The sequence below is a fragment of the Schistocerca cancellata genome, chromosome 4, assembly GCF_023864275.1.
Source record: "Schistocerca cancellata isolate TAMUIC-IGC-003103 chromosome 4, iqSchCanc2.1, whole genome shotgun sequence".
NCBI lineage: Eukaryota > Metazoa > Arthropoda > Insecta > Orthoptera > Acrididae > Schistocerca > Schistocerca cancellata.
The window spans coordinates 276,085,200-276,336,750 of record NC_064629.1 but is presented as its reverse complement, the minus strand read 5'-3'; the positions used below and the strand labels follow the sequence as shown (position 1 = coordinate 276,336,750).

The 251,551-nt window shown below is 42.0% G+C and overlaps 1 protein-coding gene across 1 annotated transcript; it reads right to left on the bottom strand.

Moving 5' to 3' along the window:
- Positions 1-11,717: 11,717 nt before the first annotated feature.
- On the bottom strand, positions 11,718-186,457 carry LOC126184104 (popeye domain-containing 2). The gene is made up of 7 exons (XM_049926467.1): positions 186,389-186,457; positions 179,328-179,485; positions 158,245-158,347; positions 140,720-140,860; positions 86,401-86,539; positions 13,759-13,788; positions 11,718-12,018 (listed from the first exon to the last, which is right to left on the bottom strand). Exons 1-7 carry the CDS (start codon positions 186,455-186,457, stop codon positions 11,954-11,956), a joined length of 705 nt encoding a protein of 234 aa, XP_049782424.1. The 3' UTR covers positions 11,718-11,953.
- Positions 186,458-251,551: the final 65,094 nt, after the last annotated feature.

The following is a 251,551-nucleotide window of genomic DNA, read 5'->3' as shown; positions in this document are numbered from 1 at the left end:
TACCAGAGCTGACGGGGACTCCTTTGTGTCTGTGAAGCCTCAGTTCTTTGTAGAACATTTAGAGTAAAAGTTCAGGGAGGTGGAGGGCTTGTCCAAAATGCGGTCTGGGTCAGGCTTAATCAAAACAGCATCCTCTGCCCAATCACAAGCCTTGCTTGCTTGTACAAAGCTGGTTGATGTTTCTGTTACTATCACCCCGCATAAAAGCTTAAATATGGGCCAGGGCATTATTTTCCACAGAGATCTTCTTTTACAGTCTGATGACGAGCTGCGCGCCAACTTAGAGCAACGAGGTGTCCATTTCATCCGGTGCGTCCACCGGGGTCCGAGGGATCATCAAGTTTCCATCGGTGCCTTCATCTTGGCCTTTGAGGGTGACACATTACCTGAGAAGGTCAAGGTGATGGTCTACCATTGTGATATCAAGCCATATATCCCTCCCCCGATGCGGTGCTTCAAGTGTTGGAAGTTCGGCCATATGTCTTCTCGCTGTGCTTCCAGCCTCATATGTCGCGATTGTTGTCGACCATCCCATCCTGATACTCCATGTGCCCCACCTCCCATCTGTGTCAACTGCAGAGAGCACCATTCCCCTTGCTCGTCGGACTGTAAGATCCTTCAGAAGAAATGGAATATAATGGAATGCAAGGCCCTGGATAGACTGACCTACCCTGAGGCTAAGCGGAAATTTGAACGGATTCATCTCGTGCACGTGATGTCATCTTACGCTGCCACTGTCACTCCTGCTCCATCTCCAGCTCCATCAGCTGCACCACATACAGTCAGCTCTCAGAGTCAGAGGACCTCACCTGCCCCCTTGACGGTGGGGGCCACTTCTCTTGATGTTGCTCCCACACCACCTACCTCGGGAGCAGCACCCCCTCAACCACTGCGGACTCCAGTCCCCACTTCTAAGCCGGAGAAGCGTAAGTCTTCTTCGGCTTCTCTCGCTTGGAAGGGATCCCTTGGGTCACTCACTTCCCAGGTTCCTACCAGCAGCACAGCAGACACCCACCAGTGGCTGAAGAAGCCACAGGTCGCTGGTTGTCGAGCTTCGCGATCATCTTCGGTCCCAGAGACTGACTCCAATAAGCCCTCCCAGCAACGGCAACCAAAGGAACAGTGAGAGAAAATGACATTGAAGACCCATAAGACCAACGCTCCTGTGGTGGTACCTACTCCACCGCTACCTACAAGCTCTGCGTCTGAGGATGAGGTGGAGATTCTTGTGTCTGCTGAGGACCTCGATCTCGCCGGTCCCTCAGACGCAATGGATAGCACTTGCACAGGTGCTCCATCGGAGGCAGCAGGTGACCCAACAGCGTAATCTGCCTCCCCAGTCCCTTCACGCCTTTCTCAGCCCTGGACAATAACATCCTCCAGTGGAACTGCAGCAGTTTCTTCCACCATCTAGCTGAGCTCCAACAACTTATCAGCATTCACCCTTTCTTCTGCATTGTTCTTCAGGAAACTTGGTTTCCAGCGATGCGAACCCTTGCCCTCCGTGGCTATCAGGGTTATTATAAGAACCGGGCAGCTTATGAAAGGGTATCTTGTGGCGTCTGCATCTATGTCCTTCACTCTCTTCACAGCGAGTCTGTCCCTCTACAAACACCTTTAGAGGCTGTCCCTGTTCGGGTGTGGACGCCACAGGCTGTTACTGTCTGCAGTCTGTATCTTTCACCGGATGGTGATGTCCCACAGCATGTCCTGGCTGCGCTGATAGCCCAATTGCCGCCACCTTTCTTGTTACTGGGCGACTTCAATGCCCATAACCCTCTGTGGTGTGGGTCGGTGGCAACAGGTTGAGGCGCCACCATTGAGGGTGTATTGGCACAGCTCAACCTTTCCATTTTAAATGATGGTGCCCTCACACATTTCAGTGTGGCACATGGCGCGTACTCTGCCATCGACCTTTCGATCTGCAGCCCTAGCCTCTTACCATCTGACCAATGGAGTGTGCATGATGACCTGTGTGGTAGCGACCACTTTCTGATCTTTCTGCCACTGCCACAGTGTCACTCTTCTGGGCGCCCTTGCAGGTGGGCTATGAATAAGGCTGACTGGGACTTGTTCTCCTCCATGGCCACTATTGCGCCTCTTTCTAATGAAGCCGTTGATGTGGTGGTTCACTCGGTCACCACCGGCATCATTACTGCTGCAGAATCTGCCATTCCCCGTTCTTCTAGGTCCCCTCAGCGGAGGACTGTGCCTTGGTGGTCGCCTGAGATTACTGAGGTGATTAAAGATCGCCGGTGGGTGCTCAAGCATCACAAGTGACATCCCTCCATAGAACACCTCATCGCCTTTAAATGGCTGCATGCACGGGCCCGCCGCCTTATCCGCCAACGCAAGCAGGAGTGCTGGGAACGGTATGTTTCCACCATTGGCCTCCATGTCTCTCCATCACAGCTCTGGGAAAAGATTAGATGCCTCTATGGCTATCGAACCCCTGTCGGCATCCCTGCGCTGCCACTGAATGGGGCAATTTGTACTCACTCCGGCATAATTGCCAACCACTTAGTAAACCATTTTGCTCTCAGTTCCGCATCTGTGAATTACCCACTGGCTTTCTGCTCCATTAAAGAGCGGGTGGAACATCGGAGCCTTTCATTTCACACCCGCCATCCTGAATCCTACAATGTTCCATTCAGTGAGGGGGAACTCCACAGTGCCCTAGCCGCTTGCCCTGATACAGCTCCCGGGCCAGATCGCATCCACTGTCAGATGCTGAAACGCCTCTCAGTGGACTGCCAGCGATGCCTCCTCGACCTTTACAACTGAATCTGGGTCGAGGGTGAGTTTCCATCGCAATGGCGGGAAAGTATTGCTATCCCCATTTTGAAACCTGGCAAGAACCCATTGGAGGTGGACAGCTACCACCCCATTAGCCTCACCAACATTCTCTGCAAGTTACTCGAATGCATGGTGAGCCGGCGGTTGAGTTGGGTACTCGAGTCTTGGGGGCCTTCTGGCTCCGTCTCAGGGTGGGTTCCGTAAAAGCCGCTCTGCCGCCGACGATCTGGTGAGCCATCCGTATGGCCTTTGCCCGCTGTCAGCACCTCGTCGCTGTCTTTTTTTAGATGCGGAAGGCGTACGATGCAACATGGCGCCATCACATCCTCTCTACGCTTCATGGTTGGGGTCTTCGGGGTCCGCTGCCGATTTTCATACGAAATTTTCTGTCGCATAGTACCTTCCGCATGCAAGTCGCAGCCTCCCATAGTTCCTCCTGAGTTCAGGAGAATGGGGTCCCACAGGGGTCTGTTTTAAGTGTCTTCCTGTTTTTAATTGCAATTAATGGGCTTGCTGCGGTGGTGGGAACATCTGTCTCAGCTTCCTTATATGCTGACGACTTCTGCATCTACTACAGCTCCATTGGCATCGCAACATTGGAACGTCAGCTACAGGGCGCAATCTGCAAGGCACAGTCTTGGGCTGTAGCGTGTGGCTTCCAGTTTTCGGCTGCCAGGACCTGAGTTATGCATTTCTGCTGGCAACGCACAGTTCACCCTGAGCCACAGCTTTATGTTGCAGGCGAGCGTCTTGCTGTGGTGGAGACACATTGGTTTTTGGGTGTGGTTTTTGATGCCCAGTTGACTTGGCTCTCACATATTCGGCAGCTTAAACAGATGTGTTGGTGACATCTTAACGCTCTGCGATGCTTGAGCCACACCAGCTGGGGCACCGACCGATCTACCCTCTTACGGCTCTACCAGGCGTCAATCCAGTCCCGTCTGGATTATGGGAGCCTGGCTTACGGTTCAACATCCCCTTCTGTGTTGCGGGTGCTGGACCCAATCCTTCACACTGGGATCCGACTTGCCACTGGTGCTTTCCGGACCAGCTCTGTGGACAGCATATATGTGGAGGCAGGTGTCCCTCCACTGCTGTTACGGCACCAACGTTTACTGGCCGCTTATGCTACGCATGTTTGTAGCTTGCCCAGGCATCCCAATTATCGTCTCCTGTTCCTGCCATCAGTCGTCCGTCTCCCAGATCGGCGGCCCCGGTTGGGTTGTATGATCACGGTTCGCATCAGAGAGCTTCTCTCTGGGCTTGGGGTTTTCCCTCTTCCGCCTCCTTTCTGGGCCCCTCTGCGTACACCCCCATGGTGTGCGCCCCGCCCTTGCCTTCGGCTCGAATTGGCACAGGGCCCGAAGGACTCAGTCCCTCCGGAGGCCTTCCACTGCCGCTTTTATCCCATCCTAGCCATGTATTAGGGCTCTGGCATGTTTCATGCCCTAGAGTATATCTGCTCCTGATCAGGTGAGTTCTTCGTTATCTGTAGTGATTCCCTGAGCAGTTTACGAGCTATCGACCAGTGCTTCCCTCGCTCTCGTTTGGTGATGGCTGTCCAGGAGTCCCTCCATATTCTTGACCGTTGTGGCTGCTCTGTGGTCTTTGTGTGGACCCCTGGTCATGTGGACATCCCGGGCAATGAACATGTTGACCGCCTGGCCAAACAGGCCACCAGTGAATCGACTATGGACATTGGCCTCCCAGAGATTGATTTGCGAGCTGTCTTACACTGCAAAGTTTTCAAACTTTGGGACACTGAATGGCGCACCCTGCCTTCACCAAACAAACTTCGGGCCATCAAGGAGGATACTGGTGTGTGGCGCTCCTCCTTGCGGGTCTCTCGCAAGGAGTCTGTTGTCCTCTGCCGGCTGCGCATCGGGCATACACAGATGATGCACAGTCACTTATTGTGGCTTGAGGACCCACCTTTATGTCGCTGCGGATCCGTTTTGGCAGTGGTCCACATTTTGTTGGAGTGTCCACTTTTAGCTGTGCTCAGGCAGTCGTTTGCACTGCCTGACATGCTCCCTGCCCTTTTAACAAATGACACTGCCTTGGCAGGCTTAGTTTTGCGTTTTATTCGGGCAGGGGTTTTTATCACTTAATCTGTGTGTGTGTTATGTTTCTTTATGTTGAGTCTGGCCTTTGGCCTACAATTTTAGATTGAGTTTTTAATGTGTTTCTCGGTGGTTGGCTTTTACTTTTTTTTCTCTCTGGTCGGCCAACCACCGTCACACTCTGTGTGATGTTAATTCATTTTGTCTGGTCTTTGTTTAGGTTTCTCTTGTCCTGTGTCATCTGTCATCTTTTCCTTGTTATCTGTCATCTTTTCCTTGTTCGCTTTTATTCTGTTTGGGTGTTTTGGAAAAAGGGACCGATGACCGTAGCAATCTGGTCCCTTTCATCCCACAAATCAACCAACCGACCAACCAACCACTGGAGTGACACATTGTGGCCATCATATGTTTCAGGGCATGGCAGCAATCCAACATTCTGAAAACTAACTGTTGACATAGGCTTCAGTAACAGTGTCCTGTTGTTCTATGATGCTGTGTTATACTAATTATCTTAATATACACATCTTGTTTTACAGACTGCCACAGAATCCTACAGCTGTTTAGTTGTTATCAGTTAATAACTCTTCTATAAAGGTTTAGAGACTGCAGCCAGAGAGATCTTGAAATGATATTTCTACTGTAAACCAGCAAGGTGTCATTTTCAGGCGAAATCTACAATTAATGTTTACTAGTGCATATCATTATTATGTTTATACCAACAATTGGCCCAGCAGTGTTCGCATACAAATCTTATCTAGATGACTGTCCTTTGTTGAAATGTGTACCTGATATGGATCACTGATGCATAAATATGCATCATTGTGTGCATACACTTACTTAAATTGTGCACCTACTGAGTTAAATTGCTTACCATCAGTTTGACACTATGCATACAACACTATTTTAGACTAAAGATATGACTGGGTTCCATACCTCATCCAACTGAAGTTTACATCTGTAATGGTATTTCTGCCAAACAGATCTCCGCAGAACCCTTAACAATTGAATTAAACAAATGAGTTAGTCAATATTGGGATTTTTGAGCTAAAATAATCAGTAGGGGGCACCGGGGCAAAGGGGAGGTATGAGGTACTGAACGTTCCACGACTGTAAGGATAACTTCCATAACAAAAGTGACTTGATTGTCCATGCTAGAAAATTAACAGTCATCAAATGTAGCTAGAGAGGAGAAAAGTGTCCAATCAGCTTGGGAAAACTGCTAGTGTCTTGGGCGCATAGATGGCAGTTGTGGTTGTAATCGAAGGACACATGGAAAATGGTCATTCGAGTGTGTATCAGCAAGAGAAAACCATTCAATGTGCCAAGCTTGCTGAAGAGTACTGACCGAAAGGTCCAAATGAGAGTAGGTTGACGTGAAGGCAGACAAAAATGTAGGTTCCCCAGTATTGAGGCAAACAAGATCCACTTGGTGTAAGAGGTCAATCACTAGTGAGCCTCTCGTACAAGGACACAGGTATCACAAAAGTCGGTGGTGGGCACTGTCATCCCCAAACCAGCAAATAGGGTGGTGATAGCTCACCAAGGAGATGAAGGAGATCAGCTCTTGCCTGTGATGTGAACGATGGAATGTATATGGTACAAAGAGAGGACGTGTATCGAGAAAGGGAAAGACATACAATGATAGATTGGATGGAACTGTGTAAGGGGATTGAGTGATAGTGGATAGTATCATTGAAAAGAATCTAAGTCCCCCGTGTGCTGGTGCACCATCAACAGGGCGGAAATCAAACCAGACTGCTTGGAAATGAGGGAAGACAAAGTGATCTTGGGGACGTAGCTTTGTTTCCTGGACACAAAAGATGACCAGTGAGTATGATTGCAAGAGGAGCAACAATTCATGCCAGTTGGAGCAAATGCTGTAGATATTCTAATGGATAATTGACATAGGGTGGACGGAAAAGGGAAAAATCTCACCATGGTTGCCGTCAACTCAGTGACCGCTGAGAGCCACTGGCCGACAGTGTGGAATGGCATTCATCCAGAGGCAGAATATCCCGATCCATAGGTCGTTTGGGGGGCAGCTCCTGGTGCCAGTGATGGGGTGGTTGATCAGCTGCCAGCTGTGCATCTTGGCGACACGGGCTGGGTGGCACTGTAGAAGATACACGCTGTGGCGGAGAAGGAGAGGAACTTTGTTTCTTATGAGCCTTCTTGGAAGCAGGACATTGAGATGAGGGAGGAGTTGATGGTTGTGAGGTCTGGGTGCGTAAAAAGTCTTCACGAGTAGGCTCTTTTTTCGAAGTCCGGGTGTCCAATTTTGGAGCCTGTGATTTAGCAGGAGCCGATGAAGGGTTAGTATAAGAGTGGGTGGGTAATAGTGGGAAGGTTGAACGGGTGGTCTTTGGGCTGGTCAATCTGATGACCTTGTGGGCTAAAGGTGAGATTGCAAGTCTGCATGGCTACCTCCTGAGTAGGTCGAAGAGAAAAAGAGGACAGTGCTACATTTACCTGCTGGGAGCACAGTGGGATTTCTACTGATGAATAACTTATGAGCAGCAAAGGTAGACACCTTTTCCTTCACTCGGATTTCCTGAATAATTCATTCATCTTTAGAAAGAGGGCAATCTGTAGAGGAAGCAGCGTGGTCGCCCATACAGTTGATGCAACGAAGGGATGGAGGTGGACAATCACCCTCATAGGCATCCCTGCCACAGTTAACACATTTGGCTGTATTGGAACACAACTGGCTGGTATGATTAAATCACTGACACCGATAGAAAAGTGTAGGTTTAGGGATGTAAGAGCAATCTGAAATTATCTCATATCCTGCTTTAATGTTCGATTGCAGTTGAACTCTGTCGAGCATGAAGAATGAGAGTGTGGTTTGATACCAGTTCCTTTTCATCCCTTTTCACGACTCTATGTAAGGCCATAATGCCCTGATCAGACAGGTAATTTTGAATGTCCTCATTGTATAATTTGTCAAGTGATCTTGTATAAAGTACCCCACATTATGAGTTTAAAGTACGATGCACTTCCACCCGGGCAAGGAAGGTGTGTAGCAGGGTAGTTCATAGCCATTTATGTGCCTGGAGTGCACTGTCTGTTTCTAACAACAAGGTGCCATTTCATAACTGGGAACAAGACTTTACGGGACCTGCAGTTGCATCGACACCTTTCTGAATAATGAAAGGGTTGACTGTGGAGAAATCTTGACCTTTGTCAGACTGAGAAACAACTAGGAGACTTGGCACTGACAGAAGAATTGTCAGTGGCTGAGACTCATCTAGCTTTGTCTTGTGAGCAGAAATTGTAGAAGTAGAAGAAACTATTGTGAAAGTATCCCCCATGATTACTGGTATCTCTAATGGTGCACTCCTTCCTAGTGGGGGCCCTCTCTGAGGGCACTCCTGCCTTAGGTGATTGTCAACACCCCAGTTCACACCTCCTGAGAAACGGACAGAGGGACCAATCGGCATGTTCAGAAAGTACTAGCTCGGGTAATCGCCCCTCCCTGGTCCTGGCCTTTACCAGGGGTATCTACATGTCTTACTTGTCTATCCGGGGCAGGGAATTACGCGTTACCCCATCACTCGCTATGCATGGGAATGTGTGGGTCTGCCCTCAGATGCACACAGGGAGGAAAGAAAGAGAAAGGGAGGAACGAAGAAAAGGAAAGAAGAGAAGAATTCTCAAATGCTGCAGTGGAGAAGAAGGTAAAGAGAAGAATCAAGGAAAAGAGGAGGACAAAGTAAGGTCAAAAAGATTCTGTTATAGAGACAAAAGAAGAGAAATCACGTCATATATTCCCAAGCATCCGTCTCTGGATGTAGGTGCAAAACTTTCTCTCAAAGAGAGGAAGAAGGGGATGAGAAGGGGAGTATTGGGGACAAGGAGGGATGTGGAAAGGGAAGAAGGGAAGGTATGCAGCCTGGAAAGGAAAGAGAGCTGCACTAGTTCAGGGTCCTGTGCTCGCCACATGTGTATCCTTAAAAGAGTTGTGGACCCCCTGGGGGCAAATATATAATAGTTGTTATATGTTAAATATGCTGTTATGTAAGTATTATGGTAGCAATAGGAAATACAAAACAGCTGTTCAATATGACTGAAAAAGTAACAGTCCCTCCCCAAAACTATTGGGTTTTCTGTGTTTAATGTAGCTTTTGCAAAAGAAAATTGATTATAGCAATTTAATAACAATAAATAAAAAATAGTTTGCAATTGTTGCTTCACTAAGTTAATTAGTACCTTGACTCAATCTACATGAAAATGGTATAGTTATTTATTTCCAGATAGTTACAGGGATGAGATAACTTTTGCAAAGAACATTATTTTTTTGCTATCATGTAGCTGATGTATTTAAACCATGTGTGTAAAAATCAATTTAAATGAAACTTTTATCATTTGTTATTATGGAGCTAGAACCATTCAAAGTTTCAGCAGTGGATGCAACATACTGTGCATGACTGACTGTGGTTTAAGTGAGGCATTTAAATTAGTACCCATATCCCTGAATGCTGAAATCAATGTGTTTTGTACATGACCTGTGGCTGAGACGTAAAGTTGCTGTTATCATAGAGAAATAAGCTTTTATGATGCACAGCTTGGAAAGATGTTTGACTGGAGTGCAGAAGATGGATTAGAATGCACAAATGATGTTTGGTCTGTCATCTGGAACATCTTGTATATAAATGAACTTCCACTAAATACCCAAGAAGCAAAAATATTTCTCTTTGCTGACAAAGTTAAGTATTATAATCAGACCAAATGGAGTAACCTCAACACCTGAAGATGTAAATAATAATTTCTCGAAAATTAATAACTGGTTCTCTGCAAATCAACTCCTACTAAGTACAGACAGAACACAATACATGAAATTCAGCACTCCCCAATTAAAAATAATGCTTGATGGTAAATCAATAAATGAAACAGAGTATTCTAAAGTCATATTTTTATTGATAAAAACCTGAAATAGAAGTCACATGTTATAGATCATCTTTAATGTTTCAGCTCTGCAACTGTTGTTTTGTGGATAATATCAGACTTTGGAGATGAAAATGATGAGGTTTACTTACTTTTCCCATTTTCACACACTAATATCCTGTGACATCACATTCTGGAGTAACCGGTCATTCAGAAGAAGTATGTTTATTGTTTAGAAATGTATAATATGGAAAATATGTGGTGCCTAATCTAGAACTTCTTGTAGGCAGCTCTTTAAACATTGACAACAATCTCACAGTACACATACTCCAGTATGAAGTTCTACTTCAACAATTACTCACAGTTTGAAATCAACAAGGTAAATGATTTACACTGTCCTTCATTCAAGCTTGTTGGTGTGGCACAGGTATTCAGCCATAAAAAACTGACCACCTACCCAGTGTTGCAAGAATTTATGAGAGAGGTGTGTGTGTGTGTGTGTGTGTGTGTGTGTGTGTGTGTGTGTGTTTTTCTTTTTTTCTTTCTTTTTTTTTAAAAGAGAGAGGGAAAGAGAAAAAGTATTTCAATACAAGTCCCTGCATTTTTGTCTAAAGAGACCATTTGTTATATCATTTAAACTGTTCACATAATGCCACATTTTTGACTGAAAAGATGTACTATAATTACAAAGACTGACTTGTTCTGTATCGTGGCAAGAGGTTGCAATTATGACCCACGGGAGATAGAAAGAAACTAACTTTTCAATGGTAAGCAGCTTTCTAGTAAGCAAGTAAGGTATTACAGTTATGAATGAAAGAAACAGACAATCCTTGAATCTTTATTGCAGTTCCAGGAAACTGTAAACACAGCTTTATTTGAAAAGTATGCCAAATGAACTTCAATATTGTATACAATGTGTGTATAAAACAAAATATCTGCATAAAATATATACTAAATATTCATCTTCTACAATCACATTCATTTTTATGAACTCTGAGATTCTACATAACATATTTAAATTACAAGGGAAAACCAAATTCAGCAATAATGTTGAATTATGACTAGCATTCTTACACAAAAAAATCATTCAGGATTAAGACAATCAATCTTTCTTTATTCTTTCCTACAAAAATATACCACACAAGGAGGTATTTTAAAATAATGTCTTTTTAATCACTTCATTTCTGTGCAGTGACTAATAGTAATTCAGTAATTTAACACTGTTATTAACAAGTTAAATTCTGTATTATATTGTGGTAACACACCTAACACATTTATTTAAGCTAACATACTTGAACAATAACACTATTGCTCACACATAACTTGATCAATGAAATATTTAGCATGTGAATTATGGTCTGATTCATAATACTTAAATAAAGTCTGAAATTTGTTTCAACATACAAGTTACACACAACACTTGGACAGTTACAGTTTTCTGTTCCATATTCAGGGAATGGAAATGAAAACACACACCTATAACACTGGCAGAAAATATAGCTTCAAAAGATATTAATATGCAGCAGCATCAGAACCATTTGATTACAGTAAATGTTGACTTTCCACCTACGTTAACAGTTTGTAACATACATTTGTACAAAAATACATATTGTAAATTTGTTTGATTTCAACATCATGTGTTCTGTACAGGTACAGTCTGCATTAACGTAGTTGAAGCTCTCTTTTTGATCTTGCTGACTGATTTGTTTACACCCTTCCCAATGAATGTTGTCTTTCTTGCATGCTGTGGATCATTAATAAAACAGTGACATTTGATGCGCACAGATGCAGTTATATCCAAATTTTTATGTTTTAATAATGCAACCACTGGTTTGGTTTACATAAATCAGACTTTCCTGTCTCAGCAACTACTGGGTTAGAAACAACTCAATTTGAAACTGCTTAATATTTCAATGAGTGTTCACAGAAGGCAAGTCTTATTTGATACACACTATTTTGTACAAAATTAGTAAGTTGATCTTTATACTTTTTATTTTATTTTACACATCACGTATAATCAACATTTAGCATTTCTGCAAATGTTTTAGAGTTCAGTTAGACTTTAACCAGCTGTACATTGCAGGTAGAAACTGGCAAAAAAGGATTCCAACAGTACCAGTACATAATATCATTATTAGAAATTTACATACATTTTCACATTTCAGATTGTCACACATCCACATACATACAACCTGATTTCTAAACATTTTTCATACTGGAGTTTCATGGTCAGCCTCTTCTATTCGCCCTAATCTCCAAGCATTTGGGTCAGTTGCTGAAATATAAAAGTTGATTTAACAAATATAGAATGCAACAAGATACAATAATCTTTCAAAAAAGTAAGTATGTATCTGTCATTTAACTGCTGAGATATTGTATATGATTTTGCAAACATTTTAATGGGTAGTTGTTACATACTGGTTAACCAGTTTAGCAATTTAAATTCACAGCAATGTTGTTATGGTACTATTTTTAAATTGCTGTAATTTTATTGACTTGAATTTTCAGTGACAAGGTAAAACTGTAAAACATCTATTATTAATACCCTTTACTATTGATCTGTAAAAGTTTTATTAGTTTTTAACAGCACTCAGAAAATTTTATATTGGGATGCTAATACCTCACTTATTTTGTGGATTATTGTAACATGAACAGGAATCAGTGCAATCACAATTTCATAATAATTACAAAACTAATCAGTTCTTTTCAAAAAGGCAATAGATGCATTTTACATTAGGAAAATAATTCATGTGAGAGTTGAGTACTAATCTCAGCATCCTAAAGTCCCAATTATCTCAGTCTCCTCCTGTTATTTACACACAATTACACAAACCTATTTGTAACAGGAAAACATGAAGTCAATCTGACACCTCATTCAGTGAGATGCATTTCCTTTTATGAAATAAGTTTTCCATTAAAATTTCCATGGACTGAGTTGTAAACTGGTGCATCATGAAACAAACATGAAACTTAGACTGTAGTTTTCAAAATCTGCATTCTCAGTATACTATTTCTATATAAACAAAAAACAAACAGCACTCTTGGTTGAGAAAGAAGTTAGAAATAGGAGTAGATTTTGCTTCATACTTAAGTCATAAGACTTGACAGTAAAAATTTGAGAAACTGTGATAAATTCTGTATGTTTTGTTTTGTAGTAATATATGTTGGGGAACTGAAGTTAAAGCTGAGAAGGATAATTTGGCAAGTTTCTAGTGTGTGTGTGTGTGTGTGTGTGTGTGTGTGTGTGTGTGTGTGTGTGTGTGTGTGTGTGTGTGTGTTTGTAGGGTTAGTTATTTCCCAGAACTGTGATTCATTTAATTTCTTGAAAGTCATTAATTTTTCTGATAAGTAAGTTACCATCTTGTTATACCCCACAGTAAATTTATAACTTAGCAGAGTAACTGATATAACAGAGTGTACACAATAGATGCAAAAATTAGTAACTACCAGTGTCCATATTGTCCATATTGGTCTACATTCTATCCACATTCCCCCTCACAAATAAGCAAAAATTACAGACAGTGTGAAACAACATATTTCTGTGACATGCCACTAATAAAGCCTAAAAAACAGAATAAAAAATAACATAAAAAGACACTCATTCATGATATGAAACATGTGCGGCTATTAAGAATAACAGCATCAAGAAATCTATTTGTGCTCTCTACAGTTTAAAGATTTGGTTAATCTGATTCATTTTAATGATGTTTCATTTGTGATTGTCCATTACTGATAACAGTGATACATTAAGATTATTAAAATTAATTGAATCCCTCAATTTCTCTAGCCCAAAATATGTGAGAAGTCTTGACAAGGAAGCCAAAAAGCTAGAAGACTTCCTAAAACAGCTACAGTTTGTAATTTGTAGAGAACCAAATTTAACCTGAATATACATTCTTGAAATACTGGACTGCCAGGATTTTACAAATGCTGTGAATTAACAGAAACATTAAAAACAAAAAGAAAAATCATGCTGAAACAAGGGCACTGTAAACATCCAATATTGTAAACTTACCACAATAATAGTACCTAATCCTAGGCATACCTAGGCAAAAGAAATACGAATTTTCATATTAAGTATAAATGGCTATTTATAAAATTATATGCAGCATTCACATCTTTTAACTCAAAGCAACAATAAAATATGTTAAATTAATAAATATTTTCAAAATGGCTAAATATCAGAAAGCCGTTGCAGTAACTTTATACAGAAAACACATCACAAAATAAACAGTAAAAAACTGCCAACACTTTGCAGTCACAAAAAACTAACTGGCATAAACTATTTCTCTTCTACACAAATATATACATGTTCTATACAAACCTGATGAAGAACTGATTATTTTTATTTTCAGTACCTATTCTTTTACTCTTTAAGACTCAGGGGTAACACTGTTCCAGGAGGGATCCGAGAGTGGTTTTGGCATGGAGGGAGGGGAGGGAGGGGGAGAGAGAGAGAGAGAGAGAGAGAGAGAGAGAGAGAGAGAGAGAGAGAGTGAGTGGTGGGGAGGAGAGGGAGAGAAGAGGAGGAGAAGGGTGAGGGAATATTATGATTTAACTAATTTGCTCTATGAACATTACAGAGGATGGTGACTGTTACACATGTAATGTATGTTTGTTACTTTCATTGTCTGTTCAGAATTCTACTATTGATGAACACTTCCAAGATAATGTGCACCAGAATGCCTCACATGGATATCCCATTTGTGTTATAGTTTGACAGTATTTATATTATAATGATCATGAACATTTTCTTTTTAGTAAAAAGTACCCTGTGATGGAATTAATACATTACTGGTTTCAGTACCACAAATTGTGAACAGTCTCAAGTCAGAATGTGGTGGTGGTGGTGGTGGTTGTGGTTGTTGTGGGGGTGTCAGCTTAGATCTTAAGGTTATGTCACCATTAAAGCTATTAGATGAAAGATATCAGCATCTATCTGTAGAAAACAAAAATAAGACATTTCAGCTGTTTCATCAACAGTAAGTATAATCCAATTGTAGTCTCCATTTCAAATGGCTTTAGATTCATTTTCCCATTTATTTTTATTCAAAAATCAGTAAGTTTTTAGCTTTGCCATTTGAAAAGATAAAGCCCTGCTATTTGTGTATAAACAATTTTTCAAGATCTCTACTCTCAATATTTTTACAGAGTTCTCACATATAATACAGAAATAATTTAAAAGTTTCACATTTTATATTAAATTTGTAATTTTATGAGTTATGAGGATGTGCTGAAAAGTAATGTCTATGAATTTTTTATTCTGTCCTCAATATCAATTGAAGTATTAAATGTCATGCATATTGATTGGTAAATTTCCAGTTTCACTGATGCAAGTTGCAACCCTTTGGTGCTAGAAGGCTCCGAATTGTTGTATGTAGTGTGGATGTGTGCAATGTAACTATATCAGTCCATGAGAAACAGTATGCTGTAATTAAGTTTTGAATTCAAATAGTTCATTCGCACATGGAGCACCCTCTCATTAAGACACAAGTGCTGTGACATCAGGAAATTAGGGGAAATTGCTTTTCAGTACACACTTGTACATAAGCTGTTTTTTAAACTTTGAAATTATTAATGTACACTCACAAGAAATTAGTAAAAATATTGTAAGTTGAGACCTTGAAAAGTTAATCATTCACAAGAGAAAGATGTGCGCCTTTATTTTTTTCCGTTTATGAGTACAAATAACTGGTAAAAAGAAAGTTATTTTCACTGCAATAATTTTGACCGATATCAATGTCATGATTCTCTAGGCTGACTTCATATCCTAAATTTCAGAGTTCCTTTTTCTTCTTAACCAGCCAGTCAGCAGCATGTGACAGATGAATGAGAATTCTGTAATTTGGGTACCCAGTCAGTTAAAAATGCTTATAGCTAAGGCCAATGACTAGTGATCAGTGTCCATTATCCAATTGTGCATGAAATACAATTTTTTAACACAGTCCAGCATAATTTGGAGGCCTGTCACAATACATTTTCATGTTATGTGACTGTCATGTTCTGACTGGAATCTACTCTTCCAATGAATTTCATAACTGAAAGGAAATACATAAGCTCATTTTGAGGTAATTCCTCAGAACAGTTTGTAGTTAAAAAAAATAAAGGAACAAAGCACAGTCACTTAAATGAATTTCTCATTGGATTTCCTAATCACTGTGTAATATTTATGTGCAAGATTTGCAAGAGTCATTCCAGTCTCAGGAGATATTGCATTGCTATGTACCAGCAGAACTGTATGAAACTAATTAATTTCACTGAGAATACATTTATCTAGAATAAAGAAGACTATGGAGTGTGATACAGACATGAATGGATATTCCCATTTTCTTGTGGCACTGATCTTGCAGAAGGGAAACAGTCCCTTTCAAAAAAAGCAAAAAGCTGCAGAAATCTACTGTATTCTTTTACAAAATTTAAAAATGCAAGGGTATTTTTATAGGTGAGGAAAATGAACAAAATATGAAAAAAAGTCTCACTTATGAATTAGAATCAAAAAATGAAAATTAAACTTCTTCAAACTAATGCTGGAACTACAGAAGTTGATGCTGATTTTCATCACTAGATACCTCTTGTCAAAATCACGTACATTTGTGTTCTGTAAACACACTGAATGAAAACATGTAATGCTAAATATGTTGTCACATCTATATTCTTATGAATTAATATTGGAGTAGAAGTAAGTCATAGGGTAACACGTTTGTGTTCATGCATAACTCAGTCCACTAGAAAAGCAGGAAGATGGCTGTCTCAACCCAGTAAGCAGGCAGAAGATCTTTATCAGGATGTGTATACATTTCCGAACAGCATCACCTTGCACTCCTCCCTTCCCTCCCCCTCCCCCCCAATCCATTCTCACTGAATTACACTTTATGCATCAATCTTTTCCTTTGAGAGAGAGAGAGAGAGAGAGAGAGTGTTTTAAACAGTTTTGATCACTGGGCTACCTCACTTTTTATGTGTATCTTTTGCTCAGCACTTCCTGTGCATGATGAATGTTTATATGTTCTTGTGCCATTATTCCTATATTCAACATAGATAAGAGAACCACTGTTTAAAATAATATTAGGGAAACACCCTTAACATAAATTTAAAAAATTGTGGAACATATTATCAAAAAAATGTTAAAGCGAAATGTGATTACTAGAGAAGAACAAGAAATTCAGTTATGAACTATTCAGAATCAAAGGAAAGAGGAATGGAGAAACTGACAAAGAGAAAAGTGATATACATTAAACAAAACAGTCATTTGTAAACAAGACCAGAAAATTGAGATATAAGAAATTAAGACACCTCTCTCTCTCTCTCTCTCTCCCCCCCTCTCCTCTCCACCACCCCCCCCCCCCGACCCGCAACGCGTGCCCAAAAAAAAAAAAAAAAAAAAAAAAAAAAAAAAAAAAAAAAAAAAAAAAAAAAAACCACACACGTGCACACACACACACACACACACACACACACACACACACACACACACAGAGTGCAAAACATGAAAAGAATTTATGTCAAGGCTGCAGTCAATAAAATAGTTTATTACTGGTAATTGACAAGGCAATCATAGATGTATGATGAGTAGCTTGGCCTAATAAGGAAAAAGATAAAGAAAAAGAAGCTCTTTGTAACTATGACAAATAAACAAGTAAATTAATACATGTAACACTGGTTGCAATGGCTATAATGCACTGATCAACCAGAACATTATGAAAGCTCCTGTAATTTTGGAATAAGTATGCTGATACGTAACAAGCACATTAATGTAAGAGACACAGAGGATACCAAGAAATCATTCAGCTCCAGCTGGAAAAAGTGAAGAAGTCTGTTTGTTATCTGTTAAATTAAGCTACTTCCATAGACATCAGATTGTGAATAAAAAAATGAACAGAAGGAATGATGGCAAGGTAGGATGTAATATCCCACTGCCAATGAGGTAACGCAAAATGGAGCACATACTAGATTTGAGGAAAGAAGGAGAAAATCAACCATACCCTTGACAAAGGAATCATCCTGACATTTCCCATAAATGATGTAGTGAAATCAAAGAAAACTTAAATCTGGGTGTTCTCTGGAATACAAGTTCATTGTCTTACTACTGCACTATCTCAATTGGTAAAATGATAAGAAGCCAATATCAAAGAGTTCAGGGTCATGCCATGTTTGTGTGCTGCCATTCTCAGTTTATATCAGAAGTCGACATATGATGGTGAAACTGTTGTTGTGACAAGATGCTTGATGTTAGTGCCTCACTAAAAATCAAATGCATTGGAGGTTTTTTAATAGTTTTTAAGGAAAAACAGAAAAATCTGTGATGTTCTTGTAGTCTTATCCTTCATATTTCATACATTCCCCTGCCTCTTTCTACACAAAGTGTATTACAACAATTTGCCGCAGTGCTGCACTCCTCTTTTCAAGAAAAATATTGAGGCACATACATAGTTACATTTCTATAAAAAATGTTATAAAAAACATAGATTATCTCATTATTACTGCTGGCTTCTATGATCCCATTAAGACTGATATCTTTTGCTATAAATGTTATATTTTCTAACAGGACAGATGTCCATGCAATAGTGGTTTGAAAAACATGGTGATGACTATTTCAGTGGGCATCCGGCATCCTTAGATAGTTGTATATTGACCCCTTTGATCAGATCTCAGATGTTAGCTAACACTAGCTCAGAGCTCACAGACTGTCACCTCTTACTCTACAAGAACTATATTACCTGTACAGAGACAGTTGGTGCTATCTTTCTGCTATCACATATTGAAGGCTTGCATAATCCCATATACAATTTATTGGGACTCTTTTGTGTGTTCTGGACCAACTAATTGTTGTGTATTCATAATGTTCTGGCTGAGCAACATATGTACATTCACATGCCACTTTATTGGCAAAACCATGCTGCTGGCTGCTAGTGTTTGAGGCATCATTTGGTTTTCAGCAGAGCATCTGTTCTATCATCTATGATTCAGTCAAAATACTGCTACATTTTTATTATGAACTATACAATATTTTTATTCAGCAGCACACAGGTTTCATTGTGTTGACACTTTTTTGCCATGCATTGATCTCTCAGCTTTCACTCGCATCTACAGCTCTACTCCACAAATCACTGATATATGAATGGTAGATGGTACTGTATTGGCCAGAGTATTAAAAGAGATAATAGTCATATTCTTGAAGCCACTATGAGACAAGGCAAAACTTCTTACAGTGAGAATTACTTCATCTGAAGATACCAATGGAATCTGAAGACACAGTATCCATGACAGACACATACCTTTTATTCACATTCAGATATGGAATGGTATTTGAAGTATGGAGAACAGGCACAAGTGGATCTTGTGTGGGCCACAAAAACTGGTTCCACAGTGTGGCACCACCAACCTGGACAGTGGAAGCCATACAAGAAGAATCCAAAATCTTGTTAGGCTCACAGAAAAGAGTTATTCTAGAACTAAGGTGTCACAACAGAAGGTGTCATCTATTCTCAAATATTGCTAGAATAGATGATAACCTTGTGTTGGAATAATCAAGCAAATTAGATAAATTGATCAAATTGTAATTACACAGTGCAGAAGAAAGTGAACAGGAATAATGTCCTTTTGGCTGTACCACAAAGGAAACAGAATGGTCAGCCAACCAGATACCATCCACCATATATTGACCAGCAATCTGGGGAGTCCAGGTGTAGCTCACCCCATTGCATTTAGTAGTAGTTACTTTAGTTGTGAACCTAAAATATTTCTGGGGTCACCGAATATTTCGAAACAACTTATATTTGTTGAAGATGCAAGTAATCATCTATGTGGTGAGTACTCTTAACTATTTCATCTACCAAGACATTGAAGCAACTATATTATTTTTATTAAAGACACACATTTCATTTTAGAGGTATTTAAAAGCCCATGAAAATAAGAGTATAGTATTAAGATGCACATTATGGTTTACAATGAAACTTTTGACAGAGACAGGCAGGTAAATATGAAGGCCAAGGTACTCATCACCATGTCAGTTGTGCCCCATGCAAAAATGGCAAAATCATCACTTGTCCTTTTTATTTACATTCCCCATTTCTTGTTATGTGTTTTGTCAGAAAGCAAAATGAGCATTATACATACTCTCCTCTTTTCAAGTGCTCTCAAATTCCATTTAATAAACTTTAATTTAAAGAAATGAATGAGCAGTAGATATAGTTATGAGCAATGACCATACAGCAAAACACAACTCGTGTCTTTTTAGACTATCAGATGTGAAATACATAGCTTTGGTATCTTCAATGATTCCAGAAATATTTTAGGTCAACTCTTCAGGTTACTCAGCCTGTGTATATGGATTCATCAAATTTGACTGTAGTTAACAATCACAGTCGGCACTGTTGTACTACTTGAATCGCTGTAAAAGATAAAATATTAATTTCTTGCTGATGAAGGAAATACATCATCATCACCATCATTAGCACCTACATATTTCAAACCATACCTCTTGCAGGCACAAATATTTGACTATACAGAATGACTTTTTCACTCAGCCGCAGAGTGTGTGCTAATTTGAAACTTCCTGGCATATTAAAACTGTGTGTCGGACCGAGACTCGAACTCAGGATCTTTGCATTTCGTGGGCAAGTGCTCTACTATCTGGGCCACCCAAGCATGACTCGCACCCCATCCTCACAGCTTTACTTCTGCCAGTAAGGCAAAGGTCCCGAGTTTGAGTCTCGGTCCAGCACACAGTTTTAATCTGCCAGGAAGTTTCATTTGGCTATACGCTCATTGCATTTGATTTAAGAAAATTTCAAAACATAACAAACTAAGTTTTTTATTTTCAACAAATAATGTGGAAAATTAAAGCAATTGAGTGACATACTAATCAAACACTACATTCAAATTCTGGTGCTACAAGACACAAGATATGATGATGACTGTCACTTTGATTCAGGAAATTACAGAATTTACACAGGCAAACCATTGCAACTGGAACTGGGTTTGGGGAAAAAAACATACATTCAGTATTGAACATTAGTTCACCTTCTAAAAGAAGGTCATTACTACCAATCAAATCAGGGAAAATAGCTCATTCATTAATCAATACCTATGCACCAATGAACAGTCATGAGCAGAAACAGCCACATAAAGTGGGAGAATTCTGGGAATTACTGGGAGAAACTACAACTGCTATTCCCCTTCACCATATTAAAATGTTGTTGGGAGACTAACTCAAAAACTGACAAGGAAAAGAAATTCAGAACAACTGTGGGACTGTACTATGCTCATCAAAGGATTAATAAAAATGGAAAGAGACTAATCAACTTTTGTAAAGCCTTTGGACTGAAACTGATGTCAACACATTTGGAGATCTCCATATCTTTATCTTGGAGGAGGAGGAGGAGATTAGTGTTTAATGTCCTCTCAACAATGAGGCCATTAGAGATGGAGCACAAGCTCGATTTAGGGAAGGCTCGGGAAGGAAACTGATAATGCCCTTTCAAAGGAACCATGTATTCAAGCATTTGACTGAAGCGATTTAGAGAAATCATGGAAAACCTAAATCATGATGGCCAGACACGTGTTTGAACCATTGTCCTCCCAAATGCGAGTTTCTTTATCATAGAGAATTTCAAATAGATCATATAGCCATTTCAAAGAGAAATAAATGACAAATTTGAATATAAAAGTAAAATGAGGAGTCATCAATTATGATCACCACCTATCATTAATTGAAGTTAAATTCCAATCAAATAGAACTAAACTGAGAATAAGTAGAAATCCAAGAGATGATCCAGAATTTCTTAAACAAAATTTGAATATCTTCCATGCAAACATCCTCAGCCAAGAACTTTCCAGCTGGTCAGAACTTAAAGATACTCTCCTACAAGCTTCTCAGTGAACTGTTACTACCCCCTCCCCCTTATAAGAAAGCATAAACATAGGTGATGAATTAATAAGTGATGTGACCATGGAGCCAAGAATTAAAAGCCTGGAATACTGAAATTCCCACAAAAATGCACAAAATTTGCATGGATTCACTGCAGTCTAGAAACAGACTTCAAATATCACTCAGTCTGTGAAACACCATTGTGATAAAACCAGACTAGCTGACATAGAACAAAAGTTCAAGAAAAATATTGCATGGTATTGCTATAGATCTATTAGAGAACAAATGTCAGCATATCAGGCACCTAGTCTCTTTTTTAAATGACTAGATGGGACTCTGGAAATGCATCACAAAGAGAATTGTAAACTCTTGGTGAACTACTTTAAAGATCCTTTGAATTGTGACACTCCCACAGTTGAATTCACATTTGTAAAACCAGAGTCTAACAGAGACTCAGAAACACCAATAACAGAAGAATCTGACAAAGCAATACATGAACTTAAAGACAATGAAACTCCAGGGAAGATGGGATGGTAGCATAAATGTGGAAAATAGGTGATAAAAGACTCATGTAGAAAATTTGTGAAGGTCTTACAGATATTTGGCTCAAGGAAATAATCCCTATAAAGGAATGGTAGTGTACCATAATCCACCCATTACACAAGAAATGGGATAAAACTGATATAAATCATTACAAGGATGTTCCATTGCTACCAGATATTTACAAAATTCTTTGAAAATCATATTTAAAAAGCTTGAAGCACAAATGGACCACGTAATTGGTGAATATCAAAAGGGCTGTAGGAAATGTAGATCCTGTGGGAAAAATTCTCAATCTCAAGATGGTTTTTCAAATCTGCAAGGGCAGGCGAACAGTAATTACCCTCGTATAGTTCAAATATGCATATGATTCAATATATAGATGTACACTGTTTAATATAATACAAAAGTTTAAAGTACATAGAGAGACAAGCCAACTGATTAAACAAACATTGACTGATGCCATCTCAAAAGTTAAATTCCAAAGTGAATGTCTGAGCCTTTTGATATAAAAACAGGGGTTGAACAGGGAGACAGGCTGTCCCCCTCGCTGTTCAGTTTTGTACTAGAACGAGTAATTAGATCATGAGAAGAAGTAGGAAAAGGAATAGCCATTGGCAGACTAAGTGATACTAAAAGACACACACAATGTTTGGCTTGCACAGATGATCTAGTGGTCATTTGAAACAGTAGAGAAGAAGTAATTAACTCCCTTGAAAAATTCTGTGGAATAGCAGCTAAAATTCAACTGAAAATTTCTTATGACAAAACCAAATATATGGAAGGTTCTCCAAGACATTTATAGTTAAGACAGCATAAGAAGATCCCTGACTGCTCTAAGCAATGTTGCCAGCTTTCAACTGAGAAATGACAGCTACAGGTGAAAACAGTAGCCATCTACAGAGCTATGAAAACACTGAGGCATTGGCATACAGGCATTTACTAAATTGGGTTACATTACTGGTTGAGGTATACCCATAAATCTGCCACACCAATCCCACTGCAACTGTCAGGAACCAACTTACATTGACTCAACTATAAATGAAAAACCCATGTTTACACAGTTTGGGAAAATACTCCAAATTTTAACACTTAGGAGAAATCATCCAACCCTCTGGATTAAATCCTGAAGTAAACAAAGAGAAAATCATTAAATTACAATAAGTTCAATGAATTGCATAGAATAGGAACAATAAAAAATCAATTGCTCATGATGCAAAATTAAAACATTACATCACAATATTCAAACATGAAGTATTGTATTCATCAGAGACTAATCACTGGCAGTAGATTATTAACAACAGATACAAAAAAGAAGAAAGGAAAATATTAAGGAAAATTTTTGGTCCAGTTTGTGTTGAGGAAACCTGAATGAGATGTAAATCTTATCAGTTATTTCAAAATTTGGAAAAAACTTCAGATGCTTTCAGGAAAAGAAAATTGAAATTTTACTGCTGGATTCTGAGCATGAACAATAATAACCTGACAAAAGGGATTCTGTACCTTGCCCTCTGAATGAAAGTTAAAAGCAACTGGATACTTCAAACTGAAAAAGATTTTCAAGGAAATAGACCTTACAAACAACATTCCACATGACAGAACTGAACTTAATACTTTTATTGACAAGCATCACTTTAAGCTAAAGAAAGTGTTACTTCTAAGAGAATTTGGAGATAAGAACAAAAGAAAAGTCACAGCAAGAAGAAGAGGAGATTTTGGCAGAAGAAGAAGAAGAAGAAGAAGAAGAAGAAGAAGAAGAAAGCAAGCACATAAGTAAAATAAGGTAATCATGGTCAATAGCTGGGCATAATGATGTTAAAAAAATCTCTCTTGGTTTTTTTAATTTTTGTCATTTAGTTTATATTCATTGGGCATAAAAAAGTAGCAACCACTTACAGTAGTGAATTTTTGTTGTAATTTTTAAGGCACACGAGACTCAAATATTTTAGAGCATAATGCACGAGCCCATTCCCCACTTGTATTGTTAGGGTTCAATGTTCAGATGTGCATAAGGACTTTAGACAAAGATTTTCGGAACAGAATGTATTATGGACAGGACAAATAACTTGAGCACAGTAACTTGCTTCACAGGGCTTTCATCTCAGAAGTCATGTGTCACAAAACATTGACTGAGGAGTAGTTTTATCTATTATATTACTAGAGTATACAAACACTGAAACTTTGTATTGGTCATCTGTAAATGAAACTTCTGTATTTGTTATGCAATATAATTAAGAGGCGGCTGATTCTGACTGTGTGTTTCCTTTACAAATGAAGTGAATGTAGTGGTGAAGATAAATTTAATATTTTTGATTCTCACAGTTAACTGTAAACAAAATCCACATATAATAATAAATTTTCATCTAATGATTCTTTCTGCCAGTTTTTCATTGTTTAGATTGCACAGAAATAATAAAGTGTAACTAAGATTGCAGGTCCCTACCTAATCCAAAAAGAAGAGTTTAATCTTTTCCTTTTGTACTTACTGATGAGTTTTAGCCTTATTATGTCATAGTGAATTCAATTTCAGTATTACATGATGCTAGCATACATCAGCTGTGGAACACTAGGCTATCTCTGCATTCATCTGGGAACTGATGAACAGATTTACCTGAGCTGCTCTTTCCTGTGGATATGAATGTTACATATTAGACTGACATGTATACATACTGTGGTATCGACAACATCTTCATCAACTGTACCCAGCATGCCAAGTGCTGCTCACAGTCACATGGGAGATGGAACTTTTGAACCTCCTGCCAGGGTGCTACCTCATGAGCTTGATCTTCCATTGCTTGCTGTCTTAGGTGGAGGTCATCACACATACATGCCACCAGAGGGTGCTAAATTCACATGACTTCACTGCCTGTGACTTTGATCAGCTGGTGCATCTTTCAAATAGTCACTTATGAGCTTCATCCAAGACTCAGTGAAACTTTTGACTACTATCAACCTCAATATGGAAGAGTGCCATGAGGAAATTACATCAATGCAGTATGATGATACTGAGCATTATTACTATTCAGAGACTATCTGAAAGCATCAGCATTAAAGACTTTGTTTTTATCAAGAAACACCACAAAAGCACTTCAAATCTATGTGTATCTAAATTATTAAGTACACACATTGTAAATAAACTTTTTAACATGTTACCTTTTCTTGGGTGTGGAATATATTTTACAGTGTCCTTAATTCATGTGTGCAATGGTAACTTCTGGAGAGGAATCCCTCACAGTAGTTACCGAGTTTCAGAGCCAACAAATCACCTCTTTTCTAACAGCAAGTGGCAGATTGATGGATGCACTACAAACCCAGCAGGTAACAATGACTGAAGGATATAATGCCAGTGATCAGGTGCCACCTCCTCCGTTCCACTCTTTTCATGTGAAATACAAAAAATCAGCAGATTACTAGCTGCAGCTTGAGCAGCATTCTCAAGCATACAACATATTAGGTGAATCACAATGCTCTTTATTTTTTTTATGGGTAGGAGTGCATATTTTTATGTTGTGCAGGAAGTTGTTCCCTCAGTTAGAGCCCCACACCTTACTCTATGAAGACATCATTAGAAAATTGGATGAATATTTTAATGCTCAGATTCATATAGCTGCTGCTCATTTCAATTTTTTTTTCACGCACATCATGATAATAATCAGTATTACAAGGAATAGATTGCTGAACTTGGGGGCATGACTAGGAACTGAAAAATTTAACTGCTTTGGTGGACCCTCATTTCAAGATGAAATGCTTTGCAATGCTTTGAATTCTTGCTAATAACAGAACTGCTAAAGCATCACAACACTGGTCTCAATGATGTGCTTATATAATGAAGCCAAGTATGGGTAACACTTTGCTGGACTTGACTTTCATATGGCTGTTGTTGCAATGCTGACTGTTGATAGCTCACGGTGGTCCTAGTTTCACATGGCTTGTGACAACTGCCACCACAGGCACTAGCATGAACACAGCTTGAGGTGCTCAGCCACCTTCTCAGCTAATTCAAAACTTCTGAAGTCTTTTGTGAAATGTTATGTAATGTGTGACTGAAAAAACTGATTTCTCCACCATGCAGAATGCTGACACTGCCATAAATCAGGACACACACAGCAAGTAGGCATGCAAAAGGAATGCAAATTAAATTCTGCTCCACAAAAATTTCAACTTAAGAAAAAGTGTGTCTGATTCTGAATCTGTACCAACTCCTCTTGGCAATGCACACAGGAACAGTGGACAAAAGTGATGGAATCACACAATGAAATCCACAGTGCGAAACCTGGCTCATTCTGACCAACTCTCCTCTAATACATATACAGCTTAACTCTTCATCAATCACAATCGGATAAAGACAAGCTTCTGGAAGTCAGCAGTTAGACACATTTAGAGAACAAACCACAAACTGTTCTAATATTTGGGATATGCCATTGATGCTCACAGCACTCATCCCTTGACTAAGCATTTAGACAACACAAGGACCTTACCTTCTCCTACAAACGTATGAGAAACCCAAGCTGTTCTTGCCAGACTGACATATTACATCAAATACGTTCCAAATGCTGCACAAATTGTCACTCCTTGGCATTGCCAGTGGTGTCCAAATGTTCTCTTTAACCAGATAGGATAATGCAAATGATCTTTTCATTAACTGAAACATACATTTCCAGTTGCCCATATTGTATGCATTTCGATCTGCAAAAACCAGTAGGGCTAGCAGTTGATGCATCACCACATGGAATAGGGACAGTTTTATCTCACAAGATTGGCAACGTGGAACTCCCAGACAAGATTGGTAACATTGAATGCCCAGTAGCATTAGTGTCTAAAATGTGGAGCAAGTCATGTGTCAACTACAGATAGCTGGAAAAGGTAGCTTTAGTCATAATTTACAGTGCTACAAAATTTCATCAGTAACTATATGATAGAAAATTTTTTGTTCTGACTGATCACAAGCTGCTGACTGCTGTTTTTCATCTAGTGAAAGATGCAACATTGGCCACTACTTCCATCCAATTATCAATATGAAATTCTTTATCACCCTATATGGCACAGCATGCAAACACAGATACTCTAACTTTTTTCTCTATAGGAAATGCTCTGGATTTTGACACATCAGATGTTTCTTGTTGTCAAATCAGTCATTCTGGTTTGCAAGCACTGCTTTCCCCACTGATGCTTCATACGTTACACAGGCAACTGAACACAATCAGTCACTATGACTGCTCAAGACTACATTCAGGTGGGTTGGCCTCATAATCTGAAATCAATCTCAGAGGCAGTAGTTCACAAATACCATGCACAGTGGAACAACCTTTCTCTTCAGAATGGAGTAATTCTAATGCATTCTTGTAATGAACAATTGATTCCCATATCTCTGCAACAACATATGTTGAAACTTTACATGGAGGACATTGGTGAACTGTTAGAACAAAGCCACTAATGCACACTAACATTGTTCATGGCTTGGACTTGATAAACAAGCTGAAAACATGACCACCCACTCTCGTGGATGCATGGATAACCAGGCAACATCACACCAAGAAATTTTCCATTGGTCTCGACCTGTTGGTCCTTGGCAATGCATTCATACCATTTTTAGTTGACCCTCTCTGGATCACAAGATGGCTCATTGTCATTGATACACACACAAAAGACCGAGCAAGGTGGTGCAGTGGTTAGCACACTGGACTCACATTCAGGAGGACAATTGTTCAATCCCATGTCTGGCCATCCTGATTTAGGTTTTCCCCAGTTACCCTAAATTGCTTCAAATGCCAGGATGATTCCTTTGAAAGGGCACAGCGACATCCTTCCCTAATCTGATGAGACCGATGACCTAGCAGTTTGGTCTCCTCCCCCCAAATCAACCCCTCCCCCTCCCCCTCCCCCTCCCCCTCCCCCCTCCCCCCTCCCCCTCCCGCAATCTGTCTGTCTATCATACAAAAAATATTCTTTTTACCCTAAGGAAGACATGTCAAGTCACAGACAGGCACAATAAAAGACACTCCACACACACACACACACACACACACACACACACACACACACACACACACACACACACACACACACACACAAAAAAGCAGCATCTCGGGCCAGAATGCAACTATCACATGGGATGCAAGCACCAATTTGGAAGGGCCAGGGAAGGGATAATGGTGTATGCTGTTTGGTGGAGTGTGCAGGGACTATGCTGCCAACAGGTGCAGCATCAGGAGGTTATGAGGCAGGGAGGTGGGGGGGGGGGGGGGGGGGGGGAAAGAAGCAAGGAAGGAGAGGAGCAGGGAAAATCAGGTGGATGCACTGGGAGAGGGCTGCAAATAAACAGGCTGGGAAATGAGAATGGAAAGGAGATGACAGGACAGAGTGGGTGGAAGCTGTTGGACGGAGGGTGTGGGAACAGTATGTTACTGTTGGTTGAGGCCGAAATAACTGTGGGAGTGGAGAATCTGTTGTAAGAATAACTTCCATCAACGCAGTTCACAAAAGCTGGTGGTGAAGGGCCCCATTGCAGGCCAGGCCATCCATGAAAGCAGCCATGTCACTTACCAGCTCTGTTGCAATCACTGCACAGCTTTTTATACTGTTATGACTACAAACCAACTGTCCAGCAGGATAAATGACCACTGCCAAACTGTGACCAAGAGCAAAGTAGACCATCCTGTGGCCCAACATGCAGCTGAATGTAACAACTTGATTTCAATGGTTGCTCCACTACCCAAGCCATCTGGATCCTTCCCTCCACCACTAGCTTTTGTGAACTGTGCAGATAGGACTTACCCTTACAACACATTCTTTGCTCTTGTAATTAATCTGGCCTCAACCTACAGTAACATACTGTCCCCACACCCTCCACCCAACAGTTTCCACCCCCTATGTCCTGTTAGCTCCTCCCAATTCTCATCTCCCAACCTGTTAATTTGCAGGCCTCTGCCAATGCATCCATTCATCTTTCCATGCCCCTCTCTTTTTTTGCTTCTTTTTTTCCCCTCCCTCCCCCACAACCTCCTGATGTTGTACCTTTTGGCAGCATAGTCCCTGCACTTTCCACCAGGCAGCATTTCTCTCTCTCTCTCTCTCTCTCTCTCTCTCCCCCCACCTATACACCACTATCCCTTCTCCTTCCCTGGCCCCTCCAGATTGGTGCTTGCATCCCACATGATAGTTGCATTCTGCTGGAGTTGGCGGTCAGACATATGTGCACGACACATGCTTGCTTGTGTGTGTGTGTGTGTGTTTGTTTGTTTTACTGACAATGGCTGTGGCTGAAAGTTTTATGTGAGTGTCTTTTAATTGTGTCTGTCTGCAACTTGACATGCCTTCTTTATGGTAAGTAGCAGTCTTTCTTTTCGTACATTGCAAATATTCCTACCTGGAGTTTCCATTGTTTGAAAATACTATTTTGTCATTCCATTGCATTCAACTACTAGCTCTATCACTATCAAATCACTCTTTTTTGCCTTTTGTTTAAAAGGGTTTGCCACAAATAATTGTTTTGGACAATGGACTGTAGTTTTCTTTATCAGAATTTCAACAATTTTGCTAAAAAAAATGGAATTCAACATACCCGAATGACAACATTCTCTCTTCAATTGAACAGTGAAGCTGAGCATTTTGTTTACACTTCCAAGGCTTAGATGTAAGAAATTTGTGCTTCACATATGAGGGAAAAATGATTTGTTGTTTCTGAGCAGCTATCGCACTATTTTGTTCACGATACTTCACCACCATAACTCTTACATGATTATTTCCACCACATACTGCTGTATCTCTTTTACCCTCACCACTCTGCTTCTGATGCTTCTTTTGCAACAAAGTTCCACATGAAGAAAAAACTTTTCTCTCTTGTCTCTAACAAGCCTTGCAACTGTGAATCCAGCACTGTCCCTTAGGCACCTGCTCATGTGTAATGGACCATTCACTGCACATTGGGCACCCATTAATGCCAGCAAAACCAACTTAGTTTCCATGATTATAATGATCCTGCTGTTGAATTTCAGTTTTCAGAGATGCTGTCTGCAACAATGCATGCTGACCCTGGGGAGCACTTGTGGTTGTCCGATGCCCGGGTGCATGAATCTTCTGATGACTCTGGCATAGAGGTCGACCCCAGCCCACCTACAGAGCCACTGCTGCCTCCACAGCCATTGCCACCTCCACAGCCATTGCCACCTCTGCAGCCACTGCCATCTCTGCAGCGGCTGACACATCCACACCTGCTGCCAGATCCATCATCATTCATAGGGACAGAAGTCACAAACGTCACACCTGCACCAGTTGTACAGCCTCGTGCATCCTCTGCAGTGCCAATGCTACACCCACTCGTGAAACTGAATGGATGTCCTACCTTCAGTTTTTCAGCATACATTCCAAGTGGTAGACAGGACAAATCTCAGGACATGGTCTGATTGGCACATTTGGCATTATGCCTCAACCAAACCCATTCGCAATGCCAGAGCACAGACTTCAACCTCGTTGCTGTCTGCACACACACTATGTGATGACAGTGTGCAATTTTATTTGTGTGTGTGTGTGTGTGTGTGTGTGTGTGTGTGTGTGTGTGTGTGTGAGGGGAGGAATGTGTTATTGACAGCACCTTTGTCAACAACCTGGCATGCCACACACCACTCACAGCTACATGGGAGATGGCACTTTTAAACATCCTGCCAGAATGCCACTGGGTGAGCTAGTTCTTGAATCGCTTGCTGTTTCTGATGGAGGGCACCATGCTTAATTTATGTGACATCACTGCCTGTGACTCTAACTGCCTGGCATGTATTTTTAAGCAGATGCTTTCAGAGCTCACTGAAACTATGAACTTGTATCAACCTAAATACCAAGACTGCAGTGAGGAAATTATACCGAAGCAACATGATGCTACTAAGCATTACTGCTATTCAAAGACAATCTAAATGTATCAGCATTCAAGATTATTTGTTTCTATTAAGAATCATTGTATATAACTCAGCACTAGAGGAGGACCTTACAGCTCTTCAAAGTTATGTATATCTGAATTATTAAGTGTATATATTATAAATGAACTTTGTGTGTTAATAATTATGGAAGGTTAGTTTGCTACTCACCATACAGATGACATAATGAGGTGCAGACAGACACAATGGGCAGACTGTTACACACCTACTCCAGATTGCTGCTTTCATTCAATCCGACAGTTACAGTGTGCCCGGAGCAGCCAGAGATAGTACTCATGTGTGCACGAGGTGTGTGTGCCGTGTGAATGTGTGTGTGTGTGTTTTCATTTCTTTTCTGAAGAAGGCTTTGGCCAAACCTCAGTGTATAACATTCCTTTTGTTGTGCCAGTCTTCTCATTGTCTCTGTCTGCAAGTCAATGTGTCATGTTAATGGTGAGGAGCAATCTATCCTTTTCGTAATTTTTCATATTACAAACTGCTCTTACCATTGTTTTATTAATGTGTCACCTTTTTGTAGATACCTGACTGTATTTATTGGTCATCTCTGCAACCAACTTACAGAAAAGCAATTCCCTCTACTATAACTGTTTAAGAAGTGCTAACAGTCTTTGAAACACTTAAGTTACTGAAGGTTTGCAACCACCAATTTTGTACAACTAGATTTTAGTACTTTCATTGCCTAGATGTATTTTTTGACTCCTGTGCAAGTATCATCTGCCTCTGAAGAATAATGACAACATATGTACACTAATAGCTGAAACTTTTGTTTTTTGGATTTCCTCACTACTGATAAAATTTACTTACAGTGATTACAAACATATTGTAAATGATTAGGCTTAAGTTTATGCCACATCATAAAAGCACAAACAGCCTTTTTTGTGCCATCATTTTGCACAAAGACAAAAAGAATGCTGCCAAATCATATGAAGAGCCACCACCACCGCTGCCGCTGCCGCCATAACAACAACAACAGTAATAACAACAATAACAACAACAACTAAACACCATTACTATCAACAAGTGATAAAAGGGATTTCCTTCTGGCAGAATAGCAAAACTTCCTTTGCACTCATTCTCTGAAAAACATATGCTTCCAATAAAATAAACTAAAATATGTACTCCAGACCATACAGTCAAGCAGATGTGCGTGCAACCAATAATGAATCTTATCACGAAATTATTACATAAAAGAAATACAAACAACAGCTCACTTGATGAGTGTAACAATAACTCAAGTAGTTTCACCATTAAGATTCTCACTATAAACTGTATACAGCTTCAGTGAATATGTCTATTGGTTTATTAATTTTCATTTTTATGTACAATTTTGTTTCTTCAAAAATTTTCTTCACCTTGCTGTCAAACTAAATCTAATGATATTTCTTGTTTGCACATGTTCCACTTCTAAAATGATTTAAGTTCTGTGGCATAAGCCACTTATGAGTCATACACTTAATAAAATTTATTGCTTAGTTCTTCCTCTGCTCAGCTTTCTTGTTTCATCACATGTTGTCCATCACATTTTGGAAGTGTATGAGGAATTATTAAAACTGGCAAGGTTCACCTTTCAGCTTGACTTTCTTCTTCTCCCTTCACAGCATACTGACACTCATAATCCTGTCAATTAATATTAAATATCTTTTGTGTTATGCCTTAACACTACTGTTCCTATGAAATAGTTACTGTAAGTGTTATTCACATCCATTAAAGGTCAGAGGACAAAGTGGATACACTTCGCATAAAGGCCCTTTGTTCCATAGTTAGATGCACAATAAATGAAATGCCTTAGTTACCATGGGAAAATCAGGATCCAAAGAATATTTCTTGTGGGTTTAGTTTAGAGAAAAGTGACCAGACAGCTTGGTCAGTAACAGCACTGCCCATGACAATGATAGAGTTTAAGTCCTGATGTAACACAAGGTTTTAATCTGACACACAGTTTCAATATAGTGTACACATTACTGATTAGATAAAGATTAAAGCAAATAAATTGGGAAGCTGTGGGAGCAATGAGTGAACATAATGTTCAATGACACACAGTGGTTCTAGTTTATCAATACACTTTATGTGCAACCACTTTCTTTTGAATTTTTAGAAACTGCAACTGTGTGTCACTAAACACCACATAAATATAACACATTCAGATTTGTACTGTATGATCAGTTATTTTTATTTGTATGATCAATTGCTATTATAGCCCTTTTTCTTCATCTATCACTTCCAGTCCTAGCAGGTGCCATTACTACACTATTAACTGAGCAAAACTTAGATACGCCATTCTTCAGTCCTGTAGAGGAAGTGATCCTATTTTCTATCAACACTTATCCGGTTCTTTGGTCAACCAAAATCTAAAATTTAATTTTACCAGGATTTCGTATTATATCACACATTGTATGTGAAAAAAGTGGATAAACAGAATCATTTGGGACAACTCTGTATGACCATTGGAGAATGATTGTCAAGAAATACAAAATGACTTGGACAGGTTTTCCATTTGATGTGATGAATGACAGCTGTCTTTAAATGTGGATAATTGCAACATAATTCTCATAAAAAAGAGGCAGAAGGATGTAATAATCTATTACAAGATTAGTGTTAAACATCTGGAGCCCATCACATTGTTTAAATATTTAAGGGCAATACCAAAGAGTAAAATAAAATGAGACAACCTATAAAAATCAGTAGATGGGAAGTCAAATGGAATACTTAAATTTGTTGGAAGGCCTTTGGCAAAGTGCAATACTGTAAAGAAAACCTGAAATAAATTCTAGGCCACTTCTCCGGCAGTGGGGTCCTTATCACGTAGTCATGACAGCAGGTACTGAATCAATTCAGATACATGCTGCTATGGTCATAAAAGGTCAGTAAAGTCCATATGAAACTGTAACAGACATACTCAGAGAACTGAAGTTGTATTTTCAGAAGAAGGGCAGCACATACAAGTGTTTTATACAGAATCCTTTTTGTAGGAAAACTGCAGTTTATGAATGCTCTGCCAATGGAATTTTATTCTAATATTACACAGAAGTTCAAAATCTGTCAGCTAAAATAGTCAACAATTTTCCACATGAGCTAAGTGTTACCGCCATATTTGAAAATAAATTATACACAGTTAAACATAACATTATAAGATCAGTATGGTACAAATGCAAGAAGGCAATGCACACTGGTGAGTCCTCATATTGGTGCAATGAGTCAGGTGGCACAGTGGTTAACACATTGGATTCTCATTCAGAAGGGTGGTGGTTTGAGTTCCTGTACAGCTTGGATTCTCTAAGGTTTCCCTCAGTCAGTTAACACAAATGCCATGAAACTTCCTCTGAAATGGATACAGTTGATCTTCTATGTGCTTCCCCATTCTTAAGAAATGCACCATCTCTAATAATATCATTAATGAGAGGTTAAACTCTAATCTTTCTTAAAGAAGAAGTTGAAGGACAAAATTGCTTCCCTTCATGAGGAAAAATGTGTAGTACTGCTGACAACACACACCAAAAGTCAAAGCGAAACAATTTCTTACTGTTTTAAGTGTCTGTTAGCCTTCTGCATGCAATTACTGGCCAGAAGGTCTGTCTCTTAACTTATTAGTTTTCTCAGTTAAATTTTCCTTTAATGCCATTATATTATACCTCTAGATGTGAATTACTCCCTTGAAACAAGGTTTCCTGCTCCAGGAAGGAGATACTGTATAATCTCACCCACACAATACTATATGTGAAAGCTAAGTTGACACTCGCTGTGGTGACTGGTGAAGTGACCATAAAGGCATTTCCCATTTTCAGTCTGTCCCATCAGCCACCATGCCAAATACCAACTTGGCTTGCATGTACAGTACTCACAACTGCACTGCTGCTTAAAGGCAAGAATTTTGGCGTTTACTTTTATTTTTAGAACTGCTAACCCTTTAACTGCTCTGAACGTGTTAACGTGCGCACTTTTGTTCCTGTCCCTGTCTGCTCTGAACGTGTTAACGTGTGCACTTTTGTTCCTGTCCCTGTCTGCTCCGAACGTATCTATGCACACCATTAATCCTTCTACCTGGTACTCTGAACATGTCTATGCGTAGACACATTCTATGCATAGACACGTTCAGAGTACCAGAACATGTCTACGCATAGACACGTTCAGAGTACCTGGTAGAAGGACTGGTGGCACACATAAACATGTTCAGAGCACACAGGGACAGGTACAAATTTGCACACGTTAACACGTCCAGAGCAGTTAAAGGGTTAACTGAAGAGATGGACACCTTAAATCAGGGAAAGTGTTGAGACCATTTTTGAAACAATATATTGAGTAACAAGTTTATTTGCATGGCCATCATCCATAGCAAGCAAAGGTAAAATAAAAACCACTGTTTCTACATTGCAGCAAATGAAGGTGGTTTTTATTTACAAAATGTGTATAGTGATTGTGTGATAGTAAAGTGTGTTACCCTCACTCTAAAATTACCATCACTTTAAAGTATCTTATATCCTTTATCCAATATCATTTCACAGAGACAGTTTAGTAAACCAGAAGTATGTCTGTCAGTTTTGTATTGTGCAATAATTTTTATTAATAAATTAGTTATGTAAGCTGTCAGGTGAGAAAGTTATGTTACAATATTGAAATATTCAATAGTTAACTTGAACTGCACAATTTTCCATGCTCAGTGTAAATTAACTTATTTAAACAAGTGATTTCATTTCTATTTGAATAACTTCATAAATTTTGTTGCAGAAGTATGTAGAGTTACCTGTCTTGCTCACACCATTGTTGTGCTGATGTGAAGTGATATTATTTCCAGGACAGTTTCAGTAATGCATTCAAATATAAACCCTAAAAGCTGTTTTCAAAATTTGTCCCTCCAGGACTGGTAGCTGACTTTTTAGACAATATGATCCATTTTCAGTGGAAAATACTGAGTTATCAAAATGATAACTAAGTCAAGAAGTGAAAAGCTAGTGATAAAGTAATTCTTTCTTTGCAGAACAACTCCACCAAAACCCTCAAAACACTTTTTATAACACTGATAGCCTTTGCAATAATTGAACATGGTTAACTTTTATTCAAAATTAGTATCAGTGAACTAAATTACCGAATGAGTGCAGTTTCAGGACATGTAATTCTCAAAAGTGTCAAAGTGAAACTTTATTAGTCTTCGTAAGCATGTAGCTCTCACTATGGTAGCAGCTGAAGGTTGAAGCAAAGTTGCACAAATTAGTAGCTGTAATTCACTACTATTTAAGTAACAGCTAAAAACTTCAGGAATTCCAAGATAAAATATAGCAAGGCCTTTGCAGATTGTAGCTCAATGTGTGTTGTTGAAACATACCAGCCTGTTAAGGACCAGATTTGACACTTTAAACATTACTCACTCAGATTCTTGAGGTTATACAGGTAAAGTAAATGTTCATTCAGTTTTCTGACATGCAGAATTATTACCATTAGTTTTTCATCAACTGTTTCTGCCAAAAACCTTGCAGCTACTGTCAGGTTGAGTCAATGAGTGATTTTTGATTAGAAATTCATGCTTAGTTATTACTTAAGATGCCAAGACATGTGACTCAAAGATGACATATTGGGTATTCAATGCACATACACCACAACTGTACAGTTGACACAACAGTGCCAAAGTCACAGTGAGTTATTAGGTTTAACAAGGAAAACATCAAAGATTGGTTGGTTGGTTGTTTTGGGGAAGGAGACCAGACTGCGAGGTCATTGGTCTCATCGAATTAGGGAAGGACGGGGAAGGAAGTTGGCCATGCCCTTTGAAAGGAACCATCCTGGCATTTGCCTGGAGCGAAAACCTAAATCAGGATGGCCGGACGGGGGATTGAACCGTCGTACTCCCGAATGCGAGTCCAGTGTCTAACCACTGCGCCACCTCACTCGGTGAAAACATCAAAGATAAAATGGCACTAGTGTATAAGCAAGTTCCTCATAGAGAGGAAGGTAGAGAGTCTGCCTTCCCGTATACCATCTGGGAGCAGAGATGGAAGGAGGGATTTGATTCTGGTATACTGTGCACCTTCTGCCACACTCTGCAGAATAGTTTGCAAAGTACAGATGAAGATTTAGAGTTAGATTTATTGTGATGAATATTCATTTTGAATATTCAGTTTTCCTTAGCATGGACAGCCGGTGTCAAGAGTTCATTATTGATGCTGTCTGCAGCATCTGCAACTACATACATACTCTGTAAGCCACCCTATGGTTATGGCAGAGGGTACCTTGTACCACTGCTAGTCATTCCCTTTCCTGATTCACTCACAAATGGAGTAAGTGAAAAACCACTGTCTGTAGACCTCCATATGAGCCCTAATTTCTCTCATCTTGTCTTCCTTATGCAAAATATATGTTGGTGGCAGTAGACTCATTCTGCAGCCGGCCACAAATGCAGGTTCTCTAAATTTTCTCTATAGTATTTCACAAAAATGCCATTATCCCTACAGAGATTTCCATTTGAACTCATGAAGCATCTCCATAGCACTTGATTGCTGATAAAATCTACCAGTAACAAATATGTCAGCACGTCTCTGAACTGCATCAATATATGCCTTTAATCTAAGCTGGTGGACATCCCACACAGTCAATCAGTTCTCTAGAATGGGTTGCACTTGTGTTCTCTATGAGATCTCCTTTATAAATAAGATACACTTTCCTAGAATGCTCCGAATAAACCAAAATAGACCATTCACCTGCCCTACTACCAGCATCACATGTTCATTCCATTTCACACTGCTTTGCCATTACCCCTAATTATTTAATTGACATGACTGTGTCAAGAAACACTCCACTAATACTGTATTCAAATACTACAGGCTTGTTTTTCCTACTCGTTTGCATTAACTTACATATCCTCACATATATAGCAAGTTGCCATTAATCACACCATATAGCAGATCTGTCTAAGTCATCCTGAATCCCCCTACAGTAACTTGATGATGATACTTCCTTTTATACTACAGCATCATCAGCAAACTGCCTCAGGTTGCTGCTCCCATTCATCACGTCATTTATGCATATGAAGAACAAGAGTGGTCCTGTCAAACTTCCATGGGGCACTCCTGATGATGCCCTTCTCTCTGATGATTCTTAAGAAGTCTTCAAGCCCTCATATGTCTAGGGACCTTTCCCATATGCTTGGACCTTCATTAATAGCCTGCAGTGAGACACTACCTCAAATATTTGTCAGATATCTAGGAATACGGAATCAGCCTGTTGCCCTTCATCCATAGTTTTTTAGTGCCCACGGGAAATGGCTAAGTCTTCGGGCTTGAAACATAATGCACAGGAAGTTATGAGACAAGAGATACTGGTTGCCTAGGTGTGACAACAGCCAGACCTTAGAGGGAGGTTACATAAAATGTCAGAAGCTTCTAAATGCATCAGAGAAAATACTGTCAAGAGGCACCAGGGTGGTGACAGCAGCATACAGCGATAAACTACAAGCAGTAAAAATGACAGCGATATAATTTCTGACAAGGAGCAAGTGTAAGAGACAGATAAAGGGAGTGAGTCTTTAGAAGGGGACATCTATACATCATGAAGAGTCTAAAGCAGGCATAAGACATAATGACAGATACCTCCCTCCTTCCACTCAGCCTCTGAAGAATAGTGCACAGTTGGAGCCAATGAGAGGGTGAGGGCCCTTCAACAATACGCTATGTTGGGAACTGGTAGGGGGTGAGAGGGAAAACTGAATAAAACTCAGAAGCTGGACACTCCGAGAGGTCTACTGCAGTCAGAGTAGGAATTTGGTAGTAGTATCAACAGGGGCAACTGAAGAGAGTAGCCAGGCAGCACCAAGCAGACTTATCTGCAGTAGTTGTAGCAGAACTGATGGAATCTTAGTCATGTGCGGCATGTCATGTATGCAGGCTCAGTTAGTACTGACATTTTCAGTTTAAGTAGATGGTACAGAGCTATCCAGTCATCATCTCTAATTAAAGGTTGCAGCAAGTATATCACAAGCCGATACTGTTTCCTGAATAAAGTCAGAAGTTGTCAAACACTCATAGTGTTTGTGATTTCAGTACTTATTCCAGGCCTTATCTTTTGTGACAACGGAATTTTAATGACATAGTATGGTCAAAACTCCTACTCATTTAGGCAAATTGACTATTTGCGTTCTTCTCAGACCCTGTCATCCAATCCCAAGCAACACTCACTTTTGGGACATAATAGAAAAGGTTTAACTGATGCCAGACATGTGGGTAAACAAAAGGTTAAACTGAAGATGTACTGAGTCAGATTTCTGTAGAGACTGTGACAAATGGCAGGAAGTTGTGGCCACTTAAAATTTTCAGCCAAGTAGAAATTCACTTCACAACAGCAGAGCTCAAAATGGAGTCCTAGTAGGGGGCAGGGCAACAGGAGCATGACACATAACCATGAGGCACAAGGATGCCTGACGAGCCAAGGGTTCATGGGTCTTACATTAAGGGTCCAGTAGCAGCTAAAAGAGATGCCATCCCAGATGACCAGCAGAGGGCAGGAGCAAGGCCATGTCCTCATCCACTAGACCAAGATAAGAATGTAGCTCCACTGAGCAGCATGTGCAAGGTTGACACAGTGCTGCTGACTCATTGCGCAGCACCAGAAAAATTCAGTACATATTCAAGCAAACTGTAATCATTGTAATTATAATTATAAAACTGTTAGTTGTAAGTCTTAAAATTTTAAAATGGCTCCCTCTAGTGAAACAAGTTCATTGGGAAAAAGAGTAGAATAAGTCCTAAAGAAGCACTGTGTATTATAGTGCAATATTTTGATGGCAACAAGAGGGATGTAAGGGAATTTATTGAGAATGTAGATTCTGAATTTGAATTAGGAAAGCCAGAGGAACATGGAATCTTGTTTAAATTTGTTAAAGCAAAAATTATGGGTGAGACAACATTGAGACTGCAAGTACACAAGATAATGAGTATGTGGGAAGAGATAAACTATATTTAAGAAGAGAATTACACAAGTAAGCACATGATAGACTATTATGACTGCAGGCAAGGCAGAGCCATGGAGACCCAATCTTTTCATGTGCAAACAAGATGGATGAAATGTAGAGATTTTAGGGAAGCTGTAAACAGGGTCACAAGTAGAGAGAACAGAAAAGATGTCATAGAGATGATAGACTCTTTAGGAAGAGAATGTGTTATACAGGGGCTGAGTAATTACTGAATGTAAATCATAGTCAGAAGTTGTGGTGATGGAATTGGATTATCTGCGGTGGTGGAATCAGCAGTACAGGGAGAAAGTGCTCTATTGTTAATGAGAGAAAGAGGAATAGCCTTGAGAACAAGAATCATGTGCAAATCGAATTACGGAGTTGCCTAGAAAAAGTAAATCATTAAGATGTTTTACATGTGGGTTACAAGAGCATATAGCAAGTAGGTGTAGGAGATACAAGGTGATAGGAAGAGTTCATGCTATGATAGCAAAACAGTTCACAAATTTATGCTATGGTTGCAATAAACCAGGCTTGGAGTGCATGGCATGGGCAAGAAGAGTGATGGAAAACACCCAGCACATTAAAGGAAAATTGTACATAGGTCAACAGATTGCATTCACTGCATGAACAGACATGCCCACAGTGAAGACTGCTGAGTAAGTGTGGTGTACAGTGCACCAGGACAGAAGACTTGACTTTTTTAAAGTGCAAACAAACAGGGCACTATGCTAACTACTGTCATAAAGGGCCTTGACATGCATGGATAAAGGGTAGAGTGTCTATGCCTAATATGACAGGAAAAGTGTAAGGGAACTGAAGGATGAAAAAGGCACACAGTTGAGTATCGTCATGTTAAACAAGCCTACAGTTATGGTAATAGCCTGTGTCACAGAAAATGATGATCTGTTGTTATACTGAATAGAGCTAAAGAGGACATTAAAGCTCTTAATAGGAGCACAGCTGTATTTGTTAAAGAAAAGAAATGTTCCTGTAAACTGTACTGTTAGAACAGATGAAGTGGAAAGGCTTTAGCTGAAGGGTGTCACCAGTGAATCACTAAGGACATGAGATGAAGTGAAAATACTCCTAAGTGTGATAGTTTCTGGAGAAGTTGGGTGCATGTTTCATGCACATAGGTTGGGGTTACATATCCTACATGACAAGTTGATGGGTAGAGATTTTTTTAACACAGAATATAGTTAAATTAGATTATGTGGGAAGGGGCAGGACAGACCCATAAATGTGGAGGAGGAACCAAAAGAATATGAGTTTGAGGTCAATTAGGAAACTGAAAGGGAAAATGGGCCATGCGAGAAAAAAATATTGCAGTTGACTGTGGTTTGTAAAGTACTGCTAGAGAGTGAAACGGAAGCTGTTATCCCAAAACAGGAAATTGTGCAAGAGTTGTATGTTCTAGAGTCATTAGTGAAATTGGGGAATGACAGGTGTGTAAGTGGGATAAATCTCTCACAGTACAGAGTACAATTAAAGAATCTTAGATTATTGATGGAAGAATTAGCAAAACTAGCAAATGTGCACAAAGTGAAAGATGGTGAGGAATCTGTAGGAAAAACAAAGTTGTTTTTCAAAAAAGAAAATAATGTATTCGTAGAAGTTTACATGGAGTATGTAGATGTATTCCATCTACCAGGTGACGATCTGTCACATACATCAACAGTGACACAGAATCCTGATAGCAACATAACACAGAGGAAAAGTGATAAAGATAAGGCTGTATTGAATGACCAAAGCACAGAAAGAGGTTTTGAAAGAGCATACAGAACAGGTGCTGAAAGATGACATGACTGTTGAAAGTAAGAGGGCATGAAACACACACCTTTGTTGATAGCCACAAAGAAAAGAGATGCCAATAGCAAACAGAAGTGGAGAATTGCAATGGACAACAGGCAATTAAATGACATAATTATAGGTGATGCATATCTAGAACCAGCTAGGCAAGCAAAGTACTTCTCACTGCTTGACCTTGCAAATTGATACTACCAAATATTGATGAACAAGAAGAACAGAGAGAAGACAGAATTCAGCTCAGACTATCAACACTAGGAATATAGTATGAACACAAAAGAATGCTCATGGGACTGAAAGAAGTCTCAGTTAATGAACACAGTTTTGGCAGGTCTGCAAGGGTTAAATGTTTCATGTACCTAGATGATATAGTGTCTTATGGAAGAAACCTCCAGGAGCATAATGAGAAGCTCCATTTAATTTTTGATACTTTCCAAGAGCACAAGTTAAAACTGCAACTTGGTAAGTGTGATTGTATAAGAAAAGAGGTGAACTCCTTGGGTGACTGTATTATGGACAATGGAATCTCACCAGTCATAGCAAAGGTTAAATGGTGAACAACAAAGGAACTGAAATTGTTTCTTGGCCTAATTGGATACTACTGAGAATACACTGCAAAGTTTAGGAAAATTATAAAGCCCCTCCATGAATTACTAAAGAAAGGTGTAAAATATGAATGGGGTGAAAACCAGAACAATAATTTCAATGAATTAAAGGAGAAACTGGTTAATCTACCAGATTTTACAAAGTCATTCATAGTGATGTGAGCAGTGCAGATATTGTCATGGTTTTGCCCCAGGGCAAGAAAGTTGGCAAAGATTTGCCCATTGCATACACTTCCAGATCATTAAACAAGGTGGAATTAAATTATTAGATCACAGAGAAAGACTTGTTGACTAAAGTATTTGCAGTAAGACAGTTCCAACCATACATGTATGGATGACTGTGTACAATGGTAACAGACCTTAAGCCATTAACGTGGATATTTGGTGTCAAGGCTACTACTTCAAGACTCCTCAAGTGGAAGACAAACTTGAAGGATATATAAAACAATCTACAAGCCAGGTAGGCTGAAAAACAGTGCAGAGGTTCTTAAGAATAAAAGTCAGTGAGTGTATTTGTACTGATAGGGATCAGCTGGAATGAAGGAAAAAGGTAATCAGGTGAAGGTGTGCCAAACCCAAATGAGTGTTGAAATAGAGAGTGATGAGGAAACATCAGTAGACGAAAAAGAAGATGTTAGAGGGAGAAAGATAAGTCCTGAGAAAAAGCAGTGAATACTAAAAGAAAGGCATGATAATCCACTGGGAGGGCAATAGGGCATGCAAAGAATGTTTGATACATACGTAAGTGTCTATCTCTCTCTCTCTCTCTCTCTCACACACACACACACACACACACACACACACACACACACACACACACAAAGATAAGGCCATCGTAAATAACAGACATAAAATACTGCAGTGTCCGTGTTGTTCAGAATTATGTCTAAATGTTTCTTCGGATATGCACACGTCTGAAGGAACAAGTACTGTGGGGACTACAACCATTATGAAATACATTAAATGTATTTGCAGTTGGGAAAATGGACAACCATCAGCAGTATAATGGATTGATGACAATGAAAATTTGTGCAAGACTGGGACTCAAACCCAGATTTCCCACTTATCAAGAGTGGTCACCTTACATTAGGCTATATGAGCATGCTCCATGGGCACACCCAGACTTCCATATGTCGCCAACCATATATCTACAACCTGCACTCATACATTCATTATGTATATTCCTGTACAGGTGAGACATTTTAATTGAAAGTTGCCTACCCAGTGTCAGTGAATAAATACAGTATTTCAGTGCCTGTGTTGTTCAGAATTATGATGCACTGTTCCTTAAGATATGCATACATGTGTGCATGACAAATGTGAAAAGAATACTGTAGTTCCACAACAAAGTTTACTGACACATTTAAATAATGATGAGTGGTTATACATAGTTCCTATGGAGGAGGATCTGATGGTATTATGTGAGAGATGAACCCCAAAGGATGCAGTATTAAAAGGAGTTGGGAAAATAGGCTTCTACAGTAATTGTAAGGGATATGGAACAAGAGCTTTCATACAGACAGACAAAATAATGCACACCAACACAACTACAAAGGAATAGGGTTGGAAACTGAATGCTGCATAGTAAATCGTGAAAATACAAACATTTCTTTGTTAAACTTAGAGTTATCCTTACATCATGCAATCGGATATGTGTATGAATTACCATCATAAATCAGGGTGCAGAGAACACAATAGTACAAATACCTCTTAATAGTATTCCTATAGCAGGCCTAAGACATGCTTAAGTGACATATGCCTGCCTTCCTCCCTCCACTCAGCCTCCAAAGAACAGGGCACAATTAGAGCCAGTAAGATGGTGAGGGCCCTTCAGCAACATGGCATGTCAGGGGCTGGCAGGTGGCAAGGAGAAAGCAGAATAAAATTCAGAAGCAGGACACTATGACAAGTCTATTGTAGTCATAGTAGGAAGTTGGTGGTAGTATCAGCAAGGGCAGTTGAAGAGAGTAGCCAGGCAGGGCTAAGTAGAGTTATCTGCAGTAGCTCCAGTGCAGCTGATGGAATCATAAACATTTAGCTAGGACATCTGCTTCTTGTATCATTGATGTGGACTCAATTAGTGCTGGCAGTTTCATTTTAATTAGACATTACATTGCTAGTCAGATACTATCTATGTGTAAAGACTTAGTCTTTTCAGGGGAACAATTCCTTTACAGCAAGTACACTGATCAGCCAGAACATTCTGACCACTGACATACTATCAATATAAACCCATCCAGGTGATAACAGTGTCACCTGTAAAGGAATTGCTGCTAGTCAGACACAAGTACAGTGCATGTAGTATTAGTGAGCAGGCTGTCCATGTGTAGGATGGGGAAGGCGTGCGATCTGTCCAAGATTGACTAAGGCCAGAGGCCAGATTGTGATGGCCCAGAGACTCACCATGAGCATTTTAGAAACTGCACTACTTGTGATGAATCCAAGGAGAAACCGTGTCTAGACATCTAGACATCGTGGGGTTGGGCAGCCACCCCACATTACAGATGTCGGACATATTTGGCTGGGCAGACTGGCAAAAAGAGTACAAAAGGCTAACTGTGGTGGAACTAACATAAGACTTTTAATTCTGGGCTGAGTACAAGTGAGTCTGAACACACAGTGCACCAAACACTCCTGAAGAGGAGCCTCCACAGCCAACGACCCATGCATGTGCTAATGCTAACACCACGACATTAGCAACTACAACTGAAATGGGCATGTTACTGTCAGCACTGGATGTTGGACCAGTGGTAGAGCATTAGATGGTCTAATGAATCCCAATACTTTCTTCATCATGCCAATGAGAGGGCATGAATCCATCGTCTTCCAGGGGAACAACTCCTTGACACTTGTACTGCGGGATGGAGACAAGCTGGCGGCAACTCCATTATGCTTTTGGGAACATTCACATGGGCATCCATGGGTCCAGTGGAGCTCATGCAAGGCACCATGACAGCCAAGGAGTATCATACACTGATTGCAGACCACATACATCCCTTCATAATGATCATATTTCCCGGAGGCAGTGGCATTTCTCAACAAGGTAATGTGCCATGTCACAAGGTGAGTGGTTTAAGGAGCACAGTGGCAAGTTGTAATTGATGTGCTGGCTCCCCAACTCACCAGATCTGAACCCAATCAAACACATCTGGGATGTGATTGAATGTACTGTCAGAGCTCACCACCCCCCTCCCTGGAATTTACAGAAATTAGATGACTTGTGCATGTTGATGTAGTGCCAACTCCCTCCAGTGACCTACCAAGGCTTCATTGCTTCCATGCCATGTGATGTCACTGCTGTTATCCATGCCAAAGGTGGACATACTGACTATTTGGTAGGTGGTCATAATGTTCTGCCTGATTGGTGTGTATCGTGAGTTGATACTGTTTTATGAAAAAAGTCAGAAGTTGTAAAACACTCAAAGTGCTTGTCATTTCAGTACTTATTCCAAGTCTCACCTTTTATAATAAGGGAATTTTAACAACATGTTCAGGTCAAGACTGCTTCTCACTTAGGCCAACTGACTATTTTCCTTCAACACGGACCCTGTTGCTCAGTCCCAAGCAAAACCCACGTTATGGGACGTGACTGTTCACATGACATTATGTGAGAAAAGAACAAGCTGCATTTCACATGAAGATACTTTCTAAATCCATACTGATTAGTGGACAGAAGCTTTTCTATCTTAAGGGAAAATGTTATATTAAAACTTAGAACATGTTCAAGAACTTTGCAGAAACTTATAATAAGGATACTGATCTATAATTTTACGTGTATGTTCTTTTACCATTCTGATATTCAAGAGTCACTTGCAAATTTTTCCAGTCACTTGGGAATTTGACTGAGAGGGAGGGAGGGGGGTGTTGGGGGGAGGGGGGGGGGGGCGAATTCATAGATTCATGATAAATACACACAAAGTAAGAGGCCAATGCTGAAACGTACACTCTGTAAAACCAAACTGATACTCAATCCGAACCTGATGATCTATTTCTTTTGAACCCTTTCAGATGGTTCTCTATGTCAGGAAGCCTACTACTACATCCTCCATACAGAAGTCTGTGCTACATTCAAATTATGGTATGTCTGTATGATCCTCCACTGTGAATGATTTTTGAGACATGAAATTTACAACTTCAACTTTCCTTTTACTACCTTCTGTTGCAATACCAGACTGGTCAATGAGTGACTGGGTAGAAGTTGTCCCAGTCTGTACCCAGAACGTTAAAGTTACCTTCACGTATTACTGCAGGACCAGGGTGCATATCCATTACTAAGCCTAGACTTTCTTTGAATGATTATACAATTGTTATGGCAGAATTGGGTGACCAGTACATACATCCAATGACTAACTTTATTTCACCAGGCAGGTTACTCATGTCCAGATAACTTTGTAGTCAGCCTCAATTTTGGCTTCCATATACAGAATAAGTGGATCAACTGCAATGAACATTACCCCACCTATGGCATGTAATTTTCTTTCTGAGATACATTCCATACCTAAACAAGTATTTCAAAGTTTTCTACTTTGGGTTTCATACATATCCTAGTTCACAGTATAATTTGAGCACAACAGCTTGCATGGAAGGTGATAAATTCAGGAACTTTGCTATGAATGTTTCAGAAATTTACTATTAAAATTTTAACATCTGAGGTGTGTGATCCAATTTTGCTCTCTGTGCACTGAATGGTGAATTGGAGGACCTAAAATTATCAACTAGCCTAAAAACCCTCAATGTGCACTCCACAAGTATTCTGCTGCATCAGCAGCTGCTTCCTCTATATAGTGACACCTCAACCTATGAAGGAGAGTCCTACAATTTTCCACCCCATAACACAGGTCCAGAAATATGCAGCCAGGACTGTCACAGAACTGCCAGAACCTCTGGTTGAGTCCCTCCACTTGGCTCCAAACTGAAGGATCCCAATCAATTAAGGGTTTGATATTGCAGATTATAAGCTCTTCTTTCATCCTGCAAGTGAGGCTAGAGGCCTTTAGCACTTCTGCCAAATGCCAATACAAACTGAGGTTGGCCTCAGAACCCAAGTCATAGACATCATCAGTGCTGACATGAGCCAAAACTTGCAGATGGCTGCACCCTCCACCTTTGAAAGCTGCCGGCATTGTCTCCTCAACATCTCAGAAGAAGATTCCTAGCAGATATATTAAGTGCACACTGGACTTTTTTTTCCAGCTCTGAATGCTACTTCCATAAGGGAATCCATAATGTGCCTAAAAAAGGAGCCCCAATAACTAGCAAACAACCCCATCCTCATGGGTCTGCTTGAACCCTACAAAAGAAATGGCCACCTGACCATTAACAGGATGAAGGGGTGAATCCAGATGGCCAGTTCCCATACTGACTGTCCACCTCGAGTGACACAAATGTGTTACAACATGCCATTCACCCTACGGTGGGCACAGATCCCCCACATTGGGAATGAAGTAAGGCGCCTCAGTTGCAGAGCCTGTGGATGATACAAGCAACACCTAAAGCACCCATGCATCATGCCAGTTTCCCTGCTGCTATTACACTATGAGGCAGCAGCCAACAGATGGCTGACTGCAGCCAAGAGGCTCTCCAGATGTTCGCAAACTGTGGCCAACTCCTCCTGCTTCTACATGCATGCACTTTATCCATCCTATAACTAAGGTTCAAATGAAAACAATCTGTACACAGAAAAGGATGAAACTGAGCCCGTTGTCTCAGAGAAGGATTTGCACTAACAAATTTGTTAAAAAAACAAATGTACTCTACTTGAAAACACAGCCTTTCACTGATACTAGTTCATTACATGCTGCAGACACAAACAAATGACCTAAACTCCTGGTGAGACACAAACAGATGCTAGCCCCTGACTGATGTGTCTACAATGGTTGCTGGCTGTTCAAAATAAATGACAACTGAGTTACAGGTGGTGTAAATCTACACTACACAGTTACTAAAATGTGAGGCTACATCTCTTAAATATGTAAACACAGAATAAATTTAAGAATTAAACTATAAAAACACAAAGAAAAAGCTAAATATGTAACTTACATCTCTCCTCATGGGTCACATATTGGGCCTTTTTAACAGAAGTACCAAGGATCATAGTTTGGGAAGGGTGGTGGGAACTGGAGCCCTTCAACTATAAATCTGCATGTATCACTTGCAGTAGTCCAAATTGATTTAAGATCCATCCTCCTCCTGTCAGACTAATACGTCCAGAAGTAATACATATCTCTTTTTTTCTGTTCAATGCTAATGTTAATATTATTAGGATGGAGTTAAGATGCTCCAGGAATTCCATGAATTTTTTCTTACTATAGGGCCACATTATAAATTTATTGCCAATGTATCTTCAAAATGAAACAGCACAGTTCAGTGTTTTCTCTTCTTAATCACTCATAAAGAAATTAACCACTAGGAATTAAAGCAGGATACCCATGACAAGATTTCCAAATAGTTCAAAATGTTTGTTATTAAATAAAAAGTAAGAAAAAGTTAGCAGGTGCTTAAAAGCTGGTTTTGTGTCTGACAAATTTGCTGCCAGTCAAGCACAAAGTAATTTTGTAAACAAGAATATGATACCCAAGTTAAGTAATGGATCTGAGTTGACAGTTTAAGGTATTTTCATCTACTAATAAATTTATCTGAATTATAGAGATGATGTGCACACTTTCCAAAAAACTATTTCTGCAAAATGAAAAAATATCTGACCAAAAAATAAGTACATAGGATAATCTATTTACCAAAAACCCGCCCTTACATGTCTGTGCTTTCTGGTGTGAGCTGCCACTATCTTGATTTGTAGGGTCCAGGTCCTGTCTGGAGTTAATAACTTTTAGAACAAACTGGTGCCTCTATGATCTGTATTCAATATGACTTTGAACACTGATCTTCCCTCCTTTCCTTTTCACAGTGTATACAGGAAGAATGAATTTTCACATCAGACTTTGAAAGCTCTTCAAGACAGAGCCTGGTACTGTCCATGGTAAGAGAGAAAACAGAGATTTTACTAAATCATTAACTTTTCTTCCCTACGTTCACAGGGCTTCTTTAAAATTAGCATGTACCATAATGAAATATCAGTTATTGCCCACTCACTAACAAAGATCTAAAGACTCTGAAGAATATCTTCTGTCACAGAAGAAAAAATTCTGTGCAAGTGTGGTAAGTGATTTGTAGGAAAACTTATGTACCAGGCAAGAATTGTGCTTCAAAAATAAGTTTCAACCACTGCCCATTTCTTTTTCCAGTCCTGGACACATCTTCATCTTTTTGGGAGTTGGTGGCAGAGAAAGTGGTAGAAATTTGATTGGCAGGCAGATAAGTCAAACAGATTAGAATTTCCTTACAGACAACTCATGGATTTCACCTCACCTCTATCTTTCCTTCCATTTCACTGGAATATCTGTTCTGAGTATTTATTGCTCGGTATTATGATGCCTGCTGCCAGTTGCAGGTGATAACCCACTTTAATCATCATTCATTACATGACATGAACAGTAATAACTCAATCACAAAACTGGCCAAATAGTCTATAGATTTTTATTTTGTAGTTATCCGACATTTTTAGTTTAGAGACAGCAATCTTTTATTTAAATGAATTTAGATTTTTTGTAAAACTGTTACTAGCTAAGCTTCCATAAAAGAAAAGCTGATAATGAGTTTTGACCATTTCTGGTCATCTTCAGAGCTGAATATAAAAAGCAGTGTCTTAGATAAGAGGAAACTTGGTCAGCTGGCTGTTAACAATATAAGGGAATGTCAACTTCAAACTCACATTTGTAACATGAGAATATGGGAATAAGTATCTCCTTGAGTGAAGTGCAGTGTATACTCTTTGTAGTGTGTGAATGGTGAATTATAATTGTTCCCTGAGTGAGCTGTTGTTGGCAGTTGCTTTCTATTTCAATAAAGTTGAAATATCTTGTACATGGGTATTGTAATTTGCCTACATAATTGGTGACCATGAAACAAAAATAATTAATGAACAGAAATTACAGTCCCATTTTGCATTATTTTTTCATAGTCATGGAACACACAGTGAAATTGTTACTTATAATTGGTGAGATTGTCCATCAGTTACAAAAGGAGGTTGAAAATCTGGAACTTTCTATGCTGAAGAGTGATAACAGACTGGGTACAGTCAACTTATTAGCTCCAGCAATATTCTCTATGCTGTGAACCCACTCGCACATCGCACGCTGTCCTCCAACCCTCTCCTTTGTGTTATCCATGCTGCATTTACAGTGAAGGGCCCTACCATTTTTGTCTGTGTAACCTGAGATTTGGTTCACAATTTTAAGAAGAATTGTTCATCCAATAGAAGATAAGGAGGAACAGGAGCAATTTACTTTGGCTGTCAGTAATTTAGACCAGAGGCCAACTGCCATAGTTACAAGTATTATCCTTCAACCTCCACACAAAAGGACCTACCACACACTCAAGATAGCATTGATCACTCACTGCACCAAATCACCTGAGCAAAAGTTCAAGCAGATGCTCTATCATGAGCAAAGAGGTGACAGAATCTCATCTGAATTCTGGAGATACTTATGGGCTCTTGTGTAAATTAGTGTGGTCTCTGAAGACTTGCCACTCCACATCTGACAACAGCAACTCCCTCCAATGGTGCAGTTAACCATGATGGTGCATGTGGGCCAACCCTTGGATAAATTACTGCAGGTATCTGATCATGAACATAGTATGTTAGACTTGCTAGCTCTAACAGTTATAGCACCAGGGGACACTGATGGCACACATAATAGTCAAGCACTGGACATGCCAGAAGAACATATGCATTGTTGCATGGTAGTGTCATTTCAGTGAACACTGAGTAGGACAGGATCTCATCAGGATCTACAAACCATGCTGGAAAAGATGACCAACCAATTGTTGGCAGTGGAGCTTCAGATGGGTTCAGACAGATGGCTATGGGCATGAAGTTCTACTAATCTGCCAGCTAAGGACCCTACCCTAGCTCAAGATGCTACATCAGCTATCTGTAGGCATCAAAGATGGCTTGGACCATAGGCTATGAAGTGCATAATGCTGTGTGATTACTCAAATGGCAAGAGCAGTCCGCAATAGACACCATGGACTGCATCACTCTCAACCAGTGCTGATGGCATATCAAATACTGCCTAGCAGTAGTTCCCAAACCACAGTGCAATATTAATGTATCCATGGAGACTACAGAACAATTTGTCCTTGCAGATCAATTGGTCGTTCAACAGAATTGTGGCAACATTGCACTGGTTACATTTTGCCGACAGATAGTCTCAAGTAGCATTTCTGGTGGATATTGGTTCATAAACCAGCACTCTACTGACCTTGTATGCACCAGACATGACAGTGCCAGAGCCATTGCAACTTTTACTATCAATAACTCTAGTACCAGGATGCTGGGTCACAAGGAGCTGGTAATCAACACTGGTTTTGATAATCCTTTCAAGTGGGCTTTTGTAGTGGCAGACATTTTCCTTCTTATCTTAGGAGCAGATTTCCTTACTCGTTCTTCACTTCACTGTCAATGAATTTATATAAGGCCCAGTTTGTAAGTGGATCCAGCAGCAGCAGCAGCAGCAGCAGCAGCAGTGGAGTTTTAAACAGTTCTGCAGATGGTAGGATATGTCATGTCAGCCCATTCTGCAGGTATTAACACTACCCCACAGTTTATAGCCCAAGATGTTACACTACATACACATGCTAGTTGCATAGCAGATCTGTAGAATTGTGCCAGATAAAACATAGGAAATTAAAACAGTTTTTGAAGATGCTGTGTTCCAGTATCATACAGCTTTCAGACAGTTGCTAGGCATTCCAACTACATTTGATCTTTAAGAAAGATAGCAAATGGTGTCCTTATGGGATTACCAGGATTAAATGCCAGGACTGTTCTAGACAAATATTCTATTCCACATATTCAAGAATTCATGTAAGCTCTAGCTAGTGCAACAGTTTGTATAGTCCTGGATTCCTGCTAGGCCTCTAACCAGATTTCTGTAGCATCTGTGGTTCTTCCAAAGACAGCAGTGATCATGCCTTTCAGCATTTATGAGTTCTTATACGTGCCTTCCAGACATGAAACTGTGGCTCAGACTGGCAATGGTTTATCAACTAAGTTCTGCAGAGTTTGCCATTTTGTTTTGCGAATCTCAATGTTGTTTTGGTATTCTATGCTGCAGAATCACATGTCAGGCATGTGGCTCAGGTATGGCATAGGTTACATGACTACAGTGTGGTATTGAACAAAGAGAAACACATGGTGGGTAAAAATGAAGTGACCTTTCTTAATTATAGAAGATCACATGACGGAATATCCCCATTGCTGAAAAAATTGGTTTTATTGTGAAAGCTGTCATGTCACATCCAAAGAATTACCAAAAACTATGATAGCTGTCAGTCAAGGTGTATTTTTACCACCACCACCTACCAGCAACGGTGGTTATTCATGCATCTCTTATGAACTTGCTTGCTGCACAGTACACTAAAAGGAAGCATTTACTGAAGTGGACTTAGAAAATGGACAATGTCTTTCTCATTTTGGAGGACAGTCTTAAGCAAGCAGTGTCACTAACCCACCCAATACCAGCTGCATCTATGGTGGTTGATGCCAATCACACTGCAGTTGGGACTCTGCTACACCAGAAAGTGGATGCTTGTTGGCAGCTGTTAGGGTTTTTCTCCCAAAGAAGCTAATGCCATGGCAAACAACCTGGGGTGCCTAAAACAGGGAATTGTTGGAAATTTATGAGAGTTTGAAGCACTTCCATCCTCCTGTCAAGGCTTGTCTAGTGATAATTTACATGGACCATTAGCTGATTGTACCTGCATTCCAGAAAGCAAGTGATAAGTGCTTACCTCAACAGTTCAGACACAGAAAGTTTATTAACCAGTTGATAAAAACTTTTTGACATATTCAAGGTGCTCAAAACATAGTGGCCAGCTATCTCTCCCATGCATATGGTGTGATTGCTATCCTGAAGTATGACCTCCTCATCAAGGCTTAAATGGCATATCACCAGCTACAAGGCTTACTGATGGATCAGCTTCCAAGATTGTGATTCCAGCAAGTCGAGCTGTCAGGTTGCGGTGTCAAGTTATGGTACAACACCTCTCAGGAGGTGCCGCAGCCTTATATCACACTAAAATTTTTCAAGATAGTGTTTGACGACATGCACAGTCTGGCACATGCAGGGAAGAATACCATTGTTGAGATTATAAGAACATTTAGAACACTTTGTGTGGCCATCAGTTAAGAAAGACACTTTAAACTGGGCTGGCCCCTGCCTCCATTGTCAAAAGTTTAAATCTGGACAGCATGTCCATGCTGAGGTTTGACATTTTTCAGGTCTGCCAGCAAGATTTGGACATATCCACCTACCCCCTTCTGACAGTTATGGATACTGACCCACATCAGTGGATAGATGCACAAGATGAGCGGAGGCCATACCACTACTGGACATATCAGCTGAGATGGTTGCAAAGGCAGTCACCACACAATAGTTGGTGCCCATTGGCTGTCCCGTGAACATTACAACAGACCAGGGCAGACAGTTTGAATATATCCTATTCAGCAAGTGCGGATTCCAGCACCACCACATCATCAATTGCCACCCAAGACAGAAATGGTATGGTGGAGAGGTGGCATCATACTCTGAAAGCAGCCCTCATTGTGCCACCAAGAAAGTTGAACAGAAGCACTTCCTCTGGTATGGTTGGGGTTATGGACAGCTTACAAGGTGTCTCAGTGGCTGAGATGATATATGGAGAGGCAGTAAGGGTTCCAGCAGAGTTTCTCACCTCTGCACCACTGCTGGACAAAATGGAGTTATCCTTATTTGTACAGAATATTCAGGATCATGTGGCAAGGATTCGATAAGCAATGGCTGTGCATCAAGGCACATACCATGGTTTCTTGCACAAGGTGCTACCAATTGTTTGCACATCATGCTGCACACTGGCTGCACACTGATTCCACACAGACACCTCTTCAGCCCCCGTATGTGGGACTCTACCAGGTTTTCTGGTGAGGTGAGCACACATGTGAGATTCTGCAAAGTGGGAATGGCAGAGAACTACCAGTGGAAAGACTGAAACCAGCATAAGTCATCCTGGCTCCAGCTTCAGATGCTGAGGTGAGAAACATGGGGGAGCACAGGGGCAATGCTTCCACAACCACACAGCCAGCAGACAATGAACATAGTCCTGGGCAACTCACATTGGCTTTGCAGGTGAGCACTCCACCCATCAAGTCAACACAGCCGAAGATGGTTTGAATCAGAGCCAGCAGAGTTGTCAAATTGTAGTACCTCTATAGTCCTGGCATCAACAACCTTGCCACAGTGGTTAACACCAGTTCCCATCAGATCACCAAAGTTAAGCACTATTGGCTAAGCTAATACTTGGATGGGTGAGTGTCCAGGTCTGCTGAGTGCTGTTGATGAGTGGGTTGCACTCAGACCTTTTGAGTCCAATTGACAAGGCACTAGACTGAGAAATAACAACTTCAGTCACAAAAACTGACAATGACCGAGAGAGTGATGTGCTGACTATATGTCAATCCATTTCTGCGTCCAATGATGTTCATCGGCTGTGGATGACACAGTGGCCAGTCAGTACCATTGGGTGTTATGAGTCCTGTTTGTATGGAGAGTTTTTTTGTATTCCTGGTGCTCTGCACTTTAGAGGGGAAAGGGGGGGGGGGGAGCAGCTGTGTGGGAATAAGTTTTTCCCTATGTGAAGTGCAATGTAAGCTTTTTGGAGTGTGCAAATGGTGAATTATAATTGTTCATTGAGTGAGTTGTTCTCAGTTGCTTTCTGTTTCAATAAATTTGAGATGTCTTAAATGTGGATATTGTAATTTGCCTACAAGTATATAGTAATATAGATAAACACTACTGTAATGCTTTCAGGGGACTTTAGTTTATTTATGACCAGCTCACGGAAACTTTGACTGTCACTGCCATCAGACAGAATGGCTATTTTCTGCGTTACTTTGAATGCACAACAACAGTGCTTGTCTATACTTACTATATACTTATATTATAAACACGAGTTCTAAGCTCACATTCACTTGCACTGTTAACAGCCAAGTAACAAAGTGTCCTCTTATCTTAGACAATGTTTTTTATAGTCTGATATGACGATAACCATGAATGGTTGAAACTAGATACCTGTTTCTTTTACATGCAGTCTTGGCTAATTAAGACTTTACAAAAAAATCAACATTCATTGAGGTTTTTATTTTGTTTATTAGGCATCAGTGCTGAGTTGTACGAATGTCTTCTAGAAGTCAAAAACACAGCACCAACCTAGGAATTGCTGTCTATTGTCTTCAGGATCTCATGGGCAAACAGAGCAACCTTAGTTTCACAAGAATGATGCGAGAAGAATTCATGTTGATACAGATTTTTCAGTTTCAAAAAAGTCATAAAATATGTTCCAGAATTCTAAGACATAATGACTTTGGTAATATAGGGCTATAGCTATGCACATGTGTTAGATGAACATCCTTTAAAATTGGAATGACTGTCCTTTTCAGTATGCCTGGAATGTCCTGTTGCTTCAGGCATTTATTGAACAGTTGCTGTAAGGGGACCAAGTTCCTGTACACAATCTACCACAAAGTTCTACAGGTATACCATCAGGTGTAGTTGGCTTTCCTTTTCTAAAGGGATAAAGTTATAAATGAGACCTAGAACCAGCAGCGCAGTGCCAAAGTAGAATCAAGACATGCCAAAGTAGAATCAAGACATGCCAAAGTAGAATCAAGACATGCCAAAGTAGAATCAAGACATGCCAAAGTAGAATCAAGACATGCCAAAGTAGAATCAAGACATGCCAAAGTAGAATCAAGACATGCCAAAGTAGAATCAAGACATGCCAAAGTAGAATCAAGACGTGCCAAAGTAGAATCAAGACATGCCAAAGTAGTGTGCTGGCCAGTGGACTGTGTGGTCAGCAGCGTTGCAACTGCCTCCATGCTGACAGACTACTCATGCCGACACTGAGTGAGCCTTCAGGGATGTATTTCAGCCTGATTACAACCGAGTCATTGTTCCCAGTCCAGAACATCTAGCATGACCCACAAATACTGGCATTATCATGAAATCACCACGTGGAAAGCAGTATTTAAAAATGGCTGAACCAACTTGTCATTGTCGAACAGCTAGGTGATAATGTGACATCAATCCTCTGCTTCTTTGTGCTGGACTGATGATGCAGAAGTTCTACCTGCACCTGCATGCACACACACAGCCCCCCACTCCCACCCCCCCCCCCCCCCCCCCCCCCAATGAACCATGGACCTTGCCGTTGGTGGGAAGGCTTGTGTGCCTCAGTGATACAGATAGCTGTACCATAGGTGCAACCACAACAGAGGGGTATCTGTTGAGAGCCCAGACAAACGTGTGGTTCCTGAAGAGAGGCAGCAGCCTTTTCAGCAGTTGCAGGGCGACAGTCTGGATCATTGACTGATCTGGCCTTGTAACATTAACCAAAACGGCCTTGCTGTGCTGGTACTGCGAACAGCTGAAAGCAAGGGGAAACTACAGCCATAATTTTTCCCAAGGGCATGCAGATTTACTGTATGGTTAAATGAGGATGGTGTCCTCTTGGGTAAAATAGTCCCCCATTTGGATCTCCGGGCAGGGACTACTCAGGAGGACGTTGTTATCAGGAGAAACAAAACTGGTGTTCTATGGATCAGAGTGTGGAATTTCAGATTGCTTAATCAGGCAGGTAGGTTAGAAAATTTTAAAAGGGAAATGGATAGGTTAAAGTTAGATATAGTGGGAATTAGTGAAATTTGGTGGCAGGAGGAACAAGACTTCTGGTCAGGTGAATACAGGGTTATAAACACAAAATCAAATAGGTGTAATGCAGGAACAGCATAGTGAATGCATTATTGTAGCCAACATAGACATGAAGCCCACATTTACCACAATAGTTTCAAGTTTATATGCCAACTATCTCCACAGATGACAAAGAGAGTGATGAAATGTATGATGAGATGAAAGAAATTATTCAGATAGTGAAGGGAGATGAAAATTTAATAGTCATGGGGGACTAGGTGAATATGGAATGAGGGTAAGCAAAGAAAGAGGAAGCCACCTGGTAGAATTTTGCATAGAGCATAACTTAAGCATAGCTAACACTTGGTTCAAGAATCATGAAGAAAGGATGTATTTGTGGAAGAGGCCTGGAGATACTGGAAAGTTTCAGGTAGATTACATAATGACAAAACAGAGATTTGGGAACCAGGTTTTAAATTGTAAGAGCCAGCCAGTGTGGCCGTGTGGTTCTAGGCGCTTCAGTCTGGAACCGCATGACCGCTACGGTCGCAGGTTTGAATCCTGCCTTGGGCATGGATGTCTGTGATGTCCTTAGGTTAGATAGGTTTAAGTAGTTCTAAGTTCTAGGGGACTGATGACCACAGATGTTAAGTCGCATAGTGCTCAGAGACATTTGAACCATTTTTTTTAAAATTGTAAGACATTTACAGGAGCAGATGTGGACTCTGACCACAATCTATTGGTTATTCACTGTAAATTGAAACTAAAGAAACTGCAAAAAGGTGGGAATTTAAAGCTGTGGGACCTGGATAAACTGAAAGAACCAGATGTTGTAGAGAGTTTCAGAGAGAGCATTAGGCAACGATTGACAAGAATGGGGGAAAGAAACACAGTAGAAGAAGAATGGGTAGCTTTGAGAGATGAAATAGTGAAGGCAGCAGAGGATAAAGTAGGTAAAAAGACAAGGGCTAATAGAAATCCTTGGGTAACAGAAGAGATATTGAATTTAATTGATGTAAGGAGAAAATACAAAAGTGCAGTAAATGAAGCAGGCAAAAAGGAATACAAACATCTCAAAAATAAGATCAACAGGAAATGCAAAATGGCTAAGCAGGGATGGCTAGAGAACAAGTGAAAGGATGTAGAGGCTTATCTCACTAGAGGAAAGATAGATACTGCCTACAGGAAAATTAGAGAGACCTTTGGAGGAAAGAGAACCACTTGCATGAATATCAAGAGCTCGGATGGAAAACCAGTTCTAAGCAAAGAAGGGAAAGCAGAAAGGTGGAAGGAGTATATAGAGGGTCTGTACATGGGCAATGTACTTGAGGACAATATTATGGAAATGGAACAGGATGTAGATGAAGGTGAAATGGGAGATATGATATTGCATGAAGAGTTTGACAGAGTGCTGAAAGAACTAAGTCGAAACAAAGCCCCAGGAGTAGACAACATTCCATCAGAACTACTGATAGCCTTGGGAGAGCCAGCCCCAACAAAACTCTACCATCTGGTGAGCAAGATGTATGACACAGGTGAAACACCCTCAGACTTCAAGAAGAATATAATAATTCCAATCCCAAAGACAGCAGGTGTTGACAGGTGCAAAAATTACCAAATTATCAGTTTAATAAGTCACAGCTGCAAAATACTAACACGAATTCTTCACAGATGAATGGAAAAACTAGTAGAAGCCAACCTTGGGGAAGATCAGTTTGGATACCGTAGAAATGTTGGGAAAGTGAGGGAATACTGACACTACGACTTATCTTAGAAGATAGATTAAGGAAAGGCAAACCTGCATTTCTAGCATATGTAGACTCAGAGAAAGCTTTCCACAATGTTGTCTGGAATACTCTCTTTCAAATTCTGAAGGTGTCAGGGGTCAAATACAGGGAGTGCAAGGCTATTTACAATTTGTACAGGAACCAGATGGCAGTTATAAGAATCGAGGGGCATGAAAGGGAAGTAGTGGTTGGGAAGCGAGTGAGACAGGGTTGTAGCCTATCCTTGATGTTATTCAATCTGTATACTGAGCAAGCAGTAAAGGAAACAAAAGAAAAATTTGGAGTAGGAATTAAAATCCATGGAGAAAAAAATAAAAACTTTGAGTTTTGCTGATGACATTGTAATTCTGTCAGAGCCAGCAAAGGATCTGGAAGAGCACTTGAATGGAATGGACGGTGTCTTGAGAGGAGGATATAAGATGAACATCAACAAAAGCAAAACGAGGATACTGGAATGTAGCTGAATTAAACTGGGTGATGCTGAGGGAATTAGATTAGGAAATGAGACACTTAAAGTAGTAGATGAGTTTTGCTATTTGGAGAGCAAAATAACTGATGATGGTTAAAGTAGAGAGGATGTAATATGTAGACTGGTAATGGCAAGGAAAGCATTTCTGAGGAAAAGAAATTTGTTAACATCGAGTATAGATTGAACTGTCAGGAAGTTGGTTCTGAAAGTATTTGTTTGGAGTGTAGCCATGTATGGAAGTGAAACGTGGACAATAAATAGTTTAGACAAGAAGAGAATAGAAGCTTTCAAAATGTGGTGTTACAGAAGAATGCTGAAGATCAGATGGGTAGATCACGTGACTCATGAGGAGGTACTAAATAGAATTGGGGAGAAGAGAAATTTGTGCCACAACTTGATTAAAAGAAGGGATTGGTTGGTAGGACATGTTTCGAGTTATCAAGGGATTATCAATTTAGTGTTAGAGGGCAGTTTGAAGGGTGAAAATCATAGAGGGAGACGAAGAGATGAATACACTAAGCAGATTCAGAAGGATGTAGGTTGCAGTAGGTACTAGGAGATGAAGAAGCTTGCACAGGATAGAGTAGCATGGAGAGCTGCATCAAATCAGTCTCTGGACTGAAGATTGCAACAACAACAAGAACAACAACAACAACACACAGACAAGATGTTGACCATCATGAAAAGATCATGTACATGAAGGACGAAGCTCAGTCACCAAAGGATTATATTACAAAGGTGACCCAAGGCACATAAATAGCTTCAAATGATAGGGATAGATATTCTTCGACCATTTGCACAATCACCAGCAAGAAACCATTATGTTTTGATGATAATTAATCATTTTTTATGTTTCATTTCTATGGTAGCCACAACAAACCAGCACTATGACACAGCAGTAAATGCAGTGGTGGACCAGTGGATACCCACATTTGGTACACGTGAGACAATAGTAACTGACCAAGGACCAAATTTTAACCTAATGAATCTGCTATGCTGGTTATTACACATTAAGATACTTTAGACCGGTGCTTTGCATCCAAAGGCAAATGGTCCAACAGAAAGGGTTCATCAGACAATTGCAAAGATGTTAAGCTAGTATGTTAACTCACAGCATAAAAACTGAGGTGCTGTACTTGCATTTGTGAAGGGGACATACAATTCAAAAATCTATACAATGTTATTTTTGGTCAAAAGATGCCATCTCCTAAGTCTCCCTCACAAAGTGACATTTCAGCAGCAACAAATTTCTGTAAAAGGTTAAAAACGAATTTGGTGACAGGTGAAAAAGATACAACACCAGATCTTTGGACTAAGACAGGACACACAAGAAGAAAGCAGTGTTGCATAAGTATTATGTAGTTAGTGGCTTATGATGACCAACCCATATGTACCTACAGGAAAAACTAAGAAGGTTGTGAGATGTTATCAGGGTTCTTTCAGGTTACAGAAATGGCATCGTCCTACCACAGTCCATGTCAGTAGAGTTGTTCTTTTTAAGTAAACCATAAAGGTGCTGCCTCCACTATCTGCAGCATCTTCCAAAGAGGGGAGAGGACAATCTTAGGGAATGGAAAGAAAAGAAAAGGAAAATTTTGCCAAGAAAAGCAAAACAGTTCTGTATTTACCCCAACACATTCTAAGGCCATGAGCAAGACAATAAAATTTCCTCTTCTTTTATGGCACACGGTTCCATTACAGGATGAGAAGAAACAGTTCCAACACCTAGCATAAGTCTCAAGATGAATTAAAAAAGGGAAAACAAGAAGCCTCATCACACTAAATCTACTATGCTGTTGCAGGGTGAAGAAAGCCCTCAAAGTATGTAGGTGGGGGTCTTGTTTACAGGACAATTGAGTGTCATAATGTCAAATCATCAGTGGACCATGAGAATACCTTACAATATTTGGGCCCTTGTGAACAAAATTTCGAGGTTGGAAAACACATTTGGAAAATTGCAGCTCATGATAAATAACTATATAAGGTTGCACAGTACACAAGGAGAATACCAGTTGTTGCGGGCAGCTTTTACCAGCTACAGGAACAGTTATGACAAACTATGGACTTAGTCCTGTGAGTGTAATGAAAAACAGGTTGACTAGACTTGGGATGTAGAATTTTGAAAACAGTTTTTGGAACAGCTGATGCAGAGGACCTAGAAAATTAAATAATGTGTTACAAGAACAGGTGGATGCAAAAAGCAACCAAAAACAGTGAGCCTGCACACTACCAAGCTCTTCAGTCTGAAAAAACTCATATTAAATGATACTAGGCAGCTGCACAATTGAGCTGCAATGGTAATGTGCCACATTCAGGTAGTAGCTGATACGAGTAACCATGACTTACGGCATACTTAGAGACCATCTGGATAACACAGATATTCAGTTATTGCTTGAAAAATTGCTCTGCAACCTTACCAATAGCAACACTGTGCATGGATTGAGACCGTGGAATTACAGAAGTCTTGTGCTACGCTGTTCACATGCATTTAATAACAATACTGCTACCACCAGATCAATTCCTGGATGAACTGTGGAAAATCCAAACCAAATTAACCATTTTATTAGAATTACTAATAGTAGTACAGGGAGTATTTCTATTGCTATACCAGTGTATGACCACTGTTTAGAGCAAGCAAGTGGGAATGCATTTGGAAATTCATATCCAAGTACTGATAATGTGTAAGGACTGTAGATTTGAATGTATAATTCTCATAGGAGCCCTATGGCATAGAAAACCCTACGAAAATTTTCAGAGTTGAAAGTGCATGAAGTACTACTAGTGGCATCAAACAGATAATCCCATGCCCTGATTCCAAGCAAAAATTACTACACTGTTGAGTGAAGGCAATCAGCATCTGTCCTTTAAGATAGGTAAATATTACTAATCAGGTGCTAGTGGAGTCAGACAGAATGATGTAAACAGTGCAAAGGATGATGTGATACCATGAAAAGATGTAGAAAGGGAAGTGTACATAAGTATAAATAAATTAGAGTCCACATTTCAGTAAACTTCAATGGCAAATTTTCTTTCTAGAAGGGAGGAAATGTAAAGAGGTAAAATTATAAATGATACTTAGATCCAATAGTTCAGCACAAAGGCAGAATCAGGACATGTCAAAGTTAGGTGCTGGCCAGCTGGTCAGCAGCTTCACAACCACCTCTTTGTTGAAGTACTACTTGTGCCAGCATTGGGTGAGCCTTCATGGAGGTTTTGCAGCCTGATTATGACAACTGGGTCACTGGTAGAATTGGTGTGAAGAGTGAGCTCGTACTGATGACCTTGCTATCATAGCTGATACTTGATGCTGGGTTCTACGTTACAGTATTGAGACCAGTAACTGCAGAATAGAAAACTGAATAAAATGCTTTAGCAAAGTATAACAAGGTGGCCATAATGGCTTAGTGTGGGCTAGGATTCTCTAGTGAGAAAGGATGTTGTGCAGCTGAAGAAGGAACAATGATGGTTACAATGACTTCTTTGTTGAGGCTGGGACATGAACTGATGACTACTGACTGCTGCCTTAACAACATTACTGTGCCACTCTGTGCTGCACCAATGATGCAGATGCTTGCAGCACAGAATAGCACAGGCTTGATGTGACATTATTGACTAACTGTAAAATCAGCACAGAGAAGCATTATTTAAAACAAGGCTGAACTCAACTGTTATCATTGGACAGCTGGGCAGTAATGTGACATTACCGCTGCCTAAGCTTCTTGGTGCCAGTGTCAGCTCCGTACTTAGCTGCCATCCAGAGAGTATGAAATTAGGATCCAGCCATCTGCGCCCTCACCAGAGGACCGACAGAAGACCACTACGCTCCGAGCCCTGGAGTAAGACACATCCTGACATCCTAGCACAAACAACCAACACATCACAACATCTCCATGACCATAGCAATGCAGCAGTGACTGCAGAAGTGACAGAATACAGTTAGTAGCTAGAGGCCACCACACCAAGGAAACATTTTCACATTTGCTATGCTGCCAACCAATGATTTTAGACAAGCCTCAGTAAAGAAGTCACTGTAACCATCATCAGTCCTTCAGCTGGACAACATCCTTACTCACCAGAGAACTCTATCTCACACTAAGCCAACACAGGCATCATGTTACTCTTTGCTAAAGCATTTTATCAAGATTTCCATTCAGCAGTTACTACTCTCAATACTGTAACATAAAAACTGTCATCAAGTATCATTTATGACAGCAAGGTCATCAATAAGAGTCCAGTCTTCACACCAAAACACATAGAAAGCATTGGGCACAGAGAAGTATACAAGGAGCTGAATTTCCTGTCTCGGCAGTGCTCCTAATTATACATACGTAGAATGCTGTAGTTAATTCCAATATTCCATAAATAATTCAGTCACAAAACTATCTAGAAATCATAAAAGTTGAAAGATAAAATAAATGCTGGAGGGGGGAATCAAACTAGTGACTTGCACATTGTGAGACAGCAACTATAACCACTGCACTGTGGTTCACATACAGCCTACAGCATAGCTCCCCCTACTTACAAGACAGTGACCCACTGTTTTAGAGTAGATTATAGCTTACTGGGTTTAAACCTAGTCAGTTGCTGTGCTGGTGGATCCATGGATTCTGATGATATCATCATTTCCTTTTGGTTATTGTAACATTCTAATAGAGTTACATCCAATGGAGCATCATGGCTATCAGGCAAGTTTTCATGCTCTCTGTACCAAAATCCTCTGTCTTTGATCTGCACCTCAGGTCTATCATACAGCTCCATGCTAAGGACATGGACAACATCTCTGTGCTATTGTCTCCCCAATGTAAGGTCATCCTCAAATTCATAGATGATTTCTGATAGGCAGTGAAGAATTCAGTACTAGTCAAAGTCACACTTTAATGTTTTTCTTGATAGGCTGAACTTCCCCACAGGTGTAAAAACCAGCAATGGATCATCTGGGTTGTAACTTACAGGTCAGTATTTGGTGTTCTAGTTTTCAGGATCCTTATTGTAGAGGTTCATGAGATATGACCCTATGTGAGCTCAGGATGGTCAAGGGGGGCAGGTGATGGAGAGGACCTGTGTCACATCCAAGGTGTGAATAAGAACGCATTAAATTAACACCAATTTATTGCTGAGAGTTTTACAGTAATTCAATCTCTTCTTCGGTGCAACCTGGTGCTGCATCCACATCACGAGAACATCCTGAGCGGAATGTCAACACCCATTGTAGAATCTGCTGTCAAAGCCCTTGGTGTTGCCCACAGTCAATTCAGTGGCCTTGTGCATGGCAGCTCAAAGATCTGCATGTCCCCACAGCCTAGTGTGATTCTGTACACCTGCTGAAGCATCAGCACTCTGGCTAAATTTAGTTTTGCTTAGGCTTTCCCCCAGAAATCTGCATAACAATGATGACAGTTGTCATTATACCAAGAAGACAGAAGTGCCAACAGTGAAACAAGACAGGCTAAGGGGTGGTCCCAGCATAGAGCCAGTAAAGAAGTACACGAACTACCAAGGAGTGGTGGCATCAGGTGCCCTGCTCCCAAGTTGAACAGCTTGCAGTCAGACAGATTAATTCTGCATCCTCAGATGATCTGCCTGGTCCTCATCTTTAGTAAGTCACTGTTGTGACTGGTAGGAATTGCAGCTGTCAGAGCTGAAGCCTGGTCTCCGGAACGAATCCGCCTGGCAGACTTGTGTTGAGGTCTGGTGAGCCAGCCAATCTGTGGATGGTTTTTAGGCAGTTTTCCATCTGACTCAGCAAATGCAGGCTGGTTCTCCTTATTCTGTCTCAGCTACACTATGTTGGCGATTGCTGTGCAAACAAGTTCTCCACGTACACGTACACCACCATTACTCTACCATGCATTTCCTTGGGGGGGGGGGGGGGGGGGGGTCCACTGGAGGCCAAACCGCACAATAACCCTGAACGAGTGGTTTAGTGTGGGGCGGCAGAAGGGTGAAGTGGACTGCGGTAGTCGTTGTGTGGTTGTGGACCACTGTGGCTGCAGTGGGGATGGAGCCTCTCCATCGTTTCTAGGCTCCTCGTTAACATACGATACAATACAATGTTCAGTTTCAGAGCCTCGGAGTGTCCTCTTATGCAAAGTTTTCACCCTGATAGGCATTCTTGCATAGTCTTTAGATGCAGTTACTACATGCTGCCCCATTAACAGAATATTGTTACATGTGACCTTTGCAATGATGCAATGTTGATGAATTGAATGTTCCCAACTCACAGACTTGCACAGTCTGTGGCAGTGTGCTCCCTGCTTGTTTGTGTTCTGGTGCCCTAAGTATTTACACTTGTTATGCAACCATTGTATAATGAGTAGGTGCCTGGACATCATTCCAGAGAGCTAAGAAAGTTTATTCTTCACTCTAACACTATTTTGCTGTGCAACATTCCCATGTTCTTTATAAAATTTGTCCTGGATACTTAACCTCAGATCCTCCCTCTTTCTAATATACATGTTCACATCTTCATAATTAGTTTGCGCATCATTGGGTACATTTTCCTTCTGCATACAGCTAATTCCAAAAAGCCTAATCCCTTACATGCATTTCCTTAATTCATTACATTGATTTATTTACTAATGCCTAGATCTATAACTTAATTACTCTGTATTACTCCCTGTCACATTAATAAACCAGGTAACAGGTAGCTGATGTGCAGGTAATTCTTTGTACTGTCCTGTATTTTGCTTGCAAAAACACAAATTACACAAATGGCAACCAGGATCTCTACAGTACTGGTAGCCGAAATGTTATACTCATAATACTGCGTCGTTGCTCCTCTTGGTACTGTTAGATGTGTTGCAACATCTGTTCTGAGGAAATCCACCCCTTCTGTGATGGTATAGGTTTATCTAATAACTGAAGGAGATTGGGATTTAAGGTATTGTTCAAAAATGTAAAGTTTCGAACTGGCAGTATCTCTAATGGCTTTTCTGGTCAAAACAGTGAAGAGTGCGTCAACTAAATCATTGTCATACCTATAATGATGTCTGGAATGTTGTTCTGGCTATTTCACAAACCTTTATTAGGATACCACTGTCGCTTACTTCCATCTCTGTCTCAAGTTGAGTATTCCCTACACTCTTCTACTATTCACATATGACATCATTTTCTTTTGGTTTAAGATTTCACTACATTTCTGGTTTTTGCACTCTGGATTGCTCATAAGATCTTGTTTGCCTACTGTGCTGTCTCCTTTGCCTATGGGTCCAGTCTCAGCAGATTTTCTTGAGTTGTACCCTATCTTCTGTCAAATATTGTTCGCAATAATTGGCAATGAGATGAAAAAATTCACAGCGTATCATGACTGTTAAGACTGTGAAACTCCTGGAACAGCAACAGAAACAGTTCCTACTGTAACAACTGAAATGGCAGTTCCAGCAACAGTTTTAGCAGCAGCAGCAACAACAACAACAACAACAACAATAGTAGCAAAATTAGTCACTCCATCAAGAAGTCCTGCTGAAGCATCGACTGCAGATACAGGGAGCCTACCTACATTTTTCTTATTTAGAATGTTGGCTCCTTTTGCAAATCCTGTCACACTTACATTTGAGGAGATGTGCACATTACTCTCAACTTATTGTTCACAATGATTCCATGTAGTCACATTGCAACTTGAGTTTCGTCAGTACCACAAGCAATTAGCCCCACACTCTTGTACATTGATCTATATGGTGACAGTTAAGTTTCCCTCCAGGATCAGTTAACAATCACTGTCACCTACAAAATGGTCAAGCTGCTGATAACACTGTTTGTTGTTGATAGTCACTCAGTGGGAAACATTTCTAGTCTGGATGCCTTCTCATTGGTTGGATTCTCCATCAGTGAGGTGGCTCATGTCAATTCTGACACAATTCCCTTCCATCCCACTTTTGCATTTATATTTGAACATGATTTCCATGAATCATGACTCAGGACCCAGTTTTTCTGGCATGACCCATTCCAGTCTCATTAACGACAACCATTGGGCAGGAACTCTATCACCTCTGTGAGGCTGGGGCGACTAAACCAGTTAAAACCACCTCTTGGGCCACACCTCTGGTAATGGTTAAGAAACCCAGTGGTTCTCTCCAGCTTTCTGAACACCGACAATGACAGCCCAGGTGCAAGTGGAAACCTACCCCATACCACACCCAGAAGACCTTCACACAAAGCTTGTCACATGAAAATATTTTTCTCAGATAGAGCTTACTGATGCATATTTGCAGAAACATATGTATGAGGACTTGCAAAGCATCAGGGTTATCAACACTTTCTTTGTCTTACACAAACAGAAGCATTTGGAGGCTCTTTTCTGCTCTGAAAATCTTTCTGATATACCTGGAACAATTAACTGTGCCCATCCCTGCTTGCACTATCTGTCTCTAAGACTTAATTGTCCAGGGGAAGTACTTGTCAGGATCACCTGCAAAAGACTTGCACCATATTTACTACATTGTGTGATGAAGGCCTAAATTCTGCTTAGACAAATGCCAGTTTCTTCAGAAGCAAGTGGAATACCTTGGACTCTTGCTGACAAAGAAGGGATCAAGCCCACTGACCATAATGTCACAACTATTGACACTCTACCCTGCTTTCGAAACTCTCATGAGCTGCAGTTTTTTTTTTTTTTGGGGGGGGGGGGGGGAAGGAGAATTATTATTCTAAGTACCTACCACAAATGGCATATATCTTGTGTCCACTAAATCAGTTGCAGAAGAAAGGTGTTCAGTACAGGTGTCTGACTGTCTATGGGCACTCTTTGACAGAGATGAGGCATATGCTACACTCAGAACCCTGCTTTATGTGCTTTTTGTCATCATTCCCAATGGTTCTGGTCATGGATGGCTTCCCATGTGGCATTTGTGCAGTGCTGGTGCATAAAAATCGAGCTATCAATTGCCTATGCAGCAAAGATGCTGGAACCCACTCAAAAGAACTGCTTGCAGATTGAAATGAAAGCTTTAGTGACTGTCCTTGCCATTAAGAAGTGCTATATTTACCTATTCAGGACAAATTTTACATTAACTACAAACCACTGATAGGGCTCTTTGAGCCATGATCTAGGCTTCCAAAATTGACAGCACAGTGGCTTGAGTGTTGATCACTTTCTCTCAGCCCCTACAATTATACCATTACATACAAGCCCACAGCACAACACACAAATTCAGATACTCTATCTTTCTGACCTTCAGGATCAGACCCGGCCTATGACCAGCAAGAAATATCATGTTTCTACACAGACACAGAATGGAGACGAATTTTTAATGGGTTTTCCACTACAGCTCCATGAATTGTTGGAGACACATGCCATGACACAATGTTATGGAAAATCACACACTATGTGTTCCATGGATTGCCCATTGCCCACATACTTCTCAAAGAATGTCAGTCCAGAACTCTAGGCCTCGTATTACCTCTCCAGCTGTCAGTCAGCCATTAACAAAGTCCTCCTAATATACACTGATGCAGATGTCATTGTCATCATCCTGGCTGCCCTACAGCCTTAGGTTTTACAACTGCTCCATGAAACACTCTGGGGAATGTCACAGATTAAAGTCCTATGGCAGTGACATTTACTGCTCAGGGAGCCATGGTGTATAGCTGTTCTGCTTGCACCTGGCAACAACCTGCACCACCCCAATCTTTCACCTAGCCAAGCCCTACATTTCCCCTGGGACCACATTCTTTTGGACTTTTTGTCCCCTTTATACACTTTAAGTTGCTCATAGTTGTGGAGCTTACCCCCAACACCCATATGTGGTCAGCATGGCGCCCACCACAACAGACCCATTAGTGTGCTCGTCCTGATTCTGTCCATCCAAGGGCTTTCTCAGACCCTCATATTGGATAATGGGGCCCCCAATTTGTGGCAAAAGCTTTCAAGAAATTCTGCACTTCATTAGCATAATGCCTCTTTTTAATCCATCACTTTACCCATCCTCCAATGGCGAAGCAGGGCATATGGTGCAGACATTCAACCACCACCACCACCACCACCACCACCACCACCACCACCACCACAACACACTGTTGTATCTTGGTTTCAGATTTCACTATGTCTGTGGTTTTTGCTCTTTGAACTGTCCATAGGATCTTCTTTATCTGCTGTGCCATTTCCACTGTCCATTTTCCTCTTGTTGTTTTTCTTCCTGTTCACATTCAGCAATCTGCGGTTTATGATCCCTGGCCTATCGGTCCAGTCTTGCTGGGTTTTACTGAGTCATACCTTATCTTCTGTCAAATCTTGGTCATATTATGGCACTTCTTCTCAGAACCAGTGCTGAGCTGTACCATCAAAATAAAAGGAGATGCTAGCAAAACACACCATCTCATGCTATCTGTTGTATGTAGGGACAAGTCATGTTGTCGGTCTCCCTATGCACTACTGGATACCTGATGTTCATCTGATGGACAGATGCTTTTGCCTCCATTATCACCTTGGCAATGAATGCAGTCAGAGGTATGTACTGTATGTACTTGGGTTCTTGACCATGAAGGTGAAGGCATTTGGATAGCCTTATTTGAGTGATAGTGATGTAGATGTTCAAGACACTCATCATCTCCACCAAAATATGTCCTACAGAATCCAGAATCTATTGCCAGTAATGACAGCAGGACTGTCAATAAAACCTAACACTTCACACTGAATGCACATTTATTGAGCACACATGAAAGTATACACAGAGCTGAACTTCCTAGCTTTGCAGTGTGTGCTCATGTTCATTATATACATACATACATACATACATGCATACAAATACATACACACACACACACACACACACACACACACACACACACACACACACACACAATATATATATATATATATATATATATATATATATATATATATATATAATTTTCTAGAAAATTCCAGTACTCCTTAATATTCTAGATATTATAAATGTTGCATGAGAAACAACTGTTTGAGGCAGGAGCCAAGCTGATGACCAGCACTTTTCCAGTGTGCAACTGTAATTGCTAGACTATAGCAGATGATGTACATTATGTGGCAATATCTGGACTTTTTTGACTTTTATGTGGTGATTGGAAACAAGGTTTTTAGTTAAATATCCCTCAGTAAAACAAATTCACAAAACTGAAATCAGCATTTCAGCCTTCTGTGTGTCATTCTTTGTTTTCTCACAGTCTGACCAGTGTATAGAAGACTTCAATTCACCTAAATACTCTTTTAAACCAGGCTGGAGTGATTACAGGACAATGAAACTTTGTGGAAATATTATAAGGACATGCAGACAAGAAGTAGCAAACCATTGAAAGACAACATTTTAACTCCCACATGAGATGACAACTATTTTAAATTGTGTACTACATTTATCTTCCAGGTTACAAATTTGCTCACTGTGACTACCATCTACAACCATGTCAGCCTGGAACCACACTAGAGATTGCTCTACTGCTGCCTGAAACATCTCAGGTGGGATGTTGGCACTCCCTTGCTAAGCTCATCTTCAAACTCCAATGTGTGGTAGGGTCACATTGATAAACCCTGTCCCTCAGGTAACCTCACAGCCAGATATCACACAGGTTCAAGTTTGGTGATATTGGCATCCACACAGCTTGGAATGATTGGTCAATGATTTGGTTTTCTTGAAATGTGTTATGGAGTATTCAAGTGACCTCATGAGCAATGTGAGGTGGAGCTGCATCGTGCATCAAAACAGCTGAGACCAAACCCTTCTCTCCCATAGAACAAGGATCACATGTTGGTGAAGCAGATCACAGTAACATGTGGTCTTCATGCTGCATCTCCAAAGTTCTTGAGGTTCAAGCTCCTCAGAGAGAAATGGACCAACAATGGTGAATTGTGCATGAAGCCACTCCACAAAGTGACACATTTGCTATGCAGGGGAACTTCATGACCAACATGTGGTGCAAATTCCCAAATGTGACAACTGTGAGCTCTCACTGCCCCACGTCAAGTGTGCTTCATCACTCCACAAAATGTTCCAATGTCATCAACTTCAGCCATTGCAAGGAATGTAAGAGCAAAGTCCACTTGAATGCCTGTGCCGCTTGGTGAAAGTTGGTGAGTAATGTGAAGTTTCTATGGATACCATTTCACAATTGTTCACAGCACTTTTTGAACAGTGGATCATGCAATGTTCAGCTGTCGTGACACAGCTTGGCACTGCTTGAAGATTGTGCATTGCATCCAGCATTCCTAACCATTTCAATGGTAACTTTTTCAACAGTTTCGATGAAACTGCCCATCAGCTTCTCCCAGGATGAATTCTCAAATTGGTAGTTAATTCAAATTTCTGAATCAGGTTCTTCAAACCCAGTGTGGAAAGTGGACCTCTCTATACTCCTTTAATACATCAATGCTCATTAAGAGCAGCAGCACTATTGCTGTTGTTTTGATAAAACAGCTTTATGAGTAAGGCCTTGCTCACTTTGTCCAAACTGATGTTGACTCTCCGCAACTATAATGCATGCTGATGCTTGTGTTCCAACCTTCCATCACCATACCACAACTGGTAAGTAATGACACTAATGCTATTAACAATGGAAACCCTGCAGCCCAGTTTGATCATCATTCCTATGAAGTCAGGTAACAGTACAAGAACTGTACACATGAGGTGGAAGAATTCCAGGCCCACTGAGGCAGTACATGCAAATCACAGGCACAAACAAGGCCAAGGCTGTGATCATAGTAGTGAACACTAACATTACAGTAACACAAATAACGTAACTATGCATACAACATTAGGTTACAGTTAAAATAAATTCACACAGTGAAACATGGATAATCTTTTTGAACTAAGGTCAGTGCTCATTTGATATAGAGCCTTTTGCTGAAGTAATAAAAGAAATTGTGTGATTTGCAAATGGCAGACAACTACTTTTCTTAACAGACATAAATGCTAGGTTACCCTTCTGGCACTCTGACAGAATGGACATCAGAGGACAAATAATAGTCAATGTTATACATGAATGTAATCTTTTTGTATTTTTTTAATTAAAGAAAAAAAAAGGGGGCGGGGGAGGGAGAAAGCAGGGCAACCACTAACGTCCCACAGAAATAGTGGAGTAGGCAGAAACATAGACATTTCTCTGGCAAACAGCACATAATTAATACAGGTAGCGAACTGGCAGGTACTTGATGAGAGAATACTCAGTGATCATAATGCAATAATTATATACACTTAAACAAACACAGACACAAGACACAAATACATCACAACACCCATGGTACTGCTACGCAAAGCAAACTGGCACAAACTAAGGCCATGACTGACGAGTTTCCACTATGTGTCACCCAACGAAGCATAGATTACAGAGCTCAGATTCTTACTGACATCTTACACAGACTGCAAGCTACAGTTATACCTGCAGCACACTATGCACCCAAATAATGGGCACCATGGTCAGCACTATTAACAAAACTAACAAAAGACACTCATAATAAACAATTCTATTTCCATAAATCAAAGACAGCATAGGAAAGAGAAATTAGACCTCAACATTATCACAACAGCAAAACATGATACAAAGACAAACTACATAAGACCAGGAAAGACCTCTGGGACACATATGTTTGGACAAACATACAGAACAACATCTGGGGGAGCCATTTAAACTGCAGACTGAATGTATCATGACTTCTACAGTATTATCAACACTGAAGAAACTAGATTGTACTACCACAAGAGGCTGGAGATGCACAGAGCAGTATCTACTCAACAAACTACTTCCTGAAGATGACCACACACAGGACAATCAACTTCACACTGTCCTTCGCAGACCCCTTCTGACAAATACAAAAATGAAGCTATCACTACCTCCTTTGTTCACAAGGAAGCTGCACTGGCAAAACATAAAATAAAGAATGAGAAGGCCCTGGGCACTGATGGCATCCTCTCTGAAACCACTTATTGCACCACAGCTGACAGACTTACTGAACAATGCTCTACTAGAAGGACAAATACCATCCATGTGGAAGACTGCAAATGTAATTATAATCAACAAAGCAGGAGACAAAGACCTAACTGACCCTATGACATCAGACCAATATGCCCCATTAATATTCTGGCAAAGGCATAGGGGAGACTGCTGGGCAACAGACTTCAGTTACACCGCCAACTCTGTGGCGTTAACCACATAAGTTTGGTTTTAAACCACGTAAATCCATCAATGACACAATAAACAGGGCCACAGAAATGGCACAGACAATACATGACAAATACGTAGTAGCAATCCTAATTGACATAGCTGATGCTTTCAACAACTTTTAGTGCCCTGTGCTGTTTGAAAAACTTAGAAAGATGAATATTCCCCTGGCTATATACAGTGCCTTAGGGATTACTACAAAAACAGGATAGTGGAATGGAAGACTGTCACCAAAAGGTTATAAAGAGGGTAACAAAGGATTGTCAGCAATAATCCATATGTGGACCGATTTCCTGGGACATAGCAATAGAACCACTATTGAATGCACTAAAAGATAACAACAATGACATGGCAAATGGTGTGGTTGCATATTCTGATGACCTTATGGTCATGGTATCTGCAAGCTCCAGGTCCCAATTAGGGAGTAAAGCCACATGGCTCCTCGTGTTCATTGGTGAATGGTGCACAAACAACAAACTCACAATAGCAACAAACAAAATTGTTTACCTACTTCTAAGAGGCACACTGAAAAGACATCCAATTATAATGTTAAACAACATATCTATACAAAGAAAGCTATGACAGGATACCTCAGCGTTTATATTGATGAATGTTTACACTTTAATGAACATGCCAGACTGACAAGTAACAAAATGATGAAACTCATGCATAACCTTGCAAGACTGAACACTAAGGTACAGACTACCCCTTCAGACAATGAGGAGATATTACACAGCACTCTTTGAGACAATAACTTGTTTTGCTGCTAGTGCTTCAGCACATCAATTATGCTTAGATATGCATAAAACCATTGTGAGGTGCGACCAGAGCAGAGTTCTGCTCAGTATCTGAGGGGCTTTTGGCATGACCTCAATTAAGAGACTGTGTATATTACTAGGAGTTTTTCCTACAGATATTACAATTTGCCACAGAGCAGCTGCCTACTGGCTGAAGAGGGGAAGATGCGACAAAGTAAGGGAAATAACTGGACAAGAAATAACTGAAAAATGGAAAGTAAACAAGTGGAGAATTGATACATGACAGACAGAAAGGGACAAAACTGAAAAATGAGTCTACTCTTTCTTCCCCAGTATCAGAGAGTGGATGAATTTGAAGTACATAAAGCAGGTGCCATGGTGCACTTTCTCAAGGAGCCATGGCCCATATCCTGTGCATCTCCATAGGTTTGGCCTAAAACTGACTCACACTTGTGCCTGTAGTGATAATGACACACCTGAATACATAGTTCTCATCTGTAGGGCCCTAGGAAACATATGACCAAGTTTAGGAAACCAGGACATAGGACAGTTAATGTGCAGACAAAATGACTAGAACTCTATAAACAACATCACAGACAAAGTATCATGAGCACTACACGTGGCATAAAAACAGGATAGACCACATGCTGGAATAAGACAGGCTCCATATCTGATAGGTCAGCAGTACATAGTAAAAGACAGATACAAACACAGACACTGAATCAGCCTCTGTATCACACACAGGAACTGAAGACAAGATAAACATACAAACATAGCATAAGTAAGCTAAGGTTCTCCAATGCTAAATCAGCTCAATCTGAAAATGTAACACTCTATATAGTTGGTTGTTATACCATTTCATAGTATATAACACTATCTGAAGATGTGACATTTCTTCTTCTTTCATGCATCATGTGTGACTGGCTCAAGGTTTTACTGAGCCCTCACACCTGCTGCAGCTGACTATGACATTTTAATTCAAGTCCCAATCTCCACTGTTACCATAAGTTCAGAAACACACTGTAACCTGATTAATCAATACCTTATTAATTATTACCACAGTCAACATAGGTAACAGATGTAAACATACAAATAGAAGGTATAAACATAAAAACTGTCACATCATATCTAAGTCAGACTGCCGTCTCTTGTTTCTTCCATTAAATACACTTTTAATGTTGGCTTAAAATACATTCAAAACCTATTATGTATAGTATTTATCATAATTATCTATGTTAGCAACAAGTTTAAAAAAAACTGTATTTATACATTTGCACTTTTTATATATTTTTTATTTTACCCTTTTTTTAAATTCTCATCAAGAAAAGTGTACCACTAATAAAACTGAATTTCTATGCTACAACATGTAAAATCACACAATGTATGACCTGCTGTGTAATAATAAGTAGCAGGTCTTTACTGGAGATATAAATAATAAATGCAGTAACCATACAGTAAATAGTTTTCCATCTACATTGGCTCAAGTAACAAAAGTTTAATTACAACTACCCTGTTATCTTCAGTTACAGCCAAATGAATCCTACTGTGGGGTATTTTGGAAACACCAGTGAAATGACTCTCACAGTAAACATAACTGTCACCTCGATTTCACCTTATTGGATAATATCCTCCTTAAGAGGTACCTTCTCTCTTCTCTTTGTGTGTGTGTGTGTGGGGGGGGGGGGGGGCTTAGCTGTGCAATGAATGGTTCATTGCCTTTACTTCTTCCATTATTTGTATTCCACCCTGGATTTTCTATTGTCATATTTGTATATTGTTGCTACTTTTCACAACATTTCAGTCTTTTCACTAATTTTGGCCATTCTGTTGCAAAATATTTTGGAGTATGCATGGCAGACACACTGTTCAAAAGAATCTTTCCTCTTCTGTCCCACAATTCTACAATACACAGTATGCGTTTTACGAATCTTTTGCTGGCTGTGGTGGCCGAGCGGTTCTAGGAACTCCAGTCTGGAACCGTGCAACTGCTACAGTCGCAGGTTCGAATCCTGCCTCGGGCATGGATGTGTGTGATGTCCTTAGGTTAGTTAGGTGTAAGCAGTTCTAAGTTCTAGGGGACTGATGACCTCAAATGTTAAGTCCCATAGTGCTCAGAGCCATTTGAACAATTTTTGAACAAATCTTTTGCTTAAATTTTGAGCTAACCTCAGGAGAATTATCCTCCTGCAGTTGCCTGTAGATAATGAGGCATTTTGACATGGAGCACAAGCAAGGAGATTACAATGGTGGGGAATATTCTTTTCAAAGGCACCACACCAGCTCTCTTCTTCATCTTATTTCGAATAGGCCAACTAAGGACCACAATATTCAACTACTGCATTTGGAGTGAGCTTTGATGTTTGCCCAGCAGTTATGCATCCTCTGGCTGTGTTGTTCCTTCCTCTCCTGTGTCCAGAGGGTACCAGTCTTCTTTCTTGGTAGTTTGTCTTGGAACCTCTTTTGTCTAAGCTTCATCCTGAGTATCATCCGATCCTTGAAGTTTCCTTCCCAGTTCCTGAAGATCTTTCTCCGCTTCCATCAACCATGGTAACTTGGTCTTCCTCTATTGCCAGTAGCAGAGAAGCTGGTTGGTCAATGTGTCATGATGCGTCCTGTAAATGTGTCCATAAAATGCTAGACATCTTTTCCTAGCTACATCTGTGATTCTTTCACAGTACTTGTAGAGCTCTTGGTTGGGTCACCTTTTATAATTGTCACCCTCCTTGACTGGCCTCAGTATCTTCCTCATTATCTTTCCTCCTGGATTTTGAGCTTTTCAGTAAGTCCCTTCCTATTGAATATTAAACATTCTGAAACATATAAGGCTTCATGACGGATGATTGTATGGTAGTGTTTCACTTTAATGTTATGGGAGTGAAATTTTTTATTATAAGTATTCTTGGTCAGCTGGTATGCCAGCTCGAGCTTGCTGACTTGAGTTGATAGTGCTGTTGCTGCAGATAGATTAGGTTCCAGCCATTTTCCAAAGTACTTAAACCAGTTGGTTTTTTTTTTATCTCTCGCTAGTCTACATGCAGTGTACTAGGACTTTCACCTATATTCTTGATGTACTGCATTTTTTCAAGTGATACATGAACCCCAACCTTTGCCACTTGCTGTCAAAGAATGTTGAGGTGCCAGAATGAGATTTTCATTCTGCAGCAGAGTGTGCGCTGATATGAAACTTCCTGGCAGATTAAAACTGTGTGTCTGACCGAGACTCGAACTCGAGTCTTGGCCGGGCACACAGTTTTAATCTGCCAGGAAGTTTCATATCAGCGCTCACTCCACTGCAGAGTGAAAATCTCATTCTGGAAACATCCCCCAGGCTGTGGCTAAGCCATGTCTCTGCTATATCCTTTCTTTCAGGAGTGCTAGTTCTGCAAGTTTCGCAGCAAAGCTTGTGTAAAGTTTGGAAGGTACGAGACGAGATACTGGCAGAAGTAAAGTTGTGAGGAACGGGTGTGAGTCATGCTTAGGTAGCTCAGTTGGTAGAGCACTTGCCCACGAAAGGCATAGGTCCTGAGTTCGAGTATTGGTCGGGCACACAGTTTTAATCTGCCAGGAAGTTTCAATGTTGAGGTGTTTCGCTGAAGTTTCTATTGAATCTGATAGAAGTGCTAGGTCATTGGCAAATGCTAGGCAATCAACATTGAGCCCATTGCACTTATGTCCCAGAGAGATACCATTTGGAATCACCTCTCGAGCCATCTCCTTGTGCCACTCTCTTATCACCTTTTCCAGGGCGCAGTTGAAGAGGAGAGGCGACAGACCATCTTCCTGTCTTACTCCCGATTTGATTTCAAAACTTTCTTAGAGGATTCCTCTAAACTTTACTCATGACCTGGTGTTGCTTAAACTCTGTTGGATAAGGCTGTGGTTCTTCTCATCTCGCCCTAGTTCTTGCAGGATCTTTATGAGAGTAGGTCTATCAACTGAGTCATATGCCTTCTTGAAGTCAATGAAGATGACAACATACTTCTTACCAGCCATTTTTACTTGTTGTAGCACTCACTTCAGGTTCAGTATCTGTTCAGTACAAGAGTGTCCTTTTCTAAATCCAACCTGGAATTCACCTAGCTCGGGGTCCAGTTGAGGTTCAGCTCTGTTTAGTAAGACCTAGTAAAATTTTTTTGTATGTGACAGTTACCAATGAGATTTCTTGATAATTATTGATGTCAGTCAAGTCCCCTTTCTTGTGTAAGGGATGAATCAAGGCAGAGAACCAGTCATTAGCTAATATTTCAGTCTTCCACATGTTTTTTAGGATTTTCTTCAGCTTGCTTACAGTCTTGTCTCCCACCTGCTTTCATAATTGGGCCACTATTGAGTCTTCTCCTGATAATTTGTTGTTTTTCAAGGACTGGATGATTTCTATTACTTCTTCTTCCATCGGTGGTTGCGAGTTTGGATGCTTGGTGCTGTCCTGGTAATCAAAGAATGTATCACATGATTCACAGCTCAGGAGATTCTTGAAGTACATAGCCAGAAGATGGCAGTTGTCTATATCATTGTAGGCTAGCTTCCGATCTGGTCCCCTGAAGTGGAGGCTAGATGGATTGTAGTGGCTTCGATTCCATTTAAAACTTCTGTAGAAATTCCTGGTGTTGTTTTTCTTGAAGTCATCATCTAGCTGTGGCAACTGGTCTTTTGTAAACTGCCATTTTACTTGTTTGATGGTTCTAGCAGTTAACTTTCATTGTTCTATGAACTTGTCTCTGTTTCACTTCAGCCAGGTCATATGTCTCAGCATCACTGCTTCCTCAAAGGTAGTTGTCCACCAGGCATTTTTCTTTTGTTTCTGTAATGGTGCAGTCTCTATGGCAACTTTCACTATGTTCTTCCTCAATTCATCCCAATTTCTCTGTGAATTGGTTGCAAGTTTTTCTATATCAAACTTAGTAAGCTTGAATGACTTGGATCTCTTAGTTTTTCTAGCCACAAATCTCAGCTTTATTTTGGGGAGGTAGTGGTCAGAGTCAAAATTTGCTTCTCTCAACACTTTTACATTGTGGATCTCTCTGTGGGATTTCCTTGAGATGGCAACATGATCAACCTGAAATTCTCCCAAGAGGTTGTTGGGTGATGTCCGCATTATCTGCTTCTTTGGTAGTCTCTTGAAGGCCGTTGACTTAATTATCAAGTTGAAAGCTTTACAGAGAGCCACAGGACATTCTCAATTATTGTTGGTCCGTTTGTGGGCTGGGTATTCTCCTATGATGTTCCTAAATTTGCACTCTTTCCCCAACTGCACTTTGAAATCGCCAACTAGGATGATTGTGTGACATTCTGGGACCTTGCTGACAATGTCCTCTAGTTCTTCCCAAAACTTGTCAGTATTTTCCACATTACCCTTGTTGTCCTCATTGATGAGTGCATGAACATTTACTACAGTGTAGATCTTGTTTGTGCACTGGAACATTAGCAGAGACACTCGACTGTTCGGCGAGCTGAAGTCAGTTACTGAATTGAGCATCTTATGGCTTACAATGAACCTGGTCCCCAGGTGTGGAAATTCTTCATTTTCCTTTAAAAATGTGATAGCCCTCTGAATCAAAGGCATGTTCATCTGTATACCTGGTTTCCTGTATTGGTGTGAGCAGTATCTTGTGGCGAGTCAATGTGTCTGTTAAATGTGTGAGTTTGTCCTCCATGCTTTAGTTGAACATTGTCTTGGGGGACCAGAGCAGCATTCATTTTAAACAATTTAAGAAAACCCATATCTGGATGTCCAGATGGGGAATATGAGTTCTGCTAATCTAAATTTACATCAACATAGACACTCCATGAGTCACCATATGGCACATGGTGGAGGGTACCATATACCACTGTAGTCATTCCCTTTTTTGTTCCACTTGCAAATGGAGCAAGGGAAAAAGAAATGTCTATATGCTTCCTGTGAGATGTATGTTGGTGGCAGTAGGACTGTTCTGTAGTCAGGCACAAATGCAGGTTCTCTAAACTTTCTTAATAGAAACAACAAAATATAAAATTACTGAGGCTGCAGTTGTGGTCCTACTCGTGTTATTGCATAACTGATTTTAAGGCATCATGCCTCACCCTCAGGTGCATCTGTTTACAGTTCCCATTCCATGGCCATGTGATATACATATGTCCACTATGAAGCATAATGAATTTATTTATTAATAGTGTCTCATGAAGATAATGACTATTCCCTCCAGGGATTCACGTTTCAGTTCTTGGAGCATTTCTGTAATACTCATGTGTTGGTTAAACCTACCAGTAACAAAACTGGCAGCACACCTCTGAATTGCTTCAATGTCTTCCTTTAATTTGACCTGATGTGGACATCTAAGAGCCAAGCAGTACTGCTGAATGGGTCACAAACCTAGAATTCTTCGAATGAAGTGAAGTTGACCATCAATACTAATGACTTTATTTGCTTATTCCATTTCACATTACTTTGAAATGTTATGTCTAGATATTTAATCAGCATGGCTGTGGCAAGCTGCAAACAACTAATAATGTCCTCCAACATTACAGGACTGTTTTTCCTACTCATCTGCATTAATTTACATTTTTCTACATTCAGAGCGAGACGCCATTCATCACACTAAATACAAATTCTATCAAAGTCATCCTGTATCCTTCTGCAGTAACTCAAACATGATTCTTCCCTGTACACTGCAGTCTTATTAGCAGTCACAATCACATTTTGCTGCTCACCCTGTCCATCAGACTGCTTATAAATAAAGGGAACACTTCTCTGGTGCACTCATGATGATACTCTTGCCCCCAATTAACACTCACTGTCCAGAACAGCATAGTGTGATCTGTTATTTACAACAGCTTTGAGCCACTCGCATATCTGATAATCTATGCTCTGGCATTTCTTAACAGTCAGCACCATGGCACTGTCTCAAACAATTTCCAGGAATATGGGAATATAAAATATGTCTGTTGTCCTCCATCCATGGTTCACAGGGTATCACGTAATAAAAGTGCAAGATGAGTTTCACATGAGTGATGCTACCTAAATCTTTGTTGATTTGTGGATAGAAGCCTTTCTTTCTCAAGGCAATTTGTTGTACTTGAAGTGAGAATATCCTCAAGAATTTTGTAGCAAACCATTGTTAAGGATACTGGTCTGTAATTTTGTGGGTCCTTTCCCAAATGGAAGTCCCCTGTTCTCAACAGTGCACACTCTTGCTTTTTAGTAAGTAATATTGAGACTGCCAGGACATTTTGAGTTCTTTACAAATGGGAACCACTTTAGATTAATAAGAAGCTAGAGAAATGAAATTCTGTTCAGATGGAGTCTTCATTGTCTCAGTAAACCTATAACAACATGCCATATACCCAAGAAGTTGCTTGCTCGTAAATATTTTGGGCCAGTACTCATTGAATTCCTGGCACAATCCTTGCCTTGCGTCAAGGTAAAAAAATTACTCCCCGCTACTCTCCGCACTCACTACTTCTATTAATTACAGAATTGTACCTTCTGTGACAATCCAGTCAATGAAACCAAGATACTTGCTTCATAAACCTTGCCTTATTCCACAGTCCATCATTGCCCCTCAGCACTACACAATGATGTCACTAACAGCACCAGCCTCAGGGCGCCTAGGACCATCTTCCTCAGTCTCAGCCAGTTCTTGATACTGGACAAAGGGGTCTAGTAATCATTCTTGAAGAACTAAGGCACAGCCGCATTTCCTATGTTACAACAAGATCTATTTTGTTCATTCAAAAGTAGTACTGTTAGTAGTGAAGAACAAGGAAACTACCTCACCATTACTTACAAATTTGTGTCAGTGTTTTCTTGATGTCACTAAATCAGGACTTTTGTTCTTTCTGAAGTTTTTATAGGTCTCACTCTCTCCAAATATTTTACATCACTCAGTCTTTGGAAACTTGTATTTTTTTGTTATCAGTTTACTTTGTTGAGAAGCTTCTGACAACTGTCACCTCCAGCTTCTTTGCTAATATGCAATACATATGCCACATGTTACTCTCACCTATTTCTTGCCTCTTCTTTAACCCAAGCCCATTACTTTCTCACGTCTCTTCCAATCACACAGTCTATTTTACGTTAACCAATTTGTGAATACAACTCCTTAATGTTATTGTGCTGACACTTATAGTTTTCTTTACCCAGCTGTTAAACAGAAGCACTTCCACCCATTTTCTGCCCCACTTCCCAGTTCCAACACTTCCCCCTGTCCCTTCCATGCTGTCACTAGTCCTTACAGCCATCTTTTAACAATATTTATAAGTTTCCAAATTTCTTTAGCTGACAAATCTTTTTCCACACTACCCGAGTATATGACAGTATTCCTTATGGCTTCACAATCTTTCAGCAAATGGCTGTACTTAATGCCCAGAATAGTATTCTGTATTGCAATTATGAAGCAGTTACTGCGAAGTCTTGAAATTTAGCCACTAAAGATTTCCTCATTACTATTACATTGACCAGAAAATTTCATAATTCTAATGCTGCCCAAGGAGGTATTACAGCAATATTGCCTCAAGACAGGAAACAGAACCCATCTTACTTTAATAATATGAGAAATCTTTATATTCTTTCTATTGTTTCCTTGTGCGACTATACTATCTCATGAAAAGTAATTTCAGGTATCGCTATGATATTTACATGAATATAACCCATTTCGGAATAGGTATAATTCAGTTTAAAATTCATATAAAAGAATGTAAGTTGAATACATTGTTATGCTTAAGCAAACATACACATATTGGTCCAAATGAACATGTGTCAAACACTGACAGATTTTGTTAGTGCAAAGTGTGTTTTTCACTGTACTGAGTTTGAGGTAAATGTCTGGAAAATTATGAGTTTTCCATTGCTGCTATTTAGCTTTTGATTACAATCTAATGAAATAGCTCACATTAACTTAATTGGCTACTGTGTAACATAGAAACACTATAAAAAACTAAAATCTCTTTCTCAGTCATCCAAGAAAAAATGGCTTTTCATTTGGATTTTGCATTCAAAGTCTCATGTAAAAAAGTTAAGTATTTAACTGCAAATTATTTTTAGATAGAGCAAACTTTATCTGTCTACTTAGTAAGTAAGACAAAGGGTTCTCATCCATGCTTCACATCACACATGCAAATGTGCAGCAAAATGCAGTTTTTTTAACAAAACATTGTCAGGGTATCAAGAAATTTGTAAATTCATTAGACATAAGCTGTTTGTCATTTGTTTGTTTAAAATTTCAAGCTCTTTCATTAATCTTGGATTTCTACAGATGAATCAAAATTGCAGTCAATATGATTAATTTAATTGCTAATTGTTTCTTATCTACAAGGTTATGAACTTAATAGATTATCAAAGAAACAAGCATGAAACCATAACTATAGTATACAGTGAAGTACAGGGTGTTTATAAATGAATATCGAGATTTTAACGCTTTACAATATTTATTATATTAAACTTACAGTTATAAATGATATGTCAAATGAAAGAGCAACTTCAACAGTTTTATCCAGAACCTTATAAACGTTCAAAGTGAGCGCGATTTGTCACACGGCACACATCAAGTCTATAGCCAAGTTCTTCCCAAACGTTGATAAGAGTGTCTTCAGTGATTGTAACAACAGCTGTTTCAGACTGGTTTCTTAATTCAGGGAGGTCTGCTGGTAGCGGAGGCATGTACGCATGATCCTTGATGAAGCCCGAAAGGAAAAAATTGCATGGCAATAGGTCAGGTGAATGTGGAGGCCGTACAAAGCAAGTCCTGTCATTGGGGCCCTTGCGGCCTATCCAGTGCTTGGGTACAGTGAAGTTCAACCAATTGCATACTTCGCTATGTGCACTGCACATGCACATTGGTGCCAAATACAACTGTTTGAGTTGCTCTTTCATTTGACATATCATTTATAACTGTAAGTTTAATGTAATAAATATTATAAAGTGTTAAAACCCTGATATTCATTTATAAACACCCTGTATAGTTGATTATAACCATCCAACTTTTACAATGTAGTTCACCACTTCACTTTCCACACAGGCAGGATTTTATGTGGTATGGGTCCAATGATATACTAGCATTAGTGATATGACCAACCATGTTGTGTAAAGTGGAACCATCAAAGTCAATGTGAAGATGAAGAATGTATTTAGTTGGTAAGTAGAGGTGCCATTTGATGAAGAGCAAAAATGTCTGCTAAGTTTAGAGTACACTCCATATAACATAAATCTAAGTTCTGTTCTCCAAACTATTTGTGCACAGGATGTATACCATGGCTAGGAAAATTTTGAAATTGAAAGTCCCATTACAATTTCAAAGTACATTTTCATGGAGTGTACAATACAGCAGTACTGTCATTTGTTCCCCTATCAGCAGCAGAGACCCATTTTTTTCCATTTAGTGTATTCTACAACATGCAACTGCCACTGCTGATCTGCACTGTGAGAGCAATATATTAATACATGGGATTCTTAGCTTTTTGTGGTTAATGTTGGACTCTCACATGATAAGTTGCAGAGTTCAATGAAAACTTTGACTCCTCAGACCAACAAATCATTTTCCAGTCATCAAGCATCTGACTGACATTCTTGCTGCACTGGGAAAAAATTGCATGGCAATAGGTCACAAATGTGCACAAGATGTAGTGTAGCTGCGCCTCTCCCCCCTTTCTCCCGAAAAAAAATTTTCTTCACACACAGAACTCAAACTCTTCTGTGCCATGTAGACATACATATCAGTTCAGTATCAGTTTAAAGAAAGGCATAACATGTACTGGATACTGACTAGTAGTGAGTGTACCCAAAACCAGTTGTCATAACATCTCAAAGCTACTTCACCATTCACTACAAAACTAATATGAGTTTCCCCACAGCTCAGATCATTGTCACACTCTTGGATTTGTTGAACACTTTCTTACTGGGTAGTCATCTCATTCACTGTGTCCCTCCTATTGGCATATGTCAGCTACCATAATCAACACTCATTTCAAACATCAACATTTCCCTGTTATCCATTGTTATGTAAATAGTAGAATATTTCTGTGTTGACACCAACCTCAATACACTACGATTTAATTACACAAACACTCAAAAACATCAGTCATACATTTGTGAGCCAACATGTCAAACTTTTGGGTCCTCATGATGGTCATAATTTATTCTGATTCCCTCACAGCACTGAAATGTTCACTGTGCAGTGGTCACAAACATAACAAGATGAAGAAGAGGTTAATGTGGTAAACTGCCAGCTGTTGACTTGGTCACACCCTATAAGATCCTTGTTTGATAAGCACAAATTTGTGTATACATTTGATAAAGATCAAATGAATTTAATATCTTATAGTGAAGCTTATGATAAAACATAGGAATCCTGAAGAAAAGCATTGGAACATTAATATAAGTTTTTATAAGTATGGAGTAGTATTGAGGATTTCTACATAAATAACCAAGAGAAAATACAAACACATTATTGTAAAATTGGATCTGCCATGACACCTGAGGGGGAAAAACCTATCATTCCAAACAACAAAATATACTAGGATGAAATGAAACAGGTTCACTAGGCTCCATGTTTCTTAGACTTTACCAATGGGGCTAATTTTTGGAGTAGTTCAATTAAAATTCAGTAAAGAACTATAATTTTACCACCTTGCCACTGTGAAATTTACTTATACATGGTTTAATTAAAAATAGGACACTACAGTGTTATATCAATCATAAACAGAAGACACACAGTTCATTCTTATGAACAGAAAAATCATTTGCAAAACTATTAATCTTGACTGGCTTTTTTTTATTGTAGTTCATTGTGAATATTAGACATTTACACTATTTGCCAAATATTAAACTTTCCCCAGGCTGAGCTAGTATTTCATACAGAACATGCAATAATGTATATAAAGAGCTTGTGAAAATTCAGTTGTGATGGATTCTGCAGTATCATGTTACTTTGAAGTTTTGTTACATTTAGTGAGGACATTGTGTAAATGTCATATTTTTCAACAGCCCTGTTTCCTTCATGCACAAAATGCACAGTAGGTTAAGTTGCAGTTACATCATATTGAAACATGACAACATAAATCATTATTGCAAGCACTGCCTACCTTGTAGCTGTCTGTTTATAAGTGCGGTGATGCCCGGCCCCTCCCCTGTTTTCTTCACAATTAGCATTGGCTTATCCTCTCCATCATCAAGACTATTTGGTAGATGACCATTATTACTTGCTGCCATTGTTTCACTAACCTGTAGCAACATTTCTAATTATTTTTCCATTTCATTTTACAACTTTATAACAAATTATTATGACAGTTCAAAAAGTCTCTAAGCAGAAAATCCACAGTAAATTGATTGTGTAAATGACAACTTCCTCAGTTTTCAGGAAGTAAATGCCACCTTCCACTGAACCAAAGTTCTTAGCACATGAAATAGCTACTTTTCCTTAAAAATATGTAATTCTACTAACATAGTATGATTGCTGCAGTCTGTTTATGTAACCATGGTCAAGCAACAGTAGCTTGGTTTGTAGCCTTTGTTGGTGGGAATAGAAGCAATGTTTTGCTTTTTTTGTATAGCAATAAGTAATGGATTATATCTGCTTAGTCACACATCAAACAATCTCCAGTCAAACACTAAAAACAAAAATGCATCCCATCTACCATAAAAGAATCTTGGCATTAAAACCAAGTGTAATTAGGTATGTGCATGAGCCAACGTAAGTAGGATATTGTTAAAAGGTTACTGTTAGCATAAATGTGTTGTAATACAGATCCCGACTTAAAGAAATTAATAACTATTTTGTATCCAGAATGAGATTTTCACTCTGCAGCGGAGTGTGCGCTGATATGAACCTTCCTGGCAGATTAAAACTGTGTGCCCGACCAAGACTCGAACTCAGGACCTTTGTCTTTCGCGGGCAAGTGCTCTACCAACTGAGCTACCGAAGCATGACTCATGCCCGGTACTCACAGCTTTACTTCTGCCAGTACCTCGTCTCCTACCTTCCAAACTTTACAGAAGCTCTCCTGCGAACCTTGCAGAACTAGCACTCCTGAAAGAAAGGATATTGCGGAGACATGGTATAGCCACAGCCTGGGAGATGTTTCCAGAATGAGATTTTCACTCTGCAGCGGAGTGTGCGCTGATCTGAACCTTCCTGGCAGATTAAAACTGTGTGCCCGACCGAGACTCAAACTCGGGACCTTTGCCTTTCGCAGGCAAGTGCTAGTTCTGCAAGGTTCGCAGGAGAGCTTCTGTAAAGTTTGGAAGGTAGGAGACAAGGTACTGGGAGAAGTAAAGCTGTGAGTACCGGGCGTGAGTCGTGCTTCGGTAGCTCAGTTGGTAGAGCACTTGCCCGCGAAAGGCAAAGGTCCAGAATTCGAGTCTGGATCGGGCACACAGTTTTAATCTGCCAGGAAGGTTCAACTATTTTGTAATTCATCAGTGTGGGTTAGCTATGTGTAGTGATGTATACCACTGTAGTGTCATCAATAAACTGGAATGCTCTGAACACACAACTATGTGAAAAACAATACATCAAACTGAGCTATATTAATTGTCATATCTGATACAACATGCTATCAAACACTTTAAAGACATGCTGGAATTCTTTTGAATATCTAACTGAAATATTTACTAATCAAATTGTGTGTATATAAGTTTCAAGCTCATAATGTCCTAGTGGAAAACTAGGTTGTATATACACTTATGTTTCTTTAAAGAGTACACATGAAAGAATATTCCCACAAACTATTTGTTATAGATATGTGTACCTATACGTTTTAGGAAAGGACAGATGTTATCACTATAAATATTACACAAACATTGTTACTAAGGACTATTATATTTGCAAAGGTCCATACTTGATTACATGCAACAAAATGAAAGGTTATAAAGAAATAAAAGTGGCAAGTTTTAGACTTAACAGAGTAGGCAAATGTGTCATTGAATAACATTAGCCTGTCTTACCTCAAATCTGATGCAAGAGTTTCTTTTATCACTTGTATGTTGTTACTACTGTTAAAACTGTACACATAGTTAACATAGTTTGCCTAAGAATTTACTTTTGTAATTCATTTAATGATTTTTAACTTTGTAGCTGATGTAACAGATGGTTCATCAAAATGTTTTAGTGTTCTGTGAATTACAGATGATGCATCATTTGTCCAAAGTATCCAGTATACTACACTTACACAAATTATGATTGTTTATGTATACAGCCATAAATTCCCAGAAGGTGGACAAATGAAGAGATACAGAAAAAATAAGATTGCCTGTGTGGAGTAGAAATATTAAATGAGTACGTCCCATACTAAGACCAGTGGAGAAATACTCCTATGAGAGCACAAAAAATGCAAACATATTCTGACTAAAAACTTGGATACCAGCTACCTCATGCTACCTTCCTTAGCACCTTTAAAATTTTTTCAAAAATTTCTGCAACTAAACATACTCACACTTTTTTTTTAACATGCAGCTTACCTCAAACTCCCTTGAGGTCCCCTATCTGTGACTCACTCACACCCACTAGCTCACTGCTGTAAGTTGCTCATATCCGTCTGTTCCCAGTTGCCCTTTCTCATTCATTCATTCAGCCCAGCTCATTATCATTATCTGTTAGTGTCTCTCCATCATTCTTTCCTGTGTCACAGCCACAGTCTCATTCATTCTGTTCTACTACTATAGTCTCCTCTCACATTTACTGTCTCCCTCTTGCTCTCTCTTACTGCTAATATCTCATTCGTTCCTTCCCACTCAGCTGTCTCTTCTCACTGTCACTATCTCTCTCTTCCTTGTTGTCACTGTTATACATTCTGCCTCTCATCATAATTGGCTCTCACCCACTTCTACTTTTATTTTCTCTTTATCCCCTCCCCCCCCCCCTCCCCTCACCCCTCCGCCCAGCATTGTCTCCTTCAGTCTTTTCCCAGCACTGTTCTGTCACTGTCAGCTATGTCCACTACCACTGTGTCCCTCTCTTCCTCTCACGCTACCATTGTCTCCTTCACTCTTTCGATAACACTATCACCATCTACTATTTTCCAGTATTTATTACTTTTCTGTCTCTTTGCCACTGCCACTGTCTTCTTCTCTGTCAGCAAACAGCCAGGTGACAGGAAACTTAGGTCAGCTATGCAAGGACTTTGAGAAGGAAGATCAGGTAATTATAGTTGGGGGAGCAGGAAACAGCCTGGCTATGAATCCAAGATATACTATTAGGAGTGACCTGGATAAAATAGGAGCAGAAACTGGGCACACAAATGTGGGGTTTGTGGAGGTCTATCAGTGCCATGATCAGCCCTGCGTAAACACTGCTGTAAGGCGTGTTAACACTGAGCTGAACAGGATGTTCCAGAGACCAGCAAAGTCTCACATGAGTGTTGTTCCAGTTGATGCTATTGATAGGTGGGGTTACACTAAACATGCCCTGCAATAGGAAGGGGAAAGATAAGTTAGCTTCTCTATTAGCAGATACTGTAAAGGGGGCCACAGTCACACAAGGGGTGATCCTTCTGGTTATTGGGACCAGGCAGACAGGTTTTTTTAGGTTTAAGCCAAATTCCAGACAGACAACAACCAAGGAAAATAGAAGAAAACAAACTTCATGCACAGCAAATGGGGATAAAGCTAACGGTGGTATCAACTTACTTCACCAAAATATCAGGGGAATAAAAAATGAAGTAGATGAGCTGATAATGTGTTTAGATGATCTCAAAAATAAGAATGAGATTGATATACTTTGTCTGTCTGAACACCATGTAACTGTGGGGATGGAAAATGTCAGTATAAATGGGTATCATTTATCATCTTACACTTTTATATCTAGTATGGATATAGGAGGAGTTGCCATTTTCATAAAACAAGGGTATAAATACAGAACTATTGAAGTAAGCAAATTTTGTATTGATCAGCACTTTGAGGTTTGTGCATGTGAACTTCAGCTAGATAATGTTGTGTTGATATCAGCAACAGAGTACAGGTCTCCACTAGGAGATTGGGAGCTATTCATGAAAAAGTTTGACTCCTGTTGTGCTGTCTGCCAGACAAAAAGAAGTAGTTATTGATCTTTGGTGATTTCAATGTTAACTTTCCAAGCAATTCTGAGAGGAGAAGTGAACTAGAAGTGTTGTTAATAACATATAACTTTGGATCAGTGATCAATTTCCCTACACGTATAGCTCAGGACAGTAGTACTCTAATAGATAATGTATTTGTCCAGCTAGAGGGTGTAGAACGAACACACAATTTCCCTGTGGTAAATCGATTATCTGACCATGATACACAACTGATTAACTTACAAAACCTAACAGGGCATACACTTCAGAAACCATTAAGTAAAAGTGTGAGGGTGCTCAACCCGGTATCTGTAGGTCACTTCAGAGAAAGTTTAGGAAATGTTAACTGGGAAGATGTATATAATGAGCTAAATGCTAATGATAAATGCAGCATATTTCTCGACAAATTTATATTCCTTTTTGAACATTGTTTTCCAAAGAAAATTACTAAATGTAACACCACAAACTTTTCAAAGAAACCTAGGATTACTACAGGTATTACAGTATCTTCAGAAAGAAAAAGAAAGCTGAATGAAACAGAACTAGTAAATATCCAGAAGTAGCTTTACACTATAAAAATTATTGTAACATACTGAGAAAAGTTGTAAGTATATCAAGATATGTATGTTAGAGAAGAAATTAATGACTCCAGCAATAAAATCAAATCAATATGGAATGTTGTTAGAAGTGAGACAGGAAAAGTAACCACAGGGTTATGTAGTATTACTGTTAAAGAGAATGAGACCATCTTAACCAACAGTACGCAAGTAGCCAATGTATTCAACAATCACTTCTTAAGTATAGGGGAAAAAATTGGTGAGAATAGTTCAAAAGAAGAATCCAGGCAGCACATGGAAGAGCCAGTTTTGAAAAAATTTTGTCAGATTAAGTTTCATCTAACAACATCTTGTGAAATAAGAAAAATTACTTGTATTAAATCTTTGAAAAATAAATGTTGTGACATCTCTAACAAGTTATTAAAACAGTGTGGAGCAATTACAGCTGATGTTTTGAGTCACATATGTAATGCATCACTGACTCAGGGTATTTTTCCAGACAGGTTAAAATATGCCATTGTCAGGCCTCTCTACAAAAAGGGACTGTCAATAATTATTGGCCAGTATCCTTGTTTACAGCATTTTCAAAAATCTGTTCCACAGAGACAGCAATATACAATTTCACTGTCCACATAATAGAGTCTTTAAATAGTAAAATATCACCAGTGGAATATTCTGTGACTTGTCCAAAGCACTTCATTGTGTGAACCATGACATTATATTAGAGAAATTAAAATTCTATGGTATAAATGGAACAGCATATGAATGGTTTAAGTCATATCTACAGAACAGGAAGCAAAAAGTCTCTTTACATGCTTCAAGGAGTTTGCCACATCATCTAACTGGGGTGAAATTACAGTAGGTGTTCCACAAGGTTCAATCATTGGTCCCCTCCTGTTCTTGATATATGTGAATGACCTCCCTTCTTATGTGAAACAAGATTCTGAACTGACACTGTTTGCTGATGGTACAAGCATAATTATTAATCCAGTAAAAGAAAGTCCATTAGAAAATGATACAAATAAGGTCTTTGTAAAAGTTATTAATTAATTTTCTGCAAATGGGCTTGCCCTGAACTTTGAAAAAACACAGTACATCCCATTTTCTGCTGCAAAAAGTATAATTCCTTCAATAAACATGACACATCAAAAGAAGTCAGTAGACAGGATAGAGGATAATAAGTTTTTGGGTGTACATATACATGGGAATCTTAATTGGAAAATTCATATTTTGGATCTCTTAAAGTGACTAGGTTCAGCAACTTTTGCAATCAGAATAATTGCCAGTTTTGAGGGTGTTGAAATTAGTAAGCTAACATACTTTGCATACTTCCAGTCTCTGATGTCATATGGAATAATATTCTGGGGCAACTCAACACTGAGGCAAAAGGTATTCACTGCTCAAAAGAAAGTAGTTAGAATAATGTGTGGGGTTCATAGTCGCACATCTTGTAGGCATCTGTTTAAAAGGATAGGAATTCTTACAACTGCTTCACAGTACATTTACTCAGTAATGAAATTTTTTCTCAACAACATGGACCAATTTAAAATCAACAGTGACATACATGATTATTATACCAGAGAAAAGGAAGACCTACACTATCCTTTACTTAACCTATATTTGGCACAGAAAGGGGTAAAATATGCTGCTATAAAACTTTTTGATAAATTTCCAGATCAAATAAAATGTCTGACAGACAGCAGTAATTGTTTCACAAACAAATTGGAATCATACCTCCTTGACAACTCCTTCTATACCGTAGATGAATTCTTGAATATGAGTAAATAAATCTGGAGATATAATATATGCATTTTATGCCACTTAAGGGAATGGGATAGATAATAGAAATATTTAGGTATAACACCTTAATGTAAAAAAAAAAAAAAACCTTGTTTCCTGTGTGCATTTCTTGTGCATTCGACATGTTCCACATCATAATGGTTTTTCCGTGCTATTGATCAATGGAACATGTAACTAACTAACTAACTGAGAAAATTTTTAAAGGGGCCAAAGAACCTAGAATGAGGCAGCTAGTATACCACTTTTCAGTCAGCACCTTTTAAATAAACAGGAACAGATACACATTTTTTTATTCGCCAACAGGAGCATTTTTCTTCTGGTTCCCTTCATTACCCTGCTGCAATGAGGCATGTAACTCATGTGAAAAGAAATGTGTTGGTAAGTAATTTTAGGTAGTTTACTTATGTGAAATTGAAATGAAAAACTAATTTTACATCTGCAACAGGTTTTATATGAAAAAAAAAAAAAAATTGGCGTGTGCTTCAGAACTACAACATGTGGTTTGCAGATTATATGGGCGACACTTTACAGCATTTTCTCTGCGTTACATTGCTCTATATTTCACCTCACTGGATGCTATGTTCATACTTGACGTGTACAAATCAGGTTATTTTGAACCTCTGTATCATGGAAACAGATAAAGATATGAAGAAAATTTTCAAGGTTGTCTGAGAACGGGCTCTTCAGAATGCATTGTGAAAATTACAGCCATTTGCTGTGCATGGCCATCTCACAATCCATGGCTGGGTTTTGGTACCCAAAATGTAAGTTTTTGGGATGCTTCTATATAAGAGATGAATATTTTGGCAAATGTGGAGATGGCCCTTCTAGATAAATACCTGGAGAATAAACCATTGAAATTTGAGCAATTTGTTGTGGTTATTCATTATTTAGATTTTGCCTCATACTGGATTTTACATGTAGAAACAGATTAACTTGGAACCTCTACATCTTGGAAACACAAAAAGACAACAAAAAAAATTTCAAGGTTGTTTGAGACCAGTAGCTTAGCAATATATTGGAAAATTTTCGTCCATTTACTGTACATAGCCCTCTTGGAATCCTTGGCTCAGTTTTGGTCCACTGGTTATGGCAAAAACATAGTAAAAAAAACTTTTTTTGAGGGTGGGATTCCCAAGAACCACCCATGAACTAATGGTGCCTCCATATGTTCCACCAATCCCACTGAAGACCACATCAAATGCAAAAAGAACGAATCTATTTGCTCCATTTGCCTAAGCGAGAGGAAGTGCATAATATTCATACTTTGACTGTGTACTGTAGGATAGTGACACTACGATTATCCTTCTGTTGGATATGCAAATGGTCCCTAGCCCAAGGGCTATCCAAAACACTTGACCCTCCATTTTTATAAGTAACAGAACCTGAGATATGAGAACCACATTTTTATGCACGGTGTTTTGGAATATACTGGTAAGCATGCTGTCACATGAATACCGAAAATAAAAAAAAAAACCTATTTTCATGATAATTTACTTTCCCCATGAAACTCTGTTAGGTGCTTGATATGGTTCAATGAAATGATTGTCTGATAGTATACAGCTGATAATGGAGCGGACATGGTAAAATACATTTGAACTGTAACATGCAGAATTGACACATGTACATTAAAAAAAAAAGTGATAGATTTCAGTAGACACAAAGAACTTTGCAGACCATTTGAAACACAACATTTGCACATCAAACTTTCCTACAGCTTTGCAGTTATGTTTTGTCACAATACTGAATGAAAGATACTCTAACATGTATCAGCCAATTGCTGTGCATTATTGTACATATTGTACATATTGTATGTATATGTAAATGCAGATGTAGATATGCACTTTACATAAAATGTGACTTTTACAATAATATGAATCTTTAAAAGATTAGTAAAATACACAATAAACTGTCAAAGAAATGTTTGTAAAATTATTTCACATAATAGAATTAGGAAGTGAGAAAAATTAATAAGAATCATCAGAAAAACTTGTGAATAGATTAGTTATGGGCAATTTTTCTTTTCATCCATTGTGCTGCTCTTCTTTGTACATTACTATTTGGAAAGTCTCTCATAAAACTCACTGTGTCCTGCAGGAATATGTTGCTCAAGTTTTTGCAGATCCTTCACTACTTTTATTGTTATTGGAACACTACCAGTGATTTATGCTTTCTCAAGAAGTAGATTCAGAGCCTCAGTATTCAAGAGAAAAATATATGTTTGGATAGTCCATCAATATACTTAAATGCAACAATCTTCCCATTCATATTTGATTTATTTTCAATATACTTCAACTTTGACAGTTGAAAAGTAATTTTATTTTCCTTAGGAATTCCCTTTCTTGCCCTCATGTGATACACACACCTTTTATAGTGCGTAGACCATCATTTCTTGAAAGCTAGAATATCATCTCATTTCATTACTTTGATGGAGAAACTCTTGCCCTGTGGTTCTCCACAAGAAATTCTGCTCAACACTGTAACATTACAAGTGGCAAGTCTATTATGCAATTGAACTGAAAGAAACAACTGTGCTATATATGCCCACTCTGTATCCTTCATGGTAATAAAAAACCAGCAAAATCATGTTCCAGTAGGTATATGCAAGACCTTTCTGCACAGTACATGCAATTACACTCCAGTTATCAGTTGATGCAAAAAATTGAAATTTCAAATTTTGTTAGACACTTCCTTTCTACATCTTACAGTTCATTTACTAATAACATGATTTCACAACGATGGTCATACATTACAGTACAAGTCAGTAGTGTCTTAAGGAATATTCACATAAGACAACAAAAATTGTAACAAATCTATTGGATTATCATATAAGGCTTCACAATGTAGTGTTTTTCCAATGGGAATAAGGTTTATGCAGGTACTGTGTTCAAATATACACTGAAGTGCCAAAGAAACTGGTACAGGCATGCATATTCACATACAGAGAGATGTAAACAGGCAGAATACAACATTGTGGTCAGCAACGCCTATATAAGACAACAAATGTCTGGAGCAGTTGTTAGATTGGTTACTGCTGCTACAATGGCAGGTTATCAACATGTAAGGGGGTTTGAATGTGGTGTTATAGTCGGCACACAAGTGATGGGACACAGCATCTCCTAGGTAACAGTGAAGTGGGGATTTTGCCATATGACTGTTTCATGAGTGTAGCATGAATATCAGGAATCTGGTAAATCATCAAACCTCCAACATTGCTGTGACCAGAAAAAGATCCTGCAAGAATGGCAATAATGATTACTGAACAGAATCGTTCAACATGACAGAAGCGCAACCCATCCACAAACTGCTGTAGATTTCAATGCTGGGCAATCAACAAGTGTCGCCGTGTGAACCACTCCACAAAACATCACTGATATGGGCTTTAAGAGCCGAAGGCCCACTCATGTACCATTGATGGCTGCATGACACAGAGCTTTATGCCTTGGCTGGGCCCATGAACACTGACATTGGACTGTTGATAACTGGAAATATGTTGCATGGTTGGAGGGGTCTCATTTTAAATTGTATTGAGCAGATAGACATGTACGGGTACGGAGAAAACCTCATGAATCCATGGACTCTGTATGTCAGCAGGGGACTGTTCAAGCTGGCAGAGGCTCTGTAATGGTGTGGGGCATGTGCAGTTGGAGTGATATGGGACCCCTGATACATCTAGATATGACTCTGAAAGGTGACACATACATAAGCATCCTGTCTGATCACCTGCACCCATTCGCACCCATTGTGAATTCCAATGGGCTTGGGCAATTCCAGCCAGACAATTCGACATCCCACACATCCAGAATTACTACAAAGTGGCTCCAGGAACACTTATCTGAGTTTAAACACTTCCAATAGCCAGAAAACTCCCCAGACATGAACATTATTGAGCATGTCTGGGATGCCTTGCAATGTACTGTTCAGACAAGATCTCCAGCCCCTTGTACTCTTACAGATTTATGGACTGCCCTGCAGGATTCATGGTGTCAGTTCCTTGCAGCACTACCTCAGGTATTAGTCAAGTGCATGCCACACCATGTTGTGACACTTCTGCATGCTTGCAGGGCCCTATGTGATATTAGACAAGGGTACCGGTTTCTTTGGCTCTTTAGTGTAGCTCAGTGACTCAGTGGCAAAGTTCTGGAGTACAAATCCGAAAGGTGTGCAGTTCAGTTTCCATCAGTTTCCATTTATTTTTTGGTTGTTATGGTTTTAGGGCACAAAACTGCTACGGTCATTAGCGCCCAGTCTGTTACTTAGGGAAAGGAAAAAAAAAACCAAATTGGAAATCAGCAGCAATGGGAGTGAAACTCAAAAAGAGGGGAAACTAAAAAACAGAAGGAAAGCTTAGAAAACCACTATAGCAGGGGGGTTGTTTTCCCCAAAAAGAGCTTCACATGACCGACATCATCTCACTGACACTGATAAACGAGAACACAATCGGCTGAGCGGGTGTCATCTGCTAAAATGGAAGACATATCAGGCGACAACTGTAGACGGGCTTGTAGTGGAGTAAAATAGGGGCACTGAAGTAAAAGGTGTCTCTCCATCCACAGTTGAGAGCAGTGGGGACAAAGCAAGGAAGGATTGCCACTTAAAAGATGTCTATGGCTAAAAAGACAGTGCCCTATCCAGAGTCTAGTTAAAATTACCTACTCCCGATGACGAGTTCGGGAGGAAGAGGTCCAAGCACAGGGAAGAGCTTTCACATCCCGCAATTTATTATTGGGAAGTGCAGACCAATGTGCATGCCATAAAAGAGCAACACGATGACAGAAAACACTCTGTAGATCGGTGAAGAGAACCATCCAAACAGCAGGCTGAGAAAGAGAGACTGCAGCCTTGGCCGCTGTATCAGCCCCCTCATTTCCATGGATACCAATGTGTCCTAGGACCCAGGAGAATGCCACAGAGACACCCACCAATTAGAGCAAGTGGTGGCAGTCCTGAATCCAGTGGACCAGAGGGTGGACACGGTAAAGAACTTGGAGATGGAGGAGAGAGCTGAGCGTGTCTGAGCATATAATATTCGATCCATCCGATGATGGTGACGGATGTATTGAACAGCCTGGAGAACAGCGTAAAGCTCTGCAGTAAAAACCAAACACTGGTCAGGAAGCCAAAATCAATTAGGGGTGTTGCCAACAATATAGGCACTCCCAACACCAAATGATGTTTTTGAGCCGTCAGTGTAAATAAATTTGGCATCCTTCATTTGTGCGCATAGAGCAGCAAATACCCGATGATAAACAAGAGAAGGGGGGTACCATCCTTGGGAAACTGACAAAGGTCACAGAGCAGGCAGGTCTGGGGGTCAAGCCAAGGCAGTGCTGTACCCCCCAGTTGTCAAAAGGAAGTTTTAGGGAAGTGGAAGGAAAAAGAACGTAGCAGTTGACAGAAGCGGACTACCGGTGGTAGTAGACAAGAAGGGCGACCTGCATACCCTAAATCCAAGGGAGCATCAAAAAAAAGGTCATGGGCTGGATTAGCAAGCATGGAAGACAGATGGCTAGCATAATGACTCAGGAGGACAGCTCGCCAATTGGACAGTGAAGGTTCAGCAGTCTCAGCATAAAGGCTTTCCACAGGGCTGGTGTAAAAAGCTCCAAATGCTAAATGCAATCAATGGTGGTGGACAGAGTCAAGACTCCGAAGAATAGACGGCCGAGCAGAGGAGTAAACTATGCTTCCATAGTCCAATTTCGAGCACACTAAGGCATGATAGAGGCAGAGAAGGACCACTTGGTCCACTCCCCAGGAGGTACCATTCAGAACACGAAGGGTGTTGACAGACTGCAGACAGCGAGCCGAAAGAGAGGAAACATGGGAGCACCAGCACAGTTTTCCGTCAAACATAAGACCCAAGAATTTAGCAATGTCCGCGAAGAGAAGGTCAACAGGGCCTAGATGTAAGGAAGATGGAAGAAACTCTGTATGCTGCCAAAAATTAACACAAATGGTCTTACTGGGAGAAAATCGGAAGGCGGTTTTGATGTTCCAAGAGTGGAGGCGATCGAGACATCCTTCAAGACGTTGTTCAAGAAGGCACACACAACTGCTTATACTGGATACAGTTGGCCGAAGTAGGATGGTGGTGGAAAATGCGAAGAGCGCATCGCCGCTCACATATTGCGTCACGGCATGCCTCGTTCCACCAAGGAACTGGGGGGTGCTGGGGCAAATCGGAGGTGCGAGGTATTGAACGTTCCATGGCTGTAAGAGTAACTTCTGTGACATGAGTGACCTGATCATCAATGTTAGGAAAGTGACGGTCATTGAATGTCGCTAGGGATGAAAAAAGTGTCCAATTGGCCTGGGCAAACTTCCAGCGTCTTGGGCGCAGAGATGGCAGTTGTGGCTGCAATCGAAGGACACATGGAAAATGGTCACTCGAGTGTGTATCAGCAAGAGTGAACCATTCAAAGCACCAAGCTAGCTGAACAGTACCAACAGAAAGGTCCACATGAGAAAAATTCATCGTGGAGGCAGACAAAAATGTAGGTTCCCCAGTGTTGAGGCAAACAAACTTCGCTTGGTGGAAGACGTCAATCAACAGGGAGCCTCGCGGACAAAGACGTGGAGATCCCCAAAGGGGGGTGGTGGGCATTGAAGTCCCCAACAAGCAAATAGGTGGTGGGAGCTGACCAAGGAGATGAAGGAGATCAGCTCTTGCCATCGGTATGGACGATGGAATGTATACAGTACAAAGAGAGACGGTGTATCCAGAAAGGGAAAGACGGACAGCAGCAACAGCTTGGAAGGAACTGTTTAAGGGGATTGGGTGATAATGGACAGTATTATGGAGAAGAATCATAAGTCCCCATGTGCTGGAGTCCCATCAACAGAGAGGGGATCAAACCGGACTGACTGAAAATTAGGGAAAACAAAGCTATCGTGGGGATGCAGCTTTGTTTGCTGAAGACAGAAGATGACCGACGAGTAGGATTGTAAAATGATCAACAATTCATCCCAATTGGCTCTAATGCTGTGGATATGCCAATGGAGAATTGACTCAGGGATGGACAGAAAAGTGAAGAATCTTAACACGGTTGATCTCAACTCAACGACTGCTGAGAGCCGGCGGCCGACAGTGTGGAACGGCATTCAGCCAAAGGCAGAAGATCCTGATCCATAGGTTGTTTGGGGGCAGCTCCTGCCACCAGCGATTGGCCGGTTGGTTGGCCGCCAGCAGTGCGCCTTGGTGACATGGAAGATGGCTGAGGGTGGTTACTGCCAGGTGGCGCTGTAGATGAGACATGCCGTGGCGGAGAAGGAGAGGAACTTGGTATCTTATGAGCCTTCTTGGAAACAGGATGTTGAGATGAGGGAGGAATCGATGGTTGTGAAGTCAGGGTATGTAAAAAATCTCTTTTTTGGAAGTCCGGGTGTCTGATTTTGGGGCTCGTGATTTAGCAGGAGCCGATGAAGGGTGAGCCACAGAGTGAGCAGGTAATCGTGGGGAGGTTGAATGGGCAATATTGACGCTGGCTGATCTGACGACTGTGGCACTAAAGGTGAGATCACAAGTCCGCATGGCTGCCTCCTTAGTACGCCAAGGAGATGCAAGGACAGTGTTATATTTACCTGCTGGAGGCACAGTGGGCTTTCGACTGGTGAATATCTTACGAGCAGCAAATGAGGACACCTTTTCCTTCACTCTGATTTTGTGAATAAGCCATTCATCTTTGAAAATGGGGTAATCTCTAGAGGAAGCAGCATGGTCGCCCATACAGTTGATGCAACGAGGGGATGGAGGTGGAAAAGCACCCTCATGGGCATCCTTGCCAAACGTAACTCATTTGGCCGGGTTGGAACATGACTCGCTGGTATGATTATACTGTTGACACTGATAGCAATGCATAGGGTTGGGGGATGTAAGGGCGAACTGAAATTATCTCATAGCCCACTTTCATGTTTGATGGAAGTTGAACTCTGTCAAAAGTCAAGAAGATAGTACGGGTTGGTACCAACTCCTTGTTAACTCTTTTCATGACTCAATGTACAGCCATTATGCCCTGGTCAGACAGGTAGTTTTGAATTTCCTCATTGGACAATCTGTCAAGTGAGTGTGCATAAACCACCCCATGTGATGAATTTAAAGTGTGGTGCACTTCCACCTGGACATGGAAGGTGTGTAGTAGTGAAGTTTGCAGCAATTTTTGTGCCTGGAGGGCAATGAATGTTTCTAACAACAAGGTGCCATTTTATAGTTGGGAACAGGACCTGCAATTGCATCGACACCTTTCTGAATAATGAAAAGGTTGACTGTGGAGAAGTCTTGACCTTCGTCTGACCAAGAAACAACAAGGAACTGTGGCACTGATGGAAGAATTGTCCGTGGCTGAGACTCATTTAACTTACGCTTGTGAGCAGACTTAGTAGATGATGGGGAAACCATTGCAGAAGTATCCCCCATGATTACCAGCATCTCTGATGGCGTGCTCCTTCCTTGTGGGGGGGCCCTGTCTGAGGGCACTCCCGCCTTAGGTGATTGTTCAGACCTCAGGTCACACTTTCTGAGAAATGGAAGGAGGGACCAATTGGCACATTCGGAAGGTACCAGCTCGGGTAATCACCCCTCCCTGGGCCTGGCCATTACCAGGGGTACGTATGTGTTCTACGTGGGGTGGGGAATTACACATTACCCCGTCACTGGCTACACGTCGGAGTGCATGGGTCGGCCTTCAGAAATGCACAGGGAGGAAAGAAAGAGAAAGGGAGGAACAAAGGAAAGGAAAGAAGAGTGTTCTCAAATGCCGTGAAGAGTGTAAAGAGAAGAGGCAAGGAAAAGAGAAGGACAAAGGGAGGACTCAGACTTTCAAGCATAGAAAGAAAAGAAGAGAGACTGTCTTACAGTTACTAGCACCTGCCTCTGGATGTAGGCATGAAACATACTCCCATAGGGGGAGAAGGGGAAGGGAAGATGTGATGATGATGATGATGATGATGATGTTTGGTTTGTGGGGCGCTCAACTGCGTGGTTATCAGCGCCCGTACAATTTCCCAATCTTTGCTCAGTCCAATTTCGCCACTTTCCTGGATGATGATGAAATGATGAGGACAACACAAACACCCAGTCATCTTGAGGCAGGTGAAAATCCCTGACCCCGCCGGGAATCGAACCCGGGACCCCATGCTCGGGAAGCGAGAACGCTACCGCGAGACCACGAGCGGCGGACGGGAAGGGAAGAAGCGGTGGTGGTGAGGGAGGGGGCAGGATGGGGGATGGTGAACCCCCTGGGGGTGTTCCGGTCAGTTGTAGCATTTTCATCTGTTGATTATCACTTCTCTGCACTCTGGCAATTTTTGTTGATGTGAAAAATGTCAAGCTGAACCATGGATCAGAATCCATATTAAACTATAGGCTCCCCTTTAACTGCCTGGATACATCAGCTCAAAGATCAGAGGAAGGCAACAACATACCACCTCTAAGAGTACCATGCCTCATAAAGCACAACGGTGTTCAAAACGATCTTCAGATTAGCAGTTGCTACTGGCTTTATACTACATCTCCACTTACATTTTCAACTCAAAGAAATCCCATTTCTACTACAGCCTTGCCAAGGATCTAAATTCAGTACCCAACTTGGTTCTTATTGTCCAGTATTTAGTACAGGGAAAAACAAATTAAATATTGGTGGCAAAATGGAAAGGTTCTAATTGGGCACAACTTTTTTTTCCAGTTGAGGGTTACATTTGTGTAAAATAACAAATACCAAGTGAGAAGCACAATCCAGTTTTCCAATTGTAACATTGGAATATCATATATGTCTACAAAATTATGCTCACAATAATGCGTATCTTACTTTAAAATGTTCCTCATTGATCAGGTATGAAGATAAGGTCAGGGTCAGACAAGACAACACAGTGTGAACTCTCAAAACCCTATCATATCATCAGTGATAACAGCTGGGTAAGCAATAGCAACAAACACCACCTTCTTAAGATGTCTGGTGATCTTACACACCATTTGACAATGTCTCAAACAACTTCAGATTATAATATCCTCAGGAACCCAAACCATCTCTGCAAATAAATGGCGAATCTTTATACAAAAGGATTTTCAGGATTTGCAACATACGTACATACATATAATCAAAATATCCACAGGTGTGCTGCCGGTCTATAGTGTCCAATGGGCACAATATTTCGACGATCATATACGTCGCCATCATCAGGTGAACTGACGGACCGAGCTGCTGTGAACGTGCCGGCATGGAGATCCGTATGCTATGACTGCTCACAGGGAACAGGGTTCGGTCGCGGCGGCGGCCAATTTAAATACCCTCCACCCGTGGCGCGCTCCCTCCGCCATCCGCGCCCCACGCCACGGTCGCGTGGTAAAACAGATTGCGACGGTGTCTGAGATGACGTCGGTGTGATGGCTCTGTCCGCCGTGGTCGTCACAACTATTCGTTTGCTCGATTTACTCTTGATTAACCCAATCGCTGGTTCCCAAGCCTTGCTAAGATTATAGCCACAGTCACGATTTATGAGATGAGGTCGTCATTGGTGCAAATTTTGATGGCCTCTCTAACAACGCTGTCCCAGTATCTCGACGTCTGTACCAGAATCCTCGTGCGGTCATACTCCATGGCGTGATTTTCGGACAAACAATGTTCAGCGACCGCCGAATTGCTTGGATACATCAGTCGAGTGTGCCTCTGGTGTTCACGGCATCGATCCTTGACGGTACGCATCATCTGACCAATATACGACTTGCCACATTGACACGGAATCTGGTGCACGCCGGCCTTCCTCAAACCGAGGTCATCTTTGGCGCTCCCCACCAGTGCACGAGTTTTATTTGGAGGACAAAACACAGTTCCAACCTGGTGTTTCTTCAGAATGCGGGCGATTTTCCCCGAGAGTGGGCCTGTGTATGGAATAAATGCAGTGCCTACCTCCTCCCTCGTGACTTCATCCATCTCAACAAGTTGTGCTGCAGTGGTTGGGCGGAGAGCACGTTGAATCTGCCACTCGGAGTACCCATTTTTTCGAAATACAGTTCTCAGGTGTTCCAATTCCTGGGGTAGACTCTCTGCGTCAGAGATAGTGCGCGCCCTATATACTAGAGTCTTAAGTCAGAAGTTTGACGAGAAGACCACTGAACTTTTTAGGCATGTCTTGACTTCCACGTATTTTCTTTTTAATGGAGAATACTGCGAACAAACGGAGGGAGTCGCCATGGGTAGCCCACTCTCACCAGTGGTAGCGAATTTGTACATGGAGAACTTCGAGGAGGAAGCCCTGTCGTCATCCGTATGGAAACCTACTTGCTTTTTCCGTTATGTGGACGACACGTTCGTCATCTGGCCACATGGTATGGATAAACTCGTTGACTTCCTTACACATCTAAACTCCATACACCCCAACATCAAATTCACTATGGAGACTGAAACGGAGGGTAAATTACCTTTCCTTGACGTCTTGGTCAAGAGAAGGGCTGACGACACCCTAGGTCATGGAGTGTATCGGAAGACAACGCACACTGATCTGTATTTGCACGCAGACAGCTGCCACCACCCTTCACAGAGGAACAGGGTACTTAAAACTCTAGTACATAGGGCGCGCACTCTCTCTGACGCAGAGAGTCTACCCCAGGAATTGGAACACCTGAGAACTGTATTTCGAAAAAAATGGGTACTCAGAGTGGCAGATTCAACGTGCTCTCTGCCCAACCACTGCAGCACAACCTGTTGAGATGGATGAAGTCATGAGGGAGGAGGTAGGCACTGCATTTATTCCATACACAGGCGCAATCTCGGGGAAAATCGCCCGCATTCTGAAGAAACACCAGGTCGGAACTGTGTTTTGTCCTCCAAATAAAACTCGTGCACTGGTGGGGAGCGCCAAAGATGACCTCGGTTTGAGGAAGGCCGGCGTGTACCAGATTTCGTGTCAATGTGGCAAGTCGTATATTGGTCAGACGATGCGTACCGTCGAGGATTGATGCCGTGAACACCAGAGGCACACTCGACTGATGTATCCGAGCAAGTTGGTGGTCGCTGAACATTGTTTGTCGGAAAATCACACCATGGAGTATGGCCGCACGAGGATTCTGGTACAGACGTCGAGATACTGGGACAGCGTTGTTAGAGAGGCCATCGAAATTCGCACCAATGACGACCTCATAAACCGTGACTGTGGCTATAATCTTAGCAAGGCTTGGGAACCAGTGATTGGGTTAATCAAGAGTAAATCGAGCAAACGAATAGTTGTGATGACCATGACGGACAGAGCCATCACACCGACGTCATCTCAGACGCCGTCGCAATCTGTTCCACCACGCGACCTTGGCGCGGGGCGCGGATGGCGGAGGGAGCGCGCCGCGGACGGAGGGTATTTAAATTGGCTGCCGCCATGACCGAACCCAGTTCCCTCTGAGCAGCCATAGCGTACGGATCTCCGTGCTGGCACGTTCACAGGAGCTCAGTCCGTCAGTTCACCTGATGATGGCGACATGTATGATCGCCGAAATATTGTGCCCGTTGGACACTATAGACCGGCAGCACACCCGTGGATATTTTGATTATCAAATACGCCGGGAGAAACTCAAGAATCACTACATACATATAATTTCAGCTCTTCCCTGCCCATAACTACAGTATCATCCCCACTACTTTGCAGAACATATTTTCTATCACATATTGCCATTGGGTAAGTAGACTGGAAGAAATACTGACATTAGTTTCCATGTGATTTAACTTTTAGCCACATGGGAATGAAGATGATATTGATGGCATTAACCTTTCACACCTGCCACTGATAACGTACTTTGAAGGGCATGTATGCTAACATTTCCACTTTGCTGTTTTCATTCAGATGCTGAAATTAACCTAGCACAGAAGAGAATTACACAGAGGGTGGTCCCATCCACTTGTATAACTGATGTAAAGATAACTGATGTAAATCTATCTGAAAAAAAGCTTCAATATTTCTCATTGGATCCTTTACACTTGTTTGGTTATTTGTGTATTATGACTTGACATAATCTTCTCCAGACTGGAGTTATTAGCATCAAGTATCAGAAGTCTATACAAAATGGGTTTTTGAGTATTAGGTGCAGCCTTTATATATTATTTCTGCATTTGTTCAATACACTTCACCACTACACCAAATTTGTTTTACAAAATAACAGAACTGTATGAGCAAATCAGTCAACACACTACAAGATGTGGCTCATTCTGGATTTATTTACATATATACCATATTGTTTCAAATTATTCTTGCCTTGGTTTCACAAAAAGAGTCATCAAATTGGAAATTTTTGCAGATTCTTCTTCATTATATTTCATTATATTTCGAAAATCTTCTTCACTAGTTTCATATGAGTTAGTGAGTTTCACAGGTGTGAGGAACTAATTGCATGGGACTCTACATGGAAGCTCTGTTAAAATACATCAATGCCTGTTCAGACATTGCTTTCAGTCACTAAAAAGTTGATGGTCAAACTTGTCTACACTTTCAAATGTAATGTGGTCCAAATCAAACATACTGACAGGATTGGAACTGTGAAAACAGGACATCATTCATACCTGGATAGCTAAGTTTGTAACAGAATTGCTCATGAGAGGCTAGATTCTGGGTCTGCATCCCTATCAAGCATCAAGTTATAACCTTAAAGAAAGTTTTAATTAAGATTTGATGCATAATATTCAGGACACACAATTGTTGTTTTCTTAATATTGGTGGTATCCCTCAGTGCATTTCTGGAGGCAAGCCTGTGAGTTGATAAGTTATCTCTGGTATCAACACATTCTTGTATCAGCAAAACAGTAAGTTTAGCAACATTCTCTTTTCTGAGTGATCTTTAAATAAAATACCATCAACAACTCTTTTGCTTTTTTTATTCAACCCATGAGATGCTTTCATTTCATATGGCTCATGATAGAAATTAGAGCCACATTTGTGTTTCAACCAGCAATTTGGTGAATAAGCCATCTGCATAAAATTTTTATTTGGTAGTCTTGAGCGCAAGGTTTTATAAATAAAATTAGTGGTTTCAGCTATGCAATAGCCCTCTTCAAAATCTACAATAAAAGTGAAAGGAAGTAAATTACTAGCTACTATGCTATGAGATTAAAAACAAATGACAGTAGATATAACAAAAACATGGCATACCTCTCGTTTTGCTGCTCTGCAACAAGTCATAAGATGTAAAAATGGCAAGTCAAAAGTGTCATGCACACTTCAACCAGCTATATATAAGCCTAAAGGTCGTAGATGAGTGCATAATGTACAAATACTCATGCAAAGTAATTAAAAAGAAGTTCATTTAAAAGAAGAGACCTTTAAAATATTTTCAGTTGTATATAAGAAAGTAGGATTTTTAAAAAAATTGTTCAACCAGAGCAGAAGACAAATGCATTTTTCATATTGTTAAACTATTTTTAAAAATACTGCTTTCTTATATGCAACTGAAAACAATTTAAATATCTGTACTTTTACATAATCTTCCTTTTATTTATTTTGTATCAGTATTTGTATGTTATGCATGCATCACTGACCTCTAGGATCACTTTTCATCCAATTTATAGCTGGTTCAAGCACACATGGAAGTTTTCACTTGTGTTATTTTCCACATTTTACAACTTTTTGCAGTGGAGCAGAATGAGAGGTATATCATATTTTTGTTATAACTACTGTGATTTGTTTTTTATCTCTTAACATAGTAGCTAGTAATTTACTTTCATTGACTTTTATTGTGTATTTTGAAGATGGCCATTGCATAGCTGAAACCAGTAGTTCTATTACAAAAACCTGCAATCAAGACAATTACAAATCATGATCACTCTCTAGATTGTCATTTTATGCCAAATTCTGTCCAGCTACCTGTACAGCATGTAAATATTTTAATAGTTATCCAAGAAAGTCTGTAACAAATCATAATTTACAGAAACTGTTCTTATTTTCAGACATAATTATTATAACTTGACATGAATACTGCATGTGTTAAATTTACAGTGCCCAGTGTTGTATTTTTTCTCCTTTTGCAGCACTGTATTGTCAGCTGAGATACCTGTCACTTTTGTGAAAGTGAGATTCACCACTCTGATTGAATAAAGAAGAACTGGTTTTTGAGAATAAGCACAAACATTCATCGGCACAAAAAATATACACAGAAAAATATCAAAATTTAGTTAAAAGTGTTTTGAAAAAGAACTGAAGTCCACATTACTTAAAGTCCAATCAAAAGGTTTTTCTATAAATTACAGTAACATTCATACAAACACCAACACCAAGTAGTATAAGAAATCTGCAACTTAGAGAACTAACATCAATTCTTTTTAACAACAGAACCAAAAAGAAAATGAGATGCAGAGAGATTCAGTAAGTTGTAATATGCTGTATGTTGAAGGTTTTTTGTAATCAGTTCTTGTAGGGTGAGAAAAGGAATGGGGGCAATTCTGGGTAAAATAAAGCTTTGAGGAATAAGATCTCGGACTGTAATTTATGGCAGATAAAAGCATGTTCCCAAAAGTGTTGAAAATAATGTGTGCAACTTTCACTATAAAGCTATAAATAGGGGCCTCTGATGGAAAATCTAGCAGAGAGCTGGTGAAAACATGAATGTATATAAAATTACAGAATAAAATAAATTAAAACAAATATGAGCAGATGCTACAACTGAATATTCCATGCAAATAGGCACTCTATGACCTAAAAAGAATAAATACTAAATCGAGGAGCATGAAAAATGCCATAAAATAGTAAGAGTGTTAAATAAAGTTAAATGATTAGAATAATAATAATAATAATAATAATAATAATAATAATAAAACAAGAATAATGAACAGATCCAAGAATAACTACAAAATAAGAGGAATTTAGCATACAGTGGTGAAAAACACAGATAATATCAAACACAAAGTGAAGCAGGAAGAAACCAACAGTATATACATGAAAGTACAAAATTTGGCGGGTGGGGGTGGGAGGGGGGAGTGACAGTAGAAGCATGCAACTATCTATCATCATGAAATTATGAGAAAATATGCAAGACAATTTTGCTGACAGAGAAGTAAAGTAAATGAAAATGACAACCATATGCCACAATGCAAACAAATTCAGGAAACAAGATAAAAGAGTGCACAAAAAATGAGAAGCAGTTTGAAAATAGTATAAAATATAAAATAATGAATATGGTAAAAGTGAACTTTTGAACCATGTAAAGGTCACTAACAGAAATATATGGCTGAACCCATGACAGCACAAGTAACATCATCATTAATAAGAATAAGAAATGTTGAGCTATAAGAACTTTCCTCCTCCTCTTAAAGATAAGAAAAGATGAGCAATGAAGAGGCACTGAGATCTACGAAAGCTAGAATTGTATCTGGTAAGCCATTCAGAACTCATGTATTGGAGAGAGATGAGTGAAAAAACTGGGAACTTTCATAGTCAGGAATTTGGGGATATCACTTTCAAACATCCTTCGTTGGCACTTTTTGTGAATTTCCATTTTTATCCTTCACCTCCACCACCATCACCATTCACCACCTACAGAAGAGGGAATGTAAGATGCAAAACTTACAGTGTTTGCTAAGCCTGTGGAACTGTTGTGTGCTGCATTTTGCAATTTTAAAGTAAATGAGCCTGTTTGATTTATATATAATTTGAACAATGAACAGTTCACTGCTTAAGTGAGCAGATCACAGAAAATATGAGCTATGTGCATGGCCAAACCTTTTTTTTTTTTTTTTTTTTTTTTTGTTTTTTTGTTTTTGGGTCATAGGTCTACTGACTGGTTTGATGCGAATTCCTTTCCTGTGCTAACCTCTTCATCTCAGAGTAGCACTTGCAACCTACCTCCTCAATTATTTGCTTGATGTATTCCAATCTCTGTCTTCCTCTACAGTTTTTGCCCTCTACAGCTCCCTCTACTATCAAACCTTACTGATAGTTAATTACCAAGGCATAGTATATAGTTAAAGAAAGTAGAGCAGACAATGTTACCTCTGATTCTATCTAAAGTCTTGGTGGAGAGCTAATAGAAACATACAATGACAAGAGTGAAGGTAACTAATCACTTTACAGCTGAGCAGTCAACAGATACACAAACAAGAACAAAATTGTCATTAACCTTACTGGTCTATCGAAAAAAAATGATACAAACTAAATCCAAGAATTAGGTAGGATACAGTACAAATCTTTGTCCCTGGATCCAACACTGTGTATATTGTGTAATTCTAAATATTGAGTCAAAACTAAAAGGATGGAGTGATGTACTACCAAGCTGAAAATCACAATGTCTGATAATGCTTCAATGGACTGTCATGTGCCTGGAAGGAAATGAACCAGTAAGTGACAGTAAGTATTCTTGTTATTTGGATAATGGCTTAATCAAAGGTAAGTAACACCATGACAATTACTGATTGTTTAAAAATTGTATGTTTATGTCCCATTGTGAATTTTTTGATATGACTTCATAGTTTTCATGACTGAAGTAACAATTTTCATGAATGAAATTTCATTTTTAACTACCCAACATAAGCTTGTAAAATGTTAATAACAGCTTTGTAAGTAGTGTTACATAATTTAAATTATTTTGAGACTTGTGAAACACAATGGGATCAAACATTTAAGATAATTCACATGTTTTGGAATTCACTGTAATGGTAGTCCACCTGGGCTGCTTTCTTATACCTTTTTTTTAATTTATTGCTACAGGTTTCAGGCATGGTTCATTTTCAAGTGGTACCTAAATATAATCATGCTGTTATTAGTGAGTGAGGCCCCCCTAACCCCCCCCCCCCCCCCCTCATACCCATGTCTAATACAATATTTTGTTGCATTATAATTGCTAGTTTTCAAATATTATGTGGTTTGCTTTTTTACATTTATGGATGGTTGTTACGTTATCAACCTATGTGTCAAACATAGTAAAAAAAACTCGGTCCATGGGCTTTGGTGGGCCTATTGGTACTGACTGACCACTGCGTCATCCTCCACCAGTGGTGTAACTTCGTGCAATATGGACAGGCATGAGGTCAGCACATCATTCACCCGGCCATCATCAATTTTCATGGCCTTAAGCTGCTACAATCAAGTAGCTCCTCAATTGATATAATGAGGCTGAGTGCACCCAGTTTCAGTCCTCCCACCAAAGAAAAATCTCTGGCATCTCAGTACTGGGAATCAAGCCCAGGTCCTCCACATGATGGTCACCCATGCTGACCGGTCAGCTATGTAGGTGGACTGTTGGAGATACAGTTTGCTTTTAAACTTTTATCTTTGATGAAAATTGATTTATATCACATGTTAAACTTTAGGATTGTCTTTTGCCCCCAATTATATGTCACAGATTTGAATTTTGTTTAAGCTCTCAGTGGTTTTTTTTTCTGACCTCTGTTTGTTCATTCAGAATGCTAGCTGGAATTTTTGCCAAATGTGTACAGGTTTCTATATACTGAAATATAAGGTGTTATCAAAAAGTAACTGGAATTTTTTAATTTTGTGGGCTTGATATAGCTGATTTTCAAAACATTTTTTTATCCTGTTGGTACACACGTTCCTGATATGTATGTTTGCATTTTCAGCTTTTTCAAATATTTAGTGTACTGTTGACAGCTGAAAAGGTTATACATGTTTCTGAGTGCCCAATGATTTTTTTTATGACAAAAACACAGATAAAAGTATCTGCATTAAATATAGCTTGAAAAATGGAATAAAGAGCAGCAGGACATCAAAATGTTGACTGTGACTATTGGAAAATCTACTTAGAGTTAGACAAGAGTTTGCAAGTGGTGTAATGGTTCCAAAGAGGGTTAAGAAAATGTTGAAGATGATAACTGCCCCAGACGCCCTCACACATCAATTACTAATGTCAATGTGGAAGAAGTAAAAATAATGATTCTGGAAAATTGCCAAATCACCATCAGATATGATGGTGATAATGTCAGAATATTCTTTGGCTCATATCAAGCAATTTTTTTCTTATGTTTTGGGCATGAAATATGTTGCAGCAAAGTTTGTTCAGAAATTAGCAAATTACAACAAAAAATTATGTTGCACACACATCACTCAGGAATTGCTGAACAAAGTCAACAATGATCCAGAACTTCTCAAGAAGGTTAAAAAAGGTGATAAAACATGGATGATGTAGAAACCAAGGCCCAGTCATCTGAATGGAAACTGGCTGAAGAGCCAAGATCAAAAAATTGTGACAAGTTTGATCATATGTGAAGGTCCTTCTCACTGTTTCCTTTGATTACAATGGAATAGTGCATCACGAGTTGCTGCCTTATGGTTGAAAGGCTAATGCAGAATAGTATCTGGGAGTTATGTGCCACTTGTGTGAAGCAATCTCAAAAAATGACCAGAACTGTGGCAAAAACACTTGTGGAAACAGTATATTGATGAAGTTCCCGCTCGCATCTCAATGCTGGTTTGTGATTTTTTTTTGACACAAGACAAAACTGTTATGTTGCCTCACCCACTATATTCACTGGACATTGCCATCTGTGACTTCTTACTATTCACAAGGATGAAGAAAAGCATGAAAGGATATCATTTTACCACCACTGATGAGATAAAAAGAGAATCACTGAAGGAGCTGAACACCATAATGGAAAGTGAGTTCCGGAAGAGCTTCCAAGACTGAAAAAGTGCTGGCACAAGTGTATTACATCTGAGGGGGATTGCTTTTAAGGGGACAAAGTTGATGTTGAATAAATAAAGATACTTTAAGAAAAACAATAATTCCTGTTACTTCTTGATTGCACTTAATATGTACTAATAATAGATTGAATATAGTTAGGTACTGGTTAAAACTGAGCTATTCTCAAGTCTGGAAGGAATAAATAAAATATGATACAAAAGCAGCTCTGGTTATCCATCATTACAATGCCTTTCATACAATTTGCAGCTGCAGAAATGCATATAAAAGAAATATTCAATATACATTTTATAAAGAGTCACAGTCAGCATGATGCTTCAGTGCAATGACACCCCCATCTACATCTGCATCTACATCTACATGATTACTCTGCAGTTCACAATTAAGTCCGGTAGATGGTTTGCTGAACTACTTTCAAGCTATTTCTTAACATTCAAATCTTGAACAATGGGTGGGAAAAATGAACACTTAAATCTTTCTTTCTTTCCTTTTGGTCTCTCTTGAATACCAGTGCATCCACAAGAGCATTAATACCTTGGAAGAATAAATTTTTTTATTCTGGAAAATTGCAATGAATTCTGTCTTGATTTATAATGTATTTTTATCAGAGACATTATTATTTGATACTCTTCACATAGGTCACTGATGTGTGAAACTTAGAAACATTCAACAGAATACTATATTTACCATAGTTTCTGAGCTCTTGCTCATTCTCTAGCAAATAGCGCACGTGCATACAGCCACCAAAGCACCTGCAGTACGACTTTCTCACTTGTAAGACTGACTGTTAATTATCAATTATTGTGGGCAGTTGCCTGGGCAGATGTACACTGGGAGTGGGTAGAAAAAGACATGCAAGGCAAAGGGGGAAAAGGGGTGGCCTAATGGGATGGTGTGAGGCAGTCTTTTGACAGATGCCGGCCGGTGTGGCTGTGTGGTTCTAGGTGCTTCAGTCTGGAACCGCACGACCGCTATGGCCCCAGGTTCAAATTCTGCCTTGGGCATGGATGTGTGTGATGTATTTAGGTTAGTTAGGTTTAAGTAGTTCTAAGTTCTAGGGGACTGATGACCACAGATGTTAAGTCCCATAGTGCTCAGAGCCATTTGAACCATTTTTTGACAGATGAATCAGCAGCTGCACAACAAGACAAAAGGAGTTCAGAAGGTAGGGAGTAAAAGAGATAAGGAGCGGAAAGGGGAAGTGGAAGTAAGGGGAGGAAAGGAGATGAGGGGTGGGGTGGGGGAGAGAATATACTGACATGGGGGGTGAGGGGTGGAAGAATGGTGGCAGAAGCCAGTACATGATGTGGACCATGAAGGAGTGGTGACGACAGAAGAGAGAAGGGAACAGTAAGGTGAGACATTGTGGAAGAGGTTAGTGGAGGATCAGGCTAGGAGAATTGTCAGAGCACAGGGTGTACTAGAGAGACAATTTCCATCTACATAAAACAGAGAAGTTAGTGCTGGAAGCATGCACCCAAAGAGCTTGGCTAATGAAGATGCTATTGAAGTTCTTTGTGCTGTGGTGTGCAGCAGCCTGGGTAACTGGATGGTCAAGTTTCTGGATTTCATAGTTTCGCAGTGGCCATTTATGCGAGAAGACATTTGGCTACTTGTCATGTCCACATGAAGTGCTGCACAGTAATTGCAGCATAGCTGATACATAACATGGCTGCTGTCATGTGTGGCCCTGCTTTTCATAAAGTAGGAACCTGTGACTGAACTGTGGTAGGAGGTCATGGGTGGATGTGTGGGTGGGGCAGGTGCTGCAGATGGGTTGACCAACAGAGAATGAGTGACCCATGGGGTGCAGTATTGGGAGCATTGGTCTTTTCCCCAGTGGCTGACCCAGGTCCAAAACCTATCCCGTACACCCACCCATCACATCTTACCGCAGACCAGTCACAGGTTTTTCCTACTCTATAAAAGGCAGGACTATGTGTGAAAGCAGCCATATTATATATCAGCATTCTATATGGGCATGACAAGTAAGCAAACATCTTATGAATGAATGGCCACTGCCAAACTATACAAACCAGAAACTTGACAATCCAGTTGCCAAACATGCTTTGTGCCATGATACAAATGATATCAACAGCATCTTCACTATCCAAGCACTAAGTTTTCTGAACTACACAGGTGGGAATTCTCTCTCCAGTATATCCCACACTCGAACAATCCTCTTGGCCTAAACATCCACGAACTTCTTTCTCATTGCCTCACTTTACCTTTCTCCTTTCTCCCCTGTCCTTGCCCTTCTTTGCCCTTGCTGTCCAGATTGTGTACTGCCCTTTCCCTCCAGGCTTTTATCTCTCTCTCTCTCTCTCTCTCTCTCTCTCTCTCTCTCTCTCTCTCTCTCTCTCCCCCCCCCCATTTTACACCCCCTCCTCCTCCTCCTCCCCCCCCCCCCCCCACTGCCATTTCTTGTTTCACTCCCTATCTTTCCCTTCATCTCCTTTCGTTCCCTTCCTTCTCCTCCTCCTCCCTCCCTCCCTCTCTCCACCCCCCCCCCCCCCCACCATGATTCTTACTCTACATCTTACATGCTCTAGTGTTTGAACTCCTTTTGTTTTGTTGTGCAGCCACTGATTCGTCTGTCAAAACATCACAAAGGTATGATCCATGGTGTGCAGGACTGGGAGTAAGATTGCACACCATAAGCCATCTCCTTGTGGTCAACCCAGGTGAAAGACCTCTCTCATACTCCATCAACAATCGATGATTAACATTGTCTCACTGCAGCCACAAGTGTGAGTGTTTGGACATGTGTGGTTTGTGGTTTTAGGGCGCAAAACTTCTATGGTCATTAGCGCCCAGCCCGTGACTTAAGACAGTAAAAAACCGAAATTGAAAACCAGCAGCAATGGGAACAAAGTCAGAAAATCGGAGAAACTAAAAATAGAAGAATGCTTAAAAATCTGCTACAGAAAGGGGGTGGTTGTCCCCAAAAAAAGCTTCAAATGACTGACGTCATTTCACTGTCACTAATAAACTGGAGAACGCGGTCGGCTGAGCGCGTGTCATCTGCTAAAATCGATGATAAATCAGGCGATAGCTGTAGATGGGAGCGTAATGGATTAAAATAGGGGCATTCAATTAAAAGGTGTCTTACCGTCCACAGCTGAGAGCAGTGGGGACAGAGTGGGGGAGGATCGCCGCTTAAAAGATGTCGATGGCTAAAACGACAGTGCCCTATCCGGAGTCTAGCTAAAATTACCTCCTCCCGACGACGCGTTCGGGAGGAAGAGGTCCAAGCGCAAGGAAGGGCTTTCACTTCCCGCAATTTATTACGGGGAAGTGCCGACCAATGCGCATGCCATAAATGAGCAACTTGGCGACATAAACCGCTCCGTATATCGGTGAAGGGAAGCGACTGAATAGCTGGCCGAGGAAGAGAGACTGCAGCCTTGGCCGCTATATCGGCCGCCTCATTCCCACAGATACCAGCGTGTCCCGGGAGCCAGAGGAACGCCACCGAGACGCCCCCCAGGTGGAGCAAGAGCAGACAGTCCTGAATCCGGTGGACCAGAGGGTGCACAGGGTAAAGAGCTTGGAGACTGAGGAGAGAGCTGAGAGAATCTGAGCAGATAACGTACTGTATCCGCTGATGGCGGCGGATGTAGTGGACAGCCTGGAGAACAGCGTAAAGTTCCGCAGTATAAACCGAACATTGGTCGGGAAGCCGAAAGCGATTTGGGGTGTCGCCAACAATATAGGCACTCCCTACACCTAACAATGTTTTCGAGCCGTCGGTGTAAATAAATGTGGCGTCCATCATTTGTGCACATAGAGCAGCAAATGCCCGATGATAAATAAGTGTAGGGGTACCATCCTTGGGAAATTGACAAAGGTCACGGAGCAGGCAGATCCGGGGACGGAGCCAAGGCGGTGCTGTACCCCAAGTTGTCAAGAAGGTTTTAGGAAAGCGGAAGGAAAGAGAATGGAGCAGTTGACGGAAGCGGACTCCCGGGGGTAGTAGGGAGGAGGAGCGGCCAGCATACCCTACATCAAAGGAGGCGTCGAAAAAAAGGTCGTGGGCTGGATTAGCAGGCATGGAAGACAGATGGCTAGCATAACGACTCAGGAGGACTGCTCGCCGATTGGACAGCGGAGGTTCAGCAGTCTCAGCATAAAGGCTTTCCACAGGGCTAGTGTAAAAAGCTCCAGACACTAAACGTAATCCACGGTGGTGGATAGAATCGAGACGCCGAAGAATAGATGGCCGAGCAGAGGAGTAGACTATGCTTCCATAATCCAATTTCGAGCGCACTAAGGCGCGATAGAGGCGGACAAGGACCACTCTGTCTGCTCCCCAGGAGGTACCATTCAGGACACGGAGGGTGTTAAGCGATCGCAGACAGCGAGCCGAAAGATAGGAAACGTGGGAGGACCAGCATAGTTTTCTGTCAAACATAAGACCCAAGAATTTAGCGACGTCTGAAAACGGAAGGTTGACAGGACCTAGATGTAAGGAGGGCGGAAGAAACTCCTTACGTCGCCAAAAATTGACACAAACGGTCTTACTGGGTGAGAAACGGAAGCCAGTTTCGATGCTCCACAAGTGGAGGCGATCGAGACATCCTTGAAGACGTCGTTCAAGAAGGCTGGTCCGTTGAGCGCTGTAGTAGATCGCAAAATCGTCCACAAAGAGGGAGCCCGAGACATCATGAGGGAGACAATCCATAATTGGATTTATGGCGATGGCAAACAGTACAACACTCAGCATGGAACCCTGGGGTACCCCGTTTTCTTGGGAGAAAGTACGGGAGAGAGTAGTGTTCACCCGCACCCTAAATGTGCGCTCTGCCATAAATTCGCGAAGAAAAAGGGGCAGCCGGCCTCGAAAGCCCCAAGAGAACAGTGTGCGGAGGATGCCTGTCCTCCAACAGGTATCGTATGCTCTCTCCAGATCAAAAAATATTGCTACGGTTTGGCGTTTCCGGAGAAAATTGTTCATGATGTAAGTGGAGAGAGCAACAAGATGGTCAACTGCAGAACGATGCTTTCGGAATCCGCATTGGCCTGGTGTTAAAAGACTGCGGGATTCCAGCCACCAAGCTAAACGGTAATTCACCATACGCTCCAAAACCTTACAGACACTACTCGTGAGAGAAATGGGACGATAGCTAGAGGGGAGATGTTTGTCCTTTCCAGGTTTCGGAACGGGAACGACAATAGCTTCCCGCCACCGTCTGGGAAAGGTACTGTCGGTCCAAATTCGATTATAAAGGCGAAGGAGGTAACGCAGACTATGTGTTGATAAATGCAGCAACATCTGGACATGGATTCCATCCAGTCCTGGGGCGGAGGAGCGAGAAGAAGAGAGGGCATGTTGGAGTTCCCGCATGGAGAAAACAGTATTGTAGCTTTCGCGATTTGGAGAGGAGAAAGCAAGATGTCGCACTTCTGCTGCACGTTTCTTCGGGAGAAACGCTGGCGGGTAATTTGAAGAGCTCGAAATCTCAGCAAAGTGCTGACCCAACGAGTTAGAAATTGCGACGGGGTCCACTAAGGTATCATGCGCGACAGTGAGCCCAGAGACCTGGGAGAAACTAGGCGCGCCTGAGAACCGTCGAAGCCGACTCCAAACTTCCGAGGAGGGAGTGAAGGTGTTAAATGAGCTAATAAAGAATTTCCAGCTTGCCTTCTTGCTATCGCGGATGACGCGACGGCATCGCGCACGGAGCTGCTTATAGCGGATACAGTTGGCCAAAGTAGGATGGTGACGGAAATTGCGTAGAGCACGTCGCCGCTCACGTAGTGCGTCACGGCATGCCTCGTTCCACCAAGGAACTGGGGGGCACCGAGGCAATTCGGAGGTGCGTGGTATTGAACGTTCCGCAGCTGTAAGAATAACGTCGGTAATATGTGTGACCTCATCGTCGACGCTGGGAAAGCAACGGTCATCGAATGTCGCGAGAGACGAAAAAAGTGTCCAATCGGCTTGGGCAAATTTCCAGCGACGCGAGCGCATATATGGCAGTGGAGACTGCAGTCTAAGGACACATGGAAAGTGGTCACTCGAGTGTGTATCATCAAGGGCGAACCATTCGAAGCGCCGAGCTAGCGGAACAGTACCGACCGCAAGGTCCAAATGAGATAAATTTGTCGTGGAGGCAGACAAAAATGTGGGGACCCCAGTGTTGAGGCAAACTAGATCCGCTTGGTGGAAGACGTCTAGCAATAGAGAGCCACGTGGACAAGGATGAGGAGATCCCCAAAGCGGGTGGTGGGCATTGAAGTCCCCAACCAGCAAATAGGGGGGTGGAAGCTGACCAAGAAGATGAAGGAGATCAGCTCGTGCCATTGGGGTGGACGATGGAATGTATACAGTACAAAGAGAGAACGTGTATCCAGAAAGGGAAAGACGGACGGCGACAGCTTGGAAGGAACTGTTTAAGGGGATTGGGTGACAATGGAGAGTATCATGGAGAAGAATCATGAGTCCTCCATGGGCTGGAGTGCCTTCAACAGAGGGGAGGTCATATCGGACGGACTGAAAGTGAGGGAGAACAAAGCGGTCATGGGGACGCAGCTTTGTTTCCTGAAGACAGAAGATGACCGGCGAGTAGGAGCGTAAGAGGACCGACAATTCATCCCGATTGGCTCGAATGCCGCGGATATTCCAGTGGATAATGGACATGGGGTGAAAAGAAAATGGAGGAATGTGACCAAAGTTGCTGTCAAGTCAAAGACTGCTCGGAGCTAGCGACCGACAGCATGGAATGGCAGTCAGCCGAAGGCAGAAGATCCTGATCCATAGGTTGGTCAGGAGCAGTCCCTGCCACCAGCGATCGGCCGGTTGACCGGCCACCAGCAGTGCGCCTTGGCGACACAGAAGATGGCCGAGGGCGATTTCCGCCAGGTGGTGCTGTAGAGGGGGCACGCCTTGGCGGAGAAGGAGAGGAACTGGGTTTCTTTGTAGCCTTCTTGGAAGAATGTTGTTTAGATGAAGGAGGAACCGATGGTTGTGAAGTTGCGGTACGTAAAAACTCTTCACGAGTATGCTCTTTTTTCGAAGACTTGGCGTCTGACTTTTGGGCTCGAGATGTAGCAGAACCCGACGAAGGGTGAGCCATAGAGTGGGCAGGCGAAAGTGGTGAGGTTGAACGAGCGATCTTTGCGCTGGCCGATCTGACGACCGTGGCACTAAAGGTGAGGTCGCAAGTCTGCGTGGCCGCCTCCTTTGTTGGCCGAGGAGAAGCAAGGACAGTGCTATATTTTCCTGTCTGAGGCACGGTGGGCTTGCGACTGGCGAATAATTTTCGAGCAGCAAAGGTCGACACCTTTTCCTTCACCCTTATTTCCTGGATGAGCTTCTCGTCCTTAAAAACGGGGCAATCTCGAGAGGAAGCAGCGTGGTCACCCATACAGTTGATGCAGCGAGGGGATGGAGGTGGACAAGCACCCTCATGGGCATCCTTGCCACACGTAACACATTTGGCTGGATTGGAACAGGACTGGCTGGTGTGATTGAACCGCTGACATCTATAGCAACGCGTAGGGTTTGGGACGTAAGGGCGAACGGAAATTATCTCATAGCCTGCTTTGATTTTCGATGGGAGTTGAACTGTGTCAAATGTCAAGAAGACAGTGCGGGTTGGAATGATGTTCGTGTCAACCCGTTTCATTACTCTATGAACTGCCGTGACGCCCTGGTCAGACAGATAGTGCTGAATTTCTTCGTCAGACAATCCATCGAGGGAGCGTGTATAAACGACTCCACGCGAGGAATTTAAGGTACGGTGCGGTTCCACCCGGACAGGGAAGGTGTGGAGCAGAGAAGTACGCAGCAATTTTTGTCCCTGGAGGGCACTGTGTGTTTCTAACAACAGTGTGCCATTCCGTAATCTGGAACAAGACTTTACAGGACCTGCTATTGCGTCGACACCTTTCTGAATAATGAAAGGGTTGACCGTGGAGAAGTCGTGACCTTCATCAGACCGAGAAACAACAAGGAACTGTGGCAACGATGGAAGAATCGTCTGTGGCTGAGACTCAGTATACTTACGTTTGTGAGCAGACTTAGTGGAAGGTGAGGAAACCATTGCGGAAGAATCCCCTATGATTACCGGCGTCTCCGATGGCGCGCTCCTCCCTTGTGGGGGCCCTCTCTGAGGGCACTCCCGCCTTAGGTGATTGTTCACACCTCAGGTCACACCTCCTGACAAACGGACGGAGGGACCAATCGGCATTTTCGGAAGGTATCAGCTCGGGTAATCACCCCTCCCTGGGCCTGGCCGTTACCAGGGGGTACGTACGTGTCCTACCTGTCTACCCGGGGCGGGGAATTACGCGTTACCCCGTCACCGGCTACGCACGAAGGGCGTGGGTCGGCCTTCAGACACACACAGGGAGGAAGAAAGAGAAAGGGAAAGGAAGGAAGAGAGGTCTCAAACGCCGCAGCGGAGAGAAGGGAAAGAGAAGAGGTAAGGAAAAGAGAAGGACAAAGGAAGGAAGAAGACAGAGAAGGACAAAGGAAGGAAGAAGACAGAGAAGGACAAAGGAAGGAAGAAGACAGAGAAGGACAAAGGAAGGAAGAAGACAGAGAAGGACAAAGGAAGGAAGAAGACAGAGAAGGACAAAGGAAGGAAGAAGACATAAAAGCAAGGAAGGCAAAGAATGCAGTACATTTACGAGCGTCCGTCTCCGGACGTAGGCCCAAACCATACTCCCAGATGGGGAGAAAGGGAAGGAAAGAGCCAGAGGTGAGGGGAGGAGGGGCGAAGATAGGGATGGGGAAGGATGCGGATTGGGAAGGTATGCAGCCCGGAAAGGAAGGAAGGCCACATTAGCTCGGGGTCCCGTGCTCGCTACGCACGTATCCACAAAAGAGTTGTGGACCCCCTGGGGGGTTGGACATGTGTGAGGTTATTTATGTGAATGTAAGTGCTTTTGCTGCAGAAAGAGCAAGAGCCTAGTGTAAATACTGTATTGTGTTTTTATGTACCACACATCAGTCAGCTAATGTGAATGAAACTTCCTGACATATTAAAACTGCATGCCAGACCAAGACTCGAACTTGGGACCTTTGCCTTTGATGCACAACTCTTAACCCATCCTCACAAGTATCTCGACTCCTACCTTTGAACTTCACAGGAGGGCTCCTACGAAACTTGCAAGACTAGCACTACTGGAAGAAAGGAAACAGTGAAGACATTGGCAATGAGCTTTGCAGGAGATAGAGAGTGCTTATAACAATTCCATAACAACGTGTCTACAGCAAGAGTTGATGTTTCCAGAATGAGATTTTCAATCTGTAGTGGAATGTGTACTGATACGAAACTTCCTGGCAGATTAAAACTGTGTGCCAAGATGAGTGGTTGTCTTTTCTTTATTTTACATATTATTCCATTCAGGAATTTCCTTTGTTGTTGAAAAATGAGCTTATTTAGTCAGAACTTTATACTTAAGATGGACTCCAAAAGTTTCAAAAATAAGCTGTTTGTTGACTTAGATTATAAAAGATTTTTTCTAATTTAAGTAAATTAACTTCCAATGGCTTGAGTAAATTAAGTGTGTTCTTTCACCATACATATCAGTCTCCCCACAGACATATACAAAAATTATGAGATTCACACACGCATATATGATACTTATCATGTAACACACTGAAACCAATCACATGCCTGTCACAAGTAAAACCCATGTTAAACTAGTTTTGATATTGTATTTTAATTTCTAACATAAAATACTTCAGGAATTATTGAAAATAATCAAAGAAAGATTTGTGATAAATTGATAAGTATTTTTGCTAAAAGGCTATGCTCTAACTTTTTATTATATACAGTGTACTGAGGTAATTAGTTTTATCTATAATTGAACCATGATTCTTTTTTAAAAGACATTCAGCAGTCCCTGCAAAAGTAAATTGGAAATTTGTGGTAATATCCTATGGGACCAAACTGCTGAGGTCATCAGTACCTTTGCGTACATACTACTTAATCTAATTTAAACTAACTTACACTAAGGACAACACACACCGATGCCCGAGGGAGGACTTGAACCTCCGACAGGGGTAGCCGCGCGAACCGGGACAAGATGCCCTTAGACCGCACGGCTACCCCGCATGACCCTGCAAAAGGGGTATTATAATATGATACTCCTTATGGTTTGCAGCAAAACTTTTTATGAAATGAGGAGGTGCTATTTATTGAATATAAAAGCCGAAGCTGCCTAATGTTACTCTTACTCTGAGATATTTTCCACAGTGAACTGGGGGAACAGATAAAACTGTACTGTACCGAGAGTTCTAAACACTTTAAATATGAGTATTGGTAGTGTCCAGATGCACAGTCTTGCAGTTTCCCAGGATAGACTTTTGAAAGTAAAAAAACTTAATTCTGTTGACATATGTTCTAGCAATAAAAATATTTTTCAAGAAACTAAAGGAATTAATGACATTAAATAAATGGGGAAGACTGAAAATTTGCGCCAGAGTGTGATTCCAACCCAGGTCTCCTGCTTACTACACAGATGCGCTGACCACTGCACCACCTGAACACAGTGGTCATCACAACTGCCTGGACAACCCTAGAATGCCTTCCGTCAGATCCAAATTCTGAACTTATCCACACACTACCGATGTAGTGCCCCTAGGCCCTTATCCTCATTACTCATGGTATTTAGCCATTTCCCATAACAGTTTAAGCATGGTGTGCATCTGCCCTGAAGTGATCAAGTGATAATCCTTACCATAAGAGCATACACAGTTCTGATACCACAGCCATTATGAATTAAGACAATAAAGGAATCATAGTGCAGCACATATTTTCAACTTTCTCCATTGATTTAAATCAATGCCCACTGGCAGCTAATATCATTATTCCTTTAGAGTATTGATTTATAATGGCTGTGGGATCAAAACCATGGCTGTTCTTTCAGACATGTCTGAAAGAACAGATACCACATATAGAATTACAGTATGCATGACCAACTGATCAGTTCAGTGTGGATGCACACCACATTCAAACTCTTACAAAAGTGTAACAAAATGTCATGAGTAATGAGGATAATGGGTAAGAGGCACTACATCAGTAATGTGTGGACAAGCTGAGAATTTTGTCTGATGAGAGGTGTGTTACGATAGTCTGTGGAATTGCGATGACCACCATGTCCAGATGGCACAGTGGTAAGTGCATAAACCTAGTAAGCAGGAGACCAAGGTTTGAATCTTGGTCCAACTCAAATTTTCAGTTTTCCCCATTGATTTAAATCAATGCCCACTGGTAGCTAATTTTATCTATCCCTTTAGTGCCTCGATTCATAAAGGCTGCAGGACCAAATTGTGTGTGTTCTTTCAGGTGTATCTGAAATAATAGACACCAAATATATAAAAGTATTGTTGTTTCTACTCTTAAAAAAAGAAACAGAACTTTCTGTTTCTGCATGAATGGCATTCTACACCACAACTGAGGGCTCAAAGCTACAATATAGTGGAGTGACATTAGACTTTGAGGGAGCCATTTTGAATTCTGGTAATGGAAGGAATTTTCATCACCATTTTTGGTTAAAAGGAGTGGAGATGACAAAGTTCCTTATCATCAGACTAAGTGCCAATGTCCTGCATTCAATGCCAAACCTCCTCATGTCATCACATGAAGTGATAGTGTATGACACTGTTACTAGTAATTCATCCATCAGGTGAGGATGTACAGCCTGCAGTATGCTTAGTGCCATTAGAGAGGATTAAACATCATGCCATTGCCATCTATCACCCTATCCCTTACATGATACTACACAAGTACTCATCATAGCCTTCTACATGATAAAGATAAGACCTCATTTATGACACTACAGCAAGTTTCCCTTTTATGTCCACAATATTCACAGATGGGTATGGGTGCAAGTTTGAGTGGTATGAAACAAGTCTTCCACAATTATCAACAGTCTGAAATATGGCTAGATGCAGACCCTGACTTTCTGACTTTGTCCAGTGAAGAAAATTGCAATTATTTCCTGGTCTACTACTAATATAATTCATTACTGATATTCAGTGAAAGTATTAATCACAAGCAATGGTACCCTCCCAGAAATGAAATACTGCAACAGGATTAAAGATGTCTACACTATTGCAGGTAAGTGCAATTTCTGTGCTTGACACGATCTTCACTATGTGTTATATTTCCCAGGTTTCTGATCAGCTGACTGCCTATATCTTAAATATGTAGGAATTTTCTGGTGAAAGGATTTACCACCAAATCATTTGTCAAACATTTATCTGAGGAGCTATTCAGTGCAAAATATTGAGCTTATATAGAAAAGGCGTTACTGCTTTAATAAGTGCTTGGTACTATAGCACCATGTCTTTTGGTTAATAACAGTACTTTTCCACTGGTTGTACTTTCACTATCAAATCTAACACTTCATACCCAACAATTCACCAATTATGGTAGTTCTTGTGGTTTTGGTGACAGGTTTTTCAAAATAAGAAAAAGTTTCTAACAACAAAAAGCTACAAAAACCATTAGTCAGCCAGCTTGAAAAATATTAGCCTACTGAATTCTATTTTATTGTAGATACATATGAATATGATGCAGATATGAGTACTAAAATATGAGACACACAAAACAGGACCTGTAAACTATCTTTAGGTACTAACAATACTTAACTTCAGTTTGATCTAAAGAAAGGAAATCATTTCAGAAAGTGTAAACAGCATGCAGATTCTGAAATTTATGCCATGGTTATTACATGAATGCCTTCAGCTGATACTCCTGATGACTACCTTACAGTTTTGTTGGGAGGCCAAAATTCATTCTCAAAGATTACATAGACCAGCAATCCCATAGTATTGACCAATTAGGTAGAATGGTGAACATCAAACATTGTAATATACTGTGTAATGATTTTACTGCAAATATAGGTTGCTTTTAAACTTGTCACATTAACTATTCTTACCAACTGAGGAACTGAAGAAACAAGGCATGCATAAATAAGGACTTGCAGTGATAACAACTGCAGAATAAATTCTTGGTGTCTGCACATACAATCTATACACAGTTCAAATTTGTATGATGCATGCTGCACTAATTGTTAGACATTTATCTTAAATAACTCCTTTTCCACATTATTCTCCTGCTTTGGCACAAGTATTGCCCAGAGATTCTTAGACACACTTCCAAAATCCAATAGATGTCCATCACTAATAATGAATAAGGATTCCTAATTATTGTGCCAAAACAATGGGACTAACACAAGAGGTGTGCTGTCACAATGTGCTACAGGTATTCATATAAATTTTCAAATGTGTTTGTATTACACCAAATTAGTCCCTGAAATCTATTAACATTTTCAGTGACCATGAAGTCCCAAAGGTCACAACCTATGCAAGTCACTTGTTTACTTTTGGCTGTAACATCTCCCTCATCATTGTCCATCAGGCATTCATGACTTTTTTCATAACATACATGGGTAGTTATCGAAATAAAAATGGCATATTCCACATGACAACAAGGAGGATATATGTAATCCATGAAATATGTTACTAACTGACTAAATTACCATTCCCCTCTTCACTCACTATGTTTGCACCTTCTCTATTCTATCCCATCTTTTTTAGCCTCCCCTGTCTAGTCACTTTCTAACAATTCTTTTTATTCTTTGGTGACTCCTTTTTGATTTCTGTCAAAAATTCCTGTAACTTATTTCAAATTCCTGTACATTGCACCCCATCTCTAGCTTGATAGATTCATCACTGATGAACTGAGCTGAGAAGCATCTCACACATCCCGATTGCTCCATTACTGTATAAATGCATAGCATACATTACAAAGTGAATATACATATAATATAATGTCCAAACAATGTATATGAAAGCAACACATGACCAATGAATGACTGATATTCCAAAGTTTCATTACTGAGCACAATTACCCAATCACGTATATGTCTAGCTTTTTCTTTTTTTTACACAGATACAACAAGTAAAAATGTACAAATACAAAATGAAGTTGCAAACAGCATTCCAGACAAGTGCTACAACAAGAGGGATCCTAAAAAGTAGAACAGTAACTTCTTTGACACAGAGAAGAAAACAAATTACAGGAGGCAAGTTTATCACTACACAGACTGAAAGGAAACACAAGAGTCTGGTTATACACACATTTACAACCAAATGAAAAGAGGTCCCAATTTAAAACATTTCACTTGTAGGTGAGGGCTGTAAAATGAAGAACAACACTGAACTCTGGATGTATTAATATGTGAGTGAGTAGGTGGTTAGGATGCATGGAGAAGGATATGGTGTCAAGTTAATATTGTTCAGCATGCACATGTCTCATAATGCTATGGATACATATAAATAAGAACAGGTATCTCTTACCATCAAGCAGATCAACAGATTATTTTTTTACAGATAATTTCAGAACACTTCACAACAATTTTAATAAAACTAACTTGCGACAACACAAATAAAGCAATCACCATTTAATGAGAGAAAATCTTGAACTGAAGAGACATTAATAATTTTTTTTCATTTTTGGTCTTTTTATGGTTTTTGCTTGCACTCTGAATAAATAGTGAAGCAAAACTCACAAAAACACATACATGTGGACTTAAGTCATTAGCCTACTCTTACGGCAACAGTGTGGAAGATAAAAACAGATTCTACTGCGAACTGAAGAGGTATCTGGACATTTATTGAATCCCAAGAAAGTCTCTTTTATTTGAGCTTTATACCTTAGACCAAAAATGGTTAAATATAGAAACCCTGAAGTATACTACCAATATTATGAAAAGGATAGATGGTACTTACCATATAGTGAAGGTGCTGAGCCGCAGATAGGCACAACAAAAAGACTGTCACACAATAAGCTTTCAGCCAACAAGGCCTTTGTCAAAAAAGACAACACACACACACACACACACACACACACACACACACACACACACCACCACCACCACCACCACCACCACCACCACCACAATCTCTGGCAGCTGAAGCCAGTGTGTGCCTATCTGCGACTAGCATCTCCACTATATGGTGAGCAGTAACTATCCTTATCACAATATAGTTACATTCCATCATAGATTTTCCATTGTCTGAAATACAGTGCCATATTTTTGCAAATAAAGTATTATCTTGTAAGTATTAACTTAAAGTGAAAAATGTTATAATACGTTGTTTTGTAGATAACCTAATATCTGAGTAGCAACAGTTGATGCCAGGAAGCTGAGGAAATAACATTTACTATCATTAATGTTTATTTGTGCCTATTCCTTGTTATTCTGAAAAAGTTTTGAGACCTTTCTACTCATTAAATTTCCTCTCCTCGATTTAGTTTAGTTTGTTTTGTTTCATTTCTATATTGTATTTATTTGTCATGAATTAGGACAACTAATACATTTTACAGCAATAATTAATTTTGTGTTTTATAGTTTTGTACAATGTATTGTAAATATGCAGATCAATGATTGTTACTACTTGGCCTTGGCATTATTTTCCACAATTCTATCAATATCACAAATTTTAAACAGCTGATATACACTTATTATAGCACTAAAATTTTTATTAACCTCATAGTTTCACAGTCAAGGAAAATTTAATTTTTTTCTGTTCAATCATACTTATATCACTCAACATATTCTTGGAAAAAAATATGAAAGGGTAGTATCAGGTTCTCACACAGGGAGATCTGTAATGGCAAATAGCATGCAGGAGGCCTCGAGCAATGGTGACAGTGCAGTGCAGATATGCAACATGTAAAAGATACACACACAGAAATAACACAGAGCTAAACATCCAGAATATAAGAATAGGTAAGCACTAGGACCAGACCAGAAGAGCAAAATCCTGATCACTAGGAGAACCAACTATGGGCATCTGAAAGCAAAACAAAACAGACAGTTAAAAGCAGTTATTAATTAGAAATTAGAAACTGCCACTGATAAATGATGTACCAAAAAGAATTGAAACTTCTCTGAATAAGCAAAGCTTATTCATAATGGAATGAACTAAAGAAAGTTTGTAGTTTCCTGTCACTGTTTTTTTTCTTTTAACTGCATCACCAGAAGTATTCTCCTATTAATGATCATAGTAGTCCACAAATAAATACTATGCACGTTTTGAAGTACTGTGGTGTTACATTTACTCTATTCATCAATTATTCAGTTTAAGAACAAACTCTCTTCATTATTCCTGATGTACAGTAGGCAACTTACAGTATTAAAAACTAAGTAGTTACTGAAATAGTATTCCTAATAATTTGGAGGATATGATGCAATTATACGGCAAGTAAAAATAAATTATGTTCATTGAAAAAACTGAACTGCTGTTCACACAATCTTATCTGTAAAATATACCTTTTTTCCTAAAACTGATGGAAACAAAATAAAGGAATACAATCAGAAACTTCTTTGAGCACCTAGTCTGTAAAATTTTTAATATCTATCATATGACATAAATATGAATAATAAATGTCAGCTGCTAAATACTGATTTTTCCATAAAAAGTAAATTTTTATCTAGACATCATGATGTTCATACAGGAGGGAAAAGACTCTATGAAAATTATAGAATAGCCATTATAATGACCATGTTATTAAAATGGCACTTTAGAATGAAAGACAAAAACTAGGAAATCCTTGGCACAATTGGAAAACTTTTGTCATAGTGTACATAAAGAAATTATATGTAACCAACAAGGAGAAAATTTACAGCACATTCAAAGACATACAATGATAATCTTATAGGAAACTATAACAGTAGAAATTTGTAAATCAATGAAAACTGTATCACAAGTTACATGCCGAGCTCATGTTGAAATGACTGTGGTGGACATACTCAAACTCAAATTTAAGAACAGGATGTAAAAATATCTACCCTCTGAGAATGGAAGGATTGAAAGTGTCTCCAAAATGAGTCATGACACCAAAGAAGCATGTATTAAAATAATTATTACATGCAACTTTAGAAAGTTGTTTGCCACAAACAAGTGTATTGCCATTTCAGAATGCCCAATGGGTGCAATATTTTGGTGATCAGACATATCATTACAGTTAGGTGTGTTGCAAAATTGAGCTTCTGGGGGCACACAGCCAATTTATCTCCCCCTCCCCCCCTCCCCCCATGAGCTTCACCCTATATGATTCACACCTGAGGATACATGTTGGTGGCCAGGGAGGCAATGGCCTTGGCATCTGTGGTAGCATAGGTTTAGTTACTCTATCCAACCTAGTCACTGTGTTTGCCAATCTTCTTAATTAAACTGAGTGCTGGTTCCCAAGATTTGCTAAGATTATAGTTGTAGTCCCAGCTGATGAGACTGTCCTAGATGGGGACTGATGACCTCAGATGTTAAAACCCATAGTGCTCAGAGCCATTTGAACCATTTTCAACTGTCCTAGATATGAATTTTGATTGCCTCACTAATGACACTGTCCCAGTAGTTTGAAGTCTGTGATAAAATCCTAGTATGTTCATATTCCATCACATGATTCTTGGGCACACAGTGCTCTATTACCACTGACTTGTTGAGATGGATTAGTTCAGAGTTCCACTGGCGTCATCATCCATCTTTGATGGTGTGCACTGTTTGTCCAACATACGTCTTGCCACATTTTCACATAATCTGATCACCCCAGTCTTCCACAAACTGAGGTCATCTTCGACATTTCTCAGTAGTGCCTATATTTTACTGGGCAGGAAGAAGACTGTTTTACTCAGTGCTTTTTCAGTATGCATCATATTTTTTCAGACTCTCTCTTCAAGCCTGTAAGACTCTGGCTGAACACTGCAGATGGTTAACATTTGACGAAGAGTAATAACTTTTTTTATCAACTTGAAAAAGTGGGCTGTAGCGATGAGACTTGATGATGGTGTTAATCCTACACATATTCACCATTAACTGTGATGGAATTTTCCCAATCACGGACAATTGGCAGAGACCTTGGTTGGTTGGTTGGTTGGTTGGTTGGTTGAGGGAGGGGACGAAACAGCAAAGTCATCGGTACCATGATCCAAGGTGGGAGAAACAAGAGGAGGAGCAACACAAACAGCACAGTCCAGGCAAGGAGGTAAAAGGAATGTCAGGGCAGCAGGATGAGGAAGAACAGAAGGGGAGCAAGTGGGAGGGGGTGAGGGGGAGATGGTGAGAGCATGGGTGCCCGCCCCGTCAACACTGTGCACATTGGGGCACCAGCACCACCAACAACCCTTCCAGCTCCCCAGCCCATACCATGATCATGACACAATGGCAACAGCACAGGGAAAAAAGGACACAAGAAAAGGGGAAACAAAACTGCACAGAAGACCAGATAAAACACAGGGAGAAAGGGAGGAGGGAGAGAACACAGTCTGTGTGAAGGCAAGGCCAATGTCTCCATAATCAATAGCAATGCCAATGCTAACTGATGGACTATAATCCTTGAGGGAAATTCAAGGACTTAAAACTGTGAGGACAAACTACTTTTGTGAAAAAAACTGATGACAGACATAACCATGTGAGGGTAATCCACTAACACCCAAGTCAAGAAAGGTGAGAGGGCATTATTTATTGTGAATGGCCAAAAGGCAGGGGCACTCAAGAAAAATATGGATCACCATGATGGGAGACCACAGCTATAAAAGAGGGGGGGGGGGAGGGGGGCAGTTTATTAGATAGGGGGTAGACCCCAGCCAAACGGTTATTAAGTTCATTACCCAAGATACCCATGTGGCTCGGAGCCTAAAGGAAATCAACAAAACAAATAGCATCGCCAAGACCTGTGAGAATTTTATGGATGACAGAGACCATGGGGTGTTGGGAAAAACACTAAGAAACAGCCTGAAGGCCACCCATTTGGTCCATACATAACTAAATTCGAGTGAGAGAGGACTGTTTAATAAAGCAGAGGGCCCTATAGATGGCCATCAATTCTGCAGTAAGCACCTCACATGAGACAGGCAAGAGGTGGAGTTCCATGCCAACAGAAGACATGAAAGCTTATCCCATGTGATTGGTGGATATAGCGCCATTGCTGTAAAAAAACAATTGCATACTGAAACTCCCATAAGAACTGCCAGAACCAATAACAGAACACCGTTGGAGTGATGTTTCAGACCCTGCAATAGATCCATCCAACTCCAGGACTGAGGAACTAACCAAGTGGGAGTGGTCAGTAGAGGATGTATGGAAGAACACAAGGAGGGGAGATGGAAAACACAGGGGAGCAATGCAAAACAGAGCCCAACCGATAAACATGGCGGGCAGAATGCAGGCCACATTCTGAAAATGTGAAAAGAATAGAAAAAGAGGGGAAGAGTGGTTAGTGATAGCATAGAAAACCAGGAGCAGGGACAGCCAAACCAAAAGTGTGTGTGTGTGTGTGTGTGTGTGTGTGTGTGTGTGTGTGTGTGTGTGTGTGTGGTGGGGGGGGGGGGGGGAGACCCCAGAATCAGCCAGGAGACTATTGACAGTGCAGAGGGCACTGGTGGTTAAACGGAAACCATAGTGTGAGCTGGATCCAAGAGAAGCAATGTGGAAGAAGCAGCTGACCCATAAACTTAACAACCAAAGTCCAGATGAGACAGAACTAATGCCCAATAAAGGCAGAGAAGGGTTGAACGATCCAGGCCTGAAGAGATTTGGGCAAGAAACTGAAGCACATCGAGTTTAAGGAAAACAGCCAACCTGCAGAAGACAGATGTGGATCAACCAAGTAAGCTTGTTGTCTAAAATAAGATCCATGAAATGGAACTGGGTGTTTGGCATTGAGGTAGCAGTCCGCATCAGGATAGCCCACAGTATGGTGACAGAAATGCACATTCCTCAACTTAAGGGAAGATAATAGATAACTGTGCAAGAGTGTCCACATGGAAGTGCACTGGATGGCACCCTGAAGTAGTTCTTTGCACAGGCCACTGATTGGGAGCTAGCTCAAATACAGGAATCATCCACATAAAATGCAGGGGTGACCAACTGTCCAGCAGTGGCCCCAAGTCCATTAATAGAGATGAGAAAAAGGGCATTTAATACAGAGCCCTGTGGAACACCATTCTTCTGGGTCTGTGGAGAACTGAAAATGGTGCTAACCTGAACTCTGAATGACTGGTAGGACAGGAACTGGCAAATAAAAATTTCGAGGGGCCTCAGAGACCCCACTCATGGAGTGTAAATAGGATGTGATGGTGACAAACTGTGTTGTAGGCCTTACATAGATAAAAGAAAAGTGTGAGAGTATGAGGCACTGAGAAAAGGCTTGCTGAACTGCAATTTCCAACTGAACAGATGATCGATTGGAGACTGTCCATCCTAAAAGCTGCACTGGTAAGAAGAAGAAATGTCCCAAGATTCAAGGATTCAGCTGAGCCAATGAGCCACTTAACTTGCAAAGGACAGTGGTCAGACTGATGGGATGGTGACTATCAAGGGACAATAGATCCTTGCCAGGCTTAAGGACAGGAACCACAATACTATCTCTCTTTTATGAGGCAAATAAGGTTACACACCTGGAGCAGATATTGTTGTTGTGGAGGACTGAGGTGCTGAAGCAATTGGTTATGGATGGAATCAGGGCCAGCTAAATTGTGGGAAGAAGAGAGGGCCAAAAGACGCTCCCATTCAGGAAAATGTTCATTGTAGGATTCCACCGGACATGGGGTGAAACATAAGTGGGAAGCTTCAGCCCACTGTTTCTGGATGAGGAAGGCAGTTGGATAGGAATCTGATGCTGGTACCCTTACAAAATAGGTCAAGTGGTGTCCCCTGAGAGCTGATGGATCTGTACAAAAGCCATGCGGAAGGGAAAGGTCTGAAATAGAAGACTGTTGCTGACAACCTTGGAGGGTGCAGAGTATAGCCCACACCCATGACAAAAGGACAGAAGAACCTAGGGAGGAGACAAAGCATTCCCAACGCACCTGTTTGTTCTGTTTTATTAAGTAACAGGCTTTTGTGTTTAAGACATTTAAAGGCAATAAGACCAGCAGAGGATGGGTGCTCCATAAGATGTTGCAAGGCTTGACGATGATCACAGGTGGTGGTGGCAGTGGCCGTGCTCCACCACGGAACTGGCCAATGGTAAATAGGGCCTGTCAAGTAGGTGATGGCAATGTCAGCATCATGAATTATCTTATTAGAAATAGCTTGAACGATTTCATCAACACAACCTGACAAAGAAGGTGAAAACATGACCTGGGAGCTACAGAGAGGCTAATCAGCATGACAGAAGGTCCCGTGGGGTAACTGGACATTAGGAGATGGGAAGAGGACAAGAAAATCAACAGGAAGTAGTCACTATCACAGAGGTCATTGTGTGTCAGCCAGTGTAAGGAGGGAAGAAGGGGAGGGAAACTTAGCGAAAGATCAATGGCAGAGAAAGTGCCATATGCAGGACTAAAATGAGTGGGGCAACAATCATTAAGAAGGCACATGTCATAGTCAATAAGAAACTGGTCAATATGATGAGTCCTTGATAGATGAAGCAGCACAACCCCACAAAGGGCGATCAGCATTAAAATCGCCAAGGAGGAGAAAGGGAGGTGGCAGTTAAGGCAGCAAGTGTAGGTGGCATGTCAGGAGGGAAATAGAGACTGCAAACTGTGATGGCAGAGTCCAAATGGACCTGGATGGCGACTGCTTCCAATGTGGTATGATGGGGGTCATCCATGTATTAACAAAATCTATAGAGATCAACAAGCAAATGCCACCAGAAGCCTTCAAAAGACCAATCCTGTTGGCACAAAATCCATAAACAGTTCGTTAGTGAGCATCAGTAAAGTGAGATTCCTGGAGAATGACACAAGCTGCAGAGTAAAAGGAAATAAGGAGTTACAACTCCAGGAGGTGATGGTAGTATCCATTATGGTTTCATTGAACAAGCACAGAGTGGGGATCCAAATGGGAAACCAATAATGCTGCCAGTTCACCATTTGTCACCAATGACAATGGGGTGACATTCATAAATAAGAGGTCAGACTCATGTTGCGAGGGGGGAGATGGCACTACTTCTCTTTCACAGGTTGAAGAGGGGCCGGCATTGCAAGATTCAGAACTGAAAGACAGAGTGTGACCTCGGGGCACACAGACTGTGGGTCCCACAGCCAAGCTGTGGCAGCAGGCCTCTGGCCAGGGAGCTTCTGGGTGGAGGGGTCCCAGGAGGGTGCCCCATGACCAGCAAGCACTGAAGAAGGGGGACACTTCTCTGGCTGGGGAGGGGGAGTGGTACCTAGAGGGGAGAGCATGGGATTGCAAGGGAAGGGGGAAAGGGGACGGGGTGGGACTGGAGTAAGGAGGAGGGAGGAGGCAAAATACATATGAGAGGCAAAGTTAGATGTCATTGACACATGGGGAAGTCAGTCATATTTCTGATGAGCCTCATTAGACAGGATAAACAATCAAGGGATTCATACTCCTGTATCTTCTTTTCCTTCTTATAAACTGGGCAATCAGGAGAATGTGGAGAGTGACAACACACATGGGCAGCAGAACACAGGTGCTCCCCTAGTGGAATGGGTGTCCACATTCACCACACGGAGGGTCTGCTGTACAGAAAAAGGCATGTGGCCGAAACACAAACAGTGAAAACATCTCATGGGTGGCGGGACATGCAGCTTTACATCCCACTAATAACACATAACCTTGGCCTTCTCTAGAAGGGTACCTCCCTGAAATGCCAGAATAAATGCACCAGTATCAGTGTGATTCTCCTTACGATCTTCGTGAACACACTGAACAAAATGAATGCCCAATTGTTCCAGATTGGCCAGGAGTTCATCAGTTTGAAAGATGAGGTCCCTATGAAAAATGACTCACTGAACCATATTCAAAGACTGGTGAGGAGTAATGGACACAAAGACATTGCCAAGATGACTAGAAGCATGAAGGGCTGAAGACTGGGTGGAAGAAGTAGTTTTGATCAACAGCAAACCTGACCATATCTTAATGCGAGACTCTCCTTTGTCAAACTTGTCTTCAATATTTTCCATTGGTGGTGGTGGTGGTGGTGGTGGTGGTGGTGGTGGTGAACATGTCCCCATCAGTTCTAGTCCAGACCAAGTAGTGGAGAAAGTGTTTCATCCCAAGCTGGTGAGCCTGGTGCTTCTCACAACATCCAGCCAAGGAAGGAAGGCTGCACGGTCATAAGAAGCAGCATCAAATGATCTGTTACCTACCAAAGAAACAGCAAAAGAAGAATGGCCAGTTTTTTGAGCTTAATACTTTTCATATGCAAAGCATCAGACCTGATACCATCCATTCCAAGCATGGCCTCTACCCATGAATGCCACCCAGCCACAGCAAAGGCTCTCTGGCATGACAGCTGTTGTCAGGAGTTCCAGTACTTCAGAATGACACGCAACAACTGCTATGCATACATGGGGAGGCAACAGCTCAGTTATCATAAGTTCAATCCATGTGTTGTCAGGGGTGGGGGGTGTCAGGTGTCAGCTAGATGGGTACATAACTGCCCCACCACGGACTGTCTACACATTTAGGTGACCTAGCAGAGCTGGGGGGGGGGGGGAGGGGGGGGGAGGGAGAGGGAGGAGGGAAGAGAAATCAACACCATAGACAATAGGGAGTGAGTTCTCCAAATGGCTCACTCTATGGAGAGAAAATTTGGAAGTGGAGGTCAAACCCCAGGTGGCGCAAAAAATGTCAAAAAGGAAGGATAAAAAGGAAAAGGCTAGGGGAACAAAAACCAGAAGGAATACAAGAAACTGGGGGATAGCCATGTTAACATAAGAACACCGAGAGAGGAGGAGGTGGCAGAGGGGAAGGAGTGCGGGCAGTGAGGAAGGGGCATGGGGAAGGAAATGCAGCCTGGGAATGAAGAATGAACAACAACAGCTCAGGGATGTATGTGTGCCATGCACAGAAAAAGGGGGGTGGGGGGAGGGAGGCAGAAGCCTTGATTCTAGAAGTCTGCATTTTGGCTGTTCAGGAAACCTTCTACTTTTCATCTTGTGGCCATTCTGAAAATGCCTGCCACATAATGGTGTCACACAGAAGCAAACAGGAAAGACTGCTTGCTTTGCTGATTTCTCTTGTGGTCATAGAGATACACACAGCAATTGTCTGTTGAGATTAGGTGACTACAGGACTCTTCTGCACTGGCCTGACACAGTGTAAACATGTCCAATTTTGCTTTATTTTGGTGGACACTCGTAATATGTATGAGCAGTTATAGAATTCACTGGAGGGTGACACCAGTAACAATCAAAATGTTGTACAAGACATTCAAAACTGGTCCTTGAGTGATATTAACTTTTACAATTTTTGTCTTGATTGTGATACACCAGCCTTGGAGCATCAGGGCCTCCACTTTGCCTGAAATTCGTGATTCTTCACAGAGACATGGTCTGTCCTTTCATTCTTCATCATTCGGATTTGTGCAGCCGTACTAGAAGAGTCTGTGTCACCAAATCACTGTGTCATATGATGGTGTATTGTTACTGGACATTTGAACCCACTTATTATTGACTGTTGCATTACTATTCCCCTTCAAATGGAGAAAATGAATTACTGCACTATATTTTACTTTATCAATGGACAGTGATTCTTTGTTTTGCCACCTCTAGTGGTGTGCTGCAGTACTTTGGGGTGGGGGTTTCAATGTGTATCAAGGCTACCAACATGTACCTGCAAACACAGAAATTACAGAAATTTATTTTTTCAGTATGGTAATTAAAACCTGATGACTAATCCTCATATTGGATAAATGCTCCTTTGTTTCCTTGCACTCAGAGATATGTTAGTAAATTCAAGCTTTCAGCAAATTACTCTGTTGTCAACACCAGGAGTTAACTATTGTACTAATTGGCCATGTGGTAGCTGGTGAAATAATGTCATGGATACATCATGAAACCCTGTAACTTCTATATGCTACCAGAGATTAACTTAATTTTTTTTATCTATTAGCAATGTTGTGGTAACTATCTTCCATACATCATTCTGACGTTTCCCACATGCTATCAGGTTATTGCCATTATACTGGTTTCTTCCTTACATCTAGCCATTTCTCTCTCAGTGTCAAAGCCTAGTGATGGCAGTCCTACTGGGACTGGGATGTAGCCTATACTACCTCATTCATGTTGGATATCTTTTCTTTCTCTCATTTATTAAAAGCTCTAATTCTAGCTTGTATTATAAAAGGTTCTGCTGTCTTTTTTCCCCCTCACAAGTTGCTCATAGTGGTTCTTTCAATCTTCAGTTGAAATTAAAGATTTCCTTTTAAGTGATTAAGTAATATCTTCCTCAGGCTTTAAGTTTTCATTGACAACAAACACTGAGGAAGTACTATAGCCTAGTCTTAAAAAGGTGACACTAATTTAAATATTTCCTGATGCACACTGCAGCATAGGTGCAATTCAGTATAGCCCCTACAATATTGGCAATGCATAAATAACTACTGGACTCTGGGATCTTTTGGCTGACAAGGGGAGGATAAGTTGTCATATACTGTTCAAGACCACTACACAGTGCAGCAATGTCCTCAGTTCAATCAAAGACATCTATTTATGTCTCAGAATGAAGGCATGGAACATTGATGTGAGAGTTCAGCAATTAGATGTTACTGTTATGCCTGGTGGACAACTTTATGCTAACTGGAAGTCTACACTTTGTGTTGTCACTTGATTTCACACTTCTCTTTAATTTTCTGTAACACACACACACACACACACACACACACACACACACAAACAAACAAAACCATTTATCCAAGGAAAGAAGATGGATTCCACAACAGTATAAGTTTACAACAAAAACAACTATCTTTACAGTTTTCTGACATTAATATAACTTTTTAGTAATTTATTTATATTCTTGTAGGAGACATCTATACAGGGCTATTACAAATGATTGAAGCGATTTCATAAATTCACTGTAGCTCCATTCATTGACATATGGTCACGACACACTACAGATACGTAGAAAAACTCAGTTTTGTTCGGCTGAAGCCGCACTTCAGGTTTCTGCCGCCAGAGCGCTCGAGAGCGCAGTGAGACAAAATGGCGACAGGAGCCGAGAAAGCGTATGTCGTGCTTGAAATGCACTCACATCAGTCAGTCATAACATAACATAACGACACTTCAGGACAAAGTTCAACAAAGATCCACCAACTGCTAACTCCATTCGGCGATGGTATGTGCAGTTTAAAGCTTCTGGATGCCTCTGCAAGAGGAAGTCAACGGGTCGGCCTGCAGTGAGCGAAGAAACGGTTGAAAGCGTGCGGACAAGTTTCACGCGTAGCCCGCGGAAGTCGACGAATAAAGCAAGCAGGGAGCTAAACGTACCACAGCCGACGGTTTGGAAAATCTTACGGAAAAGGCTAAAGCAGAAGCCTTACCGTTTACAGTTGCTACAAGCCCTGACACCCGATGACAAAGTCAAACGCTTTGAATTTTCGGCACGGTTGCAACAGCTCATGGAAGAGGATGCGTTCAGTGCGAAACTTGTTTTCAGTGATGAAGCAACATTTTTTCTTTATCGTGAAGTGAACAGACACAATGTGCGAATCTGGGCGGTAGAGAATCCTCACGCATTCGTACAGCAAATTCGCAATTCACCAAAAGTTAACGTGTTTTGTGCAATCTCACGGTTTAAAGTTTACGGCCCCTTTTTCTTCTGCGAAAAAAACGTTACAGGACACGTGTATCTGGACATGCTGGAAAATTGGCTCATGCCACAACTGGAGACCGACAGCGCCGACTTCATCTTTCAACAGGATGGTGCTCCACCGCACTTCCATCATGATGGAGATTGGAAAACCGATGGATCGGTCATGGTGGAGATCACGATCAGCAATGCATGTCATGGCCTCCACGCTCTCCCGACTTAACCCCATGCGATTTCTTTCTGTGGGGTTATGTGAAAGATTCAGTGTTTAAACCTCCTCTTCCAAGAAACGTGCCAGAACTGTGAGCTGTCATCAACAATGCTTTCGAACTCATTGATGGGGACATGCTGCGCCGAGTGTGGGAGGAACATGATTATCGGCTTGATGTCTGCCGAATCACTAAAGGGGCACATATCAAACATTTGTGAATGCCTAAAAAAACTTTTTGAGTTTTTGTATGTGTGTGCAAAGCATTGTGAAAATATCTCAAATAATAAAGTTATTGTAGAGCTGTGAAATCGCTTCAATCATTTATAATAACCCTGTAATGGCCAAGTTCAGTGGCATACTCTCAAAACAACAAATCACATTCAGAATGGCACTTAGTAAAGTATACACAGCAATATCAAGTTTATACAAATGTCTTCTTTCATGTTAAATAGTACAAACTACAAGTTTCCTTATGAATATAAATTATTGTGATATATTTTGATGCTGTATGTAAATGAATATTCACATAATACCTCCTACCAGATAAATAATACTTTGGATGAAATATATTCTCTAACAGCATTTCTTTACTAAAGAAATAATATTATAAGTAATAGAACATTATTTTCTGTCGTAAATGTTAATAATTTTGTTCTTCAACATAACAAACAGCTAAATACCATTTTTTGCTGGAAGAATAAACTTTTCTGATTGAACAAACCACACATTTGAAAGACAATGATACGTCTATTGAAACAAGGAATTGTTCATGAGAGAAAGGCAGATTATGGAGAATGCAAAATCATGGTTCACTTAAAACATCTTAAATACTGCTTGTGAGTGCATAGTTGTCACACTATAGGTAATACACGAAACTGCTGCTTGCTGATTATATTGGCTCCGTCAACACAATGTTTTTATTTTATAGTCTTTAATTACTATCAGGTGCTTTCTTTGTTGAACTCTGAAGCTCAATCACTAAATTATGTACAACTGGCTGTCACATGTCATCTTAAATTCTCAGTGTACTTCCTCACACACACAACTTCATATTCAAGAATGTTAAACACTTCTTGGTACATGTTACTTAAAATTAATTTGCTCATTTCAAACACTAAACAAAAACCATATACATGCTCCTCTACCAAATAAAAGTATTTTGACCCTTTCCCCTGTGAACTCTGCATAGAGCACTTTGTCTTCCATTGTATCTTATGAGCATGCTGTGTGTATTGCTTTACACACATTTTCCCACATATTCTAATCTCTCTTAAAGGTATATACTCTTGGATATCATTTATGACATTGGGCTCTGTAGGTTGGAGTAAGTCTGAATTGCTATTTAAAATGTAACAAACAAAAACCCAGAGAGATATATCAGAGCATGCAGTGAGATATCTTCTCACTTCGTGCTGTGTAACACAGCAGAAGCTTTCAGATATTTACAAAGAACTTCTCTGCATTTGTGAAGGTATCAAGCAACTTGAAAACCAGAGGAAATTTACTGAATGTACACAGATGTCTCATAAATCTATTGTTTTTCTTGCTCCATCTAAACACTTATTTGTACAAGGTTCATGCATTTTCAACCTGTTTTCAGTGCAATTATTTAAAAAAATGTTATAAAAGATCATTGTATTTCAACACACCTGCATCAGTTTCTTGACAACATCACGACCCAAAATGTGGTCAAACACTGCTTGTAGGAACTGATCTGTGATGATTGTCAGTTTGAGCTTGTCTCTGTGCCACACAAGCACCTGTGATTCTTCCATAGCTGTTATTGACACCTAAAAATTGTCAGAGACAATATCTCATTAACAACACTTTTAAACATCAAGCTATCATTTATTGAGAGAATACATATTTTAGGCATGAAATATATAATTCAGTGGCTATGAAATGTAACACCACTTTAGGTGACCAGCTGAGATATGCAATACCTTGCTTCAAGATGTGTAAACTAAAATGAAAAGTGTGTTCAAGATTTTGCTAACAGGTTACCTGACATTATAAATGACATGAGAGTGTTGAATAATACTGGTTTGTTCTGTAGGGTTTCAGAAAATGGCTGTACGAAAAATACAAGACATGTAGAGAGAAAATACACATATCAGTGGATTAAGCATCTCTTCAAGTTTCAATCTGCAATGCACACCATGGTGTAGTTGCACTAGTGGGGCAGGCATGTCAGAACATGTAGACAAATCATCCGTTCCATACTGTCACATTAAATTAGTTCATTCCTGCAGATAGACAACTCAATGAACTAAGAAATGAAATGTGTTCATAACTGTGAAAATGGACTACCATAGGTCATATAATGGAATGACAACAATGAAAATTTGTCCCAGAGTGGGACTCTAACCTGGATTTCTTGCTTATCATGAGTGGTTGCCTTACCATTTGGCTATCCAAGGAAAACCCACAGACAGACACAAACTTCCATATGTCGACAACCATGAGCCTACAACCTGTACTCATTCATCCATTATGTATATTCCCATACAGGGGAAACGTTCTACTTGAAAGTTGCTGGCCTGGTGTTGACAGATAAATACGATATTGCAGTGCCCGTTTTATTCTGAATTACAATGTTAAGTTCCTTCAGACATGCATGTATGTCTGAAGGAACAGGCAATGTGGCGATTCCAGCCATTATGAAAGATATGAAATTTATTCACAATTGCAAATATGGACTACTGTCAGCTGTATAATGGAATGACCACAACGAAAATTTGTGCTGGACTGGCACTCACATTGCTTGTGGTAAGCAGGGTTTGAGTCCCAGTCCGATACAAATTTTCAGTGTCATCACTCCACTATACAGCTGATGGTAGTCCATACTCACAACTGTGAATACATTTCATGCCTTTCATAACAGCTGTAGCTGCTACGGTGCAGGTTCTTTCAGGCATGCAAGCATGTCTGAATGAACTTTACATTGTAATTCAGGATAACAAAGGTACTGCAATATCATAAATATCATAATATTGAATCATATGACAATGAACTAAGTTCCAAAGCAGGCTGCTGTTGGACATTCCTCAGCAACTCATGTCAGTGACTTCAATGAACTGCACACACTGCCTCAAAAATGTTTTGTTCTGAAGAATTATCACGCTTTTATAGTGCTGCTGCAATAATAATCTCTTATGGAATATAAATTTTAATGATAATGGCACTTATATCAAGTTGTTTATCTGTTGATATTTGTCTGTTTTGTGTGCACTATATTTACTTTTTGCCTGTGTTTAACACTGTGGTTATGTCATGACTACCCAGCTAGCGAAAATATGTACTACAAGATTTTACAGAGTTCTCATCTGGATATATGAGATTGTATTATCATCAGACATGATTGGTGGAATAATGTGAACCGCTTTCTATATAAATATGATCTTGTTTTATTAGTTACATCATGATACTTCTGTTTCTTCTTGGTCGTGATGAGTCCCAAATTATGTTTATGAATTATGAAACAGACACACAGACACATCATACCTTTCAAGAGCAAAAAGTTATCATGAACACTCTTCTTCACCAAACTGACTATACCATTTCATAAAATTAGCAGTACTGTCAGTGACAATAACACAGTCAAAATTGCTTTATTTATTGTGAGATTAGCACTTCACAAGCTGTTGTACAGTGTGTAATAACTGGTAGCTATGATTCTTACTTAATATAAGCTTAATATAAACTACATGTTCTCACAATCGAGTTAACTGAGCATTTCTGTCATACTCTTGCTCCATTCTAACCCCCTCCCACATGCTGAGCATTTCTTACATTAGTCTTAGTCATTCTGACTATAAGAATCAATGACAGATAAGAAATGCACATAAATGGATCACAGAAATGCTTTATATACTATGTCATTCAAAGTGTATATACATATACCCGATTCATTCAAAGTAACCACAGTCTGCTATTTGTGAACATTACAGAAGACTGATACAGCCATTTTATCTTATGCTGCTCTAACTTTCCATACCAAGATATTTCACCATTTTCACTGTCTATTGATTATCACAGATACTAAAACTTGCCCTTAACACTGTGAATCACTATAAATTGCTCATCTCAGGTTCTTTTTATGTGCAAATTTGTTAGGCAATGACAAAACATATTTTCAAGAGATATGAAGACAGCTGTGAACATATGTGCAAACATGAAAAACAATGTAAGGGTTATTTTTTTAAGAAAGATGGTGAAAACAACTGTTCCTTTTGGTCATTTCACATAGATTGTACCCTGAGATGAACTTTTAGTGCAACCATCACTGTCAGACTTTGTAATTTCTGAGAATTTTTGTTTATCCTTGGGTAGCTCATCTTCAAACCAACATGCCACTATTTTCATAAAAGCATGCAAGCCATTTGTAATGAATGTATAAATTCAAAACTTTTTTTTAATAAATTAAACTAAAACCAAATTGAGGCTGGTTGCTAGTCTGTGCTGTTGATATTCAGTAATAATGTTAACAGTCATGATACTCAAAAAATATGATTACTTGACAAACCACTTGACTAGGTGTTCTGAAAGGAGAACAACATGTTTAACATAGAGGCTGAAGGTACAGAGTATCTACATCTACATACATCTTACATACATACATACATACATACATACACACACACAAACACACACACACACACACACACACACACACACACACACACACACACACAGATATATACACACACACATTGTATGCCATCATTTGGTGCATGGAGCAAGGTACCTTGTACCACTACTAGTTATTCTCTTTCCTGTTCCACTTGCAGATGGAGCAAAGGATAAGCAACTGCATACATATCTCCATATTAGCCCTAATTTCTCTTACTTTGTCTTCATGGTCCTTATCAGAAATGTTCATTGGTGGCACCAGAATCATTCTATAGTCAGCCATAAATGATCATTCTCTAAATTTTCTCAATGAAGTTTTGTGAAAAGAATATTGTCTCAGATAAGATTTGGTTGTTGTTCCATGTCAGGAAGTATAACATAAAAAAACATAAATAACTACCCTGATCATTTGTCAGGAGATTGTCAAAATAGGTGACTACATTACAGTAAATTGGAACTGTTAATATTTACAGAATTAATACACTGTCACAATGAAACTTAGTTATGCACTTTTAATAAATTTATCATACACAAAATACCTAATCCTGACTGTTGTGACCAGGTGCTGTCAAAATTGAAATCTAACAGACACTTTTACTTAAGCTGGTCTAACAGTCCTTGTTAATTTCTTCATCCTTAGAGTAGGAGACATTGCTATGAAAAAGTGTTTCAAACTCTGTTCAAACTGTGCTTTATCTGAAACCAAGTTTTTAATGGCTGCTGGAAATTTATTGAAAATGTGTGTTCCTGATTATTGGACCCTTTTTCGAGCAAGGTAAGTGATTTTATGTCTTTATGTAGATTGTTCTTATTCCTACCACTGATACTGTGTATTGAGCTCTTGGTTGAAAACAGAGGTATATTACTTGTAACAAATATCATACAAAGTTCCTTGAACATGTTTCTACATGGTGGTGTTGAATTTACATGGAAAATGATTCTTATTACACACTTTTGCATGGTAAAAACTTTAGCTTGGTTTGATGAGTTACCACAGAATATGACCCTGTATGACAAAATAGAATGAAAGTAGGCAGAGTACTCAAGTTGTTTTTATATTTATATCTCCTAGATCTGACACCATTCTCACTGCAAATAGAAACTTGTTGAAGTGCTTCAGCAGTTGTGTGGTATGCCCTTCCCAACTGAATTTACTGTAGAGTTGTCACCTCAGAAATTTAACACAACCTCTTCCATCTGCGTGTCTTCATATGTTATACACATGCTAGAAGGATATCTCTTACAGATTCTGAAATGCATATAGAGGGTCTTTTCAAAGTTTAATGACAGTGAATTAGCTTTAAACCATTCATTAATGTCAGAGAAAATTTGTTAATCAGCCATTTCTAAATCTGTACTTGACTTGCTATTTGTTGCAATGTTTGTATCATTTGCAAACAAAACAAACTTGGCATCTAGCAATGTAACAGACGAGAGGGCATTAATGTACACAAGAAAATCAATGGACCCAAGATGGAACCTTGAGGAACACCACATGTAATTAGTTCCCAATCAGATGAAAACTGACTGCTTACTGCACAGGTATTTCACAACGAGACCCTTTGTTTCCTGTTAGATAAGACTCAAACCATTTAGCAGCACTGCCAATGACACCATAATATTCCAATTTACTCAAGAGAATGTTGTGATTCACATAAAGGCTTTTGACAGATCACAGAAAACGCCAGCAGCCTCTAATTTGTTATCTAATGAATTAAGTACATTCTCACTGTACATGTAAATAGCTTTCTCTATATCAGAACCCTTAAGAGACCCAGACTGTGACTTGGGCAATATATTGTTAGCAGTCAGATGGTTGATGAGATGCTTGAACACAACCTTTTCAAATATTTTTGAAAAAGCCAGCAAAAGTGAAATTGGTTGATAGTTTGATGGTATCTCTTCATCCTCCTCCCTGTAAAGAGGCTTAACTTCAGCATATTGTAATCAGTCTGGAAATGTTCTGCTGATAAGAGACTGATTACACAAGTAACTTTAAGACAGAACTCAACTCACAGGAGAACTGAACTCAACTCGTATGAGAACTCTTCGATTAACTACATTGATACGTTATTATAACCACTTCAGTACTTTGATTTTAATGAATTTACGATGAATGCTACTCCTTCAGGAGTTTTGAGTGTCATTTCCATTTTACTGAAGTTATTCATAAAGACTGACCTCAGATACTCTATTGCACTGTTTACCAAACCTGATAACTCCAAGCTGTCAGTAACAGAAACAAAGTACTTTTTAAGAGGTTTGCAACTCTACATACACTTGTTACCAAGGTCTCCTTTATTTTTAGAGCTATCATCAGTTCCTCTTCCTTTTTGGCCCCATCTGCCTCTGTCTGCACTATATCCCATACTGTTTTTATTTTGTTGCCTGATGTATCTCTCTTTTTGTCATAATAATGCTGCTTTGATTTTTGGATTACTTGCTTCAATATTTTGCAGTATTCCTTCTAATGCATTACAATGCTAATATCAGAGCTGTTCCTAGACAGTAGATACAGTCTCCTTTTTGTCCTACATCCTATCTTTATTCCTTGTGTAATCCACGTTTTTTTTAGCCTTCTATTTGATTTGAGTTGCCTTTAAGGGAAAACAGTTCTCATAGGAGGAAATAGCTTTATTAATGAATGCTTTGCATTATCCATTTGAGTCAGGAGTGTTGTAAACATCTATCTAGTTCATGTCTTTGAGCAATCTCTTAAAATTCTCAATTTCTGACTGATTTATTATCCTCCTGTGCTACGATTTAATAGACTTTATATCCTGAAAAAATTCAACATTTAACACAAGATGTTGCATGTCACGATCAGATAGCACATTTACTATTGGTTTTGTAATACTTTTTTTCCTCCCTCCAGAGAGTCCTATTTCAGTTCATGAAGCATCTCTCTAATATTTTATTATAGATCAAACCCCAGTAACAAATCTAGAAGCCGCTGTAAAGTGTTAGATGGTGAGTATTATTGATTACCCTTCCATCCCTATGTCCCACTCCGATCGAGTAAAGAAATGGTTGTCTATATACTTCCATATATACCAAAATCCAGCGTTATATTTCTAGGACAAATAAGTTGTCCTTGCAAGAGATTTTTCCCCGTTAAATGTGCGAATGTACAACAGTTTCACAAACGAGGAATACGCTGACATCCACCTCACCTATACGATCCTAGGAGCATCCACATGATGCTTTCGCTTCACGGATCAGGCACATAAACATAGACAGATGTGCCTCGCATGATTGGTGGACAGCGACTCTGTAGTGCTGAGCTGTCGAATTGAAGGTACTGTCCACTGGTACATGTCATTTAACGAAAAAACGGGTCTGTGCATATCAATGTCGGGGTAGCAGCTGACAATGACCTGAGACAAGGTGAGTGATAAATGAGGAAAAATATGTCGAGGACCACATGCTGCTATGCGTAACACGTGACGCACGGTTGTTAATTTTGTTCTCCTCGGTGCACTGTGTACGTAAAACAAAAACACCTGTACACCATTGAATGAGATACCGACGAGCCTCACGATCACGACATGTCATTCACCCATAGATACAACACACGACACACCAATGAGCTGAAGTGTATCTGCAGCGTTTGAAAGATACGAGAAAGAACATATCTACTGTCGACGTACAGTGCGGATGACGAAGAAAAAGTGTTACAAACTGTTGCGGAGGACCGAACAACTGCGGTCGGAATGTCACAATCTACAGTTAAGCGAGTAATCCATAGAAACCATTACCATCCCTTTCGCATACAGAAGGTACAGGCATTATTGCCTGAAAACTAACAGAGAAGGCTTGACTTCTGAAACTTTATCCTACGGCGTCAGACCCACGACCAGCATTTTTCACGAACAATATTGTTCACCGACGAAGCCTATTTCACGAAGGAGGGTATGGTGAATTCGCATAATTGGCACGAGTGGGCGGAAGAAAACCCCCACAGCACAGTGATACGAGGGTACCAACAACGATGCGGTGTCAATATCTGGTGTGGTATTATTGATCACCATCTCATAGGGCCACATGTGCTACCACAAAGGCTTACGGGAGAGTGGTATCTGCGTTTCCTGGATCTACATTACCGGAATTTGAAGACGTTAGTTTGGACTCTCGTATGAACCTGTGGTACATGCATGATGGTGCCCCCGCTCACTTCAGCGGCACAGTGCGACGCCACCTGGACAATGCCTTCCATTCGAAATGGATCGGTCGTGGAGGCTCTGTAACATGGCCACCAAGATCGCCAGACCTGAATCCACTGGATTTCTTTTTGTGGGGCCATCTGAAATCTGTGATTTATGAAGGAGAGGTTGTTAATGTCAACACTCTTCAAAGCAGAATACAATGTGCCTGTGATATTACGCAGAGAGATACAGACATGTTGGATCGTGTTCAGCAATCCTTCCTGCTAAGAGTTCAACTTTGCCACACACATCGTTGCCGTCACTTCGAACAGTACTTATAAACCGCCACTGCAGCTTCTGGTCATGTGTTTCTATGTTAGTTTCGATTTGTACAGCTGTATTGTATTCGTTTGTATTAACTGCCACATATCTGTGTAGTAGTATTCTGTATTCTACATCTACGTACTCGTTTCTTAAAAGTAAGTCTGGGACACAAAAACCAAATTATAAAACATGCATGTACAGTAGTGCAGCCCCTCCTCACGTTCCTTTCCCTATGCCAACTAGCTACGGTACATAATACCGGCTGGCGTAACCGGTACGAGATAGATGTGGGCGCTGTCATTGCTCGCAGTGTCACGCAGACCGTCGGCTGACGCTGCATGCCTCGCCTTCTCGTGAGCGGCTAGACTACCTACAACACTTGCATGTTGTGCCCTGTTGCCAATCGGTCCCCTTCGTCAATGTCGGCGCACAGTAACACCCAAAAATCCACTTCATATTTCCAGATGTTTACCATTCAGCTGCATTGTCATTTATTGACATAGGAACATCCGGAAAACGAATTTATGTTTGTAGCTCAGTGTGTGACAATTTGCACGGCAAATTTTTCCCCATTTATGACTCATCCTGTATAGAATGGATGGATGGATGGATATGGTGTTATGGGCGCTCAACAGTGTAGTCTTTAGCGCCCGGCATCCTGTATAGGTATGAAAGGATGTCGCTACACTTTCAGCTACCTAGTTTCGCCTACTTATCAAGGTTATGCAATTACACTTCCCCTCCGCCCATCCGAAAAATATGCACGTGAATCATTGTAAATGGGAAATGTCTTCCGATTTTTGGCAGATTGGCGAATAAGACTAGCAAATATTCTCATACAAAATGTTCATTAATTTCTGTATGTAGATATATGTCCAGAAAACAACCCTTTCTTTATGTTTGTTGGGTGTCGTTTTAATAATGTCTAGCTTACTTTTAGCTTGTGACTTTAACCATTAGGTCTGATCCTTCCTGAAGTTCGTCTAGGTGAGAGCATTTGGGGATCTTAATTTTACGGAACACTGGACAGTGTTCTCCACAATACCATCAAATATATTCCCACAAACAATGTTGTTCTGCAAGTGTTAAAGAAAAGAACCAATGTGTTGAACATTCCCTATTAAGGAAATCACTGCCCTAAATAGAGTTAATGTGTTACACGCGTGAAAAAGAAAACTGGAAATGGGGGACATCGACGTCAAGAAACGAGTTTGGAGGATATGGCGAAGACAACCGCCATGAAGGATGAACATAAACTGCAAGTGGAAAAAGAAGTAGCGACGGTATTGCAGATGTGCCAACAATGTTTACATATGGCTTGAAATACAGCGTGTGGAGAAATTTGGGTACGACTTGGGAATACAAAGTACTATTTGTATTTCCAGTAAATCGGTCAAGTGTTGGAATGCAGGCTGAAATCACAGAATCGAGAATGTTTGCTACATTAAAAGCTACACGATTTTTTTTAATATGAATCTCGATTCCCATCTGGACTGGCTTAAAACATGGTTATATTATATTTAAATCTGCCGAATTGAATGTTGTGGACCTAGCAGCAGAACAGCCATTTGCGAAGTGTAAGACCGATGGAGTACCTACATTTAATGGACACTCGTTTGCAAAAGTTGTAAACTTTACGTCCTATACAGAAATTCCGCAAGAACGTGTAGAAGAAGAGCTGTTGGTGCACACGCCAGAAGATTTGGAACGCTGTAACAAGTGTCATGGAGAAAATAAGAGGTAAAATCAAAATTCCCAAATGCTCTCATCTACAAGAACTGCAAGATGGTACAGATCTACTGGTTAAAGCCATAAGGGAGGGAGTTCAGCGGAGAAAAAAATGGATATGTATTAGAATTTGAAAACATGCCTTCCTTGATCATGTCTAACTACTGACTGGAGAAAAAATATCTAATTCAGAGGTGGATTTCAGTTATAAGTTAAAAATTAAGGTGGATGTTATTAAAACTACACCCAACAAACATAAAGAAATAATTGTTTTCTCTGTGTAAATGTACAAGCAGTGATTAATAAAGATGCTTTACGAGAATATTTGCTTGTGTTATTCGCTAATCCGTCAAAACTCCGAAGGTATTTCACATTTACAATGATTACTTGCATGTATTTTGGATGTGGGGAGTGTGCAGTTGGATGACCTTGAAAAGTAGCTCAAACTAGGTAGCTGAAAGCGTAACGACCCCCTTTTCACACCTATATGAGGCCCTTGTCAGCTGCTACCCCGACAGACCTATTTGTAGTTAAATGGTATGCACCAGTGGACAGTAACGTCGATTCGACAGCTCAGCTCTACATAGTCCCTGTTCACCAGTCATGTGAGCTCACATCTGTTCCTATTTATGTGCCCAATCCGCGAAGCAAAAGTATCATGTGGATGCTTCTAGGATGGTATAGGTTGGCATACTCCATTCGAATATGTAACAGGGAAAAAAATCTCTAGTAAAGACGACCTACTTTTCCCACGAGGCTGCATGAGGGTATATATGGAAGTATATAGACAATCGAAGACATGCGCGAAAAAATGGGCTAACTCTCAAATGTAAAAGCTTAGAAGTAAGTGTTGCCATCTGTTTCTGGGTACGAAAACTATCGTAATTGACATTGGTCTCACCCCTTAAGTGATATTTAAGGTGAGACAGATCTCAATTTTGATAGTTCAGGTACTCAACAACAGATGGCAACACTTATCTCTAAGTTGTTACATTTGAGGGTTCGCCCGTTTTTCTGTGCATGTCTTCAATTACTTTTTTATTCCATCAGGGCATGAGATTAGGATGGAACAGTAATCGATAGTAATGGTGCGATGTACCCTCCTTCACGCACTGTACAGCGGTTTGTGACGTGTTTGTTTTATATGTAGAATATTCGCAGATGATAAATTGTGTGTGCGGAGGTGCGAAGGACTGATGATGGGGGTTGGTAGTTAACCTGAACGTACCAGAATCTGCTGCACATTAATAGGACTAGTAATCCAATACGCTGTCATCGAAAGTGTTAACTGCGGTAAAATACCTAGCAGTAAACATCTGGAGCGAGCTGAAGAAGAATGCATATGTCGGGTCCAGATTCATTTGCTGGAATCTCGACGAAAACAACCCAACCTCTAAGAACTGACATGTCGGTGAGCTAAGGCAGACGAATACGTCAGCCTCAAATTCATTTGCATGGAGTTTTAAGTGGAAATGTAATTCACCAACTAAGATGTAACAGTGTAGGAGGGGAGTCACCGTAAATCCTGTCGGTATGTCAACTAGAGACTGTGGCACAACAACTCAGATCGCGGTGTAAGAGGTACTAAGATGAGTGCTGTTGCTCGACGAAACGTGTATATTGATTTGGTCTGGCTTGTACTTGTCGGTTAATTAGCTCTCGATGTACGATAGTTGGATAAGCCTGTGAGAACTTTATTTGATTCTAAATAAATAACTATCGCTACACATATACACGGCTTTCAATGGAATACAGTGATGTGGTCGGTCTACTACATAATAGCACCTGGGGGTAAAAATGAGCAATGTTATGATTGAGTCTCGAATCTGCCTGTATTCTTGCAGTGTCTCTGAATTATGCGTGGAAGTTTGAGGCCGTTGCTCTACTGTAACTGATTCAATGGATAGTGTATTGGAAGCTCTCTCATACTGTTGGATTATTATGGAGGTATGATTCATTTGAAAAAAAAAGTGATGTATTTCTCATAAAACATTATTCTGTCAACGAAGACTCTGACACCGTCACATTGTCATATTTCTAGCATAGTAATCATATGAATACAATAAAGGAGATTAAGACAGGTAGAAGGGAATGTTTATAGACAATCACTCGATATCGATGAACTGTAGGTGTTATGCGCCTGAATTTCTTTGCACAGTCCTAGTCCTAGTATACTCTTCATGGTCGTGAGTTTCTTCCTGTACGTTAGTGCGCTATTTTTTCCATTGTGATAGCTCCCCACTAAGTCAATGATGGGTGGAGGACTAGAGAGCCTTCTAACTACTGGAACAGTGCTGACAGAAAGCGATGGGATTTCGAGACAATTAGCAGGAGTCTGTGACTTGGTAGGGGACATATCCTGCTTGTCAAAATCATGTGGATTCAAGTGCTATATATCGAAGACTGGAAGATTTTCGAGAGTAGGGCAGGTAAGAGGTACTTTGATGGAAGGGGAGTTGAGAGGCAGCTCTATACTGCTTCTCCAAAGTGTTGTGGGCAAATATTTTACAACCTCTCACACACGTCTCGCGAGGTGACTGCAGTGAGAAAATTAGGGACTAATACGAAAGTTTTTACCGAGAGGCAATCAGCAGCGGATGTTTCGTATTTTATTTTCTCCATAAATAAGAAAGAACATTCTTCTGTGAATTTCGTTTGCCTATAAATGAGTGGACTGACATCTTATTAGGTAGAGTAAATTTACATCTACATTTATATGCATACTTCACAAGCCACAATACGGTGCATGGCAGAGGGTGCCCTGTACCACTACTAGTCATTTCCTTTCTTATTCTACTCGCAGACAGGGCGAGGGAAAAAAACGACTGTCTGTATACCCCCGTATGAGCCCTAATATCTTGTATCTTCTCTTTGTGGTCACTATGCGAAATGTATGTTGACTGCAGAAGAATCCTTCTGCTGTCAGTTTCAAATACCGGTTCTCTAAATATTCTCAATAATGTTTCTCAAAAAGAACATCCCATTCACTCCAGGGTTTCCCATTTGAATTCTGAAATCATCCAGTCAATAATTTGGCAGAAACTAATAGGAATGCTTCTAGAGGACTGTATTCTGACGGAAACCCAGGTTTGCAGGTTAATACAAGTTTGGGATGGGTTGGTCAGCAGACAGGTATTTTGCTGTTATTCACTGGGTCACCCTTTCCAGCATATCTCGAAAACAGGTTTCAGAATGTTTCGGTTTACAAGTGTGTGAGAATGAAAAGCATATTGTTCAACATTCCGGTATTTAACTCTGCGACGTTTAAGCGCCCAGTCTCCACACAAAGGTGAAGAACCATAACAAAATTTTAGCAAGTATTTACTAATGGGATAACAAATGCATATCCCATAACAAATGATGAAATAACCCATGTCATTCTAATTTCAAATTCCATCTTGCTGCAGTATTTTGAACTAGTCTCTCACCAATTTACAGGCAGGGGAAAACTCTGGTCAGCAGGTTCAGACACATGAGATGTCGTCCTCCCACAGAACGCAGGTGAAACAGCAACCAGTTCATCTTCTTCCAGAAATGTCTTCGCCAGTATTCACCAGTCCTTGCTGGAAAACCAGTTGTCAGCTACATCAACGCTGGTGCATAATCCCCTGGGGATGGGTATTTTTCACAAGGTCCACATTCTAGGAATGTCTTTGATGCAGCCGTTACAAGCTGACAGGCCACATCAAAGTGAGACCTATACAATGGCCACAAGATATGACAACAAAGGCAGGTCACTGTCGGTCTGCGGACGAAGAACAAAGGCCCTTGCAAGCTGGAATATGGCTGATGTATACTCCTACACGATACTGACAAAGGCTAGCCACTTCCAGTCTGCAAACAAAGAAACAAAGGTCTGGACAAACTGACAGATGGCTGACGCACACGGCTACAGGAAGGCAACGAAGATGAGATTGCCACATTTACATCAGGGGGACATGGGGGAGGGGTCAGGGAGTGTCTAACATCTTGTATAAATTAAAAATGAGCCAGTAGCCCCTTTACTACTCTACTCTCGGTTGATAGGACACATTCTGAGACATTAAGGGATCACAAATATATTATTGGAAGGGCGTGGGGGTGGGGGATAAAAACAGGAAAGGTAGATCAGGAGATGAATATGTTAAGCAGATTCATAAGGATGTAGATTGCAGTAGTTGTTCGGAAATGATGGGCCTTGCACAGGATAGAACAGCATGGAGAGCTGCATCAAAACAGTCTTTGGATTGAAGACGACGACAGCAAAATTGTGATATTCTAAACGTAGAATGGGGACTTTCTCGACTGTTATGAGAAGCTCAGTGACCTCTGGCACATGTGATTTCCCCCCGATTTACGAGGAGAACCTAGTCCTAAGTTTTTAATTATCACATCGAAAAAATAAAACTGATACCGTAAGCTTAGTTGCTGGTGTTAGTCTTCCTTTATAAATTCTCCACCATTGCAACACGTTTTGCCCAATGCCAGATGACTTAGTGGAGACTGTCGTTGTATTTTGGTTGTGCAAGAAATGTTCCAACCCGAAAACACATTTTCGTCATTCTGCAAATGCTTACCACGCAATGGTTTCTTCATTTGAGGCAGTGAGGGCCACGTCAACAGAATACCGGGGAGAGAGGAAGGCACAATTTGGTAGCCGAAAGATGCAGATGTGATTGTCCTGTGCAGCATTAGCTGAGGCATTGTTATGGAGCAAAAACAGCCCCTCAAACCGCTTCCTGCGACACTTGCTCTTGACAGCCTCCCGTAACGTAGCCTACAGCTACATTTACATCTGTTCTCTGCGAACCACTGTGAAGTGCATGGCAGAGGGCACGTCTCACTGTACCAGTTATTTGGACTTTTTCCCGTCCCATTCACGTATGGAGCGCGGGAATAATGACTGTTTAAATGCCTCTGCGCGTGCTGTAATTAATCTAATCTTATCCTCTCGATCCGTATGAGAGCGATACATTGGCAGTTGTGTATTCGCATAGTCATAACGCTCATGATAATACTAAAAATTTTAAAACAAAATTTTACTCTAACGTAAATAAAACGCCCGAAGTTGGCTTATATACGGAGGTGGAAGTAAATAAACGTGAAAATTGCACGGATTTTGCCACTGAACTGATTTTGCGTCCCCTGTTACACTAGGGTGGCAAAGAAGAACACTGCAGCTGCTGTGCAACTCACAAGAACCACGTGAAATGTCACAGCGCAACAGACGCACATCCGCATGGGGCGTCTAGTATTCGCTAAATACGCAACAGAATCTGCGGCATACCCCTGTGACGGTTTGCCCCTTACGAGCATAACCCGTTAGCATCACACCATAGCAGTTCCAAAAAAACATTCAGCGTCGCCTTGCGAGAGGTTACTTGGGTGCTCGCCTTTTCAGTGGTGGTGAATACACATGTTTTCACTGCTTTCCTTTCTCTCGGGGTCATAGAGATACATCGAGTACTAGTCCATTTTGATTTGGTGACTAATCGAATCATCTGGACCGGCCTGACGTAGCTGCAACGCTTTCTCTGTCGTCTCGATTCGGTAGGCTTTTTAAATAGGTGTGACCAGTTGTGAAACCAAGTGGGCGGCGACCTCTGTCATGATCAAAATGTCGTGCAATATGTTGAAAACTGATCGCGACTGATTTTAACATTTTCCACTGTCGAGTCGATTGTTGTACGCTGGTCTTCGAACGCCAGTGCCTCTACTTATCTTGCGATTCCTGGTTCTTCACAGAGACACGACGTGCCACTTTGTTCTTCGCCATTCTAACTTATTTCACCACATTGGGAGCATATGTGCCACCTAACCAGTGTTTTACATGATGGTGCATTGTTGCAGTTCACTTTCACTAACTCAGCATGGGCTGTTGCTGCAGCAGAATCCAAAAACAATTCTGATGTCAAATTTTCGCTTCGGATTAATATAGGAAATGAGATTACTTGCTGTGACAATATGAGCTCTTGCCATTTATACAGTGTATCCACGGACTCACCAACGAATTGCTATGGGCGATCGATCACACAGAGATGATCACTTTTTTGTTAAGAATATATCCTTTTTAATCCTTCGTTAGTAAGTTCAAGACACGAGTGAGGCTTATGGGTCAATAGGTCATGGCAAGCAATGGGCCGTTCCCAACTGACAACTGTTGCTTCTTGAACCCCCCCCCCCCCAACCCCTCCCCCTCAGTGTAGCTTACCAGCTGCTGTTTACATACGAGGTTCCGGATGGGAGACGGGGCACGAATTGTTTGAGCTCACGAGATGATTACGTGGTGTTAGGCGACAGGCAATGGCAGAGTCGCACATCGTATCTACGAGAATCCGTTTCCTAAAAAGAGACAATCACTCTACCGACCTCTTAGAGAAACAGTAGAATATTGCTTGTACAACGTGGGGTGTCGTGAGAGAGACGTTCAGTAATATGTCATCAACCAGGAGGGGTGATGTGGGCACAGATCCTATCTCTACATTCTTCACGTAATACTGGTTCATGAAACTTGAAAAGTTGGCTTCCGAGGAGTAACTGACGCCTATCTCCAAGCGTCTGCCAAAATAGGTTTTTCGACATTTGCGTGACGTTCTTCTATGAGTTAAAGCAACCCTGACCGTCAATTCATACTGCCGTTCTTTATATACACACAATGACTCCCTTTATTCCTACTTGGTATGGGTCCTACACACTTTAGCAGTAGTGTAATACTGGCCGCACAAGTTTCTCTGTAATTACGAAAAAGGATCTGAAAGTGGGCGATATAACCCGGAATTGGTCATGAAGTAGTAATAATAATAATAATAATAATAATAAAACATCAATCAATAGACAGGAAATAAACATATTTTGAATATCAACTGCTTTTGAAGGGAGAAACGAAATGGAAAACGATATGACTAATGATTTTCAAAAAATCGTATTACACATGACGCTCGTAAGCGTAGGGTAGCTCACAAACATATATATATTCTATCACGTAAATTCGTAATGTAATTAGGGAAAAATTGTTTAAGTAGGATACTACTGCAAAAAATTTCTAAAAAGCACGAATTTAGTTTAAACTGACGATATACATAAGGCTTGACACAATCTGCGAAATATTGTGGGGAAAACGACACAAACAGTAAAATATCAGAACCTAAAATTTCAACTCTGAACTGACACATGTGGCCTCATCACAAAGGAAAAGTAGGCTTGTATATGTAAACAAACGTGCGAAATGCACAGACTTTTTACTTAGTTGAATCTGTGACAATTTCTACACTAGCGTGCCAAAGATGATCAGTGCTGCATCAGTTTATCACACTTAAAACACAGAAAATCGTGGAGCACCAAAACAGCAATTCTTCAGCATGCAGCGGTTTCCAGTGCACACGCTTATCGCCTGACGATGACTCCGTTATGTGCAATTGTCGTTTAAACATTCAGAAGATGTGGGACTATTCAGAACCCAACTGCAGTTGCTACTGGAACTTATCAACAAAGGTTTCCAGTGAACATCTGCGGCTGATGATCGTCTTCCAAGCCCACCACATCTGCCAGCATTGTTGACTGGAACAGCTTACACTCAATTCCTGCATATAGCGCTTATGAATTTTCTGGGCTGTTTGTAATGCGCTGCAACTATTGGTTCTAGCATGACGGAGTCCAACAGTTAACTACGGACTTTAGGGAACATGTAGGTCTAGTAGGATCTGCTGTTGGGAGAAGTGCTTTACTTCTCTACTTGATTCAAAGTCTGCCGAGCTTTCTTTTTTTTTCTTATTAGTGCACGTCGAGTGAGTTGTGGGTATTACTCTAGTTCCCACCAGAGATGATCGCCACAATCAATGTATTTCACAGCATGAAAACATCAGGCTCCTAAAAAAATGATTTTAGGAGCTCTATGAAAACAGAAACGTGCATTGATCGACGCATTTGAACCGTCATTGCTGCGAAGGTGTCAAGCACATGAATTTCAGCGCACACTGTACACGTATTACAAATTAATTCGAGCACACCTTTACTAAATTCAGTTTGTTGAAGGTATTATTACTCGGTCTCACAACCTTATCGACTTACGGCTCTTCATCAACTTACGTTAAAGTACTCCAACACGCTGTAGATTTCATATGTGATATCATAAAACAAAATATATCGATGGCGTTTCCTTTCTGCTAATAATTTATACAGGTTTAAGATTTTTTCTATGAAGTCAGTTGAGGAATTCCTCAGTACTTTACAGTACTTTATACAATTGACACCACAAAATTAATAATTCTATAAACGAAAAATAATTTGATATTTTTACAATGAGCGCTAAGCAACTGTTAGCCATTGTGCAGTTTTTCCATTTGTTGCCTTAGGATAGTAGATCTTACCTGGAAGAACTCATCTGTAGACACGCCGAACCACTCGGGCGAGTCGAGGAATTGGTGTGGGAATACTATGTGCAGCGCCCGGCCGTTCTGAGACACTACGAGCCTGCACAGAAATATGCACCGTATTATGTTATGTCGAAGAAGCCAGCGAGATACTTAGTAAATGTGATCAGAATACGCTGAATAACGATACAAGTGAGGCAGTTCGTGTTACATCGGGATTCACCCAATTTACTAATGAACGTTTTCAGCAGCAGATTACAGTAACCAATATGTCTGTAAACACAAAACGGTGAATTACAACGAATTCATGGAAAAATATGATAATTATGCCACCTACTAGTAAGAGTGATACAAGAATATGATAAGCGTTCAAACCGACGTTACATTTGGCGATGCAAATGGGTACAGATGCCGAAGTTGGGTTTTCGGCTCTTGAGTGTTCTACGGTTTTTCTGCAACTTGATGCAACTATCACTTCAGCATATGCTTTTAATACGTAAGGGATCGGAGACGGAGGGAGAAGTGCGATGTGTGTGTCACGGTAAACTTCGTGAGTGGAAGCCAATGGCTCAATCCCGTCCAATAGGACCAGGCCTAGTAACGTAGTGCAGTGCCTGAGGCAAACTCCGCATACTGAGCAATTTTTACAACATTAATGATTAATTTTTAAGCTTAACACAAATTTAAAAGTGTTATGTCTAAGTTTAGAGCTTATGGATGCTCAACGACGAAGTTATCAGCGTCGAAAATGTTTTATTTATACACAACATAGTCTCCCTGGAATACGAAAACGTCATTATGTACCTAAAAGAAACATATAGGTTTGCTTGTTGTAACCCATCCATCCCCGCGCTAATATAAGGGGCGAACAAATACACTCCTGGAAATTGAAATAAGAACACCGTGAATTCATTGTCCCAGGAAGGGGAAACTTTATTGACACATTCCTGGGGTCAGATACATCACATGATCACACTAACAGAACCACAGGCACATAGACACAGGCAACAGAGCATGCACAATGTCGGCACTAGTACAGTGTATATCCACCTTTCGCAGCAATGCAGGCTGCTATTCTCCCATGGAGACGATCGTAGAGATGCTGGATGTAGTCCTGTGGAACGGCTTGCCATGCCATTTCCACCTGGCGCCTCAGTTGGACCAGCGTTCGTGCTGGACGTGCACACCGCGTGAGACGACGCTTCATCCAGTCCCAAACATGCTCAATGGGGGACAGATCCGGAGATCTTGCTGGCCAGGGTAGTTGACTTACACCTTCTAGAGCACGTTGGGTGGCACGGGATACATGCGGACGTGCATTGTCCTGTTGGAACAACAAGTTCCCTTGCCGGTCTAGGAATGGTAGAACGATGGGTTCGATGACGGTTTGGATGTACCGTGCACTATTCAGTGTCCCCTCGACGATCACCAGTGGTGTACGGCCAGTGTAGGAGATCGCTCCCCACACCATGATGCCGGGTGTTGGCCCTGTGTGCCTCGGTCGTATGCAGTCCTGATTGTGGCGCTCACCTGCACGGCGCCAAACACGCATACGACCATCATTGGCACCAAGGCAGAAGCGACTCTCATCGCTGAAGACGACACGTCTCCATTCGTCCCTCCATTCACGCCTGTCGCGACACCACTGGAGGCGGGCTGCACGATGTTGGGGCGTGAGCGGAAGACGGCCTAACGGTGTGCGGGACCGTAGCCCAGCTTCATGGAGACGGTTGCGAATGGTCCTCGCCGATACCCCAGGAGCAACAGTGTCCCTAATTTGCTGGGAAGTGGCGGTGCGGTCCCCTACGGCACTGTGTAGGATCCTACGGTCTTGGCGTGCATCCGTGCGTCGTTGCGGTCCGGTCCCAGGTCGACGGGCACGTGCACCTTCCGCCGACCACTGGCGACAACATCGATGTACTGTGGAGACCTCACGCCCCACGTGTTGAGCAATTCGGCGGTACGTCCACCCGGCCTCCAGCATGCCCACTATACGCCCTCGCTCAAAGTCCGTCAACTGCACATACGGTTCACGTCCACGCTGTCGCGGCATGCTACCAGTGTTAAAGACTGCGATGGAGCTCCGTATGCCACGGCAAACTGGCTGACACTGACGGCGGCGGTGCACAAATGCTGCGCAGCTAGCGCCATTCGACGACCAACACCGCGGTTCCTGGTGTGTCCGCTGTGCCGTGCGTGTGATCATTGCTTGTACAGCCCTCTCGCAGTGTCCGGAGCAAGTATGGTGGGTCTGACACACCGGTGTCAATGTGTTCTTTTTTCCATTTCCAGAAGTGTATTTTCCGTTTGAGGGCGTTGCTGCAGCATATACAGAAACATGAACTATGGCGACGCTATTACCAAATGCGACCAAAAAGGTGCAACGTGCTGTTATTCTTTTCTTAGCTGCCGAAGGACAAACACCGGTAGACATCCATTGGGGACAGCTTGTCTCTCGAAAACCACCGTTGCGGAATGGTATTCCAAGGAGTGCTGCTATGATGTCGCACGCCCCCATATCGCAAATGTCGTAACGCAAAGTTACGCACACTCAAGTGGGAGAAACTCTAGCATCCGCCCTATAGTTCTGATCTCTACCCATGCGATTATCACACCTTTGGCCCCTTAAAGAAGGCCTCGAATGGCCGACGATTCCTGTCAGACGAGGATGTGCAGCAGGCAGTTACGGACTTCTTCACTCAGCAGGACACGGTGTTTTACCAAACGGGTATCTTCAACCTGGTGCGTCACTGTGAGAACACTGAGTGATATGGCAACGCTGTGCTGGTCTACTTGTGTAGGCCGGTGTGTTCATTCTTTCCACATGCTCAGTCCGAGTTTTTTGCTTCATACAGCCATCATGTGATTCTTGAGAGCACCATCAGTGAAGTTGTGTTTGTTCGTGTTACGAAAATGGAACAGCGGAATTTAGAGCAACTGAATGCCATAAAATTTTGTGTTAAACTTGGGGAACCCCGAGTGTGACCTTCGAAAATTTTAAACAGGTCTACGGGACTGACTGATTGATTAATTGAGAGGGGTTATTGGACCAAACGGCGAGGTCATCAGTCCCGCGATTCCGCCTTGGAGCTGGCGTTCAGCAGACGCACCAAGTGGGAGCTGCACCACATGCAAAAATCGTCGACGTCCAACTCTGGGGTAACCAGAAGCCCAACAAAGGTCGCAAGCCCATTGATGGCAATAAGGAAAAGTGTGACACTTAGCACAGAACCCTGTGGGATACCATTCTCCTTAATCTGATGGGCGCTGATTGAAGTGCCAACTCGAACCCAGAAGAACCAGTAAGACAAAAACTCTCGGATAAAAATCGGAGGCGACCACGGAAGCCCCACTCTGCGTTCCTTTCGGAGAGATGTAGTAGGGTAGGAAGAGGATGATGATGCTGTCGCAAAGTGTGTTGCGAGGTGTTCTGCGAGGACCGATGGATTAGTGCACAGAGCACCTTGGAGGTTCAGACCCTGGACAGATGACTGTCGCTGGCGGCTCAGAAGGCTACGGAGCTTTGCCCAAACCTGCGATGAAAAGGCATACGTCCCCAGGGAGGAAACATAGCGTTCCCAGCTTTCCGTTTTACTCCGCTTAGTAAGGTAACGAGCCTTAGCACGCAGACGCTTAAAAGTGAGGAGGTAGGTCGGTCCTGGACAGTGACTGCGACATCCTTGGTCCACCACGGTACCGGCCGACGACGAGGGGGACCTGTGGATGGGGGGACAGCAGTGCCAGCAGCACGAAGAATAGTGGCAGAGATGCCTTGCACGACTACATCAATGGAATTCAAGAGAGGGTGTCAAAGTGGGCAGCAGACGTATATAAAGGCCAACTGGCCCTGTTGAATGCCCAATGTGGGGGCATGTCTGCATGGCGGCAGCAGGGGAACGATAAAATCACCATAAAGTAGTCGCTGCAAGAAAGGTCATCATGGGATGACCAATGTAGGGAAGCTACGAGGGCAGAGGAGGAGATCGTGAGATCGATAGCAGAGAAGGTGCCATGAGTGGCACTGAAGTGGGTAAGGGAATCATCATTGAGGAGAGACAAATCGAGGTCCTTAATAAGTTGGTCAATTAGGATACCCCTACCTACTGAAGTGACACTCTCCCACAGTGGATGGTGGGCAATGAATTCCCCAAGGAGGAGAAACTGGGGCGGGAGTTGTTGGATTATGGCGGACAGTGCAACGTAAGCAACTGGCCTACCTGGATGGAGACAGACATTGCAAATGGTGATTACCACAGTCGTTTGTACTCTAACCGCTAACGCTTGCAAGGTGGTATGTAGAGGGTCCAGTCACTAATGGCATCGGAATGAACCAAAGTGCAGACTCCACCAGATGCTACCCAGGGGCTAGCATAGTTATGACAGAACACCCGAGAACCACGAAAAGTTGGAGAGAGGTCATCATGGAAATGCGGTTCTTGAAGAACGAGACAGAACAGAGAATAAGAGGAGACCAGACGTTGCATTTCCGGTAGGTGACGATAGTATCCATTGCAATTCCACTGGGTGATCGTGTGGCGTGAGTCCAAAGTAGATACGAAGAAGCCGACAAGGTCAGTTCACTCGGTCAGTAGTTGTCACCGACAAGGATGGTGGGACATCCATCACCGGCAAGGATGGTGTGACATCCATAAATAAGATATCAGACTCAGGTTGCGAGGGGGGAGATGGCACCTCCGGGTGCACTGGAGGCACCTTGTCTGGGGATTTATGTTTCTTCTCTTTCTGAGGTGGAGGAGGGCAGGGCACAGTGGGAGTACAGGCTTCTGCAAGATCTGGAACCGAAAGAGAGCGGGCGACCTTGGGGTGCACAGATGATGCGTCTCATGGCCGAGTGGTAGTAACAGTCTTCTGACCGGAGGTCATGGCAACTTCAGGGGAGGGGCAGGGGAGAGTGGGAGTGGGCTGGGGTAAGGACGAGGGAGGAGGAGGAGGAGGAAATGAAGTAACAGAGGCAAAAGTTGAAGATAGTGACACTGGATGGAGTCTCTCATACTTTTGGCGAGCCTCAGCATAAGACAGGCGATCCAGCAACTTGTATTCTTGGATCTTCTTTTCTCTCTTGTGAGCCAGGCAATCCGTCGAGCGAGGGGAATGGTGGCCAGCAGAATTTATACTCACAGGCGGCGGAACACAGGGGCTTCCCTCATGGACTGGGTGGCCACAGTCACCACACAAAGGGTTAGCCGCACAGCGGAAAGAAATATGCCCAAAACGCAAGCACCAAGAGCACCGCATAGGTGGAGGGATTTACGGCTTCACATCACATCTCTAGCACATGATCTCGAACTTCTCTGGGAGGGTATTCCCCTCGAAAGCCAGAATGAAGGCGCCATTACCAGTGCGGTTGTCTTTGCGACCCTTCTGCACACGTCGAACAAAATGAACGCCACGCTGCTCTAGATTAGCCCAGAGTTACTGATCACTTCGCAGGATGAGGTCCCTATGAAAAATTACTTCCTAGACAATATTCAGAGATTGGTGAAGAGTGATAGACACTGGGACATTGCCAAGTCGATCACAGACACGAAGAGCTGCGGATTGGGTGGCAGAAGCAACTTTGATCAACAGGGAGCCCAATCACATCTTACTAAGAGATTCCACTTAACCAAACTTGTCCTCTATATTTTCCATGAAAAACAATGGCTTTGTAGCGGTGAATGTGTCCCCATTCGTCCTAGTACAGACGAGGTAACGGGGAGAGGGTTTTATCCCAAGACGGCGAGCCTGACCCCCCTCCCATGGTGTAACCAGGGAAGGGAAGGTTGCTAGGTCATACGAAGCAGCATTCAAGGATCTTTCACCATTCGAAGAGACGGCCGTTTGAGAACGGCCAGGTTTTTGCAGCTTGATACGCTTCACGCGCCAAGCATCCACCCTGATACCACCCACTCCGACCAGGGACTCCCCCCATGGGCGCCACCCAGCCACAGCAAGGGCTATCTGGCACGGCGGCCATTGCCGGGAGTTCTGATGCTCCAAGATGATAAGCACCCACTCCTTGGCATAGATGGGGAGGAAGCAGCTCAGGTATCACTAGTGTGATCTCTGTGTTGTCAGAGGGCTCAGCCATATGAGCACATGAAAGCTCCACTACACGGACTAGCGACACGTGCGGGTGACCTAGCAGGGTGGAAGGAGGCTACAGTGGGGAAGGGATTGGGGAAGGGGAAGGGATTGGGGAAGGGGAAGGGAGAGGGGGAGAGGAATCCACATCGTAGATGCTAGGGAGGGAGTTCTTCCCCACATGGCTCACACTAAAAACAGGAAATTTTGAAGTGGAGGTCAAACCTCAAGTGGGGACCTAAACGCCAAAAAGGATGAAAGAACAGGAAAAGGAACAAAATTACAGCCAATACAAGGAACCAGGTCGACATAAATCAGAACGCCGAGAGAGGGGAAGGAAGTGGCAACGGGGAAGGAGTGTGGATAGGGAGGGACGGGGCAGGGTGAAGGAAATGCAGCCAGGGACTGAAGAATTGGTCGCAACAGCTGGAGGCCCCGTGTGCGTCATGCACGAACTCACGAAAGAACCGGGAGTCGCCTGGGGGGGGGGGGGGGGAGGTCAACGGGAAATATTCCTTATCAAACGCACGAGTGTTTCGCTGGCATAAATCATTTTTGGAAGGTCGAGAACGTGCTGAAGATGAACCTCACTAAGGGAGACATTCAACTTTAAAAACCAACGAGAACGTACGTATGCGTGATTTTGTGAGACTCAGACCGACGTTTAGCAATAAGGATGATGGGTATCAAATTTTAACCGAAGTTCAGCACATGCGAAAGACTTAAAATTGTGAACCAAGTATTTCACAAAGATGTCCTTGAAAGACCCAGGAAAAGGGTGAATCGAGTGAGACCGGACATTGCAGACAAGTGTATGCGGCATCATAACAACGCCCTATGTCACACAGTCACTTCCATCAAGGAATTTTTTACCTCGAAAGATATTTCTGTTGTTCCATAGCCACTACCACTCCTCCTATTCATCTGATTTAAGCCCTTATGACAGTTTTCTTTTCCCAAATTGAGACATGTTTTAAAAGGAGGTCATTTTGGGACACTGGAGAACATTCAAAAGAATGTGACTGACATGTTAAAGGCCCTTTCAGCTGAAGCATTTCAGCGCTGCTACCAACAATGCGAACAACATTTCAGCCGATGCTTATCTACCAAAGGGAACTATTCTGAGGGGGACAATACTGTTATTTGAAAAAAGACCTTTGGTGGATAAAAAATCAGTCTCATTACTTTTTTCACACACCTCGCACGCCATAAACGTATACAGAGTGCTCTTAAATTCCCCTAACGGACTTCTACGATCTATAGAGGGTAAGTAGGCAATATTTTGAGCTGTAATCCTTGTCCGGAAAACGTACCGTTTCCGTGCCACCACCATCGGGAAACATATTGGTAGCGCGAACACTTTTACAAATAACTTATTAGGCGTGACCCAGTACATCACTTGTTTTCAATTCAACTCATTAATAAGCAAAGAAACAAAAAGGAAACTTAACCAGTTTTCTCAAAGCCTTTTCTTTACTTTTAAATCGTTCTTGCCCCTTTCAAAGGAGGGTTAGCATTCCGATCCACTACAAGTAAGGTTTGATGTGGCGACCACCTACGAATGCTGATGTTCTCTTCAACGTGATGCAGTACAGCCTCTTCCATTCGTGTGTGCGGCGTCTCATTGGAGCACCATAGTCATTACCGATGCCGGTGAAGATACCCCTTTCTCGGCAATGTTGCGTAATTTTGGCGAAAAAGGTGTGCGATGGAGTCCGAAGTTGTGGATAACGATCTTGATAACGACGACGAGCAGCTCTCCCGATACCGTGAGCTTCGCCTAGAGAAGGATCTTGTCGGTGTATTCTATATAATTGTACTCACCTATGTCGGTCTAACACTCAGACACGTGAAAAGGGCTCGAACCAGGTCAGAGAAATATGACATCAGCCGATCCGACCTAAGCAACCCCCTCCCCTAATCCCCCACAACGACTGCCCTGTTGCTTACTTACCTACACTATGTGATCAACAATATCCGGACAGCCGGATGAAAATGACTTACAAGTTCGTGGCGCCCTCCATCGGTAATGTTGGAATTCAAAATGGTATTCACCCACCCTTAGCCTTGATGACAACTTCCACTCACACGCATACGTTCAATTACGTGCTGGAATGTCTCTTGGAGAATGACAGCCCATTCTTCACGGAGTGCTGCACTTAGAAGAGGTATTAATATCGGTCGGTGAGGCTTGGCACGAAGTTGGCGTTCCAAAACACCCCAAAGGTGTTCTATGGGAATCAGGTCAGGACTCTGTCCAGGTCAGTCCATTAAAGGAATGTTATTCTCGTGTAAGCTCTCCGCCACAGGCCGTGCATTATGAACAGGTGCTCGATTGTGTTGAAAGATGCAATCGCCATCCCCAAATTTCTCTTCAACATTGGGCAGCAAGAAGGTGCTTAAAACATCCATGTAGGCCTGTGCTGTGATAGTGACATGCAAAAGAACAGCCCCCTCCATTAAAAATACGACCGCCGGCCGCGGTGGTCTAGCGGTTCTGGCGCTGCAGTCCGGAACCGCGGGACTGCTACGGTCGCAGGTTCGAATCCTGCTCGGGCATGGGTGTGTGTGATGTCCTTAGGTTAGTTAGGTTTAAGTAGTTCTAAGTTCTAGGGGACTTATGACCTAAGATGTTGAGTCCCATAGTGCTCAGAGCCATTTTTTTAAAAACACGACCACAACATAACACCACCGCCTCCAAATTTCACTGTTGATATTACACACGCTGGCAGATGACGTTGACCGGGCAGATGATGATGATGTTTGGTTTGTGGGGCGCTCAACTGCGTGGTTATCAGCGCCCGTACAATTTCCCAACCTTTGCTCAGTCCAATTTCGCCACTTTCCTGGATGATGATGAAATGATGAGGACAACACAAACACCCAGTCATCTCGAGGCAGGTGAAAATCCCTGACCCCGCCGGGAATCGAACCCGGGACCCCGGGCTCGGGAAGCGAGAACGCTACCGCGAGACCACGAGCGGCGGACGCGTTGACCGGGCATTCGCCATACCCAAACGCTGTCATCGGATCACCACATTGTGTCTCGTGATTCGTCACTCCACACAACGTTTTTCCACTGTTCAATCGTCCAATGTTTACTCTCCTTACACCAAGCGAGGTGTCGTTTGGCATTACCGGCCTGATGTGTGGCTTATGAGCAGCCGCTCGACCATGAAATGCGAGTTTTCTCACTTCCTGCCTAAGTGACATAGTACTTGCAGTGGATCCTGATGCAGTTTGGAATTCCTATGTGATGGTCTGGATAAATGTCTGCCTATTACACATGAAGATCCTCTTCAACTACCGGCGGTCTCTGTCAGTCAACAGACGAGGTCGGCCTGTACCCTTCTGTGCAGTACGTGTCGCTTCACGTTTCCACTTCAATATCACATCGGAAACAGTGGACCTAGGGATGTTTAGGAGTGTGGAAATCTCGCGTACAAACGTATGACACAAGCAACACCCAATCACCCGACCACGTTCGAAGTCCGTGAGTTCCGCGGAACGCCCCGTTCTGCTCTCTCATGAAGTCTAATGACTACGGAGGTCGCTCATATTGAGTACCTGGCAGCACAATGCACCTAATACAAAAAATGTATGTTTTTGGGGGTGTCCGGATACTTTTGATCACATAGTGTAGCAAATATCTTTTCAAGCGGCTGTAGCACGGAAACGGTACGTTCCCGGACGTGGTTTCAACTCAAACTATTGTCTACTCTTCCCCTTCTACAAGTCATGGTAGTCTGTAAAGGGAGTACCCTGTATACTTACTAGATGGTTTGCTATTGCATTTAAAATTTTGGGTAGCATACAGGGTGTACCAAAATCATATTTAAAAACGATTGGGGCGAAGTTCTCATACGGAAACAAGGGAAAAAATACAGATACGCACTTAAAACACAAAACATTATGGCCACCGGTTTCACAGCATGTGGGTCCACCTTTGGGACTCAATACAGCAGGTATTCTGAGTAGTACTGTTTCAGCAAGTCCTTGGTATTATACATAATAAGAGGAAGATTAATCAGTGTGTGTGTGTGTGTGTGTGTGTGTGTGTGTGTGTTTGTGTGTGTGTGTGTGTGTGTGTGTGTGTGTGTGTGTGTGTGTGCGCGCGCGCGCGCGCAGGGTTTGGCAACAGAGTACGTACCTATAGGAAAAAAAAAAGATGACAGTTTTGTGAATCCGATAATGGTAATAGTATAGGATATGGATTTTGTAAGATTAATCAATACTAACTTTTTTTTTAAGTTAATTTCTACGACTTGAGATGTTGAGGGTGGCGGACAGTCAGAATGTACCTTATGTCCTGTGACCGTGCAAAAGGGAAATTGAAAATTAGCGTTTAACGTCCCGTCGACGATTAAGACATTCGGGACTTAGCACACTCTAGAGTTGGGTTCAAATGGTTCAAATGGCTCTGAGCACTATGGGACTTAACAGCGAAGGTCATCAGTCCCCTAGAACTTAGAACTACTTAAACCTGACTAACCTAAGGACATCACACACATCCATGCCCGAGGCAGGATTCTAACCTGCGACCGTACCGGTCGCGCGGTTCCAGACTGACGCGCCTATAACCGCTCGGCCACACCGGCCGGCTCTAGAGTTGGAAAAACATAGGGAAGGAACTGCCTTGACCTTCGCCGCAGGCGATTTAGGGAAATCGCGGAGAACTCCAATCAGTGTCTTAACACTGCGACACGTAACTCGGAGATGACTGCACAAGATGTGTTGCGACCGAGGTGTGGATATCGGAATTAAAAATGTAGAAGTACTTAAGCCGTCGCCCAGTAGATGAACAAAACTGCCCTGAAATCGAGGCTACATTAGTCTGTAGGCTAGAAAACAGACATGAAAGTTTTGTGTGTGTCCAAGTTATCTTCTGGGAACGAAGTTCTTAAATTTGATGAATACCCGACCAGATCGTTAAAGACGACAACAGCACATAATTTAAAATATAATGTGCTATTCAGGGAAAGTTACGGTGACAGAACCGTAGGAAGCAACCACAATTCTTAGCCGAAACTGAAATACAAAACAACGACTACTGACAGGCTAAGAGCTTATACTAACATAACGTGATAAATACAATCCTCCAAAAACCATTGAGGGGTCACATTTTTGGACAAATGAAACTAACTGTGTCATTCTGTAAAATGAGTTATACTGCAGATCAAGGCGTCGAGTGGTTCTGCAAAAATCTCACGAGATGCACTGTTTTCAATTTTCTGTTCTTACCCGAATGCTTTACGTATCTTCCGTATTGGCAAGTCAGTGTCAAGCAACATAACAAATGTGATGAAGATGGCTTCTAAAAAGAAACTGAACTTTTCTCCGGAAACAGTGACGAAGACACAGATTGTAGTTCTCACTCTGAGCATTTACCACGTTCTGAGGACGAATTAACATCAGAACGTGAAATGCCGGTGTGTGTTGCTTGGCATTATATTGTTCTCATAATTCGCAATGTGTATGTGCTGGCTGGACAAAGTGTGGAGTTATGTTTACGAGACACGTTTCGGATACTTATTTACTTGTCTTTATGGAATGATTGCAGTATATATTCCGTCACACCATCTAGGTTCTTAAATTTTATGTTATATGTATCAAAATATGGCAAAAGTAAAAGACCGAGCGAGGTGGCGCAGTGGTTAGACATTGAACTTGCATTCGTGAGGACGACGGTTCAATCCCGCGTCCGGCCATCCTGATTTAGGTTTTCCGTGATCCCCTAAATCGCTCCAGGCAAATGCTGGGATGGTTCCTTTGAAAGGGCACGGCCGACTTCCTTCCCCACCCTAATCCCATGAGACCGATGACCTCGTTGTTTGGTCTCCTCCCCCAAACAACTCATCCAACCCAATCCAAAAGTAAAATTGTTGCTTGGCACTTTCTTGACTTAAGGATTCGAAATCAATATTCATGAAAAATTTAACTGGTAGTCTGAGTAATATAGACATCTGAAGTTATAGATTGTTATTATGAGGTGTTTACAACAATATGCTTTAATTTATATACATATATTTCCTTTTGTTAGGCGGACAGTAACTCTGTTTCACGAAGAAAAACGGCATCACATGAAAGACTGTCATTCAGTAGTCCTCCAAAACAACAAAGATCAACAAAGAGGGTGCGACTCACCAGGACGGTTTATAGAACAAAAAAGTAAACGAAGGTCGTGAATGTACATCTACTGCAGGTAATCCAGCAACAATAGGAGAAATGCATGTGTTCATTACAATGCTTTCAGTTCGATAAAGAAGGAATAAAAAATGTGTTCACTGAATTTTGGGACAGGGGAGATAAGCAAAATGCCTACTTCTTTAGCAGCATGTTCTGTAAAACTAGGATTCAAGAAAAATTCTGCAGAAAATTGTTACAGAAACAATACCTTCATTTTTAGAGTGAAGGCTAATGGAAAGTCAGTGAGAGTTTGTAAAAAATCACTTATGAGCATTCATGGCCTACATAATGATAGAGGGCGTATCAACAATATAATGTCGAAAATAAAAATTAAAGATTGAACACTTCCTCCCGATGAACAAGGTAAACACGTCAATAGGCCTAATGTTTATACTAGTGATGCAGTGAATGCTGTCCATGCTCACGTTAAGTCCATTCCCAAGTGCTGCTCTCATTACAGTAGGTCACAAAATCCTGAGAGTGTCTATTTCGGCAGTGATATGAATATCACACAGCTGTATCAAAATTACTGTCAATACTGCAAGGATGCAAACATACAAGCAGTATCTAAAAGTAAGTGCAGAAAAATATTCCGTGAAGAATATAATATAGGCTTTAAATTCCCAGCAGTAGATACATGTAAAATATGTGACTCCCTCCACATAAAGATAGAAAATGGGGCAGAGGAAGAGAAATATGCCACACGCATAAAAAAGGAATTGAACTTGCGTTATGCAGGATATCTGAAGTCCAAACTAATTGAATTTTCAGAGTTGTCCAAGCACGACCCTAATACACATGTCATATCCATAGATTTGCAGCAAAAATTGCCCGCTCCCACGCTCAATTCATCTGTTGCCTTCTACTCCAGAAAACTTTGGACATATAATGTTGGAATACATGATTGTGGCCAGAATATTGGACATATGATTGTTTGGGATGAAAGTTTTGCAGGCCGAGGTAGTGGTGAGATTGGTTGGTAGCCGTATCCTCAAATATTTAAATATTTGAAAACAACACCCGTCTCTGGAAAAAAAACCTTAATGTATTTTTTTGACTGCTGCAGGGGGCAGAATAAGAACTGGAATATAATGGCAGTTTGGAGTCATCTGATCCACGCAAAGCGGCTTGAAGAAACTAAGCATTATTTCCTTACTCCTGAACACACTTACCTGCCCTCTGATAGGGACTTCGCTAAAATTGAAGAATATCAGAGGGGACAACCCAACGAATACTCTCTCTTTCACAATGGAGAGAAATAATTGCCTCTTGTGGCCGTAAACACAAGTTCAATGTCATAAGTATGGAAAGTGGTGATTTCTTTGACATAACAGGACTGAAAAATGGCCTGCTTAGTACTAATAGGAAACAATATGTTAGTGGTGCTCAGCTTAAATTCTCAGAGACTGTATGCCTCAGGTTTGACCAAACCAACACATGGGTTATGAAACTGAAAAACAGAATGAACATTAAGTATGAAGAGGCGTCTACGAGGAAGAAAGGGAACACAAATACCATGGCTCTAAGACCGAAATAGAATGGACCTGTTGAAATTAAGAAAATCAAACTGAATGATTTAATGAAGCTAATGGATTATGTTCCGCCAATCTGCCACTACTTTTATCGCAACTTGCTGCCTGCTGCTGTTAGTGATGATAATGGAGAAGAAAGTATAGAAGAAGTATTTTAGGTCATTGTTAATCTATTTTTGAAATGAAACATTGTATGTTTAGAAAGAAAGTAAACAAATATTTGTTTGTAAGCACTTATAAAGTTAATGAAAATATTTGTCTAATACAGGTGACGTTTTTTGTTCAACATAGTGCCAAGAAAGATACCATCTTATTTTAAAACGTTAGTTTCTGTATAATGTAGTTTAAAATATTCATATTGTGTCTCATAAAACAAAATAAGATATACCAGAGAAACTTATTACATGTGTTCAAGCAAAATTTAAGAATTGACGTGATTTGAGGATTTGCTCAAACATTAATATGACTTCATCTCGAAAGCATAAAAATATGGCTTAGCACTTTCTTGCTAGAACCTCCCCAATTACGCTGTTAGAAATTTCAAAAATTAAGCATTATTTTTCTCTTAGAGAAGTTCTAAGTTCCGTGTATAGGTCTTACGCTATCTGATATACACATACTGAATGACAAAAAAGTGACGACCCAGAAGACAAGGTAGGACGTGAATGTAACTTCGTACGAGTACACACCAAAGGTAGTTATGCTAATGATAAGAGCTGCTGTTCTCTGTGATAGGTAGAATGGCCACGAGGGTGCTTTTGTGTTGTTCCTGTTTAATGGTTACCAGCCCTTGTAGGGTATATAAGGGGGTATGAACAGCGTCAGATGACTGTGAAGGACACGGAGGTACTGCGTAGCCAACCGAGACAGCGTTATCAGCACCATTAGAAAGGGGCCTCATTGTGGGTACGGTTGGTCGAATCGTGCTATATCCAGCTTTGTGGGACATTCGGGTGTGATGGTGGCCGGTGTTTGGGTTCATAGGAATGTGAGGGTTGGTCAGAGTCGTCGTCAAGTTTCTGGTCGACCACATCTGAGCAACACAAGGGATAATGGCCGCGTTGTGCACCAAATACATCGTAACCGTATCTGCACCTGTCATCAGAGAACAAGTAATGGATTCCTAGCAACGTTGTGTGCCATCCCGCACTATTGGTTAGGGAATTTCCATCCAATGCGTAGGCCGCTGTTAAAATCTCAACGCCATCGGCTACTGAAACGTTTCAACACAACCGTTTCACAAGAACTTTCTACTAAATAAAGCAATTATGAATTATGTGGCCCACCGTGTAACTGTGGTTGAGCGCATGAACCACCCAAGAAGGCTTGAGTACGTGGACTGAAGCCAGAGAAATGTTTTTCTTGCCACAAAACCATGTATTTCCACATGTATACCTGTTCCTTTCCCTGAACCGTCTTGTGTGTGTGTGTGTGTGTGTGTGTGTGGGTGGGTGGGTGGGTGAACAAACAAATGAGTGATTGGATGTCTCTTCTATCTATTTGTGGTGGAAGTTGAGTTGGCCGTCGTCTGCTGCAGCGAGAGCTGTGTGCTCGCTGCTTGGAGGGGAGAGCAGGATGACCAACTCAAGATCCTTGTACTTGGGCAGGAAGTCTAGTCTTTCTGGAGATGGTATTGTTTGTTTGTCAGGTTGGTGACGGAAGCTCTCCCTGGTTTCGTTTTCAGACAGTAGCCGATGGAACCTTTGTGAAGAGGTAGGGACTCTGCTGCTGGTTACTGGTGAGTACAGACGTAGTCCTATGTTGCTCTGCTAGGAACTTCCGAAGTTTGCGTTTTGTCCGTTGTAAACAGCATGAAATATTTAAGTTCGGTTCATCATGGGTCTCCTAGTGCATTTGTGCGATGAGGTAGCTTAGTAGCTGACGATTATGTGCAATTTTTGCACTGATCGGAGCTGACTTTGTTCCAGTAGAACAATGTGGTGCGATTTACCCACCACAGAAACTTTCAATCATGTTTAAGTTAAAATAACTTGCCCATACTTCGATGAAAGTAAGGGTGATTGTTACTTCATGTGTGTGAGTTTTTTTCAATTTCTTTACGCCCTTGATTTCTGAATTGATCGTCGTACTCTTTGTTCGAATTGTAACGGTTTTCGTTATTTGAAGGGCCACCTGCTCAACCTTTCCTGTATAATAAGTTTCTATCGTTGTGACCGAGTATTTACAAATAATATCATAACATGTAATTACTTACGAAGTTTTCATGCAAGAGCGAAATCTGGCGTAACAAATCTATTATGTGGGAACCACGTGGGTGTGGAATAGGTGGAGGCCTTAAGCTGGAACAGATTATTCCCCATCGATTTGATTTATGCGGCTGCTATTCTGTGATGGAAATGGACTCTCTCTGCCCACTTTTCCTCCTTTGCATGCAAGTGCTGGTGGTAGTTTCTTGCTTGAGTCCATCTTCTGAGTCTGAATTGAGTAACTGAGTGTATGGCCATTTCCTTATTACTACATATCCTTTTCCTTCCGTTCAATTTCACAAATGTTACGATCTTCTCATTAAAGAGAAGCAGGTTATTTTGTTCCCGTATCAGGGGACAGTTTTTTCTTATAATGTACCTGATTCTCTCCATTATTGAGCACTGCTAATTGAATAAACCAGTGATAAGTTGTATTCCATCAATCCTGCGTATTATTCGATGATCGTTATATTAATACCCGAATTCAGTTGTAAAATCAATAAGAATGCTCTCTTCATTTTTGTATCTTTTGACGAGTCATTTCATAAGGGCAGTAATAAAAGAGAAGGTGAAAATCACCAGCACAATTTAGCTAAGTGATTAAAAAAAGAAGGAAAACAATTGTAAATCCCTTTATTATAAACATTTTCCAGTTCGGTCGGTTCTCTTGCCTTAAAGAGTCGGCTTAGGCTTGTGGCGACCCTGAAATTCTATCATATTAGTTGTAAGTATGAATGCCCCAAGGTACTACAAGTAGCATACCGATCCATGGGTCCTAGGTCAAGCTGTAAGACGTAAGCATCCTTCTTACACTACGTTTTGAGTGGTGATGAAAACTGGGCTGCATGGACTGCTGATGAATCGCGTGCACTATGTTCCACAACGAATCGCGGTTCTGCTCTTCTCGGGATAACTATCGCTCGCCGAGTATGGTGGCGACCTTGGAACGGAGTCCATTGCTCCAATGCTTTGGAGACATGCGGCGGTGTTACTCCCAGGGTCACGGTGTTGCGAACCGTCAGGATAAGATTTCAGATCACGGTTGATAGTGATTGAGGGAACTACACTCCTGGAAATGGAAAAAAGAACACATTGACACCGGTGTGTCAGACCCACCATACTTGCTCCGGACACTGCGAGTGGGCTGTACAAGCAATGATCACACGCACGGCACAGCGGACACACCAGGAACCGCGGTGTTGGCCGTCGAATGGCGCTAGCTGCGCAGCATTTGTGCACCGCCGCCGTCAGTGTCAGTCAGTTTGCCGTGGCATACGGAGCTCCATCGCAGTCTTTAACACTGGTAGCATGCCGCGACAGCGTGGACGTGAACCGTATGTGCAGTTGACGGACTTTGAGCGAGGGCGTATAGTAGGCATGCGGGAGGCCGGGTGGACGTACCGCCGAATTGCTCAACACGTGGGGCGTGAGGTCTCCACAGTACATCGATGTTGTCGCCAGTGGTCGGCGGAAGGTGCACGTGCCCGTCGACCTGGGACCGGACCGCAGCGACGCACGGATGCACGCCAAGACCGTAGGATCCTACGCAGTGCCGTAGGGGACCGCACCGCCACTTCCCAGCAAATTAGGGACACTGTTGCTCCTGGGGTATCGGCGAGGACCATTCGCAACCGTCTCCATGAAGCTGGGCTACGGTCCCGCACACCGTTAGGCCGTCTTCCGCTCACGCCCCAACATCGTGCAGCCCGCCTCCAGTGGTGTCGCGACAGGCGTGAATCGAGGGACGAATGGAGACGTGTCGTCTTCAGCGATGAGAGTCGCTTCTGCCTTGGTGCCAATGATGGTCGTATGCGTGTTTGGCGCCGTGCAGGTGAGCGCCACAATCAGGACTGCATACGACCGAGGCACACAGGGCCAACACCCGGCATCATGGTGTGGGGAGCGATCTCCTACACTGGCCGTACACCACTGGTGATCGTCGAGGGGACACTGAATAGTGCACGGTACATCCAAACCGTCATCGAACCCATCGTTCTACCATTCCTAGACCGGCAAGGGAACTTGCTGTTCCAACAGGACAATGCACGTCCGCATGTATCCCGTGCCACCCAACGTGATCTAGAAGGTGTAAGTCAACTACCCTGGCCAGCAAGATCTCCGGATCTGTCCCCCATTGAGCATGTTTGGGACTGGATGAAGCGTCGTCTCACGCGGTCTGCACGTCCAGCACGAACGCTGGTCCAACTGAGGCGCCAGGTGGAAATGGCATGGCAAGCCATTCCACAGGACTACATCCAGCATCTCTACGATCGTCTCCATGGGAGAATAGCAGCCTGCATTGCTGCGAAAGGTGGATATACACTGTACTAGTGCCGACATTGTGCATGCTCTGTTGCCTGTGTCTATGTGCCTGTGGTTCTGTCAGTGTGATCATGTGATGTATCTGACCCCAGGAATGTGTCAATAAAGTTTCCCCTTCCTGGGACAATGAATTCACGGTGTTCTTATTTCAATTTCCAGGAGTGTATGATGACGCTACGGTACGCACGGACATCCTGCGTCCTCATGCGTTACCTCTCATACAACGATATCGTGATGCCAATTTCAACAGGCCAATGCTCGTTCACTCGTGGTACGTGTATCTGTGTAATATGTGTGTAATACTAAGGTACACCAGTGGCCAGCAAGACTCCAGATCTGTTGCTGATAGAAGATTTATGTGACCACCTCTGACGCCAACTCTGTCCCCGTGGCAGTATCCAACATATCAAGGACCAGTTGCAAGAGGTGTTGGCCAGGTTGCCTCAGGAGAGGATTCAACAGCTTTACGATACCCTTCCCAAACGTATCAGTGCACACGTCCAGGCTGCAGGTGGCACAATGTCATTATGATAAGTGGGCTCATACTGCCAAGTTCTCTGTTAATTTGACTTAAGTTTGTAATCACTGTATACTTACTGTCTGACAAAAAAGCTGAAGTGCCTAGAAGGTGCGGAGGAAACGGAATGAAACTTAATGTGCTTAGAGGCTGTGCGATGTTATTTCAGTCATTACAAATCCGAAACAAATTTGCCTGCTTATAAGCTCGACATTGCACCCCATTTCGCCTGGATGCATGCACTGATTAGGTTAGGAAGGGTGTCATAAACAGTTGTATCCTTTCCTGAAGCAAGTTAGTCCATAACTGTTGTAATTGCTCATCGATATCCAATACACTGGCACTGGATCGGAGCTAACGTCCGAGCTGGTCCCACACAGGTTCTGGGTATCTCGCTGGTCATGTGAGTATCTCAGCATCACGCTGACAGCTCATAGAGACTCTTCTCATGTGTGGAGGACTGTTATACTGTTGAAAAATGGCTCCACAATACTGTCGGATGGGGGGTAACACATGAAGACGGAAGATGCCCGTGACATACCGTTGTGCCGTCATACATCCCTAAATAACTACCAAAAGCAGCCGTTTGTGTTATGTTAGCGGTAGCCTACACACGGGACGGTAGTTCATTAGTCTGGTTGCTGCTTGTTTCTTAGCAACTGTGCGAGATGACATAGAATGTGGCAGGGAATATTATGAGGGAATAAACGGTCTTCGTTGCAGTGTAAAATTTTTTTATTACTTCCTGAATGACGCGTTTCAACTTTATTTAGCATCTTCGGATTGGCCTACGGAAGAAACATAAAATCACACATACTGGTTTCTGTACCAGCTCCGGAATGATCCGGAAAATGTTTTCCATTTTACTTGTTCTTGGATAGCAGGCGCATATGTGTAGGGATTAGGATATGTTTGGTGAGAAATACGACGATTGTCCCTCGTAGTGGTCAGGCGTGGTCGGCCGGAACCTTGACGAAGACAACGCCTGCCCACACATTCCCATGCAGTCACACATCAGGCCCCTGTCACGTTGAATGCTCGGAGAATCTGGATACAGCATGATTTCATCAGCCGGCCATACGGATACCCGCAATGAGGCCCATTTCAAACTCTGTCAGGCCCAGATAGCGCTGTCCCTCATGACTATACAGCATATCCGTGTCCTTCACAGTGATCGCTCAACGTCTTACGCTGTTCACAACCCTTATATACCGTACTAGGCCTGGTAGCAACATTTAACACGAAAAATACTAACCGTTCTACTTGTCATAGAGAATTGCTGCTCTAATTATTTATACACCCGATGGTGTGTGTGTGTGTGTGTGTGTGTGTGTGTGTGTGTGTGTGTGTGTGTGTGTGTGTGTGTTTACGAAGTTACTTTGACATCCGACCATGTTTCCTGGGTGCTTGTCAGGTAATTGTTCAGTTATATAGGTGTCCCATGAGGAATAGCCAATATTCAGGGATGTCACAGGAATGATCATTCGAAGCAAAACAGTCAAGTAAACATGGGCTCTGCAAAGCATACCTTGAGAGCTATGAGCACTTGTTCAGTAGAAGAGATGTGTTTCACAGTGGCGAAGGTAAACAATTGGTCACAGTTCTTAAGGTGTGCATTTTAGAGCCCATGTTCACTTGACTTCTTTTTCTTGTTTTAGGCCATGCTACCATCCTTCAAAATATGGAAAAAGAGCGTGCAGCAGACGATATTTGTTTCACAGTATCCAAGATGAGGAATTGCTCATAGTTCCTTAATATATGCACTTTAGGGCCTATGTTTACTTCACTTCTTTACTCCAAATTATCGTTCCTGTCATATCCCTGAATATAGATCATTGCTCCTGGGATACCCTGTATATATATACAATTTGGTTACGTAATATATGCTGTTCTACATTTTGTAATGAAGTCAGACAAATATCCTGCTTGCATCTTTATATGACATGATTTTATCGGGTGAAATAGGCTCTTCCTGTAGCAAATAAAAATAACTTTTTTTATCTTCATATTCGTTATTAAAAAAAACCACGAAGCAATCAAAGTAATGGGAAAATAACTAAGGTGAAAGCTAAGAAAGTTCCTATATAGTATTTTAATGCTTGTCAGATCATTACTGGAGAATATATAGAACAATTGTCAATGGGACGGCAGCCAATCACTGACTGTAGCTTGATTCTTGGTTGCTTACTTAGATTTAGAAAGAAGCTCTTTGTTACGAGTTGGAATACTCACTTGCCAGTCAGAACTAACGACAGGCTGTCCACTTTGGTCACTTTCTCCTGCGCGTACACTTCTTGGTACTTGAGCTTTCGGATATTCCGCATGCAGTTGAGCACCTTCTTGAACTGATGCCGAGTTACCCTGAGAGGCTGAAATAGTGCCAGGTACACCTGAAACAACAAACACCATACATCAGTAATAGCAGACAACTCTACAATATTAAGCACATTATGTGAAGAAGTAATTAAAATACACTGTTGGCTATTAAAATTCCATCCCCAGGAAGCATAGCAAATAAAGAAGTTTTATTTATTGTAGGTACAAAGTACAATACAAGAATACGTCATTAAATTTGGTGGTTATTGGGGATGTACAGCGTCCGCAATTAGCAACACAGAGCTGCCATCTCTGGCAGCAACAAAGACCCTAAGCTGGCTCAGCATCAAGTCGAATTGAGTTTTAATGACAGATATATGTACTTCATTCTATGCTGGTTCAACCCTGCGCCAGAGTTCATCAGTTGTGGTGGCTGGCGTTTGGTGGTTAGCCAGTCTCGTGGCAACCAATGACCAGATTTTTTAGTGGATGACAAATCTCGAGAACACACTGGCCAGTGCGACAGTCTTACTCCCTCTGTATCGAGGTGTGTCAGTACACCAAGGGCAACAGTTGGTCTTGTGCTATCTTGCTGTAAGACAACACCAAGGAGTCAATGAAGCATGGGTACAGCCACCGGTCTTAACACGTGAGAAATGTAACACTTGCTGTCCAAATTGCCGGCTATGATAACCAGAAGTGATAGTGTTATGTACCCAATGGCATCCCATAACATTAAGCCAGGTGCGGGACGCACTGCTATGCTGTATGCAGACCGGTAACTCCCGAAAACATACAACGTGGTGTACCACTCCTGTGTTCAGTGATATAGTTGGCAGCACCACTATCGATGGGCCTCTCTCTGCTACCGCCTCAGAGAATCAGCAGCAGTGGTCGGCCTGCCTACTGTCCACGCTCCTCCAGACGTCGTCGCACTGTCTGTATGCATACTTGTCTTGCTGCAAACAAGTCCAGTTGCTGCAAACAAGTCCAATTGCTGCATGGCCGAGCGCATGATGTGTTTATCCTCTCGGGCGATAGTCGTGCGAGGCGTTGCGATCCTGTGCGACGTCGAGTATGGTCCTCCTGAACTCATCGATTCCATATTCTCAAAACAGTAACTGGATCCCCACCACGCAAGCAATATCGTAGAACAATAAATCATAGTCTCAATAGCCCACAATCCTGCCACCGCCTTATTCCGTCAACTGCTGGCGGATGTTTCTCCTTACTCGATGCATGACACGATCTTCTCACAAACAAGCAATTCTTAAATGCGATATCTGGATAAGGAACCAGCCGTATAATCATTCCTTAGGTTGATGGTGCCACTCCAACCCACTTTGTGTGGTTGCAGTGAAGTGCTGAACCTTTGCGTACCGAAGCATGCAGTACAAATCATGAGAATGTGACATTTATTGTAAGCCATCTTCATGGTGATACAGTTTTTACGGCCAGGAGTGTCTATTCCGCAATATGTGGCAACATTGTTGTTGCATCAGTATATAAGAACGAGTGTAGTACTTTAACTAAGGATTATTAACTTGTTTTAACGCGATTGTACTTTATGTACAGAAACCTGGAACACATTTTCATTTTAACCACCTCCTCATGGAACAGTACCGATCCTGGTGACACGATGGTACACCAATAGACTCTCATTCTACAAGAGCAGTATTAGGTGTCCTAAATATGTTCTGCAAATGAAGGGACGAGCAATTTACACATAACACGACAGAGTTCCTTCTTTGTGTTTGTTCTATCAGAGCTTGGTCCCACCTCTAATGACCTCGTCGTAGAGGGCAAGTCAAACCGTGACACTCCTTTCGCAAGGAAGCACTCAAGGAAATATTGCCACCCATGCTGCAGGTTTTTTTTTTTAAACGTATTAGTCAATAACTAAATTTATTTTATCGTACGAGAAATGAGGAAAGTGTCGACTGTTATCAGCACAACTCTACACAATCTTCGTTACGACTACAGCGTTTTCTTCAGTCGTTCTGGACAATGTAACAAATAACATAAACAGTAAGCGAATTTTTTTGTAGGTGCTTTGGGCTTATAGATCTTGGTGTCTGTAAATTCCCCTTCCGATTTCTTTCCCCATTCTTCTCGATTCGGGACTTACGCTCTAACTCTAATGACCGCGTCATCGAAGGGACGTTAGACTGAAATCTCCTTTCTTTCCTTCCTTCCTTCCACGGAAAACCTTAATCGGGATGGCCAGAAGAGGATGTGAAACGCCGCCCGTCCGAAGGGGAGGCCAGTACGTTACAAATTCTCCACTGCGCTCGTTAACTTGCCTTCAAGGTCTTCTACTTATTACAAGCTGTGACAGAGAGTATCAGTCGTACTCGCCCGCCCCCCCCCCCCCCCCCATACACACACACACTTCTTTCTATCACAATCCTTACCAGTGGCGTCAGTGAAACTTTGAAGAATCGAAGTAACTAATGACAGAACTTCCAAGCATCTTCGGAGGAGAGTTTAGGTACACAGGATTTTTCAGCAGCAATAGTAAATATTTTAGGCAGTGGCAATATTTACGAACTCGAATAAAACATTCCGCGTAACATGTGTCCAGTTTTCATTGGTTACAGTTACATAGCTGGCTACAGAGATAAGTTTTCATTTCGCGTGTTGCTACTCGAGTTAATATGGGTTTATTCATCGACTGTCATTTTCGTTTTGAAATTCAAGTTGTGAAGCTACGTTTGAGTTTAAGTAGCAGAAATTTTCTACTGTGATTGTGATGTATTGGCCAAGCATGCCGCACGTATTTGCAAATGCTGGTTATGCCGATATGTTATTTGTGTGTGGGTTTTGTAGTGGAAGTACTGCTGCTTATAGAAAATACAATAGACAGTTTCTTGACTGACAAGTACTATGTTCAGGAGTGTTAACTGGTGTACTGACTAAACTGTGTGGTACTGGTGTATGGCCAATCAATCACATCTGATCTGAACGTGGAAATGAAGACATTATTCAGTTGGTAGAACGGAGGCAGACAACTGGAATTTAGAATTTTGTCGTTGGCTAATTAGAAATCACGGAGTAATCCCATTACCACTGTTTACTGGTGAAACCACTTTCACTTGTGGCGGTATCAACAAAATTCTCCACTCAAATCGGTGATCCGACGAAAAGCCATGTAACTTTGTGAAGACACATTTGCAAGAACACTTTTGTGTAAAAGTGTCGTGTGATATGACAGATAGTCAGCATATTGTGTCTGTTGTGCTACCACCTCATTTTACAGGGGCCGGTTATCTAGACTTTTTTGTAATCGAGCTTCCAGCATTATTAGAAGAGGTTCCTTTGGCTAAAATGATGTGTATGTTCTTACAACATTACAGGGCCACTACACATTCTCATGATCAGATAACACATAATCTAAGGCTAACACTTCCCGGAAGACGGATCACCAAGGTCCCTGGATACTGTCTATTCAAATTTTTCCCCGTAAGGATGGTTGAAAGGCGAAGTCTAGAAAGAAAAAGTACACACAAGGGACGAAATGATGGTTCGGATTATGAATACTGCTGATCTCATAGAAGAATGCTAAGACAACCTCTGAAGAGCTACAGGTGCTGTCGTCAAGAGAATTCAAAAGTACATTGAAGTTGGAGGTGTAATTTATGAAAATCAACTACGAAATTAATATTTTGCCTTTGCTTAACAGTTTGTGAGAGTATGTATTTGGTTGTATAGCTCTGCCTCCGTAACCAAAAAAATTGGACACATCTACTATGGAACTTTATATTCGAAATGGTACAAGCCCTCAACATATTTACTATTCTTCTGAAACACCTGTAGGATCTTCAGAGCAATCGAGATGTCCGGCTTGGCACCAACATGTTCTTGACGATGGAGTCAACCGATGAACCACGGAAACACCTGCCGCAGTTGTCCGCGTCAGCCTTTGTGAGTAAAAGCGCATGGTGAATATGAAGGCAAACGGGAATACATTCGATAACTCACTCGACATCCTGTAGAGGCTTTCCGAATGATTGTGTAGTAAGGCTGTCTGAAGATACTGACAGAAGCGAGTTTGACAAATGGCTGATTGTTATCGTCCGGCGTTTGGAAACGAGTATCTCAGAAAAGACGAAGTTGGTCGGCTGTTCACGTGCTCCTGTCGTGAGCATTTATGAAAAGTGGTTAAATGGCGGTGAAAGCACGACACGTAATAAGTTAATCACAACTTGCGTGAAGAGAGCCAAGTCTACGAGAACGCAGCCACCAGGTGCCTCACAACACAGTCTGGTACAGATACGAGTACAGTTACGAGCCGAAACATTCCGATCACCGCTTATCGCGAGACAGAATGCCGCCTGGTGCCGTTACTGGCACATGAAGCAGTAAGGAAAGTTATACAAGGTCTTTCACAACTCCTATCACAAAATTCTAGGGACACTAGAGGGAAATTAATAGATAAAGTTTTGGTCATGAATCCATATCCAGAAATGTACGGCTTTGTTGTAAAACAGATTTGAAGATCGGAGACAATGAGCACTGATCTGTGTGCTCTACAGGAGCTGTTCCACGTGGCAACCCTGCTATTCCTTGCACAAGGTGTATCTACGACGCATGCTTGCATGCTCACGGTCCAATAACCCTGATGTGTGCTGGATAATTTCTGCTGGCGCCAGAACTCGCGCAGAGAGATATATTTTTCCGACTACCCGAGTGTCTCATGCAGAAGGCTCTTCGTACGGTCCCACAAGAAAAAGTCGAGAGGGTTTAAATTTGGTGACCATGGTGGCCAGGGAGTTACCCACCACGACCTATTCAGTTTTCACCGTGTGTATGGTTGAGATGATCGCGGACGGCATGTGCAAAATGCGCGGTTGCGCCACCATGTTGCAAACACACTAACTGACGGTGTGACAATGGCAAACCTTCCAAAATAACTCCACCAGTACCTGTTCCCCTATTCTCAATTTATGTGCCTGCCGTGAAGCGGGAGATTTGAAAATGGTAAAACTTACTTTATTTCCAAACGGTGAATTTCCGGACATGGGTTCCTTATCAAATCTTTGTCTACTACGCCCCCTCTACAGCCCCTTGTTGCCTGTAAAAGGAATTGTGAAACGCTCCTTATAAGAGGAGAAAAGTCAATGGGGACTCATTCCAAAGACGGTAAGAGCCGCAAATGGGGAAATCGAATGATAGAAGCGAGTTTGACGAAGGGTAAATTGTTATTGTACGGAACCTGCTAGCGAATATCTCGGAAAAGGCAAAGCTGGTCGGCAGTTTCTCGCGCTACTGTCGTGAGAATTAAAAAATGGCTCTGAGCACTATGGGACTTCTGAGGTCATCAGTCCCCTAGAACTTAGAACTACTTAAACCTAACTAACCTAAGGACCTCACACACATCCATGCCTGAGGCAAGATTCTAATCTACGGTCGAAGCGGTCGCGCGGTTCCAGACTGTAGCGCCTACAACCTCTCGGCCACTTCGGCCGGCTCCAGAGAATCTATGGAAAGTGACTGAAGGACCGTGAAACCACGAATAGGCGAAAAAGTCTTGGATAACCATACCTCCCTCATCACAGAACGTGGAGATGGTATTCTTCCCCGCTCTGTGAAGCAGCACTGCGGCAGATTTTGTGTTAGAGAACAATGCTGGTGCAAGCATGAGTATGTAGGAGCACACCGTTCATCGCACGTTGTTGAACATGGGGCTCTACAGCGAACGATCCTATGTGGTCCCATGTTAGCCCAACGACAGCGTCTATTACGACAACAGTGGGTGCGGTATCACTGAGACGGAATGGTAGATCAATGGAAAAGTGTTGTTACATGAGGTCGTTGTGTCCGGATATGCTGTCATCCAGGCGAACGGCTGCTCCAGACATGCACCTGTGGCAGTAATCGAGCGTACTACGACTGCTATGGACTACGTGAACATTTATGTGGACCACCTGTATACCTTCAGGCTTGATGTCTTCCCCGAAAGCAATCGAATTTTTCAGCAGGATAACTGCCCGTTTCAAAAGGCCATAACTGTGCTACAGTAGCTTGAGGAACATGATAGTAAAATAATGTGCTCAGCGAATTCACCTGATGTGAATCTGAACGCAAATATGGGACGCAGTAGGACGCCACCTCCGCGCCCACAAACCACCGGTCGGTTAATTTCCCCGAACTGGGCGACCTGTGCGTAGACGCCTTGTGCAACATATCTCCGGAATCATATGAAGGTCTTGTCGAACCTATGCCTCACAGATCTTGCTGTGCTGCCTTGCCAACACGTTACTACGCAGGTGGTCATAATGTTTTACCTCATCAGTATAAGTGCTCGCGATACGCCTAGCAGCAAAGCTGAACAAGACAGGAGACTTAGTATCTGAAGGAAGAATAAAAACAAGATTCAATACTAAATCCTCCCTGTTGTTTTCGTTCTCCTTTCTCCTTATGATCCTATCGTGTTCTTTTGTTCTTTTTTTTCCACACGCAGAACTTTAAAACTCTTGCCTTACGAATAAGAGACCAGTGTATGTAAAGCCTTTTATAATGTCTATAAATACTAATTACAGCATGACAAAAGACGATCATAATTAACTTAAAAACTATTTTTTTTACTAACCTGTGCAATGAAGAAAAGACTGCGAAAATCCAAGAAATTATACAGTAAACGGTCCTACAAAAGCAATAGAGTAGTACTAGAATATATACTTCATTTTTTACCGACAGGAATTATCTGATATTTTAAATGAATATTCTGTATGGGGTTCACGATTAGTCTAATAGGAATAGTCATCGAGAGTGGTTTGCAAATTTACTTTTTTTATTGCAACTGACAGAAATTTTCAGGAATGGCGTACGCAGGAGGCAGATGCAGATGTGAAAGTTTGGGTATTAATTTTGCATAGCGCCTGCGTTGAGAAAGGGTTCAGCTGGTGGGGTGACTGCGACATTAATTTTGTCCGGCCCCTGGGGCACCAGCTGCCAGTCAGCGTGGCACAACTTGCCGCCATCCGCTCCGCCAAAATCTTGAACACTGGCTCATACTTGTGCACTATTTTCTGTATAGGATTCATCTCTCGAAGTTGTAACTCTCGAATGAGGTAAATAAGCGAAGAATGTGGGAGAAGACCGTATACAGGGCATCCGGCTTGTAATGCCCTCTTTTCTTGTACCTCATTACTTTTCGAAGTGTTTGTGGGATTTCGGGAGATGACTGCTCGAAAACTACAAAAAGTGCAGAAAAATTACACATATCAGTGGATAGAACATCTCTCCAAGTTTCGATTCACAATCCACGCAGTGGCGTAGTTGAAGAGCGCGCCACTTGGGGGCAGGCGTGTCGGGACATGGTGTACAGTATAATGGTGCAACACATGCGTTTTGTGTCTTTGAATTCGCTAACCGTGGGTTAATTGTGGCGGTTGACACGAAGACTTTGTACCAAATATCAGATAAAAGCTGCAACATATAAAACAGTCCACTGGTGGTACAGCGCATTCCACTACGTATGTAGTGCGAAGAAACCAGGACTGCTGCGATCGTCAGAAAAGATACTGGAACGTGTGCGGGAATCATTCCTCACGAGTCCGAAGAAATGTACGACACGTGCGAGCAGAGAACTGCAGATACCGCTATGAACTGTCTGGCGCATTCTACGCGAACCTCTGCAGTTGGTGCAAGCGTTAACTATTTGAAACAATGAGCTTCGTTCTGATTTTTGCTAACGGATTGCAGTAGCTACTGGGTGAAGACGTCGTTTTAAGGAAATTGATATGTAGTGACAAAGACGCGTTTCATGGGTCTGGAAAGATAAATCGTCATAACGTACATTTATGGGGCATAAAATGTCTAAATGAGATTGTTAAACACTTCTGCAATACACCAAAAGTTAATATAATTTTTTCACGTCCCTTTGAAAGTTTTGCATTGCAAAGAAGACTGAGCCTGGTTTCTTGTAACTGGTCTTGCTCTAGCCATGGCTAATGCCACAATAACAGCAACCAAAGGAGACTTCATTCTGCAAGATGGTGCTTCACCACACTTTGTTTCACACGTTCGTCATTACTTCAGTATCGAAATGCCTCAGCATTGGATGACACTGACCTGAATTAAATGCATGTGATTTCTTCTTATGGGGCTATGTCGAAGGTCGTGTGTTTCTGCCGCCACTGCCAGTTAATTTGGAAGAGTTGCAAGGAAGAATAACTAATGCAGTCGCTGACATCGACTACGAAGTGTTGCGATGTGTACAAGAAGAGTTAGACTATCGTATTGACGCTTACCATTTCACAAACGCTGCTCATACTGACTTCCCATAATGCGAATTAAAAACTTTGAAGGGTGCTGTGTCCACTGATGTGTGACTATTTACTATTTGTTTTATAGCTTTCATGCAGTTGTCTTCTGAAACCCTAGAGATGCTCAAAACTAATGATGATACTAGCATTAAAGTCTATATATATAAAATTTGAAGAGTCCTCAAGTTCCGTTTCCATTCAGATTGTTTCGGGTCTGCTCAGTTGGTTAAGCTGAAAAGCTGACGTATAGGTTGCTAACAAGGAGGGGCCAGGTCCTGCTACCCCACGATTTCGATGGGCGTGGATAAACCCCAGTCCTTTCACTATCACGCTCTTCAAACCACTGCAACATAATTATGGTCTTTTGACAGGGACCGTTATTCTGCTGGAAAATTCGATTGCTGTCGGGGAAGACATCAAGCCAAGAAGGGATACAGGTGATCCATAAAAATGTTGGCATCTTTCCTGTTCCACTCGCTTACGGTGTGCGGGACGAACGACTGTCAGAAATACCTCCAATTTTATCTTCATGGGTTTTCGGTGCCATATATGTGGGCGGACTTTTCTAGGAACGTACACTCTCGGAACTTAAACAGAAAGTTACACCGGGACACACAAAGCTTCTCATCTAGCGCCTGCGACTGGAGCTGGAGCTGGAGGCAAATTTCCGTGACGTTTTTGCGCTTGCTAAACGAACCTGTTGAAATACAGAAGGTACAAAGGACAACAGCTCGATTTATCTCTCCCGGTACTCCCTTGTCAAGAACCCAAAGTGAGGAGCAATACAAGGGTTTCGTAATCGTGTAATGTAACACTGACAGGTCTTTCTGTGTACTTACTTTGTTGATTGTCGTTTCCTACAACAAGTGTCGACCCTTCATAGGTTTTCCTGCATTTCGCTATATTTATCTATCACTAGGATTTCTCCATGTACCATAGTTAAATCCGCAAACAGCGTCGTGCAGCTTTCAAGGTTGTCCATTATTTTTCGTAGATTTATCGTGATCTCCGCCATTTGTGACAGTGGGCCTGTCTTCTTCAGATTCAATCGGTAATGGTGATAACGACTCTTCATTACTCTAGTTTTCTAAAAATATTTACAAATTTAATTATGATCATCTATGAAAGCATGTGTAGTCCAATAATAAACGTCCATTTTAGTTACGTAATCTACCACTTGAAATCCAACTCAAGAACAATGCAAATCCTATTTTTCACTTCCTATAAAAAAAAAAAAAAAAGTTTAGCTGAACTATGATAGTGATAGTGCAAGATTCGAAGTAATGTCCTACGGATCTCAGCGTGGTTGATGCAACGACTATCGCGCAGAGTTAAAACATTATTCTAGCAAAACATTGTGCACTAAAAGCACTAAAATTTAAATGTTTAAATGTTGTCAGGAACTGTTATCTGAGCATAAAAGAGAACACTGTCTCTTTAACAGTTCTGATTCACAGTGAACGTTCATTTTATCTGAAGAAGTCTATTGCTGTTTGGACTCTGATGACTAATTTTTTTATTAAAAGTCCGATTTATGGACGAAATTCAGGGGTGGTATGCAGGTCATGTGACGAAGGTTCCCTTGTTCTCCTTATGTAAACCAACCGGCCGCTTGCCCTAGCTCCTCTTATGTAAGTCGCTCACTTGGTTCAAATGGTTCTGAGCACTATGGGACTTAACTTCTGTGGTCATCAGTCCCCTAGAACTTAGAACTACTTAAACCCAACTAACCTAAGGACATCACACACATCCATGCCCGAGGCAGGATTCGAACCTGCGACCGTAGCGGTCACGTGGTTCCAAACTGAAGCGCCTAGAATCGCTTGGCCACAATGGCCGGCCGCTCACTTGAGCTCGTTTTGTTTACTTAGGACGTAATTAATGGCCCATAACTGTCATATAATTACCTTAATTTATATCCAAGATAGCCGCCGAGTAGTGTACTTTTGATCTTTTTTAAACAGTTGTAACTTAATAGATAAATCCTTTTAGTCTAATCGTAATGATCATAATTTATTACCCAAAACTGGCATCCCCCCAACCCCACTGCTGCAGTGTGGTCCTACTGGTCCCCAACTACCATCACAAGTACCACCCCCACCCATTCTTAGGTCACCCAGCATCCCGAAATGTGACTTGGCCTTTGTACTCTGCACCTTGATCAAGTAACAGCAACGTCAGCAGAAGTAAATTCAGGCAATATTCACCATTTCGTTTACTCTGCAGTTTCCAGCAGAGTATCACGGCCAGTGGTATTTTCTGGAACATGTGATACTATTCACAGTTTTAGGGGTATTTTGCTGACTTTCTCTCACTTTTGAAAAATATGTACATAATTACGGGACTTCAAATGTTTAGCAGCTACCACCACCTTACACGCCCTGCAAGCACCACTAGCGTATGATGCTAATTTCAGTTTATGGAGCAATTAGTAAGAACTTTGACCATTTTTTCCCAGTATTTTGCAAATACCTTCCTTTCAAGAAAACACGCGTAAATACTTTGACATTTACACTGAGGTGACAAAAGTCGTGGGATAGCGGTATGCACATATACAGATGGCGGTAGTATCGCATACACAAGGTATAAAAGGGCAGTGCATTGGCAGATCTGTCATTTGTAGTCAGGTGATTCACGTGAAAAGGTTTCCGATGTCATTATGGCCATTCCATATCGGAAACCGTTAGGGAATTCAATATTCCGAGATCTGCAATGTTAAGAGTGTGCCAAGAACATCAAATTTCGGGCATTACCTCTCACCACGAACAACGCAGTGGCTGTCGATCTTCACTTAACGGCCGAGAGCAGCTGCATTTACGTACAGTTTCATTGCTAACAGAAAAGCCACACTGCGTGAAGTAACCGCAGAAATCAATGAAGGACGTACTATGAACGTATCCGTTAGGACAGAAATATGTCGTTAAAGGCTATATCAACAGACGACCGAAGCGAAGCGAATGTCTTTGCTAACAGCACGTCGCCTGCACCGCCTTTCCTGGGCTCGTGACAATATAGGTTGTACCCTACGGTACTGGAAAACCGTGGCCTGGTCAGATGAGTTCCGATTTAATGTGGGAAGTGCTGATGGTGGAGTTCGAGTGTGATGCAGACCCCACGAAGACATGGACGCAGATTGTCAATAAACCATTGTGCAAGTTGATGTTGTCACCACAATGGTGTGGGCTCCGTTTACATGGAACAGACTGGGTCCTCTGGTCCTACTGAACCGATCATTGACTGGAAATGATTACGTTGGGCTGCTTGGACGCCATTCAAACATTCATGGACTTCGTGTTCTCAAACAACGACAGAATTTTTACGGATGACAATGCGCCATGTCACCGGGCCACAATTCTTCGCGAATAGTTTGAAGAACATTCTGGACAGTTCAAGCGAATGATTTGACCACCCAGATTGCCCGACATGAATCACATCAAAGATTTATGAGACATAATCGAGAGGCCAGTTAGTGCACAAAATACTGCACCGGCTACGCCATCGAAATTAAGGACGGCTATAGAGGCAGCATGGATCAACATTTCTGCAGGGCACTTCCAATGGCTTTCTGAGTCCATGCCACGTCGAGTTGCTGCACTATACAGGGTGGTCCATTGATAGTGACCGGGCGGAATGTCAAGCGATACCACGTAGTTATACGTTTGTTATCATTACAGCGCCATCTATCACAAAGCGAAAAAAGTGGTCGAACTAAAATATTCATATTTCTTTACGTACTACAAGAATACGTAATAAAAAATGAAGGTTCCTATTTTTAAAAAACGCAGTTGATATCCGTTTGAACTATGGCAGCGCCATCTAGCGGGCCAGCCATAGCGCCGTCTGGTTTGCCCCTTCAAGCTAGACAAGTTTCGTTCTTTGTAGTTTTTTCGTTTGACGCTTATTTCGTGAGATATTTGATCCGGTCACGATCAATGGACCTCTTTGTATAGAGGCAAGGAGGGATCCCATGACTTTCTTTCACCTCACTGTAAAAGTTTAACAACTACATCACCGTATCTACATCTGCATGTACACACATACACTCCGCAAGCCACCATATTGTGCATGGCGGAGGGTACCCGACACCAACACTACGTAGTTATTTCCTTTCCTGTTGTTCTCGCGAACAGGGCGAGGGAAAAACGACTGTCTGTGCCTTCGTACGAGCCCTAATTTCTCTAATATTACCTTTGTGGTTCTTACGAAGAACGTACGTTGGCGGCAGTAGAACCATTCTACAGTCAGCTTCCAGCGCCAGCTCTCTAAATTTTCTCAATAGTGTTTCTCGAAAAGAACGTCACCTTACCTCCAGGGATTCTCATTTGTGTTCCCGAAGCATCTCTGTAACACTTGTGTGTTGTTCGAACATACCGGTAACAACCCTAGCAGCCCGCCTCTAAATTGTGTTTCGATATCTTCCTTGAATCCGACTTGGTGCGGAGCCCAAACACTCGAGCGGTATTAAGGATGGGTCGTATTAGTTTCCTATATGCTGTCTCGCTTACAGACAAACCACACTTTCCTGACATACTCTCAATAAAGCGAAGTGGACCCTCATCTTTCTACCTCAACCCTTATCTGCTCATTGCATTACATATCGCTTCACAACTTTGTGTCTATATACTTAACGGAAGTTCAAATGGTTCAAACCGTTCTGAGCACTATGGGACTTAACATCTAAAGTCATCAGTCCCCTAGAACTTACAACTACTTAAACCTAACTAACCTAAGGACATCGCACACACCCATGCCCGAGGCAGGATTCGAACCTGCGACCGTAGCGGTCGCGCGGTTCCAGACTGTAGCGCCTAGAACCGCTCGGCCACTCCGACCGGCTTTAACGGAAGTGACCACGTTAATCAGCACACTACTAATGCAGCATTCGAACATTACGGGCTTGTTTTCCCTACTCACCTGCATTAACTTACATTTTTCTCTATTAAGAGCTAGTTGCCGTTCATCACACTAATTAAAATTGTAAGTCATTTTGTATCATTCTACAGTCATTCACTTTCGACATTTTCCCGTACACCACAGCATCGTCAGCAAACAGCCGCTGATTGCTTCTCATTCCATCCGCCATATCATTTGTGTGTATAGAAAAAACAGCAGTCCTGTCATACTTCCTTGGAGCACTCCTGATGATACCCCTTGTCTCTGATGAATAGTCGCCGTCGAGGGCAACATACTGGGATCTATAATTTAAGAACTTCTAGAACCACTCACATTTCTGGGAACCTATTGTGTTCTATGATATCATGTGAGAGAAGGGCAAGTTGAGTTCCGCACGAGCGATGCTCTCTAAAAGGGCGCTGATTCGTTGACAGAAGCTTTTCCATCTCAAGGAAAGTTATTATTCTCGATCTCATAATATGTTGAAGAATTCTGCGGCAAACAGGTTTTAAGGATATTGGTCTGTAATTTTATGGGTCCGTTCTTATGCCCTTCTTATCTACAGCAGTTCTTTCAGTTGCTTGGGACTTTCCTCTGGACGAGAGATTCGCAATAAATGCAAGCTAAGTAAAGGGCCAATACCGTAGAGTACTCTGTAAAACCGAAGTGGGGTTACATCCGGACCTGGCGACGTATTTTCTTTCCAGTCTTTCACTTCTATCTCTACGCCAGGGACGTCTATTACAATGTTCTCCATACGGGAATTTGAGCAATGATCAAACAACGGTATGTTCGTAAGATTCTCCTGCGTCAACGATTTCTTAAACGCGAAATTCTACTGCCACATGTCCGAAGGAACTTTTCATCGTAATCAGAATAACACAGGCACTGCAATGTCGTATTTTTCTGCTGATACCGGGTAAGCGACTTTCAAATACAGGGTCTGACCTGTAAGGGAATATACGTAATGGTTGTACGAGTCCATGTCGTAGACGCATGGTTGAGGACATACGGAAGTTTGGGTCTGGTCGTGAGTCGGGCACGGATAGCCAAATGGTAAGGCGACCGTTCCCGATAAGCGGGAAGTCAAGGTTCGAGTCCCGGTCCGGCGCGAATTTTCGTTGTCATTCCATTCTAAATCTGATGGTTGTCATTATCCGCAATTGCGAATACGTTTAATGGAAAGATTTAAGTTTTTGTTTTTCACGCGAGCTGTGAGAGAGTGGGGCTGTAGAGAAATAATGAGGAAGTGGTTCGATGAACCCTCTGCCAGACACTACAGTGTGAACTGCAGAGTAGTCGTGTAGATGTAGATCAGGTGCCATCACATACAGAAAACGTTCACTGGAAGATTATCTAAAAGTAACCCTTCAATTCCACCATGGAGAAAGTTAAGAAATGCTGGAAGTCCAAATAGATGATAAATGAAGAAGAAGAACGGATATTCAAAAAATAGCGTCCTCCACACCACTATTATTGGCTTCCGTGTGGAACTGAACGCCCAAGCTGTTTCCGTCCGGACCAGACTGTCTGCGTTAGCCGTGTCTGTGACTAGCTGGAGACACACAGCCCTCTCCTTGATCTGGCCGTGCCCCGCGGGGCTTCTCTGTTATTGTTTGCCCGCTCCTGCCAAGTTCTGGCAGCACTGGCTTCCATGTTCTGTGAGTGGCTCGACTTGCGACTGCTCCGCCATCCACGGCGCTCTGTGGCAAACTGGCCTCATCTGCTACGTCGCTAAATCATGAAGGGGCTCGAGTGTAATTTATCGGTATTTGCACCCGTAAATAGTAAAAATACTTACAGGTTGTAACTGACTACTCAAGTTCTTAAGCGCCCTATATGTACGGCTTGAAATTTATTGAACCTGCTTGTAATGCTGATAAATTTTCGATCATCGCACGCAGCGATTAATGTGTGTCCCACTATCAGTGAGACTGGCCGGCAAGTTCTGTGGCAACCCGGAGGAGCCGCGAATCCAAGGCACGGTTCTGCGGTGGGGGACGGGGGCGGGAGAGGTGGTCATAGTTTGTTACAGCCTCTATCCTCCCCCATTCCTAAACGCAACTTCCCCCCTCCCCCCTCTACTTTTAATGTGGTACATAGGTCTACAGTAACAATAAAACAAATAAAAAAGTTATGATAATAATAATAATAATAATAATAATAATAATAATTTCTTATTCGTTTACATTAAATGCTTAACCGCTCCCTTTAGCAAAACTTCCAAGAAATTTCAGTCCAGACAAATACATTGTTGGAAAGTCATTCGGCTGAAAATATGAAATTTATATTTGGCATGTAAATTACCAGTACAATATACACTCCGTTCATCATAAGAATAAACCTGATGTAAACATTTACCGGCGCATCAAACTTGGACAGCACAGGCCAGCCAGCTGGTCCAGCTAACACGCAATGATTTGATCAGTTGCAGTTGAGACGTAAAAAGAGACGAGCAAAGAAACAACATAGCTTCGAATGTACTTAAATTTTTAAAGAGAATCAAATAATATACGGCAAAAAGCCAGCACTACCGCACGCTTCTTGGGTGACCAGACGGAAAGCATAAAATGCTCTCGTTCTCACCTAACATAGCAGTCCAATTACTGACGAGAGTGGTGAAAATTCCTAACTTAAACACAGGGTAACTTTTCTGGGAGAGCTATGTCTGATGTAAAAGCGTACTTCAAGGATTTCATGGTACTGTTGAGTACTGAAGCCACTGAAGGTATTAATTACAGGCAGTCGTCTGGTAATCTCTTAGCTCCTTCCTTATCCGAATCCGAGAAATACATTTCAGTTCTGGAACTGTCATCTGCTAGGTCAACAACAGAAGCCACACAGGCGCCGCATTTTCTCCTCTTCTTTTATGACGTGTTGTTCTACACTGAAGAGCCAAAGAAACTGGTATAGGCACGCGTATTCAAATACAGAGATACTGCATGTAAACAGGCATAATACGACACTGCGGTCGGAACGCCTATGTAAGACAACACGTGTGTAGTGCAGTTTTTAGATCTGTTACTGCTGTTGCAATGGCAGGTTGTCAAGATTTAAGTAAATTTGAACGTGGTATTATAGTCGGCGCACGAGAGATGGGACAAAGCATCTCCGAGGTAGCGATAAAGTAGGGATTTTCACGTCTGACCATTTCACGAGTGTACCGTGAATGTCAGGAATCCTGTAAAACATTGAATCTCTGACATGGTTGCGGACGGAAAACGATCCTGCAGAAACGAGACCAACGATGACAGGAGAGAACCGTTCAACGTCACAGAAGTGCAGCCCTTCCGAAAATTGCTGCAGATTTCAATGCTGGCCCATCAACAAGCGTCAGCGTGCGAACCATTCACCTAAACATCATCGATATGGGATTTCGGAGTCGAGGGTCCACTCGTATTCGTATACCCTTGATGACTGCACGATACAAAGCTTTAAGCCTCGCGTGGGCCCGCGAACACAGACATTGGACTGTCGATGATAGGAAACATATTGCCTGGTCGGACGAGTCTCATTTCAAATTGTATCGAGTAGATGGACGTGTACGGGTATGGAGATAACCTCATGAATCCATGGACCCTGCAGGACAATAAGACACCCGACACGTCTAGAATTGCTACAGAGTTGCTCCAGGAACACTCTTCTGAGTTTAAACACTTTTGGTGGCCACCAAACTCCCCACACATGAACATTGTTGAACATATCTGGAATGCTTTGCAACGTGCTGTTCAAAAGAGATCTCCGCCCCCTCGTACTCTTACTAATTTATGGACAGCCCTGCAGGATTCATGGTGTCAATTCCCTCCAGCACTACTCCAAACATTAGTTGAGTCCATGCCACGTCATGTTGCGGCACTTCTGCCTGCTCGCGGGGGCCCTACACGATATTAAGGAGGTGTACTAGTTTTTTTGGCTCTTCAGAATATATCCTGCCAGCGTTAGACAGTGATATGCGAGAAAGTTGCGTGCGTTAGTTCCAGTACATCCAGTCTTGCTATTTCTCGGGACAAATCCCTTAACTTGGGTCCAGATCTGTTCTGTTTGGTTCATACTGTAATGGTAAAGTGGCAAATGTAAAAATGCATCATTTTTATGGTGTGTTCCACGCTGTGAAAACGGTTGTTTTCATGTTTCTACGACTCTTATCACTCTGGTTCGTGAGACTAAAAAAAAAGTCCAAATGTGTGTGAAATCTTATGTGACTTAACTGCTAAGGTCATCAGTCCCTAAGCTTACACACTACTTAACCTAAATTATCCTAAACACAAATACACACACCCATGCCCGAGGGAGGACTCGAACCTCCGCCGGGACCAGCCGCACAGTCCATGACTGCAGCGCCTCACACCGCTGGGCTAATCGCGCGCGGCTCGTGAGACTACATCTGTTGTATAAAACAATGGACATAGTATTTGGTTTTCCATTTTTGCCATAAAAATTAAATTGTTATGTTTTCTTAGTTTAAGCAACCTTTACCAACAATCTTTGATATAACGTCGATAATTAAGAATTTATATCTGAAATGAAAACAGGAATTTCTAGTGCAATACGCAATTAGAAGCAAAAATACGTCCATTATTCAGAAAAAATGTTGAATATAACATTTACGAGATGTATGTATTTCAAATAGAACGAAAAAATAGATGACTAAGGCGAGGCTTGAACCAGCGATCCATGAGCTGCACTATCTTATCAATTTACTTCGCTGCCGATTCCGTTATACATCTCAAATGTAACAAATACAGTCCCTCGGCAAACTTCAAAGCCTATTTTTTTCTGTAAATTTATGAAAAACATTAAGAACAACGTATTTATCGGCACTTTTTAACAGTGTTGACAGGCATTTTTCACTACGGAACAGGAAGCAGCCTCAGCCATTTTCATACTATTAACAGCGCAACGATCAGAGGATAACAGTGCTGAGACTCTGACTGTACACGATTTTTGAAATAAAAACTACATAGCTAAAAGATGATTACGGAAAACGCTGATGGCCGTTAATACATTAGAATATCTTAAAGTTTCATTTAACGTAACTTAGTGATAATATATCTAATACAGAAGTATGACATACTTCGAAGGGCGTAACAACACCAGAGTACGTATGTTACTGCTTCTGACCAATCATCGCATTTGTGTTTGTGTACATCAGGTTAATTCTTTTGATAAAGTGAGTACAGCAATATACGCTCACAACTTTGGCAAGGCCATAATTTAGACGATATAAAACCGAAGTGAGCGCTCATCAGTATCAGTATTTCACTTAGCACTACGATTTTTACCACACTTACATTTATTTCGGTCATTTCCGCCACGTTAGGTTAGTTGGATTTCCTATCGGCAGCACGTGTGGTCAGCCTGTGAATAGGCGCAGGACATCCACGTGGGCAAGAAACTTAAGATTATCCTGTGTTAAACAAAGCTCGTAATTTTCTAGAATTCTTTGCCACTTTCGTGATTCTTAGCTTACATATTACATTATTCTCCGAAATTATATACACATAAATATATAAACGCTTTTCCTAATTTTTGTGTGTGGCGGAGGGGGTAATAAAATCTTCCCTTGCCCCCTTTCTTCCTGGTTCGCCTCGGTAGTAAGCATGTAGGTGTTCAATAGCCGATGGTTCGTTAATACTCTGACCTACACATATGGCTCTCACCGATAAAAGGGAGGTTTTTTCTAGGCATGCTTTACGTGTACACCATTTAAGTATTTTAAAGAAGATACGCAGAAACAGTCACTGGTGACCTTGCAGATGGTGGGAGGGAATATTGCTCAAGAAAGTTCTCCAGCTTTCCACAGAAGTCGCTAGCTACCTCCTCATACAGCTTGTTAACGTAGTAACAGCTTTTCTGTACTACACCCAGGGAGAGGCGGCAGTCGAGAATGGCACGTCCTTAGTCGCTACCATAAGCAGTTTTTTGTAACCTGCAGTGGCCAATCAATGTCTCAGTATAGGACGTTGTATGGCACACAAAACACCAAGCTTCTATCGTCGACGCCTTCGCACTGAGGCAGCATGATTAAAGAAGCAGCTGAAGTTCGCACTTTGACTAATTTCCTTAACAGGAACACATGGGACCAACTCATCCCGGCATGGAATCCAGCGCTGGCCATGTTGAAAGAACAGCGAACATAAAAAACTCTGCTGGTCGTACGAAGGATGACGCTGCGATAGCGACATAGATATTTAGTTGACAACGGCGAGGACAGGCATACGCCAACGCGGAAACGTTTTCCGGCTGGCGGCTCCCAACAGATGGCGCGGAGGGTGGGGAGGGGGGGGGGGGCGGACGACGGCAGCGCAGAGTGTGATTGACAGTCTCTGCGTGTGGGTTCATCGTCTGACAGGTGGCGTAGGTGTACCTCTCGCTACCGATCTGAACATCTGTGCTTTTGGTCCCCGAAATTTGTCGCCTGTACGCCTGCGCAGTGTTTTCTCTGGCACGAACAGGAGTCTTCGGCCACAGCCTGAGCAATGTGTTCGCCGCACCTGAAGCTGTCGGTCAGTTGCGCCGACGAAATATTGTGGAATTTTCAAAACGACATCCGACGCCTCGTCCGAGAACTATAGTAACAGGGAAGTTTTTTTCGTGAATTTGCTGTAAAAAGGCTGTCGCTATATCAGACTCATATAGGATGTGCTTTAGAGCACCTGCTTTTGCAGCGCTCTGAATTCCATTTATGTTCAGCGTGGTCATACTACGTGTGTTCCATTTTCCAACCGAACTCGATATAAAATACACACAACAAAAAAAGTTTTGCATCACCGCGGTTCCCAGAACTCCTGAAGATAGACGTTGAGTGTGGATATTGTATCGCAGACACAGTCCCTTTGACTGTTCAGAGATGTCACTGAACCCGCCCAAAGATTAAACAACCCTGCATGAACAGCGCCTATTAGAAGCAGGGGGTCCAACAGCCGATCATTTCCAGACATTCCACCTGGAAGGAGGTACACGGCTCGTGTCGTCTGTAGTTCAACCATGCCTAGACGGTGAATATTGCGTTTCGATCGCGTCCGCATTGTTATTTTGTGCCAGGAAGGGCTCTCAACAAGGGGAGTGTCGAGGCGTCTCGGAGTGAACCAAAGCGATGTTGTTCGGACATGGAGGTGGTACAGAGAGACAGAAACTATCGACATGCCTCGCAAAGGCCGCACATGGGCAGTGGATGACCACTATCTACGGATTATGTTTCGGAGGAACCCTAAACCCTGACAGCAACGCCACCATGTTGAATTATGCTTTTCGTGCGGCCACATGACGTTGTGTTACGACTCGAACTGTGCGCAATAGGCTGCATGATGCGCAACTTCACTCCCGACGTCCATGGCTAGGTCCATCTTTGCATCCATGACACGATTCAGCGGTGTAGAGATGGGCCCAATAACACGCCGAATGGACCGCTCAGGATTGGCATCACGTTCTCTTCACTGATGAGTGTCTCATATGCCTTCAACCAGACAATCGTCGGAGACGTGTTTGGAGGCAACCCGGTCAAGTTGAACGCCCTTCACACACTGTCTAGCGATTGCAGCAAGGTGGAGATTCCCTACTGCTTTGGGGTGGCATTTTGTGGGGCAAACATACGCCGCTGGTGGTCATGGAAGGCGCCGTAACGGCTGTACGATACGTGAATGCCATCCTCCGACGGACAGTGCAACCATATCGGCAGCATATTGGCGAGGCATTCGTCTTCATGGACGACAGTCCCCATCGTGCACATCTTGTGAATGACTTCCTTCACGATAACAACATCGCTCGACTAGAATGGCCAGCATGTTCTCCAGACAAGAACCCAATCGCACGTGCCTGGGATAGACTGAAAAGGGCTGTTTATGGACGACGTGACCCACCAACCACTCTGAGGGATCTACGCCGAATCTCCGTTTAGGAGCGGGACAATCTGGACCAACAGTGCCTTGATGAACTTGTGGATAGTATGCCACGACGAATACAGGCATGCATCAATGCAAGAGGACGTGCGTCTGGGTATTAGAGGTACAGGTGTGTACAGCAATCTGGACCACAACCTCTGTAGTTCCTGCTGTATGGTGGTAGAACATGCGATGTGTGGTGTTCATGAGCAATAAAATGGGCGGAAATGATATTTATGTTGATCTCTATTCCAGATTTCTGTGCAGGTTCCCAAACCGAGGTGATGCAAAACTTTTTTTTATGTGTGTATATTTGTTGCTGGAAATAGCAGGCTTCGAATCCCTTCCCGCTAGTTTTTCCTTCTTTTAATTTGTTAGGCTTCATTTTAAAACTCTTTATTAAAAAAATTCTTCCTGAAACATATGTTCCGTTTCCATGCAATATGTCTGATCCGCTGTATTTCCCGCCCAATCAATTTTCGCTTCTGAAACGTCATAACTTGTTCGCCCACTTCCAGTTTTTTACTATCGAACACATTTTATTGATAACTTATGAGGGGTGTCAGCATGTCAACAGGAAGTACCCCGATGGGATCACCTGTTGGTACAACTCTCGACTAGCAATCGCGACAATGATATGTAAAATAACGCTACATTATTCAGCTGACTTATTTTTTGAAACAACAGTGTGAAACTTTGAACTTGCTGAACACGCTGTCATAGAATTTGTAGGTTTTGTAATACTCGAAAGACTTCCTTCCTCATTTTTCCTCGCAATCAGAATGTGAGCTCCTTTTCTAATGACTTTGACGGGACGTTAATCACTAATCTTTCTTCCTCCAAAACATTGTCTTAACATGATTGACACACAATTGCACACTTGCGAAGGCAACAGGCGTTTCAGCTTCAAGGTTGCGGGCAGATCCATTAATTCATTAACTTAAATACTAAGAAAAGGGTGGTTGCATCATGTTTCTAAAAAAAAGAACATGTAGGAACTTTGAGTTTGTTAAATAATGTAAGTAGTAAGACATCGTACAAAGCAGAGAGACCGAGCGAGGTGGCACAGTAATTAGCACATTGGACTCTCATTCGTGAGGGCGACAGTTCAAACCCACATCCGGGCATCCTGATTTAGCTTTTCCGTGATTTCACTAAATCGCTTCATGCAAATGGCGGGATGGGTCCTGTGAAAGGTCACAGCCGACTTCCTTCCCCAATCCGATGGGACTGATGACCCCGCTGTTTGGTCCCCTCCTCCAAACCAACCAACCAACCAACCAACCAACCAACCAACCAATGCAGATAGGTAACAAGAAGTTGATACTTAAGGTGGAAATCTAGGCTGTTAGGCCACATGATGTACCTTTTCAAATTGCTTCTCACACAATCGGTATTTCGATCCCTCTGTAGGTACTGCCTCCAGGATCTTACGGCGTCTCTGGTCAGAAATGGCTCCAAGCACTCTGGGACCCTACATCTGAGGTCATCAGTCCCGTAGACGTAGAATCACTTAAACCTAACTAACCTAAGTACATCAAACACATCCATGCCTGAGGCAGGATTCGAACCTGCGACCGCAGCAGCAGCGTGGTTTCGGAGTGAAGCGCCTAGAACCGCTCGGCCACATCGTCCGGCTGGCTCTGGTCAGCTGAGCATTGTCAAAGACCAGTGCCGCGTTCAACTGAGTTTTCCTGTGCTTGTTCTGAGTGAGTAGGACTGCCCTGTGAAATTTTTTTGGCTACTATTTGTGGGCAGAGAATGGGCATTTCTATCAAAGTATTAATACGTTGCCGCAGAGATGGCTTTCTGGTAGTTGTTAACATTCCTCGCGCACCGTGGCTGGGTGTTTACTTCCTGGATGGCGGGAAGCTATGAAGCTGAAAGCGCATATAACTTATCTTTACTGAAATTTCTTTGATCTCAACTGGTTTTCGGACTTTCGTTCTATAAATATTACCTTCTCTGGCTAGCACTCATACGTTGTTGTTATCTATATCCTCGCCGTAGTGTTCCTGACGTTTCGGTACCACAGAGCTTACACTTTGTTGTGGCGTTCTTTTACCCCAGTTTCGCCTATATGCAGGGTTATTCGCGAGTACCTCACGGTTCAGAAGACGACAGCTTGACATGTAGAAGACATACAGAAAAAAAAAACTGACCCGCCCGGAAAGCCGCGCGCCTTAGCACACCGATTCTGCGAGTCGGTGACGCGCTCTGGTCTCTGATCGAATCCGCCCGAATGGTCAACTATGAGTCTCCATGAGCCGGCCGGTCTGCACGTGGTTTTTGGGCGGTTTCCTTCATCAGAAGGTGAATACCGGGCTGGCACCCACCTCCTGCGTTAGTTGCACGATTTGCAAACATTGAGAAAGCGTTCAAACTTTTCCACATGTACACTAGACGCAGACAGATGGGGTACACAAATCCGTCCCGCAGGGCAGGGGAATGGTAGGGTAGGGTAGGGTAGGGAAGGGTAGGGATGGTGATGCGGATGGAGGTGGGGGTGGGGCACGCTAGTGACAACAGGAAGAGCATCTGGTCACCCTCTCCCACAAATACTCCCAAGTCCATAAATTAACATGCTGATCCAGCGAAGATGTGAGATAAAGGCCAGTAAAAAGAAGATGAAGCAGAAAACAGAAACATATGTGTTGATAAGACATCTCTCAAAGTTTTTAAACTCACATTACAGGTATTTAATCAATATGGGCACTGTTTTTGTTGCGGCAGACATCAATGCATGCACGCAGTTCATTGAATTTGCTGTTGTAACTCACGAGAAGCCGCAACATCAGGAGCCTCTTTTGGAAATCTGTTCAATGAGTTGGCTATCTGCCGGCGGGAACTGACTCGATGCCACAGTAAGGAGCAGATGATTTGCCGGCTGCGGTGGTCTAGCGGTTCTGGCGCTGCAGTCCGGAACCGCGGGACTGCTACGGTCGCAGGTTCGAATCCTGCCTCGGGCATGGGTGTGTGTGATGTCCTTAGGTTAGTTAGGTTTAAGTAGTTCTAAGTTCTAGGGGACTTATGACCTAAGATGTTGAGTCCCATAGTGCTCAGAGCCATTTGAATCATTTTTTTTGAGTAGATGATTTATCTACTTGTTCTGACACGCCTGCCCCGTGATGGAGTACTCTGCAACTATGCCACAGCTCGTATTACGATTCGAAACTTGGAGAGGCGATCTCGTATTAACTGATATGTGTCGTTTTTCAACTTCTGTAACACCAGAGATACTTATGTTTTTCATGGTTCCACACAACATCTTCCTGTTTTCTCGATTGATCTGTGTTCAGTTTTTCAAGGCCTATCCACTGTGCCAACTTATAACTAAATCTGAGGGGGGTGCGATGGGGAGGTTCCCTTGTAAGTATCCAAATGAAACATACAGCGTATTACTATTGTATGTTTTTCCAAGATGCATTTCGATTGTTTTATACCCCCATATTCAGATGGACAGTTCTGTTACGATGATGATGGTTTAAAAACGTTTCTTTGAAGTTCTGCAACAAGCCTCATGTCTCCACAACATGGCGAGCCGACACGGCATGCAGTGTACAGTAATGCGTCTGTTCGCTCTGCAATGGTCTTCGTTAATTCGTTAATCATTAACATCAGCATCAGTTGTGGTGCTCACCGAGATCAACATTGTTAGATGTTTGTATTAATACAATGTCTTGCCTTGATCGCTTTTATTTACATATACTACCGGAAGTAGCTTTCCCTTTCATTCACCCCCCCCCCCCTATCCCCACCCTCTCACAGTCTACCTCCTCGTGGCTTTGCCCGACTACGCACACAGCACATATATTTAACACGTTTCACGCACATTTGTATACATATTTAACCTGTATCTCTAGCTAATTTCTCCCTGCGGTTTCGTTTCCACGCAGCTAAATATTTATGACGTCATTTCTTCTGATCTACTTGGTGTACAATGATATAATCTTGCAGGTACATTCAGTGGTACATTTAAACACTGCCTGAAAAATGTGTTGCAAACAGTGTTAGTAATAAAGAACTAATAAATTAAAACGTCCTGCATGATGCGGCAGGTTTAGCGCATGAACTTCGAAAACTGAGTAAGCGCTAAATTTTCTTCCATTCATAATTTTGTGAGAGCTGTCAGCGAGCAGATGTTTGGTAAAGGTTTGAAATTATGTTTAAAGTTTGTTGCAAGCCACTAAGTGCTCTCGTTCTCAAATACTGGATGAATAACGTCTGGGTATTCGCGCGTCTTGGGCTACACCTCTCTTTCACTCTCAACTTCACCCTTTTGATTGGTCAGTGATTTTTACCTCCACAGCACTTCTTTCCTGACTGTAAGTGACATGCGTTCCAGATTTGGTTGAAATCGGTCCAGTAGTGTAGGGGGAGATGTGGAAAATACATACTTAAATACATACCGGATGATCAAAAAGTAAGTATAAATTTGAAAACTGGATAATCACGGGATAATGTAGACAGAGAGGTACAAATTAACAGACATGCTTGGAATCACATAGGGTTTTATTAGAATAAAAAAAAATACAAAAGTTCAAAAAATGTCCGACAGATGGTGCTTCATCTGATCAGAATAGCAATAATTAGCATAACGAAGTAAGACAAAGCAAAGATGATGTTCTTTACAGGAAATGCTCAATATGTCCACCATCATTCCTCAACTATAGCTGTAGTCGAGGAATAATGTTTTGGACAGCACTGTAAAGCATGTCCGGAGTTATGGTGAGGCATTGGCGTCGGATGTTGTCCTTCAGCATCCCTAGAGGTGTCGGTCGATTACGATACACTTGCGACTTCAGGTAACCCCAAAGCCAATAATCACACGGACTGAGGTCTGGGGACCTGGGAGGCCAAGCATGGCGAAAGTGGCGGCTGAGCACACGATCATCACCAAACGACGCGCGCAAGAGATCTTTCACGCGTCTAGCAATATGGGGTGGAGCGCCATCCCCATAAACATAGTACGTTGCAGCAGATGTTTATCAGCCAGGCTGGGGATGAGGCGATTCTGTAACATATCGGTGTACCTCTCACCCGTCACGGTAGCAGTTACAAAATCAGAATCACGCATTTCCTCGAAGAAAAAAGGCCCGATAACTGTAGATGTGGTAAATCCAACCCATACCGTGACTTTCTCGTCGTGCAATGGAGTTTCTACGACAGTTCTAGGATTTTTGGTAGCCCAAATTCTGCAGTTGTGGTCGTTGACAGACCCTCGGAGCGTGAAATGAGCTTCGTCGGTCCACAACACGTTACTCACCAATCGTCATCTTCCGCTATCTTTTGAAACGCCCACACCGCAAATGCCCTCCGCTTCTCTAAATCGCCAGGCAACAGCTCATGATGCCGACGGATTTTGTACGGATAGTATCGGAGGGTACGACTCAGTGCCAACCAAACAGTAGTGTATAGAATGCCGGTGCGACGTGCGACTGCACTAGCGCTGACTTCCCCGTGCATAGACGAACCCGCTACAGTCTCCATTTCTTCCTGAACTGTCCCAGCAGCATTACGCCTTGTGCTCGGTCGGCCATTACGGGGTCTATCGTCTAAACAACCCGTGGCTTCGAACTTCGAAATCATTCTCGCCACAGCTGCATTTGTCAACGGACCTTTACCTGTTCGAATCCCCTTCCTATGGCGATAGGATCGCAGCGCTGAACTAGCAGATTCCCCATTCGGATAATACAGCTTCACTAAAAGCGCCTTTTCAGGTAACGTCAACATGCTGCGACCGTTGGCGCATCTGATTCTCTCTCTCTCTCATTACAGCTCCTTTTATACACGATTGTCATGCGCAGTCACTGACGTTTTGCAGTCGAGCGCCATCTGTCTGACATTTTGTGAACTTTGTTTTTTTTTGTTCTAATAAAACCCCATGTCATTCCAAGCAAGTGTGTCAATTTTTACCTCTCTATCTACATTATTCCGTGGTTTACTCAGTTTTCAAATTTATAATGACTTTTTGATCACCCGGTACATACATACATATACAGAGTCTCTCTCGTGTGGGATGTCAGGCGTATTTTCTCTGGCATTTCGGCAGATGTTTGCAGTTTAGTTTTTGCAACGCGTTGTTGGTGTCAGCCCAAACAAATCCTGTCCACACCGAATATGTCGGTTTGTTTCCCGTTGCAAACAAAAATTAATTTTAAATCGAAATTTTTCATGTTCATTCGACACAGCGCTACCAGATTGGTCTAGTGCGATATTCGTTTTACCGCCATATATTAAGAGTAACAGCGAAACACGAACAGTTGTCAGTACTCCAGCAGCGCCGGCTGGAGTGGCCGAGCGGTTCTAGGCACTACAGTCGCAGGTTCGAATCCTGCCTAGAGTATGGATGTGTGTGATATCCTTAGGTTAGTTAGGTTTAAGTCGTTCTACGTTCTAGGGGACTGATGACCTCAGAAGTTAAGTTCAATAGTGCTCAGAGCCATCTGAACAATTTTTTTACTCCAGCAGCGACTGAACAACGCTCTTCTGCACGGCGATAGCAGTCTGCATGTGCCTGGGTGATGCTGCCACTGCTGGGGTACTCTTTATTCTTCGTGTTTTACTGTCCCTGTTAATACACATCGGTAAACCGAATATCGCACTAGACTTACATGAGACCGCTGTGACGAAGGGGTACGCTAAATTCCAGTTTTAAAATAATTTCGTTTGGAACGGGAAACTAACCGACGCTGGGCGTCGCATCAAAGACTTGATGAGCAGCGTTTGTTTTGGTTGATTCCAGCTACACGTTGCAAAAACAAAATTGCAAATACAGGGAGAGTCACCTAACATTATCGCTGGATATATTTCGTAAACCACATTAAATACTGGCGAATCGATTCCACAGACCGAACGTGAGGAGAGGGGCTAGTGTAATTGGTTAATACAAACCATAAAAAAATGCACGGAAGTATGTTTTTTAACACAAACCTAGGTTTTTTAAATGGAACCCCGTTAGTTTTGTTAGCACATCTGAATATATAAACAAATACGTAATCAGTGCCGTTTGTTGCATTGTAAAATGCTAATTACATCCGGAGATATTGTAACCTAAAGTTGACGCTTGAGTACCACTCCTCCGCTGTTCGATCGTGTGTATCGGAGAGCACCGAATTACGTAGGGATCCAAAGGGAACGGTGATGGACCTTAGGTACAGAAGAGACTGGAAGAGCACATTACGTTCACATGCTAACACGCTTTTATTGGTCTTTTTCACTGACGCACATGTACATTACCATGAGGGGTGAGGTACACGTACACACGTGGTTTCCGTTTTCAATTACGGAGTGGAATAGAGAGTGTCCCGACATGTCAGGCCAATAGATGTTCAATGTGGTGGCCATCATTTGCTGCACACAACTGCAATCTCTGCCGTAATGAATGTCGTACACGCCGCAGTACATCTGGTGTAATGTCGCCGCAGGCTGCCACAGTACGTTGTTACATATCCTCTGGGGTTGTAGGCACATCACGGTACACATTCTCCTTTAACGTACCCCACAGAAAGAAGTCCAGAGGTGTAAGATCAGGAGAACGGGCTGGCCAATTTATGCGTCCTCCACGTCCTATGAAACGCCCGTCGAACATCCTGTCAAGGGTCAGCCTAGTGTTAATTGCGGAATGTGCAGGTGCACCATCATGCTGATACCACATACGCCGACGCGTTTCCAGTGGGACATTTTCGAGCAACGTTGGCAGATCATTCTGTAGAAACGCGATGTATGTTGCAGCTGTTTGGGCCCCTGCAATGAAGTGAGGACCAATGAGGTGGTCGCCAATGATTCCGCACCATACATTTGCAGTCCACGGTCGCTGTCGCTCTACCTGTCTGAGCCAGCGAGGATTGTCCACGGACCAGTAATGCATGTTCCGTAGATTCACTGCCCCGTGGTTTCTGAAACCCGCTTCACCAGTAAACAGGTAGAACTGCAACGCATTCTCTGTTAATGCCCATTGACAGAATTGCACTCTATGATTAAAGACATCACCATGTAATTGCTGATGTAGCGACACATGAAACGGGTGAAAGCGGTGACGATGCAGTATGCGCAGGACACTACTTTGACTCAGTCCACCGGCTCTCGCAATGTCCCGTGTACTCGTGTGTGGGTTCATGGCAACAGTAGCTAACACACCAACTGCACCCGCTTCTCCTGTGACGGGCCTGTTACGGACCCGTTTGCGTGCTACGACCATACCTGTTGCATACAGTTGGCGGTAGATGTTTAGCAATGTGCGGCACGTTGGATGCTCTCTGTCCGGGTACCTTTCTGCATACACCCTGCAGGCTTCAGCTGCATTTCGTCGACACTCGCCATAGATGAGTATCATCTCCGCCTTTTCAGAGTTCGAATACACCGTGGTCACAGTTCCTACAACACTAGACTATCACAGACGTCTGGTAACACGGTGTACTACAGTTGGTCTGCGTGCGGAGACGAATGCAGAATAACAATAGCAGCAAGCGCTACATGCAGACACTGCGACAGCTAGACCAAACCACAACAGTGCACTACAGCCACACTCTTAAACACGGTCGTCATCGTAAACATGTCCCTGCAGATGCTGCTCACCGACCGTGGCCCGTGTTTGTTACAACACGCAACTGAACGTCGGAGGTTTCAAGCGTCAGCTTTAGGTTACAATATCTCCGGATGTAATTAACATTTTACAATGCAACAAACGGCACTGATTGCGTATTTCTTTATATGTTCAGATGTGCTAACAAAACTAACGTGGTTCCATTTAAAAAACGTATGTTTGTGTTAAAAAACGTACTTCCGTGCATTTTTGTATGATTTGTATTAAACAATTACACTAGCCCCTCTCCTCACGTTCGGTCTGTGGAATCGGTTCTTCAGTATTTGATGTGGTTTACGAAATATATCCAGCGGTAACGTTAGGTGACTCACCCTGTATATGCCGGAACACCAGAGAAAAAGCGTCTGACAACTCTCAGGAGACACACCCTGTATATACATCCGTCCATTTTTGCAATATGTATGGATTACAGGTATACATAAATACGTAATGGAACATACCTCACTGAAAAGGACAAGCATACACACTGCCACTTCAGGATCCCACGTATAAGCACGTAGCATGTACTACAGCTTGAAGAAATTTCTCAATGTTACGATGCTCTCTACTTTATACAACATAGCGTGGTGTGTGTGTGTGTGTGTGTGTGTGTGTGTGTGTGTGTGTGTGTGTGTGACCATCCTTTTAAAACAAGAACACGTAGATAAACACAAATTTTAAGTCAGCGAGTGTGAGACGGGAGAGGAAAAGAGGACCTGTGAGACCGTGTTACGAACATGGCACGCATTGTTGGATGCTGTTTGTAATTTTCGACTGGAAAGGGGTTATGTGACATATTAACAGACAGACAATTTCAAGATAAAAGTGGTATCTTTCACTTTAGCATAACTTTATTCACTCCCGAGTTATGTCACATTTTGTACCGAATTTGAAAAATATTGTTGATAAACACGTAAAGACTACAGTATGTGCTCGACATGTTGGGCAACACGTTTTAAGGTTGGCCTTTATCGGTTTCACCCATTCCTCGCGGAGTGCGTTCTCCTGCGAGATGCGGCGGGTGCTGCGCTCCAGCGCCAGAACGACTGTTAATGTTGCTCCATCTGTAGCCGTTTACTATCACAAAGCTTTCGGTTTATGTGCGTCAGGGCTAATTTCACGGAATTTCATTAGAATTTCGCCTCCATACTGTGGATAATGGGTAATGTGTTTGGGCGTGGTAGGTTGAAATCCTCTGTGATAACACGGGTGCTGTCACTCTCTATTTCTCTCTCCTGATATGAGAACGATCTCAGTGTGTTCGCCCTGTGTTAACGCCACCAGCTTTCACGTTACCTGTTAGGAAGAAAACGTTATGCTCAAATGAAAGGCACCATTGCTTTGCTGGTGAAATCTCCTGTTTGATGTGTTATATTACCTCTTTTCCATTAGGAAATTAAGAATTACATCCCAGATGGCGGCTTTAAAAATGGCCGCCATGTTGACAATTTAGCTTCATAGGTTTTGATCCTCTCCAATGTGATATTACTTGTTTTTAAATTTCTGTTCAGGCGCCAGGTTTTGGTTTAGAAGGGTGGTTAAACATTTCTGAGTACGCTTTATTCGACTTGGAGGTACGCCGGTTCGAATTATGGTGGTGAAACATTTGCCAGTATTTCGTCGGCGAGATGAAGAGAATGTTCCTGAGCACCAGTTTTTGCGCCAATGTCCTGGATTAAATTCCTAACCTTTTGGCAGTGTCTCATTAAGTGAGGGCCTGTGACACTGCTGATGGTCATCAGTCCGTCTGATGGGGACGCTAAACTCGGCGGCTCCCTCGGTGTTATTCGACAGGAGTAGGCTGTGTGCCGGCATTACGTTTCACCCTCTCTCTCCGCTCTTTCCCTGAGTACTGGACTAGCCTGACTTTGAAACTGTACCCTCGTTACATTAGTTAATTATATTTTTTATCATTTTTCAAGATTTTAAACGAAAGACATGGCCGTCTGCTTTAAATAAATTTCTTATATTTTATTTAAAACGAATTTACATGAAGAGATTATTGAGCAAAACGACGCCTTTTGGCCATAGTTGTGTTTTACTTAAAGCAGTCTGCTTCACTGGACAGAGATAACGTCTTGGCCGTCATGGAAAGAGACGTCCTGCACACGTCAAGCAAGTCACCGACCTTACTCCGTATACATATTAGCGCATTTACGCAATAAAAACATTTCCTGGTTCTGGCCATGTTTACCAGAGGGTTTCCTTTGTAAGTCAAATTCCAGATCTATAAAACCCGCTTTAAGTATTACGTCTGGCATGCCCTCTACGTCAGAGGTATTTGGATCTAACGATCTTGCTTCTACAATGCGTAGAAACTCTAACAACCCGCTGTACCTTCAACGGACCGAGAAGCAAAAGTAGAGGAAAAACATAAAAACTAAAACTGAGCAGACAGCACTAGTCTGTGGTACGTTTTTACACTCCTGGAAATTGAAATAAGAACACCGTGAATTCATTGTCCCAGGAAGCGGAAACTTTATTGACACATTCCTGGGGTCAGATACATCACATGATCACACTGACAGAATCACAGGCACATAGACACAGGCAACAGAGCATGCACAATGTCGGCACTAGTACAGTGTATATCCACCTTTCGCAGCAATGCAGGCTGCTATTCTCCCATGGAGACGATCGTAGAGATGCTGGATGTAGTCCTGTGGAACGGCTTGCCATGCCATTTCCACCTGGCGCCTCAGTTGGACCAGCGTTCGTGCTGGACGTGCAGACCGCGTGAGACGACGCTTCATCCAGTCCCAAACATGCTCAATGGGGGACAGATCCGGAGATGTTGCTGGCCAGGGTAGTTGACTTACACCTTCTAGAGCACGTTGGGTGGCACGGGATACATGCGGACGTGCATTGTCCTGTTGGAACAGCAAGTTCCCTTGCCGGTCTAGGAATGGTAGAACGATGGGTTCGATGACGGTTTGGATGTACCGTGCACTATTCAGTGTCCCCTCGACGATCACCAGTGGTGTACGGCCAGTGTAGGAGATCGCTCCCCACACCATGATGCCGGGTGTTGGCCCTGTGTGCCTCGGTCGTATGCAGTCCTGATTGTGGCGCTCACCTGCACGGCGCCAAACACGCATACGACCATCATTGGCACCAAGGCAGAAGCGACTCTCATCGCTGAAGACGACACGTCTCCATTCGTCCCTCCATTCACGCCTGTCGCGACACCACTGGAGGCGGGCTGCACGATGTTGGGGCGTGAGCGGAAGACGGCCTAACGGTGTGCGGGACCGTAGCCCAGCTTCATGGAGACGGTTGCGAATGGTCCTCGCCGATACCCCAGGAGCAACAGTGTCCCTAATGTGCTGGGAAGTGGCGGTGCTGTCCCCTACGGCACTGCGTAGGATCCTACGGTCTTGGCGTGCATCCGTGCGTCGCTGCGGTCCGGTCCCAGGTCGACGGGCACGTGCACCTTCCGCCGACCACTGGCGACAACATCGATGTACTGTGGAGACCTCACGCCCCACGTGTTGAGCAATTCGGCGGTACGTCCACCCGGCCTCCCGCATGCCCACTATACGCCCTCGCTCAAAGTCCGTCAACTGCACATACGGTTCACGTCCACGCTGTCGCGGCATGCTACCAGTGTTAAAGACTGCGATGCAGCTCCGTATGCCACGGCAAACTGGCTGACACTGACGGCGCCGGTGCACAAATGCTGCGCAGCTAGCGCCATTCGACGGCCAACACCGCGGTTCCTGGTGTGTCCGCTGTGCCGTGCGTGTGATCATTGCTTGTACAGCCCTCTCGCAGTGTCCGGAGCAAGTATGGTGGGTCTGACACACCGGTGTCAATGTGTTTTTTTCCATTTCCAGGAGTGTATATACAGAGACCTAGCGAGATACGGAGAAGAGTTTCATTTCATGTAGCCTCTATATGCGGATTTGTAATGTTTCGTATAAAATTGCTTCTTTTTGTTTCCTTTATTTTTAACTCTCAGATTATGCTGATTGCATAGGCCGAAATGTGTACAGGTGTGTGGTATAACTTAATCAAAACGATCAAAACGTAACTTCGTATTTTCATGTTCTTTATTGACAGTGATATTTTGTTGACCGGAGGTCTTTAGAATCAAACATATCCATAAAAAGACAGGTCTTAGTCAAACGAAGTCTCTTCCACATTAAAGTCTACACCATCCATGTACTGCAGCTTAGGAGTTCTGGTGCCTTTGTCAGACGTGTACACAAACATGCTGGCTTTGCTGTAGGTCTTTGCGAGCTGTTTGTTTGAGTGCCGCGTAATAGTTGTAGGAGTCCGGTACTGGCGCGTGGCGCATTCAGTAGCAGCGACTGTGCCACCACATGTGGCGTCTGCCAACCCGGCAGTGTCTCGTCTTTGCATTTTAGGACAGGAGCGACTGCCTCAGGCAGTGCAAATAGTCGACTGAGTGTACACCTCAGCAGGGAGCGCTCTATTTATATTGTCGCATCGCTGCTGCTTCACCATTTTCTGCGCTGCTGGTTTACACCGTGAAATCCTGGGGCTATCGCAGTAATGTAAACACGTAGTACTTGCTCTATAGCACCGAACTGTGATCAAACTTTATTTTAATCTTATGAATTAACTCTGCCTCAGAAGATTTACCTGAAGTAAATTAGTTTCCATTAACTCGTGTCAAATTCTAACACAGGTTAGTAGTACGGAAATCCCCTTACTATCTGCTAGAAAATCTTCACGATTACACTGCAGCGCAGTTTACTAAACCTGTTACCAAACTGGGTGTCTGCTTAAATTCCACAATGCTTCACCGTCAGAAAATAGTAACAGTTCACGAAACAAGTAAAGTCAATGAACAGATCTAAACATCCAGTCTCTCGCTAATCAAGCTGGTGTTGAAACTGAAGACAACAGGCAGGATTCTGGAATATTAAATTGCTCCTTTAAAGATTCATTCAGCCATGAGGATACCACAATGCTTTCAATGTCTAAAAATCTCATTAACGCTATCTTCAGGCTCCTACATGTTAAAAACAACGAGTATACATGTAGTATATGCTAAGGTACACCACTAATTGACATTAGAGATAATGAAGCGTATGAAAGTCCTTAAAACCTACAAAATAAAACATGCAGCTTTAAAAAGCGTACCTGTGCACACAAAGCAGAACAAAGGAGAATATGTACACATACTCGTTAGCATAGAACCTAAATATTTTGACATACCAATTACAATAGAACATGCCAAGCATAAAAACGAAAAAAATAGACAATGTACAAAATTTGGCGCACAATCGAATGAAGCTTGTCTAGTCTTCTTTCATTACAGATGATTTCCATAACTCATATAGACGATAATCACCACAATTCTTAAGTAAAAATATTCTTTTAATTTGAATGTGGACAGTTCTTCCTAGTAATAATGGTCATTCTCATCTATATGAGTTATGGAAATTTTTTATATAAAAAAAGACTAGACAAGCTTCATTCGTTTGTGCGTCCGATTATGTATATTGTTAATTTTTTGTTTTTGTAATGTTTGGCATGTTCTATCATAACTGTTATGTTCAAAATGATCAAATGTGTGTGAAATCTTATGGGACTTAACTGCTAAGGTCATCAGTCCCTAAGCTTACACACTACTTAACCTGAATTATCCTAAGGGCAAACACACACACCCATGCCCGAGGGAGGACTCCAACTTCCGCCGGGACCAGCCGCACAGTCCATGACTGCAGTGCCTTAGACCGCATAACTGTTATGTGAAAATAGTTTCGATGCTAAACAGTCTCTTTACATATTCTGCTTTGTTGTGCTTTGTGTGCACAGATACTCTACAAGCTGCATGTTGCATTTTGTAGGTTTTAAGGACTCCTTATTACGCTTCATTTTCTGTAATGTCAACTACTGGTATACCTTGACATATACTACATGTATTCTCGTCTTTCAGACGCAGGGGCATGAAAATGACAATGATGAGGTGCCGAAACTGGTATTCTGAATAAAATAACAACTTCTGAAAACATACTGCTGTTTATTGATTTTTATTTGGTAAATGAACTACTATGCTTGCCTACGACAGCCGCGCACAATCGCAAAAGAGAAATGGAAAAATAAGCGCCAACAGTAATTACAAACAATTACGACTACTCAAAGCGAACAAGGCACTGGACACTGATGGAGTCTCCACCACATTTTAAATTGAATACGCTGCCGAAGTATCCCCCTTCCTACCACACATTTATCGGAATCTATGGGGTTGCGAGGTGTCCAGCGTGAATGGGAAAGAACACAGACCACTCATGTTTACATATACTCTGCAAGCCGCTGTACTTTGCATGGCGGAGGGTTCATCATATCAGTATTACCAGTTTTATTTCCTACTCCGTACGCGTGTTGAAGAGGAAAAGATAGTCTACATAACTCTGCACGCGCTCTAATCCTTCTTATCTTATTCTCATCATGTCTACGCGAGATATACGTTGGTGGCCGTATACTAGTTGCACAGTCCGTACAGGGATCCTACTATCGATAGTAGTATGACGTAAATCGTATCCTTTACGCATCGCTGGTTCTCTGGAACTTTCGTAGCTGAGTGCGCCTTTTCCAGCAGGGGCACTGTGTTCCTATTTTTGTCCAACAGTGCCCAAACGCCACGGGTCACGCACCAGAATGCGAGGGGGAAGAGTCGTCGATCGGGTTTCACGTGAAACTGTCCCACAAGTTATTTGAACAGGTTGTCAACGTGATGAAATACGAGCTTGGAAGTTTTCCTTCGATTGATAGGGCAACAGTGAGTAATTATTCGGTTTATTCGTGGAGGGTGCACATAATGACACACGAAATCAGTGAACAAATCAGTGTAATCATTGTTAGTAATATCCGTTGACGCGGCATATTATGTGAAGAGTTATAAAGATTACCGTGGACTCTCATAGGGTGGGAGGTTACTTTGGAAAAGCAATTCAGTAATGTCGAATGTCAGTGCGAAAGTGGGAAAAATTTAACTGTTATGTAGCATGGTTGGACGTAGGTACTGTTAGGAAATGTTGCCTACGAAAGCAATAACGAAATAAACTTGTATATAGTGTGTCAAACATAAGTAATTTAGTTAACGAGGTACTGTTTTCAAGTAATCAATAATTTACTACAGCAATGTGAGCACTACTGAATGTGGTACAGATTTTTTGGTCACTGCCCTGTGATTTTTGAATGGCCTGTTTGAATTCTGCGTAGTCTGTTGCACTGTTGATATAACATTCTGTACCAGTGATGGGCACTGGATGGGTTACAACAGCCGGCCGTTGTGGCCGAGTGGTTCTAGGCGCATCAGTCCCGAACCGAGTTGCTGCTACGGTTGCAGGTTCGAATCCTGCCTCGGGCATATATGTGTCTGATGTCCTTAGGTTAGTTAGGTTTAAGTAGCTGTTGGTCTATGGGACTGATGACCTCCAATGTAAAGTCCCATAGTGCTTAGAGCCATTTGAATGATTTTTTTGGGTTACAACATTACTTTATGTTGTTTTCCCTACTGTGAGGTTGTGAAGCGATTTTCAAATGATGTTCTGAAATACAAGGGTTGGTCGAACATATGGAAACACAGCGAGAAATGCGTGCTTCAACATAATGCAGATACTAGCCAAGCCTGCAGGTTGCACCGTTGTATTCAACCACGAATGGTACCTGTGCAATGTCCTCAATACGTTGCAAGCGTTAGTCGTGGTCAGAACGTATTCTGCGCAGTTGAGAGTGCATTATGTCGGAGCTAAGCGAATTCGAACGTCAGCAAAGTGTTCGTGCTCGTATGGTGGCTGCTTCCGTAACCAAGGTAGCCGAGGTGCTTAGTGCTTCGAGTGGCACCGTCCCGAAGGTTTATACAGCAAACAGGCAAGGCGGAAACACATTATCTGCTAAGTCACAAAGCGGATACAAATGTGTGTTTAGTGGTCGTCTCAGAAGATCATTAAAGAGAATTGTGATGAAAAAGAAGGGAACGGCATTTACCGAAGTCACTGTGGAACTGAATGTCGCATTCGCGAACCCTCTCAGCACCAAAACAATACGAAACGAGTTTCGTAAGCCGGGAATTGCGGGGCGAGCTGGAATTACAGACAGGCGAGCTGGGATTCGCGTAATAGTAAAAACGTGGTTCCGAAGCCATAAAACCTTGACTATAAAGCAGTGGAAGAAAGTCGTTCGGTTGCATGAGTCTTGTTGCATACTGTTTACCACTTCTGGCCGAGTACGACCCATGAGTGAAACATGGTGAGCCGGCTGCTATGGCCGAGCGGTTCTAGGCGCTTCAGTCCGGAACCGCGCTGCTGCTACGGTCACAGGTTCGAATCCTGCCTCGGGCATGGATGTGTGTGATGTCCTTAAGTTACTTAGGTTTAAGTAGTTCTAAGTTCTAGGGGACTGATGACCTCAGAAGTTAAGTCCCATAGTGCTAAGAGCCATATTTTTACTGCCAAGGATTATGTGACTATTTTGGCTGATCAGGTCCATCCTACGGTACAATGTTTGTTGCCAATGACGATTATGTGTCCCAAAACGATAGGGTCCCCGTTCACACAGCCGTTGTCAGCCAGAACTGGTTTTGTGAGTAGTAGGATGAATTGTCGTATCTCTCTACATCTACATCTACATTTAACCTCCACAAGCCACCCAAAGGTGTGTGGCGGAGGGCACTTTACGTGCCACTGTTATTACCTCCCTTTTCTGTTCCAGTCGCGTATGGTTCGCGGGAAGAACGGCTGTCTGAAAGCCTCCGTGCGCGCTCGAATCTCTCTAATTTTAGTTTCGTGATCTCCTCGGGAGGAATAAGTAGGGGGAAGCAATATATTCGATACCTCATCCAGAAACGCACCCTCTCGAAACCTGGCGAGCAAGCTACACCGCGATGCAGAGCGCCTCTCTTGCACAGTCTGCCACTTGAGTTTGCTAAACATCTCCGTAACGCTATCACGCTTACCAAATAACGCTGTGACGAAACGCGCCGCTCTTCTTTGGATCTTCTCTATCTCCTCCGTCAACCCGATCTGGTACGGATCCCACACTGATGAGCAATACTCAAGTATAGGTCGAACGAGTGTGTTGTAAGCCACCTCCTTTGTTGATGGACTACATTTTCTAAGGACTCTCCCAATGAATCTCAACCTGGTACCCGCCTGACCAACAATTAATTTTATGTGATCATTGCACATCAAATCGTTCCGCATGCATACTCCCAGATGTTTTACAGAAGTAACTGCTACCAGGGTTTGTTCCGCTATCATATAATCATACAATAAAGGATCCTTCTTTCTATGTATTCGCAATATATTACATTTGTCTATGTTACGGGTCAGTTGCCACTCCCTGCACCAAGTGCCTATCCGCTGCAGATCTTCCTGCATTTCGCTACAATTTTGTAATGCTGCAACTTCTCTGTATACTACAGCATCATCCGCGAAAAGCCGCATGGAACTTCCGACACTATCTACTAGGTCATTTATATATATTGTAAAAAAACAATGGTCCCATAACACTCCCCTGTGGCACGCCAGAGGTTACTTTAAGGTCTGTAGACGTCTCTCCATTGATAACAACATGCTGTGTTGTGTTTGCTAAAAATTCTTCAATCCAGCCACACAGCTGGTCTGATATTCCGTAGGCTCTTACTTTGTTTATCAGGCGACAGTGCGGAACTGTATCGAACGCCTTCCGGAAGTCAAGGAAAATGGCATCTACATGGGAGCCTGTATCTAATATTTTCTGGGTCTCATGAACAAATAAAGAGAGTTGGGTCTCACACGATCGCTGTTACCGGAATCCATGTTGATTCCCACAGAGTAGACTCTGGGTTTCCAGAAATGACATGATACGCGAGCAAAAAACATCTTCTAAAATTCTACAATAGATCGACGTCAGAGATATCGGCCTATAGTTTTGCGCATCTGCTCGACAACCCTTCTTGAAGACTGGGACTACCTGTGCTCTTTTCCAATTATTTGGAACCTTCCGTTCCTCTAGAGACTTGCGGTACACGGCTGTTAGAAGGGGGGCAAGTTCTTTCGCGTACTCTGTGTAGAATCGAATTGGTATCTCGTCAGGTCCAGTGGACTTTCCTCTGTTGAGTGATTCCAGTTGCTTTTCTATTCCTTGGACACTTATTTCGATGTCAGCCATTTTTTCGTCTGTGCGAGGATTTAGAGAAGGAACTGCAGTGCAGTCTTCCTCTGTGAAACAGCTTTGGAAAAAGGTGTTTAGTATTTCAGCTTTACGAGTGTCATCCTCTGTTTCAATGCCATCATCATCATCATCCCAGAGTGTCTGGATATGATGTTTCGAGCCACTTACTGATTTAACGTAAGACCAGAACTTCCTAGGATTTTGTCAAGTCGGTACATAGAATTTTACTTTCGAATTCACTGAACGCTTCACGCATAGCCCTCCTTACGCTTACTTTGGCATCGTTTAGCTTCTGTTTGTCTGAGAGGTTTTGGCTGCGTTTAAACTTGGAGTGAAGCTCTCTTTGCTTTCGCAGTAGTTTCCTAACTTCGTTGTTGAACCACGGTGGTTTTTTCCCGTCCTTCACAGTTTTACTCGGCACGTACCTGTCTAAAACGCATTTTACGATTGCCTTGAACTTTTTCCATAAACAGTCAACATTGTCAGTGTCGGAACAGAAATTTTCGTTTTGATCTGTTAGGTAGTCTGAAATCTGCCTTCTATTACTCTTGCTAAACAGATAAACCTTCCTCCCTTTTTTTATATTCCTATTAACTTCCATATTCAGGGATGCTGCAACGGCCTTATGATCACTGATTCCCTGTTCTGCGCTTACAGAGTCGAAAAGTTCGGGTCTGTTTGTTATCAGTAGGTCCAAGATGTTATTTCCACGAGTCGGTTCTCTGTTTAATTGCTCGAGGTAATTTTCGGATAGTGCACTCAGTATAATGTCACTCGATGCTCTGTCCATACCAAGCGTCCTAAACAACTGAGTGTCCCAGTCTATATCTGGTAAATTGAAATCTCCACCTAAGACTATAACATGCTGAGAAAATTTATGTGAAATTTATTCCAAATGTTCTCTCAGTTGTTCTGCCACTAATGCTGCTGAGTCGGGAGGTCGGTAAAAGGAGCCAACTATTAATCAAGCTCGGTTGTTGAGTGTAACCTCCACCCATAATAATTCACAGGAACTATCCACTTCTACTTCACTACAGGATAAACTACTACTAACAGCGACAAACACGCCACCACCGGTTGCATGCAATCTATCCTTTCTAAACACCGCCTGTGCCTTTGTAAAAATTTCGGCAGAATTTATCTCTGGCTTCAGTCAGCTTTCTGTACCTATAACGATTTCAGCTTCCGTGCTTTCTATCAGCGCTTGAAGTTCCGGTACTTTACCAATGCAGATTCGACAGTTTACAATTACAACACCGATTGCTGCTTGGTCCCCGCATGTCCTGACTTTGCCCCGTACCCTTTGAGGCTGTTGCCCTTTCTGTACTTGCCCGAGGCCATCTAACCTAAAAAAAAAAAAAACCGCCCAGTCCACGCCGCACAACCCCTGCTACACGTGTAGCCGCTTGCTGCGTGTAGTGGACTCCTGACCTATGCAGCGGAACCCGAAACCCCACCACCCTATGGCGCAAGTCGAGGAATCTGCAGCCCACACGGTCGCAGAACCGTCTCAACCTCTGATTCAGACCCTCCAGTCGGCTCTGTACCAAAGGTCCGCAGTCAGTCCTGTCGACGATGCTGCAGATGGTGAGCTTTGCTGTCATCCCGCTAGCGAGACTGGCAGTCTTCACCAAATCAGATAGCCGCCGGAAGCCAGAGAGGATTTCCTCCGATCCATAGCGACACACATCATTGGTGCCGACATGAGCGACCAGATGGGTGCACCCTGTACCCTTCATGGCATCCGGAAGGACCATTTCCACATCTGGAATGACTCCCCCCCGGTATGCACACGGAGTGCACATTGGTTTTCTTCCCCTCTCTTGCTACCATATCCCTAAGGGGCCCCATTACGCGCCTGACGTTGGAGCTCCCAGCTACCAGTAAGCCCACCCTCTGCGACCGCCCGGATCTTGCAGACTGAGGGGCAACCTCTGGAACAGGACAAGTAGCCATGTCCGGCCGAAGATCAGTATCAGCCTGAGACAGAGCCTGAAACCGGTTCGTCAGACAAACTGGAGAGGCCTTCCATTCAGCCCTCCGGAATCTCTTTCGCCCCCTGCCACACCTCGAGACGACCTCCCACTCTACCACAGGTGAGGGATCAGCCTCAATGTGGGCAGTAGCCCGGGCAGCCACAGTCTTATTCCGATCGGGGGATGCGTGGGACGAGCTGGCCGTCCCCGACAAACCCCCATCCGGACCCCCATAATGATGCCCATTGGCAACAGCCTCAAGCTGTGTGACCAAAGCCAACACTGCCTGAAGCTGGGACCGAAGGGATGCCAACTCAGCCTGCATCCGAACACAGCAGTTGCAGTCTCTCCTGGCCACTATAGTCACCACATCTCAATATCCACCTCCATCATCGTTACCTGAACCTGCTACTATTTGGAAGGAATAATGGTTTAAGATTCCGTTGAAAACCATACAGAATCCGAATACATCCTGTTGTATCCACGGACCCAACCAACCAACCAACTCGCGCCCTGACCGTGACATCGCTGGCCACAGTTCCTGTCGCGGCCGTCGGCGTCTCAGGGTGTTACCGCCGACGGAAGAGGTCGCGCCATGGCTGAGCTCGGGTCCGCAGCGCCCTCTGGCTTTTGCATATAAGGAGGAGCGCTGGCCCTGAGACGGACAGTCTATTGTCGATTGTCTATTGGTAGCCTTTCGTGGATTTTATAGCGGAGCCATTGCAGTGTGATATTTGCTATTGTATTCGACTAGGCTCAGTACACGGATTACTCTGGGATATTACTTGGACTTGTATTGCTGGTGCACGTTTCGTCAGAAATAAAGATAAGTTATCTCTTCATTCTAGCTGGCGCAATTCTTGTCAATTATTTTTCGGCCAACAGCTATAGCTACATCCTGGTCACTATCCACGCTTTATACAATTTGTGGTGGCTGCCCCAAAAATACCGCCGAGGACCTTGGGTTTGGGAGCAGTCACAAAACCTCCATTCCGAGGCGAGTGGAAGCCGTTATGAATGTCTACGGTTTTCCTTAATCGTATAGGCATGGTAATATGTTGTTTTTCCACCTTTCCATAGTTTTCTCCCCCATGTACATATAAAAGGTAACATACTTAAGTTGTAAAATGTAAAGCAAGCATTCGCTGTTTAGCCGAAGGATAACAATATGACTTACATAGTGTGACCCATTAAATCTATATACCCTAATTACAGCCGAAGCACTCCTCGAATTGCACAATGGTGAAAACGAAGGACTTTGGTCTAGTATACAGTAAAATTACACAGTTCAGTATAATTAAAAATGATGGGGACATAATAAAGGAGAACCTTATTTAACAAGCAAGAACGTTATTACGTTTCTAAGTGGTATGCTACTTCAATTTTATTCGCGAAATACTTGGTGCCGTGTATTTAATCGTGGCGCCAGGTAAGGTTTTAAAACGGTTTATTATATGATGCAACCCTATCTTGTTTGGCAACAATTTTTCGTTAAGCATAACTTGTATTTCATTTCATTGCACCCAAGGCCAACCACCAGTTTCTTTTTTGTCACTGTGTGATTTGATGAGTGTGTTCGTGGACTCTAATCCAAATATGGCCTTTCTGATTGGATACACTATGTAAGTCTTCTTTTTGTTCTTTCATGTAAATAACCTATGTTTGTTTTGTATTTTATTTCTGAGTTATGCTAAGGGCGATGTGTATTTCAAACCATTTGAACGTGGCTTCACACTCTAAACTGCACAGGAATGGAAGAAACATAAACGGATACTTTTACCCACCCAGTGGCAGCGATGGTGGTAGAATGTTACCATCCAGGCAATTTGTGGTGGTGGCACACGTTATTGCAACTGAAATAGTTATGACTAAAGTTTCGTGGTAACCGAAGCTACCGATACAGACATTCGCTGTTCAGTTCCTAAATCTCTGAGTGTTCTACTATATATACGAGTAGAGGAATCCAATGTAGAATGTAAAAATTAACGGTCTGAAGAGAATGTAAACTGAGTTTTCTACAGCCTTGCTACCAACCAGAGTAGACCAGTGATGCATAGACTTCGCGTTGATAAACTGGAAGTACAGACATACGAATAGGACACCACCACACGCTATTGATTTGGTTTTTGACATAAAATGACCAGGTGGTTAAATGTTTCAAATTCTGTTGTCCATCCACTGTTTGGAGTATCTCGATCCAACATTTGGCTTCCAGACAACGAGCCAAAGACAGGCTACGTGTCCTGTTATGCAGGCGAAGGAACAGGTTCGCAATCCCGCACCAATAGTGTGACAAATTTTTGCAGATGTATTACTGAATTATATGGTGTGAACACTGAATGTTCAGCTGAATGGAAGAAGGTCGTAAATAACAAAATTTACATTGTAAACTGAGCGGCTTTATGTGCTTGGGGGTTCACAGTCAAAATTATTTTTCTTGTAAGAACATAATCTTTACGCCGTCGACTGTAGGTTTCATTTTCCAATACACGATTGCAGTTGTAGCACTTAGACGACTGTCAATTGTTTCTGCAACATAACCACTATCGTTAAGCAATTCATAACATGTAGCAATGGAAACATTACATATATCTTATGTAAAACTGCGCCGGCCGGTGTGGCCGTGCGGTTAAAAGCGCGTCAGTTTGCAACCGCGTGACCGCTACGGTGGCAGGTTCGAATCATGCCTCGGGCATGGATGTGTGTGATGTCCTTAGGTTGGTTAGGTTTAAGTAGTTCTAAGCTCTAGGGGACTGATGACCTCAGATGTTGAGTCCCATAGTGCTCAGAGCCATTTGAACCATTTTTTTTCTACATTTCCTCCTCGCGTGTACGCGAACGCAAAGTTTTAAAAATAAATGAGCTTGACGGGTGGTAGAACAACTATATCTCCGAATTTTACAATAGTCAGCTTTAGTCGTTCCTGCTAGAGTATTGTGGGGTGTCATCAGGATGCAAGAAGTCATTAGTTGATTTAGTTCCAGCTGAACAAGCACAAGTGAACCTTATAAACTTGTTAAGACTACTTTGACACCGTGATTTCATTGGAAAAGTTCCAATGTCATCCAGTACTGCGCTCCGCAGACTTACTGGAGATTGTGGGTATTTAAGGACAACGACAATTTATATACCTTTCGCCACTCGCTAGACAAAGAAGCATTGGCAATAGGTACGCCAGATTACAAACTAATCAAAGATTGAGAATGGCCGATGAGCTTTCTGAAGACAGCTTATTCCATGTTTTGGTTAAGCGCTAAACACTGGCCGCTAAGCTCCGTGGTTTATATGTAGCACAGCTGACTTTGAAAACACTAACTATTTCTACATATTCTGATAATTGAAATTGTCACCAACCTCATGGAAAAACTTTCTAAACCTTGATTAAAAATTATTTGGTGGTTAATTTTGTCTTGCTGTGAAGTAATCTAAATGTAATTTTGTACTAAGTTTCCCAAAAAAGCACAGATAATTAAGCAGCACTGACGCTAGGGCAGAAAAAGTAAAAACTTGGATTAGGAGTGAGCGTCGTCTTAATTCTGAACTTCGGCGAGGCACTTTAACAGCACTCTATCAGAGTTATTATGAAAGAATGAGCTAATGTACGCTAGCAATACTAAACAGTACGGTCGAGAACGGCTCATCTCTGTTGGGACACATCTGATACCAACAAGACTGCTACTTTAGGCTACTTATTACGCTCAACTACGAGAATTTTTGTCCTCTGTCGGAGTCCTGCATTACCTCATTTATTCTCAGAAAAATATACCCGCTTATGCGTATGAGCTAGATAAATTCTAAGAATTAATTAGGAATGCTGTTGCTTCTGAGTAAGTTTATGTTTCTCATTCATTCTTAAGTAGGTAAGGATACAACAAAATAAATATGCACAAATTGTAAGACTTAATTAGGAATGCTGCTGCTGTTTCTCATTCATTCTAAACTAGGTAGATAGGGATACAACAAAATAAATATGCAGAGATTTTTCCAAGAAGTACTATTTAAATCATAGTGCTGGAATATGTCTCCTGAACATGTATTAATCATTTATCAAGCTGCAATAAAAATCCTCTTTCTATTTAACAGTGCCAAACAGAAGAACATGCACATCATCACACGAGTTTCAAGGAAGAAGGGAAACCTAGCATCGGTAGGTCAGAGGATGAATAAAGGGACCACAACAGTATGCCGTAATGTAGGCAGCAGGAAAGGTCTCAAATAATGTCGCTTTGAGTGCTCTCAAAGAACCCAATAAGATTTTTTAAACTGCGACATATACTCGATTTTTATTCTGTTAGGCTGTTTAATTGCTGCTGGCGGCCGCATGATTTCATGACTTGATTCTCATTGGATAATTATGAGTTTTTCCGCTACACACTCTTACAACTGCAATGATTGACTTTATATCAACGTAATTTCTTAAATAAACAATTTTCCATCGCCTTTGGTTTGTTTAGTATGTTTATAGCTTCGCTTTTTCCTTGAACAACAGAATTTGTCAATTTGGAATGCGGTGATTAAATTGTAAGGAAAGGAGGAAGAAAAAATCGTTTCTAATGAGTCGTGCACAAATTCCATTTTCAATACTAACATTACAGCGTATTGGTTTCAATCACTGAAAATACTATGTTTACACCAGAAAAATACCTATAAAAGTTTTACACTACATAGGATAGGCCGGCCGGGGTGGCCGAGCGGTTCTAGGCGCTACTGTCTGGAACCGCGCGACCGCTACGGTCGCAGGTCCGAATCCTGCCTCGGGAATGGATGTGTGTGATGTTCTTAGGTTAGTTAGTTTTAAGTAGTTCTAAGTTTTAGGGGACTGATGACCTCAGAAGTTAAGTCCCATAGTGCTCAGAGCCATTTGAACCATTTTGAATATACAGGGTGTTTCAAAAATGACCTGTATATTTGAAACGGCAATAAAAACTAAACGAGCAGCGATAGAAATACACCGTTTGTGGCAATATGCTTGGGACAACAGTACATTTTCAGGCGGACAAACTTTCGAAATTACAGTAGTTACAACTTTCAACAACAGATGGCGCTGCAAGCGATGTGAAAGATATAGAAGACAACGCAGTCTGTGGGTGCGCCATTCTGTACGTAGTCTTTCTGCTGTAAGTGTGTGCTGTTCACAACGTGCAAGTGTGCTGTAGACAACATGGTTTATTCCTTAGAACAGAGGATTTTTCTGGTGTTGGAATTCCACCGCCTAGAACACAGTGTTGTTGCAACAAGACGAAGTTTTCAACGGAGGTTTCATGTAACCAATGGACCGAAAAGCGATACAATAAAGGATCTGTTTAAAAATTTCAAGGGACTGGGAACGTGACGGATGAACGTGCTGGAAAGGTAGGGCGACCGCGTACGGCAAACACAGAGGGCAACGCGCAGCTAGTGCAGCAGGTGATCCAACAGCGGCCTCGGGTTTCTGTTCGCCGTGCTGCAGCTGCGGTCCAAATGACGCCAACGTCCACGTATCGTCTCATGCGCCAGAGTTTACACCTGTATCCATACAAAATTCAAACGCGGCAACCCCTCAGCGCCGCTACCATTGCTGCACGAGAGACATTCGCTAACGATATAGTGCACAGGATTGATGACGGCGATATGCATGTGGGCAGCATTTGGTTTACTGACGAAGTTTATTTTTACCTGGACGGCTTCGTCAATAAACAGAACTGGCGCATATGGGGAACCGAAAAGCCCCATGTTGCAGTCCCATCGTCCCTGCATCCTCAAAAAGTACTGGTCTGGGCCGCCATTTCTTCCAAAGGAATCATTGGCCCATTTTTCAGATCCGAAACGATTACTGCATCACGCTATCTGGCCATTCTTCGTGAATTTGTGGCGGTACAAACTGCCTTAGACGACACTGCAAACACCTCGTGGTTTATGCAAGATGGTGCCCGGCCACATCGCACGGCCGACGTCTTTAATTTCCTGAATGAATATTTCGATGATCGTGTGATTGCTTTGGGCTATCCGAAACATACAGGAGGCGGCGTGGATTGGCCTCCCTATTCGCCAGACATGAACCCCTGTGACTTCTTTCTGTGGGGACACTTGAAATACCAGGTGTACCGCCAGAATCCAGAAACAATTGAACAGCTGAAGCAGTACATCTCATCTGCATGTGAAGCCATTCCGCCAGACATGTTGTCAAAGGTTTCGAGTAATTTCATTCAGAGACTACGCCATATTATTGCTACGCATGGTGGATATGTGGAAAATATCGTACTATAGAGTTTCCCAGACCGCAGCGCCATCTGTTGTTGAAAATTGTAACTACTGTAATTTCGAAAGTTTGTCTGCCTGAAAATGTACTGTTGTCCCAAGCATATTGCAACAAACGGTGTATTTCTAACGCTACTCGTTTAGTTTTTATTGCCGTTTCAAATATACCGGTCATTTTTGAAACACCCTGTAGGATAGTGGAACAACTCAGAGAACTACAGGGTAACAAAAATAAAATTGGCCAGCAAGTTATACGGGGTGAGTCATCTAACATTACCGCTGGATATATTTCGTAAACCACATCAAATACTGACGTATCGATTCCACAGACCGAACGTGAGGAGAGGGGCTAGTGTAATTGGTTAATACAAACCATAAAAAAATGCACGGAAGTATGTTTTTTAACACAAACCTACGTTTTTTTTAAATGGAACCCCGTTAGTTTTGTTAGCACATCTGAACATATAAACAAATACGTAATCAGTGCCGTTTGTTGCATTGTAAAATGTTAATTACATCCGGAGATATTGTAACCTAAAGTTGACGCTTGAGTACCACTCCTCCGCTGTTCGATCGTGTGTATCGGAGAGCACCGAATTACGTAGGGATCCAAAGGAAACAGTGATGGACCTTAGGTACATCAGAGACTGGAAGAGCACATTATGTTCACATGCTAACACCTTTTTATTGGTCCTTTTCACTGACGAACATGTACATTACCATGAGGGGTGAGGTACACGTACACACGTGGTTTCCGTTTTCAATTACGGAGTGGAATAGAGTGTCCCGACATGTCAGGCCAATAGATGTTCAATGTGGTGGCCATCATTTGCTGCACACAATTGCAATCTCTGCCGTAATGAAAGTCGTACACGCCGCAGTACATCTGGTGTAATGTCGCCGCAGGCTGCCACAATACGTTGTTTCATATCCTCTGGGGTTGTAGGTACATCACGGTACACAGTCTCCTTTAACGTACCCCACAGAAAGAAGTCCAGAGGTGTAAGATCAGGAGAACGGTTTGGCCAATTTATGCGTCCTCCACGTCCTATGAAACGCCCGTCGAACATCCTGTCAAAGGTCAGCCTAGTGTTAATTGCGGAATGTGCAGGTGCACCATCATGCTGATACCATATACGTCGACGCGTTTCCAGCGGGACATTTTCGAGCAACGTTGGCAGATCATTCTATAGAAACGCGATGTATGTTGCAGCTGTTTGGGCGTGTCCCTGCAGATGCTGCTCGCCGACCGTGGCCCGTGATTGTTACAACACGCAACTCAACGTCGGAGGTTTCAAGCGTCAACTTTAGATTACAATATCTCCGGATGTAATTAACATTTTACAATGCAACAAACGGCACTGATTACGTATTTGTTTATATGTTTAGATGTGCTAACAAAACTAACGTGGTTCCATTTAAATAAAACGTATGTTTGTGTTAAAAACATACTTCCGTGCATTTTTGTATGTTTTGTATTAAACAATTACACTAGCCCCTCTCCTCACGTTCGGTCTGTGGAATCGGTTCGTCAGTATTTGATGTGGTTTACGAAATATATCCAGCGGTAACGTTAGGTGACTCACCCTGTATACGGTCTGGTGCAACTTGTCTAGATATGTGAACTGAGACTGATGACCTCAGCAGTTGAGTCCCATAGTGCTCGGAGCTATTTGAGCCATGTGAACTGACAGAGCAAGCACGGTTAGGCGCCACAATATCCTCTTCATTGCGTTGAACTACCGTTGCATTATGTTGAGATTCCTTCCTGGCATCCTACGTTAGGTTTTAGAATCATAGCACAATTCATTCATCAAACAGTTCGTTCTGGGCGATATGGTCATTATGTTTAACCATTTTTTGGATATACTGACAGAATATGGACGACAGTTCGCATATTTTCAGCAGGATAGGGGAACAGCATGCGCCATACATAAAACTTTTATGTGGTATCCGAGGAGGCGATGGAAGGTGGAAAAAAGCCACTGAAGTCTCCTGAACGACTACGTTGCGTTTTTCCAGCATCATCTTTAAAGTAAAGTTTTAATTATTTCAGGTCAGACTCAGAAAATATTTTACGAGAAAATTTTATTTTGACCAGATGCACAGGTCACTCCAATAATAGAGAAAGGAAAGTAGTAATTCGCTGAAGTATCAATGACATCGATTTGTAGTAAGATTTTGGAATACACATTGTGGTCCAATATTATTAAATACTTTGAAGACAACTATCTATTGACAATACAGAAAATATCATTTTTGTGAAACACAATTGGCTCTTTATTCACACAAAATAACGAGTGCTATTGAAAGGGAAGCTGAAACTGATTCCATATCTCTAGATATCCAGAAGGCTCTTGACACCGTTCCCCACGTACTCTGATTGCATGCAGATGGCGTATAGTCTCAGTTGTGCACCTGGATTCATGATTTTTTGTCAAAAAGGTCACAGTTCGTATTAACCCACGGGAGGTCATTGAATGAAACAAATTCATATCTGTTGTTCCACGCCGGCCGGAGTGGCCATGCGGTTCTAGGCGCTACAGTCTGGAATCGCGCGACCGCTACGGTCGCAGGTTCGAATCCTGCCTCGGGCATGGATGTGTGTGATGTCCTTAGGTTAGTTAGGTTTAAGTAGTTCTAAGTTCTAGGGGACTGATGACCTCAGAAGTTAAGTCGAATAGTGCTCAGAGCCATTTGAACCATTTGCTGTTCCACAAGGAAGTGTTTTAGGTCTTCTGCTGTTCCTAATCTACGAGGGCGTGATGAAAAGTAATGACTCCAAATTTTATTACGTGAAAACAGAAAGCTTTTTAATAAAAGAAGCGTTACTAACATTCTACATCCTTATTCTTCACGCCTATATATTTATTTCCCAATATCGTCACCCTGGCGACGAACACAGTTCTCCCAACGAGAGAAGAGTTTGTTGATACCGTCGGTGTAGAATGTTTGACTTTGCTGACGGAACCAAAACCTCATCTCTGCTTGTATCGCTTCATCGCTATCAAAGTGAAGCCCTCGAAGGCGTTATTTAAGTTCTGGAAACATGGAAAACGGATGCGGCAAATCGGGGCTGTATGGGGAATGATCGCTGATAGCTAACTCAAGGCGTCGGATTGTTGCAAACGTCGCAGCACCCGTGTGTGGTCTGGCAGTGTTATGCAGAAGGAGAGTTTGCTCCATGTGTGGACGAAATCTTTGAATGCAAAACTCTATTACTGCACGCTGTTACTCTCTTACACAAAATCTATTAAATTTCGGTCACATGATCAATGACACAAATTTAAATATTGTCGATTCAACTATACACCGAGGGATTACAATTACGAACCATTTAAATTGGACCCATCACATACAAGATGCCGCAGGGAATGCGAACCAAAGAATGCGTTCATTATCAGCGCACTTAGAAGATGCAAGAGATCTACGAACTAGACGGCTCGTCCGTCCTCTTCTGCAGTACTACTACGCGGTATGGGGTCCTTACTAGGTAAGATTGACGGACACCACTGAAATTTTTTTTAAAAAAGGGCAAATCATTTGTATTATCGCGGAATGAGGGAGGGGGTGTCACTGATATAACAAGCAACTTCGGATGGCTGTCATTAAAACCTGACAGCTTTTGTTGCGGCTAGGTCTTTTCACGGAAAATGAGTCACCAACTTCTTATTCCGAATACAAATATATTTTGTTGGCGCCTACCTACATAGGGAGATATGACCATCATAATAAGAGAAAACAGAGCTCGCACGGAATGATTTAAGTGTTCGTTTCTCCCACGCGTTATTCGAGAGTGGAGCGATCGAGAAACAGTGTGAAAGTGGTTCTATGAACACACTGCCAAGCAATGAGGAGTGAACTGCATAGTAGTCATGTAGATGTAGACAAACCTGTTCTCTTGTTTTCCTTAGTTTTACGAATACATTTTGCAAAGCTTTTGCACCATTACAACACTTTTCATAGTTAATCAAACAGCAGCATTCAAAACGTTTTACTGTGAGGCTTTAGTGTTACCTCCACCTACAGATTTCTCCCATGTCGATAAACGTCTATACAGAAAGCAGCCTGATGACGTCGAGGTAAGTATACTGAGTTGTTAGAGAAAGCTACAGAGTTGAAAACATGGGAAATGATGCGGGGAAAGATTGACAAGTGCGGCGATTATTTGTCAGCCGCAGCCGCTGTGCGTTTATCTTGAGATATGGAAAGGTTAGGTGCCGTGACACTGACCCCAAAGTCACCAACGCTACACGACTACCAGCTCTCGAAACAAACTCCAGTTTCAGTTCTTTAGTCTGTGCCATCATCTCAAGTGAATTGTAGCAGATGAGTGCTATAAGATTACACTATTTCTTGTAAATCACTAGAAACAGTAGGAAAAACAGACTAGGTTGCAAAAATAGCGTAAGCTTTATTGACGCCTTTCACCTTCTTGAGGAATGTGCAGAAATCGTACAGAAACTGAGAGTAACGCATCATAAGTAGTCGAAATTTTGGTGTACACCTTCGGCGAAGGCATACAGCTATGCTAAGAAAGGGCCACTCTTCCAAGCTCGACACAAATATTGGTACACAAATTGTAGCGGCCAAGAATGCATGACCACATATGCACACGCTAAGTGAGTCTCATCTTTCGGAAATGTTATTCATCCACGCAAGAAATGACTTACTAAACACTTGGTTAACCGGTTGTTGAGTATATCTCATCAATTTGGGACCCTTGCCAGGCTGCATTAAGGGAAGAGATACGTAAGATACAACGGAGAGCGACGCGTTTTCGCGTCGTGTTCGTTTACTCGCCGCGAGAGCATTACGGAGGTACTCAGCGAACTCCAATGGCAAACGCTACAAGAGAGGCGTTGTGCATTACGGAAAAGTTTACTACTGAAATTCCAACAGAATACGGTCCGGGAAGAATCGGGAAACATTTACTTCCACCAACATACGTTTTGCAAAATGACTACAACGAGAGAATCCGAGAAATTAGAGCTAATACAGAGGTTTATTTACAATCACTCTTCCCACGTGCCAGTCGCGAATGGAAAAGGAGAGGGAAAAGGACGGTGCTCCAGAAGTGCCCTCCACGACACACCGGGAAATGACTTTCGGAGTTTAGATGCAGATGTTTTGAAGGTATTATGTGCTTTGGGTGCACTGGACAGAATCAATGTCAGCTGTTTTCGTACTTGTCTCGGGGGAACGATGGATGGTCCAGAATTTCAAATCTATCAGCTGTATTTACACATTTAAAACACTTTTAAAAACTTCGCATACTTAAGAAGAAAACTGGGAAACTCGTCATGATTCGTAATGCTTTTACAGTGCGCTTAGGCCTCTTCCCACTTAATTCACTGACTCAACTCATGAAGAATGATTACTTACATGCTATTATTAGTCTAATACACACAGATGGACCAAAACATTATGACTACCTGCTTAATAATGTGTTTGTAACACCTTTGGAACGCAATAAATCAGCGATTCTGCGCTGTTACTGATTAGACAAGTCTTTGGTAGGTTCCCAGAAGTAAGTACCACCAGATGTCTAACCAGTGGTCATGGAATTCCTGTAAATTACGGTTGTGGGCGTGGAGCTGGCGCCCGTTAATGCTCCTTATGTGTTCTACTGGATTCGTATCAGGAAAAATTTGTGGTCAAGGCATTAAAGTAACTTCACTACTACGCGCCTGAAATCACTGTATCACGATTGTGGCCTTGTGACACGGACAATTATCCTGCTGGAATATGCCATCGTCGTCGAGAAAGACATCAAGCATGGTTCGCAATAATGTTGACGTAGTCCACAGCTGTCATGACGCATTACATTATTACCATACGTAACATGGTAGCCCAGGGTAATGTCTTCTATAGCATTATGCTCCCTCAACAGTCTGAGCCCGTGACGCGTTTCGTGTTTCCGAGCAGCTGTTCGTATGGATGGCAGCGTATCTTGACACGACCTCGTGTAACAAGAAACGTGATTCATCCGACCTAAAGACAATCTCGATGACACTGTTTTCACTCCAGTTGTAATTTACGCTGTCGCTGGGTCAACATGCGAAAACGTATGGGTCGTTAGCTGCGGAGTGCCATGTTCAAATGTGCGCTGAACGGTGTGCTGCGAAACATTCGTGCATGCATCAGCATTGTACCCAGTTGTTAGATTCGCCACAGATATCGACCTAACCTGCTTTACAGAGCGGGCAAACCTCCCACCTCCACGTTGTGTTCCGGTCTCCACGCTCTGTGATAAGGTATGCACGTTCAACAACTTGTCGCCTATTCGTGTTTTAAATGTTGTTCAACCACTTTCCACAGATGCTCACAGCAGTACCACGCGAACAGCCGGCCATGTCTGCCGTTTCCGAAATGTTGCTTCCCACGCGCCGGGCTATAACAATTTGTCAAAGCTGCTTATGTCAGTGGGTTTCCCCCACTTGCGGCCCATATCGCCGCTAGAATAAATCCCTGTTCATCTCTGCTCTCCTTATATACCTTCCCTACCACATCATTCAGTTGCGCTGTGGGCAGTGGCTACAATGTTTTGGCCTATCAGTATATATTTATGGTCTCTGTGAAAGAGAGACATAGCACGCTGGAAAACGGTTCCTGCAGTTTTCTAGTATGTATTCCTGACTATAAGGCGTCCGTCTTGGAGCGTCTGCCAGTTGAAACTTCTCAGCGTTTGTGTTGCATTCACTTGCGCAGCGAACAAACCTGTGATATTTCGCTCCACTCTTCATTGTATAACCGCGAGGTACGCTGTGTGACAGTGCAGGCTTATGTCTTCTTTGTCATATTCAATAAAACCTTTCCAGGCACATGACCGTATCTTTATACTGTTATACAGAACACCGTTTCTGTGGTGTCACCGCCAGACACCACACTTGCTAGGTGGTAGCCCGTAAAACGGCCGCGGTCCGTTAGTATACGTCGGATCCGCGTGTCGCCACTATCAGTGATTGCAGACCGAGCGCCGCCACACGGAAGGCCTAGAGAGACTTCCTAGCACTCGCCCCAGTTGTACAACCGACTTTGCTAGCGATGGTTCACTGACAAAATACGCTCTCATTTGCCGAGACGATAGTTAGCATAGCCTTCAGCTATGTCATTTGCTACGGCCTAGGAAGGCGCCATTACCAGTTACTATTGATACTGTGAATCATGTACAGTCAAGAGCGACGTTCACCATTAATGGATTAAAGTTAAGTATTCCACCAGCTACGTCCTTTTTTTCTAAATTCTAATTTCCTTGTCCTGTTCCAGACCTCACGCGTGCCTTTCGGCTTCCTCTAGTAACACGGTGTTGGCTCTCCTGCCAACCACAACAGTTTCGTCCACTTGCAACTTGGCGACGTAGTCACGTGCCCGGTAATTTTTAACGAAGACAATGTAAATTGTTAGTCCGACCTGACAAAGATGTTACGAAAGCAAAGAAAACTCTCGTCACAGATGTAAACAAACAAACAAGTGCTGAATTATGTCAACTTGCGTGAGGAGAAAATACGAGAAGCGTTAAATTATTTCGAAAGCAATATCTTATCTGATGTGAAACTGTAAGCAGTTTTGGTCTTAGTTTAAGGACTAAACTGATGAAGACCACGTATCCAGCCCTTCATTGAGGTAACTGGTAAGGAATCGAATGTTGACAGTTAAGTCCCAAACATTTCGTCTTCTGACAATTTTTTCACCGATCAATTTTTTCACTGTTAAAGTGAAAGCGGAACTGAAAGACTGCAAAAATCGTTGAATAAACGAAAGGCCATCTGTTCAAGTCTATACAGATCATTTGAAACCATTTGATTCCGTCTAGCAACAGATCATCTCGAGTCGATAGATCAACAAAGCGTTCCAAACTATTGCGGAAAAGGCGCTTGTCATTCTCCCCTTCAGATAGAGTCTTTCGATGGATTAACGTAACTGAGGCCTTTATCGTTGACGCCCGCATGTTTCCTAGTAATTGAGCATGTTTTACGCTCGCGCATTATGAAACACACAAAATCGATTGGCAGTAAGCCTAAGAAATAGGGAATAATTGAGTAGTAGCAAAACATGAGATCACCGATATACTCTTACTTAAAATAAAAATTTGGCATCATTTAATACACGAAGTGCAGTAAGTTCGCTAGCAAACCAGTCAGAAGATACGAAAAAAATAGAGAAAAAAAAACCAAGGGGGCTTCCGCTCTCAAAATGTTCCCGCGACTAGCGGTCGTGAGAAATTCAGTTAACTATGCTCATGATTTATTTCCAGATGGCACTAAATAACAGAGTTCTGGTTAATATCTTATTCTTCGCTTTCCGGAAGGTATTCTACACAATTATACACTGTCACCTAGTGCAGAAATCAAGCGTTTACGGGATATCTTACCAGTTTTGTGATTGGACTGAAGACGTCTTAGCCCATAGAGCTCTTCACATCGTTGTTAACGGGGAAAATCATCAGACCAAAAATAAACTGGCAGCCATTAGATCTATACCACCAGAAAGGTTAACAGATACCGAAAAGTTACTTATTTTGCGGATCCAGTATAATACGAAAAATGCAGTATAATTTCGGACGTACCTCAAGCGAATATCATAGCACTGTTACTTCCGAGATATGCAGAACTGACCTAGCGCGTAACTTCGAGACTTTAATGAGACGGTTCAGCAGCGGTATGTTGTGTACAGCGAAATCCTAATGTCAAACTTTTTGCGAAATGCAGGAAAATTTCGTTATGTGCCATTCTCCCTGTGTTACAGTTTTAATGGTCACCAGAATGTGTAATGCCGAGAAAGCATGAAAAGTCAAGCAACACATTAGTTTGTCCCACATTAGACTTGAAAAATGACGATAACCGTAAAATCAAAGGAAAATTCAAACCTGCATATAGACTTGCCGCTAGTTGTTCTTCCTGCGTAGCATTCGCTAATGAAGTAAGTGAAAAGTGGGGGAGTGAAGGTTGGAAATATAGATACAAAAGCGATACGTTCCACACACTCGAACAATCACTCAGTATGGGCTTTAAAAATGGTTTGTAAGCATTGCTCACATACATGCTCTACTGTTTCCCACTATCCAATCAATAACTGCCATTTGCTTCACTCACCACTGTAACTGCTTGACTGGTCAGTTTTTTCCTCACGTATTGCTACTATGTGTTTGAATAGTATCGCATATTCTAGGTGTGGCTCATTACGCTCATAATCAAAGGCTACATTTTATGTTTCGTGAGGCGCACGACATTACATTTGTATACATTAAGAGCAGGTAATAAATATTTGCATCATAATAAATATTTAATGACAATCTGACTGGATATTACTACGGTTTTCACCATGTAACATTTCCTCAAAAATAAACGCATCATCTGCGACAAGTCTGTGATTGGAACTAATACAATCTAAAAAGAGTGCTACTTTAAGCTTTTAAAGGACAATGCATAGAAAAATATATGCATCCTACGACAAATGTGTTTCAGATAAAACTGTGTACACGAAGAGTGGTCACAAGGAAACCATAATATGTTTATCCTATATGGTGCTCAATTCCTTGAATATTGGGTCATTTATATATAAAAAAAGAGGCATTCCAATTTTTTTTCTTATCACGATTCTGTGTTAAAAACTAAGTAACTTTTTTGTGAAATGCGTTTTTAGTAGTCGGTGACAAGACGGACCTCTCTTTTTAATAGGAACCCCTATGATCGTTCTGAAGTTTTGCTGGCGTAATGAGTGTTCTACGAGGTTTCGGGATTGCAGCCACATGACGTCGACATCTTGCATGATAGTTTGGGTAACAATCATTCAGCCACCTTCAGGTGAGTTTTACACTGGTGACAGCTGGTGCACATAGCTTAGTTTATTCTACAAATTGGTGCGATGGCGCATGTGCATAGGTTACCCCTGCATAACCACGGTCTGCCGAATATTACACGCATCTAAGACGCTCAAGCCCTTGAATAACGGTGATATTGCATGCAGGTCTCCGTAGAATTGTTGGCCCACGAAGTTACAATTCAGTGGTCAATAAAGTGAAATTAACTGTCGCTAGGCGTCTCTTTATGTGAAGAAGAGCTGTCACCATATTTACAGCATCTAAATTCAATCCACGAGAATATCAACTTGCAACGGAAGTGAAAAAGTGGCTGTCTACCGTTTATAGACGTCTTAGCCAGTCGATAAGTTGATAGGTAATTAAGGCATTCGGTTTACAGTAAACTTACACATACGAACATATATTTGCTACCACCTTCATAAACTATGGGCGTCTTTCGAACGTTAGTACTCTGGGTACATGTTGTGTCTGATAGAGAGCCGCGCAAAGGAGCTGGAACACATTCTGTGTTCAAAGATAATGGATATTCTTCATATCAGATCCGGAATAAATGTGACCATTTACACGATCAATATGAAAGAGAGCTGTTGAACTTCAGGTCGTTCCTCCCTTATGTGGGAAATATTTCATCTGATTTAGGCAGAATCCTAAAGCAATATTCTGTTAAAATAATCTTCTGAGCTAATAGAAAGACCTGTGCTTTTCTCGGCTCGGTAAAGCATGATCTGGGTTTTCGGAAGTCTGGAGTCTACAGAATACATTGCCAGTGTGATAAGACTACACTGGTCAGATCACACGAACAGTACATGAAAGGTGCGTGAAACATGATCGCCATACTCGCCGTTCGAAACACAGTAAGTCAGGAATTGCTGAGCATTACATTCTATAGGAGATTCTACGGATTATTCTGCCACAGAAATAGTGGCCACGACGAGACACACACGTCTAGCCACAATTAATTCTATTATTTTGGCCACTAAATTTTAATTTCGTGCATCGATAGTTCAACAGAGTGTGTGCGCGCAACATCAACGCTACCCACAAGCTTGCGCACCTCAGATGGAGCAATATTCGACAGAGGGTAGTAAACTTGACAGAGGGCGGTCGTGCATAGTTAACCTATGCGGTATGAACTCAGCGACATACGCCAGCTATCTCAGCCTGAAGATGGCTGAATGGTTGTCAGCCGAAATGTCATGGCGAGATGTCGACGTCATTCGACTTCGATCCCGAAACATGGAAAATCCCTGTTTTAATTGTACGATGATTATTCATAAAAGTTAAATTCATAAAAACAAACAGTTAGCTTTACTTGACAAGCACCAAGATGAAGATGCGAGAGAAGGCTTTGTAGATAATACGGGCGAAATGAAGACCGAATACTTGCACTACTTGAGAATTCGTCTGCACATTGTTTCAACGATGTTCAAAATTACCATCGTTTTCTTGACGACAAAAGCCCAAGTCTAGTATGGACGTTGGTTATAGTTGCTTGCAACATTGTTGATGTTACTGCTGCACCGTATTTTGTTGACAAGCTATTTCTACTGAGTGAGAAAAACGATGAAATCAAAACAAGAAGCTAGTGTTATGGAACGGTTTGCTTAACCGATCTCATAAATAAAGTATAGCAATACTACCACTTAGTTCCATTTACTTTCCTCCTTTTCTTCACTCTTTATTTTTTTACTTTTGAAATCCACACTTCAACAGAACATGTCTGTAGGTCTCTGCGGATATCTGCGGACGCCGCCGTTGTGTACGAGGTGGTGATGTTGTTAGGAAACTGTTATGCAACATAAAAAGACTTATAGATGATTAACACTTGGAGGGAGCTCTCTGAGAAGATCCTGAACGTACGTAAACGTAATGTATAGTCACTGCCGTGAAACGCATGCCATGTGTAAAGTCAAGATTGACGCTTAGTCTTTGGTCGAAAAAGCAGTATACAGAGAACGATACTACTGCAATTAACGTGACCTCAAATCAGTTCCCATGGGAAAAGCCGGAATTGTCTTATACAGCAACAGACAATCACACAGAGATCCAAACCAAAGTCCAGGTCCAGAAAGCGAGGTAACAGTTGTACTGTTGAATTAGACTACAGAGGATTCAGTACCATACACGAACTGCGATTCACTTTCTTTTTAATTACTGCTGTTCTTCAGCCAACTGCCGACCTACTTGTCGGGCCAGTTATCTAAATATCCTGTAGAGGGCAAACGGCCGACCAAGTATGACGTATTTCCGTGATCACTGAAGTCGCTCCAGCCGAAACGGGAACTATACATATATCAGGCAAATAATGTCGCCGCCACTCCCAGAACCTGTCTTCTTATCGCTGGAGCGGCTGGATGTTAGACAGCACGCACAAACAGCGGAGAAAACCCGATATAATTTGACTAGGTGACCGACGATCTGTCAAAAGCGTCTATTATCTAAGAGAAGAAAGATCAGGGTTTCACGTCGCGTCGACATCGAGGGCATTAGACACTGAGTACTAGCTCGGATTGTTTGAAGTGTGGGGAAGGAAATCGGCGTGCCCTTGCAAAGACACCATCCTGGCATATGCCTGGAACGATTTAGTGAAATCATGGGAAACCTAAATCAGGATAGACGGACGCAGTATTTGAACCGTCGTCCTCCCCAGTGCGAGTCCAGTGTGTTATCCACTGCACCGCCTCGCTCGATAAGTATTTAGGAGTACCTATATGGAGCGACCTAACGTGGAACGGCAACATAAATCCAGCTGGGTGGGCGGTGTGGAGGACCCCAAGGAATATATTCTTCCCCCGCCCCCCCCCCCCCTTCCCCGAGCCTCAACGTTCCCCCATTCTCCCGCCACCAGCCGTGAAAGATGTGACTTACAAAGACGTAACTCTGCCAGTTTTTGAGTACTGTTTGTTAATTTATAACCCTTGTAAAGTCTGATTAATGGAAGTGACTCGCATTTTGATCTACTAAGTCCTTCTATAATTATCTGACAAATACGGAGACTAGATCTAATATTTATTGTCTGGTGGTTCTGGTAAAGACAGCTCTGTTGCTGTATGTATCTATACGTACAACAGACAGCAGATCTATGTGAGATGGTCTGGCTGCCAGCAAACGCTCTAGCTTGTTTACCGTTACCCGGTGTGGACCAAGAGGACCTAAGCCAGATTTGCACCAATCTGGTTGAATACTGTTTACTCCAAAACGAGAGACATCCAGTCATGGTTACTGGATGCATCATGCCTAATCTACTGTATTCACTTCCAACACTTAGCCACGCAGCTCCACCCCCTCTGCGTGGACGGAAAACATTCATAGAGGAATAATACAAGATAATGAACGATCCTCACCTAAGCATCCACCAAGACAAATACCGGCTGGTTAGAAATCGATAGAGATTTCGGAACTCGCCCTGACGCCTTGCTCAGCAGATCGTTACCGACAGCTTCAATCTCCATGGCAAATGGTTTTAACTATGGAATGAAAACGCACTGCACTATGTACGTGGCCTAATAGAGCCATCAGAAATGACCAGTTGTTGTGAACTCCCACATGACATATGGATATGTTTAAACAGAATTCCCATGGGACACGAGATTTGTGCAGAAAATATATGCAAGGGGGACAGGCTTCCAATGCCAAACTGTTACTGTGGAGCCCCAAGACAATCCATCAGGGACTTCGTCGAAGAATACGAGCTGAGAGCATGGGCTGGTGATCAATTGGAATTCTTCGTTCCAACACCCATGTGCCTTCGGCGGATACCTGCAACTAGCCTTAGAACATAAAATTTATACTACACGAATTTCTTTTAAGAAAATTTTAATATTGAGTGTTCCATACGCTAAATGAATAACGGAGGAGGCAGAAAATATTCAAAGAAAAGGTGGGCGCTTCATTTCGGGTTTGTAGTGTCAGTGTGGAAGCGTCACAGAAGTGCTCAACAAGCTCCAACGGGAGACGTTGCAATACTGTCGTTCTGCATTGCAGAAAGTCTTAAGCCAAAGAAATTCGATAAATCAACTTTCAAGAGAAACTCAAGAAACAAGTTACTTCCCCAACTAATACTTCGCGTAATGGACAAAAGGTAAAAATTAAAGAAATCCAATCGTATGGAAGAGGATGCTATCAACATTTCTTCCCGTGACAGTTCACGAATGTAAGCTGGAGGATGGAGGAGAGAGGGGGGCGGGCTATTCTGGTATATAACTAAATATAACTAACTCTCGCTATACACTTTAAGGTGGCTTGCGGCGTACAAATGTAAATGCATATACAAGAGGATTCCGTTTTGGATTCGAAAGAAAAAAAGATCAGGGTTTCATATCTACTAAATAATGAAGTTATCTGAGACATAACAAAGGTCGCATTGGCCTTTGCAAAGAAATCGCCACAACATTGGCCTTAAGTAATTTAGAGGTACTCCAAAACGCCTATCTGGAAGACCAGACGGAGATTTAAAGCCCACTGCCTCTAGTTTCGCGCTGCATCGCACGTAGGGGCTGAGGAAGTGAGAACGTCAAGGAGTCGAGAAAGTTGTTCTCGACGATCAAGAGGTACCAAATACTCATCCAACAACTCAAATTTTTTTTCTAGTACAGCTTAGCCGCTATAGCTATCATACACTTGCGCATAGCAATCTACACTGTTACAGTTCTCTGTTTTAGAATAAATATCTAGGGCGAATGCGTCCAGAACATGTGATTGTCATTTGCTCTGCGTCTAAAGAAGAATAGTTTTATGTAAATGAAGTAATGTCACATCCTTTCCTGAACTACGTTTCTAGGGTAAAATTGTAAAAGGACACTGTTTTATACATCCTCGGGTCTAGCTACTCAACGGGTAGCCTGATTTAAATAACTCCGAATTTTTTTATAAAGGGGGCATCCAGGATGGTCCAGTGTCATCGTTAAGTGGTGCCTGATTAACACAATGAGAAGATCTTTTATGATTTTGCGCTAGTCACTAGTCCATTAAGCACCTGTCACGGATGGTGCCGCGAAACACAGTCGCTTTGCGGGCTACCTTCACACCACATTGTAGGCGCGCCGATTCAGCACCAGAAGTTCAGACAACATAAAATTTCATTCAAGGCACTGAAAGATTCTAAACCCAGAATCAGTCTAATGGTTTACCAGATTGTTTGCGTAACTGATCTCTAACTTTTTTTAACTGAACCCCTATTCAAGGAAGCCTTTCCTCACGCACCGAGTTACTTTCTGCATTTTGTTTCATCGCTTGTTTTTTCTCAGCTTTCTCAATCCGTAAATTTTTCAGTTGTTGCGTTTCTTGCAAACAATTTTTTTCATGCTGGCTGCAGCTCATGGTAGCGAATCATAAACAAAAGGATATGAAACCTAACAATCCAATCAGTAATTGGTGATTTTTGTTTGCTTAAGGTTAAAACCAAGTTCCAAATAAGACCGTAAATAAAGAAGCAGGAAATCATAGTTTTACTCTAAAAATCAAAAAGTATTACTTATCAGATAGAAAGGTCCAAACGGAACTTGAGATCGACGCCAAATCTAAGGAAATAAAAGATGAAATAACACGCTAAATAGTTCAACACCACAATTAAGTAATGTTTTTGAAATAATTGGTTCATCTAGGAACTTGACAAATACAAGAGTCGTTAAACAAGAAATGCCCCAGAATTTTTTTCGTCAAAACTTATTTATTCTTAAGAGTTAGAATCAAAGTCTCCAACACGATCTCCGTCTTTACGCCAGCTTTGTGTAAGAGATGCATTCCCTTTTGGTAAAAGCTCTCGTCCCACGCTCGTAGCCATTTTTCACTGCATGAATTACGCGCTCATTATTTTCAAAGAGTGACCGTGTAGAGACTCGGTAACTGGCCCTAACAGATGAAGCCTGACGGCGTCATGTCTGCGCTACAGGCTGGATCAGGCAGTGATGCACCTACGTAACGCTCCGTGACAGCGAGACATCCCCATTGGCCTCAGATTGCTACAGCAGTTTAGATGAAATTATTTTTCTTTGAAACTTGTGGTATGTTGTGAGCATTTGTAGATCACATCTTGAGCAAAACTTTGAATATCCACGAGTCTCAGTCAAGGCAAAGTAAGTTCCAACGCTCACCAGTAGCTGTAGAGCCAACTGTCGATTTGTGATGCACCCGTCTGCGCTAATGATAACAACTGCACGATTCACAATGTCGTGAGCAGTGGATGTGAAAGAGCGTCCTGAACCTTGCCTATCACGGAGCTCAGTTTTTGCTCTGCCTGACGCTTCAACTCCCTTTATCCACCGCCCAACAGTACTCCTATAAACTGTATAATTACTACAGAGTACACAGAAACGTTTACTGATGTTCACCACTGGTTCTTTTTCCCCAACTAAGAATTCAATTATAGCACTTTCCTTGTGACGTATTTTCATCCCGTAATAGTTGGGTCCAATATGACAAAGAAGTGTGGCTGTTTAGCATTTGACAGATATAAAAAGTACACAAGACAACCTATTTATCACAGAGATCGACATCAGTTTTTATATCACAAAGATTTCGTACTTCACACGAACGACCCTTGATAAAGACGTATGAATATATGCCACTGCTGATGGGCCACGTGTCCGAATACCGATCTCGCTCATGTTGTGCAGCAAGTTGTCTTAACAAGTGTGTATGATGTTCAAGTCGACTCAACTTTAACTTCAAAAACGCGAACTGAATAACGGTTCGCAGGAGAGCTTCTGTAAAGTTTGGAAGGTAGGAGGCGAGGTACTGGCAGGAATAAAGCTGTGAGTACCGGGCGTGAGTCGTGCTTCGGTAGCTCAGTTGGTAGAGCACTTGCCCGCGAAAGGCAAAGGTCCCGAGTTCGAGTCTCGGTCGGGCACACAGTTTTAATCTGCCAGGAAGTTTCATATCAGCGCACACTCCGCTGCAGAGTGAAAATCTCATTCTGATAAATTTTATGTTTAAATTATATAGGTTGAGTTCTGAAGTTTAGTTTTTCAGGACACTATGTATTTGGGGCAATTGAAACTAATGACAGCAGTAAAGTTTTTTTTCATAGCAGCCTGTAGGGGAAGATAACTATTTTTGAGAAGTATACGTGAATCTGGAGCACCGCCAACTTCAAATACGGAAGAAAAACATTTGAGAAAAGCCCTGTATCGAAAAATGGTAGAGACGATCTTCTATAAAGACAATTTAATGTGCTTTGACATAGTCAAAACTGAAGTATTAAAAGAGCCAATTATTGGAACACCAGCCCCACTCACCTAATTTGTAACGACAATATTGCAGTGCCTGTTTTATACCGATTACGACGAAAAGTTCCTTTACGCATTCATCCATGTCCAAAGGAATTTTTGTAGCGTAATCAGTATAGCACAGGCACTGCAACATCATATTAATCTGCCGATAGCGTCTAACCTGTACGGGGATATACATAATGGATGTGCGAGGTCAGGTCGTACACGCATGGCTGACAACACATGAAAGTTTGGGTCTGGCCATGAGTCGTGCACGGATAGCGAAATAGTAAGGCGACGGCTCGTGATAAGCGGAAAATCAGGGCTAGAAGCCCGGTCCAGCACAAATTTTCATTGTCGTCATTCCTTATTCGCAAATGCGAATTCATTTTGTGTAATTTGTAACGTATGTGTAGATGTGAGGTAGGAAAGTCAATTCACAGCTGCAACACTTTTCGTATTGAATAAGAGGCAGTGGAAGCCATGGCTGGGTATCTCGCAGACCTTCCAGAGATACACCACAGAAGAAAACGAAGGTCTTAATAAAGAGACCATGTGGCAAGCAGATGTTTGGAATTTTTTTTATATTTATGGTACGTGAAGTTCGGAACTCAGATATCAATCCACGAAGCCTGGGCGGTCCAACTCTCAAAAATTGCCGAGAAAATCGACTTTGAAGTTTTACGAAGGCCTATTTTCTCAACAGGCAGTGTGTCTCTACAGTAAAATGCTCACCCCTGATGTACGAGTCCAGCGTTCAATTCTTAGTAAATCCAAATTTTTATAGCAAGATTCATGTTCCATGAGCATTTCCGAGAATAGTAAAATACATCTAAAAAATTAAAAAAGAAAAGAAAAAAGAAACGAGGAACCACGAAAGAATTATCCGAATGGGACAGAAATCGGTAGATGTGATGTGTATGTACAGACAAACAAATGATTACAATTTCAGAAAAACTGAATGATTTATTCAAGAGAAAGAGCTTCACAAATTGAAAAGTTAATTACGCATTGGTCCACCTCTCACTCTTACGCAAGCAGTTATTTGGCATGGCATTGATTCATATAGTTCTTGTATGTACTACTCGGGGATATCATGGCCAAATTATGTCCAACTAACGCGTTAGATCGTCAAAATCTGAACTGGTTGGAGGATCTTGCTCATATGCTCCAGACGTTCTCAATTGAGGAGAGATCCGGCGACGTTGCTGGCCAAGGTATGGTTTGGCAAGTACGAAGACGATCAGTAGAAACTTTTGTCGAGTTGGTTGGTTGGTTTGTTTAAAAGAGGGGGAAAGGGACCAAACTGCGAGGTAATCGGTCCCTTGTCCCGAATGGAAAGAAACAATGCCACAAGGGTGAGAATGAGACAATGAGACTTAGAACACAAAACAGAGCGAAAGGAAAAACCACAACAACGACTGAAGGGCAACAAACACTTAAATGGACAAAAGGGGACAGGAAAACCACGAAGAGGCAAGAAACAGGTAGAAGAGGTTAAAACAAGAAAGCAGGTTACCATGGCTGGCTGACCATGAGGATAGAAAGGAAAGCCAGCCACTCTGCAACACAAAGATCTCCATCCTGAAAGTACTAGGGTGGAGGACACATAGGGACATAGGATATGTGCTAAAACTTAGAGCAAATGATAAATCTCACCCTTACGAATAAAACGTAATAGTAAAGCTGCTGTTGAGGCATTGTCGCCCAACACTGAAGGTAGGGGGTTGAGAAAGTTGCAAAGCGGCTAAAAGTGAGCAGTCCAGCAAGAGATGGACGACCGTCGTTCGTGAGCCGCAGCGACACCGTGGTGGGTCCTCGCGACGTATGAAGTAACAATGCGTCAGCCACGTATGGCCAATGCGGAGCCGACAGAGAACCACAGAGTCCCTGCGAGAGGCGTGCACGGAGGTCTTCCACACATTCGTAGTTTCCTTAATGGCGTGAAGTTTGTTGTACTTACTGCGATTATGCCACTCCGTCTCTCATGGCCGCAAAACCCTGCGGCGTAATACTGAATGCAGGTCAGTTTCACAGAAGCCGAGCTCCATAAGTGGTTTCCGCGTAGCCTGTTTGGTCAGCCTGTCAGCAAGTTCGTTGCCTGGGATTCCGACGTGACCTGGGATCCAGACAAACACCACTGAACGACTGGACCGTTCCAGGGCATAGATGGACTCCTGGATGGTCGCTACCAAAGTATGACGAAGATAGCACTGGTCGGTAGCTTGTAGGCTGCTCAAAGAGTCAATACACAGGAGAAATGACTCACCTGGGCATGAGTGGACGTGCTCAAGAGCACGGGTGATGGCCGCCAGCTCTGCAGTGAAAACACTGTAGCCATGTGGTAAGGAGTGCTGTTCTATATGTCCTCCATGAACATAGGCAAAGCCAACGTGACCATCAGCCATCGAGCCTGCGGTGTAAACCATTTCATGGCCCCGGTACATGTCGAGAATCGAGATGAAGTGACAGCGGAGAGTCTCAGGGTTAACTGAGTCCTTAGGGCCATGTGTAAGGTCCAGGCGAAGCCGCGGCCTAGGTATACAGCACGGAGGTGTTCGTGAATGAACCTCAAGTATAGGTGGTAAAGGCAAGGACTTCAGTTCGGAGAGAAGGGATCGCACACGAACTGCAATTTCAGTTTTAGCAAGAGGAAATGGTCTGGAGATGACCAATCAGTAATGTAGGTGGTGTAATGTGGGTCTTAATTTTCAGGGAAGAACTGGTGATTAATTGTAGCAGATTGAGCCCGTTTGTTGTCCAGCAATCACAGGCAGAGAGATCCAATAGGACTCATCGGTTTCGACAAAGAGGCATTTTGACAGACCCTGATAGAATTCCTTACCTCCTGTCTTAAATGGAAGCACGAATTCTTAGTAGACCTCGCCATTTCTATCAGGAAACACAGCTATTATACTTCCCCTCTCTAGATTTTTAAATACAGTCTGGTCAGCCTTGGAGACGTGTCACCCATTCATTGGGACGGAATTCTGACGTTTTGTTTGAGTATAGACAAAACATGTAATTTAGTTCATAGTACTAATAATGTCTAAATTGTCAATTTATTTCTACCCATGTCAGAGTATACGGAACATACAGGGTTGGAATTAAAAAAATGAAATAAAATAAACACTACACATTATCATGATTAACACGGTGTTGGCCAACCGTCGCCTTTAGAAACAGGTTCCAGTCGTCTAGTAATGGATAAATAGAGGTCTTATATGGTTCTCAAGGGAATCTTGTACCATTCTTCTGCGAAATCTCCATAACTGCACCATAAAGGCTAAATAATATTGAGATATGGTGACCCTGGTTGCCAGGGGAGATGTGACAATTCACCCTCGTTCTCACAAACCCATTTCCGTGCGATACGAGCTGTGTGAACAGGGACCCTGTCGTCTTGGAACACAGCATCATCAACAAAGAGAACCGACCGAGATGGGGCAGTGGTTAGCAAACTGGACTCGCATTCAGGAGGACGACGGTTCAGTCCCGCGTCCGGCCATCGTGATTTAGGTTTTCCGTGATTTCCCTAAATCGCTCCAGGCAAATGCCGGGATGGTTCCTTTGAGAGGGCACGGCCTTCCCTAATCCGATGGGACCGATGACCCTGCTGTTTGGTCTCTTCCCCCAAACAACCCAACCCAACCAATAGAGAACAAACATTGAACTGTGGAATGGACCTGATCGGCCAAAATGGCCACATAATCCTTGGCAATAATGGGACCTTGCAGAGTAACCATAGAGCCCATGGAATATCACGCTATGGCTGCCTGAAATATCACCGAACCCTCGCCATGTTCCCTCTTGGGACGTAAACTAAGCCAGAAGCTGCAAACAGTGTGAAACAAGACTCATCCGACCAAATGACATTCTTCCAGTGCTCCATAATTCCACGTTTTATGGTTTTGGCACCACGTTTTCCTCTTACGGTCATTTTCATCACTGATGTGTGGCTTTGGAATTCCAGCTCGCCCTTTAATTCCCTGACTAAGGAACTCCCTTCGTGTTTGTTCGGTGCTGGCACGGTTTGCAAGTGTGACACTGAGTTCTACGGTGACCTTTGCAACTGTCGCCCCCCCTTATTTTTTTGTCACAAGCCTCTTCAATGACCCTCTGATACGCTCACTCAACACACACTTTCGTCCGTGTTGTGACTTGGCGGGTGATGCTTTTCCGCTTTCCTTGTATGCTGTATAAATCTTCGATACGGTGCCTCTTCAAACACCAAACACTTCGGCTACCTTGGTTGCGGAAGCACCCACCTTATGAGAACCAACAGTTTACCCACGTTAGAATTCACTTAGCTCTGTCATACTGTACTCACAGCTATAGAGAACAGTGATCTGACCACGGCTGACACTTGCAACCTGCTGAGGATATTGGCCAGGCGCCGTTCGTGACCAGATACAACAGAGAAACCTGCAGGCTGTCGTTCCGATAGTGAGCATGCCGTAAAAAATCTGTCCGGAAACTTATCGATAGCTGTATGTTTATCAGCTGGTAATTCAAATGTAGCTGGCTGTAAGAGCGCTAGATTAGATTTTAATCGATTATAACAAGCGGTCTTACAGTTTACAAATACACAAAAGTTCGTAATATGATCATGGGCGTGCGCTAAGAACTGGACGTTATTTAATTTCTTTGAATATCTTCGTGATGTTCGATTACGCAAGCTCAACTCTGATTCCTTTTCACATCGTTCAATTTTCCCACGGCTTCTGCTTCAAATTAATGCACCACAACTAAAAAAATTAAGTTCTTTCACCAGAACACGTACAATAGACAGCCGAATTCCAACGTATATTACGAATTGTTCGATTCAATGAATCGATACTGAACAACCAATTCAATAATTTAAAATTCGCTTCTTTCCTTCCGTCCGAATCTAAGTACCTAAAGCGCTATCTGCAGAACAGATTTCCTCTTAGAAGATCAAGCATATGAACTGCACTGCACTCCGTGAGTGTCAAGCTCAATAACAAAAGCGCACGATCAACGTGTTGCATGGCAGCTGCTTGTAGTGCAGATTAATAAGTTTTTTAGTTTCGCGTTTTATTTAATCTCGTGACAAGAAAGACAACAGTGGTTTACGGACAGAAGCAGATTGGATCTTCGCTACGTCGGCATACAGGAATGTATCGGGATGGGTGGCGTAGTTACTTTGAATCCTGTGCGTAACAGAATCTCTATCAATCTTAGATAACTCTTAAGCAATACTCAAGAGTCGTGCTTATCAATGATGTAGCTCAGCCACTTAAGATATAACATACACTATGTGATCAAAAGTTTCCGGACACCTCTAAAAACATACGTTTTTCATATGAGGTGTATTGTGCTGACACCAACTGCCAGGTACTGCATATCAGCGACCTCATTAGTCATCAGACACAGTGAGAGAGCAGAATGGGGCGCTCCGCGGAACTCACGGACTTCGAACGTGGTCAGGTGATTGGGTGTCACTTCTGTCAAACGTCTGTACGCGACATTTCCACATTCCTAACCATCCCTAGGTCTACTGTTTCCGATATGGTAGCGAAGTAGAAACGCGAAGGGACACGTACAGCATACAAGCGTTAGGGCCGACCTCGTCTGTTGACCGACAGAGACCGCCGACATTTGAAGAGGGTCGTAATGTGTAATAGGCAGACATCTATCCAGACCATCACACAGGAATTCCAAACTGCGTCAGGATCCATTACAAGTACTATGACAGTTAGGCGTGAGGTGAGAAAACTTGGATTTCATGGTCGAGCGGCTGTTCATAAGCCAAACATCACGCCGGTAAATGCCTAACGACGCCTCGCATGGTGTAAGGAGCGTAAACATTGGACGATTGAACAGTGGAAAAACGTTGTATGGAGTGACAAATAACGGTACACAATGTGACGATCCGATGGCTGTTATGGTGTGGTCGTGTTTTTCATGGAGGGGGCTTGCACCCCTTGTTGTTTTGCGTGGCACTATCACAGCACAGGTCTACATTGAATGTTTTAAGCACCTTCTAGTTTCCTACTGTTGAAGAGCAATTCGGTGATGGTGATCGCATCTTTCAACACTATTGAGCACCTGTTCATAATGCACGGACTGTGGCGGAGTGGTTACATGACAATAACATCCCTTTATTGAACTGACCTGTACAGAGTACTGACCTGAATCCTGTAGAACATCTTTGGGATGTTTTGAAACGCATACTTCGTGCCAGGCCTCACCGACGGACATCGATACCTCTCTTCAGTGCAGCACTCAGTGAAGAATGGGCTGCCATTCCCCAAGAAACCTTCCAGCACCTGACTGAACGTATGCCTGCGAGAGTGGAAGCTGTCACCAAGGCTAATGGTGGGCCAACACCATACTGAATTCCAGTATTAGCTATGGAGGGCGCCACGGACTTGTACGTCATTTTCAGCCAGGTGTCCGGATACTTTTGATCACATAGTGTATACACTGAAGATCCGAAGAAACTGGTATAGGCATTCGTATCCAAATACGGTGATATGTAAACAGGAAGAATACTGCGCGGCGGTAGGCAACGCCTATATAATACAACTAGTGTCTGGCGCAGTTGCTAGATCGGTTATAGCTGCTACAATGGCAGATTATCAAGATTTAAGTGAATTTGAATGTAGTATTATACACGGCGCACGAGCATTGGGACACAGCATCTCCGAGGGAGCGATGATGTGGGGATTTTCGCGTACGACCATTTCATTTCACGAGTGTACTGTGAATATTAGGAATCTGGTAAATCATCAGATCTCCGACATCGCTGCGGTCGGATAAAGATCCTGCTAGGACGGGACCAACGACTACTGAAGAAAATCGTTCAACGTGACAGAAGTGCAAACCTCCCGTTAATTGCTGCAGAGTTCAATGCTGGGCCGTGAGGAAGTGTCAGTGTGCGAACCATTCAACGAAACATCATCGAAATTGGCTTTCGGAGCCACAGGACCTCTCGTGTACCCTTGATGACTACACGAGACAAAGATTTACGCCTCGCCTCCGTGCGTCAACACCGACATTGGACTGTTAATGGCTGGAAACACGTTGCCTGGTCGGACGAGTCTGGTTTCGAATTGTATCGAACGGATGGACGTGTATGGGTATGGATACAACCTCATGAATCCATGAACCC

Bases quoted from the DNA above. Each gene is read 5' to 3' on its own strand.
- LOC126184104 (XM_049926467.1), bottom strand. From the start codon at position 186,457: ATGAATCCTATACAGAAAATAGTGCACAAGTATGAGCCAGTGTTCAAG. The intron at 86,540-140,719 runs GTGTGTTGAAAT...ATGTTGCTACAG, and splicing joins TTGTCAAGAAACTGATGCAG to GTTAGTGAAACAATGGCAGC. The intron at 13,789-86,400 runs GTAGGCAGTGCT...TCTTTTGCCTAG, and splicing joins TATAAACAGACAGCTACAAG to GTATGCCTAGGATTAGGTAC.